This window comes from Erithacus rubecula (genome assembly GCF_903797595.1).
Source record: "Erithacus rubecula genome assembly, chromosome: 1".
NCBI lineage: Eukaryota > Metazoa > Chordata > Aves > Passeriformes > Muscicapidae > Erithacus > Erithacus rubecula.
The window spans coordinates 74924131-75212488 of NC_136658.1; the positions used below are offsets into that span (position 1 = coordinate 74924131).

General features: G+C 44.0%; 5 protein-coding genes and 2 long non-coding RNA genes across 16 annotated transcripts; 4 read left to right on the forward strand and 3 right to left on the reverse strand.

The window, feature by feature from the left end:
• Nucleotides 1-25896: 25896 nt before the first annotated feature.
• Nucleotides 25897-33566, reverse strand: ALOX5AP (arachidonate 5-lipoxygenase activating protein). The gene is made up of 5 exons (XM_079298570.1): nt 33425-33566; nt 29806-29905; nt 28748-28818; nt 27363-27444; nt 25897-26734 (listed from the first exon to the last, which is right to left on the reverse strand). Exons 1-5 carry the CDS (start codon nt 33492-33494, stop codon nt 26572-26574), a joined length of 486 nt encoding a protein of 161 aa, XP_079154696.1. The 5' UTR covers nt 33495-33566; the 3' UTR covers nt 25897-26571.
• A 9364-nt stretch (nt 33567-42930) lies between these two features.
• USPL1 (ubiquitin specific peptidase like 1) lies at nt 42931-59733 on the reverse strand. 6 transcript variants are annotated; one of them, XM_079301346.1, is made up of 9 exons: nt 59653-59733; nt 55417-55583; nt 54745-54873; nt 52830-53481; nt 50632-50718; nt 50078-50207; nt 48733-48858; nt 47913-48073; nt 42931-46380 (listed from the first exon to the last, which is right to left on the reverse strand). In XM_079301346.1, exons 2-9 carry the CDS (start codon nt 55513-55515, stop codon nt 44495-44497), a joined length of 3270 nt encoding a protein of 1089 aa, XP_079157472.1. In that variant the 5' UTR covers nt 55516-55583; nt 59653-59733; the 3' UTR covers nt 42931-44494. The 6 variants fall into 6 exon arrangements, with proteins under 6 accessions (XP_079157472.1, XP_079157474.1, XP_079157470.1 ...); XM_079301348.1 differs by having other exon boundaries at nt 55488-55583; nt 59653-59698; XM_079301344.1 differs by lacking the exon at nt 59653-59733 and adding an exon at nt 57798-59037 and having other exon boundaries at nt 55417-57765.
• A 269-nt stretch (nt 59734-60002) lies between these two features.
• Nucleotides 60003-92505, forward strand: LOC306801677. 4 transcript variants are annotated; one of them, XR_013774157.1, is made up of 7 exons: nt 60029-60419; nt 71181-71355; nt 73151-73246; nt 73590-73641; nt 76639-76687; nt 78866-79008; nt 91929-92505. It is a non-coding gene; the product is annotated as an uncharacterized lncRNA (long non-coding RNA). The 4 variants fall into 4 exon arrangements; XR_013774158.1 differs by lacking the exon at nt 76639-76687; XR_013774159.1 differs by lacking the exon at nt 73590-73641.
• A 9927-nt stretch (nt 92506-102432) lies between these two features.
• On the forward strand, nt 102433-111105 carry HMGB1 (high mobility group box 1). Its single transcript, XM_079298558.1, has 5 exons — nt 102433-102692; nt 105413-105575; nt 105843-105988; nt 106959-107133; nt 109131-111105. Exons 2-5 carry the CDS (start codon nt 105426-105428, stop codon nt 109305-109307), a joined length of 648 nt encoding a protein of 215 aa, XP_079154684.1. The 5' UTR covers nt 102433-102692; nt 105413-105425; the 3' UTR covers nt 109308-111105.
• A 9135-nt stretch (nt 111106-120240) lies between these two features.
• Nucleotides 120241-127025, forward strand: LOC306798510. 2 transcript variants are annotated; one of them, XR_013773372.1, is made up of 3 exons: nt 120241-121073; nt 123360-124084; nt 125027-127025. It is a non-coding gene; the product is annotated as an uncharacterized lncRNA (long non-coding RNA). The 2 variants fall into 2 exon arrangements; XR_013773373.1 differs by having other exon boundaries at nt 125717-127025.
• Nucleotides 127026-129850: 2825 nt separating this feature from the next.
• LOC306798117 (uncharacterized protein) lies at nt 129851-190702 on the reverse strand (the record flags this gene model as incomplete). Its single annotated transcript, XM_079297983.1, has 3 exons — nt 129851-130763; nt 186819-187387; nt 190671-190702. The coding sequence occupies 3 exons, from the start codon at nt 190700-190702 to the stop codon at nt 130531-130533; spliced, it is 834 nt and encodes a 277-aa protein (XP_079154109.1). The 3' UTR covers nt 129851-130530.
• KATNAL1 (katanin catalytic subunit A1 like 1) lies at nt 186708-222997 on the forward strand. The gene is given in 12 exon segments (XM_079298477.1): nt 186708-186833; nt 195282-195457; nt 202426-202586; nt 204515-204594; nt 204597-204682; nt 210603-210727; nt 211232-211337; nt 215872-216030; nt 216828-216954; nt 217898-218032; nt 220357-220483; nt 221934-222997. Coding segments are annotated over 11 exon segments (1467 nt in total). The 5' UTR covers nt 186708-186833; nt 195282-195295; the 3' UTR covers nt 222133-222997.
• The last annotated feature ends 65361 nt before the right edge of the window (nt 222998-288358 follow it).

The window sequence follows — 288358 nt, forward strand, 5'->3', positions numbered from 1 at the left end:
AAATGTCAAAAATAACTTATTTAAAAACTGGCTGAAATAAGATTCACTAACTTCATTCTTAACTAAGAAAAAAAATGTGGGGGTCTATGTGTGAGACAGAAATTTCATATCTTACCACAGTCAATGGAGATTACTTGGTACCATCAGCATAGTCTAGACAGGGATTCAGATGGCCACAACTGTAGCCTGCCTTTTTTACCAGGTAGGTCTTTGGGGCTGCCATCAATTACTAAGGAAAGAACACAATGAATTTCAGGACAGGCAGCAGATGTCCTACAGTCAATATATCCGCTCATTTGATGAGTTAATCTTTTTAATGTCAGCCTGGTACGTGATCTAATTATTTTTGCACCTTTTAGTCACAATTTCATTTAGTCCATGTTTTCCTCTCCTGTCATTGAAAGCTTCACATAAGACAGCAGAGATCTTGCTGAATTCTAGATGTATAACTTATATTTCTTACATTTCTCCATTACTCACAAGACTTATCATGCAGAAGTTATGTGGATTAATTCAACAGATTGTACTTGACAAATTAAATTTATCTCTTACTCATTTTCATGTTTACAAATTGCTAATTTGTTCTAAAATAGTTTTTTCCCCCAGAATTCAAAGTTTAAAAAACCCTGTGCTATTCAGCTGCCTTTAGCTGGGGTTAGAGTTAATTTTCTTCATGGTATTTGGTAAGGAGCTGTGTTTTGGTTTTGTGCTGGTAACAGAGTTGATAATGTTTTTCACTTAGTTTTTTAGGATTTTTTGGTTGTGACTGAATAAGGCTTACACAGCATCCAGGTTTTTTTCTGCTCCTCATCCCACCCTGCCAGCGAGTGGGCTGAGAGTGCACAATGGTTTGGGAAAGGACACAGCCAGGACAGCTGATTCCAGCTGACCAAAGGGATATCCCAGAACATGTGGCATCATGCTTAGCATGTAAAGCTGGGGAAGATGAAGGAAGGGGAGGATGTTAAGAGTCATGGCTCTTGTCTTCCTAAGTCACTGTGATGGAGCCTGACTTTCCTGAGATGACTGAACATCTCCCTGACTGTGGAAAGCAGTGAATTAACTCCTTGCTTTGCTTTGCTTGCACACACAGTTTTTGCTTTACCTAATAAACTATCTTCATCTTGACCCACAAAATTTTATCACTTTTGCCATCAAGATTCCCTTCCTCCATCCCACTGCAGTAGTGAGTGAGTAGCTGCTGGGGGTTAGGTGCTGGCTGTGGTTAAACCATAACCCTTTTAATTCTGTGGTCCTTTCTCATACTTTTTTTCTCTCAATGACAAGCCCATATAGATCAGAAGCTACCCTACTGAATAAGTATGGATATTATGTTATGAAACCTGTATAAGATTAGGAGAAGTCAAGGCCATTTTCTTAGGGAGCTAGCTGTGTGTGTACCCTACCATAATTACAGAAACAAAAAAAATTTCACATGAAAAGCAATTTACTGAAAAACCATGATCTGGAATATTTTACAAGAAGCCTTAACATAAATGAATTTGCTATTTAATGTGTTAGGAGCAACAAGAAAATGCATAAGCTCAGCTGGCTGCTATCCTACAGGGAATCCTGCAATGTTGTTAACAGGATCAATGTTAAAACAGAGTGCTGGAAGAGCAAAACACAATTGGGCTTTCTTTGCCAGCCATTTTGCACTGTATAATCTTCCAGTAAAAACCCCTTATTGTTTTATTCACACAGATTGTATGATCTACCAACAACAAGGTAACTGCTAGAATTACTTAGCTTATATAATGTAAGTTGAATCTGTACTAAAATCACAGTTCAGTCCCATGGTGTTTTTGAGATCAACCATTCCAAGGTGGCGCAAAGTACGAAAGGCTGGGTGTTTTTTCACCCTAACTTTGATGGATATTCTGTCTTTTACAATTTTCTGTGATTTGAGAAAAACAGCTCAAAGTCTGTAACTAGGAATATGAGGCCCTTGGGACAAATGTTCCATTTCCTCCTTTGCACAGTGGGTCATGGGAACAAGAGGGATTTCTGAGTGTTGCTGTCATCATATTGGGGGGCAAACCTGGCTCTCCTCAAGGGGATTCCCTCTGCTCAGAGCAGCCTCACAGGCATCACTCACTGGGGTGTACAAACACACAGAATGGTGTGTGTTTTCATCTTGGTAGGATCTACAAGAGAGATGTTTCTGTGTTAATTTTTCAGGAGGGAAGGTTAAGGAAACAACATTCTCCAGCTCTGGAGCTCTCGTGTGGGTGAGACTGCCGCAGTTTTTGTTCACGGATCCCTCCTGCAGAGCTCTTGCTGTCAGCAGCATGCTGATAACTTTTTGCAGGTGTGCATAAGAGAGGACAGATTCTTTGAACATTCAGGAAGACATTTTTTAGATTGGATATTGCAAACTATGCTCTTATATGTTTATCGTTGTTAAATCATCTTGGGGGAGAAAGAATCACAAAATAAAAATATAAGAATGTAGAGAAAATACTGTCATCCTTTTTTTTTTTTTTCTTTCTGATCATAGGACTTTGTCACCATGGAGATCCTCCTGTTTTCTTCAAGAGTGATTCAAATCTTACAGATGGAGCATGTGTGACAGAAGCAAAACAAAATCACCAAGAATTCACGCTAAACATTTCAGAGAGAGGATTTTGAACACCAATTACCATCCACAGATTGTTCAAGCAGAAAAAAAAATCATGCTTCCAATTCTTTTTCTTTCTAATGTTAAATAAGTGAAAATTTTCTTCCTAATGTTAAAAACTTGAAAATTTTATTTCTAAACATATCTGGATTTTAAGGAACCTGTGATATGTGAGCTGAAGGCTGGAGTATTTCACTATTAAGTTGTGGTTTTATACAAAGAACTACTCTTTCTTAGAGCTAAAGTACCTTAAGGACATAATGAAGCTAAAACTCCTTGAAAAGCTTGGTTTTAGTATTAGTTATGTAAGCAGAGTTTTTAACTGAGGGCAATAAAATCGTGCATGAGATGGGGCCAAGAGCAGACAAGGTGGTTTGTCAGGAAGCCCCTGCAGCAGCTGGGGGCATGGGGGAAGCTGGAGTGGGCTCTGCTCCAAAGCACTGGCAGCTCCAGAGTCATGTCCTGATGGCCAAAAGCAAATCTGCAGCTCCAGGAGCACCTCTGAGAAAGAAGGAAAACTGGATATGTTCATATTGTCCTGTCTCCTGCAGCATGTCAGACTGTGCTGTTCCATTTTAGTCTCTGCTCAGCCTGCAGAAATGTATTTTTAAATGAGTGTGGAAGGCATTGCAATGACAACCAAGGACAAACTAAATTAGTCTGAAAATGCATAACAGACTTTCTCCCTAGCCTGCCTTTCTGCTGTGCTGCCTACCTGACTTTCTGGTCTGTGGCTGAAGTAGAGCTGAGCCCTCCCTTCATTATTTCCTCCACCAGCATTGCTGTGATGCCAAGCTGGGCTTGGCTCTGGTACTGCCAGTAGTGCCACAGGGCAATGAGGGGAGCACAGGGAAAGTGCTGCTCAATTCAGGGCAGAAAAGAGACCACTGAGCCTTCCAGGTCAGAACTTCTGTTCTTAATCAGATTCCTGGAGAGAGGAACATCTTTCTTGTCAAACATCGTGATGTGTTGGTGGAGAGGGGGAGAAAACACAGTCACACAATGTTAATTAGAGCAGTGCTGCAGCTCTAAGAGATGTAAATCTGGGTTTAAATAGCTCAATAAGGAATAAAAACTCCTGCAGCCATACAAGACAAGGGATAGAGGCAGTGTCCTCGCATCCTAGTGAGAGTGCACGCTTCACATCTGAGGTGTTTGCTGTCAGCCACCAAAATTTCATGCCAGAAAAGGTATGGCTTGTCCTTCCACAGTACATCAGATTGATTGAAGCATAAAGTCAGATCAAATATCCTGATGTGCTCAGGGTAATCTAATAGAAGGCAAACTGGGTATTTAACCTTAATCAGGATCAGATTTGTCCTGCTGGATTGTGTGGCATTAATCAGTGTGGAGCTGCAAGAATAATAGCAAGATCTACTGTCCCAGTCCTAGGGGAAGCTTGAGCAAATCCATGGTCTGTGGAGCTAGGCAGCCTCACAGAGAACAGAAAAGTGTAGGACATCATTCAAGTAGGACAGACTTTTCTGTAATGGCTTTACCCCAGGAATATCCAGGACACAGCCCAGATGCTAAGGTGAGGCTCTGCTTGGGTTTTTCCCCTCTTCTTTCTCGGTTATTTTGGTAATAATGCAAAGGAAAAGTTCAAGATATTTCCATCATCAGTGAAAAAAAGAACGATTTAGAGAAACGGAATGCCTTCAAATTCAGTGTTGCAAACAATCTACTGAGGACAATGCAGGAAACCTGAGCTGAAAACTTAGCAACATTTGTACTTAGCCTACATAAATCTTGGGAAAACATGAACCAAAAAAATCACTGGAGGTAAGAGATTTTTCATTAAAATTGTCAGACCAAGCCAATGCTTCCTCTGTTCTCAAGAGGTCATCTTCATGAAAGTCAGTAATCAGGTTGTACTGGACATGGTGAGAGAAGCCACTTAACATCTCTTTCATAAATCCAAAATTTTTTGTGTTTTGCTCATTATTGAAATACTTTAATGAAAAAGAGATATCAACACATATCTACCTGACACATAGTGAAAGTTAAGAGAGAATATAGTGTTTCTTTTACTGGACATGAGCCTCCTTATAGTCAGTTTGCATAAGTTTATTTGCACTGATGATACCCCCTGGTATGTTGCAGCCAGTGCTCTGCCCTTGCAGGAGCTAGAAATGCACTGTCTACAGCAATGTCACCTTCAGGAATACTTTAAAAATATTTCCATGAGCTAGGTGAAAAACTACTTGACCCACTCTTTCTCACCATCTTTTCTGAAAAATTATTACAGGATCCTTCTTCTGCCCTCTGATATCCAGCCAGGATTCATCAGCAGCCAGTTTCCCATTTAGAAGAGCCCTTCTCTCTCTTTGTATTTTTACCCTGTACTTGTTTCACTTCAGATGTTCCCTGAAGTTGATCTGTGGGAATTGTACACTATATTCCAGACAGTTTATTGGCCTGTAGTTTCCCAATACAGGCTATAAATGAGTGTTAGTTTTGGGTGCTATACATGGGTAGTCTCTAGTATTTATCCTGTACTGATTGTAAGTAGCTACCTTTGCTCTAAGAGCTTTGTTGCCATATTTTTATTGTTTTGTTGTTCTGTTTCTAACTCACTTTGGTATTTGTCAATGCTTACTTCTTCCCAGTGCTTCTTGGCCAAGAAGAAATTGCATGTTTTGTTGTCTATGTTTTGCTTTCATTCTCAATAGGCTCTTTCTTTTTTCCTGATGGTTTTTAAAATTATAGCTTTTCACCCAGCTGACCGTGGTGATCTTCCCTTTGCTTAGAACAAAAGCTCATCATAGTTAATGCACACAGTTTTTGTTTCTTTAAAGTAAAGATATTGCCATTGTTTTTCACATTCAAGACCTTTAGTTCTTAAAAGCACTAATTAACTCCTCATTTTATTGAACCTTATGCTTCTGGAATTAATAGCAGTGTTATTCCATAAACATACTTGTGTTCATACATTCCAAAATTTCAGACATATCAGTTCTAAGTTATTTGCTCTGCCCAGGTATTCTGAAAGGTCCCTCCTATTTTCAAAATCTTTGTTCTGTAGAAAAAAATATTTTGTCTAGCATATCTTCAAAAATAACACACCTGACTGTTGTCAGCATTTCCTCACTGGACTATCTCCTAAAACTGAGAGTTGTGGGAGACAGTGATTTCAGCTGTCCTGTTGTGGCCTGAAGTAGAGTGCTTAGTAGCACCAAGAATTATTAAATTGTAATTTCCCATTTCTGCCTAAACTCTGGTCCTATTGGCTGCATGAATATTTAAATTTCTTCACAGAAACCTAGGGCAGTTTGGGCTCTATCACTTTTCTTATCGTCCTGCAGAGAGTGCTGGGATTTCAGAGGGATTTGTACATTAAAGGCATTGTTGTCATACCACTGCTTGTCCAGTTGAGATTGAAGGCACTGCAATGACATTAATTGTTTGCATGGATCCTGGTCTCAGGTGAGCCAGGAATGACCCTTTTTGGAAACATCCTAATGGGAGTTGTTCCTAGCTGACTTCAGTAAGGGGAGTGTCTAACCCACTGGCTGTTCCCTACCCTTCTTTCTTGTTTCTAGGGCACTGAGATCCTCAGCACTTTCTTGTGCTGTAGCCATGGCATTTCCCAGTTTTCTAGCTCTGAGTGCAGCCTACCAATAAAAAGACACAATCTTGGTGTTCAATCTCAGCTGCTGAATCTATGTTGAAGACAAAACAATGGACAAGCATTTAATTAATTGCTGAAATATTTCGGTTTTAGAGTTCTTTAGGGCGTGAAGAGTGTGAGACATCTTCCAATCTCTTCCACTGGCTGACATCTATTAAAATTCCTGGCGTGCATGGTGTCCATTTGCAAGATACAACATGAGCCACAGGAGATGGGTGTATGAGCAGGAGAGAGTGTTCTGAGTGCAGGCAGGGTGGGAACTGGCTTAGGGTCACAGCAGTGAGGTCCCACACATGGGTGGGCTAGAGTGGAAACTTGGCTGCTGGGCCATAGGCAGCAGGGAAGAGAGATGCAGACCAGCAGTACAGGAAGGATGATTTCTGCAGACTGAGGCTGCTGAATTGTGGTTCCCACTAAAACCTTCCAAGCAAGAAGGATGTCCATGGGATCTAGACAGCCTAATGATGTGGAAGTGCAGGCACAGACACATAAGGGGTCATCTTCCTCCTCAGACACCAAGCTCTCAGACATTCCTAGGGAGCATCCAGATCTCAAAGCTGACTTGAAACACAGACTTTTAGGTGTTTTTCTATTAACAATATGCAAAACCCAGCCAAGCCCAAGCTGCCCCAAGGTTGTTGTCACTTATGGCTGAGGCTCACGCATGGCCAGTCTCCTTAGGAGCCCTGCTCCTGGTGGCACCTGAGTTTTCAGGACAAGCTGCAGCTCAGTCTCCATTGCCAGGGCTCTCAGCTCCTTGGGTAGGTGGCAGTGACAGCTGTGCTGCCTGAGTCATTCCCTGTGGCATTAACTCGGCTCTGCAGGCTTGGTGGCACTGCCTGGCCCCCAAAGGTGGGGGCTCCACATAAGAAGGTGCCTGTGGATCCTGTTGCCATCCTGAGAAGGGGCAGAGCTGCAGGAGAGTCCATAGCTAGGCTGGGTACATCTCTTGGGAAAGATGGCTGTAGCCACAGATAATGTGGCTCTACAGGTACTGAGAAGTGGCCATGTTCTGAGTGATGGGCAAGGCATGAAATAAGGACAGTTTGCACCACACAGACCATTTTCAGCCAGGGCTGGAGCCTAAAAGACCTGCTGATAATCAAACCAAACATTCAGCATAGCTGTCAAATTAAAAACACAAGGTATCGCTAGGAGAAAGCAGTGAAACAGTTCATCAGTGTTGGCAAAGTCCCTCCCAGTGACTTATTTTCATACCATGAGCAGACTTTTAAAAAGCCAGTGGAATTAAACCAGCACTTGAAGCTGCTCTCTTGAGACTTTATTTGAATGTAATATATTTCAATTATTTTGTATTTGAAGTTTCCGTGCTAATATACAATCTGGGAAGACTTATAATGCCTATTGGTTGAATTCTGAGCTAAATTAATATAATCTTTTCATTAAAAAAAGGAGAGAGATAATCTACTTGGCTGCAAGTGCCTCAAGGAATATTGAGCAGAAAAGAGACAGAATAGCTGGGGAGTAATTTGAAAGCAGTCCTTACAGCCAATTGCTCAGAGCTAGTGCCAGGAAATAAGGGAAACCTTCTTTTATTAAACATGATTGCTGTGACCTTCTCTGGTTAACCTACAGTGGGGAAAATGAGCCATGCACTGTGCATGATTTGTTGTTCTTACAGCTGGGCTGCATTTCAGTGACCCTGTAGAAGCTGGAAAGTTTATTTTGATTTATTTTTGCCTCATTTTTGCTCAAAAGAGTGAAGCATCTTCTAGGGCTGCACATTCCTCTTTGAGTACTGTGACTGTGAGCTGTCATTTTCCCTGTGAACATCAGAGCTGTGCATATCCCTGGCTCCTTCCTTGCATGTATAGACAGGCAGGCTCTGGGATGGGCACTGAGCACTGTCCTCCTCTCAGTGCAGAGGTGGGAGTTGCACCTGGCCCTTGAGGCAGAGCTGGCAAGGTAAGCTTTCTCTTATCCTTCTTCTTCTGAGGCAAGCACCACTAGTGCTCCTCATGGAATTGCATAAATGAGACGGAGAGCAGCAGTCTGATGGATTGATGTCAAGAGGGCCCCACTGTGCCTAGGATACTTATGAGCAGAGCTCCAGAAGGGTCCCTCAGTGGGGCACCACAGGGACAAAACACAGCCAGTGGTAAGAGTGGAAGGACAAGGACAGTGCAGTCGTGGGTGTGTTTGTGTATTCTTGTCAGCCTCAGAGGTTTTTTTGCAGAGGTAGGCTAATGTATGCAGCAAAATCAAGAGTGTAAGAAAATTCCCTCAGAATCCAGACTGGGTGAGCTAATTATGGATTAGGTCATTTTCTATGTGCCTTCCAAGATGACTGCACATACCTAATTAAGTTGCCCAGTGTATTTTGCTTAGCACAAATGGTGATGGAGGAGGAAGGTTATTGGTCTGGTGTCCGGGGTATTGGCAGGGTTGACTTTTATGTGGACTGGAATTCAGCAGGCTTTCAGTTTCCATGGAATAAAGTTATGAACAAGGCTCAGTCCCATAATTACTTTAAGAAGCAGAGAAATCACAGGAAACATTTTCTGAAATCATAAGATTCCACTGATTCATCTTTCTGTGTCATTCCTTGGCTTTGGCTCTCACTTCAGGAAAAATATGCATTTGACTTAATTTTAAAACAAGGTTATTTAAAGAATACAACAATGTCTGGGGATGGAAGGCACCTGGAGATTATCTAGCTTGAGCTCTTGCCTTGCTCAGGCAAGGTCACCTAGAGATGGCTGCTCAGGACCACATCCAGATGGGTTTGGAATACCTCCATGGACAGTGGCTACTTAACCTCTCAGAGCAACCTGTTCCAGTGTTGGATCACCTGTAGAGTAAAAAAAAAAGTATTTTCTGTATTTCCTGTTGTTCCCATTACCTCCCAACCATTCATTTAGCACCAAAAAAGAAAATTCTAGCTCTGTCTTCTTTACTGTCTCCCAGTCTTGGGTGTACACAAGGCCCCCTTGAGACTTCCCTTCTCTGGGCTGAACACTCCCACGTCCTTCAGCATTTCCTCATATCAGGTGCTCCAATCCCTTAACTGGTCCTTCAAGGGACTCTGTCCAGCATGTCCACATGTCTCTTGTACTGAGGATCCCAGACTGGGCACAGTACCCCAGATGTGTCTCAGCAGGGCTGAGCAGATGGGAATGTTCACCTCCATAGACTGACTAGTGACTCTTCCTAATGCAGCCCAAGAGGTGGCTGGCTGCATTTGCCACAAGGGTGCACTGCTGGCTCATGGTCAGCTACTAGCCCAAGGACCCTCAAGTCCTTCTCTGCAAAGGTTCTTCCAGCTGACTGCTCCTCCCAAGGGGCAAAGCTTGGCACCCCTCCTTGCTGAACTTGGTGAGATCCCTGTTATCCCATTTCTTCACCTCTTGAGGTCTCCCTGAATGGCAGCACAACCAGCTGGTGCATCAAACCCTCATCCCCATTTTGTAACCTCTGCAAACATGCTGACGGTGCACCCTGTCCCATCACCAAGTTCATTAATGAAATTGTTAAACAGTATTAGACCCAGTAGGGACTCTGGGGTACTGCACCAGGGTCTGGCCTCTGGCAGGACTTTGTGTCACCAATCACAGTCCTCTGAACTCAGTAGTTCAGCTGGTTTTCAGTCCAGCTTAGCACTCACATACCTAGCTTGAGCTTCATCAGTTTGACTGTGGTGAAAGACTTGACTAAAATCAAGGTAAACAAAGGCCACTGCTCTCTTCTCATCCACCTGCCATCTCATCTCAAGATGTTCATGGGCTGGCCAAACATGATTTCGCTTTCATAACCCTCACAAATCATGCTGACTTCTTCCAGTCATGGTTTTCTTCTTCATATACTTAGACATTATTTCCAGTATTATTTACTACTTTATCTTCCCAGGTGTTAAGGTGAGGGTGACCAGATTTCTCTTGCTCTTCTTGAAGGAAGAAGTCATATTTGCTTTCTCTCAATCCTTAGCTATTTTCTCTTGTCACCACGACCTTTTAAGCATATTGGAGAGTGGCCCTGTAGCTACATTAGTCAGCTCCCTCAGCACTCATGGGTGCCTCCCATCAGGTCCCACAGCTTCTATATGTCCCTATGATTTAATATGTCTGGTTAATTTGGCTTCCTCCAGTGACAGTAACTCTTCTTTGCTCCAGACATTCCTATGAGTCTCAGGAGCCTGGGATTGCTGAAGGAAAGCTGTATTGGAGCTATCAAGACAAGGGTGGCATTGGCACATCAGCATCTTCCATGCCTGTTGTCCCTAGATCCCCTTCCCCCTGCAGCAGCAGACCCACAGTTCCCCCTTTGCTGCCAGTGGAATTTTTCCTGTCCATGCCCATGCTTACCCTTTCACCATGAGATGTGCAGTGACCAGTGCCCAGGAGGGGCATGTGACCATCCCAAGGGATTCCAATATAATGTAGGGAATATTTTGGTAAACTGTCTCTAGCCCTGGGGCTGTATGTTGCACATACTGCAAAATGTGTACGAGATGAGTGGGGACTTTGTTGGATAACCACAAAAAAAATTATGTCACTGATTTGCATGGACAATCTAACTACACATGTAAAATAAAGAGTGGGTGTAAAAGGTAAGTGCTCTCAGAGAAAGAAAACTTTCACATGAGGAGATTGGGTTTCAAGTGTTTTTTCAGAGGGAAAGCCTGTGGCAGTGTGTGAATGGCCAAATGCTTTTACATGACAAGTGGCAAAGAGCCAGTAGAAGTGAGAAGAGCCTGCGGTGTCTGACCAAAAGGACCACCCACACAGGCTTGGTGCCAAGTGCTGCTTTGCAAACACGGTGGAGGCAGTGCCTAAGTAAATGTTACATGAACCATGCACAGTTCATGTATGAAACAACAGTGATGCTGAATGTCAGCTGCTATGCAGTGTGTGGGGCTGAGATGTTTAATGTCTCTGACAGAGCTCAGCTATGCTTTCTCAGGCATCTGTAGCCCCGTTTAAGCCATCCTGTCCCTAAGAAAGCAGTGGGGAATGCAGCCAGTCTAGACTCTTCGTGTTTCACGGCCACTTGCTCTGTTCCAGGGACACTTCTTATGCCCTTCTGACCACCAGGCTCATCAGCAAGGTCTGGAGTATCCCAGGGAACCTGGCATGTGCCTGGATAAGAACAAAAACTGCAGTAGTAGTGCCATTATGAATAGGGCTGCTGCCATCTGTTGGTTGAAATCTCATGGGGAGCTGAAATAATCCTTGAATTGATGATGCCATACCTAAGATGTGGATATACTGAGAAAGGATATTTTAGTTTTAATCATAAATGTGATAAGCTCATGGTTTGGAAGTTTCAAGGGAGGGGCAAGATTCTTGGTCTGCATCACTTCACCTACTTCCTGACCTGCATATCAGTTTAAGTCCTTTGCTGAAGTTCTAGCCAAAGTTTTGACTTTTCGAACTGTGGATGTACAAACATTTCTCACAGCAGCACAGCCACCTTCAGCAGCTTGTGCTGAAAATTACTCATGAAAGTTCCACACCTGAATATTTATTGACTGCCATCTCTGAATCAGCAAACTGATATGGATCAGGAATAATCCCCCACCTCTCTTTTCTTAATATTGTTAGTAAGCTGGCTACATTTCCAGGACTGATCTCTGTGTAATCCCATAAACAGCACAGCTGAGGGAGGAGGCCACCCATTGAGGCTGCTGAAAGATGCCCTGCTGCTGTGAGAAATTCCTGCCTGTGTCATCAGGGCTCTCAGCAGAACAGAAGGCTGTAGATGCTGCCCAGATTTGTAAAAGTTTGGGACCAGCCCATGAAATGGCTGTCTCTCCAAAGGCAACTATCCAGATCACTACCTCCCTTTCTCCCAAGCCCATAGCAGCTCAGTATTAACATTCACTTCATGGAGCTCTGCTCTACTCTCTGCCCGAAAGTCACAGCTAGAAAATAGCTATTAAAAGGAAATCCTATAGATTGAGCAGCCCTGAGAGATGATAAATGTTCACTTCTCAGCTTTTTTCCACAAGTTTGTTAAACAAATCTACATGCAACAAACATTTTCAGAGTGAAGGGTTTCTGCAGAGAGTCAATTTGAACCTGCAGTCTCCTGTGTCCCCAGGGATGTGGGTATTAGAGGTTAATGCTCACATTAGACATCTTGAGCTGTACAGCAATTTCTCCTCTGCATTCTGCCAGGCTCCATTTGCAGCTCCCTGCAACCTTCCCGGACCTCACCCACAACAAATGTCTTACAATGTTCAGCTACTAAGTATATTGAAATGGCAGGATATTTACCCCAGGATGTTTTTCGGCCTTTCACTGGAAACCTGCATGGGTAGAAGCACCAAAATTTCTAGCAAACATGTTTCCTTTAGGGTCTACAAAGTTTTTGTTTGACTTGGAATGGGGGATGGTTTGGCAGCTTCCATATTTTTCTATGTAGATTGAATGGAAAGTGGAGCTCTCAAATGACTCTGGTGGCTGCCACTAACTTGGGTGGATGAGGAATTCTTCCTCATACATGATCTAGCAATTGTTCTTTTCACACTGCTCAGGTGACACTGCAGCTAGAGGTCCAGTTTCTTTTGCAGTCAGCTGTAGGTTATTGCACTAGTGTTTCCCACTAACTTCCAATGGCTACAGCATGTTTTTAAAATTTTAGGAAGTTTGCTTCAATTTTTGTGTGATCTGGTGGAAACCAGACAGAGAAGAACCAATTACCCTCAGTAATTTAGAACTCTAGTTGAACTCTTGTTCAAATTATAGGAAATACTGAAGAAAGGCTCAGTTTCTGGAAGCCTGCCTGTGCCTTTCAGCAGAGATTTAAAGAAGAATTAGCTGGCTAGGTTAAACACTGCCTTACTCACTCTTGTAAATCACAGCTCTTAATTCTGATTTTGCTTTTTTTTACAAGAATTACAGGCTGAGGATGTGTTCTTGTAATAAGAAAAATACAAGTACCTACAAAGTTTAAATAAAAATTATTGATGAATAAACATTAGGGATGTCCACGTGGTTATGACTAATAGAAGAGGAGATAATGGACCCTGACCTTCTTTGACCAAGGCACTGCTCAGCTTCTGGCTCATCCCTTTGTTTAGTTCTGCATGTGGTACATCTAGCTCTTTCCTGTCTGAGAAAGCTCAGACAGGGCTCTGAGGAGGGTTCAGTATCTTAAATAAAAAGAAACACTTTTATCTGTCTTAGACTAATCTACCACAGTTTGATCATGCTTCTCCTAGTTCTAGGGGTGAATAACCATTCTGCAACCACCTCATCCGCTGCCGTCATGATTTTGCAAACATCAATCATAACCCCCAGCCTCCTCTCCAGAGCCTTCCTTAGAAGTTACTTCATTACCTTGATCATTTTACTTGTCCTTTCTTCCCTTTCTGTAACTTCATTGGAGAGGACACAGCTTAACATCAGTAGGAATGCCTTCTGTTTATGTTACAAAGTGCAATCTCATAACTTCAGATGCAGCAGCCCCCTGTGAAGTGTCCTCCAGCCTTCCTGGAGGACAGAAAGTCCCACAGGCCACCATCAAAGAACAGTTTGGCTGTTCCCACCATGTTGTCCTGATCACATCTTACCACAGGGGCCAGCATGGACCCTAGACAGAAAGTCCTTTAAACCATATGAAAGTTTATGATAAACATAGGTGAGTTCATCCCCCTTACTGCCTTCTACCTAGTGTGAAGTGACCCACAAAAGCAACCAGTGGTGTAAAGAATAATTGAGTTTCCTACAATGCCTCTGCCCTTCTGTGAGTGCAGGGCAGTGGCAGCAGTGTGTCTGGATGCTCTCTGAGGGATGCTCCTCTGAGGCTGTGCTGCAGCCACAGGGCCATGGGGACAGCTGCATGTTTAGTGAGCAGAGCAGGCTTGGCTGCTAAAGGCAGAGCTACTCTGGGGTGTTTTGCAGAATCAGTTATTTTCACAAGGTGATATCAAAACCAAACCTCAACAGGCTAAAGAAATGGAGAAAAAAAAAATAAACAACCAAACCCTCACAGGACCAGGAAAGCACTTGGCAGTTACTGAAGATTTTTCTAGTAAATTGAATAACTAATGCCTTTCCTGAAACTCCTGGCCTCCTTCCAGCAACCAGCCAACTACCACGACCACTTGACAACCCTGCCTTGGCTCTGGGGGGGCAGCTGCTCCCCAATGCCCCTCAACAGGAGCCAGGGACAAGTGAACATCCTTCCAGCCAGCAATAGAAAAATGTTCAAATTGCAGAGAACTCAGAAATCTGGTGTGTGGTTGGGGTGATGGGAAGAGGAAGCTGTGTGGCCAAGCCTGGCTCGCTGGCTCCACAGCCCTTCCACTTTCTGTGGAATTCCAGCAGAATCATATCCATTTGTATGCATCCATCCGTGCACTTTTAGAAGTGTCTCTATTACCCTTGCTGCAAGGCTTGGGCCCAATGGAGAAAAGAAAAATGTGGTTATGAGGAAATAGCAATGAGTTCTTACAGATTGCTTTTGTCTGACTCAGCCCATTAGAGTCCTTTTTACAATTGCATAATGCAAAATATGCCCATCATTAGGTTAAACAGGAAAAGCAGTGCTTGGCTATGGGAACTTGCTGGTGTCTGCTAAAGGTCTTCAGATGGACAAAAAGAAATTAGTGTCATTAGGAAATATATCTTGCACATCATCTGTCTGCCACCCTTGCCCAGGGTCAGAGCTGAGGCATGAGATGTTGGGCCAGAAGCCAGCATCTTTACTTGCTCTTTGGCCCCAACACAACCATGAAATCAAGTTTAACACAAAAGTGAGTTCAGTTTTCATGAGAAAGGTCAGGTGGACTCAGCTTCATGCTGGGTCCACTCAGTCTTTGTTGTAGGATTCAGTAATGGCCACACATCTTCCCCATCCCTCTTGGTGCAGCTCCATTGCTTTTAGCTCCCAACAGCACCCAGGTGGCATGCAATGGAAGGAAAATTGAGCATGGAGAAAACACAGATTTTGGGTCTTTTGACACAGAGAGAGGATAAAGCTGCACCAGGGATTGACAGTAGTGGACATTAAAATGGAGCCAGATATGGCTGTGGCACTGGTCATGTGCCATACAAGGCAGCAGAACAAGGTGGGGGACACAATAGCCCTGATGGCTTCCCACATCCTCCTTCCCATAAATCTGCCTCAAGCTGATGGAACTTGATGTGTTCATCTACTTCCAGTGCTGAGGGTCCCTGTCCTTTTATAAATCTAACTTGATATCTCCTGTCCTGTCCTGACTTTAAGTAGCTGTGCTGTCCCTCACTTTCTTAGATGCTTTATACATGTCTTCTGACACCAGGTCCTGTGAGAGTGCAGTGCTGCTCTCTGTGTCTTTCTATAAGCACCTTCCAACCATTAACCAACAGCTCCTCTGCAAGGTTTGAGTTTGTTCTTGGGAATCAGTGGTCTTCCTTTAAAATGTTCCTTCAGTGGGACACACGGTCTGCCATAGCTCTGCCATATCTCAGCATTCACACAGGGCAATCAGATGCAATTTAGAATGACTCCATCATTTCATGATGGGTTTCTGCCTTGTGCTGACCCACCTCTCTATTACTCTTTTTGTATGTGTGCTTGTGTCTGGTTTTATTTCTGGGATAGAGATAATTTTTTTCTTAGTATCTAGTACAGCACTGTTACACTTTTGGATTCAGTATGGGAATAATGTTGATAACAGAGTGATGTTTTGATTGTTGTTAATTATTTTTCTTCATTGTTATTGTTATTGTTAACATTATTTTTATATTTTACTTTGTTTCAATTATCAACCATCCTTATCTCAACCCACAGGGTTTTTTTTTGCTTTCCCTAACTCTTCTCCCCATCCCATGGGGGTAGAGAGGAGTAAACAAGCAAGCAGTTGCACGGTGCTTGGTTTCTGGCTGGGGTTAAACCACAACAGTTTGTGTATGTGAACCATCTCCAACATAGTGATATACAGCTGTACAGATGGAATAGGTGTATTTCTGATGAAAGACAGGTCTGATAATTGCATAAATAAAGTACAGATAATGGAAATTAAATCAATGTACCCAGGCAGGAAATAAGCAAGTGTGATATGAAATGTGCATTTCACCACCGACAGATATTTTAATATAGCTTGTGAAAAAGGGATTTATTTATAAGGAAAATGCTAAGACAAAACCTCAGAGTCTAATTATTTATCCAGCTATGCAATTATTAGTTATAAATCTCTAGAATGGCTGAGAAAGTATTTGGGGAAATGCCAAGTCTGGCTCTCTGTGAAATACTATTGCTAGGAACTGTGTTATTCCTAGCAATATATTATGGCCAAAGACACCAGAGACTTTCTATTTTCTGGGAGCTCTGCCTTTTTGCAGCAAAAAATGTGCTTTCAGTGATGGCTTTAATATCATGTTGCAGCCTTCAGCCACACAGCGGGGGAGGAATGGAGGCAGTTCCATTTAATCCAGACCTTTCTGGATTAAATGTCTGTTATGTGGTTGCAAGGGACAACAGGGGACTGAGTTTAATGGCCCAGGTGGTCCCTTCCTATTTTGTACTCATATCCTCTGCTATTCAAATGATTCCTTGGGGATCTCTGCCTGATCAAATATGAACGGCTCTAAATCCTGAGACCTGTTGGAAAAGCACTGACCTGAGTGACATAATATGTGCTGAGGCAGAATAGGAGTGTGTGAGTTAGCCCAGCTCAGTTTGTTTTACCCCAACCCCAAAAGTGCAGTATTTGAGGCACCAGACAGTGGCAGGTCCGCAGGAGCAGGGGACACAGCTCTGCTTCCCTCACAGCTACTGCACAGAGAGGTCCTTTGTTAGAAGCTGATACTGGCTCTTCAGTGCTCTTTACACCTTATATCCAAGGCACACCTAATCCTGTAGCTAAAGTCTCCATGTCACTAGACTTTTGCCAATGGTGAAAGAACAAACTCCATCATGTAAGCAGTAGGGTCTCCTGGCACACTGAGCACAGTACTCCCCCCCCAGAATTTTGGATGTATGTCATAATTTCATCTTTACCCACGTATATGATGGGTATAAAGAATGGGTTATGCACCTTTGTCTAGTACTGACAGAGCTATACCACAACTGTGCACTTATGATATGGATGGATATCTTAAGCAAATCTCCCATGAATTTCTGCTGTGTTTTACAAGGAGAGACAAAGAAACTGGACCAATAAAAAACATTAGATCTCTCGTTACTGTAAAACCAGTCACACCATTACATACATTACACTAGGCAAACATGGGAATAAGCCAATTGGAATTTGCCATCTGGGTTAGAAAACCTCACAAAGCAACAGTAAAAAACACTGACATGTTTGGAATGAAACTTTTAGGAAACGTTTCCCAGCTGACACTTGCCAAAACCCAGTGCAGACTGGATTGAACTAGGGTCAGGAAGCTGTCCACACACAAAGATTTCCTGGCATGTGCTGCCTTCTCAGGCTTGGTACAGCTCCACTATAACAAAGAGCTGCTGCACAGGCTGTGCTGAAGAAATGATTGCTGCATCACCCTCTGTGTTCTCTCAGCCCAGAAGGGAGGGGAGGAGGCATTAAGGATCTTGCCAAATGTTGTCCCAAACGACACTTTCACAGCTGCTGGCCCTGGATTTGTTCAGGCTCTTCAGGAGGCACACGTCTGACCTGTGTCTGCCCCAGTCCTGCCTGCATTTGGTGGCAGTTTTGCTGAAGGAGGCAGAGAACAGGATGCAGGGGGTGTGACTCTGCAGGTCTGTGTGAGCTTCCTCCAGTGGACTGGGGATGACAATGGGATGCTTTTCCCTGTGGACTGCTGCTTCCATCACCACAATCCCAGGACATACCTCCTCACCTAAGCCTGGAGGAGAATGTTCACACCCACCTGGATGCTGTTACTGCCCTTGTGACTGTGTGGAGCCCCTGCACAAGCACTGTGCCGTGCCCCAGGCCAGCAGAGAAGTGTCATCCCCTGGGAAATGTTAGGAGATGGCTACTTCTCCACTGCAAGCCCTGCAGCAGATTGGTACCATCCAGGCTTGAGGTCTGTGTGTGACTCATGGTTATCAGATGGAGGGAGAGAACAATCCCTGCCCAGCTATGGTCTTGAGGGCCTGTGGACTAACCTTTCTCTCATTTACAGTGCTGAATTTTTCATGCTACACTAATAAAAGCCATTTGTACCTTCCTGTAGTCATTTGCTGAATTGTTTGACAAAGAAACAAATTTGGCAGGCTTAATTGATTCGCAGCATGTATCACCACTCTTCCCTGTGCCTTGCTGGACAGTCATGATGTACTTTGCAAAATTGGCTGGGAGCAGAAATTTATCATAACATAAGATCAGCTGCACAGAGTCAACCCAAAAAATGCTGTCAACGTCATCCTACCCTTGATGACAGTGAGATCCCTGTGATTAAGTGTAAGCACAAGGCAAACAGAATGATATTCCCCAGGTCTCCTATTAATTCTGGCTGTATTTAAAAGCAGCATTTGAGCCTGCACAGGATAAACCTGAGCTGATCCCAAGTTCAACACCACAGCTACTCAGGCATCTTCAAGTGCAACCTCAGCTACACTAAGCAGAGCACAGAGAGGAACACAGAGAATTCCCACTTTGCAGAAGATCTAGCCTCTCAGGCTCTTTCTGCAGACAGGTGTAACCCACAGAAACAAGAGGTCTTCTGCCACTTGAAGGGATGGAGGGTTCAGGGAGAGCTTTGATGAGTGCTGGTGCTGGAGCAGAGGTGGGGATGAGACACTGAGACCAGGACAGGGAAAGCAAGGGTTGGGAAAAGCACACAAATTTATGAACCATCTCCTCCCAGTGCCTGCAAGATACCAAATGTGCTTAGTGGTGTGTGAAGCCACAATGTTTCCATGTGATGTGCAACCTCACAATTCAACTTTACTAATTTTCATGGTGGCAACACATGGCAGACCCATGCAGATCCCCTCACACCCACTCAGCAGTGCAGAAGGTTTCCCTGGGGCAGCTCTGTGTATCACACAGCTGTCTGTGGGTCTGGAATGCCCATGGCCACAGATGAGCATCTCTGCATCCCACAGGAAGCAAATACCCAGCATGTTGTGCCCAGTGCCTGATGAGTGCTGGGAACACAGCCCTGGTGGGATCCCACTGTTTCAAATTAGCACATTGAGCATGCTGTCATCTGAAAGCTCCTCAGACCACACAGGGCAGGGGAAAACCAGAATGTGTCACAGGGGATCTGGGAGAGAAGAGGGAAGAGGGGCAAGGAGTGATTCAGCATTCCAAACCAGCCCACCACAGAGTGAGTGGTGATGCAGGACACTCAACACCTTGGAAACCAGGTCAGCCTCTTCCAAACACATTTTACAGTGAAATACTGGAGGTATTGCTGAGGTGCAAATGTGATGAGTTGTGAGCTCTGGGCTTGCAGCATCTGAGAAATACCAGGCTTGGGGAAGAGCATGAATCCCACAGAGAAGTTGTGGCTCCAGTGGGATGGGGACTTGTCACCTCATGGGAACAAGCAGCCTGCTGGCTCAGGCACCTCGCTGGGATGGCTGGGCTGTAAACAGGTAGGAGTGTACCACTGTCTCCCCTCCTGATTTTCATTTCTGCTATACAAGACTGTTTCCAAGGCTGTGTGAATTGTGTGTGAACAGGAAAACTTCAGCTGACTTTTGCCAAGAAGTTGGAGCTAATGTGTTATTAGCAACCTCTAAATTTGAGCCAAGTTCTGTGTTGCTGCCAACCCTGTCAGAAGGGCTACATCCTTCTACTTCAGTCAGAAAACCCCCCACAAACTTACAAACCAAAGACCCTGTTTGAGAAATGAAAGTACACTTCTGAAATACAGCAGCCCAGGAATAAAGCCAGTTATGGGTGGGATGAGCAATGACCAGCAGGGTTTTGGTACCCATAACATGATTGGGCAGAGTTTCCTGCTGCTATTTCACATCTGTGAGCAGTGTCACATGAGTTGGCTCTGTGCTGCCAGAGATCTGCAGCAGACCTAAGGAGACCTAAGCCCCACAGGAGCATCTCAAGACTGATACATCAGCACAGCATTTACACCACACAGAAGGGACATACTGTGAGCCTCACAAGGACCTCTGTTAAAGTCCCCACGTGCAACAGTGGGGATCAGGGAGTTGAGGTAGGTTAAAAACCAACCAGTAAAGGGGGAAAAAGGTTGTTTTCAGCCAGATCAGGTCCCTGTATGGCTTATCAGGTGGCTCTGCCAGTAGGTGCATTGATTAGGAGAGATATGGATGGGAAAACAAACACAAAGAGGGATGAATGAGTGAAGCAGGCACTGAAAGGAATGCTTGGGAAGCAGTCTGAAGAGAGCAGGGAGAGTGGGCACATGAGATTTGGGGAATGAGGTTGGAGCTAAACCAAGCAGTGGGGTCATGCCATGAAAACTATTATTTTCTGCTCTTCAGCAATGCCTCTGCTGAAGACAGGTGGAGCGAGACACACTCCAAGAAACCTCAGGACTGTTAAACATAGCTCAGGATGGATCTGCAGCTTGAGTGATAAATGACTGCCTGCTTTGGCTTATGTCTGAAGCTGCCTGGGCTGAGAGAAGGAGGTAAATCTGTCCATCAGTAAAGGTGTGTGGTCCCCGCAGTGGTGGGAGAGCACAGGGACAGATGACTGCAGCCTCCCAGCTGCTGGCAGGGACTTCGACCTTCCCCTCCCATCTGCTGAGGGCAATGGGAAGGCTGGCACTGCCTATTGAAAAGAAATTCCTTTGCTGCAGCAAAACGAATAGCTAGAAGCAGCTGGCCAGGAGATACCATGCTGTTCTGTTTAATCCCAGAGGACCAAGGGGGCTCTTGCTGGATCAGACTGACACCCTCTGAAGTGCTGTGCCAAAAGCACAGAAAACATTGTTTGGGGATGAAGGCAGCAGTGGCACTCTCTTGGGAAAGCACAGGAACAATAAATCATTCGTATGCTTGTGTGAGTGGTGGCAAATAGCAGCACAGCAGGCAGCAGCCTGCTGCTCCAAAGCCTCCCAAAGCATTCCCTGGCCTTGAGAGAGGACATGGCACACAAGCAAGTCCCTGCCAGCTCCCAAATGGCACAAACAGCACTGCTGTAACTGTGAGTTTAACTCCACTGCAACGTCATCACACCTTTATTTCTTAGGTGGGAAGCACAGCCCATTTTCTCTCTGCACCCCATGTCACAGCTGCCCTTTTGGTGTCTGGTTCCCCTCCCCTGAGGAAGAGCAGGAAGCTCCCAGAGGACAGCATCTGAGCAGCTCAATAGGCAGCCAGCACCAAGCCCAGGACCTCCTCTGTCTGATGAAATCATCTCACAGTGTGAAGATCCTCACAGCAGGAACTGAAAAGTTGTTTCTCCTCTGAAGGGGAAAAACATCGCTCTATGGAGGCTGTTTTTTTTCCTTTGGGGCAGGAATCTCACTTTTGCCAGTTTCTGTGTTTCTATGTGCTGGCTGGGAGCAGTGAGATGTTCTGGCAGGCAGGATGGAGCAGAGCTGATGCTCTCCTGCCCACAGCCTCCCTCTGCCAGGGCAGGCACAATGAGGGGCAGAGTTCACCACTCCTCTCTCCATGGGACATGGATCACAATAGTGCTGCTAAGAGCAGCTTTTGCTCCACTGCAGCCAGTCAGCAATGCAATGGCTGATTCTCCACCCTCACCCTTTGAGGCATTGAACTGTCTGGATAGGAACCACAGCTGAGGTGTCCTGCATGCTCCCTGGTGTCTCCAGGGATAGCAGTCTCCTTTACCCCAAGGGATTGTGAAGTTTATATTTGTCCCCCACAGGCACCAAAGGCATATCATGGCATACAACGTCCTTCCCTCTCCCAGGAGTCAGCATGTTCTCTGCAAAGGTGCTGGTAGGCTCTGCTGGGTTCTGCTGAGCCCCTCAAAAAGGGACTTTTTCATGGGAATGCTCACTCCAGTGAGACAACTGAAAACCACACACTGGATGGTTTTACCACTATTCTCAGTTTTTACTGCCCTTTCACTTACCATGGGTGGACTATTTCCAATCACAACCTACTCTTGCTCCCAGTGCCATCTGCATGTGGCACACCACTGCCTTGGGCCAGAGCTCAGTGCCTTGCAGTGTCCCATCCCAACAGGGCATTGGAAAGGTTTCTGTGAACATTAAACCTGTTGCTCTGCTAGAAGAAAGTAACCTCAGAGCACGTGAAAGCTGAAGAAGGTGATCAGGGCCAGTCTTTTCTCCATGCCAGCAGAATCACTTTCCCACTCCTCACAGACACATTTGGAAACCTAACCTGCCAGAGGTGTGACTTAGACAAAGCTCATACTGCACAGGATGATTTTTCAAGATACTGCAAGAAACCCTTATGGCTGGTGCACACAAATTTCTTATCTCACTCAGATTTTACCTGCTTGCTCACATCCTGTGCTAAGCAGGACTGCTTGCTTTGGCACAGGTAGTCCTGCTTCAGGACTGGGCCTCCTATTTAAAAGAATAATAAAAACCAGCATTCAGGAGTAACAATATACACCTGTTCAGAAATGTGGATGCTTTTGCATTGCTGTCAGGCTTCAAACCTTGAGGGAATGGCCAGCAGCAGCAGTGTGCCAATGGGGCCGAGTTTCCACTAGAGGGTTGTAGTGCTGTAAGGAAGCAGACACGGTTACTGTGGCAGAAATATTGCATGTATTCCAGGCCTTTGTCAGCAGATCAAAAGCAACCTGCGATATCCCAGCTTCCAGCAGTCTCTGCAGTCTCTGATGTGCACAGTCTGCAAGCTGTGAGAGGGCTGGTGCCTGAGCAGCCTGCTTCCCTGCCCTCCCTGAACAGCCTCCAGCATTCACAGGGCTGAGCACCTACAGCATGGCTAGAGACAGACAGACAGACAGGCAGATAGACAGATAGACAGACAGACAGATAGATAGATAGATAGATAGATAGATAGATAGATAGATAGATAGATAGATAGATAGATAAGAGATAGATGATAGAGAGAGATGGTAAGTAAGCACACTGTGCCTATGCATCAGTGCCTGTGCATGATGGGCAGAGTGTTTGTTTGTGCTAACTGGGATTTTGATGCACGAACAGCCATGAGGCGTGGCATGGCACACTGTGGCAATGAGTCAGGGCACCACTGGTGAAGCAAAGCCCACAGACTGGCAACACAGTGAGTGGGACAATTAGCAGCATCAGCACAATGATAGAATCAGTGTCATTCAGGTTGAGAAGACTTACAAGGACATTGAGTCCAGCTGCTATGCCAGGACTGTCAAGCCCACCACTAAACCATGTCCCTCAATGCCACATCTACACAGCTTTTAAATACCTCCAAGGGTGATGACTCCACCACTTCCCTGGGCAGCCTGTTCCAATGCCTGACCACCCTTTCAGTGAAGAAATTTTAACTAATATCCAATCTAAACTTCCTCTGGTGCAACTTGAGGCTATTTCCTCTAGTCCTGTTGTTTGACTGTTTGGGAGGAGAGACTTTTCAGGTAGTTGTAGAAAGCAATAAGATCTCCAGTGCCCCATCAGTGCTGAGTACAGGGGGATGATCACTTCCCTGGTCCTGCTAGCCACACTGTTGCTGACCAGCAGAACTGGGAAGTGTTAGCTCTTCATATACAGCTGTGGCTCCTGGTCAGGAGCTGCCACGCTGTGCCTTGCACCACATGTGTGCTGGCCCCTGGACTTTTCAAGCCAGCCTCGAGCAGGAGCCATCACAGGGGACTGCCACTTCTGCCACCAGCCACGTCCCCAAGTCCAGCACAGGTCAGTAGGTCCTCATAGGTCCTTGTGTATGTGACCCCAGCATGCATTTTTATGGTGGTGTTTGTATTTTCGCATGTTTACCTGCAGAATAATAAAATCATGGACTGGTTTGGGGTGGAAAGGACCCTTAAAAGCCTTCTAGTCCAACCCCCTTGCAAAGAGCCTGTGTATGCAGCTTTCTGAGTAGATGGTGTGCTAAGTGCTGACAACTGTACCAACAATACCAGGGGGGTTTTGCTGCTGAAAACAAAAACTTGAGCTGTGTGAGACTGTGGGAAAAGCCCAAATATCACTGACATTGCCTTCCTTTCACAGAAAGAGTGGGAAGGCAAATGCAACCACAAGGCCTGCCTGTAATATGGAAAACACAAAATTACATTCACCAAGAATTTACATAGCAATCAATTTATGTTGCACTTGTTTGTCTGATACGATCACTATTTCCATTTACAGATAGATGGAAAATGGATTTTGCCTACATTTTAATCTCTTTTGTTATCAAAAAGGTTTTGAGGAAGCAAGTAGGAGATAGTCTTGCAAAATAAAACATTATAGCAAAAGATGGGCTTTGGTTCCCCTGAAAGATGACCTGGCCATACCTAAGTATAACTATGTAAAAACCAACCATCAGCTGACAGGCAATCATAGAATATCTTGAGTTGGAAGGGACCACAAGGACCATCAAGTCTAATGGAGAGTGCTATGATAGGTTATCGACCCAAAATAGACACTTGGATCTTCTTCCCTTTGTAGCTGGCTGGTGGAGAGCTGCTTCTCATGCTAACAGGGGAAAGTAGGAGCTCAAGTGAGCTGTTTCTTGATAGAGAGGACAAAAGCCTCAGGGGAGACTCAACCATCTGAGGAGACCTGCAAGGTGGACACACAGAGCTGGGAGAGTCACCTGCCACTAGTGATGGTTTCCATGAACAAGTCCCAGACCTCAGGGAGGCCAAACAGGATGGAGAGCAGGGACTGGTGCTGGTGAAGTTTCTCCTGCTCTGAACTGGCTAAAGGTGGTGGCAGCATGAGCCTTTGCTGATCCCAGCAGTGCAGAAGGGCTCTGTAGCTTCAGACCAGTGGGGTTACCCCTCTCCTCCTGGGGTGCTGCCATCCCTTGATGGGTTGATGCCATGGGGCAGAAGGGTAGTGGGTCTCCACCAAGGATAGACAGCTGGCATGAGCTGTGAAAAGAGCTATGGCAGAAAAGCATGGTGTGAGGAGTATTTGGAGAGTGTTTTGAGAAGGATGGGAGGGAAGGAACATGAGTGCCCTGCCTGGGAATAAAGTGTCTCAGCAGCTATAGGTTGGAAGGCTAGATTAAATTTTTTTAAATTACCTGTTCTAACCAGTGAGAACATTTATAATCAGCATGCAGTAAGTGTGTCTATTACTAATCTTTCACATCTAAGATTCCTGCAGAACACACACACAAAAAGAAAATGATTCATGTGGATTGTCAGCTGCAGAGGAGAGCAGCCATGCACAAGCACCTTTCCCCAGTGAGACAGCACCAAAACCCCCCAGCCTTGGTGTAGTACAAAGGCAGATGCTTTCTGCACCTGCTTTTGTAAACAGCTCTGCAAACCCTCTTCTCACACAGCAAGGAGTCTTATTCCCTCCTGAGGGAGTCATAAAATCCAGCTTTAGCCATCCTGCATGCAGCAATCAGACAGACTTAAGAGCTTAAGCACTCGTAGGGTAGGAATGTTTGAAAAGATTGCTCCAACCTGTTTGCCTGCCTCTGCACCACTAATCAAAGCTCTCCTCAGCGTGGACTGGCAGGGCACATTGTTGGGGCTGGCAGCAGAGCACTGAACATGCTCATAGGGGGGAGTTGCCAACCAGACTGGGTCCTTTGGGCTGGGCACAGGGTGATCTTTTTGAACAGAGCCCAGTGCTGCTGCCCTTGATCTGCTCTCTGGGCAGCTGCTGAGCCACTGGCACCACGCACCAGGCCAAGAAGATGGCAGCAGACACATGGCATCACTTTAGACTGTTTAATTAAACAAAGCCCATCGAAACAAACCCAACCCCAGCTCCTCATTTACACACCACTCCTTTTTCCCAGCTCGGGGAGAACAAAGAGGCTGAAGTGTGAATGAGATCAGTGTGGTGAATGTTACACACATGAATATTTATCAAGGAAGACCAGAGAGGGGCCAATTTGCTACCCTCCTGCATCAGCAAGAGCTTGGTCAGGAGGGGAAGGGTAGGTGAAGAGGCTGGTCCATGCCTTTGTGCTGGCATGTGGGATGCTGGTGAAAGGCTGTTCTTGTGTCTGAGGGTGACTGGGGGAGCCATCAGTCAGGAACGACACTGGGAGGATCCTGGGTTTTGGGACAAAAGCTAAGTACAATACAATTATGAAGCAAGCATACATTGTCCCTTCCAGTCATGCAATCAGCTTGCAAGACGCACTTCAGGGAAAAAATTCTAAAGAATTAACTGAAAGTTGTTACCATTCCTTGGGCGTGCCAAGTGCTCATGATAAATCTTTCTCATGAAGAAAAAAGCAAGGCTAAATCATACTACAGAGCCTGTCAAGCATGAGATTTACAGAAATCTCACTGGGCTATGGGTTCATTTCTTAAACAGTTGAATTATAGCAGCTTCTGGGCTGCTACACGAAGTGTGCTGACCCCTCAGTGCTGCGGGAGTTAGGGTATGAGCAGCAGTGGAGAGATCGCGCCCGTTATCGTCTTAATGTGTATTTCAAAGTCACTGCCGAAGAAGTAGACAAGATAGTAATTGAGAATTCCGGCCACAGACATCAGGAACAGGAACAAAATGATGCGCTTCCCAAACAAGTAACCAGGAGTGCTGAGGAGACAGAAATGGGGGAAAGAAATTTGTTAATGTGCATCATCTCACACACAACCCTTAGACTTCAGACTCTGCTGTTGAGACCAACTGAAAGAGCTCAGGGGCTGAGAGAGAGGGGGAAAATTTCTTTTCTGTCTTGCATTGCCAGGCAGTTGAGAGGACTTAAATGTCCTTTCAGGATTCATTTGGGTCTGGATTTGGCCTTCTGTTCTCAGTGCAGACTGCTGCTACAAAAGTGTCTGTCCAGAGGGACTTGAATGTGTTCCCATCCATACCAGGCTGTGGGACAGCTCTGTTTCACATGCGTGTAATTTGCTTTATTAATATAAATAAAACATAAATATTAATATAAAAGGACAATCTTGTGCACAAATAGTGGCACAAACATGCAAATCTGTGTTTGCAGAGAATCCTGTGATAGGAGCTGCAGGCCCCCTGGCCCCAGTGCTGCTGCACACCCGACATCTCCCACAGCTACTCCCATCCATCCAGAAGAGAGGGGCTTTCCTCCAGTACCCGGTGCCAGCAACTCTTGCAGGCAGCACCACAAGCCAGTGGAGGTGCAGCATCCAGCTGTGCTGCTACAACATTCTGGATTTTGTTAAGAGGCTCTGCAAGTCCTTACCTCTGAGTCCTCTCCCCGAGGTAGCCCACAAAGTACTTCTGCCTCACAAACAAGTACATCAGGCCAGCAAAGGCAGCAGGAGCTGGGTAAAGGACAAAACAAGGCATTAAAAACCCCAGTTCAGGTCTCACTGTATGCACTGTCCCCATCCACTGTCTGGGCTGGAATGGAAAACAGGAATCTGCAGTCTTGGGTTATGGGACAAGCACTGGGACTGGGACGGAGACCTCTGCATGGGAAACAACACTTGCCTTGCCCTCACTCCAGATTTTCTCAAGACTTTGTGGGTATAATCTTGCACTGTGCCCACTGCAGAGCACACACTCACCATCATCCTTCCAGTACCTAAAGGTACTGGAAAGCTGGAGGTACAAGAAAGCTGGAGAGGGACTTTTTATGAGGACATAAACTCATAGGACAAGGAGAAGTAGCTTTAACCTGAAAGAGAGCAGGTTTAAGTTATATATAAGGAAGAAATTCTTTATGTGAGAGTTATGCACTGGCACAGCTTTCACAGGGAAGTTGTGGATGCCCCATCCTTGGAAGTGCTCAAGGCCAGGCTGGATGGGGCTTCAAGAAACCTGGTCTGGTGGAAGGTGTCCCTGCCCTGGCAAGGGAGCTGTAACAAGATGATCTTTGAGATCTTTCCAAACCCAAACCATTCTGTGATTTTGTGAAACCCAGTATGGGCCATACCAGGCTCAGGAAAGAGAGTGCCAACTCAGGCACTGTCCTCACCAGATATAGAAGGCATAGATGTACTTCACTAGGAGCAGGTGGAGGATACACTATGGTCCAATACTAACTTTCAAGCATAAAAATAAGGGGCTTTCCCCCACAATTCCAGCCTTTCCCACAACTGCAGAAAAAAACCTCATCTTCTCCTCATCAGGAAACTCCATTTTTTTCCCCAGAAAGAATAGACATGTACCCCAGGTAAACACTCATCTTAATGTTAGTTAAATTCACATTGCATTGAAGAAGACCACAATTACAAATGCAGGTCAATAGTCCTGGGTGGCCCTCAGCACAGGGGGGACCTGGCAGTTCTGGCAATTTTAATAAATTGAGCCCATTTCCTGTCCCAAGACTGAATAATGTGGCAATAATCCAGCAAGCAAGTACTAAACCCTTCACCCAAAACAAAGGGAACTCATCCATAATGCCTGTATGGGAAATGCCCCTGGCCTGGACCACCTTCAATCAAGTCTGGGGACACATCTTTGACATAAGCCAAGCCAGGACAGGACAGGAGGGTGAGAGAGGTTCCCCTGGTGCAGGAGGGCTGATCCCTGAAAGTGCAACTTCCAAAGCACTCACCATCCTTTGCTGAATGTGGTGCCAGGTTGGAGGGGGGAAAAAAAACCAAAACAAAAGAGTGTTACCTTGGCTGCAGAGAAGGCCAGCACACCAAAGCACAGCGAGAAATGTCGGGTATGCATGTCCACAATTCTGGCTGGAATGGAATTTATAGGAGAAAAATCAGAGTACAGGAAAATAGAAAAAAAATCAGTATGTTTCACCAGCAGAGAATGGTGGCAGGTGAATTTGGGCTGCACTAGTGCCCTTGAGAGTAGACTTTTACCCCAGAGAGGTGGGAGGCCCCTGACCTGCCAAGGGCTGGGCTCTTCACCCACGTCTGCTTCCCTGTTTTCTCACTCAGATAATAGATGCCTTTGTGCTGCCTGATGAGGAAAACAAACCACCCTGTGCCCATCTGGCACCTGTGAATGCCACTTTCTCCCTAACCTGTTTGATCATGATAGAAGCTGTGAGTTTTATTGGCTTAAAGCCCTTTTAATTGAGTCATTTTAATAAAGCTATTGGATGAAACCAACAAACATGGAATTGCATCACAAGAGTGTCTCACAGAGTTAACATGTGTCTTTGCAGGGGAATAGGAGCGGTTTCCAGCTGCCTTCTTCAGCTGGGAATGCTTTCTGAGGGGGAGAAGTGAAGAAGTTGAGAGTGATTTTATGTGGCAAAGGAGTGGAGAAGTGGAGAGCAATGTGCCAAAGGAGGTGCCAGAGACCAAGGGATTTGTACAAGCTCTGCCACCTACCTGCTCCTCAGCAGGCTGACATCTCTGCTGGCTCTTTCCTTTTGAGCCCTTGGGGCTCTGGCTGTGCCTTTGCCACTCTTGCAGCAGGGAAGAGTGAGTTGGTTCCCAAATGAAGGGACACAATACTTGTGATGGCTGCAAGACCTATATAGATGCAGCACATGGTGGTGAGAAGAGCTGCCACCCTGGATTCAGCCAGCAAATATATCTGAAAACCTCATGTCTGAACACTGAGCACAGCCAGGGATTATATACAAAGCCTTCATCTGAGGGAATTTGGAATCCACCCCTGGCCCCCAAAAGGGTTTGGATTTAATTTTAATCCAGAGCATGATGAACCCCACTCTGCCCTCTCTGATTCCTCAGCTCTTGTCTACTCACTTGGCAGTGTAGACACGGTCGAAGTAGGAGGATCCCTGCCGCTGCAACCCCTTCCCATTGCAGTGTCTGCTTTCATGCTCCACTTTGTTGGCAAAAAAAGCTGTTAAAAAACCACAGAGTATTCAGTCTGAGATGCCATCTGAAGCTGAGCTTTGTGGCCTCAGTGTGATTCCCATGAGTATCCATGCTGGACAGCTGGCAGGAGAAGACACAGCCAAGGGTGCAGGATGTGGCCAGTGTGCTTGCTCTGTCACCCAGGTTTAACCAAACCCTCTGTGCATCCCCACATGTCTGTATGTGACTGGTAGCAGGCTATCACCTCTGATCCCTGCTTCATCCCAACACTGCACTTTGGACAGTCTCTGCATCTCTGCTGCAGAAGCACTGCCCTGACCCGGTCCTTTGGGCTCCCAGAGGGAAAAGATCTTTCCAGACAGAACTGTCAACCCCAAATCTTGCTCTCCAACAAAGCAGGGAGACAAGAGGATCTATTATTTTTCAGTGCCAGGCCAAGGACATCCTGCAGGGCTGGTTCTTTTCCCAGAAAGGCCTAAAGGAAGCCAGGTCTTAATGGCTGATCTATCTGGGTGTATCCTCCTTTCAAGAAACAGTTGTGCCAGGGTTTTAGCTGCTGCAAAAATGCAGCACCTCAAGATAATGTATCATGCTCTTGACAAACACGTTTATCTGATGACACTGTACCAGAGACCATCAATCATATGCCTAAATACATCAGAGAGAGCTCAGGCTTAGGCTACAAGCAGCGGGTTTTCTGTTGTCGTGCACCCCATCTCAAGTGTGTCCAAATCACTCTATGGCTTGGAATCTTAACCCAATCTATACACATAAAAGATAGCCCATCAGGAAATACATTATTATAACAATAAAAAATTAACTAAGATAAGATAAGCTGCAGGATTTCATCCCTGCAATCTGATGAGTTGCCTCTTTTTTCTCCCTTCACTGATGCTGTAAATAGGTCTTTTGTAGTTCCATTGTCTTTAATAGAATTGATTGAGTGTTTTGGTAGTATTGTGGGATCCCCTGGGTACTTACAGCCCTTCTGCAGAGCAACCCACGGTGCTTTAAGCCAGCACCCCTAGTCTGAGCCAGGCTGCAGACCCTCCACTGCCACCAGCACAGTGCATGGCCGGCTCCTGGGGGACCCAGACCAGACACCATCCCGTGGCACAGAGTCCTCAGCATCTCCATCTGCACACCAGCCCCACCTTTGGCAAGAGGTCACCCTGCCTACAGCAACTGAGAGGACCAATTGAAGAGGACAGAGTTGGTCAGCACTTTTTAGTCCAGTGCTGAACTGCAGCATTGGGAAATCATTTCCTGCAGGTCTGGGACAATATGGACACACTGGTAGCATACCTACTTCCTTTCTTTTATTGTGTGTGGAAAGTCTCTAGAGAATACCACAGATTTCGAGAAAGCCAAGTAAGCTGTTTATCTCCCTCTCCACTGCTGCAGGTGCTGCCACTTCCCAAATATCAGTTTGCTGCTGCAGAGAGGCCCCACGATGCCAGGGGGCAAGAGGGTGCTTTCACAAGCCTCATAAGAGGAGTGGGCAGACCAAGGCTGGAGTGGAGAGGTTTAATTCACCTCACTTGTTCCAGGAGATAGTGCCCTGAGGCTCCAAGGCTGTACAGGCTGCCCAGAGCCTGAACAGTGGCAGTCCCACTCTGATCAAGGTAATGTGCAAGAGTTCAGTGTAAGCCTGGTTGTTTCACAAGCCCATGCCAACAGAATCTGGGAGCTGATGATCCCACATAGCCAGTGGTTGCAAACATGCCCCTTATTTCTCTCCCCTCTGCTTCCTCTGTCTGATCTGCTCAGTAGTGACCACTGATTTGCCCTGAAAGCTGCTGGATTGCAACATCTCTCTGATAAAAGAACAGAACTTTAGGCTGCATGCATCACTCAGTGGTATGAGGCCACATGAGTCATTCCGTAGGATGTGGAGATTCCATCATGAACAAGGTGACAGTAAATGACACCAGACTGGAGAAGCACCACAGCCCACCTCCATCTTTAGGAAAAACAGCATTCAAGCTGTCTTTTAGTCCTGCACCCTATGCAGAGAAGCATTTAATCACAAATTTACATGGTACACTGACTTCAGGCACTCAGAGACAGCCAAGCAGAGGTCTAAGTGCTTTGCTGAACAAGCCACAGCAAGAGTTCAGTGCACCTGATACCCCTCAACAAACACTTCCACTGCCTTCATAATTGCATTCACTGCAAGACTGTCTATCAGGTCTGGTCTTTCTAGACAGAAAGCTTGGAAAGAGGAAATCAGATTATAGAAAGCTTGAAATCATGGTTTAGGGCTGTCTGCTTCACGTGTTTGGCACTTCCCCTCTGTAGCAGTTGGGTCAATAATTTCACAGACTGATGAAAGCACATGGATGGAAGTCTGACCTGCCCAAGTGAGAGGAGCAAAACCTGTATATATAAAATCCTATGATTACATAGCTAGAAATACCTATTTGACACATTTTCTTAATTACAGTGCCTGCTCTGGTCTTAATGTGCCATATTCTGGTGATGTCACACACAGTGCATTTGCCAGAGAACAGCATTGGGTGATATGATGTGGCATTTAGTGCCTATGTTGAAACTAAACCAGCCTGCATCTACTTTTTTTTTTTTTTGCTTCTTGGCAGCTAGGCTCCCACCACTTCCCCCTCTCTGCAGCAGCCCAAGAATAGCCCATTTCATAGGAAATTGTGTTGTGTTCAGTGGGAGTCTCCCATTTGTCATAAGATGTCATCACTACAGATTTCTGGAATTTTCTCCAGCCCTCCATCCCACTGCTGAATTTCTTTGAACCTGGGCAAAGTTAGTGCAGCTGAGGCAAAACTCAATCCTTTCTTTGTATTCTGGGCAGAATTTCCTGCTAAAATAAGTATTTGTAAGAGAGGATGAAAAAGTTAAAATCAAATTTACAGAGGGGAGATACTTGTTTTATTTAAAAAATCTTGAAGACTATACAAGCGACTATACAAGGTCCACGTAAGAGCTAGAGAAGGAACCTTGACCATCTCAGCAAATGTACAATGTTCTTGGGACCACAGTTAATTGAGATTAGTCATACTGCAGGACTAGGAGATGCAGGAAAGCAGGAGAGCTGCCTGCCCACAAATAGCCCACACAAACTCCTCAATTCTGTCCCTTCATCGAGCTCCATGCAAAGGTCTGACCCAGTGCAGCCCCCAGGGACTCCATCCCTGCCCATGGCAGCAGGGCTCCAGCTTGAGAGCAGCCCTGGCTGACCATAGCAGGGACCTAGGCCAGAAAAGAAGGTCTTAGTCATCAAACCAAAATGCATAGTGCCACAGGGTATCCCAGCATATTAGTCCTTACATTAGCTGAAATGTATAACAAACTCACTCTAGAATATCAGAGAGTAAGACTATGTGACTGTCAGGATACTGCCACAATGTCACACAAAATTCCATGCTTAAAGGGCCATTTCTAAAGCCTAAGCTATGCCTAAGCATGCATGAACTTATAACCAAAGATTATCTATCCAAAGATCAGCATCTGTCATCTTGAACTTTCCTCAGCTCCCTTCTATCCCTTAAACAGATGTTTATTTTTGCCTTACCGTTCTGGACAACACTGATCAGGGTGACGATGGCAAGCAGGACAATACTCCCCAGGGTCTCCTGGTCCATCCTGAGAGTGGGGTCACTGTCAGGGTGGAGGGTGCAGCCTCGGTGGCAGCTCAGTTCTATGAGCACAGAAGGAGGAAGTGAAGGTCTTATCTTGAATCGTGAAACACTTCCTATGGCATCACAGGAGAGGGGCAGCACCCTCTGCTCTGTGCCTGTCAGACCAATAACCACAGGCTCTCTCTCTCTTCATGTACAGATGAAACCCAGGGAAAAAGAGATTACATGTCTGTGATCTAAGAAAATACATGATGTGGAGAGATAACTATTGCCCTTCCTACACACAAGTAAACCTGGATATCTAAAGCATGTCCGAGCATTTCGCCAGCTGTGTGGAACAGCAGAGGGCTGGAAGAAACCAGTCAGGCTACCATGGCACTGTCAGCAAGTGCCCAAGCACTCCACAAGTAGCTAGGAGGAGAAATAATGCTGACAAATCTCAGCAATGGTGTTGCTCTCATGCAGATGCTCTCCCTGGTCACATCTCCATCAGCCTCACCAGTGAGGAGACCCCAGGCTTGCATGCCACAAGCAGAGCTCCTGACCCCCCTGGCATATGGAAATGGGCACTACACAGTGCTGTGAGCATTGCTGGTGAGCACAGAAATATGTCCTTTGTTACCAGGCATGGATCCTGCATCCTTCCCCCTACGAACAACTCCTTGGAAGACAGTGACAGCTACAGGCATTCAGTGTTTTACAGGCTCAGAATTTGCAGTTGTGCCCCAGTTTTAGTGCTTGAAGCCCAACATAGCTGAGCACAATTGCTGCAGCATGTTCACAGCTCAGATCCAACCCCTTGATGAAGAGCACAGGAGCACAGGCTGCAGTGTTGGACAGAGTTGACCTTGGCTGAATACCAGGTGCCCACACAAGTCTCTCTCCTCTCTATCTCTCCCCTCTTCAGCTGGACAGGGAAGAGAAAATACAAAAGGGGTTGAGATAAGGGCAGGGAGAGATCCCTCACCAGTTACTATCACAGGCAAATCAGACCTCACTCTGGGTGGGACACAGCCAGGTAGTTCCCAGCAGCAGCCAGCCTGCAAAACCCATCTTTTTTATGGGGACATAAAAACCTCCCATATTTTGTAAATGGGAACACATTTACCTACAATGGTGTTTTTACCCAGTCTCTCTATCATGCAAATTTTTATAATCCATAGTCTTACATATGGAAAACTCTCCTATACTTTGGGTATAAGCAAATACACAGAAATGGACTGGCTGAGAGGTAGGTGATTAACACTGTGAGTTGTGATGTAGTTACCAGAACAGGAAAAGGCTGTCTTTCTGGGATGCCTTCTCCACAGTCCATACAGATATGACTGTGTGAGAAGCAAGGCCATAAAGAATATCAAGGTTTGGATTCGGCCTATGATTTTTTTCTTCTGATTTTTAACTTTGGCCAGATTTGCTTTAGGAAATTACCCAAATGCAAGAACAAAAAGAGAAGCACAGCAGCTTTTTGAGAATGCTTTTATTCAAGCTAAAGTTCTCTTTTTCCCCAGAAGGTGATATTTTCCTAGTTGAACATCAATGTTTATATTTAGTGGTCTGTTGAGCCCAGGACTGCAGCTGGTATTTAGGGATAGTATTTAATGCTAAGCATCTACTAATCTTCTGAGAAGAAAAACCCATCACCTAAAAGCCATTATGGTTATGAAATTAAATCAAAAGAAGAATATTGTCTAAGCAGAGATCAGTGTTAGGGCTGTGAAGAGAGGAGCTGTGCATGGGCAGGCAGCAGGGAGCTGCTGGCAGAAGGGGGTGAAGGGGACAGCACAGGTCCTTGGGGCATCTGTGGTAGGAGGATTCCCAGTCATCCTCCTGCAGCAGGCACTGAGCCTTCTCCTTCTGCTCCCTGTTTTGTGCTGGTGCAAACTTACCAGGCAGACTGCAGCTTGTTTTTGATTTACAAGTGGCAGTACAAGCACATGAGCCTGCTCCAACCTGACAAGAAAACACACACGCTTTCCTGCTATCAAAGACTTCCCAGAGGTGACTTCTATTCAGCAGAACTCTTCTATAAAAGAGAGGGTAGGAATCAGGCTGCTGAGGTGTGAAGCTGCCATAATGCAGAAAAGCCCACAACACACCAGGAGTTTATGCCAGCAGGTTTTCCAGCTGGCTGACCCAAGTTTCCATCCCTTGCCCTGTGTGCTGGCCACATTGTGAGATGAGCTGTCGCTGCCTTTGTTTTCTCCTTGTCCTGCTCTTTGTTTTCCAGCTCTTTGCTTTGCTGCTGCTCAGTGCCTCTCACCACACACTCATCCCCACTTTGATCTGCTCTGTCCCTTCTGATTTCCCCCTGTCCCCTGGCACCCCTTTGACATGTTGGCACTTGACATCCCCAGTGCTTTTCTGGAAACCCAGCCTTCTCCCTCTTCTTACCCAGGTTTGCTCCAAAGCCATCCCACATGTATGTGTGGAGGAAAGCAGGGATTCACACTCCTCCCTGCAGTAAAAAAAACCATGACATCAACTCCAGGGCTTGTTAAAATGATTTCTTCGTGTGCAGGGAGAAAAAAGGCTTTGCCAGCAAGAACCTCTTTGGTATGGCTACTTTAAGAAAGGAACAGCAGGGTTTTGTTTTGTTGGGTTTTTATTGTTTGTTTGTTTGTTTGAAATGCAGCATCACTGAGAGCTCTGCTTGAGGAAAAACAAGGAAATTAAGATGGTATGTGAGACATAGAAGAAGTCCCTTTGCCATGTCAAGACATCACTGTTGTATAGCCAGACAGAGCAGCAACCCCTTGTGGGGAGGAATACTATCTTTTCATACTCCTTGGCACTGGAATAGCTGCAGGGTAGAAGGAGATTCTGGCAATATTTTTGCAGTTTGAGGAATTTCCTTGGAAAGGGAGGACTAAAATGACTCGGGTAACAGTTTTTTTCCATATCTACATACTAAATTTTCCCCTCTCCCTGAGACCTAAACACACACAGGATCACTGTCTGGATAACACAAAGTTGGCACCACTGGAAAACCCTGTACACCTGGGAGTAAGATCAGTGCAAAACACCTCCATCATAGCTCACTCGGTCGTTTGAAAAAAGGGATTTTCCTGAGTAGACAAAAAAAGGAAATGGGCTGTGGGGGGGACACACACCTTGGGGAACAGCGCCTGCACCTTCTGTAACCCCCAGCTGTGGTCAGACTTCTTCAGGCACAGGCAATTCAGCACTTCCTCAGCTGCTGTCAGACCTCAGCCCTTTTGCTTGATGCATGGCTGTTTGACATCCACGCCGTCCTGCCTGAGGAAGATAACCTTGACACAGTGAGCCATGAAGCTCAGGAAAATGTGCAAAGCCAGCCAGCTTTTCCAGTTGTGCAGCGAGGCTTCCTGCACATTAATCTCCTCCTCTAGAATCTTGAGCAGCCAGTCAAAATAATCCCTTTGTAGAATTGCTTTCATGGTGAAGAGGAAAGGACTGGGAACACAGATCTATAAATATCTTTTTGGATGTTCATCTCTCCTCTCATGCACCCTGATCAGAGCCCAGCAGAAGGGACTGCAATGAAAGTGTATTTCTTGACAAAATAAAGGCTGCTCGTGTGAAGCTCCCACATATGAATGCCAGGTGACATCCAGCTGTCATGCTTTGTCACAAATGCAAGGGGACACCTTGCCCCTTGGACTGGCTGGTTAATATCAGCACTGTGCTTTGCAAACTTAAAGCACCACAGCCCCATCAAACGTGGTGCACACGCATGGGTGGTACCTGCCACACTTCAGCCTGCCTCAGCACCACATCCCTGCTGAACCCTGGCAAAACCCCAGCAGAGCACATGAACAGAGCTGGAAATGTGAAGTGCAGCACAAAGAAAAGGGCAGTGCTGCAGTTTTTAAAATGCTGCTTTCGTTCTGCACAGCCAAGAGAATGAGCTGACAGACCACCGCCTCAAAAACGCCTCCTTCTCCACATTGCACAGCCTTCTTTCTTTCACTCACTGTCTTCATATTCCATTGGCACAAATTCAGCTCAAAACAGAGCTGGAAGACAGAAGCTGTAGTCCCTCTGGGTCCCCTGGCACAACCTCCTCCTCCTCACCCTCTGTGTCCCATTGTCACGGCTCAACCCCAGCCCCACACAGCCATTTGCTCACTCCCCACCAGTGAGATGGGCAGAGAATCAGAAGGATAAAAGTGAGAAAAGTGCTAGGAAAATCCATGCATGCAAGCAAATAAAAACAATAAAGCATTCACCACTTCCCACAGGCAGGCAGGTGTTCAGCCATTTCCAGAAAAGCCAGGCTTCATCACAAATAATGGTTACTGTGGATAACAATGCCATCACTCCAAATGCTCTCTCCTCCTTTCCCCCCAGCTTTATATGCTGAGCGTGATGCCATATGGTATGGGGTAATCCTTGAATCTGCTGGGGTCAGCTGTCCCTGCTCTGTCCCCTCTCAACTCTTGTGCAACCCCAGTCTACTTGCTGGTGGGGTGATGTGTGGGGCAGACTTTGCATAAGTCCTACTCAGCAGTGACCAAAACATCCCTTTGTGATCAGCAGTGTTTCCAGCACCAACCCAAAGCAGAGCCACATGCCAGCTACTAGGAAGAAAATTAACTCTACCCACAGTATTTCAGATGTGGCCTCAGCAGAGGAGAGCAGAGGAGCAGAATCACTTCTCTTGACCTGTTGGCAATGCTTTGTCTGATGTCACCAAGGGTACCATTCACCATCTTGGCTACCAAGGCCCATTGCTGGCTCATGTTTAACCTGCTGTCCACCAGGACACCCAAATTCCTTTCTTCCAGGTTGAATTCTAGATGGGTACCCCCAGCATGTCCTGGTGCATGATGTTTTTTTTTGTCTGCAGCTTTGTGCTTCTTGTTGAACTTCATGAGGTACCCATCAGCCCATTTCTCCAACCTGCTAGGTCCCTCTGGATAGCAGCATCACCCTCTACTGTCTGCCACTCCTGTGGGTCTGGTGCTGCCTGCAAACCTGCTGTTTGCAAGCCCATCACCCAGATCATTAATGGAATGTTGTGCAGTATTGATCCCTACACTGTTAGTTACTGGCATCCAAGTACATCCACCACACTCTGGACACAATGGTTTGGCCACTTCTCATCCCACCTCACTGCTATCCAACCCACACATCAACAGCTTCTCTGCAAGGATCTCATGGGAGACGGTGTCCAAGGCCTCACTGAAGTCTAGGCAGACAACATCCACTGCCCTCCTCTCTTCTCCCAGGCCAATCACTCCACCATGGGAGTCTATGAAATTGTCAAACGTGACTTCCCCTTGTTTGAGCCATCCTGACCAACTGCTGGTGATTTCACTGCCTTTGATGTGCCTGAAGATGGTTTCCAGGATTAGCTTATCCATCACCTACCCAGGGACTGAGGTGAAGCTGACCAGCCTGTACTTCCCCCAGTCATCCTTCTTGCCCTTCTGGAACACAGGGGTGATGTTGCTTTATTTCCATCCTTGGGCACTTCCCCTCACTGCCACCACTGATTAAAGCTAATGGAGATTGCAATGGATCTGCCATCTCTCTCAGCATCTGTGGGCATATCCCACCAGGGCCAATGGACTTATGTGCATGCAGGTTGCTTAAGTATTCCCAGATTTAGCCCTCATCCATCTAGGGTATACCTTCCTTGCTGATTTGTTTTTTGTAACTAAAGTTTGCTGCCATTATCCCCTTATTACCTTTTAGGTGGCTGCAATTTGATTAATAATTCATTTTATAGACTGTTTAGAGCTGAAGTGAGGCTGGTCTTTCTCTCCACTCTGCTTTGAGAAGCCTCTTTTGCCCTCTCTCATTTCTGTCAGTGTTCCTCCTTTCATTAGTTCTTGCAAACAATTATCAAATTTACTGTGGGGTGAATTTTGTCTTCTGTTCTTCAAGTCTCTGATCACAACTACTCCTTTTGGTACTGTAATGATCAGAAGGAAAGACGTTGGATCCTTTGACCACCTTAATACCAGGGCAATGCTAATTTTTGCCTTCCTCACCCTTAGCACATACTGTCAGAGCTTCCTCTTGCCAGCTGACCTGAGCTGCCTTGGACAGCAGATTTCAGGCTCCCTTTTGCAGCCGTCCCACCAACAGGCAGAACTTCAACCACTACATTTTTCTGCTCGTCCACTCTTTCCCCATCCCTCAGGAAAACAAACAGACAAGGCCACAGAGAAAACAAAACAAGAAAGAAAACAAAGAGGAAAGCAAAAGAAGGACCGTTTTTCAGATTAACAGAGAAATCAGGCCCCAAAGCCGGTGATCAAAAGCCCCAACCCGCGCAGCGCCCGGAAGGAGCGAGGAGCAGCAAGGGCACAAAAGAATTCCAAAGGAATGACACAGGAATGGCAAAACTTGCCCCAGCCGCCGCGGGACTCAGCCGTGCCTCGCTGGGGCCAGCATGCAGCGCGTCTCTGTGGCGCAATCGGTTAGCGCGTTCGGCTGTTAACCGAAAGGTTGGTGGTTCGAGCCCACCCAGGGACGGGGCGCGACTCTTTTGTGCCGCGCTGTGTGTTTTTTCCTGCCCGCCTGCAAGAGGCGGCGGCTGTAAGCGGCCCGCGCCGCCTTTATAGCGGCGAGAGCTGCTGGAGACGCGCTTTTTGCTGCGGGGGCTGCTCCTGGCCCCGCCGAGAGGAGTTGCGCTCACAGCGGGGCTCAGAGTGCTCCTGCGATTAGCCAAGGGGGGCTGCGGGGACAGCTCACCCCAACGGGAGTTTCCGTAGTGTAGTGGTTATCACGTTCGCCTAACACGCGAAAGGTCCCCGGTTCGAAACCGGGCGGAAACACTATACTTTTTCCTTTCCCTTCCCGTGTCACGCGGCCGTGTTTCCTGGTTCCTTCTTCAGCGGCCGCGTGGGCACCATTCCCCGTCCGGGGTGGGAGAGGGAGGGAGAGCGGCCTCCTGGGAGTAGGGGCAGGGCTGGGGGCTGGACTGAGCCTCTGCTGCATTTCCACGCACCCACCGCTCCCAGAACGCGTTTTTCTCTGGGAAGATCGCCCAGAGGAGGGGAAATGAGCGTCAGCTGAAACAGTCAGAACGTAATCAGAAAACGTGGGACAAAAACTACAACCACTTGCCGTGGGCAAGCCCCTTTAGCTATTAACTTATTTGAAAAGAGCAATGTAGGTCGGGGAAGAAGCATCTCCTGAGGGTTTCTCGAGAACCTACGCTGGAGACACCCAGCCCCGACTTCCTTACACTCCTTTCCCAGCATTTCCTCTCCTTGGTGATGAGCCCTGTGGCTCCACCGTGTTCTCCTGGGCTGTGCAGCTTCAGCACCTCCCTGGCAAACAACCACAACGTCCTTGTGCACAGCAGTGTAAAACCAAAAACTCAGCCTTGTCATCCCACTAAGCTTCCCTTCTCTCTTGCTCTGCCTGCATGCTTAGATCCATACAGACCGGGAGTTGTTCCACTCAGAGACTGAATCCCGGTGGATCTCAAAGCACAGCACACACTTTTGAGCATAAGCTGTTTGAAAGGTAATGTGCTTTGGTCTGAGCACGGAGAGGCTCACATCAAGAGCAACTGTTTAGCTTTGCAAAAGGAACACAGACAAAACACAGTGGCTCTCGCTGGTATATTGTCAGGAAGGGAATAATTACTTAAAGCAAAAAGCAGCGATGGAAGAATAAATGGCAACAGCCAGCCATGAAAAACACGAAGATCAAAATCAGGTTTGTAATCAGCACTACAATGGGTTTTTTGAACAGTGCTCTAGCAGGTACAGAGCCAGAAACCACCTGGGCAGCTCCTTCGCAGATGTGCTGGTTTATTGTAGGCAGGATGCGAGAAGGCAGCCCTGTTTTTCACCATTTCCTATGTTATAACAAGTGTTTGAATGTGTCATCATTCAAGTAGTAAGATCTGAATCACAGCACCATCTCTGCAGAGCTGATCCCAAACTCTGAATGCCACGATTATGCCTTTGCCAAACCAGAAGATACAGAATGCAAGACTGCAGGACGCCAAGTGCTGTGCCCTGCTCTTGGATCTCAACAACCCCAGGCAGTCCTACAGACTGGGGGCCGTGGCTGGAAAGCTGCCTGGCAGAAAAGGACCTGGGGGTGCTGGCAAACAGCAGCTGAACCTGAGCCAGCTGTGCCCAGGTGGCCAAGAGGGCCAGTGGCATCCTGGCCTGTATCAGGACTAGTGTGGCCAGCAGGAGCAGGGCAGGGATTGTCCCCTGTCCTTGGCACTGCTGAGGCCACAGCTCAAGTTCTGTGTCCAGTTCTGAGCCCCTCACTGCAAGGAGAACATTGAGAGCTGGAGTGTGTCCAGAGGAGGGACATGGAGCTGGGGAAAGATCTGGAGCACAAATCTGATGAAAAGCAGCTGAGAGAGCAGGGGGTGTTTAGCCTGGAGAAAAGGAGGCTCAGGGGGACCTTATTGCTCTTCACAACTACTTGAAAATAGAGTGTAGCCAGGTGGGGGCAAGCCTTTTTTCCTAGGTAATGAGACAGGATAAAAGGAAATGGTTTCAAATTGTGCCATAGGAGGTTAGACTGGATGTTGGGAAAAATCTCTCTGAAAGGATGGTTAGGAATTGGAAGAGACTGCCCAGGCAAGTGGTGGAGTCGCCATCCCTGGAACTGTTCACAAAATGTAGATGTGGCATTTGGAACACAATGTAGTGGTGAAGATGGCAGTGCTCAAAGCCATTAGACTTTGGGAAATTTACCCTAGAACACTGATAAAACCTCCATAATACAGTGGCCAGCTTCTGATCACTACCTGTATTTACTGCTATATCCCCACCTGTGTGTGTATTTCCAATTGACAGAAAACTACTTATTCATGGCAAATTAAAAACTGCATTAAAAATTACTCTTAATATTAACACCCAGTAATATTTCAAATTCCAAGCAGTTTCTTTGGTCATGGGGTTTTCATTCAACCTCAGCTGAATTCTCACTTGCACAGGATTGGAGGCAGTAAAACATTTATGGAAACAAACAAATCTGCCCTGCATCATCTTTAGTTTTCTGTTTCAGAAAAAAAGGCAGCCAGGAACACACAGCACCAACAGATTTATTTTCATACCTACTTTAATCTCAAGTGCTATTTGTTAGCTCTTGGAGCTTCTGTGTATACCTGTACCCACACTGAATCCTATGCAGCTGCAGACCAAACACCCCCAACTTCAGTTTGTGGAGGGGGTGCCAGTGGTGACCAGAGGTCCTTGCTTCTGTCTAGCAGGTGTGCCCCCACACCCTCCCTCCTCTGCCATCAATCTCATTATAAACCTCTCCACCAGAGTCCACCAAGACCTCCTCATCCTCTAGCAGGGTGTCTTCCTCCTGCTGCTCTGTGCATTCTGCACCACCAACCCTGGGCTCGCTGCTTTACTCACCCTGGGTCTGCTTTGTGTCCCAAGCCACTGGTGAAGGAGCTCCCATGTCACAGCTGCAGGTCATTGCAACCCATTCAAGGATAAATCAAATTAATTTTGGTCATCTTTTTTTTTTTGTTTGCTTCTTTTAATTAGTGAATTCACAAATGGGCAAGCATTTCATAAGCAGTACACCAGCCCTTAACATTCAGAATCCATTCTGAATTTTATTCTGCATGGTAACATTACCAATTACAGTATTTAAAACAAAGAAGAAACTCAAGTTCTTCACAATAACCTAAATTTCAAAAATGAAAACATTCACTCCCTGAAGTACCAGTTTGATAACAATGTACAAAATTGCAGCAAAAATAAGTTGACACAGTGAGTTCAGGGCCACTGATAGTTTTCAAACACTTTTTAAACCTAGTTCAAACAATCCAAAACCATTAGAATCTGTAGCTATGCCTTACAATAACATTATGTCCAACTGCATTTACTGGAAAAAAAAGACTGAGCATTTAATGTTTTGAACTTGGGATCTAAAACAAAGAAAAACATGGAGAACACCTCAGAAAATAGCTGATATAAGACTTGCTGATAAAATCCTTATTTCCAAGAACAAGAAAAATGTACAGCTAATCTAAATTGGCATATAATACCCTCAGCTTTGTGTCTATGCATTTAAAAAAGACTCCAATCTAGCAAAATGAGATCTATACAAAGCCAGAAACACCAAGGTGTGAATCCCCCTGCTTACTCACTGCTGTCTTGCCACATTTTTCCATGACTTTCTTCCTACTGACCTTTGCCTCTTCTCACATATGGCTGGGGGTGCACTGCCTGAGTAATGAAAAACTCCAAGTGACAACAGTAATAGGCATTAACTTACAGTTAAATTAATTCTAAGAAGCCTTTCTTTTAATAAATGTTTTTGCAGCTATGAAAAACTAACGGGTACATCTGATATTCTATCTTAGTGATGCAAATTCTGGACTGAATCTTACTAATTGTACTTTAAAAAAAAAAATCTGGCTCAGAAGGTATTATACAAGTTATATTTGAAGTTGACCAGGATGAAAACTCATTAGGTGCTGTAACTTTAAATAGAAAAATTTCTACGATACATCCATCTTTTCTTGGATCCAAGGGGTGTATACATCAGCATAAGCTTGTAGAACAGTAATTCTGTAAGGAATTGAATGCCAGCCTAAAGTTTATAATGTTACAAATGATCTTCATATAAGAGGATGCAAAATTCCCAAATTACAGAAGGTACTTAATTTTTTTTTTTTTTAATGTTGGACAAAATAACTTCAGGAGTTGAGTGGAAAATCACTACTACAAAAATAGTATTTCTTACACCATTACATCATCAAGACTACAGAACTTAAACACATCAGAGTATGGAAGTTTTTCATATTAAAGGCAGCAAAAATTAAGACTCATAGGAGCTTTTAATTAAAATTCGTCATCATATCTGACAGATAACTGCTTCTCAGAAAAAATAAAATTCATTAAACCCTGATTTGCTTGTCACAATAAAGAAAAAAAATAAATCCTCAAATGTACATTGTTCAAGTACAGCCAGTGTGCAATTAAACTAGTTATAAAATATAATTTAGTAGTGCTTTGTTTCAAAATATACATTAATACTGAAAAAATACTTAAACCCAGGAAACTGAGTAATTACCAAGTTTCAAACAGAGTTTCATCGAAATGAGGTAAATCTATGTCACCTGCCATTGAACTTGGTGCTGACACGGAGAACAGGTCTTCGAGGATATCATCTCTCGTAGGACTTTCAAAAGGAAGTTTTTTCACACTGTGTTTGTTTATTGCATCAAGCTCTGAATTAGTGTCCTTTACAGGACTGTAGTAATTTTGGTCCTCACTTGTCACAGCTGCCTGTGGCACACTGGTGCTCTCATCAGGCACAGCTGTGGCCACGCTGCTGTGCACCATCTCCATGTACATACACTCATCTTCGCTCTTCGGAGCCTCCAAGGAAGCGACAGTCGAAGTAGGGGACAGCAATTCCGCCAGGATTTCATCAGTGTTATCATGGCCTGGCACAGCCCCTGCATTAAATCCACATTCATTACCTGTGACATCAATCTGATACTGCAGCTCCCGCAAAAAGCTCTGCAATAATTCACTGTCATTTTTAGATTCACTCTGCGATGGGGTGCTTACATCTCCACTCACAAGTCTTTCCTGTTTCGTCTGTTCCACTGCTAATCTATCCAGTGAAGCCAACTTCTTCTTTTTAGCATTGAGTTTTTTTAACAATTTTAGGCGAAGTTTTTTTGTTTTGTCACTGTCTGACTCTTCTGCCTTACCAGAGTTATAGCCAGGTGAAGGGAACTGAGTCACTTTACCTGAGGTATCCAACGTACTTTCTGACTTGTTCCAAGTTGGACCTACAACAGTGGTATGATTTGCTGTTGGAAGACAAGTGCTTTGAGGAAATCCTTTGAAATTTGATGAAAGATGAGTATTATTACTCTGAGGAGCCAGTAACTTTGGGGTCTTAGTTGTTTTATTTGTATCTCTGCTTTGGAATCCACCGAAGTTACTTGCGCCCTTAGCTGGCAGCCGAACTTCACTTTTTTGCACTGAGGGAGTTTTGCAATTTCTCTCATTCTCGGGAGCTGAGGCACTTGAAGGCATAAAAGAAGTATTCTTGGTTAGTAATTTCTTTACCCAGCTTCCTACAAATCCTCCTTTTTGGTATTTGTGTGAAGGCTGAACTGAATTACTGGCACCAGAAGAACTGCCAACTTGAGAATTAACTACAGTTTTGCTTGCATCTTTCAAGTCAGATGATTTTTGTGTAGTATTTTCTACTGCTAATAACTTCTTGTTTAGCAGTCGTTCTGAATTTAATACATGTTCTCTGTTAGCTAAATTAGTTCTGTCATTTAATTGAGAAGGCAATGAATCAGATGAATCAGGCTCATGTTTTTTGGGAGGAGTAATATTTACTGGGTTCAACTCTTCTAGAGGTAAGTAAATACTGGAATTTTCATGTAATATGGATTTATCGTTCAAAGCTAGACTAGTTCCAGCAAACTCTCCTGTATATGGAGTGCTAAGTGAGAAGGCTGGTTCCTGCTGTTGTGGTGTGCCCCATCCATCAAGAAGGTTATTTCCCACCATCCGTCCATTAGGCATCAATTTATCTTCTGAGTCAACTGGAACTTCTTCAAGCACCAGTGTTACAAGATCACCATCTGCTACGTTTTCTAGACCACGATGAACAATACTTTTGTCCTCAGCTACCTGCTGCTGTTTCTTCTCTGGAGTCCTCACAGAATCCTCTTTGTGGTGTTCTGCAGGTGTTCTGCAGACAGTGTTATCAAAACCACAATGCAACTCTGTGGAATTTGAATGTACATTATTAAGAGGAAGATCTTCACTATTTTTACTTTGGAACTGTGAATTTAGTTCTTCTGGCACATGGGATGCTTTCTTTTCCCAGATAACAATATGAATCTCTGAAGGAGGAACTTCAAACCTTTTACGTCTCTTGCAATATGGACCCTTTAAATCATCACATTCAAGCCAAGTTCCTGAAAAATAGAAACCAGTGCAGAGACTCAGGGACTTTTAAAATTTGTCACCATCCTTACACTTGTCAAGTATTTTTATTAACCCATTCCCCTGACAAGCAGAAAATGGAGGGCTTTTTTTTTCCTCCAGAGAAAAGTGGGAGACTTTCACTGTAAAAAGATCAAATATAAGAAAAACTGGCAGCAATATTATTACAGGTCAGAGTAGGTCAACCATAAAACAAAGCTAGCTAAGGGGTTTTTTTTTGGCTGAAACATCTTGTCTGAAAATACCCTCCCAAGCTGAGGTAAGAACCACCTCTCAAATTAAGGTTCTCTGCAGACCTTTTCACTGCCTGGGTAGGGAACATAGGGGCCAAAAAGGAACTTCTCTTTTTAATACTCTTGTCTCATCCCCTGCAAGCTGTTCATAGATCATGAAAGAATATTTTACAGCTTCAAAAATTTTAAAACAGATATATATGACATGCAGGAGGTTCTTAACTGGGCATTTCCCAGCTGCTTCCTCTTCCCATTTCATTTTTATTTCTGGCAGTATGACTTCGACAATTTTCATGTTGTCACAACACTTCATAAGACTGCACCCCATGCTTCCCTACAGAGGCATGATTATCAAAGTATCACCTTTTCACCTTCTCTGTTTATGGATCTTCCATCAGTGGTACAGCCATCTTACCATTAGTAATGTTTCTAACATGGATTTGTGCCTCCCACCCCCGAGGTGCCGTAAAGTTCAGATATAAAAAATAACTTCATTAATTGCGCATAGTACCATAGGTTACCTTGCTTCCAGCCAAGAATGGATGAATCACTGGTTTAAAAATAAACAACACTATTTGTTCCACAGTCATGGTCAGACTGCATTTTTTAACTTTGACAAAGTTATAAAAGGAAAAAAAAAACTCTATAGTCAAATTACTTTTTCCAGTAAAAGCACTGTAAGACAGCACAGTTCAGTTAAACCAAACTAAAACCTTCACTCTGAGAAACAAGTCCCCCCAGTTATTTGCTACATTTTAATTAGAATGCAGACAAAAGAAATCTTTGTTTTTGTATATCAACGGTTGATACTACTGCAGTAAAACATTTCATGTAGACTCATGAAATATTATGCTAGATAAGAACCATAAACTCTATCTTATCTCTCTCTTTTATGAGGAAAGACTGAGGGAGCTGGGTCTGTTCAGCCTTGAGAAAAGACAACAGAGAGGGGACCCCATCAGTGCCTGTACGTATCCAGAGGGAGGTGTTAGAGCACAGACTCAGGCTCTGCTCAGCAGTGCTGAGCTGCAGGACAAGAGGCAACGAGCAGAGACTGACACACAGAAAGTTCCACTTGAATGTGAGGAAAAACTTTACTGTGCAGTGACCTCACACTGGACCAGGCTGCTCAGAGAGGTTTCAGAATTTCCTCACAGGAAATATTCAAGAACCATTTGGATGCCATGTGATCTGGGATGACCCTGCTTGAGCAGAGAAGTTGGATGTCCCCCTGTAGTCCCTTCCAACCTGACCCATTCTGTGATTCTTACCATCAGGATTCAAAGACCAGCTGATGAAGTGCTTCTTATCTGTTTGGTACTGAACAACAGATGTTATCTGGTAGGTGCCTTCCTCAAATTGAAACGAGTATTTCTCCAGGTTATTATGTGGCAAGCCTTCCACAAAATGTAATGTTAATATTGAGGGTACTCTGACAAAGAAACAGTAAAGAACCAGCCTATTACAATAAAACAGTGGCAAAAGTTCCTAAAGAAAAAGTAAGACATCTCTAATAGTATGTGGTTCTGCCCTTATTATTCTATTTCTTCACAGACTCTTCAGAATGCACAGTAAGTGCAAAGGGAAAAGATTATCCCAACTGGATATTCCATTTAATTATAGATTAGGGGAAAAAAGCCAACACCAAATAAAGGATTTAGGGAGTGGGGAAAAGTTGAAAAAAATCATGACTGTGCCATAAACACAGTAGCAAGGCACATTGTTCCCAAGTCAAATAAGTAAACAAATGATCAAACAACTTCCATCCAGAGCAGGGGCTGTGAAAAGGCTGACAGTAGATATCAGTTGTCTGTATTCACTATTTGACAGTTAAGTATTTATGACCTAGCTCAAACATATGTGCTGGTCAGCATGTTAAACACTGCTCTGTTTCATGTTTAGTAAACACTATTTGCTACTTCAGCTTCTAAGAATGATCTAAAATCTTTCAAAGTGAGTACTGATCAGAGTTTAAGGTTTAAAATCTCTGCAAACCCACAGTAATAATTTGGTTTCAAAAGTCATAGGTTCAATAAATTAAGTCTCAGAACTTTTTGTATGTTACTTTTAAGTTCACATATTCAAACTTACTTTTCCAGGATCATCTGTCGTCTCTGAGATGTATTACCACAGTTATTACATCGTCCAATATGAACAGCATTAAGTGGATGCCAATCAGGGGTTGCATTTGTAAATGTTGTTAGTGTTTTCTTCAATCTGGACACACATTAAAAGAGTAAATCGAGTTGGTGATCAGAAAATAATAAATATACATACTTTACCAGGAAACAAGTCCTAAAAACATTATAGCAAACCCAAATTCTATTCAAGTTCATGCCATTTGTATGGAATTCACTGTGACAGCACCACATCCATGTCAGTTCTGAATTCAGTTCTGCCAAACAGCACCAATCACAATTCGTTTTCAACAGCCCTGTGCCTTCAGTTTCACATTATTTGCTTTTTCCCCCTTTTAATGTTATCTCTGTTTCCTTTCCAACATGAGACAGAGCTTGTACCAATATCTGCATTATTTACTAGCTAATACAGAATCTTGAGAAGAAAGCAGCAATAAATTACCTGAGAATCCCCGTGTTATACAAGGTCTTGTTTTTAAAAACCAGCACATTCATAGCAGAGATTACACAGAGTTTACATTGTATGGAAAATGCAATGTATGGGATATTAAAGTGAAATAGTTTATTCATTCATTAGCCACAGAAAGGACTTCCCTTATATTCAACCAAAACTACAGTTTTCAACTTTTGGAAAAGCACAGAATGTAACAAAGGCTCTTGAAGACATCCTATTAACTAGGACTACATATTAACTTTCTAGAATAACAGAATTAATCTCATGTCACTTAGGGGGTCTAGAATTTTTTTATATAAACCTAAGATGATGGAGAGAAACAGATGTTTTTCAAATAAAATGAGCTGTCTTCTGAAAGTGTCTCTCTTTTCCTGCTGACTCTAAAAGGAGCCTAAATTATGAGCTTGTACCTGTGGCTACACAGAACTAAATCAATTCTCAAGAAATTACTCCCCTGTAGTACTATTTCAAAATACATAAACTATGTTAGAGAATCTCCGATTCTTTGTAACCCAAGTGAATATTCCAGGTTATTTCTCAATAGCAGAAGTGGACTAGGCATACATTCTTTAGAACCACAACAATTTTTATACTCTCAGCAAAATATCAGAGTGAGCATGTCCAGTGACTCACACAGTTACCTATTGTTTCTTTCTTAATTAATTGATAACATGGTTGCTTGTACATGGAACAGCAGTAAACTATTTGCAAATGAAAAAGCAGATCATGTAAAACTTCAAAAACAAGCTTAAACCTATAAATCTGAAGAAAACCAGCTATTATATACAGTTTTAAAAGGTAAGGCAGAACAGCTATATAGAAGCTACTTATATAAAAATCTCACCGGTCCTGGTATTTGTGACCACAACATATACATTCAAACTTCCATGAAAAGGAATGCAAGAATAGTTTCTCAGCTTGTAGATCCGCTTGTAAAAGTTGCTGAAGTGCAAACACTGGATTCTTCATATTACCTTTAAAGATGGGGCAAAAAAAAATGGTCACTAAATATCTGAAATCACCTTTCAATACCTCAGAAAGGAAGAAGATAAGCTTATTACTATGATTTAAATTTCACTTATTATTTCAAGGCTCTATTTGTAATTCTCACAGCAGAGGGAATGATCCATTCCCTTATTAGGTTGTTAGGTTGTTATCAGTGACAATGTCATGATACAGCATAATTACAGAGATTATCTGCTCTCTAAAAAGTCAAAATGGACAAAGGACAAACAAAGGCTCATACTGTAAAATATGTGCAAGTCACCAACAGAAACAAATGTATTTCCAAGCTTTCTTGTGTGCATACATGCACTTATACTTTTACATATGACATAAAAGGCTTTACATCCAGGGTTTCCTGAAAGTAATTGCTGAGACATTGCACTTACTACTTACCCAATTCACAACCCAGCTGAGGCTGAAGTTCTGTAAGCATTTCCTTTCTAATTTCATTGAGCTGAGACTCTGCTTTTGGAAGAACATCTAAAGAAAAAAATACATATCCTTCATGTAGTCATGTGTAACAGGCCCTACATCTTTTCACACACACATGTACCCCCAGCATGCACTTCCTCTCTGCACAGCAATGCCTTTCATAGTGACCTATACTTGAATAAGACTTGTTGGTAGAACAGCCAATTCTTGGTGTTAATCGATTTGAAAATTAGAGAAGAATTTACACAGCTTACTCACAGTCTGCTGCAGTCTGCTGGCTAAAAACTACTTGCTATGACTTAAATTATGACTAAGAGCCTGCACCAACAGCTTTGTAGTAAAAATTTGTAAGGATAGTGTGACCACACATTACAAATCCTGAAGATTCAGAGAGTAAAAGAAAATTTTAAACTTAAGACCAAAAGCACAAAAATTTGCTTACATTCTAAGGTTATACAATTCAAACAATAAAACATTTAAATGTATTGTCTCAGATTAAATACCAATTTCAAGTGAGCCTTTAAAGTAGTAAAAATAATTTTAAATTTAAAAATAAGTTTTTAATTGATATATGTTTGTATTTTAATTTTGCATGTTTGAACACAAATACATTCTTTAAGCACAACCAAGATCATAACTTCTACTACACAATCATGATCATAACCTCCAGAAATTAAGGGAAATATACAGAACAGCTGTTGAAACTGCTTATTACATATCAACTGTGTATACCTCATGACTATACTGCTTTTGATTGCCTCTAAAAGCAGCTGTATGCAAAAGATACTGTAAAATTACACAGAAAAGCAGAATGAATTCGACACCTATTCTCCACAAAAATACTCTTCATCCAATCCCCTCTCCACTGTTACTAAATAAACTAATAAAATAGTAAATAGCTAGTAAAATAGTAAATAAACTGTTTTGCAGCAATTGAAAGGAAAAGGTTTGAGTTCTTTCAAAACAACACTGTATTCCAACACTTAACATTTCCATTTAAGGGTTACTGCATACCAGAGCTCCTTTGCAAACACAGCCTAACAAAGAAAAACATCTCAGATAGGTTTTAGGATGGCAGAGGGCTTCCCAGTAAGAGCACCTAAACTCGAGTGACTTCCTGGCAACCAGAGTACATGAACTAGTTCAGAATACTTTGGGGCTTTCTCCCAGCTTTGTAACATGGATTAAACCACTTTTGATACACAACATTTTTTCCAGGAAAGAAAGGACCTTATTCAAGTTACCTAGGGCTGTTCTGTGACTGTGGTTTATATATTCAAACACACATATCCAACAGAATGTCCAACAGAAATTCAGGAGAGCTACTGGCAAACCAGAGAGCTTTACTCCTTCTGTAACAGATCGTATCTTAGAAGTTTAGACTTATGACACCAATGGTTCAGTTCAAGAGAAATAAAAAACCCATGATCTTATTTTAGGAGTCTTGAACAGAATCCACAGAACAGGAAATGACTAAAGGCCACACCAGTAGAATATAGTGGTATTAGTTAAGTCCTCCTCAGTTAAGCTGAGCTGACCTGTTAAACCCCTGTTAAGGGTTACTGAGTACTCACTAACCCTTTCCAGACCCTGTGATCCAGGTGAATGTGTTAGACTGCTTCTGACTGAAGCAGGTTAGGAAACACTGTCATCTACAGCAGCTTGCAGACCTTGGGGGAAGCATTCCTTCAATAAGCACAGCTGGAGCCAGTACACTGTACACTCCTAGCTTTACTATTTTCAGTGTGACAAGGAAACTGCTCATTTACACAGGATATAAACCACAACAGAAATTGTTTTGAGGATCAAGATTAGAACAGTATCCTAATATATTAACCAGCAGAGGGAAAGGAAACAAAGTAAGGGTGAATTACATATATAATTCATAGTATCTTTATGTTGGATATGACAAAAAAAAATTAAGACATGCTTGCTGTTTGATGCCTTCAAAAAGTGCATGTTTGTCCCAAGAAAAACAATTTCAGATGTTACCAGGATTTTGCTAGATAAAGGACAATATTCTGCAAATTCATGGTAATAGTTGTATTTTTTGTGATCTTGAAATAGAATGGAGGTATACATAAGTGTGCTGTACTAAATTCCACAGATTTGTGGCAAATAAGTCTGACTACAAGAAAACAGCAGTTAAATTTACTCACCTTTTACTTTACTCCTTTTACAGGTATTCAGAAGAACAGATGCTTGATTATACTTCGTTAAGAGTTTCTGGAGTAAACGTTTTCCATTCTTATATTCTTCTGCTAGAGCAGATTTTAATGTTTCTAAGTGTACCAATGCTGACAAAATACAATCTAACCAACCAAGATTATGCATGTTTCTCCACTGAAGACACAACTCTTTGTTATTAGTGGGACCTTTATCCTCTTTGAGAGGACTTTCCGATGCTGTTGATAAAACCTCTGAATTTGGCAATGGTTGTGTTTTGAGACTAGAAGTCTTTGGTGGACTTTCTTGGTAGTTCTTGGTCTTGGTGGTTGTTTCAAAATCCACCTTCTGCATGCAGGACCCCACCTGGCTGCCAGGGTTTTGCCAGTCATTTTGTAATACATCATGTAGGCTTGCCTTGGGAATACAAGCCTTGTAGCCTTTCACAACAGAGTCTGCATTAATGGTGTGCTCAACATTGAGCACGTTGTTAGTTCTTCCTTTTTTCGGATCTGATTCAACAGTAGAAAAGTCACTGGTATCACCCAATTTCCTTTTCTTGTGAGTAGATGGAACTTGATGATTTTCTGAACTAGCAGAAGTAATTATGCTGTTTAGTGGTTTATAACCAAGTGGGTAGATACACTAAAGGAAAGAAACAAGGCTACAGTGAAATCTACAAAGCAATTTCAGGTAAATGAGAGCTAAAGAAAGTACAAAACACACTTTTATAATGGAGTTGAATCACAGAACCATAAAATGGCTTGGCCTTACAGACCATCCTGCTCCAAACCCCTTGCCATAGGCAGGGACACCTTCTAGTGGACCAAGTTGCTTAGACCCCCATTCAACCCAGCCATAGGGAGTTCTGTAAAGTGATCTTCTAATTAAATCAGTACATATATTCAACATAGGTATGACGGCAAGGGTGTGTTATCCCACCACTGTCTTACAAGCAACCATGAAATAAATACATCAGTAGTGAAGCTTCAACACTACTTCTCCAGTAAATTCTTCCAACCTCTGCAAACAACCTGATTTTGCTAAGGAGAGTCCTCTTGTCTTAGTCTGCTAAATCCATTTATTTAGGGTACAGATTTGACATTATCATCTCATGCCTGAGAGACTACTGGTGCCCAAGCTGGCAGGGTATCTTTCAGGTTAGCTCAATGACCAGGTGGCAACCAGAATACAGACAAATTCCTATTACCAATGTCCACAACTATACTATAATTAGTTAAAAGCAGGATAGAATGGGAAAAAAACTCTGAGACCCATATCTAGTCCAGTTTCTACTAATTTAAGGGCACCAGTCTGTTTGGAATTGCTATACCCTCCCCACATATATGGAGTAGACATGGAAATAGGTAGCAATTCCATGCATGGAAAGAGGTAGCAAAATATTAAGTAAGTATTAAGTAGCACAGAAAGCCAGCTAAGGTTAAAATTAAAAAGGGAAAAAAAAAGAACAAGAAAGAAAACCACTGTATTTACAATTCTAAACCTATCTGCATTACCTGGACTTAAAGAAGAGAAAATGGGAGACTCAGATCTGCTAGAGTTATGCACTAGTTACATGGATCACCAAATATTCACCTTCTTCTCCAATTTGTACAAAAATTAACTTAGTACCACTTGAGACCCCTTGTTACATGAGTCTCCTTTATTTCATTTTAACTTACTCTTTCCAATCCTTTAAGGGTAGCTACCTATGCCTACACACTGCATACACACAAGTTAGTTCTGTTTGTCCCTATTTGCAAGCAAATATTCTGCAGCATATAGATGTTGAGGGGTCCTATTTCAAGAGTCTGCTTACCACCAACAAAATCATGGACTTAGAGAGGTGTAACTGCTGAAGGTAAAAGCCTCTGCAGGGCCAAATAAAACTCTTTATTAGTGCAATACCTGAGGATTTTCACAAAGGAAAATGGACTCTTGAAAATTAAGGCGGTAAGTCCGTAAACCTTGGATCTGACCCTTCTCTTTGCAGACTGGACAACACCCGTGTGCAGTTGTTTCCACAGGACTGCAGTTCTAAAATAAAAACAAACCAAGAAAGATAAGTAGCATAAATATATGTATTTCATACGTTATCCCAAGGTAAGACATACTTATCAAGGTACAAAATTATTGTTCAACTTCTAGATAAAATACAATACAAAAAAGCAAACTTCATTGGTTTCTTTTTTATTATTTTTAATATATTTGTATGGTAGCATGTTTTAAATAAATTTATACTTTTATTTAAATATTCAAGTAAGGTGTCTTTAACAACACAATTATGCACATTTTATTCTACTTGAACTAAACCATAGGATCCTTATTGCCAGGAACACAATCTCAGATCTTTGAAAGATGAATCAATTTTCATAGGAATGCAAACAGTTGTAAAAACAGTGCCAGTAAAAAAACACAGGCACATATTTACTTAGAATAATCTTTCGCCATTGTTATAGATTTCCGTGGAAAATAATTTTGATTTTTTTTTTTTTTTTGTAAAATTAAGACCAATTAAAAATCTCTCAAAACAGAGAAAAATATGAACTTTGCACATATGTAAAACAAGTTTCAACTGACTTTTCCCAAATACCCCACCATGTGGAGTGTCGATTTCCCTATACCAGTCCCTTCTCCAATCACTTGCAAACCATTTGTAGTCTTCTGGGTATCCATCATTCTGAGCCACTGGCTAATTTATGTCACTTGTAACAATGTCATGATCACTAAGGATTTTTCAGAGACTCCTGAAAAATAAGAAGTGAATAAAACAATTAAAGAATAATTAGACTGATGTCTGGGGAAAAAGAAATACCAATAACAATGCAACTTGCATAATTTGTGTAAATTAATTCAGAAGAGTATTTCCTAAACTGAAAATATTTTTTTTTCGTTCTAGTGCAGACTATGAACTCAAAACCTTAAATTAAGAACTACAAGGACCCAATCCTGCTCCTGTTGACTTGAAGCTAACTAGAATAAATATATATCTCTTCAAGATGCATGAGGAAGTTGTTGAATTGCAAAGTCATCAATACAGTACCTTTCCTTCAGCCACAACTGTTCCCTTTTTATTATTTCACTGAAAACATTCTCTCCCACACCACAATGTCCTTTCAACACTATTATACAGTACAGCAACAACTCCTTACAAAAAACAATTTCTCCAGGCATTCTTGAGATCAGTGCAAATACTAGTTCAATCTAAACCTACTTATAGTATCTGCCAAGAAGTGACTCTACAGAACTGCATGGAATGCTAAAAACCAACAGAGCATGAATTAAAAATGCACAACAGGAAAACACAACCACTGATTTCAAATCAGACCCCCATGGCAATTTAAGAGTGGGTCAAAATTAGATGATATCCTGTTGATACTTTCAGTGTGTCCAGTAGCACTTTTCAGAATTATCTGGCTGCAGCACGTAGGGACAGTATTCCCTGACTGATGAAACTAATGGTTGTTTCATAGAAGGCAAGAACAAAACAATATCAATCCATGTACCTTAGAGCACATTTAGCTTTCAAAGTAATGTTGTAGGGTGCACAAGAAACAGCACAGACCAGGGCTCATCCAAGGTGAAAATTAATGAATGAGCTCAAGGCATACAAGCTTGCTGGAGTATAAAGGAAAGATGAGCTCCCTGACTTTTCCCACAGCAGCAACAGCACTATCACACTGCAACTCAACTCTTTTATCATATATTTAGTCTAGCCAGGAAGGTGACTTGTTTTATACAATTACAAGTATACAGATAACAACCTTTATCATAGAATATATCATACTAAAATATGTAACTTTATTTTTCAAGGGACTTTTAGTCAATTCCTTAGCATGAAGCAGCCTCAGTGCTACAGAGTAAACCAAAAACAGATCACATGACAGAAACTTCTGAGAAATTTCGCACCACAAAAATTCAACACACACTCAAAAGGTTAGTAACACTAAGAACCTGGAGGTTATTCTCTTTTAAGCATGCCCCTTGGTTTTATAGAACATATTTATCTCTTTGCAAGGCCCTGTTCACCCTATCAGCTCTCTCAGAAGGAAAGCAAGCTTTTATTTGCTTGTGCTCAGTTTCTGTTACTTCTGCTTTTCTTTTTAAAGCTTAAATACTGAGATGTACAAGACGTTCTGAGATGTACAACACTTCCCCCAGCTATAATCACCTAGCCAATAGCACCACAATACTGAAAAAAAGATTTTTATTTCTCTTACGAATATAATAACATTTAAAAAAATTAATTATCCTTTTAGTTGAAAGACAAACTACAACGAGCAAATAAAATGGGAATGCCAGTATTAGATACGCAGAGTGGCACCAGGTCTGCCTGTACTCTTCAAAGCTTCTAATATTACAGGAAGATATTGGTGATCTTTGCACAACATACAAACACTGGGTATCAGATCAATGCTGTCAACAAAAACAGCCAAGTGAAAGACTGCTGCATCAAGTACTGCAACAACTCATTTGCAGCCATGTGCAATAACTGCATTACAGATGGGAAAGGACACAGGAACGTGCATTCAACCTTACTAGGTCATGTTCTAAACAATTAATGCCACTTTCCTTCTTTAAGTTGGAATATTGAAAAATACAATGCAAATATGCTATGGATGCGGCTTAATTGTCACTATGTTGTAGCTATGCTTCCTTCAGTAGGTGAGTTATCTCCAGCCTCCTGCTACACAACAGGGGCATCACTTTTTTATTTCCCTTCTCCCCACTTTCCCTGACTGCTCATGTCCTCATCAGACTTTCTACGAACTAAATGAACTCATAAAACAGCAGAAAATTTAGTAAAGCACAAGTTTTTCTGCTATTCCAGGTAATTAATTGGCCTATGAAAATTTCAATGACTATGGAGGGCAGAAGACAGAAAATAAGGAAAAGATGAAGGATTAGACATATGGGCTTAAAATAGAACTGTTACATGCCTAAGGAACATGTATGGCCACATTCAGCTGCAGCTCAATGTACCAAGCACAAACCAGGTGTCCCTCAAGGGCCCATATTGGAGCCAATACTGTTTATTATCTTCCAGCAAAGACACACAGACTGTGGAATCTGGATTCTGCCCCTCCAGACTGCTCTGGTGAGACTCCACCTGAAGTGCTGGGAACTGATTAATGATGTGAGCTGCTGGAGCAAGTGCAGAGCACCTCTCCTACAAAGAAAGGCTGTGAGAGCTGGTATTGCTCAGCCTGGAGAGAGCAGGCTCTGGGGAAACCTTACTGCAGCCTTTCAGTATTTAAAAAATACTTATAAGGAAGAGATAGGGACCTTTTACTGGGATCTGTAGTGACAGTACAATGTGCAGTGGTTTTAAATTTAAAGAGGGCAGATTTAAATTGGATTAAATGAAGAAATTCTCTACAATCAGGATGGTGAGGCACTGGCAGAGGCTGCTCAAGGAAGCTGTAGATGTTTCATCATTGGAAATGTTCAAGGCCAGGTGGGACAGAGCTTAGAAGAACTTGGTCTAGTGGAAGGTGTCCCTTCAGCAGGGGGATTGCAATGAAATGATCTTTAAAGCTCCCTTCCAGCCCAAACCATCGCATCAAACAATTCCATGGAAAAAGGGACCTGGGCCTTTTTGATAATAACTGCACATTGTGAAATGGTACCTTATGAATTACAACCAGTTACAAACTGCAAAAAGCAGGCAACAACGACTACACGACAGTGAAGAGAACATCTCCTTGTTTAAAGGCTAAAAGGACATTTAAAAATAACCTTTTAGTATATCACCTTACAAGTCTTGTTTCCTTCCTCAAGCGGGTATTGAAAAAATTAAAACAAATGTGAAGAAAAAAAAAGTGTTGTCAGTTACCTTTCCACTCTTTACACAGTAAGAAATCAGAGTATTAAGATTTTCTTTATTTGAGGTTGCAACTACAAATATTCAAATCACAGTCCCTCTTTCAAAAATCGACAATTTTAGCCATGAAATATATTTCATTACATCTAACAGAAACATCGTTCCCGTGAGACAGCAGCTATCCTTCCAGCATAGCCTGTAAGTACTGGGCAGAACTGCAAGGCTCTGTGATGTGGAAGCAAATATTAATTTCTTCCCTGAAAATAGACTAAGCAAATAAAGCTGATGACACTGCAAAACAAACCAGTGTCCAACGTCATTACTCCACTATTCTAAGAGTTTCTTCTACAGGCAGACTTCTCTGAGACCACACATTAAATGATTTTATGGGTGTATGATAAGGGATGGGGACCACGTTCTGCTGGTTCTTCAGCCCCTCTGAAACAAAAGCACGGCCTAAAGCAGTGCAGTTTATTCCAGCAGCAGCTAAGAAGGGGGACTCCAGGAAGGCAGCGGTGTGTGTCCCAAGGCAGTGGCAGTGAGAGGCACGGGGGGTGATGCCCCTAAGCAGCCGTGAGGCAGGGCCGGCCCAGCCTCCCTCCGTCCCTCCCACACCGAAACGTGCCCGGCTCTTTCAGATAAACCCACGGGCAAACTGCCTTCCTACGCCACATCCAGAGAGATCCACGCGCTACGGAAAGACTGCAGAAGAAAAAAGCGTTCACAGGGTTAATCGCTGAACACCAGAACACCGTCCCGGGGGCGGATGCGTGCGGACACACACGCGGTTCCTCCGCGGTGCATCTCTGACGAGCGAGCGGCGAAAGGCCCGCACCCTTCCCCGCCCTGCTAGACATGAAATACTCAGTCGGCATTTCGGGACCCGCCACACGCCCCCGCTCTCCGCCCCGGCCGCACCGAAGGCACCGGGACAGGCCGGGCCCGCCGCCAGCCCAGCCCCGGCCCGCTGCGCTGGGCGGCTCCGCTCTCACCTGCGGCCGCCGCTCCCGGCTCCCGCCGCCGCCCCGGGCCCCGCCGCGCTTGGCCTCCGCCGCGCAGCTTCCGGCGCGCGCCCGCCGCCATGCGGGGCCGCCGTGCGGGAGCGCCCCCGCCCCGCTCCCGGCGCCAGCGGGGCGGAGCCTCCGGGCGGGCCTGGGCTGCGCCGAGCGGCGCCCGAGGGACTGATTGCCCGCCTCCCCTCGCTGCTCCGCGCCCGTCCGCCCGCTCCGTCACTCACGCGGCGCCGAGGGAGGGGACGGCGGCGGGGCAGGCCCTGCGGCGGCTCCCCGGGCAGGGAGGGGCCCGCACTCGCTCCCCCCGCGGCTGAGGAGGAGCGGGAGGGGGCGGCCTCGCAGCGCTCGGGGAGGTGGCGCGGTGCCCGGGGCAGGGAGTTGCTGATTAACCCGCGGGCCACCGAGTACCTGCCTAAAGTCGCGCCCAGGGTGGGGTTTAACCTTGTCCCGGGCTCGGTGCCTCCCGTGTGACCCTGGGGCGGGCAGTTCTGCTGCTGCCGCCGAAGCGCCGCGGGGATGCGCAGCTCCCTGTTGAACAAGCTCTGCTCTAAGTCTCAGCCTAGAGCTCGCCTCGCAGTCGTTTTTGGAGGCTCGAGAGGTGGAGGTGATGTGGGGGTCTCGGCGAGCGAATGTGCGCCGCAGCCGCGGGCTGCAGTAGCTCGAGTGTTGGTGGCTGGCGCTTGAATCCGCGCTGGCCTCTTTTCCTGGGGCTGAGCCGCAAGGAGCTCAGCAGCTGCGGCATTTAGGTCAGTGCTCCGCTTCTCTTGCGTCAGGAGAGCTGTCAGTGCGGCCCCAGCCTCCCGCTGCCCGGGGCTGCGGAGGGAGTGAGTCAGGAGATTGTTCCAGTGATAGCACAGAAAATACCTTCTCTCCTGCTGCCTGCCTCTGCTCTCCTGACACGCTGCTCCTGCTTGCGTTTTTAAAAGGCGCTGTGTGATTGCATTGCGGAATGATGGCTTGCTATAACGGGTCCGCCGTAAACATCCGTAGTCTAATTCTTTGCTGTAGTTATTCCTTTGATTCGTGCGGCAGTGTTGTGAAGGTTGAATTAATGTTTGAGAGGAAGTTTCATGCGCGACTGGAAAAATACTGCAATGAAATGTGAAGAATTATGTCATCAGTACTTATTTTTAGATTAATATTGGGGTTTGTTTAATGCTTTGACTGTGGAGAATGTTTTTTCTGTGTACGTTCATCAGGAGTGTAAAGCGCTTCTGACTATGTTGAGTAGAAGAACTCAGTTGCTCTACAGTCTTTGACATGGGTGTTCCTACATATACACATGATATGTGTTTAGTCTTTTTTCTAGAGGTTCTGTTTAACTACTAAAACTGGTCGAATAATGCAATCTACTGAATAATACAATTTAGTCGTTTCCCTAGGTAGTTGTATATATGCAGTTTTTCTCCTGCCACTTTGCGACTCTGAGAATATTGTGATTTTAGTCCTAGTAATATTTACTTATGATCAAAATACGGTGGATGCACAAAAATTAGTATAAGTTCTGTTAATTAGTATGAAAGTTAGTATAAGTTCTGTTTATTTATTTCAATAACAAATTTTTAGCTTATCACTGTTGTGTAAGTTTTTACTTTTCCTGGGGGTGACTACAGTCTGCCGTTTTGTTTTGGCCTTCCACTAATTTTTGTTTCAAGTGTGTACAGGCTAAGAGTAAAAGGTGTGGTAAAAGGTGTTTTACTTGTGTGTGTTTGTGCTCTGGAAGGATTAAATAAATATTTTTCCTGCTTCTTAGCATGAGTGAATTTTGAAAATCTCTAGTACTAGATCCCAGTTTACTGGTAAGTTAGAATTCATGACTCAATATTGTTAAGATTTTTAAAGTTGCCTAATGCTTCCAATTCTCTGTTTTGTCTCCTCCCTCCCACCCCGAACTTTTTTTGTAAATTAACTTATATTTGGGGACAGACATTTTAGCAGGGTCTAGGAAAAAATACTTTACAATGAGGGTGGTGGAAAACTGTCAGGTCGCCAGAGAGGTTGTAGACACCTTGTCCATGGAAACTTTCAAGGTCATTTTGGTCAGGGCTCTGAGCAACCTGTTCTCATGTCCATGCTTATTGCCTGAGGTTGGACTAGATGAGATTTAAAGGTCCCTCCCAACCCAAAGTATTCTATGGTTTCAGGTATTTTTATATACTCCTGGGTATCACAGTAGGATTTACTGGTGTCCTTTTGTTTTTCCTCCCTGACATTCAAGTTGATTAGAGCAAAGCTTGTGCCAAAGACAGAATCCAGAACCTCAGTTTTTCCCTGTGCTTGAGGAATAGAATTTGTGTGTTGGCAAAGAAAAGAAACTGATGGTTTTCATTTCATTTTACCATAGAACTTCATTTGTCCTGAATAAAACAGTCCTATAGTAGTAATTACTACATGATGCCAACTCCACAGTTGTTAGGAATTGATTTGAGTGTTTCAGAACTGGACTGGTAGTGACTTTGGGGTCTACTGTTTGCTCATATGGGGTTTTGTTTGCATGTTGTGTGGACTAGATTTGGTTTTGATTTAACTAACAGTGCATGGGCACAGGGCTTATTTCTTGTTTTACAAATTTCTAGCTACCTTTTGAAAGTTTTTTCATAACACAGAAAGAATTAGGAGGATTTTAAGATACCTGAAACAAAGGAGCTTCAAAAATTGTAAGTGGATGAGCATCAATGTCTGACTTGACTTCCTGAATCAAGGGATCATCCTCGTTGCACTCTGTTCAAGCATGATTTGCCAACTTTGTGATTACACGGACACAGTGAAGACTCAGAGTCTCCCCCCAAACCCCAAGATGAACTCTTGAAGTGGGTGTTGCTTAAGGCTACATATATATATGTATATATGTGTGTGTAAATATATATATATAGTGTTTTCAAAGAGTAACAAATCTGTACAAGAAACCATTATACTGAGGCTGAGAACATATGCTATTCATGTGTGTCTTCTAAAAATATTTTCACATGCAAATTACACACCCACTGGCTGCTCAGTTCTAACCATGTTGTTGCTGCATGATGGTCCCTGAGAAACTGAGAATGGAGTAGGAGGTACCAGCTGAAAACTTTTGCTCTGAAGGTTTTGTTTTTTGGATTTTACTTTCGCTTGAACTTTCCTTCTTTTTCCAAAACCTAACACAAGAACATTTCCAAAATGGCACTTAGCAAGTTTAAATTTTAATGTAAGAATAATAAAGTAACTGATCATATACATGGCTCTTTTTTTCTGTTGAATGCTTAAATATATTAATTATGTTCTGTTTTTCAAGGGCAGACCACAAGAAACCCATTGTGTCCCTTAGAAAATTTCTTTTGCATATGAAGTCAAGGTGACAAGTTTGTAAACTTTCATGGATTCCTCAACTATTTTTAAGCCCACAGATTAGTAACATTACTGATTTTGCTATGTATAAATAATATCCTTTGGCTATTGCATTGCAGTATTTTAAACAAAGGGATGGAGATCTTTTTCTAATACAGAGATTCTAATATCAGTAGCTAAAATAAGAGGCCAAGGTTTTTTGTCAACTCCTGCCTGTTTAAACCCTTTATTTTTCCGGAGTAAAAACCTCTTATGTTTTTATGACTCATTTTCAAAAGTACAAGGAAAAAAAAAGAAGTGCTACATTTTTTCCCTACCATGGTGCCTGTGGCCTTGACAGAAGAGGAGAAATCTATATATTGCTCTGAGGTAAAGGTAGGCTTCTTTTTTCTTCTTTGATTTTATAAGAGTGCCTCTTATTTTGTTCTCCTTAACAGGAGTGCATTTTCTGCTGTGTTGAAAGAAAGAAGCTGAACACTTGCCACCTGATGCAGCACTCTCAGAAATCACTGCAAAGATTTGCATTTGGGAATCACAGCTGGCCTTCAAAATACATTCTTAATTTTCATGCTATTCTTAAAGTTATTTTGCCTCCATTCCCCACAGCCCGTAGGCTTCTGACCCCATTATAGTAGGGAAAAATAGCCAAGAGTTAACTTAGTATCTCTGGTGTTTTCCAAAATGAATTATTTTCAGGAATCTTTACAGTGGGAATACACCAATGATGAAATGTTTCTGAAACCTGTGGAAAGCTGGATGGTATCTAATAATGACCATGATGGTTTTGTTGTGTATTTGTGTCCTTAGGAATCTTCCAGTAGTTACCTTATGTTTCTGTGGCATTGTGGTGTTGCATTGCTACTATTGTGAATGTTAGCAAAAACAGAAAATACAGCTTAATGCTGATGGAAGGATTTGGATGGAACTCAGCATGAGGTAATACAACAGCAGTCAAACAAAATTCATGTCTCTGTAGTGGCAGACAAAGATATTGGCTAGCTTGATGTTAAGGACTTGAAAAACTTGGAGTTGCATTGGTTAAAAGACTTGCAAAGTAAGAAGGATTACAGCAAGCCAAGTGTTTTGATATTAAATTAACTAATAGTTAATACTTCCCCAGATGTGATATGCTGGTTTCTAGTTGCATACATTAATTGCTCTTTTAAGGCATTTTATATTTGACTCTCCTTTTTGTTTGGCTTTTACACTGGTTTTCTCTTCTTCTGTATGAAAGTCTGGAATTTCTGAGGTGGTTTTAGGTTTAATTGATTGACTTAGAGCAGAATTCCAAGATGTATTATCAGCAAGGTTTCTTCATTTTGAGAATAGTCATTTTCAGCTGCTAAAGACAGTGTTGTACAGGACTTTAGGAAAAGTGGGATGGTGTACAAGGTGCTATCACTCTTTTGTGTGTGTTTATAAAAGGGAAATGCATGCCAGATTATATCTATGCAAGTAAACAATGATTGATATAATGACACTTCTAAAAGAATCTTAGTTGTTTCATTCTGTTTTCAGAGTAACTTTAAAGGCTGTTTTGTTTTCTTGAAAAAAGAAGTGGTAATCAAACATATTAGTTAAAGTTGAACCCTTATGAATCTTGGGGAAAAAAATCTCAATATCTTGGCTGCAGAACTGGGTTCCTATGTTAGCAGAGCAAAGAATATTAAGTAACACACTTGCTGTCCAAGAAATTGGTGAGCTCTTTTCGCACTCCATAATGTGCTTCAAGATATTTTTCATGTATTCTGGTACTTTCAGAAGGAGGGAGTTTTGTCAAGTAGACTGGTTCTAATAAGATGTCAATTGGCACTGACAAAGGAAAAAAAGAGCAGTGATGCGTTTTGTGGAGTTTAAAAGTGACAGATTATCCATTCTTACTTACCTATTTAAATTTACACTGACGTAGCATTTCCTGTCCATTAGAGACTTCCCCCTCTGGAACTTGAAGCACTTGAGCAACATTTTATCACCATTATCTTGTGGGTCTTTTCTTATTTAGTCTTGAAGGTTTTTGGTTTCTGCAATCCCATTTGGTTAAATGTCATGTGTAAGGATGCTGGTATTGTTACAGCCACTTTACACTGTGTGTGAACAGAGGCTCCAGCTTCTGGCATCTCTTTTGACTAAGTGCTGTGTAAATACAAAGAAAGACTGATGCTTATTCTGAAGAGTTTAAAATGCCTGTCCCATCTCCTCTTTCTGGAATTGCCAGCATATTGCATACTTCCCTGATTTTTCACAGAGTTGCATGAGTCTAAAGGGTTTGCTGAGGTTGGTAGGACTAATGCTGTGTGAGCTTAAAGCCCTTGCAAAATCTTTCCTGTTTCTGAATTATCCTGTGTTTTTTGTTTGTTTTTTTTAATGCCTGAAAATTTTATTTGTATATAAAGTCATTCCTTGTGTAGGGTTAATGAAAGAAAATAATTTGTCTTTATTAAGATATTTTTATACGACAGTTTTTATTTGCTTGTGATGCTGAATCACCACATCATGATTTTGTTATGGTGGTTGCTGTAAGAATGCATGTGTTTCTTCACCCTCAGAAAGGAGACATTTTGGGCCTGGAGACCACTACCCTTTTCTAAATAAATTATTTTAAAATATTTTATTTTAAAATGTTTAAAATTTTTTTAGAGCATTTTTTCTGTAATTCTTGGACCCTGTGTTAGCAAGGGGTATAGGGAGTGGGTGAGTAGGATCATGATGATGACAAAAAACAATTACCTTTTTTCCCCCTCTAGCCTAAAATATCGGTAGTTCAAAGCTGAAACAAAATACTGCTGAGTTCTGGTTTGCTGATGTAAATTTAGCACCCCTCTCAAGTGTTGCAACCCATTGGCCTGTAGAGTGCATCTAATGTCCTCTTGCCTGTCAGTTTCTCAACTTTTCTTTGCTCTTAAAAATTAGAGATATGTTCCAAAGCTCTGGTAGTGTTCAGTAGTTGTTCTATATAAAGCATCATTTTTACCTTTGCCTTTAGAACAGAAGGGAATGACTGTAATTGTCCTTTTCAGCCTGATAGTGCTTTTTCCTTATATCAGAAATGTTATTAACTAGCCACACTGGTAATTTTTATATAACTTATGGTGTGCTAATGCAGAAGTTTTGAGGTGTGCTGATGTCATTCTCTTTTTTTGGTTGCTTTATTTTTAGATAAGTAATTCTGTACCTGGCCAAAACTCAGAACCAATCATCTGCTTTTTATATGGCAGCAGCACCTAGCAAGGTGTGGGCATATAATGTGTTTAAACATTAACATAACACGAGGCATCTCCTTGCAATTTGTTCTCTCTTCCCTCAGACAGAGTGCCAGGACAGGGACTTGAGGACTTGCTTGGCAGTCAGGTATTGACCTTCCTTTCTCAACTACAATGCCAAACACTACACTCCTATAAAAGGTAGCAAATATGGAAATGCAGTTAGTTTTATTGCAAACAACTATTCTAAAGTAAATTTTTTTTCTTTCTAAAACACCAAAGCCGTATAGGTTATTGTTAAAAGGGGACTTAAATATTCAGTAGAATCAATTACTGATCTTTATTAATAAGAAATAAAGTACTGAATTTTCTTAATGCAAGTATAGAATAAAGATAGCTAAGGTTGAAATTTGCTGGTGAAGATGCTCTGTCCGTTTGAGGATCTGACTGACCTCTTGTTTTTGACTTTAGAATTGCTGGCTTGATTGTTGTCCTACCTGCATCTAGGAGCCATGTCCCTGTCTTTCATGACTTTGTGGTTGATGTGAGTGCATCACCCTATGACCTAACTTCTGCCACTCATACACTGGTGGGAAATTTAGCTCTTTTTGTGGATACGTAAGAGAAAATTGTTGGAGTGTCCTGTTGTTTAAGTAAGTAAGGTCAAATAAGGACAGGCCCTCTATTCAGTCTAGCAAACAGCAGTGGCTACTAATGAGTGCTTGAGGAAAGCATGTAAGTAATGTCTCCAACTGTAGAATTTAAAGGAGTTTTCAGTGTATTTAAAAATACCCCAGAACTCAGTGTTTTAAAATGCCTTTTCAATGGTCCTAAGATCAAGATTAACAAAGCTGCTGAAGTTCTTTTTTTTCTACATATTCTGCTATTTATTTCTTGTTGCTGTTGTTATTACTTAAATGGTGCCTATATTGTTTACAGTAGTGTCCACAGTATTAATATTTGAAGTTACTTACAATAGCAGGTATTAAATGTTCCAGTGAAATCATTATTTAGAAGATGAGCTTTTTGATATCTGGTTTGTTTGGCAGAGTTCACATATTGTCACACAGCATAGATTGTCACTGGTTCATGCTTCAGAACAGAAGGTATTGCTGAACTAATATAAGGCAAATTTCTTTTGTAATTCTGTTTGTGTCATTGGGTAACCATGGTTGTATAAAACATTTCAGCTTTTTTTATTACTGCTTGTGGATTGTTTCAGTGAGGGTTTCTTTGTTTTGTAATTAGCAATGTTGTACCATATTTCATGCATGAAATAAAGGTGTGAACTTAAACGCAAATCCAAAATGGAGGTCCTTATCAGAGCAAAACTGGAGGAACAAAACAAAATAGCACTTCTAAAGCAGAGGTTCCCAAATTTACTCTGCTGAAGTTTGGGCACTAATGTTGATATCTAATGGACTATTGGTGCCAGTGTGTTAATTTTTTTTTTTTTAAGTATTTTTAGTTTTATAAGTATTATGGGTATCTCTCAGAGCACGACCTCTCTCCTACATTCATCAGCCTGTGAACCACCTGAAACCAGGACCCAGCTCTGTGCTTCTACCTTGCTTAGGGCTTCATCATCCCCTACTTCCCTCCATCCTTTTGTCATCTATCAAAATCTTGCCCTGTACAGCAGGTCCCCTTGGAAAACTGCTCTCATAACAGTACCTGATTAAAAGACATTTGAAGTGAAATGCAAGTGTGGTACTGGTTCTGGGTGCAGCTGGAAGTGCTATAATGTTCCATGCTTAGGAATAATGTGTGGCAAGTGACTGGTCCCACAAACCCTTCTGCAGATAAGTAATCCTATCAAAGGCAGTTGAGTGCATTTGATTAAGGATTACATGCGATTAGTGGTCTGCAAGGTTAAGAGTACAACTTGTATCATTAATGAGTATTCACATATTAATGCTGCTTTGAGCAGAGATTGAACTAGATGACCTCTGAGGCCTATTCCAACTAGAATGATTTTTTGATTATCACACTTGTATTATGCAAATAGATACTTCCTTTATTAAAAATAATCTGTTACTTGCATAAGCTAAACTCTAGTAAGTCACTGCTGTTATTTTACTTAATTGCATCATGTCGTAGCATGGAATTGCAAATTTGACCCAAGTTTAAGGTTTAAAGCACTAAGAGGAATACACCCATGCCTTTTTTGTGTATTGCTTCATGTTCTTTGTATACAGTTTTATGTCAGATAGAATTCCTTGTGTAGGAATCTTTTCCTAGCATACAGTTGACTTGTTCTAGAATTAGTGCAGAGTAGAGTGCCTAAAAATTTGATGCTTTATGTGCAATTGAGGTGTGTGAATGGATTAAAACTTACTCTGCCTAATTCAGATACCACTAGTACGGAGGCTACTGTAACAAAGGCATCAGTGCAGGTTAGCAGCCTAAGAAAGGCTTGAGACCCTAAAAACTTTCCAAAGCAAGGACTCAATGTGAGAGGGCATTCTTGTATTTTAAAAAAATCCCAAACCCACTACCACCCCAACAAACCAGCACACCACCACTCCCCCCCCACCATTAGAATATACTGTGCAGAATTGGAATATATGTAGATGTTGAGAGACAGCTGGTTCAGTTTAATAAGCAATAATCCTTCTCATGTGCAGGGAATCATATGGATTTTCTTCCTGTGTCTGGATAAAATTTGTACCCATTGATACTTCTATAGCTGTTCTCATTTAATATTGTTAATTGCTTACTTTTAAGCAAGAAGTTGGTGATAAGAGAGGAAATCTCCAAACTGCTGCCTGTAAAAGGCCAGCCACTTCCACTTGCATGCATTTAGAAATGTTTTTATGTAACATTTTAAGCCTCCCAATATTTGAATTAATCTCAGTAATAGGCTGTAGTTGTTGTAATGTCTTATTGGTAGTAGTGTATTTCAGGAAAACACTTGGTTGTATGCTTTTATTTAAAAATACAAGGAGGATGGTAACATCACAAGTTTCATGTTTAGGACCTGGCAAGTTTCTTGGGCTTTTAGGGAGTATAGAAAGGAATTAAAAGGAATAAGAGGTGCTAGGAAGGAGTGGAGTTGTTTCTTTATGCTACTCTTCACCACAAGCACGTTGTGGGCATTTTATTCTTTTCAAATAATGTTGATTGGATGTTATCTGATTATGGGATTAGAGAAGCAAAAGACTGAATGCTAGAATAAAGTGCTAAAGACTCCTAAGTCACAAGGACTCGATGCTATTCATTCATTTAGTGGTTCTAAAGGATGAAGTGGCTGATCTGCTAAGAAGCATGCATCTCGTTAGGATGAGATGCTGTGCCAGAAGACCGGAAGCTGTCAAGTGCTGTACATACTGTACTTTTAAACTGAGCACAAGGAGCAGAGCTGGAATTTGCAGACCAAGGACTCTTATTTTAATGCCACTTAAATAGATTTGAATTCTGCATGGATAGTCAAGTAGTTCTGTGAGCACAAGATAACAACAGCTTTCTATGCAGTTCTGTCTTAGAGGTAATGAAAAATACCAGCTGCATCTGGGGTACTCGTAATGTGTCTCTTGCTTGTGTGCTTGTTCCCCAATAACAAAGGCATGGGCTGCAGTCTGTACTTCAGTTTGGTCTGTTTGTGGGTTGGTCTTCTGTATCTACTTGCCCAGTACTTGGATTTCTGAAATATCTAAATTCGTATTAAACTGTAAATGGCTTTTCAATTTTCCTTTTTGATAAAATTTGGAATCAGGTAGTGGATTTGAAAGTTAGAAAAGGCCAGGCCTAGCCTAAGCAGACATGTTAAACTGCATTAATCTCCCCTGTTTTTAGCAGTCTAAACAGTGTTTAAGTTGCTTCTGTTGTTAGTAAGCAAGAGAGGGATAGACCCACATATTGATTGACTCACACGCCCTGTTTAGTTCATCCCAGCCTAAACTTGGCAGTGTATGGCCTTTGGCGGGAAATTGTACCCCAGGCAATTTTGGTGAGGCTCTACAAGTCATCATTTTTGATGCCATTGTGGGGATGATGACCAGTGATGCAGAGGTGGAACTGAAAGTTAAAGCAGTCCAGTAGTATGCTATGCTGCTTTCAGTGGCAAAGTGATTTACCTTGTAATTTACATTCAGGTGACAACAGCAGTTTCCTAAGTGTTGACATTTGTAGCTTCAATTAGCTATCTTGTCTTGTTCCCTCACTTTCCCTTCTATTGTATTAGTACAGTGATTTGTGCTATCATGCAGTGACTTGAATCAGAAAATTGATCCTGGCTTTGAGAGCAGTCTTTGGCAAGCAGCAATTTCTAACCCAGGCAAGTTACTCATTCTAATCTAGTGGATGGCTCCACCAGGAGAAGGGATCATGACCTAAAGACCAAAACAAGCAGCAGGAGGGTCCTCTCTCTTTGAACTGGCATTTTACCAGAACACATCATCAGATTATGCCTCTAGAATCTGTGACTCATCTTGCCCTCAAGTAAGCATCCCAAGTAAAATACTGCATACATTCTGTAAAATTAGAGAAAGTTGTGAGAAACTTGAAGGCAGTCTTCTAAAGCCATCTGTATTAGCATGATGGTGGTAAATGATATTTGGTTTTTTTAGCTACAAAATGATTCATGCTGGAAGGAGTAATTTGAACCACTTGAAGATAATTCTGTATTATGAAGAAATGTTCTGCAAAAATACATGTATCATTATAGATACCTAGGTGAAAGCTTCTTTGAAGAGAAGAAATATATAGTGTATAAGAAACATCCGTAAAATATACTGAAATGGTGCTCTCCAGTAGCATTAAATGGAAGTTCCTTATCTGGGCATCTCTGCTTAGATGAACTCTTCATCTAGTTTAATGAATTAATTTATGCTTTATCAATCACTGCATATATATATATATATATATATATATATATTCTTTATGTGATTTAAATGCTACTGTTAAGTAGCAAGTTCTTGAAAACTAAGTAAAGTGTTTTAAGTAACTTTACACCAAAAAAGTTGCTGTATTTCTTGCTTTCAGTTCAGTTCCTTCAGATGATCTGTAAATTTTCAATAATGGCAATACATTCATTCTGCCATTTGGAGGAGCCTGTGCCACAGAATAATGATCTGAAGAAAGCTCACTTATTTACAAGGAAGAGTCTTCATTTGGGAAGCAGCACTGATGCAGCTCAAGGGTGCTTTTCCAAGTACAGGTAAGTTTTCTTAAATTATATTTACTTGGATTTGGTATTTTGGCATTTAATTTACATTAGCATATATGCTGTGTCCTATCAGAGCCTTTGTGTTGGTCATTTGACACGTGAAGTGTGTTGAAATTAAAAGGCACTTGTAGGAGCATGCAGACTTACAAGATGAGTGGAGCAAAATAATCTAGAAAATAATTCTAGCACCATTTATTATCTCTAGAGTAGCTGTTAATGGAGGTTGTGATCTTAATGACACAATTCCCTTTTGCTGCATGCTTTTTCAGACTTTTTGTATGTGTTTGTTATATAAATTCAGTATTTTGCAAAGCCTGAGTTGTTGTTTTAGATCAAAATGTTAGTTACTAAGTCTCAAGTCATTCAGAGGCAGTAAAAAGGAAGTCACAGTTGGGTTTTCACAACTTGGAAAATTTTCTACTTTAAAAATATCAGGTTTAAATTTTTTTTAAAAAAACTATATTTTATTTTTTCTTAAACGTGTCCTTAAATCATGTCATTGTAACACCTGATCAGGATTTAATTTTAGATTAATGGCTTCTAATGTATGTAGTATTTATTTTTTTTCAAATCATCCAATTATTTTTATGCTTAAGTTATGCACGAGTTAGCCTCTAGTCATATTCTATATGGGAGCTGTATGCAATATAGATTCAATAAGAACTATTAGCAGTAAATTAATAAAATAATTGTGGATATTTAAACAGGCACTTGAATTTATTGTCTTCTCATTGCAAACTGCAATTCTCTAACTGGCAATGGGTTTGGTGTTCCATCCACCAGCCAAATAAATGATAATTTGGGGAAAAAACCCAACAGCCAAGTGTTTCTTATCAGGTAGAGTACAGTTTGCCAGCCTTTTCAGTGGTACACAAATCAAGCCTCTTTTAATGATATCTATTTACTTTGTTAGACAAATTATTAGTTAAATAACTGGATTGCTTGCATCCTTCTAGCTGCATATATTATCTGAGAAGCCCTGACAATATAATTTGTCTTGCTAAAAAATCCTGCAGAATGAAACGGATTTCAAATTTCTCAAATATATTACTGTGGTATCTTTTGGGTCTGGAAAGAGAGGTACCTGCTCTGTGTGTTTTCAGTCACGTTTGACTTCCTATCAGTGCCTTTCTGGTAGAGGACTGATGCTGAGAACTTTGGTGACATACAAAGAGCATCATTTTATTGAAGTGTAAGCCTTTAGTTTGGTCCCCTCATACTTGCAGGAAAAATGATGATATTGTTTTAAATAAATGCTTTATTACTGTAGTGGATAATTAGAAGTCAGAAATTACTTAGAAAAAGCTTTTGAACTGTTAGTGTACTCCAAACAGGAACTGCAGTAGTGAAGAGGAGGCTGTTGATTCAGTGTACTTCTAAAAATTGAAATGCATGTCAATAAAATCCTCACAAACCAGAATTAATTATGGAGATAGTGCTTATATTTTCTGGTCCTATTTTGCAAAATGGATGCTATGAATAGTGTTTGCCAGATACAATTTTATTTATTTTTTAAAATGATACAGAATTATAAAAACTGAGGGCTTTGGTATATCCAAATTTATTTTTTATGTAGTTGAAGATCAATATTTATTAAGGTTATTAAGTCCTGTTGATGAGAATCTATTCTGGCTGCACATGAAGTAAAACTTTAATGGCACATGGTTCCATTGAACCCAAAGAAGGATAAGAGTAAAACAGAAGCCAAGTTCAGTATTACTCATAATAATGCTTATAGTGTCTATAATATGGATATTGAGAGCAGCAAGTGTATTCTTTTTTTCAGACTCTTTCAGCAGAACTGTTATTTTCCTAACACAATCTCTGGCACAAGGGTAAAATTGGATAAAAGAACAGAATCCTGTATTTGAAGAGTAAGAAGGTAAGGTATTTGAGATCATATCATTTCAGCAAGCAGTTAACAGTAATTTCATTTACCTGTTACTTTGCACACAAATATACAAAAATACTTGATTAATCATGCATCAAGAAGTCTTAAACATTTTATATCAGTTCCTTTTTGTTGGTTGAGCTTTTTTCTTCTTTTTATCTCATGGGTGGAATTTCTGAAAGCATTCAGCTCTGCTTTCTAAATGTGTTTTCTGTGAAATCAATGAGCTGACCTGAGTGGGAATGAAGGTTGGTTTATCTTTGGTGAGACAGTTAAGTTGTCAATAACTGTTGTTGAAATATCATCCTTCAAATGCTGTGTCCTTGACATTCAGTGGGATGAGAATCTCAGAACTGACTTCTGGGGACTCCCAAGCTGCAGATCAGGTAAATAACTTCTTTGAAGAGGAAATTAAAGGTGTCTTCTTTTTAAAATCATGATAATTAAGTAGCAAAGTGTACAACTTAATCTATAAATATTTTCCCCTAAACATTTAATTTAAAATAGACATGTCTATATTTGTGAGAGGGTTTGTTAGTTGCAGTTTGAGCCTTATATAATTATCTAATATTTCAGCAGGAGTGTTTTTAAAGAGGACTTCTATACTGGCACAGAACATGAATGTTTAGTTCTAATCCCATTTTTCCAACATCAACTGTGTGTCATTGGTCCGGCTACTGCGATTTCCACTTTGCAAAGACAGAGATGTCTTTTGGTATTGAATTCGTAATTTAGAACTAACAGCTTCCATATTAGAGTAAGTGATAGAGGCTGTGTTCAGATCATGGGATTAGGTTAGTTTGTTTCCTGCTTCAGCTAGTCCCCACTTTCTCCAAGAAGAGGGTAACTTTCACAATAAGGTAAAATTTGGTGTTGTGACAGCTCAGTATAGTTTGTAAGAGAGAGCCTTAAAGTCACCCAGAGCTGCTGCTGCTGCTGTTCTTTATTTCTGCTCTTGGAAAGCACAGTGGGTGTAGCAGATGCTGCTGTACTGGAGGCAGGAAACTCAGAGAGGAACAATGTGCATTGGCAGCAGGAGCTTTTATGGCCATCTCCAGTAACTTGTCCTGGTTCATCATGCAGGGTCCACTTTTGTTTGGCTTTTTTGCGGGGGATGAGGAGAAAAAAGTGGAGAACAGTTCTGTAATTGTTAGAAAAGAGCAGTAAGTTTTTCTTCTGTCATAGTGTTTCAAAGAGAAAACATTACAGATTTGGGTATTTGTTTTTAACACTTATCCAATTACTGTAGGCTTACTTCCGTGCCACTTTCAAAACCAGAAAGATAATATAAAAGGATTGGTATTTGAGATCAAGATCAAGAATAAAAATTGAGAGTATTTTAAGATAAAAGATTACAACAAATCAAAGAAATACATGTATTACCTTTTAAGATATTTAACTTCAATGGACTGTTAACATCAATGAGCTATATTTAGGGTTTTCTGTGTCCAGTTCTATAGGCAATAGAGAATGTGAGAGAAATAGCTGCATCTGAAATAGATGATCTGCTTTAAGAAAGTAAGCAACTATTCCTGCCAAGCAGTTGGTTAAAAAAATCCTATTAAAATACAAGTGGTTTTGTAGTAGCTTCATAATTCATTTAAGTAAGCAGAAGGAGTATTACATGCTTGTAATAAGTTGCTTGTTCCTAAGTGGAGAAGAATACAAGGTTTGGGGTTTTTTTTCCCCCTGTAGAAATGAGTAAACCCTGTAATTCTTGTGATAGGATATACTAAACAACTGGGGGTAAATTCCTGTACCTCTTGAATTAGTGAAGTTATAGAAAATCTGAGCAATGTTACTAATGATTATTTATAGTTTAAAAAAAATGTAGCACACAGCACATTCAATTTTAGAGAAGTGATGTATTTTAAGAGACAGTTCATACCACTGTAGGTAAGTTTGTGCCATTAGCACTCTAAAAAAGAAGTATCTGAGCCATACATAAGTTGTGTATGTACCCCTCTCTGTGGGTATAACCCATTGATACATTAGTTTTATGGAATATCTTTGTTCCACTGTTCTTTGGAACACAGCTTCCTGCCTGCTCAGAAAGACTTATCTTGTTCTTAGGACTTGTGTTCCAGGAATGTCTGAGAGAGGGCTCATGTGGGAGCTGATGTGTAGCTTACTTTAGGGCTTAACAACAATGGCAGGACTGGATACCACCCAATGTGCTACACTGATTTTGGGTTCTAACATCATGACGTTTTTTTGAGAGCTGGCCCAGGAATTTGTTATCCTGGTCATGAACATCTAGCTTAAATGGTTTCCTCCTGGATCTCCCTCTTTTATTGCTGCAATATTGAACTATTGTTGTTGGATTTTTGAAGGAGGACAGACTGTTGCCTTATCTACAATACAGCTATGGGAGTTTCAGGGTCTTCCAAGAGAGGATATCTCGTTCCTGACATGCTCACTGAGATGAGGTGATGGAGGCTACATCGTGCTCTGAAGGTTAACTTCATTATCGTGCTGTGGAATAGTAATTGTGTATGTTATGGAATAGCATCAAAATGAGCAGTGAAATTAATTTTTAAGGAGTAGATTTAAGTATTGCATCCTTTGACGTGCTTTCTGTAAGTTAAAAGTATTTTAGATTAATTTCTACAGAATTTCAAGGTATTGAAAAATTATAATTTCTGTATCAAATAGATTACACTTGCTGGCAGGTCTTTAAAATTCTCTGTTAACTATCTGCAGTGAGATAGTTTTTCTAAATAAAGAGATCATGTTTGTTTAACAAGGTTTCCTATATAAGTATGCTCTTCACATTAATTTATGACAGCTTGCTATACAAGAATTGTAGTGTTGAGTTTTGTTTTCAATTTTTTTCTTCTTATTGAGGTTCATCAACTAGCAAACAAAAACTCCCTACTTTTAAGCACCTCACTTTTTAACACAGATTGATCCCGAGGTGAGAACATTTATACTATTAAAAATAAATACTTTACTGTTTTTTAAAATAACTAATGTACTTCTCAGTACACATGCTAGGTTATGGTTGCTGCAGTTCTTATTCTTAGGCACATACAGTTCATCTTTGATAAATAAGTTACAATTGTAGATATTTTACTTTATCCATAGGTTCCTGAGGGGGAGGCAGAGATAGGGAGACAAAAACAATGCATTTCTCTTGAATCTGTTTTGGAAGTTGTTGTAAAGAAGTCACAAGTAAAGAGGAAAATGCATTCTTGTTTTGTCAGGTGATTCTGGTGTCTCAACTCATTTGTCTGGGAGCTACCATTCATAGTGTCCCAGGGACAACACAGTGGTTAATTTTTTTTTCTCGTTTTCTCCTTTAAAGAACACTTGGATAAATAAGTAAACTTTGTTCCTCTAGAAGCAAAAAAGTTTTGTTGTTTTTTGGGTTTTTTTAACAGCATAGGTGGCATTGGCAGATGCTGTTTCAAACAACCAAGTAAAGTACAGGTAGTGTGGAAGTATTATTGTGCAACTGAACTAAAGGAATTTTGCTGGATAACTGCTTGCCTGTTACTGTCATTGGCAAATTACAGGTAATTTCCAAAGCTGTAGTCTGGCAGAGGAGTAAGAATTGTTTTTATGTGTATTTTTTAAGCCAAGACACACACTTTAATTTTACCAGTGTTTTTACAAAGATTCAAAATTACCACAACATTGTTGCTTAAAAAAAAAAATTTAAAAAAAAAAAAAGGTTCATTTTAAAAGGAAAGACGGTATGAAGAGAGTAATGACACCTGAGTGGCACATAGAAAACTTCTATCAGATGAATTACTGGCAGAATCTGGCAGAATTAAAATTCTGGTTTGTCTGTAGTAATTCCATTAGCATTTCAAAAGTTGGTGCTGTTCTGGGAGGAATTATTTTTAAAGTTAAGAATTAGTACTCTAAAGTGTTGCCTGTGCTAGGAATATTGTTGTTATCTTGCAATAGGTAAATGGACTGTATCTGAGACACTCAGTTTTCTATCAAATGTTTCTCTACTTTATCTGTACTGGCATAATTAAAGTATCAGCCACCTTTCCTTGGTGTGAGTGGAGCTGTATCAGTATAAAACTGTATCTGTTGGTAGCTTATTTCCGTATAGAAGGAAACAACCTAGGAGTACTGGCCCAATTCCAGAAATTGTTTTTTATTATATTGCAGTTGCTGTGCCTGTATAAACTATTCCTATTGGAGACCTTGCGCCAGATGAAAGTGACTTCAATGTAGTTTGTTTGCCCTTATCCATACAGCCCCATAAAACATTACACCCGTTCAGTTTCACAGGTTGGATTTGCCTTTGTAGGCAGCCTTGTTCTTTACACTGACTTATCTCCATTTATGCTGAAGGATATAAACAATGGGTGTTTTGACAATGAAAATGCATCTTCTGTTCTGATAAAAGCCTAATCTATTCAGTTAACACTAAAACAAGTACTATTTACTGTGAAGATTAGAAAATTTCCACCTGGCTGTGCACACCAGAACCTATAGAGCAGCTGTCCCCATCCCACATCCTAACAACTCTGTTATTCACCATGGAGTACAATGTTTTATGTACTCTTAGCAACTTTCAGCTACTGTTCTATAGATCAGTGTCCTGCCTCACTTTTCTGCTGTCCAGTATGTTACCTAAGAATGAATTAGGAAGGCTAAAGTCAAAATATCAGAACTTGGATCACTTGCAAATAAGGCTGATCTGCATGTGCTTGTTCTATACAAATATTGTTGAGTAGATTCACATCATCTCTGTTTTAAAGCTGCAAGTGAGGGAGAGATCTTTGATCCCATCTTAAAATGTGAAATGGGGGTTGTGATGGGGAAAAGAACTGAAAATAAACATAAAATAAGTCTAAGTATACTGCTCTCAGCCTGAGAACAGTGAAGAAAGGACCTTGCCAGAGACTAACTCACAGGAACAGAAAGAGCCAAAAGCCCAGAGACCTTTGACCATTCAGAGAACACTCACTAACTTTAATTAGCTGTTCTCTGTTCTGTGCTTACTGACTGTTTCTTTCACCTCTTGCTGTCCATTCTACCTCTTCACTTCTACTTTGTTCCTGCATACTACATATGCTTTCTCCCACTCAGTGTGCCCTCCTTACCCTGTACCTCCTATGTTGTTTGGAAGCAAAAGCCACCTGCAAAGTAGAGCTGCTGTTATATTTACTGCAGTCCTGCTGTTTGTGCTGTGTGTGGACTTTTCCCCTGTGCTGTCTTACCTGTTTAGGCTTGTTTTTTCTTTGTGGTTGGGGACCTTTTACTGTTCTGTGTATTTGCTCTATCCTGCATAAATGGAACTTCAGTTTTCAGAAGTCCTTGGAAGACCATAAGTATAGTTTAGAATTATGTTCATTTATCCTGTTCTTTCATAAAAAACATTCATAGGCAAATGACCACCCTTAATGAGATGAAATATATGAGATTCCATGGGATAAAAAGGTTTCTTGTTCTTGTGGTTTTTCTATAGGTAAACCAGTGATTTAAAAGTATAATGTTAGAGCTGTGGTTATATTAGTGTCCAGCATAATAGGATAGAAGTTTCAGAATGAATTTTGTATTTGCTGTGTTTGCATTGCACTTGCAGTGGTTTGCAAATTGCTGGTATGTTTTCCATGTCTTACAGCTATATAATTTGCTTTCTAGAAACCATTTTGATAGGTGTGGGTTGCTTGTCAGAAATTCGTTCCAAAGCTTGAGTGCAAGGGAAGCAGGGTACTAATGATGAATAAGAATGGATATCTTGAGGATAACAATCGATATGGCATCTTCAAAAGCATGGCATTCTGGTAAGAATTTGCATGTAATTTATTAAACAGTACATGCTAATTCTCAGTAAAATGTGTTTGTCTCTCTCTGAGGATTTGTCTGATGAAATTTTCTTTTAAAATGTGAAAAGTAGGAGGATTGCTCTATATCATGAAGTATTTTAAATTCTGAAGCATTTTGCAACAACTTCACTTAGTGTTGACTTCTTGCATATAAAAATAGTGAAAGCATCTTTTTAGAAAAGTAAGTTATTTTAGAGAGGGAGTTAGTGGCCATTTATGGATCACTGTGAGCCTGTTTCTCTGAATATTTAGAACTGAATATTTTTGAACTGTCATTTTTTTAAAAATGGCTTTTTTTCACTCAGTATAATCTCTCGTGGCATATTTCACTACACTTGAGAACAGTGTATTCTAATAGGCATTGCATCCAGCTTTGTAGGAGATACAAAACATATAATTATTGACAAGCTAATCATAGCTGAAAACTTTTAATCCTCATATTGCTCAAAAAGATATGACAGCATTCTAAGTTACTACACTGGTACTTTGTTGGAAGTTTCACACTGTTTAAATAATGTACGCAATTAGAAAGTGCAAGTAAAAACAGCAATGAAAGTTTTACTGCAGTGTAGTAGAAGTGATTCCTTTAAATCTAGTATTTGAAATAACTTAGGCTAACAATTCCCTAAGCAAAAATTCTTGTTTTCACCAAAGCCAAGTATATTCTTACCTGTGTATATACTGACTTTTTTAAATTAGCAAAGAATTAATGCCTCTTTTTCTTCCTACTCTTTGAATCCCAGTGCTGTTTATATTGAAGTATAACTGTTCTGGTGGCAGCTGGCAGTTCTTAAAGCTTCTTGGTTAAGGGTATTTTGAGGTGCTGGATGTGCATGTGCTCTGTAGTAAAGAACAGCACAGACACTGTATGTTCTTCTGATGAACCAGTCTCATAGCTGACATAACTGTTCCAGAGCATGCTGCTTCCAGTGAAATTAGGGTTTGACCCACCTCAGGAACTCTTAATTTTGTCATGCCCTGCAGAAAGCAGCAGTGGCTCAGGAGCCAATTCACAAGCAGATTAGGTGTTAATCGGATAGACTGTGCTGGTTGGAGGGCTGGTGGTTAATGTCTGAGTGGTAACAGCAGGCCTGTCAGAGGCCTTAGCCCTGCTGAGAGGCAAGGATAAGGAGCTCAGACACATCCTTGTGCTAACACAGATACTTCCCATGGACACACAATGAGAGCAGGAAAATGGGCGTATGCCTGTGGGGGTGAGCACCAGCCAAGCTGACAGAACTCAGCTGCTCTGGACTCCATTGCACGGTATAGAGGTAAATCATAATAGGTACCTAGGGCAGCATTAATTGAAACAGAGCATCCTCACTAAGATACTGGGGGAGGAAGGACAGAGAATGCCTGGTAGGTGAGCTCCTGAGAGGTCTGTGGCCACACTCCAAAGGTCTGATATAAGTGCTTAAGTTAGACTTAAAAAGATTAATGTAAGCAGTCTCCTTATTTGAAATTAGATTGGTAAGGAAGGTGACTAAGAGTGACTATTTAATATCCCTTTCTGTAACACTCAGTTTTTTTAGTTTTCCTTTTGAGGTGGGAGGGAGATAAAATCTGACCCTCAAAGTACTATGTACTCACTCCAGTGCCAAAGTACAAAACACAAATGAACATCTTTAATTTAGGGGTATACTAGGTTTCCTTAACTGCATTTGGACAAATATTCATGTTAGATATATGAATGTAAACTTATTTATAAGTGCATCAGAGCAGGTATGAGGTTTTTTTTTTTGACTGCTGTGATTCTGTGGGCTAATGTAGTAAGAAGCTAAGGGAGAGGAAGCTAGGCTGCTTACAACTGTTTTTTTTTTTTTTTTTTGCCAGGCTAATCTTTCACTTGGGTTCTTTGCACGTCAAGTTTTTGGTTAATTATTTTATCTCATTTATATTTTAAACTAGCTTTTTAAGGGGGGAGGGGTGGGGGAAGAGGTGGCTAAGGGAGTGGTGGTAAGTTCTTAGTTTTAAATTCCCTCCAATTCCAAAGGAGGGTATCAGTGAAGAAAAACCTAATTTGCAATTTTTATGTCATAGAGGTATCTTATCTGTAGTTGCTGTACTTATAAAAGTCAAGTCTGGAGTGTCTTTTTTTGTTGATAATTTCTAAGATGACTGTACTGACTGATATGGTTTCAAATAAAAACAGTTAAGTTATTGACTCGTAAAAGAGTTGGCTGTCATTTACTGCTTAATTCTTCTTTTGCTGAATCATTTCTGTGATACTAACTTTTATTTGTGACACTTTAGTAGCTGCAGGCCTGAGGGGGAAAATGTTATAGTTCTTTCACAATTCATTGGTTTGTGGATATTTCTGTTATGTTGTTTCCACACTGAATGACTCATATGTTAAATGAACATGCCAGCCTCAAGGCATGCCCTCGCTATTGGAGCCCACAGTGAAACTCGATGCCATTGCACATAAAAATGTGGAAGATGCTCATATCCGTTTGAATCTTGGGAAGATTTGTGCACTTCAGATGCGTGTGTTAGCAATTACTCAATGTATTCTTTCAAAAAGCTGATTGCTCTTTTTCACACTGTTGATTTGCTGAGTTTGTAAGCTACATCTGTCTTGCGAGCCTAAGCTGGAACTGAGAAACAGTAATTTTTAGTTTTGTTTTTTTTTTCTTTCTTTTTACAAGGTGGTACAGTTTCATTGTATTAATTTCTGGCCTATTTGATGAGAGGCTACATAAGTATCTGATTTGCATTGCCACCTGTGCATTTTTTAAACTATTTCGACAGATTCAGAAATTGTTTTATTTTGGAAGTTGATAGCAGAGATCCAATGTTCTCCACATTGTGAAAACTATCTAATTATTGTTAGATTGAACCAGTTAGACACGATTACCTTTAGCTCTTCCTGAATTTTGGTTTTCTTACCCATTTGACTTTTCATTGTTTAATAAGAATATGAAAGACAAAACAGACTTACCTATTGATGAAGTCACACAAATTATCACTTACATTACAGAAACTTCACATCAGAATGTTGCTAACAGCACGTTCTTTAGTATGTGCAATAAGAAGAGAGATGTGCACTCACAGCAGTGAGAGGAAAGCTTTTCAAAAGTATATGAAGTAAAACTTTTTTGATATTGTTTTGTGTCTTTCGGACTTTTGGGCATTTTTTGTGTGCCATGAAAACAGTGGTGTTAACTCTAAGCCTGCATTGATTCATGCAGTGGAGGTATATGTATGGCGCCAGAATTTGTGTTCTGTGGTTTTGTTTTGTGGTTTTGATAGGAGTAAGACATTGCTGTGACAGGATAGATAAAACATATCACAAGTCAGGCATTTTGGCTTTTAAATAATGGTCCTGTTCTGTCATGCACAGTATGCAGTGGAGGAGTTTATGCCAAAGCGAACAGATACATTTATGGGAAGACCACTCTTTAATATAAATTTTTCACTTAGCTTTACTTGTGGCTGTAGATTGGGTGCAGCCTTTTCTGTCTGTGTCCCTGCTTGTTTTAGTGAGGAGGCTGTCACTGCTCACCTAACTCTATGTTCACTGGAGAGCTTGTCTGTCCTGTCCCTTCTCAGCTTTGGCAGCAAGACTAGGCACATTAATGAAACGTGTATGTATGTGTAACTGCTAGCAAAATCGATCGCAATTCCACAGGAAACACTGGAAGGCAATAAAAGCAACTGTTTCAATCCTGTTTGCAGCATGCCCAGACCAAGTTACTTCAGGTCACTTAAGGATGTCTCACTAAAATGGTATTAAAACATAAAGTTATAACAATCCTACTGTTTAACCTCAACAAATGGTGTTGATGTATAGGCAAGAAGAAGGAGATAGCAAAGTGAAAATACTTAAGAAATTACTTCAGTGGCCAGGCTAATGTGTTTGAAAGAATGGTGTGAAGGTGCAGAGGATGGTAATCTTGTACAGCTGCATTTGCTCTTAATAGACCACAGTAACATTAGCAATCCAGAAAGTGGGTGTGCTGGTGTATTCCATATCTACAGGTGTAAAAGCCGCCTGGCTGTACTTCTCACAGTCTCCTCTTCCTGCTCTTTGACTTGTCAAGAGCCTTCCTTTTTTTGCCAGGAGAGATCCTGGAATCGTGCTCTGCAGCATGTACGATTTTAGTCCTGCTCTCTCACTTTCCCGCCTGTTCCAGAGCGTTTCTTCTATTCCTGTATTGCGTGATGAAGATGAGAACCTCTCAGGTAAAGCTCAGGGGCTGAGTTTGGACGAGCAAATCAGAAGGAGCGTCGATGTCGGGCTGCTGGTCCCGTCCTCTTCCTTTTCCCGTGGAATCCTTCGGTGCTGTTCTCTCGGGGGTGAGGGGATGGAGGTGGTTTCAGCAGTGTCAGTGCTCAGCCCTGCCAGTCAGCGGCACATGGACCGTGTCGCACATCCAAGTGGCCTCAGAGTGTTGCCCGTGAGATGTGTCCTGGAGGCAGAAGTTTTTCCATTGGGATGGTGCGGGCATGGCCGCGGTGCCTTCAGCGGGAGGCTCCTGCCCGGGCTGGCGGCGATCGGACCCGGCGGGTCGAGCCTCGCTCCGTCCCGGGGAGCGGCGGCCGCCGGGGCTGGAGGGACCTTTGCCCGCTGGTTCATGTCGGATTTCTTTGTTCATTTACAGCAGAAACTTAGCTCTTCCTTCCGTGCTTATGCAGGGGATTGTGGCACGTGTTCGCGTTCAAAAATGTGATTTGGCTAATGTCGAATTTAATGCCTACACGATATTAGCGCTAGGAGACTTTTACAGCAGCTACTATGTATCCTGCTGAACTCTTTGTAGTGTAATGTTTGAAACAAGACCGTAAGAATAAGAGTTCTAACCATTAAATTAGGATTGGAGTGGAGAAGAAGTTGATGTATTATCTGACACTTGGCTTCTGTAGTGCCTGTCACAAACTAATGGCTCTCTTAAACTGTACATTAATCATCAACAACAAGTTCAGAAATGTCTGTTTCAGTCCAGAAACTCTTATTACCAAATAAATAGCTTTGGTACTGTTTATTGCCAAATAAATAGCTTTGGTACTGTTGGAATGAGCAAAGAATTGTCCTTAACAAGAAATTACTTTACATCTAAATGAAGTAAGTTTACACCTTTTCTCCCTTGAGTTTAGTTTATTGCTCTTGCCTACCTTCTCTACTTAAAAGGAAAAAAGCATGGAGCAACTTTGCAGGTAAATGTCCAATGGGGTGTATTTCAAGTTATGTACATTCAGAACATCCTATCAAGCATGTAAAAGCTTTAGAAAAGCAAATGTTCCCTTTATTTAAGAAAGTGGAGGATTTGTTAATGGGATGTGTTATTAAAATGATTACAGATAGAAACTGCACAACTGAAAGGTAAATGTGCCGAGTGACAGTTCTTGCACTCGAATACACAGCCCATGAAAACAGCAAGACAGAAGAAGTTACCCAAGGAGAATAATTTTTATGTTCTCAGTATCCTGGTGGTGAATGGTCTGCTGCTTTCAGAACACAGATGATGTTGCCATTTGGGTTTCAGAAATTTTATACAGCCTTTCTCCAGCCTGTTGCATTGTTTTTATTCCAGACAGCTTTCCTGTCATTGCTGGCAGTAAGGTGTTCTCAGACCCCCAGCTGCCCATGGACTGAAATTCCCTTCCCTACCAGAACCGGAGCCTACACTCAAGTATCACCACATGAAGTTCATATAACTCTTTAAATCTCTGTTTCTTGTGTCCTAGTACAAGCTGTATTCTCTCTATCCAAGGACATGTTCCCAGGCAATCTTTCTGGTTCTTTGTGCTCTCTGTATTATTGACGTATGAGTCTTCACTTTTAATGTCTGTTGCTCGGTGTGATGCTTCAGCCTTTTACTTCTGCCCTGTTTACCTGACCCAGCCTCTGACTAAGCCCAACCTTGCATTGACAGTGCTGGCAGCCTCTCCTGCTCCCCCACCTCCAGACAATATAATATTCTCTTTACCTTCCCAGATATGATGGAGAAAAAATCAGCCTAAATATATGAAGCCACATCCTTATGCTCTCATTCATTTTTACATGTCTATCCTAATACAATTAAGAGTCTGCTCTCTGATAAAATTAAATGTTATATGTTTTATATAGGTTATAATGTTATAAATATTTTTGTAATTGCTAATACACCAGGGGAGTGTGGGTCTTAGTGTGTGCAGTGACTGTGTGCTGTTCAAACTAAACCAGGACAATCTTACTAAGATAACCAAGCAGTATAGTTGTGGCTTGCTCAGGATTCAGTGCTTTAGCTAATTCTAGCTTGCTTGTCTGTGAGTGAATGGTAAGTAGTCAGTTTTTGGGTGCTTGTTAGCAAGATTTGTGATGAGAATCCTTGTTCAAATAATAATTTTATAAAGTGATAAAGGGAACATGTTCAGTATCGGGTGTTTGAAAAATAGACAAGGTTCTAGGAAACTGGCTGTGATTTGAAATTAGGGAAAAATACATTTTAGATAGAACCTGCAGTGATTGAGTAAACAAGTTCATCATGCTGTTTTTAATTTTTCATCTATTTGCCTTTACTGCTCACATAAAAGCTCAATGTGTCCAAACTTCAGTTGTTTCAAAACCTAAACACAGCTACTGTTGTTAATGAGCTATAAATAGTATTTAATGCAAACTGTAGGAAGTTACTGTGACATTGTAAAATTTCAATATTGAAATCAAATTGCTGTTCCTTTATTTAATTTATATTTTTTACATAGGGATTATCATATCTGCTTAAACCATAATGCAGTTTCCCATTTGACTAGTAAGTACCTCCTAATGCTTCAGCTGATGTTAACTACAAGTGAGTTGCTTCCTGATTTCTCTATGTAGTAAGGTTTAATTTATACTGTCATTGATAGGGACACTGTATTTAGATTAAAAACTGCATTTCCATGATAATCAATATGAATGGATTATATATGATGTGAAAAAAAACATTTCTTCTGCTCAGTTTTGAATTTTCCACACTTTCAGTGTTTCTTTGTATTTTTTTCTTGTGTTGTAAGATAGGAAGTATACAAAGTCTGATCTGACCTCTCTAGAGCAATTACATGTCCATGCATCATATTCTGTATTTGAAACTTTCTAGTTTCTCATAGTAGGATATTTTCTATGTTTATTACTGTTCACACTTGAACCATACCCGTATCTTTAGTGTCTTTTTGGAGAAAGTGTGACCTGTACCTCATATGGTTTTTTTTTGTTTTTTATGGTAAGATCATAGCACTGATTTTTATCATCCTATTACAATGGTTTTCTTCTAATTGTCTTGCATTGTTTAATCTGTCTGTTTTATTATTTTAATTTTGATTGTAGTGGTGTGTTGAACGGAGCTTTTTCACTAAATTGCTGAAGTGGGCCCTGGTTCCTTCCACAGGCCAAAGCAACTGGAGTGTTTTCCCATTAGGGGATAACTGATCAAATGATTGGCTTCCATTAAACAGGTGGAATCCTTCCACCCCTTTGCACCTGACACTGGCATGTAGGGGTAGGACAAGGGTTAATGGCTTGAAACTGAAAGGAAAAATAGTGTTAAATTGGATGTTAGGAAGTAATTCTTTACTGTGAGTGTGATGGGGGTACTGGAACAAGTTTCCCAGAGAAGCTGTGAATGCCCCATCCCTGGAGGAGTTCAAGGCCAGGTTGGGTGGTTGGTGCTCCTGGTCCAGTGAAAGGTGTTCTTACCCATGGCAGGAGGGTTGGAGCTAGATGATCTTTAAGGTCCCCTCAAAACCAAATTAATTTATAATCCTATGACCTGTCTAATTGATATTGATAATTAAGACAACTCCTGAAATGGGGCAAGGACTTTATAGCTGATGGCCCTTGTCTTTTGTTTTTCATGTAAGTTATCTTGGCCAAACTTGTAAGCAGGTAAGTGTTAGTGCTTGTGAGTGAGCGAATTTAAGACTGTGAGTAAATTGAATCTATGGGAGACAAATTGATGTTAGTCACTAACATTTAATCTGGAAACTTTGTAGGTAACTGTTACCCTCCCTTTGCCTAACACATTGAGTTGTATTGCACTAAGTTCCTTACAGTTGTGTCTTTAATTTGAAACCACTTAAAACACAGACTGGTTTTTTTGATGGGTTTGTTTTAATATGTGTCTGTTATCTATCTCTCTATCAAAATTTAAACTTGATTTAATGTTTCTGGGGTCCACTTAGTAATTTTGGTTAGATTAATAATTTTCCTTGATTCTGAGTAACTGAAATAACTGCAGATTTTATGCCATGATATTTGCCCCAGTTACTGAATTATTAATGACTGTACCATAATACAGGACCAAATATGTCCTTTTCAGCATTTTGCAGTTAACTCTTTGCTATTAATGACATTTATTATAATGAAATCAAATAATTTAATTCAATATTTTCCCTGGTTAGATTTTGATCAGATTTTGTTCTGTGACTGACTGCGTCCTCAATTTTTTGTTGATTGGCTTCAGGAGACATTTTTCTCTTACTTTGGGCTTTGAAAGAATTTATTTTCTGTTATCTGGAGCAAGAACTAGATCATCACCAGTAGCAGTTGTTCTATTTTCTTTTTTACATGGTGCCTGGTATGATTTCTGGTTATTGTTTATGCAGCCTATTCCAATGTCTAATCACCCTTTATGTGAATAAATTCTTCATTATATCCTAATTCTTCCTAATATTCCTATTCTCCCTTCTCTGCTTTTTAGCTATGATGGTTTGTCTTGGGGATTTGCCCATATTCACAGAGGGGAGAAAAAAAACCTGGTGCCTGCCATGAACACATTCCAGGTCTTTATTATAGGATTGAGGACTTTAGTAAATGCCAGAGTTGAAGTTAGTGCACAGAGCTGTGCATCATCCACCAGGATGTGTAATGCTATGATAATTGCATGATCAGGATCTGTTTAATGAAATACTGTATAGCATTGTAAGACTGTTTTTTGTATAATGGTAAAATAACTAGTTCCTGTAGTGCTTTGCATCACTCAGACATGTGCTGGAAAGAATATCTGCAATTTTAAATCTTAGCAGTGTAAATATAATACAGTTGAAAGTAGAAAATGTGCACAGAGGAGGAGGGAAATACTAGTAGTCAAGGGGAACATTCATACTCTAGAGATAAAACTTATGTAACTAAATCAAAAGACTGATTTCTTTAGGCCATTTCCACAGCATATGCAGACACTCCTTCACAGGACATTTTGCAGTGTTTCAGGAGTTCCTTCAACCAAATCTCTCTCAAAGAGCCTCTCTCTATTTACTGTAGGGTAGGATCTGTCTCCTACATCCCACTCTTGCTTACTTTAGACATTTGAAAACAGGTGATGTGTATATAACTACTTATCACACATTTTGCTCATAGGGGCTGTAGGGGCATGTTAGTAAGCTAGATTTCAGAGAAAGCTTTGAACAACAGCAATGCAGTATGTTTTCAGATATTTAAGGCAGTTTCCATAAAGTGTAAGGTGAAAGACAGGAAAAAGGCACTAGAGGTTTGTTTGAAAATACACCATGTGGGTGTGAGAGGAGTTGGAAACTGGACTCCTGGCACTAAATGGCAAGTGGGAGATAGGAGGGGAAGAGATACAAGAAACATCCCTGAATTTTACTTTTTTAATCAGCAAAAAGTGGAGGGTGTTTAAAGTGTTTTAGCCAAAAACAACATAATAATCAAATTAGACACTATGATCTAATGGTCTTTTCAGCTTAACATTTTATGAAAATTGGCCTGGTTTCAAACATGAGCAAACCACAGCTGTTTTCCTGACAAAGATTAAGGAGCAATAGGTGTGATGGTGATAAGCAAGGATGTACCTTGAAAGGGAAGACAAGTGGTAGATGCTGCAGAAGTAGTCAGGGAGACAGTGATGTGTTCTCAAAGTGCTTGACTAGGACAGGGGTCTTTGCAGCAGTTCTCTCAGTGAATGTGTGTGATATCTGGCTGTTTGTCAAAAGCAGAGAGAAAAAAATGTTGCTTTGCTGAATCAAAAAGCAGAGAGCAAAATCTTGCTGAATCAAAACATGATGATGATTAACCTGATTGAATACTTAAGCTGATTGGGAGGATTAAGAAAAATATCATCTTGGAAATGTTGCATTGAATGTATCTGCAAACTATGAATATGAATCTTGGGATTTGGAGCATCTGTGGGATGCAAGGTGATGCTAGAGTTATATGTCAGGGTGATGGTGTAGCTGTGCAGCTTTGTGTGTGTCACCAACAGTTAAATCATCCATAGGGAAAATTGTAAAGATCTGTCCTCAAGTATAATTGTATTATTTATTATTTGACGCTCTTCACTCCTACAACTGCTTCCCACATAATATTGCTTAGAATATTTCCCCACCTGCCACAAAGGACTGGGCATTAATTGTTGAGTTTGATTTGTAATGTCACAGTGGGGTGCCTAGCATAAAAAGATGTATTTTGCATTTGCAGGGAAGGCACTGATCTTTTCATTTGGTTTCTAGTAATGGTGAACACAGATACAGTAATTTCCTTACAATTAAATTATGAAGTCAAGTTTTCTAATAGCAATACTCCATAGTATTTCAGTGATAATTAATTTATTCTGTTCCTTATTCTGATTCTGCCTGATGATACAGTAATTCCCCCCAGGAGGAGAAAGCTTTCAGTTTGCTTGAGAATTTCATAGCCAGGTCCCATACCAGCCACAGTCATTTTTCCTTCTCCTTCAGCATGTACCAGAACTCACAGGTTGAGAAAGGACAGAGGAAATACATTTGCTCTTGGCTAACTTCCTAGTGGTGTGTAGTTGTATGGACATGGTAGCAAACAGGTGTGAATTAAAACTGTTTCTAGGCATTTCTGATTTAAACCAGAGATAAGGCAGTTTTAGTATCAAGTAGGCATAGCCTGAAGAAAAATCCAAACAGCCTTTTTTTTTTTTGTTTTTTGCTTTTAATAAAGTTCTGCCAGGTGTGGAAACCTAAACTGTTAATTTATGTTTGCAAGAGCAAGAAGAAAGGTTGTCTTAGGTGTTGAGTAGTTAGGTGTCCAGATTAAAAAGATAAAGCTTCAGGAAAAGGAATTTAAACCTGCATTTCTTTGGAAATGTAACTCTGGCAAGGGATTTTATATTAATGGCCCATCAATGGTTTCAGGTTGTTCTAAGAAAGAGCAGTGATAGCCAGATAACTATTTTGTTAAAAATAGTGAAATCATTAATTGATTGAGCAAACATACCCCATGGGCACACTGGGCCCTGGGACTGGGACCTCTGCCTGCACAAGGCTGAGCCCTGCTGGCTGCATTTTCCCTCCAGGTCCCTGTGTGCCTACAGAGTGACCCCAGGCTGGAGGCTGTAACTCTCTGGAGGTAAAACAACCAAAATCTGACACTGTATTTAAAGTCCAGTGTTGTTGACTCTTTACCATGTGCTAGTTTCAGACATGCATGTGGGATGTAACTGGGAACTCCATATCAAAATGGGAGTATAGATTTTGGTATCTGTCCTGAACTAACAGCAGTTCTGAAAAAACAAACATTTCCTTTCTTCACAAATTTTGGAAATCTCATCTGCCTTGCATATCTGTGAGTTTCCTTATATATAAGTGGTCTTAGTCAGTGTATTGTCTTGGTAAAAAAGGTTTCTTAATGTCCATGTGCATCGAGAACTTCACATATAATATTATTTTTTCCTATCTAGAAATGATAGCAGTTTGAGTCCTTATCTCTCCATGAGTGCTATGGGCAAATCAATGTCTCAGTGAATTTAAGATATCCATGTCCTCATGTATCTTGAGTTAATTTTTAAACTTATTAATTTTTTTTTTTTACATAAAGGATCTTACTGAATCTTGAGCCATGCTGCAGGAGATACAAAAGTAATCAGAGATTGTTGATTGTCTTGAACAATTTTTGGTTAGAAGGTGTATTTATATTTATTTGTCTGGTTGCATGCTGATCTCTGAAGGTGTAACTCTGCACTAGTAACAGGAAGAATGGTATCATACTCCTGGACAATTTATTCTGTCTTTGGTCTGGCTGTCTCAAAGAGGTCATGCTAGTGAAGGTACAAGGTGCAGTGATGACATTTGCAGGCATGGTGAATTACATTACAGCCTCCCAAGGTGAGAGATAGCCATAGGTAGAGAGGAAGCATTGACCCTTTCCTGGGGTGGATAATAAGTGCTGGTGTGGAAGTTTGGATGGCACAGCACTGCACAGTGTAGCCTGTGATTGATTCCATGTGCTTGTGCCACCATAAATCTGGTATTCCTGTAGAGTCTTCACTGCTTTTGTCACACACTCCTGTTAAAGTCTGTATTTCAGTGGGCAAACCTCATTATGAGATAGGCATTTTTTTGCTACAGTCTGTTTTCAAATTAGCAGTTGTGTGATACTAGGGGCATGCTAGTGAAACCTTAGGGAGATGCACTGCCAAGCTAGAACTTCTCATAACTTTCAGATAAGCATAACAATGACACTTCTTATAGAAATATTATTTACTTTCTATCAGTTTTAGTGTTTTAAAATATGGGGAGATTATCTCATTTTTATTTTGGCCATTGTGTTACTAAGACTAAAAATCTACACGAAGAACTGATGAAGACAAATACATCACCTTTATTGATTTTTAGACCACTTTCTTTTATTAAAAATAATAAAACAAATTACATATATCAACAAAAAAGCAGCAGCACACAGGAGGTGAGCAAAGACACTGCAGGTACTTGTGTTTGCCTGAAGGGGAATGTGCTGTGATCAGTTAATGCTCTTTAAATCTCTTGGTGTAAGATATCACTGCCTTTGCTGTAGCTGAAGCATTTTAGGGTAAAAACAGAGATCTTGTAATGGTCTAGGCACTCAGATTATTTTTCTGTGATTAGTTTAGTGTCTCTTTAATTAGAGCTGTGTGCTGTGTTACCTGATTTAATTGTTTTCTTCTTTACATATTTAGGACCTAGTTCTGCAGCTGGATTTATTCAAATGGACCTTGAAAGCCTGGGGGCCTGATGAAATTCATGGGACTCTGGTGACTGCAAGTTCTCACTCTGAAGATTTGATTGTAGGCCTGAACCCAAATTTCTATTTCGTTCTCCTGTCTGTTTGCTTCTAAAATGATGAAAATTATCCTTTAAAATGGTGATGTCTTTAAGTCTCATGCACATCCACTTTAGTAGTGTTCAGACACTGTGTTTGGGATGTTGGTAGACATTGTTAAAATATTTCTGTTCTGTTGTGTGCCTGAACCTCAAGATTGCTCTGATTGTTGTGCTAGATTTTTACATTTAGTGGCTTTCTACCTAAAATGGAGATCATCACCTGTGTTTTCAATCATTGTGGTATTTCTCTTAACTCAGATTTTTAAGCCAGAGTAACTGTTGAAACTGTTCAGGTTATTATAAGTAAATTTGTTTATTTCTTGCTGGATACAAATATTTTATTTTGCAAACTTGGTAGCCTAGTATTACTGAAACCTTTCAATATGATGATACTGTGATGTAATAAATTAAGTAGGAAAAGACATTACCTTTTATTAGCTTTCCTGTTGCTTTTCTATTCCTATGGCTGTGGTTACACAACGTACAACACAGTGAAGATACTTTTATTTTTTTTTGTGAGCCAGTGAATACCTTTTGTTGACAATGAGTGCTGTTACCTGTCCTATTCCATACTGCAGTTTTACTAAATGCTAAAGTTATAGCCCTGATAGAAGCTATAGACAGGACTTCGAAAAATCACATATAGAGTGCAATCACAAATAGAGTGTGAGAGGAGAAAAAGATGTGTTCTATCTCTATTCATGTTAGTGTTTATATTGTATATATTTTTAAAGCAAATATGTAGCATTGTATGATAATTAAGAGATTAAAAGATCCAAAACTTCCTTTCTATATAGAGAATCAGAAAAACTATTTTTGTGGGCTTATTGCAATGATATTAAGGAGCTTCACAGTATTTGGTGAATTTTTGCATATTCCCAGAACAGAAAAGCACCATTGTTCTGTTAACCAAGGAGAAAACTGAGCCACTTGTTTAGTCGCCAGTAAAGTCAGTGATACTAAATGGATTCTCCTGCCTTTTAACCTTGTGCCTCCAGTTCCATTTTTCCCTCAAGACCCAAACCTTCCATTATCATGCTGTGCTTTGCATTTCTATGTGAAAGGCCCAAGGTGTTTCTGTTGGGACTCCCAGAAAATGAGGAAGGTGAGGTTGTTTGGCCATCTGCCAAGGTGTGAGGTCTGACTCGCTCCTTGCTCACTGGGGCTGCTGTGAAGGCAGAGGCAGAACTGAGTGTTCTGTGTGGCATTCAACTGCCTTAACCACATGCCCATTGCTCTCTTCCTGTAGTTGTCTGTCTTGTTCTCAGCATAACTCCTGAAGACAACATGTATACCAGCCAATAAATAATCTAATTTGATGCACAGCCCTGATTCACTTCCTGAGCCGTGTCCTGCACACACGGAGTGGCCGCAGTCCTGTGGAAAAATTCAGACAGTGCACAAGCCCAAAGAGTAAGGCTGTTAGGTGTTTAAACTTTGCAATGAAGCAGTGTTCTTTAAAAGTCACTTATTATAGCTGTAGCTTGAAGTATTTTTAACAAGGATGAAGAGAAAAATGAAAGCTTTTAAAACTGGTTCTAACTGATTCCCTGTCCAGCATGTGAATATGTGAATATTCAGCTCAGTGAACTCAGAATATCAGGCAATGGCAGGAGGCTGGCCACCTCCAGGGAGGGAGGGAAGGAAGAAAGAAGGATGGGTGCTTAACACCATGGGTATATCCAGTTTGCTTCCAAGTCTCAGGGACTATTTATGGAATGTTGACCCTAGCTTTTTAGCTTTTGTTTTCTCTTCAGCATTCCCATCCTGAAAAATGAGCTCCTCCAGAGCTTCTCAGTGCAGTAGACATAGGGGGTGTTGCTATAGTCTGTCAATAATATAAGTGAAGAAACAGAAGTCAAAGGTAGGCTTTTCTCCTATATTTTCCTGTTGAAAAATAAGAGGAGATGCTCCCAATTCTCTCAACAATGAATTTCAGGAGCTATCCTTCTGATCCTTGATCTCACAAATAGATGGAGATCCTTGATGTCCCAAAAAACTTTAATAATGGAAAATGCTGCACTTGGCTTACCCTTTTAATCTGCTTCCCAGTCAAACTGTAGTGGCCTGCTGTGTTTGTGAGCTACCAAGGATGGAGTGTAGGCTCCAGTGCCAGAGCAATTGTGTTGGGAACATAAACTTGTCTTGTTATCTTTCATGTTAGAATTTGGTAGCACATTAAGGGCTTTTTCAGAGAAATCTTGCCAGACCATGGTCTGAGTTTCAGTTTTTGTTAGTGTCTGCTTTATCTATGGATGGTGCTTGAGATTTGGTCACCAAGCCTAGTAATTTGCTATGAGGAAAACAAAACAATCTCATACTTTGCTTTTGCATGTTTTTCTCTGGGATATGCAGTCTTTTCACACAAGTAATGCAGCAGGTTCCTGTAGAAAGAACTAGTGGGGATACTGTTAGGGAAAATTTGGTCAACCCATTCACTGAATTTCATAAAAATCAAAATACTTGCAAAAGTATTCATTGGCATTTTGTTGCAAAATAAAAATGAAAACCCTGATTTTGGTATTGTTTTTTTAAAATAAGGATCAGTCTTCAACCTTTCATAGCTGTAGAGAAATGGTGGGAATGGGACAAAAGTCTCGATAGGCAGAATCACCTCAATTGTGTATCTCAACACTTTGTATCATGAAACCCTGGCCTGAAACTGCTGCCTGTCATATCAGATATTATTATCACTGATTTATTATGTTACTTCATCTTTTGTGCTTTTTGTAACCTTTTGGCAGAGATCATGGATTTTTTTTTTCTCTCTCTGTTTTGGGTGTCTTCTTTTGGTTTGGGGTTGAGGTTTTTTACCAGCACCTAACAAAGCACCAATCCATTATTTGGCTTCCAGGTACTAGGATAATACAAGTAGTAATCATGCCTGCTGCTAAAATTTTTCTACCTTATTTCATTTGCATTTGTTTGCCTTCAGCTTCTAGTCATTGATTCTTGTTATGCTTTCTCTGATGGATTAAAGAGCTCTTTAGGACTTACTATTTTCTCCCCAGGAAGGTGCTTTTACCCTGTAATCAAGTTACTTCTCAATATTTTTTGTTGTTGTTTGTTTGTTTTAAGAAAATGTGAAACAGATTGAGCTTTTTAGGGTTCTCATTATTTTTTCACATTCCTGGATGATTTTTGCTCTTTTCTATGCATAAAACTGTGTGCTACTAGTCACATACACAGAAGTAAAATTATTTTTCTAGTTCCTCTTATGTTAGTATGGTTAGAAATTGATGTTATTTCAAGGTCAGATAAAAAACCCCTACCTAATGTGCCTTCTACACATCTGAGTGTAGTTATTAGAGGAAAAGAATGGATGATTTAAGAAACATCTAAATATTTTTAAGTGATCCACAAATCAGCAAGAGTGGGTGTGCAGGAGGGATGCCAAAAGTATTTATACTGAGGTTTTTAAGGAGCTAGAAGTAAAAATAAAAATAATAATTTTAATTTTAAAGCAACAATAATACATCAAACCTTAACTGCTGTGTTAAGCATAGTAATACATGCAGAAATTTTGTAGGATTGAATGAAGAATATTTGTTATTAACATATTGTTGTGGGTCACTGGAAATAGACTGTAAGTGGATGTGAATATACATATCCCTTATATCCATTTAATCCTATAAGTAGTCACTTGCTTATATTTGGAAACCCAAGAACAGTTATGTGATCTGTTATGCTGAAATAGAAGAATTAACACAATAGTTGGAATTCCTTTTGTTATAAAAGTTATCACTATTAATAATATAATATATATAAAATAATATAATATAAAAGGTCAAACAATCAAAATCCAGAGCTTCAAAGAGGCTCTTGAAAGTTTTACTGCTTTGGTATTTCTTTCCAAAGAGGTGGCTATTTATTTTGATTTGCATCCATACTTTAGGACAAGGTTAAGTTAAATTTACACAAAGGAGACTAATCAGATGCCTGTCTAGTCAAAACATCTCAGCCTACCCAATGATTTTCATGCATATCATGCATATAAGCATCTGAATTGAATCTGTGCTCCCAGCCCCACACTTATCCCTCCTGGAAGCCATCAGATTTTCATTGCATTCAACTTCAGACTGTTTAAACTCTTGGTGCTGGGCATTAGTTTAATGCAAGTTTGTCTAATGCTGCATCTGACAAAACTTTGAGGTCACCACATGGACTGTCTGTCCAAACTGACTTGAATTTTGACTTTGAAAAGAATGTGTCTTTCCATTGTAACAGCATTCCTCTGTGAAATTTGGGGAATATTCCAAGGAATATTTGTTTCAGCAAAATGAAAGTTCATGGAAACATGGTAAATGAGGAAGAAATGAGATTTATAGTAAAGCAAAATACTTAGAATCCTCTAAAACTCATGACAAAGAAGTAAAGGTGAACAAGAATTGAATAGAAAGCCAAATGGCTTCTAATTAAGAAGCTACTAAGATAAATAGATTTAGACTAGAAATTTGTGTGTGTTAATGAAAAACTTACTACTAAGATTTTGGTAACACTGGGTGACTTGGTGTAGAAGTTGTTCCCCTGCAATGATGAGTTCACAGAGCCCTTTTCAAAACAACTGTCTGCTGTTGGAAAAGGCAAGAGAACTGGACATTCCCTTGAATGTTTTTGGTATCTCAGGCTTAGTCAGTGTAAAGTATATGATTTCTTACATTCTAAGTTGCCTCAGTTTCTTCTCCTGAGTCTCAGAAATCTTGGAATATAATAATTAATTAATCATTAAATAAAAAGAAATTACATCACAGGGAAAGAAGATGGTGGAAGAAATAGGATGATTATGATAGAAGCTGTAGACAGTCTCCATGAGAATGCTAGCATGACTTCTTTTCTCTCAGCTAATTAAGAGGTGATCCTCCTTTCTCAACCATTAAGTTGTCATGGCTGCATGAAATGGTAGGTGTTTGACCAGTGCAGTGCAGTACATACTGGAAAACTATTTTGGAAGTGGGAGGAGAGGGGGGTCTGACTAGAAAATTACTTTCCAATTAAATAAGGCTACTGATGACTATATGGTACAGCTGCCAGAATGCATTTTTCAGCTTATCTTTGCACAGGAGTGTGGACAAAAGAAGAGAAGGAAAAAAGGACAGAAAGGAGAGAGATGGAGAAAGGTTAAGAGTTCTTTGAGGCTGCTTCTGCTCTTCCAGGATATGTTCTTTGCCCTCCCCAGTGAGTGGTGTATGTTGATAACTTGTAGTACTTAAAATCTTCCTTAAGCACCACATCTCCATGGGAAGTTAGCAGGTTTATGAAGTTCCTGAGTACATGGACAACACCTCGAATGAATGAGAAACACTCCATTGCATTGTAAGGGATGAGGCCAACCCAGGGACACCCATGTATGCTTGGCTGTGTTCAGCAAAAGGGTAAGACTGTCCTGTCAAACTATGCAAGTTCCCCTTTTGAAGCTGTGAGCAAATGGTTGTTTCCTCCAGCAGTTCCTGTAACTGCTTGTATGCACTCTACATTCACTGTAGATCTGGGTAGTTACTAGATAGAATGACATGTGCTGCATCCTGTTTCTTTGGATATCAGCATCCCATAAATTCACGTTATTTTCTTGATTTGTGAAAATAAGTCTGTGCTAGGATTTCTAGTATCGGGGACTGTGTTGGCATTAAGGTGTCATCCTTATATCCGAAAGCAGATGGTTTGGTCTGTGTTTCAGTACCATATGAAGGATCAGAGACAGCTCAGGTGATGTTTATATATTGTGTATTTTCAGAAAACATGTAGATAAGGAAACAGTAGCTCTGTCCTAGTACTATACCTAGCTCTAGGAATCTTTCCAGTTTGACATGGAGCATTGAGGTCTGTCTAAAGGAGTCCTGGTGATGAGAATCCTGGCCTGTTGAATCTTCTGGGCTGGATAAAGTAGGAAGGAAGGGCATCTCAGGTACTTTTCATCACCTTAAATCTGGTTGGATTCTGCCTGTTCAGATGTAGAAGTCTAGCAGTGGTGTCAGCCAGAAGCTGACCTGCCTCTAGACTGGAGTGAGGGACACAGAGTACTAACACCTTCAGAGTAGTGTCTGTGAAGATGGACAGTAGCATTTTGGGTTTATTAGAAGCAGCTGATAACTCTTATCTCAGTAGTAGGCTTGTGTGTACAATACATAAATGAGCTGGAGATTTTGGAGGGGACTAAATATTTGATGCCAGAAAGTTGAAGAGATAAGTGGATGTTGCACTGCATGTTGTGTTCTCTGCAAAGCAAACATCTCAGCAGGTCAGCGATTTCAGAAATAGTGCAGTCCTGAAAGAACATTTTTTGAACTTCTTTTTGCTGTTGAAGCTGAACACAGTTCCATCTGTCTGAAACTGCACATTGAGAGCTTCACAGAGGCACTTAAAGAAGTTATGTACTTATGCATAAGGAATAAGATGCTGAAGGAATCATATTTTATAAGAGTAAATCGATTAATCTTACCATAAAATGGTTACTTTCTGTACACATATTAACTTTAAAAAAATGTTCATGGTGTACATGATCATCAGAGGAAAAGTCCATACTGATGTATCTTCATTGTCTTTTTGAGCTGAACAGTGTGGGTATATGTTTTTGCTATGAAAAATTGTTTACTTGGATACTTTGCCATACATTTGCTAATTCCACAAAAAGTGTACAAATTTTCATATTACTCGTTTTGTGGATAAAAGCACTGTATAAGTACTGACCCTGATTTAAGAATGTGTCAGCTCTAGAAACAATGGAATTGACTTCAGGGCTCACATGTCAACAGAAATCAGCTGGTTCACACGTGAAGCTTGGTGAGGAAAGCACTGCAGCGACACCAGTGCCATCCCTGCAGCGACACCAGTGCCATCCCTGCTCCCTCCCATCCTTGCTCCCTTCCTGCCTCTCCCAGACTGCTGCCTTTGGTCAGCACAGTCACCACTTACACACCTGGGTCAGCCAGCCAGCCACTCATCCATGGGGAGTGGACTGAAAGCCACTTGAAACCCAGCTCGCTGATAGAAGAGGGGCAGCAGCCTACACAGATTATTTGACACAATGTGAGCAAATCCAGAGAGAAAGGTAAAGCAAGTCAGGTTCCGTGCTTTGGTACTGTTTGCAGACATGCTGATCCTCATTCCTTTGAACTGAGGCTTTGTCTTCCAGAAATGATTTTAAGGAAATATTTAAAGTGTATCTCCTGAAGATTTCAAGTAAGACACCAGTGGAAAAAATTGGCTGCAAGTCTGCATTTAATAACTGAGAATTGTGTTCATCTGGGCTGTGCACAGCCTGGCACTGCAGCCTCAGGAAAAGGGCAAACATGGCCAGGGCTTTTTAAAAATATGCTGCAAAAATCCTGCCCACAGTAGGGATGGAAGTGTTCAAAAGCAACAGTGACAATCTACACTACCAGCAGCTCCATCAGAAGTACGTTGCACAGGTGCCCTGTCTCCACAGATGTTTTGCTCTCATTTTGAGCTGAAAATGTAACTTTTTTGTTGAAAAAGGTTTTCAGATCTTGTTAAAAATAGCCTCATAGTAGCTTTGGATTTGACTGTCAAGCTAGTTGTTACTATGCCATTTTCACTATTAGAGTCCAGTAATTTTGACCCAAAGAAACAATGATCTCATTCCTTGGGAGGGAGGACAGAGTGACAAAATCTGGAGGTCCCGTGAAGACACTGAATCTGTTTGTTGTCAAAGCAAGCTATGAAATCAACTGCTTTCCTGCCAAATCCCACTGGGGAGTAAGCAGTGTCCTTCACAGAACACACATTTTGCAGGAGAAGATGGGGGCATGGAAGAACCATGTTCCTGCCCTATGGGAGGTGTGCTGCCCTACACCCTGTGTCTTCTGAAATTGAAGTGTGTTTTCCCACCTCCAGCAACAACCACAGCACTAAAGTGGGCAGAAGCTTTCTAAGATTCTTTATATAGTGTGACTTCATCAAAAATTCTGCTGGAGTAGTGTCACCAATGTGTTTAACAGTTATTTTGGGAATGGGGGAGAATGAGATCTCTGCCTCTTCTCTCAATCAGGCTCCCCTGCCAGCCAGGTAGTCTGTACTAGTTGGAATTCTCCGTCATTGTTCATGTTTGCTGAAAGTCTTTAGTTGTGAGTTACACAGGGGATGATAGGAAGTGAGAGGAAAATTTTAATACAACTTTTTTCATCACTCAGTTGGAACTTTTCTGTTCCTACTTAGCAATCAATACATTGTTAAGAACAGTTTTGTCTTTGGAGAGGCCTTCTTCTGTTACCCCTAAAGAAAACTGGAGAACAAAAGGATTTTGTAAAAAAAGGTTGATAATGTATAGCTGATGTTTCCATTTAAGTTTAGTTTGGCTTACATGAAAAAGGAATTGAACCAAAAGGTTCCTTACAAACATTTCCAAGAAAGTAGCTACAACAGGTATCCTAGAAACTGAAGTACTTGAAGACACATATCTAATAGAAATCCTAGTTTTACACTTGCTTTGCACACCAATCTGTATGTCTTTTCCCAAAGTATACTCTAGCTTGCAAAACACCAAAATTACTAAACAGGGGTTTTGAAACTTCCTCTGCAGCTACATACTTTTTTTCCTGGAGCAGTCATACTGGGCTGTTGTGACCTGAATGTTCTGTGGGCAAAGCTTATGTGTAAGAAATCAAAGGTGTTTTGTGTTATCCATGTGATCTCAGTGACTGCACCTGTCTAGTGGAGTGTAATTTAAAACAGATTTGAACTTCAATGAGGTTTGCAGAAGAAGGCATGTTCGTGAAGTATCAGAAGGGATGTGGCACAGCATGAACAAGAGAAGAAACATATATTGCTTCCGTAAAAAACGCTACTGTCTGCAACTGATGAGTAAATTCTTTTGTATTTCTGCCATCAAGGGTTGCAGAAGAAACCCACTCAAATATGCAGACCTTTACAGGCCGGAGCATATAACTGACAGAGATGAAGGAAAAGCCTTACAGGAGTATGTCATGTAATCAAATTCTCCTCACTTGCCTTTTACTGAAGATTCAGCTCTAGACAAGAGCAAGAAATAAAAACATTGCTTTCCTTTCTGGTTTTCACAGAAGAAACCTTAAAGCTTAGTATGTGCAAAGCTATCAGCTTCTACACACTAGACCACATAAATACTTGTGCTTTTTACAGTTTCCTTCTGTACCATTTAAAGGTTTAAACTTTAAATGCAAATCAGAAAAAAAACCAAAAAACTCCAACCACAAACAAAAACTTTCCTTGAGACAGAAACACTAGTCATGATTTCAGGTAGCAGAATCACAGTCTTTATATGTCCACAAGCACTTCTTCACAAATGAGACAGTTTTATATTTAGGGTTATTTAGAAGGATCTTTGCCTTCCATGAAGCACCAGGCCTTGCCAAAATCGCTATCCCTTGTCTGTCAGACCAGAGACCCTTCCAAAACTCCATGGATATATTTTGAGAGAGCATGATCATTAACCAGTTATCGAAATCCATTATTTACTCTCGAATATTTGTGACCAATGCTCTCTTCACTCAAGTCTATATTACTACAGCAAGTGCACTGACAGTGCCTCTCGGGGCAGAGCAGTGGTTTTGGGTCTTTCACAGAAGTGCTCCTCCCAGCGCTGTTCGCACCAATAAAGTGGTGTAAACAGCGGAGCTGCTATTAAGGGGTATTTCTCCTGTTCGCGAGTCCTGTACAGCAGCCTGGTGCGGTGCAAGTGACAGTAAAAAAGCGGAGAGGAGCAGCAGCGACCGCCAGGTCAGGTATGGCACAGCGCGCCCCGCACCGGGATGCCCGGGACTGCGGCGGGACATCGCTGCACCACTGCTGAGGACTGGGGGAGCTGCCGGAGCACTGCCGACTGCTCCTTGTCACCCAGGAGGTTACAGAGAAAGCCAGCATCTTCCGACTGATGTTCACACAGGTGCTGAAGCCATTTCTGGAAAAAGAAAGAAAAAGACAAAAATACCATGAAACAACAGAACAAAACAAACGTCCCTGGACCTCGGGGAGGGGGCAGAGCCGCTCACGCCGCCGCGGCAGCGGAGGGGAGCCCTGTGCGCCGGCTGGAACGGGGCGAGAGGAGGCGAGACGCGGGCTCGGCCGGGCTCCCCGCTGAGCTCCGGCTTCCGCGCCTGGGCGGCGGGGCGGCGCGGCCGCAGGGGTGGGGGGCGGCAGCGGCCCGCTCCTCCCCGCGGGGCAGCCGCGGCGGTGCCCTCGGGGCGGCAGGAGCGGCGGGGGCAGCGGCGGGGCCCGCGCCCCTCGCAGGCGGCGGCGCAGCGCCGGGCAGGCACCGCCGCTCTGCGGGCCCCGCCGCGCCCGGCTCCCTGCGCTCACTTTTATATTTGCGCGCCCTTTCCCTGCTCCGTGACGTGTCCCGCGGCGCGCCCAACCCGCGGCGCGCTCTGGTCAGGACAATGGGAGCGCCTGGGCCAATCGGCGCGGCGCTCGGCTTGGCGGCGGCCAATGGGCGCGGGGCTGTGCAGAGAGTAATGTTACCAGCGCCGCGAGTGTGAGGAGGCTGCGTATCGATCCCGCGCTCAGCCATTGCGGTGCACCGGGCTGCACAGCGACCCAGCCAGCGCTGGGGCCGGGCGGGCGGCCGCGGGAGCGTCTCTTGGGCTCGGGGCCGAGCGAGGGCTGCGTGCCGACTCTGTCTGACACGGGTGAGTACGCGCCGGGGGCCGCTGGGCCGGCCGGGCGCGCTCGCCCGCCCGCCCGCCCGCTCGCAGCCCGGCGGTGAGCCGGCGGTGGCCGTCGTGCCGCCGCCGCTGCGTGACCGCGGAGCGCGGGGCAACCCCGGCACGGACGCCCGTACACAAAGGCGAACGGGGCCGTGCCCGGGAGACCCTTTCCCGGGCGGCGAGCCCCCCGGCCGGGGCGGGGCGGGGGCGGCGGGCGACTTCGGGAGAACGGGGCGCCGGGAGGCGAGGAGCGAGGTGGGGAGAGAGAGGCGGGCGAGGGGTGCCCGGCGAGCGGCCGGGGGTCGCCCGCCGCGGGGGGCGAGGGCCGCGCCGTGCCCCGTCGTAAGCCGCTTACACGGCGCCTCGGCGGAGCCATCGCCGCGGCGGCGGGGCAGGCGGAGGGGCGGCGGGGGCTCCGGGCGGCCCGCGCCGCGCCGCCGGGGCGGTGGGGAGTGCGGGGAAGCGGGGCGCGGGCTGGGGCGCCGCTGGCCCCGCGGCCGCCCGGCTGTAACATGGCTGACGGCAGCCGCGAGAGAGAAAACAAGGCGAGCGGCGCGGAGCAGCAGAGGAGGCGCTCGGGCGGGCGGGGGCGCAGTTCGGGGGAACTTTTTTCTTCGGCAGCTGCCGCTCGCCCGGGCGCGGGGCCGGCAGCCCCGGGGCCGCGCAGCTCGGCGAGGCGAGGGAGCGAGCGGGGGTCTCCGCAGCGGCTTCTACCGCGCCGCCGGGGCTCGGGCAGGCGCTGGAAGCGCGCTGGTCCCCCCATCTTCTTCCTCCCCGCTCCCACCCACCTCCCCCCGTCTCCCGCCCGCCCTCCCCCGGCTGCAATGGCTGAGCGTGTGCGCCACGGTAGCGGCGCGCTCACACAAAGGGAAGGGAAGGGAGGAAGGAGCCATGTTCTGTGCGCGGCGGCGGCGGCGGGCGACGCCACAGCGGCCATTCCGCGCCGCCCGCCCTGCGCAGTCACCGCCGCCCCCGCGGGCGGGGGTCTCCGCCCGGCCCCGCCGCGGCCCCTCTCGTTGGGGGTCCCGCCGCCCCGGCTCGCCGCCCCGCCCGGCCGCGGGGGGTGTGGTGGCGGCGGGGGGGTGGGGAGCGGCCGGCTCTGCGCCTCGGCGCACAAAATGGAAGGAGGCTCGGCGGCGGGTGACCTCCTCCGCCAGGAGCCTGCGCCATGGCGGCCGCTCCCGCCGCCACCGCCGCTGCGGCGGCGCGGCCGGCAGGGAGGGAGGGAGCGCAGGCCGGGGCTGCCTCGCCTCATGGCGGCCGGAGCGGGCAGGGCTGGGCACGGGGCGGCCCCCCCGCCCGGGGGCACGGGGGCGGCGGCGGGAGAGCGCTTTGTCCCGCCGGGGCCGGGGGTCGCCGCCCGCGGGCGGCCGCGCCCCGGTGGGTGCCGGCTCCTGGGCATGTGCTCGCCGCTGCGAGCCCTCGCCTGAGCGCCGAATAAACTTACACGTGTTCTCCCTAATAACGGGACTAGTTTTCTCTTATTTTTCCCCTTTTTTTTTGCCCTTTTCTTCCTTCCCTTTCTTTCTCCCCTCGCACCCCCAGCAGGTCTCTTGAGGCACTTTTGAAGTTTCCCTCTGCCCCCCTCATAGGGGCAGCGTCCAAAATGGCGGGAAGGAGGAGGCTTTTAAACGGCGGCGCCGGGGTCGCTGCCGGGCCCGCCCGCGCCGCCCCGTGTCCCGCCGGAGCCGCCGCCCCCGGCCCGGCCCCGCGCCCGCAGCGTCCCGCGCCTCGCAGCAGCGGCTCCGGCTCCTGCAGCCCTCTTGTTTACTTGAGAGAAACTTCTAACCGGACGTGTTTAGTCACAGAGCAGAAATCTGTTTCTGTCTATCCGCCAAACCGATAGGAAATGCAGCTTCTGTGGCAATACAGGCAGGCACCGCCTGCCCTTTTTAATTTTTTTTTTTTGTCCTTTCACGCTTTTTCCCCCCGTTTTTTAAGAGCTTGTCAGGAAACGATTGACTTTTTACAGGGAGCCATGAAGAAATAGTCCAAATGTCTGACTTGGGTGTGAAAGTTCCAGGAAGGTATTCTTCCATCCCTGAAAGTGTCAGATAGTGCTCGTGCTGAGCACGGCTCTGCTGGCTGTATATAAATGTTGTGCTTCTCACTGTGTAGGTTATAACGTATTTGGCCATGTGAGCTGTTTCTTTCCTGTATTTTAAGGTATGCCTGCAAAGTCAAGGCTTTTCTAGTACACGTAAAGATGGGTCCATAACATATGGCATAGAAAAGAATAAAAAATATAATTTGTGAATAAGCACCCAGGGCCCACAGGGAAGAGGTAGAAACATGGGCTGTAAAAAGAAAATTAGAAATCCACTGAGACAGGATACTTGGGTACTTTTTTCCTCCTTTCAACAGAATTTATTCTTCCCAGGCATATGAATAATACACCAGTAGTAATTGTGGTGTGTAGTCTCCACTGCAGTACTTGCCTTCAGATTGCTTGGAAGGATAGTTCCTGTTTGCAGGAGACCATAACTGCATGTTTTGGAGGCCCTTTGAGATTTCAGGTTGCTTGCATCCAGGTCACCTCAGACAAGGATGACAGAAATTTTCAGTAGATTTTCCAGAAGGGAATTTTTCCCGTTGTATGATTTCAGAATACTGCTCCGGCACGATCCTTGGTTGTGACTTACTACCTGCCTTGGTTTGTTGAAAGTACAAGTCTTAAAGGTGTCTCATTTGCTTCATTACAGAAAATCAGCAAAAATGGGTAAAGGTGATCCTAAGAAGCCGAGAGGTAAAATGTCTTCATACGCCTTCTTTGTGCAAACCTGTCGGGAGGAGCACAAGAAGAAACATCCAGATGCATCAGTGAACTTCTCAGAGTTCTCAAAAAAATGCTCAGAACGATGGAAGGTAGGAATAGGTGCTTAGGAAAAAACCCACAGAACTTTAAATGACTGCTTTTTCTGAAATACCATTTGAGACTGTCAGTGATGTCTTTAGAAGCTTGGGTTTTGGCTAAGTATGCACTTGTAAGAGAGCAGTAACTCTACATTGTCCTTGTCTTACCTTTAGCTTCCCCCAGCTGAAATTTTGGGATGGACTTTGGTATCTTTATTAATCGTAAGATACTGTTTTGATCCTTATGTGTCCCTTCTTGTGATTTTAATTGCCTTCCAGACTATGTCTTCTAAGGAGAAAGGGAAGTTTGAAGATATGGCAAAGGCTGACAAGCTTCGTTACGAAAAAGAAATGAAAAACTATGTACCACCCAAGGGTGAAACAAAAAAGAAGTTCAAGGATCCAAATGCACCTAAGAGGCCTCCGTAAGTAGATTCCTGGCTGTAGGTTGTCTTGTTTGGGACCATCACACTGATGTGTATCTATAAAATGGTAGTTTTACCCAGGAGCTTCAGAAATACAAGACTATATGATCTTCCTCACCAGTGGTGTAAAGATAGGTTGAAATTTTAGTTATGAATGCTGAGCTTTTATCTTCAGGTAGACTGTCCCGCTGTCAGAGTTGGAGTAATGGCAGCCTTTAAAAGTACATGCAAAAACAGACTGTGTGATTTTGACTGATTTTTCTAATTTTGTTAAGATGGTAATTCCAGTGTAATGTGGCAGTAAAGTACTGCAGGCCCTGCTCTTATCACCTCTTGGCTTGAGCAGAATTTTTGATTGGCAGGCAGTTTAAAATTGGAGTGTTTTGCACAGAACAGATTTGAGGGCTGATCTTCCTCAAAACCAGGTTTGAAAATTAAAACTTTAACCACGACATAAATATAACTGGTTTCAAATTAATCTCCTTCTAGACACCAGTACTTTATTGTGTGTGTATGTATGTGTTTTAAATTGAGCTAATCCTGGAAGGGGCATTAGAATTCCTTTACAAGCTAATGTTCTTACTTGGGCTGGTGCTGTGGTCTGGAAATTCCACTTTTCTAGCAAATATTGCAGCCTCCCACCTCTAACAGTTCTGACATAACAGTTGCTGCTCTAATATCGTTCACTTAACTAATGTGTAAAGCTTTTCTCAGTGTCTGGTATATAAAATCTGCCTATCTGGGGATCCTGCCAAAAATGGGACCAGATGTGCAGCACTACTTAAGAGAAGAGGGTGCATTGAGTTTGCCAAGTGGCTTGTTCAGTTCTGATATCTTCCACTGTAATCTACATCTGCCTCACTTTTAGATGGTTTTTCCAAAATGCTCTTAACAGTAGCAAAGGTCCCAAAAGTTGCTGCTGTAGGGAACTCTAAATTTTCTATAATCTTCTCTTATTTTTCCTCTGTAGTTCGGCTTTTTTCTTGTTTTGCTCTGAGTTTCGTCCAAAAATCAAAGGCGAGCATCCCGGTCTGTCCATTGGAGATGTGGCAAAGAAGCTGGGAGAGATGTGGAACAACACTGCTGCAGATGATAAACAGCCTTACGAAAAGAAGGCTGCAAAGCTGAAGGAGAAGTATGAAAAGGTAACACTGACATGTAGGGAGATACTTTGGGGAGGTCAAGCCTCAGTTCAGACTGTTATTCCCTTATTGTGTACCCTGATACCTGATGCTGCAAATGCTAATGACAGAATTCATTAGATTTGTTGAAAAAGGTTGTATGCAGGGGCAAATGGTTCATTGGAGTAACACTAAATTGAAGTCCTTTACCTTGAACTATTTTTATTTGTCTGTAATTTCGAGCTGTCACTGGTACATTAATAAACATCGTGGGTTCTGTATCATGACTAAATCCCTAGGTCACAGCAGAATTTTAGTTGGTAGCTGTAAGTAATTCTGGTAAGGAATAATTAGTTCTCCCTAATTTTGCTCATGCTGGCGAGTATCCTTGAATGTTAGGATAATTGATACACAGAGATGATGTTCAAAATTCATTCCTGGGAAAATGACAAAACGCAAAGGAGATGTTCATTTTAGGCAAGTGTTTTTCCTGGATCTACTTTGTGTCCATGTCCTTTCTAGTAATGAATTTGGTTAATTATGCATATGAAGCAGCTTGTCATACAGTTTTTTTAATTATTAAGGCTAAACCCTGCCATTATAATTGGAGCTGTAGAATTCTGTTGTGCACACAGGATTGTGCTGTGCATGGTTTTATTTCTAGAGGCAGGTTACCATCCCAGTATGTGGAAGCCAAGGGAGCAGGAGGGATGCACGTTGGCATCCCATGGTGATGCTTCACAAGAGGTCAGCCACCACTTAGAGCTGGCACACAGCACCAGTGCCCATTGTGTGCTGTAACCTCCTCTGGGTATTTTTCCTGCTGGCAAACACATCCAGGTTCAAAATTCTTGCACTGTAGCATGCAAAGTGGAGCCTTGGAGTCCTGTTGATGTGCCAGAGAGGAGTTGCAGGTCTAGGAGCTTTCACAGTGCTTTCTGTACATCTTCATGGTAATTGCTTGTACACACAGCCAAGGCAACTCGGATGTTTTTTAAATTACAGAATTATTAATCCTTATTTGTGGATATTATTTTAATTTTCAGTAGCAATGTCTTTATTTCTTACATGTGGCGTTTTAAGGTGTAGTAATCTTCACTATTTCACTGCTTGGCCTTTGACTTAGTGGACATCACACCTTCTCAAAATCTCCTGCTAAGCTTTAAGGGAGTCCAAGAGAACAGTAAGATCAGTGGTGTTGTGTTTATTAGGTGGGGAGTATTTGAAGACCATCTGTGTAAATGTGTTGATGTTTCTCTAACTGGTGTGTATAAGCTTTGTAGATCAATTCTCCTACCTAATTGTTTTACTGTTTTGGCACAAAGTTGAGAAGTCTTAACTGCTTTTATGACTTTGCCTTCCAGGTACAGTTTTGACTTCCCTGTAACAGGAACTCAGTTTCGTGCGTTTCAAACGACTAGAGTAAATTTATTGCATGCAGAAGGTGGCACTGTCTACCCTTTAATCAAGTTCTTATACCTTTTATTTTGTAAACTTCTGTTAGGCAGAGTTCAGTCTAACTGCTTTTTGCTGAGGCATAGCATTGCAGCTGTTAGGCTGGGTCATTCTGATGTGTTCTGGGTGGCTAATCTCAGTTTTGTGCCTCAAACAAGGGTTTTCCTGTGCAGTTCTTTAGGCATTGTGAAAGGTAGGGCTAGAAAGGGACCTTAAGAGGTCTCCCTACTTCATTTCCTTATGGGATAGTGGGCTCAGCTGTATTTTTACCATCAGAGGCAGGCAGCAGCTTTTCCAGCCTGTTCCCAGAAGCCCAGCAATGGAGATTCCTTAGCAGCCCTAGCAGTGTGCAGTAGCACGCCAGTGTGATTTCTGTGTTAGAGGGTTCCTGTTTCTTTGGCTTCAGTTCACCTTGGAGCTGCAGCCACAGCTCCTGGCCCTACCCCAGCAGATGTGCAGGCAGGGCAGGTGCCTGGGTGACTGCTGTCACAAGGGGCTCTGGAGGTTGCTCAGACCTCTTGGCTGGTTACATCTTTGAGAGATTTTTCCTACTTTTCTTCTCCAAGGATATTGCTGCATACCGGGCCAAAGGGAAGGTTGATGGAGGCAAGAAAGTAGTTGCCAAGGCTGAGAAGAGCAAGAAGAAGAAGGAAGAGGAGGAGGATGAGGATGAGGATGAAGAGGATGAAGATGATGAAGAGGAGGAAGAAGAGGAGGATGAAGATGATGATGATGATGAATAAGTCTCTTTTAGAGCAATTTCTTTCTTGTCTATAAAGCATTTAACCCCCCTGTACACAACTCACTCCTTTTAAAGAAAAAAAAAATTGAAATGTAAGGCTGTGTAAGATTTGTTTTTAAACTGTACAGTGTCTCTTTTTTTGTATAGTTAACACACTACCGAATGTGTCTTTAGATAGCCCTGTCCTTAGTGGTATTTCAATGGCCACTAACCTTGCCTGGTACAGTGTGGGGGTTGTAAATTGGCATGGGAGTTATAAAGCAGGTTCTTGTTGGTGCACAGCACAAATTTAGTTATATTTGGGGATGTAGTTAATTTCTCATCTTCAGTTGTCTCTGATGCATCAAAAAATAATTGTTGTTCTGTTAACTGAATACCACTCTGTAATTGCAAAAAGGAAGAAAAAAAAGTTGCAGCTGTTTTGTTGACATTCTGAATGCTTCTAAGTAAATACAATTTTTTTTTATTAGTATTGTTGTCCTTTTAATAGGTGCCCTTGAGAATCATACTTTTTCATTTCTCTTTTTTTTTTTTTTTTTTTTTCTTTTTCCTTTTCTTTTGAGGGGAACTCATCTTTTGCTTTATTGAATGCCCGTATGGGATCACGGGAATATTACAGTTTTCATCTTTCATATAACCAGCTGATAAACAAAGCTTTGATCTGCATACCCTGCATTATCATGATAGGGTAAGAAAAGAAATATATAGGCCTATGATGAAAATATTCGTCCATAACTGGAAACGACAAAAATTCAATCTCAGCAAATGGATACTTGTTCAGATTTTTGTGAAATGTAATATTCTATTGCGTTGCATGAGTTTACCAGTCTTGGAGAGTTGAGAAGTATAGAGTTCAATTTTACAGAAACTAAATACTTTGGGGGGTGGGGAGGGAGGGAGTGTTAAATTTTGTCCTAGAAGGACCCATAGGAAGAGTGTATGTCCATCTGGTGTAGAGAAATTTACAGGTGTGACTCTGTTACCATGTAATGGAAGTTATATTTGTAAATCTCTGAACACCTGGGAGTGATGAGCGTACCTAAAATGTGTAAAGTTAAAAGCATGAAATGACCATATTATTTTTTGGTGACAGGTCTGGTGATGGCCACGGGCTTTATACCATGAGACTCCTGGTAGCAAAGGGCCCACAAGAAATGATTTTTCTTTCTAAGATTTCTATAAATGGTACCATTATTATTTGTTAAATCTATGTAAATTCATATTTGTATTCTTGAAATTCTAGTTTTAGCCCTTTAAACAAAGTTGTATATTGTCTCAAATTGAAAATGAGATAAGATGTATTTTTCCTGTTAGGTTTTATACCGCACTCTTGATGTTTGCCCATTTTTAAGTTAAATATAGTTGTATGGAAAAGTACATTTTATTAAATTTTGCATTAAAAAGTTAAATGTTTATGGTATTACCAACAATGTCTAATTTGGTCAAATACAGTTCTCTTCCAAAACCAAAGCTAAGGGGTTTTTTGCATATTTAGTAAAACTTCAAGTGCTGGCAGCTGTAACTATTTTCACATATACCTGCTTACCAGTTTGGGGGACAATTCGGCAATTTTGTGGTTACAAAATTATGGTTCTCTTAAGTGCCAGTGTTTAAAAACAAACGAAAAAAAAAGCATTCTTGTAATTTTACACGCTTTTGTGATGGAGTATTGTTTTGTTATACAATTTTGACTTTCAGATTCTTATTTCAATTTGCATTTATGTATAACTTCAGGAGAAATATTGAACATCTGAAATCCTGGATGATACTAATAAACTAATAATTGCAGAGGTTTTAAATACTTAGTTAAATGGCTCACTTAATACCCTAAGGATTTGGGGGTTTTTGTGTGTGTTGGCGTTCTCAGATACATACCATCCCTGTTTTCTGTTCCAAGCAGAAGAATGATGCTGTTTGCAAGGTCTCCATGTAGAAAGGGTAGGACAGGCAGACTTTTTTTTGTCTCCTTAAACTGGGTATTGGACATTCAAATGCTTGTAACTGATGACAAATTTTCTGTGCTGAGGGATTTTTTGTTTCCCCAGGTCATCAGAGGAAAGAAGACATATTTCTTGTTCTTGGAGCAAGCATACTTATTAAGATCCCCATAATCTTGTACCTTTGTTCTTGGTGCTTGATGTTGACAGAAGTAACTAGAGGATTCAGCTGATCTTAAAAGATGAGTAGAGTGCTTCCCTGGCACGGCCTTAGCCCTGCCTGTGACTTTAGCACGTTGGTAACAAGCAGAGGCTCAAGGCTGGAGAGGGTGGGTAATGGAATTATCAATGCTGATTACTGAGGAAAAGAAGCCCCTGTGTCTCACTGCAGAGGCCAGTGTTGGGTGGGAGATGCTCCAAAGCTTCCCCAGAGCAGCCGTGGTTTCCTCATGTGCCTGTAATTCAGCTGAGCTGGCACTTGGATGTGGGGACCACAGCCTTCACTTGTGTCTGCCATAAAACTTCTGAAACAGTGGAAGTGCTCCTGGTGAAAAGGAGTGCCATAGGTAGATTAATCCCCCTTTTTAAAGAAGAGTTGCTGAGGGTTGTTGCTGGAAAGGACCTCCCTGTTCTGCAGCTGTGCTCCCCTGCTAGCTCCAGGGTTTAAATAATCCTCTTGATTAAAACTGAGTCTCTCACTGATAGGTCAGACTTGGCTGCTCCAAGATTACTTGGCCCAGGTCAGTTACTGCTGACACTTCAGCTTGAGTCTGCCTCTCCTTGATCTTTAAAAGTGTGTGCTTGTTGTAGAAGAGGGATAATGAGCAGTGAAATTGGGACTGTTTATGAAGTGGTTCCCTACAGGGGAACTGACAGCATTGACATCACTATCAAAAAGCATCTCCTAGGGCTTTAACCTTCATATAAATGCTTGCTGTAGGGGTAAAGAAAAGACTTTCCTGTTCTAAACAACAAAAAATTTATTGGTCTGGAGAGAACTTGAATGTTAATGTGTGGGAGTTATGATGCCTTGAATGCCAAATGGAGCCAGACCGATTTTTTTTCTCAAGCTGGTCCTAAAAGGAGCTGCAGTTGCACCTAGATATGCTGTGTAATTTTAAACTGGTTTAACTAAATGCATGGACAGTGTTCATCCCTTCTGCTGAGCTTTCAGTCATCACACCAGCTCTAGCAAAAAGCTGAGCTTATTTAACAAAATGTTCCTGTCCAGGCAAACAGGCCCCTGGAAACCTGAACTATGGGGTGTGAAGTGGCTGATTTCTGTAGCTTAATTAGGGCACTGCTGACACGGAGCCTCTTTACAGCTGCTTTTATCAGTGTAACCAGCCCGTCCTGAAGGAGAAAAGGCTGAGTAACAGCTGGGTCTAGGCTTGCTAGAGGGTGGGAAGATGGATTTGAGTGACTCCTCCAGAAGAGGAACCAGGCAGACTGCAGCCACAGCGTTGGGTTCTCTAAATGGGAGAAGAGCCGAGCTTGGAAAAAACCTCTCCTAATTCTTGCTAGCCTAAGGGTTAGACCTGCTAGTTAGAATAAACATTCCCATTCTGCCTTCCCAGCTATGCCTGACAGGAGATTAAAGGAATAAAGGCAATGTGCTGCGTTTGGTTATGAGTTATTCAATACAGAGTCTGTAACTGAGACATGGCAAAATACAAAGATAGTGTTTAATACAAGAGATGATTTTCACCATTTCCAGGTTGTGCCAGTGGCAGCTGACCAGCTACAGGCTTTTAGGACTCAAATGTACCTATCATTTTATTAATAACAGTAAAATGCCAAATATTTTCAATCATTCCTCCATTATATTCTTTAGCTTATGAGTCTGTACTCGACTGAAGTTCACATATTTTTGGGGCGCTTCAGCAGAAGATAACTATGACATTTTCCTTCGGCAGGCTGCAGCAGACACTATTTTAGCACCTGAAATACATTCAGGGATGTTTTACAAACATGTTGAGTCCAATGGAGTGCTGAAATGTGGGTGTGTATTGATAAAGTTTTCCCCAGACTTAGCTATTGGATGGCACTCTACATCTGAAAACTGCTTTGAGGTGGTCTTAATTTAGCCTAGTATAGATCCACTGCAAATTAGCAGCAGCCTTTATTCCAAAACAATGTACTTGCAGACAAGCTGTCAGACTCTGCTCCAATGTTTGAGTAAGAAAAAGCAGGAAAAGTAAATCTCTGATTATTTTTTTTAAATCATTTTGCTGAAGTTGTCTTGTATTTTTATTTTGTGTATGTTGTGTGTGCCCTGGCTTTTCTTTTGACAGTACTTCAAGCTGAAAAACAAAGATGGATTTTTCTTTTCCCCAGTGAATTTATTATGAAGAATGAAGGTCAGATTCCTCTTACGGCTGCTTTGTGCTGTTGAAAAATACAGTGTGGCTTCTGCTTCGAGAGCACCTAATTTTGAAATCCATCTTGCTGAAGCAATTGCTATTAGAGGTGACCCACAAGAGAGACGAGCCTTCCCTTTTGCCACTCTGTGATGGAATAAAAGACTCGAGCGATAAATTAGCTTAGTCTACCTGTTTGCCACATCAGAAGCTCCAACCTTCCCTGCAGCAGGAATGCTGGAGATCAAGCTAAGCAGCAAGAGGCAGAGCAGCACAGAGCAAGGAGGACAGACAGGCAAATGTGGGGGGTTTTCTAACTACACCTTTTAAAATTTTGCTTCTATTGTTAAAAAGTGTTTGACTTAAATGATGGTCGTTTGGCACAGAGGAAGTTTATCCACGTGCTTCCAGCAGCCTTTCACCTATTAAGGCAGCAAAAGCTCAATTCATGTATTTCTGACCTCCCAAAAGTTGCTCAGTAAAAACAGGAAAGACCAAGCACTACAGCTTGAATGCCTGGAAAGGACCCATCTCCCTGCACATCTTACAGCAGCAAGAGGTCACCATGTAAATGCTTTTTCCAAGAAGCCATTCAAAAAATCAGGCTTACAGAGGGGAAACCAAGGACGTGTGCTGCTGTCTTTGGCAGGGGCATTTGTTACCAGGGATAAAAACAGTTTTGAAGAAATGTCTGGGAAGACATCCCTGACCCCTCCTGCTCCTTCTCAAACTGAAATGTAAGAAAACAATGAAAATAATACCTTTATGGGAAAAGGTCTCCCTTGCCAAAATGCTGGGGTTGACCACATTCTTTCTCATTCCAGCCCAGGGGAAAAATGTGCATCCCCTCTTATTTACTGGCCAGCAGCACTACAGGTGGTGTGGAGGGCATTGATGGCAACTGGGGGGGTCAGTCCTAGCAGCCCCCTCCTTACTGCCTGTTCACTGCTGTGTTGGGCAGACACTGAGTGTGAAAACTGCTGGGACCTCACACCCAGCTTTGAAATGCAGAGGGAGCAGGAGCCAGCCCTCTGAAAACAGCCACGTGGTTAAAAGGGAAATCAGGGTGCTCTTTAAAATAACTCTCAAATTTGTGGTGATTCCTAGAAGAGAGAACTTTCTTGCAAGACGTGCGCTGGTAAATGATTGAATAACAGTGACTCATGTTTTATTATCAGACTTGACTGTGGCGGCGCTTGCGCTCGCTTCAGATTTGTTGACACACATTTCTCCTGACGCCTGCCAATAAGGAAGATGCTGTGAAGCAGCACTGTAGTGTAAAAATGGAACTGGGAAATGCAGTGATCACAGCCTGAGCCCCTGGGCACCGGGACAGCTTTTGGGAGCAGAGGGGTTGGTTTTGTAATAGCAGCCACGGATTGAAAGTGCTGGTGGGTTTCTGCTCCAGAGGCTCGGCACCCACGTGGGTTTCACAGGACTAATCCTTGGAACCTGCCTGAGATGATGTCTGGTCCCAGGGTCACACCCGGTGGGAGGCTGCCAGTGGACGAGACCCCTCCTTGCACTAGCTCTGCTGTATCTGAGACTCCTTCCAGCCCTGCTTCCTTTGAGGTGGAAGAAGGAAGTGATCTATTTTTGGGGAGCACTCGCACCAGATGTTCGGTGATGGCCACACTGTCTCTGTCACTGCAGGCTCTGCCTCCCTGCCCCCTGCTCCTGCCCTGCCTGACCTACAGCCCTGCTCTGGGAGGAAGGAGGAGTTCGCCTCCCCCAGCTGGATGGGGATCTGTGCCCTGTTGCTGCACAGGAGGCTGGTCCTGCTGCCCACCACCCCCAGAAAATCGATGCCAGTCCCGTGGGGCAGGTCAGGCACACCCCAATACCAGGACCCCAAATCTTTGTGTTCCACAGACCCACAGCACAGAGCTGCTGCTGGCACAGGGTGCAACATTCCCAGGATGTGCCTCTGCCTGGGATCGATGTCCCTGCTCTGCTGGCCTCGACACTCGTCTCTGAGTCCCCTGTTCCTTCTGACGTGGGTTTTTCTTTTCATCTGAATCATCCAGTATGACTTTGGAGCACAATGGAGCTGTGATTTTTTTCGAAGCCGCCAGCCTGCAGGAAACAGAAGGTCTCTGAATAAAAGGGAGGCTCTTGTTACAACTTCCCTCTTATTTACTGTTCCCAGTAGCAGAGAAGTAAAAGGACAATGAATGAAATGGAGGATTAATCACGCGTAGCACTGCAATATAAACAAGGAGACTGCGCGTCCCAGAGCGCTCTGCAGGCAGCGGCTCGTGCCCGCAGCCTGCAGAAATCTCAGCACTGGGACCTCCTGCCCTTCATGAAAAAGGCCACAAGGCAAAGGAGGCTCCACAGGTGGTTTTTCAAAGGTGAACTTGCAAACAGTATTTTCCATGGACTTTTCTCCATTCAGTGCTCGCAAAACTTGAGTTCAAGTTGATACCCCTGTGCTTCATCACTGGTCCATGACTTTTGCAGAGGAAACTCCCTATTTTCCTATTTTTATGCATTAATTTTAAAACAATAAAAGTTCAGGACAACTCCTTTGTCCCACAGAAAACTTTTAAAAACGCCTTAGAGAGAACCCACTGTGCTGCACAGTGTGTAGCTCTGCTCCTAAAAGGGGGGTGTGGTAATTAGCCTTGCTCTTTTTTTCACTTGCTTTTGGGTTGGTATCCAAACAACAAAGGATTACTAATCATGTTCCTTATTTATTTTTTTAATCAGAGAGTTATGTGTATTTGATTTCCAGCTATAGATTTTAAGCATTCACCCCAGCCTTTGCAGAGGTGTTGAGCTCAAGTTAATTGGTAATAAATTAACCTTGGGAGGTTGTTTGTGTGAGGCAGATTACATGCACGCAGCTTTGTGAAAGTTTTTAGTGAAGCAAAACGTAGGAAAGAAAGGTGGAAACAGGGAGGCATAACATAATTCAAATTGCCTGAAATGCTTGTAATAAATAGTTGTTTTATGTATCTGAATATCTGCATGTGTCAGGTAAGTACTGCTCATTTTTTGGCATCGGGAAGATGAATTTATTGTCATGGTTGAGGTGGAGTACATAACTGTAAAAGTGAAAGGGATGCTGCTCCCCATCCTTATTCAAAAGCTCCAACAAACCTCCTAACTGCTCATTTTAGAGTTCTCTTTAGAAAACATACATAAAAAACCTCGGGAAAGTTTATTTGGGCCACCTGCAATAATAAAATTGAAGTGACCCAAGTCTGAAAATAACACCATATGTCTCCAAGTGAGTATAAAAAGCTGGAGCATGGGATATATTTAAGCTAAAATCCAAACCCAACCCATGTGTGCTAACACAAGGCCAGGAGGATTCTGTGAATACAAGTCTAGGTGACCAGAGAGGTGGTGCTATGCACTAATCCTAGCTGTAACCTTCTGCCCAGACTTTCCCTGGGCCTGGGAGCCTGGGACAGGCACTGGGCAGGCAGGAGCCCTGCCAAAGGCTCCTCCTGGCCTTGTCTCCCTGCCCTCCCAGGGGCTTTCCAGCTTGCACTTTGTTTCACTTTCTCTTTCTGCTGTGCAGGGCTGCGCTGGAAGGGTTGCAACATCCTCTGAATTATTTACACTTCTGCATGGAAATCATAACAAAATATATATTCTTTTCAATATTAGGATTAATTTTTAAAAAATGCTACTAAAGGCGTGCTGGTGCTGCATTGAGCTAGTTGGTGCTACTCTTTTAAATGCCCTTTCTAAATGTTTTTTAAGAGGGGAATTGCATTAACCTGTCAGCTGCAACTTCCCTGTTTACACACAGCAAAGGCACTGCCAGCCTGAACCTGCCTGGTCAGGAGCAGAAGGGTGACCCCTGCAGCTCCCACCACCCTGATCTCCTGCACCTGCAGCCTCCAGCTGCCTTGATTTGCCAGGGGTTCCCTGCCTGGGGTCCTTGGTTATGGTATGAGTGCTTCCCAGACAGGTGCTTCTTTGCTAGCCTTTGGTTGTACCTATTTTTGGGTAATTAATAATAGAGAGCTCCCGAGCAACCCAAATATAGACAGTCTTTGGAAATCCAGACAAAAAATTCTGGGAAGAGTTTGTGGTTTTATTCCTTCTACCCACTACAGCAGAGGTTGGAGGATCTCAACTCAGGATGGGGGTTTGCCACTGTGCCCTGCTTGGTCCCTGCTCTGGTTGCATCCTCCAGGTTTGGCAGCTCCACCATCTCCCTGGGAAGCCTGTCCCAATGCTTGACAAAATGCTAATAACTGTTTTGCTGCACTTTTTTTTTCTCTTTCCTCATAATTTTCAAGTTTCAGCACACTACTAGCAGAAACTTGATGAATCTTCATGATAAGAAGATTCCACAAATTTGTAGAGCTTTGCATGCTTTTGGTCTTGGTTTTAACTACTCCAGCAAGTGACCTGGAATTTTATAAAGTTGTCATTCTACAACAGATTGAAAGAAATAGGTTGTATATTGTTATGAGGTCTGAGGGTCTGTCCCTGCCAGGACTCTAACTGACTTTAGTTTCTCTGGGTGTAGGACCTGTGGCCAGGAGCCTTAAACCTCAACCCTTAAAATTAAGGGAATTTCTGAAGGGGAAGGTGTGTGCTCCATGTCTCATCCAGCCAGAACGAGGAGGAGCTCAGGGTGTGCAGGTCCTGCCCCCTGACCCAGAACCCTGTGCCTCACTCCTTCTGTGTCCCCTGGGGTGCTGCAAGTAGTAGGAGCTGCACGAGGTGGTGACAAGTCCCCAGCATTCCGGGTATTTGATCCGAGGAAATCACCAGTCAGCCAGGAAATGTCAGGATTACGTCACATGCATAATTTTTCAAAGCCCTGAAAAGGAGCTTGTTAATCTGTGTCTCTGCAGTGTGATCCCAGCTCCGTTCAGTTTTGCTGTGCCCTTCCACTATATGGGAACAGCCAGGCAAATCCTTCTCCCAGATAACATTTTGCTTTTCCTTCCCTTTGACTTGCAGCACTTTTGTTTGCCACAGCCTTGCCACTGACTGGGGCAGGAGGAGCAAGCTTCTGCTTTGCTGGGCTCCCAAAGGGAAGATGCTGGGATGTCCAGGGCCTGTGGGGATACAGCTACAGCCCAGCTTTCTACACTGGGAAAGAAGGGAGAGGGTGTGGGAGTGGAGCTGCCATCCCTTCCCCTTGTGCTTGCTCATGCTCCGGGTGGGCGCCTGGGCTGCCCAACAGAGCTGCAGGGAGGTGCCAAAACTTCATAGAGCAAAACTGCACCTCGTTATCCCACTGATTCTGCAAAGCTATTAAGGAGCATCCAGCAGGGTATGTGACCCACACATGTTTGATTTCTTTTACAGTTTCTGTTTCGATATGTGCTGGATGCGTTTCTGTAAAACGAAGATTTATTGGAACCTGGAATTTTATGACTTTAAGGTTTGCCTGAGTCCAGATTGTGAGTTTCTCCTTTTGGAAGAGGAGGCTTAAAAGAGCCCATCTGCCTTTGGCACTTATGAAACCCTAGGCCAAGGATGACACCTTTTTCCTAAAGTTCTACTATAATGTCAAACAAAAATTTACCATCAAATATTATGCCTTCCATATGCAATGCTGTAGATACAGATCACAGCAACTGTGTTGGCCTTTTCTCTTTCAAGTTTTTATCTGTGCCATAAGGAAGTCAGGACTCAGTGTAGGGTCCAAGGAGGAGCAGCAAGGAAGGGAAAACCCAAATCATACATAATTAATGACAACGTGCCTTCATTGTGCTCTTGATTTTTCTTTGCCCTTTTTGCCTGCAAGGCTGAGGAAAGCAAGTGTGTTTTTAAAACACAGTGCCAGTGTCAGGCAGCTCCAAGTGCTCTGGTAGGAAACAAGCAGCATCCAAGGAAGCAGAGCCTGAGCCCAGCTCTCCGGTTACCACGACATAAGTAAACAAACAAGTTTATCACAAGTAATGAGGGCATTGTGCCAGTTTCAGTTAAAATAATTAAATAAATGAAAGAGAAATCAGCCCCAAACCAACAAATCATTACAGTGTGAGGAAAGTACTGAATGAAATTGATTGTTCGTGCCAACACCAGAAATATATCTTGTCATAAACTCGGGCCTCCACATCTGCTTCAGCACCAGTGGATTCTTTATAAACAGCCTCTTTAATTTTATCTAACAGCCTGTTAGCAGACATGCAGTCCAAAAATACATCTCCTTTTCTTCCTCGCACTATCCTGAGCTTGGCAGGGCACCAAACATGAGGTTCAGCTCGTAATTCAAAAAGGCCCTTTTTCAAGCATTGACTGAGCTTGATTTAATAAAAATCCTGTCCAGCTTCCTCCGGGCAGCCCTAATGGGATGCAGAGCCTGGCACTTCTCAGGGGCTGCTCCAGACCTGCTGTGTGTTGGCCAGTGAGATTTTTTTGTGGTGAAACAATATTGCTCTGTGGTGGAGTTGGGGAACCAGCTGGTGCTCTCCAGAATGTCTCCCCAGAGAGGTGCACAGCTTCACTTTCAGCTGTGCCACCCTCTGAAAATGGAAGTGAGTGGGCAGCACCAAAAAACAAAGCAGAGCCACAGCACAGGATGTCCTGGTGCCCCTGTAGCCCTGGGATGCCCCAGTGCCCTCCCACTGCCTTCCCCAGGGGAAGGAGAGGAAAGCATCAAAGCCCCTAAAGTCACCTCCAGCCCCCGGGTTCTCCTGGGGGGAGATCTGTCCATGGTGTCCCCAGTGAGGCACTAAGCACTCGGTGCTCCTGAAGGACAGACTGGGCACTCACTGAATAGAGAAGTGTTGCACTGGGGCTGGTTCCCAGAGGGTAGCCCCAATTCCAGAGGCAGGACAAACACCTTCACTCTTCCTGATGCTGGTGCTTTCAAGCACAACACTGATTTTCTGGCTGCTGATTGCCTGGGAAAGCTGGAAGGGACATTGGCTGACTTTTAATGCCAGGACAAGAGTGGCTGACGTCACCTTAGAAGATGAAATACACTCCTGCTGTGAGGACTGCACCAAATTACAGGCCCAGATTTCCCAAGAAATTAGTGCAAGAAACACCACACATCACATTCACTGCAACACAGGAACTCATTAGCTGGGTAGTTGAAAATGTTAATAATTATCCCATTTGACAAACCAAGATATGGATTTCAAGCCTCAAAGCTTGCTGTGCTAAAGAAAAATTAATGGCCTGGCATGCCATGATGTCCAGGGGAAAAGGATGTTTAGCAGTTTCTCCTCGTGGCTCAGTTGTTTATTTAAATTACTTGGAAACGAAACCAGAAGCAAACATAACCACTGCTGTCGTGAGGTGTGGCTAACAATAAGTAGATTTTATTTAGCATTACATCAAAGGATGAAATGGAGTGAAATAAAGGAAAGGGAAGTTTTTTGAGTGTTCAGTGAGCCAGATCCCAGTGCCAAGATATGGAGGAGGATCAACAGAAATCCTGCAGAGCCCATCCCATCACTTGGTTGTTCTGACAGAGGAAAATAAGCAGCACAGGTGTCAATGAAAAGGAACTACAGTCCTTGGCAGAGGATGCTGCAGGTTTGTTGTGGGGGAGGGACTCTTTTGGGTGTGGGGGATGCTTGTGGCACCCTGGATTTTTTCATCACCTCCTGGGAGGGATTTTCTGACTGGTCCTTGTGGTTGTGCCAGGGAGGCTGCCAGTCCTCAGCAGCACCTGACCCAACAACAGGGAGGGATCTGGGATTTGCTGGGGGGCTTGTGGTCCCTCCAGTCAGTTGCCAAATTTCACTTTACAAAGAGTTAATCCAGTGGTACCTTACTGATCTGAACATGACTGATGCCTTTCAATTGAATTTCAGCTGAATATTTAAGAGAAACAGATCAAAGGCAAACGATTGAACAGAAGTGTGTTTAGCTGCCCAGATGTGAGCTGCAGTGCCCTCACACTTCCCCTTATGTGCTACAACAGGGTGTAATTCAATCCTAAAATACTGAAAATCCTGAAAATCACTTATCAGAAGGTATTTATTTATTTATATAAGTATCTACTCATTAGCAGTATCAAAATGCTGGCAACACTGTGCATGCTCTGCAGGAATTCTTGTCAGAGCTACATTTCACATCTCACTAGCCTGGGCTCAGATAGCCCCTGCTGAGGGGTACACATAGGTCTTCCTTGCACCTCTTTTTTTGTCCAGTCCAATGATGGGTAGGCTTAAATGGAAAAGCCACTTCTGAGTGAAGAGGCCTAGAGGGATATGGTGGGCAGGGGAGCAGGATGTGGGCAAGCACAGGCACCTTTACTCAGGTGGTAGCTCTGCCTTCTTTGGAGACTTCCCAAAGCTGGCTTGATGGAGGTCTGGAAGACTCAAACCCTCTCCAAAGTCCAGGTTCCAAGCATTCTATGCAGGTTGCTGTTAAAAGCTCCTAAAATCTTTCTCCTAGCAAAGGCTAGAGAAGCTGATGCTGCAGCAGGAAGGAGGAGAAGTAGGAGGCTTGAAAGGTCACACCAAGGCTGCAATTTCCAAATAAGTGTGAAGGAACTGGATGCCTTAACACCCTCCAACTTATACACTCAGTCTGGGCTGTTAATGGAGTGTGCCATAAAGCTGTCTTTTCTTTACCTATTCAAGGAGAATTAGAGGGAGAGACCTCTTAATGTTAAGCAGGAGAAAACTTTTTGGCTGTTCTTCCACACAGGAAGGTTGCTTGCAGAAAAGGACAACTTGTGGACAAACTTGGGTCAGAGTGGCTGCAACAGCAAAAAAGTGGAGGAAGGGAAATGCAACCTCAGAGGAAAATGAGACAGTAAATAGAGAAATAACCAGTCTGAGGCTTTCATACATTTCCTGGAACTCACTTCCCTCCTTTTCCAGCATCTTGCTGAGCACTATAGCAACATTCAAGCCTTTATTACGTTAAGAAGTCTTTTGGCTTTTCTGCCTGCAAAAATAGTCATCACTTGTAAATTGAAGGCATCACTCTCTTATCTGGTGTGCAGCCAGAAGGGCTGGAAGCAATAGAAGAAGTGTGAACTTTCTCCTTCATCTCAGAGAACATTAACTTCAAAGCCAAGCCATAAACTTTCAGATGTAATGACTATTTGTCCAAAAGAGAAACACACCAGGTTGATCAATGAGTGAAAGGTATAAAACACAGAGGTTACATTTGCTCAACACTTGGGAAAAATGTGTGGCTCTGCTTGGGTGTGTGGAGGGGGGAGTCATTACTGAGTTGTTTGGGCAGGCAGGCCCAGGGGCAGTGTCAGGGTTGCTGTAGGTGCTTGCAGGTCCAGCACAGGGTGGTTTCTGTCCCAGAGGAGGCCAGGCTGCTGTGTCAGAGTGTGCCCCAGGACGTCCTTGGGTGCAGACCTTCAGCACCCAGTGGGGACATTGTGGCTGTGTTGGCAGCCACACTACTCTGCTTTTCCAATAAACCATGGGAGAAAACATCTCTCAGCTGCTCAAACAAAACATTCAGGACCACTAGCACTTCCTCCCATGTCCTTGCTCCAGCTGTGTGAATGCTGATTGGAGAAAAACCCCCGTGGGTGCACTGCCTTGTCCCCTGAGCATCACTGAGCTCCAGAGCACAGGGTCCAGCCATGCTAACACAGCCAGGCAAGTGTGCTCAGAGATTTCAGACACCTTTGGTAAGACTCCCCACATCCTTCTTCCTATTTTTAAAACGTGCTTTCCATTTTTCTGATGGAAGTTCCATGGAAGTGGAGAGTAACGATGTCTTTTTGTTTGCATGGCTTGCATATCAGGAGTTTAGAGGGACAGAAATTTATATTATGTGACTTTTTTGCCAAAGACAACCATTGCTCTTCCTGATAACATCCCTTCTCCCTTCACCCCCTAGGGCTTCCAGGAGGAGTCTGGAACCCCATCATCTCTCTGGGCAGAGGCTGTGTGATCCTTGTGAATGGCACACAGTGCTCAGAGTTTGTAGTGTTAATCAACTTTCACTTTGTAGTGTTAATCAACTCTTTGGTGAAAGTGTTTTCAGAGGGAGAAATTGGGAGGACTTGCTGCTGGGCTCCAGGGCTGGGGAATGAGGTCCAGACCTGTGCAATTCATGTCTGAGGATGGAGAGGAGGAAGTGCCAGAGTATGAAGAGAGATTTTGAAGGGTCTGTAACATCTTCTGCCAACATCTTTTTTGGATCAGTCCTGTGTGAGCAAGTGAGAGCCCGGAAGAGCTGTGTCATCCTTGAGGACAGCTGGGCTTGCTGGGGGGCAGGTCCATTTGGGATGAGAGGCAGAGGGCTGCTGCCACTGCTGGGGGGAAAAGAGATGGTGGGGGTGCTGACTCCACAGGCTTCAACAGCATCCTGCTTTCCCCCTGTGCTGTGCTTGCCTGTCTCCTAACTCCCCTGTGAGGTGCCAAAATGCCTCTATAGGGAACCAGAGAGCAAACCTGGGCCCTTGCTCACCACACATTTCTGTGTCCCCAGATCCCTGTTGGAGTGAATAGAGCTGGTGGAGTCTACTCAGGTTCCTCACTATATGGGTGGTGTTGGGAGGAGATGGTGGCTCAGCTCTTGAGGTTTCTACCTGCCCCTAGATGTGCCCTGGCCTCCAGAAGGTGAGTTATCTTCTCTAGGCTGTCCCCTCTACCCTCCTGAACTCCAAACGGAGCTCCTTCCAGCATCCTGGGGAATAAGCTGTGGGGATGGCCATGAAGTGCTGGAGCTGGGGGTATTGTTGGGGGTTGAGATGACGTTCTGGAAATGTAAAGAACAACTGTGTGCTGAATCCATCTGGTCACCCTCCTCCTTGTGGCATATCATCTGCCCCACCTTGGTCCCACTGGAGACTCCAGGGACAAGATTGTAGTGGATAGAGGTAGGGCAAGAGGAGCAACAGGAGGGCAGTTAAGTCATTTATTTCAAGGGGCAGCTGGCTTTACCCAGATAAAACCAGCGCAATGCCAGCAGGCTCCACATTCAGCAGATCCCCAAAGATATTGGTGAAGCACTGCTCAGCCTCCCCTACAACACCTCTGCTTGAGGGAGGCAGCTGGATGGTGGGCTTCTTTTCCACTGTGGAGCTGTACCTGTGCTTTGTAGGTGTGTTGTATATTTAGGTCTGGTATTTGCAAAGGGATCCACTGCAGCAATCCCTTTTATGTGCCTAGAGTCCCATTTTCTACCTCCACTGGATCCTGTCCTGGGCTTCAAAGCACATGAGGAGCAGTGCTGTTTTATTGCATGGTCATAAAGCAATGGCCCTCCTCTGCTCCTATATGAATAACAAATAGTAGTTATATTGTTATATTTTTACATGGAGGCCTGCCAGAGGCTCTTTTTTGCATTTGAGCCTCAAGATTTACTCTGAGAAAAAGGAAGCAGAACACAGGACTCCTGGCAGTTTTTGAGCTGGCTGTGCCCTGAGAGGTGCCCTGCAGATCAAAGGGAAGCCACTCCCGTTCTCCCCAGGTGCTGCCATGCCTCCCCCATGAGAGCAGATATTGGTTATCAGGCAGCACTGCTATGAGCAGCACAAACGTGCACTTTGCTCTCCAGAGGTTATGGCAGCCAGAAGGATGCCAGATTAGATTTAGGAAAGCACATATGGATGTGTTGCCTTCTTCAGCCTTGCACCGTTCCTCAAAATCCTCCATTGCTCCGAAGGAAGACAGAAAGCACAGCTGTGAACAATCACAGCTGTAGAAGCATAATTGCAATTGCTGTCTCAGAGCTGCTTAGTGCTTCTGATAATCCTTGAGACCTGCAGGGAGTCGCTGCAAGGTGAAGGGAGAGCATTTTGGGGCAGGGGTACAGCACAGAAACAACTCTGCAGAAGGACTGAAAAAAAACCACCTCTAGTTTACATTTCACTGAGGGGAAAGATGCTCTAAAGCAGCACCTGCACAAGTTCAGACTGAAGCCCAGACTTTCTACTCTGGGATTTCAGGTGTTTGGAGAGTGTCTCTGACACCAAATCCTGCACTATGTCTTATCCTGAAGGTTGAGATGCCACCATAGCTCATCTCTCAACCCAGTCACTTGCCAGAACTACAGCTCCAGTCCACTGAGAGTGAATCCCACCAGTTCACTTCATGTGTTCACGGGGGTGTTCAGCTTCTGGGGAGGTAAATGGGAAGGTGACAGGAGTGAAGTCTCATTTCAGTGTTGGGATCAACTCTGCTTCAGCAAAACCTCCCTCTAAGCCTCCCACACTGCATAACAGATGGCACATCTGTTTGTATTTCCAGGGTGATCTCACCAAGCACTTTTTAAGAATCCAGCATCCAGGGTTAATTAACACGAGCTGAATTACAGCAAAGGTTCCTTCAGCAGTGGAAAAATCCTGTGCAACTCCCTTTCCTCAAGTTATCCTCTTGGATAGTGGGGTTTATCCTCTGTCTGAATTCTGCCCAAATCCTCATGATCCCTGCAAAGCCAAAGCTTCTTTCCAAAGAACTTCTGCCTCTCAGGGCCTTTGTCTATTTTATACAGCAGATCTTCCAATAGTTGATTTTCTGTTTGGCACTCAAACTAAAGGCTAAAAAAGCATGATACAGGTCAACTTCAAAACCTTCATGGGAATGGAAAGGGACATTCCCAAGGAAATGTCCTCAGCCACAAGGCTGTTGAAGAGGAGCTATCACCCACTACAATCCACTGCCTACAACACAGCCTCAGAGCACACAGGATGCAAGTTCAAACCCCTCCTGTTTTTCATATGGAAAATATTTTTAAAAAGCTTTCCTGGAAGCAATATCACACCCAGTGTGCCAGGCAGCATCAGAGGCATGTTGAGATGGAGCACAGAGAGGCAGCAGTCTGGCTGTGCCTGGCTGTGCCTACACAGCTCACAAAGGCCAGGGCAGAGTGGCACCCTGGGCTCACAGGCACTGTGCCTAGAGCTTGCTTCCCAAGGAGAACATTTACCTTGGAAACAGCTGCTTGGAGTGATCCAAACCAGAGCCTCAGAGTTAGCAGAGAGCCCAGCAGACAATGAGCACAAATCCAGGGCTGGAGTTCATCTCTTCTTTGTTGGTGATGTAGCTATGCCTGTCAGATGTGCCTACAATGTCAGAAACACCTCCCCAGCTGACTCTGGGTCCTCATCCTTGATTGTTCCCATGGTGTTGGTCAGCACACACCCATCCTGTCCTCTGGAATTACAAAAATACAGGTTTGCTCTTAGGTCCATAGGCACAACACAGAGGGCCAAGCTAAGCTGGAGTCAAGTGCCATGCTCTGATATCAGCCTTGTTTTTGTTGGCTGGCCCTGAACAACCAACACTGCTCTGAAACAACTGCTCTTGTCCACTGCCTACCAGAAGCCAGGACCACTCCTTGGGGCAGGCAGTTTAGTCCTGCAGGTATTCCTGCTCTGTCTGGTCCAATAAACAGTGTAAATAATTATACCCTGAGCAAGAGGGTTAGGAAAACCCTGTTGCAGGCTGTCCTGTGGTTTGGCCACACTCTGAAGATACAGCATGTCAGGTAAATCCTTGCTCCAGCTGAGGTTTCCTTTTGAGATCAGCTTAACAAAAAAAAAAAAAAAAAAAAAAAAAAAAAAAAAAAATATATATATATATATATATATATAAAGTAAAAAAAACCCACAAACCAACAAAGCAAGCCATTTTTGTGCTTCTAATTTTTGGGGTTAATTCTGATGGATGATTGCATACCAATTGGCAGATAGCTTTGGTCAACCAGAAACTGCACTTTTCAGCGAGTAAGCTGCTCTTGAGACTTCACTGGCTTTGTTCCCCACTGCCACAGGAGAGGGAAGGGATACTGCAGATACTGCTTCATGTATGACCATCGCTGCCCTGGCTCTAATGCAGCCACCAGATGGTCTCACCCTTTGCCAGCTCCTCTGCTTGGAGATATTAAGAACCTTCAGCAGTCACTATCTCTCACTCTGGGCAGCTTTTTCCTCAGCTGCACCTCTCCCACTGCTGTCAGAATGGCCATGACAAGTCTGTCAGCACTTGCTTACTTAATTTCTGTTTTGAGGGTTTTTAGCTACTATCACTGGTGTTTCTATGTCCTCCTTTCAGGACACGAATCTTTATGATCCCAACAGGTTATGCCATCTGCTGTCTGTTAGAATGTAAACACCTTCTTAGGGACAGGTACATGCACAACAATGGTAATGTTTGTTATCAGGACATGGCAGTGGGGCTCCAAGGTGCCGTAGCTGAGAATGGCCACAAGTCACAGCATCATAGAATGGCTTGAGTTGGAAGGGACCTTAAAGATCATCTGGTTCCAGCTCCTCATCATGGGCATGGATGCCACTCACTAGACCAGGCTCCTCACAGACCTGGGGTGTCCTCTGAGGACAACCCACTTTGCCCTGATTTTCTGCCACCTCTATCACCATACCCACCAACATCTACCAGAGCTCTGGAGCCATTACAGGCTGGTTAAAGGGTGACTGGGACACTTACAGAGAGAGCACAGCCAGTGGGGGTGACAGCCATGTGTTTGTGGGGCTGCTTCTTTTAAAGCTGATTTATTTTAGCAGGACTTTTACAGAGCACAGCTGGCAGTGCTGGCCAGCAGATATGGCAGTGTCCAGGCTCTGCTTAGAGACTGACAAGGAAACTCTGGGGCTGGCAACAGGATCCTGGAACCCTCTGGGGACCACCTGGTTAACCCTGCTTTGGCTGACCTGGCTCAAGGAGAAGACTTGGCTTAGGTGATCTCCAGAGGTGCCTTCCAACCTCAGTCTTTCAGTCAGACTTATTTAAAACTCTGGCATAAAATACAGATTGGATATTCAGGTGCATATATTCAAGAATTCCATAAACTCTCAACTCAATACAGGAAATTTGGCTTTCAAGTCCAACAGCACATTGAACCTTTGCTAGGCTGTAAGGCCAGAGTTTCATGAAAGTTTTAACAACCAAACAAACCAGGGAAGTACAAAACATGCCATGCAAGTCAGATGTTTCTATGCAGCAGCCATATGATCCAAAATTTCTCAAACAAAACCATTTGCTGTCGCGACATAGTGGAGCCAAATCAGTGTGATCCAAGTTTTTAGTCAATTTTGTAAAATGTCACAAGGAGTTACTTAGTGCCACCCAGTGTTGGCAGCTAGAAAAAGGAAGGTTAAATATGGTTACAACTGGGTGTAGCCCGCTGAAACAGGAAAAAAAGCCCAGCACTTGCTTTCTGTATCAGGGGTGAGTATTGCCACAGAAGCTGAGTAGCACCAGCATTCAGGGGTAGGTGTCCCAGAGCTGAAATGAAGTTCAGACATCTTGTTAAAAAAAGCAACTTCTACTTTTTGTATTCACTTTTCAAAGCAGGTAATCAGTTTGAGATGCAGATGGTCTCTTTTGTCACAAGACACTCCCCTAGTCTGACATCTGTCTAGTGAGAAAGTTGCATTGACTTTTCTGGTCAGATGTTCTAGAATTTAGATGAGACACAACCATATAAAATGTGTCTCTTTCCTGGAATAAATAGAGTACAGTTAAACATGACTCTTTTCCCTCTCCCCCTCTTTGTCTCAGGTGCTGCATATGACTTGTCTTTTCCTTGAAGCCTTTAAAATTACTAGAATCCCATGTAGATCAGGCTTGGAAATACTCTCCCAGTTTGGATCATTGGATGGCTGAAGAATTGCATGTCTGCTTTTGCCTTCCAAAGGACTGTAGAAAACCACAGAATGGTTTGGCTTGGGAGGGGCCTTAAAGATCATCCAGTTCCAGCTCTCCTGCCATGAGCAGGGACACCTTCCACCAGACCAGGTTGCTCAAAGACCCATCCAACCTGGTCTGGAACACTTCCATATAAAGTTGGTGGAGTGTCATGGGCCCATTTAACAGATGTGGAAAGTGAGATGTGAACAGGCATTCCCATCCTCATCACAGCCCCATCCCAGGAAAGCTGGGGCCTGGCCAAGATGGGATGGAGGAGATCTGGAGCCAAGAACCCAAATGGGAAGGAGAAGGGGAAAGCAAGGCCCGAAGATGCCTCAAAACCACCAGCTGCTGGCAGGGTGAGGACACCTCAGGGTTGTGGCTTTACCTGTAGTGGCAGAGAAACCTTCCTTCCACCATGTTGGGCTCCTTCACTGTGTCCTAAAGTACTTTCCTCACTGCCCAGAGAGGAAAAAAAAGACAACAGAGATATGAGTGGTTCTCTGCTGGTTCTTTATTTCATCCCTAGAATATAAGGGCCAAGCAGAGACTGACACAGGAGTTTATCTCAGATTGATACAACAAAAAAGCAACAGTGAAGGGTGGCTGTCCTCTGAAACAACCTCAGCTTCCACACTGGTGATCCATGCTTCTGGGTGTGAGGACAGGCATTTTTACTTTTTTCTCTCATGGAGCCACCTATCTCCCAGTCACACAGCATGTCCCTTGGATTTGTGCTTGCTGACAACATCTCCTTTCTCACTTACCTTTCACTGACTGCTGGGAAACAGGTCAGGCAGTATGGCCACAGGTCACGAGCTAAAATATCCTCTTCTGGGCCCAACACACTTGGGGGTGGTTTTTTCTTTTCTCACCAGTCCCATGAGGCTCCTGAAGGACTGGGCTAGCCCTGGGAGCTGGGCTAGCTGTGCTGGCTTTTGTTGGAAGAGCTCCATGATCACTAACTGCATCTGCGTTTCCCACTAGGGCCCTACATGTCCTCAGTGCTCTCCATGCTCTCCACAGCTATGAGAATCTCAGTCTTGCTCCCACAGAACTCAGAGGTAGGAAATCACTAATTCCTGTGATGGCTGCTTAGCCTTTGCCTCAGGAATTCATCAAAAAGAGGACCACAGGACACAGTGTGCACAGAAAATGTTGATGGAGGAAGGAGATCAGACAAATATAGCATTACTGGGGAAAAAAAAAAAAGTATCTGTATGTATCCCTTCAGTTAGGAAGGTTTACAAAGTAGCTCCACAATGAGAAACAGTGCCTGCTCCGGAGGCTTTACCGTCCCAGCAATCAGAATGAAATAGCAGGAAGGGGAAAGGCAGAAGCAGGAGACCTGTGAGTCCCTGCCTTGCACGGAGCAACTGTGCTCAGTTCGCAGGTCCAAGGCATTTTTAAGCCTATAAATAAACTGGGGACGTTAATGATGCCATTAATCTGGGCTGGCCGCCGTCCCAGCTATTTTCAGTGGCGAGGCTACCTTGCCTCTCCGGCAGAAGCGGGTCTCCGCTGGCAGCGAGGGTCGGGCGAGCAGCGGGCGGTGCCGTGTGCCCGGGGCCGCCGCCCTGGGCGGGAGGGCTCTGCCGCCGTCCTTGGCAGCCCCCCAGGAGGAGTGTCCCGAGAGCCAGCCCTCCTGCAGGGAGACAGGAAAACAGGCGTCACATAATCAACAACGGGGAAGGCAGAGCGCTGCCGGCTGCAGGGCAGGCTGGTGGCTGCTGCTGCCTGCAGCCCTTACTGCAGAGATGCTTTCTTCATCTCCTACATCTCCGATGGAGACCCTCTGCTCCTCTGAAGCTGCTGGCAGCAGCGTCAAGGACAGAAAGTAGCAGAGCTCGGAGCTGCAGAGTAGAGGGGGAGCCTGCGAGGGGCAGGCCAGGGCATCCCAGCATACTGGGAATGGCTGGGGCAGCTCCCTGCGGAGAACAAGGTTCTCCTGAAGCCCTGAGACAGCTTCCTGCCCCTCACACCAATAGTCAGTGCTTCCTTCCCTCGCAGGCAGAGAGGCAGAAGAGCTTCCTTTCTTTTCCACCCAGGAGCAGCAGGAATGTCATGCGCTTGGATGGTAAAAGCTGCTTTTGCTCCTTCCTCCTGTGAGGAGAGAAACCACAGGACAGCATCTGCTTGGGAAAAGAGCAGCCCAGCATTTGCCCTCAGTGCTCACATGGTACCCAGAGCTGGTTTGCCTGTGGGCAGTGTAGCCCTGAGATTCATCTTACAAAGGTACCTCTTACAAAGGCTTGCCTCATCTTACAAAGTATACCATGCTTTTGTTTATTTTACTGTTTCTGTTACAATATGCCAGGAAAAGATTTATTCCTAACAGTAAATGAGGTTCACACTCAATGGAAATAGGTGCCTTTGAAAACCACATTGCTTTCCTTTTAACCTGCCCCCTCAGGTATCCAAGATGGTCAGATACCATCACACAGGGTTAGAGAAATTAATGTACCTGTACCACCAGAAAGCAACACTGGCCAACTTTTTCTTTTCTTTGCTGCAATGAGCTCAAGATGTTAAGACATTCACCAAATAATATTACAAAAGAATTATTCACAGGCTGGTCCCAAGTGGCATTTGGCTACTGCAGCTATTAGGACTTATTCCCCCAAAGCATTCAGTGGCACAGGACTTTTCCCCCAATCTTTTCAGAAAATACACACTGTTTTCTGTTCTTTGTGTTGCTTAGTAATGTTTCTTGAATTCCTAATATCTATAGTTGCTCATAATGTACCATCTAGAAAGAATTAAGAGAAATGTGGATGTTTTTCTTACCTTCTTACAAGGATATTTTGGGGCCAGAGGCAGCAATTTCTCTGTGGAAGATCCACCCCATTTGATATGGCTTGCAGCTCACAAACAACACAACCTGTTCACTCTCAGGAACTCCTAAGAAATGCATTTTATTTACTTGAGTTTTGTGACACAACTATATCCAATGGACAGTCTGAAGGCACTACTTATGCTGCAGTTTCCCTGGTGCATTTGCTGTCTGGCCTCTTTCAGGGCTCATACAGGATATGAACATTTGAAGCTTACTGGAGGCCTGGGTGGCTTGTGCATGGCAAAGTTTGGTTCTGCCTACAGCCACTTTGGCAAGCAGAGACACACTTGGATCCTGTGCTGTGCACTGGCTCTGTGAACGGGGCTAGGGACTGCCCATGCCAGTGGCAATCTGGGACACCAACCCCAGTAACAATTGACTGGAAGTTTCTTTCCTATTTTAATGAGTCTATGCACTGTTAAGCCATTTTTTGCAAAGCTGTCACAAAGGCTCCTGACTGATCCCTACTGCCTGTAACTGGTACTTTGGGGAGCCCATCAGCCTCATCATTCCCTTGAGGTGCTGCTCTTCCAAACCTGCTGATGAAGGGCAGCAGGGAGCAGGCACTGCAGTGATTCTTTGGCTCCACAGAAATGTCTTGGTCACATCCCCAGCAGCTTTGGCAGACTTGGTGCAGTTCTTAATAACTCCTAATCTCCACTTTTCTGGGTAGTTGCTTGGATGAGAATTTTCTTTATCAATGGAATTTCATCAGTTGGGTTTGCTTGCCATCCACTAGCTTGTCAAATTCCGAGATACAACCATCTAAATCTTATAGGTATAAACTGCAGCAACATCACTCTCAGAAGGAAAGTGGGGGGAAACATATCCCCTCAAAGATATATTCTGTGTCTGGAGAAGCTGCATGTTCAATAAAAAACCAGCTTGCAAATTCAGTCTTGCACAAGACACACAGAGATACTCCAGAAAGACTTAACATTCACCTTGATAAAGTAATCAGCTTGTCAAGCAAAGAAAGTCATTATGGCCAGAATGGTCATGGAAGGTAACTAATATTCTCCATCTTCAGCATCAGTTTAATAAGGATATAAAATATTGCATGAGAGGAGATCTGGAATGTTAGAGAAGAAAACACATACATAGGAATGAAGACAGCAGCATGTGACAGCCAAAAATGGAAAATAAATGCTAGAAATTTTTCATATTGACCCAAATAAATAACAACCTCAAATGAAGTGGTTTAGGCTTGTTTCATATGGCAAAGATATAGGCTAGCCTGGTCTGACACTAGTAATTTGCTTTCCCTAGAACAAAACAAAAGGCCTCCATTTATCTTGGCTATGAAAATGTCCATGTCAGATGTCAGCTGAGCTTTCTCTGGGCAGGTCACCTATCTCCTCCCAGCTTCAGAGGAAACCCATAAAACAATGGCCCCCAAACACAATACATCTGTGCATCTTGAGCAGTCATCCCTTCTCTTCCCTGAGCTGTCTGAGTTGTCTCAGAAGACACAGACCTTCCCTATGCCTGGAAAATCCTGCTAGAGAAAAATATCCCTGCTAAGAGTAGTGATAATGGAAGACATCCCTGCAGCCTGTGAACCCTCACAGGGTTAGGAGTTCCTGTCATGGCAGTACCTGGTACAAGAATTCCTGCTTGCTGACCCTGCTGCTCACCTACCCTAGAGCATGGCTCCTGTTGGAACAACCCTTCCTGGCATCAGGAGGGAAGTGCTGAGGACCAGCACCCAGAATGAACCAGTCATAAATAAAATCCAGTGAAAACTTGTTGCTGCTTAGAAATCATCACCAGACAAAGAAAAGACCCAACTCAGAGAATTGCCTGCTTGGCATACCAATGATGAGGTGATGGACTGCAACTCAGAGGTAGGATGGAGCAGCTAGAGCAGGAGTGGGCATTGCTGCCAAAGATTAATGTCAAACTAAAACCAGTGTTTCCACATTTCCACAAAGATGGAGAGAAGGGTGACAGTGTCTCAGATGGGCAATAGCTGGAGTGAGGTGGAGCTGAGCCCTGCACCAAGGCATGAGTGAATCATATATGGAATCTCTGACTGACAGCACTGGTATCTCCAGAAGGCCTGAGGACTCACATTGTTCTGCACATCTAGGAGAGCAAGAAAAATAGTGATTTATCAGATCAGTCATAAAAATGTGAAAATCCTGTCCTGTTAATGTTGACAATTAACTCTTACATCTGTCTGGGGGAAAGGGTCCTGGTGCCTTTCCTCTGTGATGCTCAGGTATGTGGCAGTGGAAGCCTACTGTTGCCTTCTGTAGGACTAGGGCAATGCTGTGCTGACAGGCAAGAAAATGATGTGGCTTCTCTGGACCTAAGTGAGCACTGAGCAGGACACAAGAACACTGGAAATGCCCCCAGCTACACAAATGTGGTACTCCATCGTGCTGCTGAAGCAGCAGAACCTCCTCCAGCTGCTGCTCTGAGCAGGCTGCATTCGTTGGTTTGGGTTTCTCAGAGTCCTGGAGGAGATGTTAGATGGTTGTGAGATTCAGTCTCTAATTAGGTCCCTGTAGTGGTGAGATTGCTTCCTTTATAATCACTCAGTGGGAACTGGTACTTTATACTCTGTACTCAAATTTTTATGTCTTTCACCCTCATTTTCTCTCCAATGCCCAGAGTCTCCAGTCCACAGGATGACAGCTGCAAAAGCCTCTGACATTCACTTTAAGGATGATTCTTTTCAGCTGCTTCACATTTCCTTTTGACAAGCTCTTTCAGTGATATTTACTGCAACTAATGAATTAACTCACAGCTGGACCACTTGCTAGCCTTTTCAGTCCTGAGCTGCTTTAAATCTTGATTAGCTGTTATGATTTGTAAATCTCATAGAACTGCTAAGTCTAAGCTTTCCTGTCTCACACTGTGATCAGGAGACAGTTCCCAGTCATGCAGAGCAGCAGTACACAGGCATTAGGCATTCAGGGGGACTCTACCTCTGCAGCAGGTAGCAAAACAGTGTATTATCCACAGGAAATAGTTCAATTCATAGGGAAAGTTATTTGAATAAATTGTAGTGTGTCAGTTTTGCATGGCCTAATTTTTGGTAGTTGGGTGGGGGGTCACAGAGGTGTTTTCTGTGAGAAGCTGCTGAAAGCTTCCACCATGTCCAGCACAGCCAGTTCCTGATGGCTCTGAGGATGGACATGCTGTGGCCAGGGCTGGCCAATTAGAAAGGTTGGTAATGCCTCTGTGACTACAGGTTTAAGAAGAAAATCAAAACAAAGTGAGGTGCGTGCACAGGTTAATTCCAGCTAGAGAAGAGGAGGAGGTGAGAACATGTGAGGGAAACAACATGGAGACAGCAAGGTCAGTGCAGAAGGAGGGGAGGAGGTGCTCCAGGTGCTTGAGCTGAGATTCCTCTGCAGGCTGTGGTGAGACCATGGTGAAGCAGCTGTGTCCCTGTAGTCCATGGGATCCATGGGGGATGCAGAGATCCACCCACAGTCTGTGGGGATTCATGGGGGATGCACAGATCTACCCATAGCCCTTGGGGGAGGTGCCCACACCAGAGCAGGTGGAAGCCTGGAGGATGCTGTGCTCCAGTGGGAGAGCTGGGAAAGAGAGGGGGTCCCTGCTTCCAGGCTGGAGCAGCCTGTCCTTGGGGGACTGCATCCCGTGGAAGAGTGACCCATGCCACAGCAGTTTTGGGAGGACTGCTGCTCATGATATTGGAAACACACTGGAGAAGTTGATAGAGAACTCTCTCCTGTGGAAGGGACCCCACGGCCTCACAGGGGAAGGGCTCCTCTCCCTGAGGAGTGGAAGAAAATCTCGGGTGATGAACTGACCAAAACCCCCATGCCCTGCCCCCTGCCCTGTTCCCTGGGGATGGGAAGGAGGGAGGGGCTGGAAAGATGTTTTAACAGATTATTTTACTTCTCATTATCCTCCTCTGACTTTGTTAGTAATAAACTCACTTTGTGCTTCCAAGTTGAGTCTGCTTTGCCCTTGGAATTTTTTCTCCCAGTCCTTATCTCAACTCATGAAGCCTGCATTAAATTTTTCTCTTTTCTGCCCAGCTGTGGCAGGGGAGGATGAGTGAGCAGCTTTTGTGGGTGCCTAGCATTTGGCCACTGTCAAACCACGACATTTTTTGGTGGAGAATGCAGGCACTCACAAGGACTTTGCGATAAGGATATTAATTGGGAGAAATATTGAGAAAACAAGTATTAAACTGTGTTAGCAAGTAGAATGATAGTGGGGAATATGCACTGTAATTGTAGTGAAGGGTCTAGGGGTGGATTTTGTGTAGTTTGTCCATTTTTGTTCTGTGTTGTGATGATGTTGTTTTCGGATCTGGTGTGGGGAACATAATTTTTTTCCTTTTTCCTTTTCCTTTTTCCTTTTCCTTTTTCCTGTTCCTTTTTCCTTTTCCTTTTTCCTTTTTCCTTTTTCCTTTTTCCTTTTTCCTTTTTCCTTTTCCTTTTTCTTTTTCCTTTTTCCTTTTCCTTTTTCCTTTTTTTTTTTCCTTTTCCTTTTTCCTTTTCCTTTTCCTTTTCCTTTTCCTTTTCCTTTTCCTTTTCCTTTCCTTTTTCTAATAGAGATTGTATGTTGAATGATTTTTTTAATGCAGACTTCCATGGTCATTGCCAATCCTTATATAAGCTGTCTGATACTGTTAATATTATTAGCCAACACTGTTGTTATTCTATGGAATTAATGGAATTTGCCATCATACTGGTGCAAGAGAAAACAGCCTTTAAGTGAGGAGCTGTTAAAATGTGCCCTGAGGTACCCAGTTCCTGGGTTGAAGGGTGTGTGGAGGGATTTGGGTAGGTTCCTAGGCTATCATCTTCCATTGCCTGGGACTTTATCCCTGAACAGGTAAACAGCCCTAACAAACTGGCCTGTGGACTAATAGAAGGAACCATTACTGAAGCCTTGCTTCCCAGAAGTGTAAGAGCATGGCTTGCTGATGGTAAGTAGAGACTGGCTTTTCCCTTCTCTTATGCATGTGCAGATTCTCATTTATTTCTTTGCTTTCACTGTAATAAAACTGCCTGATCTCACCCTCTGGTTGTTCTCCATCTCATTGTCTCCCCTGTCCCACTGGCAAAGCAAATGATAGGGTGGCTTAGTGGGCACCTGGCACCCACCAGGGTAAACCTGCTACAGATAGCTGGAAAAGAAAAGGTCTTACTATTTTAAGCCTGTGTGAAAAAATATGCAATGCAACACAAACTACATTTCACAAGCATCTTGCTCAAGTGTTATTACACAAATGCACCTTTCTCCACATTATTTTGCAGATCCTCTTTCCTGTTTCTAGCTCTGAGCACATCCTGAGCAATGAACAACAGCCCAACATTTCAAAGCAGGATGCTTTTTTGAGTTCCTAAATAAAATTAGTCTGATTTGTATAGATTCTGCCATCTCAAGTCTCAAGACACTTACAGGGTCAGCAAGTGTTTGGCTGTTGGTTCATTTGTATATTGGCAACTAACTGCATTTAGGCACCTACATTTTCAGTGATTTGAATTCCAGCTCAAAAATTCTGGCCTGGAGGTAAGCATCAAACTGGAATTTGCAGCCCAGGGAATACACTAGTCAGGCAGTTGCCTAAGTTCAGGATGAAAAGTCAAAGCACACAGAGCCTTTTCACTTATCAGAAGACTTACAGCAAAACAGGAAGTTATTAATATCAGAGCCCAAACTGACTTGAGAGTCAGACAATATCAAACAGAAGGTGTCTCCCCTTTTTCCTGTTTATCTCTTGCTAGCTCAGAAGACAGGCAAGATGAAGAGGCAAAGAGTTTCATGATTTGGTGCTACAAGGCAGTGAAATTGAACCAGCAGGCTGTACATCATTACACAAAGTATATGGCATCACTTTCCTCAAGTCTTTAAAGCTTTTTCTGTACTTTTAAACAAACAGGGAAGCTATTTTGAAATGATGGGGTGGAACATGACAAAATAATGCAGTGCAATGGCATGCAGGAGTTTAGACAAAGTGAGCAATAAATGAAACTACAGGGGAGGGTAATATGCTGCTTTGGTATAATTATCTTAGGAAAACACTGGAACTAAAGAATTTCTCTTGAGAAAGTGTCATTTGATTTTTAAATCACACAGGTCATTAGGACTACAGTTTCATGTCGTGTCTGCATGATGGGTTATCAAAGCAAGATCAAGTTACTGGCAGGGTCCTGGGAGGAAGCTCCAGGATAAAGGAAAAATACTCTACAGAGCAGCTTACCACCAAACAGAAATGAGCAAAATGGACTCATGGCCCAGCCACATCACATGAGCACAGCACACACCAGACTGCATTCAGCTCTCTGTTTTCACTGCTGCCCAACAGTTATTTTGTTTCAAATAAGGACAATTTTAAAAATCACCCTTTCTACAAGGGAACTGGACATAGTCCCTCCTCAAAAGACAAGATCAAGCATGAAACCTTGCACTGAGAACAGCTAGCAAGGTCAAAATTGGAGTGCCAGCCTGTTGGGATGTGGGGTCATTGGCTGGCTGAGCTCTTCTGTGTTTTATCAGCCACTGTGGAGGTAACAGGGCCATGGAGCTACCTCCCTGGCCTCCACGTTTGCAGAGAATTTATTAAAAGACTCATGCTGGGCACAGAAAAACTGGCACTGAGCAGGCAAAAGGCAAACCCCAAGAATATTTATTTGTTTTGACTTATGATTGGGCAGATCATACTTCCTAGTGTAACTTGGCTGTTCTCAAGAAAAAACACAAAACACTCGAAGTAGGTGTCAGCTCCTTGGGAAAGGTTTCCTTTCTTTTGGAGAAACAGGAGATTTAATGTGGGGATTCGTTCACTGGATGCTTTCACTCTTTCAGTTATTTGGTCCTCTTTCTTTTTTTCTCATTCTATTTTGCTGAGCCACTCACAGCCACATGAAATACATTCCTAGAAGGAGATCACTCCCACAGAGCCTTACACCTCTCAGCTTACACTGGAAAAACACTGTTTGTGCAGTGCAGAAGATTAAAAAAATAGAGGTGCATCTTCTTTTCTGTCCTTGATAAGGTTTCACTTGCAAACACAAGGCAAGAATCACACTTTCTTTCCACTTAAGTTGTAGATGTCAAAAAAAAAAAATTACAAATTTCATTGCTGCTCAAAGATCTGCTGTACATTACTTGCAGAAACCACTACCTCTGACAAGATTTGTTAACTACAGACCTGATGTACACAGTGTAATCCTCAGGGGAAGGCCCAGAAGTCAGCTATCCCCCCAGAATGGCCTCTTTTCTCCACTCAGGCCACTTTAGGGGTGCTGGGTAAACAGGGGTACAGCAAGCAGCTTCCAGGCTCCCAGACAGATGCTTTTGTCATCCCCTGAACTCATGGATGAAGAGGAGGAGGAAGGGAGGAATAATTGTATCAGATGAAATGGAACTAGGCAAGAAAAAAGAGTGGTTACTAGCAAATAAAGAAGAATTCTATAAATAAAGATATGAATAGTTTTCATGTTTAAGCAAGAAATGCGAGCAGTATGAAATGAAGCAGAATTAAGAAAAAGCATCCTGCAGAGTGAATTAGAGAGATTTACAGCACATCAGTTCCCTGTGCAGTTCAGGTCAAATATTTCTTTGCATTTGAAAGTTAGCTACTCTGGAGTGCTCTGGAGGATCCCCTTTGCTGTCCATTGCCTACTGTGAAAAGGTAATGCAGACCAAACCACTTCAGGGTCTGATATGACTCTCTCTCTTAGTGTAGCTGAATTCCTCACAGGTGCTCATCTCACACACCTCAGAGGTATGGAAGCATGTTTTCCTTGGAGAATGAGGGGCAAAAGGCAGAAGGATGGGAGCAGCTTACACAAGGCAGTCACTGGCAAAACAGAAACTAGGATGGAGATCACCCAAGTTCCAAGCTAGCATCTAAACTTCCAGACACACCTTCTTCTCCCTCAAAATGTGAGAAAAGAAGAAATAAAACTGAAACCATACCACTGTGGTTTAAGTCATTTGAGAGTCCTGGCTACAACCTCCCACACAGTAATCACCACATAATCTTGGCTGCTTTCACCATTGCCATCTTACCTTTCCCTCTCAGCCTTTCTGTTGTGTTCTGACATAAACTGGGAGCTGCCTGAGGCAGAAGCTGTTAAAGCTTCCCCATTACTTTGCATGTAACATGAAGTATCATGGAATATCTCACAGGTTTTGACTAAATTGAGCTTTTGAAAGAGAGTCAAATTACTTAATGTCACTTGAGTCTGCCTTCTGAAGCTTTTCCACACCTAGGAGCAGCTGGCAGAAGCAGTGGAAGTGAGCAAGGGCCATCTGTGCACATTGCTCAGGTTTTACTATTTCTGCTCACCCTGAGATTTTTGGTATCAGGGAAATTATTTAGGCTGAAGGAAATAGCTCTTGAGGGCAACAAGGATCTGGCTAGTGAGTCTGTCCTTAGGATAGGCAAGCCTAAAAAATGTGCATACAGCAGCAGCTGCTTTGCAGGAATGAGGCCCTGCAAATTTTTTTATGCATGCTGATGTCCGAAGCTGTGAAGGATTTATGCAGCAGATATGTGACTAAGTGTTCCTGTTCCACTGCTAAGTATTCCTATGTGTCTCCTCTCTCACTGCCCTTCAAGGCTTTGCTCTGAATACAGTGATGCATACTGTTCCTGAGGAGTCTTGGGAGAGAATGTAGAGGGCATAGATTTGCTTCAAAGCAGATCTTCAAACATCTGTTTGTAGTTACAGCACAAAAATTCAGCACACTACAGCACACAGCTGCCTGGAGCTTCAAGGCAAACGCAAATGCTACGAGGGATTAAACACTCATAAACATAAACAAGATAGCCTGGAGCAGCTTATCAGTTAGGTGGTAATGGGTGGGGAAAGGCTCATTGTATATTTAAGGCCCAGGCATTTTCCCACTGATTTTTGCCATGTTAGTAATGGGCCAGGGAAAGGAAGACTCTCATGTAATTTGCCCAAGAAATACTGCTCAGGTCAGTCAGTCCTGACTCTCTCCTGCTGTGGCTCCTGCTTGCTGCTGCACCATGGTGCAAGTGCAGTCCCAGGCCAGACACTCTCTGAGTCAGGAGGGGAAAGAGACAGCTGCTCATGCCAGCTCCATTCCTGACAGCCAGGCCACCACTAGGGCAGGTTACCCCTACAGCAGAATAGTTACACTGAAGGGTAAGGGACTTTCCCAGCAGCAGAGCCTGGCTATTTCAGGCTGATACAGGAGCATCAGGGGAAGGCTCTGGACCCAGATTTTTGTTTGGATGGAAAAAGACCAAGCAGATGAAGACACTGTCACCTGCTTTTGCTTGACATCACCCTGCGACCACAGGGTAGCGTGGCACTGAGACACAGGGACGTTTTTACCACTACCTGAGAGATAGGTATCATGATTAAGCTGATAGAAGCTAGTGGTGTTTCAATCTCCTCCACACCTTCTGGGTGAATGTGAAGAAAATTTGGCTGGCTTGAAGTCTCTATATAATTTTGTATTAGCATCAGATGACTGCCAGTTCTGGTGTAAAGGAGGGGGACAGAAAAATGGGGCAGGATCTGTTAGGACTTGAGGCACAGAAGCAGAACTGTTCTAGGTGAGATTAAACCATTATGGACAACATCTCAGTCTCTCTAGTTCACAGTCCTCTATTTAGCCTAATCCTACCTGAATTTTGGAGATTCAACTCAAATACCATTTGGAACAGCTCTGCCCTGGACATAGGTTCTCTAGTTCAATAAATAGTGCCTTCCCCAGGACCGATAATTTGGGTTCTCCAAGCAAAACAGTGTCAACAAGAAAAGCATTTTACACCAATATTTTTGGCAGTATAGAAACATCCCCGTGTATTACACAGTACTTACTACAAGGGCACAAGGTTCCAACATAGATCCACATTCACTTTTGAGTTTCTAGAGGTGAAAAGGATTTTTCAGTCATGTTGAGCTAATGTGACTGAGCCAACAGGAATTAAAACTATGCCCTTTCCTGCCTGTTGAGACACGGTGAAAGTAAGAAGCTACCTTAAATCAAAGGGTCCAGATTCAGGGAGGTGCTCCAGAGAGAAATCAGAAGCCAGTTTACAGATACTTTGATAACTTGAGCTTTTATCATTCCACAGGCCCCCAAGATCAGTTGGTGAGAGTGGGGTAGGTTTCCTCATAAGGTATTTGAAGGCAAAGACAATCTACATTTGCTTCCCACAGGCAAGCCCAGGCAGCTACAGCATGTTATATAAAGAGATTAAATGCAAGTTTTGTAGCACTACTGTATGAAAAGATACAATCGGTTCTACCATTAGGAGCTTAGGAGTTAGGATTCTAAATCTGATGTAGGCACCTTTGAAGCACCAGTTTTGTCATGAATATCCCATGCTTTGTCCTATCTTGAAAACTGAATTGTTTAGCTATTAAAAGAGATTAATGTAATCTCTGTGTCTATGAAATTGGATTTTGAAACTGTTTGCTTACTGTAGTAACTCCAGTGTAGTGAACGAGACCTCTGCTGCTTTTCATGTTGCTATAATTACAGGTCAGACCTTGTTTGAGCCCAGCATGTGCTGGCATTGCCAGCAGGACAAAGTGCCTGGCAGATTGCAGGAGGAGGCATGTAGCAGGCAGAGGGAACATCCCTACTGAACCACTATGATGTTCTGCATTGCTTTGGACCCCTCAGTGCAAGCAGACCCAGTCAGGGGGGTACTGAGACAGCTGGGGCAGAGCGTACGAGCTAGGAGCAGAGCTGGGGGAGCTGGGTGGGTTTAGTCCAGAGCCAGGGAGATGGAGAGGTGATCCAACAGGACCTTGTTACAAATCATACCTTTGTCAGTGGGAGACTGACAGACCCCAATCCATCCTAGAAGCAACAGATGGACAAATGGGGGGCAACAAAACCAGGCTGGAGCATGGGAGATGAGAATGGACATTAGAGGAAAGCATGTCCCAGTGAGGGAGACTCTGCATTCTCCATCATTGGAGGGTCTCAAGATTTGGCTAGACAATGCCAAGGATGACTTGGTGTAATGTGATAGTCCTGTGCTAAGCAGGAGCCTGGGTGACCTTGGACCTTCAGAGGACTCTTCCAACCAATATTTTTGTATTTCTGTCCTTTTCCTAGGGAAGGAAATGAATGCTCTTCAGCTCCATGGATACATGTCTTTTTATGCTAACTAAGGAGCTGCAGTCTTCCTTCCAAGAAGCTAGCAGTAAAGAAATCCTAGCCCCTCTCCACCTCCCCTTCTCCCACAGGCAGCAGTGTGTTGTGCCCACCTCCAGTCTCTACTTTGCTGCAGAAACAGGGCTTGTGATCCTGTGAGCATGGTCCAACCGTGAGTGTTGACAGTCCAATTGCTTCATTCAGAACTAAATGGTAGAAGAGATATCCCAGGGCAGGAGGCAATTGCTGCTGGGAATTCTGCTTGTCATCAACTAACCCAGAGCACATCTCCTTGTAGCAGGTTCTGTGCACTTGAGGATCCTGGCACAGTTACTTTATTACCACCTCTGCTCATGCGCACCAGAGACACTTCAGCAGGCTCCTTTTCTGCTAACAGAGGGATCATGAAGCATCCTCTGGTCACCTGAAGCAATTCCTCTCTCTAGCCAGAGATCTGCAACTCTGTGCCCAAATCTTAGCAATGTTTGCTTGTCCTTTGCATCCTCTGGATGTCCTCTGCCAAGTTCCCCCTCTCTTGGGAAGACAGGATCTATTTGATGAGTTTTTATTTACTCATCATGACAGACTAGCTTCTGACAAGTCATCTCTGTGCAGTGCTGCAACCCTACACTGCTGTCCTGCATGGGTATGGGGTAAAAATAAAACCACAGAGTTTTAAAATGGCCATTCTTTCCTTTTTGCAGCAGATGAAAATCTAACTCACTTTCTCTTTACCAGAAGTAACCTTGACTGCAGTGGCTTGAGAAGTGCCCTGGCAGTAGCAAGGTTCTTGTTAATGACTGATTGCTCCAGGGCAGGGGATGATTGGATGCTCTGATACAGGGAGAAGGGCAGAATAGAAAGAAGTCAAATGAGAGCAGTACCTGTATTTGTTATGCTTCTCCTGATGTATCTGGCAGAGACTGCAGAAATGCCGGGGTGACCAATGGAAGCGCTTGTGTAACATGGGGAGCCCCACACCCCAAAACACCCCAGGCACTGACTGTGTCATCACCAGCAGCAAGCTGTCCAACACTGGTGAAGGGACAAAGAACCAGCATGTGTCCTCTGCTCTCAGACAGAAAAATAATCTTTTGTATTCCTCTTTCTTTTGGACTTTGTAAACAGTTTAAGACTGTTTATATACAACTTGTTTTGTCCAGTTGGATACATCTGGGTTACTTGTACTGCCTGTTCTCTTCAGTTTTAGGCACCTCCTCACTAATTGCTGTTTCTTTGACCAAGCAATGCACACACACACACACACACACACACACACACACACACACACACACAGAGGCCCAATACCACCCTCTAAGTCTACCAGGGCCCTGAGATGCCCTCAAGGCCAGATCCAAACCTCAAAGTGAAGACATGGCACAAAAGTGCTGCCTCAGGGCTCCTCTCCACCCATGAGTGTTCTGGCAGCCAAGTGCCTGTGCTAGCCTTTTCACCCCAAACTGTATTCAGCCCATGATGACATGCTCCCAGCAGCTCCATTAGCTCTCCTCACCTGGCAAACAGCAGCCCTACAACCTCTGCTCACTGTGCCAGGTACTGCCAGGGCCAGACATTCTGGGGAGCTCCATAGCAGCAGTATTGTGGTGGCTTTGATGAACCTAATTAAAACAGATTGAACAGGGACAGAAGCAAAGGCAAAGACAGCATCACTGAAAGATGACACAGGGCAGCTACAGTTCCCTCAGAGCTGCACTAGCACCAAACACTGCACCTTGCTGAAATGTGGTGCTGTTAGAAAGTCCACTTGCATGTACCACATATTCAAGTTTCAGGGAGAGTGGCAAAAGGTCTGGGGGGAGCTGCTACATGAGTGGGGCTGTATGCATGCTCTGGAGCTGGAGGAGTACCCGGTAACTGCTGGGAACTGACAACATTTTATACATACACACAGCTTTATATGGTCTTCTTGTCATCTGAACATTTGCTACTGCTTAAAAGACAACACTGTTCTGATCTAACTACAGAGAGGATCTAAAGTATTGACTTTAAAGGCACATGGATAGGCCAGAATGCAGCCATAGAATCATAGAATCATTTATGTTGGAAAGAGTTATAACAGCATTGAGTCCAACTATAAACCCAGCAGTTCCAAGTGCACCACTACACCATGTCCCTCAGTGTCACAGTTATACATCTTTTAAATACCTCCAGGGATGGTAACTCCACCACTTCCCTAGACAGTTCCAGTGTTTGGCAATCCCTCTGGTGAACAAATTTTTCAAAGTATTGAGTGCAAAGATCCTTTTCTCCTTCTGAAACAGGTGTGCCCTACCTGCCACCAGCGGCTCTGCCATCATGTAAACTGACCCATGATCAAATCCACCAAATTTTGCAGGTGACACCAGGCTCTGAGTCAGGTATTGATCTATTGTCTCTTCCTCTTTCTTTCCTTATCATTCCCTGCAATTGGTAGGATAAGAGAGTGGTCCTACCTGTGATCCAGATCCCTTAACCAATTGTCCCAAAGCCCTGAAATGTCTCCTGATTGCCCTTGGACTTCCTGGTGCAACTTCATTGCTGCCTACCTGAAAATTAATAGTGGAGAACAATCTGAGGGCTGTGGGAGGGTAAGAAGCTTTCTCTTCACATCTTTAAGCCATGTCCCAGAGAGAGAGGCAGCAGACCTCCCTCAGAAGTGGCTCCAGCTAGCATATTCAGAAGGGAGTCTTCCAGGGCAACGACCTGTCTCTTTTTTCATGGACACAGTTTTGACACAGGTTGACTTAACCTTGGTGCCAGCCTCATGCAAGATGGGACACTGTTCCCATTGCTCAGTTCTGCTAGCAGAACCTTGTATCCATACCTGCTCCTGGCCATACATAATCCTACCTGTATGCATCCATTTTTTCTTTGGAGCATGTATGTCTTGTTCCTTGCTGAGAGTCAAATGCAGCATGATCCTGGTTAAGAGCATTTGTTCTCAGGGACTGTAACAGTAACAAAATACTGGTCATATTATTAATAAAAGCCATTCACATATCTATAGAATTATTAGTTAATGCTGCTCTCTCTTTGGCTAGCATAGCATAGCTAAGTTATAAAGACAGATTGACATTCATAAGGCTTCCAGAAAAAAGGCTAGATCATATTTGCCATCAGCAATGTGTTGTTGACAGTATAAACTGAAAACTCATAGTCACCAACCAACATTGCCTGAGCACCAGAAAACATGGAAAAGTTCTTGATTCTGGCCCAGTAGGCCTGCCACTTAGATATTTCTGAAATTTAATTAAGCAAATGTCATCATTCCTAACACAAACCATCTTGCAGTGAGCATGCTTTTGAGTGCTCAAAAGCAAAGGAGAAAGGAGTTCTGGAACTCTGAGGAATTTTAGGAATTATTCCCATATTAGGTACTATTTCCACAATGAAATACACTCCCATTTTATCCATTTTCATTATGTCAATTTATTATATTTATGGACTAGGGATGTGTGTCTAGATTAAAACCTCATTTTTGTAGGTGCCACATGAACAAATCATGAATTAGTCCCTGTTCCTGCAGACTCCAATGTAGTGCCACAGCGACCTGGAAGCAGAGGATAAAGGACCTTGCCAATGGGGAGAATGTGCAAATGGATGTACCCAGCAAAAAAACACATTCTTTGGAGCATGAAAAAATTTGCTTTTCAGGAGAAAACTGTACAGTCCACATGGGCTATGCAGGCATTTCATTTTTAAGGGTGGGTGTAGTGCTTATGAAAGGAGACAAATAAAAAGCCTGAGAAAATTCAGTTCTCTCCATCTAGAGAACAAATATATCAGGTTGTTCCACTGTGATCTGCCTAGCTTAAATTTAAAAGGATCTGGGAAGAAGAGGACAGTTCAGGCTCTGTACCCATCGCAGCTTGCTCTCTGTGTTCCCACTTCCATCAACAGCAGGATCTTCACCACTGCCATCTTCCCATCCTTGGAAAAAGGGGCTAAGAGAACTACTACATGCAGAATTCAGATAAACAATAAATCCACCCACTGTCTGCAGTGACTTATAACAGCAACTTGCATTTTCCAAAGAGATTTTGGCATGGAGGAGCTTGAATGTAATTGTTAATGTGTGGAAGTCTCAAGTAAATGAGTCTGTTTCGAAAACAGCTCACCTGTGTAGCTAGAAAGCCAGGAAGGACTTTAAGATACACTTCCACTGCACCAAGTGAAGGTGGTCTGTAGAGCCCACGGTGCCCCCAGGGTTAGAATCAGCATAGCCAGGTTGGTCAAAGCCTGGCTGAACAAGCTTTGCTCTTTTGCTGCCATGTAAACCAGTGCCAATGCAGACATACCCCCCTTCCTACCCTCACAGCACCCCTGCATGGCACAGGACAGCAGCACGTGGTGGTACCAGCTGCAAACAGCTGCTTTGGGTGTGGTGTGGACACATCTGCAAGGGCTCACATCCCCCATCTATGCTGGGACCTCGGTCACTCCTCACTTCTCTGAGGTGGCCTCAGGATCTGTTTCATAGGAGCTGGTAGGACCCAAGGGGGCAGGTGGGACACCCAAAATAACTTGAAATTTGGTGGGGGGTGGAAAGGCAGCTGAAGCAATGAGTGGCAGTGAAACCAGACACTAGAATCTGAAGGTATAGGCAGCAGATTATTAATGAAGAGGCTTGTTTAAGTGTCTTTGTAATGTGGCAGTGAGAAACCTTGTTATTACTGTTTCCAGCACAGAGTGCACATACAACATGGTATTGTGAAATCTTGAAATCTTTTTACACAAATACAGTTATGAGAAGAAAGAAAGGAAAACTTGGCCATATTTCTGAATATACTCACTTCTTCTGTAAATAGTATCACAGCCAGAACAGGCCTGCTATATTCAACTCTCATACACAAGTCCTCATACCTGGCTTAATAATCATTATGAACTATGAGGGAAAGGTAAATAGTCTTCATTCCACATCTCTGAGGATAATAGTAAGAAGGAAGAGATTTCAAACATTGGTAATGACTTGGAGAGCAGCACATTGCTTAAAACATTGACTGTGAGCCAAGAAATACCCCTCAAGGCTGCAATCAAAAAACAGTTTTTGGCTGTGTGCTGTGAACAGGAACTTTATTTGATCAACAGAGTTATTGCAACAGACTTGCTGTTGAGAGTCTGGAAGCTCATTGCTAATGTGGCACCCCTCACTAGAGCTAAAGCTCCTGCATGGGAAAGCTCTGGGCTCATGAAGTGCAGCTCTGGCTCACAGCTTCAGGTTAATTGTAATGACCACTGAGGAGAGATGATGCATTTCCCTTGGCTGGCACAGAAGTCTGTGTAACTTTTCATGAGGAAATAAGACAGATCTAAGACTGGCAAAAATAATTCTCTCTGTTTTTGCAGGTAGCTGTTGATTTGGGAGAATGAAATCAGCTGAACTGGTTTTTTGTGAAAAGCTTTGCCCTCAGCAGCAGTACAAGCACAGGGGCAATCTCTGACCTACAGGCCTTGTCAGGATAAGAAGAAAACAGATGTGGATTAGCCCCCCTCCTGGCCAGAAAAAACACCCACCTGCCAGAGAATATTGGCAGGGAGAAAGGGAAGGAACTGAAAATTAATTTTTAATAAGGTTTCTCAGAAAATCGCAGACCTTCTCAAAGTATTTCAGACCTTTTTTTTTTTTTTGTTTTGAAACGTGAAATAGACATTTCAGTTGAGATCTGGAAAACTGAAGGTCTATTATTCCTATGAATATCTGCCATTAGAAATGTGTTTCCTGCTGGTATCACTAAAGACAAAAAAAAGAGTTTTGAGAAGAGAGGGGGTTGTTAATATCAGAAAGTAATTTTCAACAAGAAACAACAAGCTATACTGATCTGAAAAAAACCCCGAAAAATGATACTGACTGCTCCTGAATACCACACACTGAACCCTATCCAACCAACTGCTCAGGGACCTATGGATAATTGGCATCTCCATGCTGACAGTTTGGTGATCTGGCAAAAAAGAACCCTCCCCAGCCAGGGGAATAAAATAAAAATAAAGATAGTTAGAGGCTCCTGTGCAGCAAAAAGAAACTAGTACTGCACAGAGACCCCAGCCTGTGTCAGAGGTCTGATACAAACCAGGCATGAGCCACCTGAGTTCCTTGGGAGAGAAGAAGGAATTTCGCACTAGCATGCCACAGGAGAGAGTCCTAGAGCCCAGAGAAGCAACTAGGTGCTCACACAAGCCTTGATCAAAGAGATCAAACACTAAAAGACTAAACAAGCTAGAAATAAACATATTTCGAGGAGATGGTGTATGCTGACTGACATCCAAACACTGGAACCCCTTGCCCAGAGAAGTGGATGTCCAACACTGGAAATGTTAAGTCAGGTTGGATGACCCAGTGAAAGATGTCCCCACAGCAGTGGGGTTGGACCAAATGATCTTTGAAAGTCTATTCCAACCCAAACAAAGGTATTAATTTTATGATTTCTTACTTCAGCACAGAATTTCCTGGTTCTGATAGTTTGAACTGCCATTAAAAGCAATGTGGCTTTTCCAAATATCATTTTTTTCAAACACAAGAGCATCAACACCACGATTTTTCCCCCAAAGAATGAAACAACCCATGGAGATTTCAATGAGTTTTAGGGATTGTGACTTTCTTATACAAATCCAGGCAATATGAAAAGACGGGATGATAAATTTTTATGTTCTAAGATTCACCTTTCCAACAAGAGAGTGGCAAAGTACAGAAGAGAGGAAACACTAGGAAAGGGAAAAAGCAAGCATATGTCCAGTGTTGCCTTCAGGCTTTAAGTTTGACAGAAACAAAACAAAACACCCATAGAAATATAGAATCTTTTCCTGTATGGGGGAGATTATAATGATTATATATATTATATGAGATTATATGACTGTTAACACCTGATTCCTGCTTCAAAAACCATGCAGTGTCTCCATTGCTTGGTGATGGCTGTAGGTAGAAGCAGCTACAGCAATTTAATAAGAGTGGAGGGGACACCACTGCTGCAGGAACAACTTTCTGAGCAGCTCGTGCCTCTGTGTAACCACAGACCTGTGGCTGGACTCCAGGTTTGTAAATACAGTGCCTGAGATCAGGTGCTGGCCAACTCCAGCAGCAGAGCCCTGGGCAGGTATCTCAGAGGCTTGCTCAAAGGCATCACTGATGCACAGGCTCCCCCCATTATTCACAGGAACTATGAAGATCTGAGAAGTAGCTGGGACGTGGGCCAGTGTGTCGCACACTGGTCACAGGGAGACACCACAAGCAGTGCCATGGTTATTTGTACCCCCTCAGGAAAGGCTGTCCCCATGCTTTCCCTTACACAGGTTCTGCACAGCCCCTTTGATCCCCCAGAGCTCCTGCCTGCCAAGGAGGGAAAGGGGCCTGATAACAACACTGTGCCTCCCTAGCATGGGTAACATTTGATGGCTCAGGAGAGCTGGGAGCAGAAAGCAGGCTGGAAGAAAACAGCCCCATCCCATCCAGCCATGCAACATGACTCAACAGATCCACACAGGCAGGGCTGTGCAGGCTGTGAGCAAAAACTAAACAGAGCACGCAGCAGCCTGGCAAACTAGGCCTTTTTTTTTTTTTTTTTTTTTTTTTTTTTGGTGGAGCCTTATCCTTCTCTTGTGTTTAAGCAACGCTTCCAAGAGGAAGAAAGGCTGGAAGAAAGTACTGACTTACCATGGAGTGGGGGCCTCTCAGCAAGAGCTGCAGGGCAGCTAAGAGGGATTTTGCCTGTTTTCCTAAAAATGTATACAAGTGGTGGCTTTGCAAAGAGAAGGAGCCACAGGTGCAGGGAGAAGGCTGAGATAGGCAGGATACCCTGTGGCACAGAGAAGCTCCTCAGCCTGAGTAACTTGGCAGGGAAAGGAATTGCTCTGACAAGTTACACAAGCTTCTACAGCAGCTATGAATTTGATCCTATAAAAAAACAAGTATCAACAATTTAATCACATGCCTGGATCACGTGGAAGCAAGAACAACACGCAGTAGCAAAAGTTGACTTTTCTTTTCTTTCCTTTTTTTTTTTTTTTGGGGGGGGGGGAGTGTGTTTGTTTTTTAACACAAAGTGGGAGTGAGGAGTGAAATTTGGGTGGGGCTTTCTGTTATTCACTGGGAGGAAACAGGACGTGTTTGCAACAGCTCGTGCCTTGTTTTGCTCTCCCTCAAGAGCACGGGGCTGTCTCCAGGCTGGTAATACCGCAGTTTTCCAGGACTGCCAGGCCCCAGGCTGTTCTGCAGCCCAGAGGAGCCCTCACGCTGTCTCACTAGGACCCATCGAGCTGGCGTGGGCTCAGGCCGGGAGCTTTGGCCGAGCGCCTGGCGCAGCCGTGAGCGGCTGGCAGCCGCGCTTGGCAGCGCTGTCTTTGTTAAAAGATGAGGGTGTGCAGAGCGGGCGCTGTCGGGATCAGGGCCCGGGCTGGGTTAGTCCGGGAGGGCAGCAGCGCGCCCGCAGCCTGAGTCACGGCGCCGCAGCGCGCCTGTGCGGGGCCTGCCCGCCGACCGGCCGCGGCCGCAGCGCAGGCCCGGGCGGCGGCCCGGCCCCGGGGAGGCGGCCCGGCCCCGGGGAGGCGGCTCGCAGCTCACACGGCTCCCTGCAGCACTTGCTCCTTCCCGCAGCCCAGAAGGAATGCTGCTGGCAGCTCCCCGGACAGGCCTCTGACCCAGCTCTGCCCGGCCCAGCGGGCAGGTCGGACTGTCAGCGGCGGGTGCTTTGTTTCCAGAGACACAGGGCCCAATCGTCGTGTCTGCAAGCGTCTCAAACTGAAACAGTTCGTTTTAACTCACAGAAACCTCTGAGTTTCATACGGTTGTGTCTCCACCTCTCTTTAGACACCCCAGAGACTCAAATCAACCAACAAACAACTTTTTTTTTTTTTTTTTTTTTTTTTTTCTTTTCAGTTTTCAAATGAAAACCCTGTCTTTCCTGTACTTCACTCTGTCATGCAGTATCTAGTTAGAGATGTACAGGTCTCATGCTTGTCCATTTCCAGCAATCCTGTTCACCATAGATTTTTGCAGCAGGTCGGGCAGTGGTCTGCCTGCCCCAGCCTCACAGGGAATGCAGCAAACCAGCCCTACAAAAGCTTCGCTCTTACACCATGGGGGCTTCATATAGGTGCAGCGATTTCTGCAGAGCTTTACTGATGAATCTCGTGTGCACATGTGTAAAGCAGCCCGAGTGTGCTGGGAGAGCTGCATGGAGCCAGGCTTGTGCCTCCTCACACTGCGACTCACACAGCTCAGCCAGCAGCCAGCTGTGGGGCATGCTTGGCTCAGTTCTTTCCTTTTAACTCCTCTGCTACAATTAAAGCAGCATAGACTCAAATGTGGCTACAAGTGATGCTGCTATAAAAATACAGGAAGGGAAACTAGATTTAACAGAGCATGACCCTTCATACTTGCATGACTGTTCACACTGGTACTTCTACCAGCATCAGTCTCCTTGTGAAAATGGAAATTGTATCCCCAGCTGAAAGTCCTGCACAGACACTGTGGGCAGATAAGACCCGTGTGCTACTCTGTGGGAACAGTTTGTGTCTTGCAAAGTATCCTTCTGGTTTATAGAAGCCAGAAATATAAAGGATAATATTTGCTTTTCTTTTAAAAATAGCTTGTTCTAAGGAATGTCTTTTTCAACCATGAGAGAATACAACACAGAAGGGACACAGGACCTAATAACCCACCTGGAAATACTTTGTATGGAAAAGCAGTTCAGCCAGTTTGGGGATTGAGCCAAAGAATTATCAGACAGGCCTTGCTTGATATGATTTGGGTTTGTGGCAGCTTTTATAGCCCAGCAGGATTTCCCAAAGCTGAGGTGCTTTTAAGCTGCCCATGTATGTGCCTGGCCCTTATTGCAGTCCTGGCTTTTGGCCAAAGTGATTTCTGTTAGTGAGGGAGTGAACAAGTGAGGATCATTACAACTTGGAAGGAGCTCAGTTCTTGCTCTGGAGACGTAGAATGGGACTAAACAAGGACAGAAATGTACCACAAAGTGGGAGCTGATAACGAGATGGCACGCTGCTGCAAATTTCAGCTATTTAGGACATGGTTTGCAGACTGTGGGAAAACCCTTTTGCAGAAGTAGGGGAACCTGGATGCAAGAGAATAAGAGGTTTCCAGTAAAATCTGTGTGCATCTCCCACTCTGAGGCAATAGCTCATCAGGAGATCTGTATTCTGACTGTGGAGGGGTGGCTTCTCCACAGCTGTGATTCTGCTCCTCATCCTTCATGTTGTTGAGTGACCCTACAGCCTTAGGAGCAGCAGCACAGTGTTAAATCTGTGAGTTTTCAGAAGTCAACAGCAGAGCCTGTGGTGCACTCTCTACAGGAGGAGGGAAAAGCAGTTCAGTGAAAAGGTACAAATGGGACACTCTGTAACCTTCCTTGCCCCCCCCCCCCAAGTATTTTTTCAAGGTACGAAAGGACTTCTAATGAAACTATCCCACTGCTTGAAGGACAGAAGAGATTAAGTCTGACATCCATGAGGCACGCCAGGTAGCATTTCCAAATGAAAATGTATGGGTCTTTTAGGTATCTTATTTTGGGGTGAGGGGAAAGAGAGGAGGAAAGAAGAAAAGTAAGTTTCATGGAAAGCTGCTGTTCTTCATTGAATCTAAATAGAACTTCTTGGAAGTTTACCAACCAGGCATTTTTGTGTGGAAAACACTAACTGTGCAGATTGGGCACTGTCCAAGTTAAAATACACACCAGTACTGGATGGGAATAGGGTGGGGGTCTAGACGTGTTCACTCTGAAATACCTGCCAAAGAGTCCCTGCTATGGCAAGACTGGAGACCTCACAGCAGCTGTTATTTTTCTGCAGCACATTATAGGTCTGGCTTTGGGTCTCCAACTGTGCATTCTCAGGGTTTCGGGGATGTGTCAGTGAGTTCTGGAGTGTAGATTGCCCTTTGCAGTCAATGCAGATTCAGTTAGTTTACTAACTGAAGTCTTGGGAGTTTGTTTGATTTTCTTATTCTGAGTTTGGCACCTGCATTTGGAGAGATAACTTATGCCCAGCACTGCACTTGCAGTAAGGGAGTGGAAGGGAAGGGATGTCGGAGTGTGGTTTTTCAGGAGTGGTAACAGGACTGTTTTGTTTTGTTTGTCTTTTTTTTTTTTTTTTTTTTTTTTTTTTTTTAAATAATAAATCCATGTCTAGTGTGAATCAAGCACAGAAGGAGCAGAACACTGGAAACTGGGAAACTGGACATTCCCTGGACTGTGATGGAATTTGTTATTGATATGTACTAGGGCTGGTGTTTTACACAATATTGATGCTTGCTATGACTCCATGGGCATTGGATGAGGACAGGGAATGGGAGCACAGTTTTCAGCTTGGGAGGTTTCCTCCTCTCACTGAAAATATTCAGGCTTAACCTTGCTGTACAATTGATCCCATGCATGGTAAGGAGAATTTTGAGGTTTTTTCCTAGCCCTCTTCAATCTCTTCTTCTTTCTTCCATGCTTGCCATGATAGTATTGGAGCACACACCTTTTCCATCTGCTTCTCTGCAAAAACCTGCCAATGCAATTTCTCTGTGCATCACCTTGTGCTGAACGTGATGCTGTTCTTGGTGAGTCAAATCCAACGAGGCATTGAGATGATTTGACTTATGGCTAGGGAAAGCATGGTGCTGAAACTCTTCTTTGGCTCTGTGCCATGGGGAAGCCCTTTATCCAAATGGGTTTGTGTTTCCCTGCTCCAGCTGTCCCCAGTCTCGCATCGTTGCCCTTAGAAGTACACACTTTGTGTACCTCAGCAAGCAAGGCTTTGCCACCAGGGGCTGTTTCAAGAATACCTGATTGTTTCACTGTAATTTGGAGGGAGAAGCCTGTGTTCAGATTCTTGCCTGGGGCACAGTACAGCTCTTGAGCAGGACTTGTATTTCTGGTTTCTTCACAATACCAACTTTATCAACCAGGTGAAAGCTGAGCTCCAGTTTTTCCAAAGAGGGTCACAACAAGCTTGGCTAGAGCCATGTGTCAGTTAGCTGGGACTACACACAACACAGCCACATGGTTCAAGCAGTCTATCTCTCATAAACACACAGAGCACCTCAGTATCCTCTTGCTTCTCTACTTTCGTGCTCCAGTTGCTCAGAACAGGACAGGATGCAGTAGAGCCAGAGTATATATGTCAGCATGTGTACCTGTGTATGAAAGGTGGGATAATCACAGTTCTTGCTTTTGGATAATGTAAAGCTACCATCCTTGCTGGTGGTAACTTCCAGAGCGTAAAGAAAAGGCACAGCAGAGCTGATCCCATATGGTGTCATCACTGACAGAAGTGGCCTCAGTTATATTCTTAGCAGATCAAAACTGCATTCCCTGGTGGAAGCCAAGTGAAAGGTTATGTGCTTGTTTTGCAGCCTATCATTTAGATAGGGATAAGCTCGAGACTAACCCAGTAGCTAATGAGAGGGAGGAGGCTGGGAAGGTATTGAAAAATGCCCTGAGAAGAGAGGCAGATGACAGGGAAGCCAAGCCTGTCTCTCTGTCCAAGTCCTGAAGTACTCACGCTGTCAAGGGCAGGGAGCCTTGTGATCTGTGCTGGAGCATGGGCACTTCTCCTGCAGAGAGGGCAGATGCTGCTCTAGGTCAGGACGTCTCATGGAGAGAAGCTGAGTGCTGGGAGAAGGATGAGAGGTTTTCAAGGAGCAGTGCAACCCGTAGCTCTGAGAGGCAGGGTCTGGCATGAAAGTGTGAGCACACTGGGGTTTTAGTTTCTCTGGAAGAGCTAGAACATAGCAGCTGAGCAGGAAAGTTGAACTAGGTAGTGGTTAACTGGGAATAGGTTATGTGAGCCAGAGAGCAGCAGTGATAAGAGGGTGGAGGTGTTATTGATGCACTCCCTCAAGGCTGGGCATGTGCTCCCTTGTGTCTGTGTGTCTAAACTTGGGGAGCTGATTCTCTCTTCTTTTTTTTTAAGGGTAGCAACTCTGGTAGTGTAAGCAGATCTGTCTCAATGTTGTGGTGATGGCAAAGGAGTTTTTTGAGAAATGGGCAGTAGGAAAGGTTTGTGAAGTGGCCTGTACATTTCTGAGAAATGAGGATAAATAAGAGGCAGCTGGCAACAGGTGCTATGGTTTTGGGATCCCTGGGTGGGTAAAAAGTTAGAAGGACATCAGTCTTGAAAGAATATTGGCAGATAGCTCTGGGTAAAGGAGGCATCTGTACAAGGTGGTCTTGCAACACTGCAAGGGCAGAGATGACCAAGCAACCTGAGCTTGGTATGAGGTGAGGCATAACAGGATAATGGGCAGATAATCTGGCATGTGCCTACACAACCCCTAAACCAGCCAACTCTATACTCCTCAAGGGACTTACTGTAACTCAAAGGAGGATTATTTACTAAGACCACCTTTTTTGTTTTTTTTGTTTTTTTTCCTTTTTAAAAGACAAATCAGTGCTTCATCAAAAGACAGTGTAAAGCAAATGAAAAAAAAAAATAAAGTCATAGTGCCAGGAAGTACAGACCAAACCCACATCTCATGAGAACTAACCTGCTTGTAGCTTTGCATCAAAAAATATTAGTCCATTTATTGCACATTAAGAATTCCCTTTGTCTCTTCTCAGTTGTGGTGCATGCTTGAGATCTTAAAGATGGCACTGTCAGTCTTTAAAGCAATATTTGACATCAATTTACTCATTAACTTTCAAATGCAGGACACTGAAAACCTTTTCCTAAGGACATCTTTGTGTTCTGTTTGAGAGAGTTACTGTTGTTTTCCCACCTCCCCTGAAGGGTTGTTTACAATACCATCTCTCCCTTTTAATCCTCTTTTCCTTTCATGTCTAACAAACAGTGTTAAACAGAACACGGGGGAGAAAGCAGATCTCACACATTGTAATTATCTATAGTTAACTGAAAAAATGCTTCACAATTAGAGGTCTCATTTTGTAAATTAATGCTCAAGAAGCTTTTTCCTATGCTTTTCCAGATAAAACCTCTGTTCTTTCAAGCTCGAGGTTTGTATGTATAGTAAGTCAGATAAAGGGTTTCCAAGTTGATGTGCACTCTGTGCAGAGACTGAGCTGCCACAAACAGGATTTTCCTCATGAGATCCTGTGCAGAGGGATATCTTGATATGTACACACAAGAATGTGGGCAGTACCGAGATGTTGAGCCATGACAGAAAACAGTACATTTCAGAGCTGGCTGCTGTTTCTGCTGGTTATTTTTACAGTTTCCCTTAACTTCTCTAGCTCTTTTTGCCCAGTATCTGAGCACTTTAAGACTGTGAATATATTTAGAGTCACAGATTTTATGTGGGGAGGTGTGGGACTCCACATTGTTCAGATCTGACAGGCTATCGTTTGATGAGCACTTCCTTCAGCAGTAGCACCAACATAAGCATCCCCTGATTTCCCCTTCCCCTCTCCCACCACTCACTCACCCTCAGCTGTGCCAGTTTCTGTGCTGTGTGGGAAACAAATCACAGAACACATCCAGGTTAAAAATAGCTGGAAAAGAGTGAGAGAGAAATGAATTCCAGAACCTGGACTAATATCCTACATGTACATCCAAAGCTGATACAAACCTTTTTAGCTCAGTTTCCATCTGTCTGTCCAGCTCCATCAATAATTTGTACCTGATTTCACACAGGACTGAAAGATAGAAATTTCAACAGCTAGTGATTTCCTCTCTGATTTTTGTGCAAACTGATTGCTGTGTGAGGAGTAGGGACCTTAAATAAAGAAATGCAGCCAGCAGTCACCTGGCTAGTGAGTATGTGCATGATGGCTGGCCATGTATGCATTCACTGATCAGCCAACATATATGGACCTGACTGCAGCTCAGGAAAGGGTCTTAAAGCATATCATGAGGGAAGAGTGGGCTCATTGCAGCCATTTTATTTTAGGAGGAGGGGAGAGAAGGAAGGTGTCTATGAAGCAGTGGACAGAGACCCTCTGACCTCAGAAAACCAAGAGCCATTAGTTACACTGCTCACAAAGCAATTTGCTTCAAAAAGGCCTCAAATTCTATAGAATAAGACCTCTTCTGCACGTGAGCCTGTAAATCAAGTGAACCTGTAAATCATACAATTTGGGAGGAAGTTGAGAGCTCAGCTTCACATTCCTGTTTAGACTTAAGCAACCACTTCTGCTTTTAGCACTGTGAACAAGAGTGGAAACCGCGGATACTGATTTCTTTCCTGTAGTCAAATGCCACTTAAAGCCCTTGTTTCTCCAGAATAACTCCTTTAAGCACTTGCTTCATCTCTGTTCCTACCTGCCTCCTTTCCAATCTACAACACCTTGCTAAGAGCTGCTCTGCTCCATTCTCTTCTTTTGTATCTTTCATGCCTCCCCTCTGGTCAGTGAATGGCCTCAAATTTGGTACAGGGCAGTACACAAAATATGCAGTGAATTGAATCTGAAAATTATGAGTATTTTGGTGCAAACAAAAGCTGGCTCTTTCTGCCCACCTCTTCTGGGGGATAAGAGACCTTGGGTCTCCTCACTGTTTTTGCTGATCTGCAGAGAGGACTGAGTGGTATGGGAGCCACAGGGTGGAACAGTGGCCATGAGACACCCTATGAGCCATGGCTGTAGTCCATGGTCAGAAAAGGGTCTCTGTGTTCCTGCTGTGAGGTGTTTTCTCAGCGTCTGGTTGCACATGCAGGATGCAAGCAGAGCTGTTGGCTGCTTGTAGTGGACTGTGCAGTAGTTGGAAGAACACACTGTCTTTGGCAGGGGAGCTTTCATCTGATAGAAACAGGGTCTATTCCTACCATTTGTGGTCTTCCCCAGTAAGAGAAATTATCATTGTCATAGGCAGGTCTTGGCTTTCTCCAGGTGGGAAACCAGAGGTTTTGGGCAGTTGGGGATTTTCCTGGTATGGGAAATCCCTGGGTGGCAATAATCCAGTGTATTGGGCTGTCTGCCATCCCTGCTGCAGACACCCAGGAACATTACTGGGAGTTGCACCCAGTGTGATCTGTTTGCAGATACTCCAGTCTCACCACAGGTATGGAGAGAGGTGTGATGGGAAAGGCCTGAGAAGGCTCCCAGGGAATCTGCCTGCATTAATTCCCTTGTCATTGCATACCTCTGGGTTTGCTCCAATCTGCATACTGGGGGAGCTGCTAGAGCTCAGCTCAGCTCCTGCAAGAGAAGCATCTTCATAGGCTTTCCTAACACTGATCCCATTTCTGGAACTAGTTCCTGCAGGCAATTTTCTTTCCCCAAATGGAAGAATGTAGCCATTTTACCATGGGGGACCTATAAAGGAGATCTAAAGCAGAAGCCAGGGCTGCTTTGCTGGAAGGGAGTGCTAGAAGGTCTCATCCTCTCTCCTCACCAGACTCAGGAGCAGGGGAGGTGCTGGTGAATCTTTACCAACATGGAACAGCCTCACACAGAGCAGAGTGGCCCTTAAATTCCGTGAGTGATGTTAGGATCTTGCTTTATTTTTGGGTAACTACAGAATTTGGGGAAGTGGTGGTAGGGGAGAATGATCAGAAAGCTGGCAGAAATTGTGTAATTGGTGTATCAAAGGTCTTTTTACACTCCTCCAGTCACATTTTAACAGTACACATTTTATCCTACTTGTCGGTAAACAACAAAATTGTTACTGATAAAACTTGCCTTAAGCAACAAGACACATGTGAACAATAAAGCACTTAGAGCCATATTTTCAAAAGTGTGTGTGCAGAAATGTCTATTGTACAATGTATAAGCAGCATGTGGTCTGGATGTGGCAAGCAGCAATGGGAGAGGAAAAGGGGAACAGATGGAACCTGTACATGAGTGACAAGAGCGGACGTAGGCTCAGATCAAGTTTTGTACTGTGCAGAGGCTGAGCTTTTGAAAAGCCTTAAATAACAACCACATTTTAAGGAGGACTGCACTAATGGGGCATGCAGATAAGCACACCAAATGGTGCAACTGCAGAGCACACGGCACTGCAGACAGTGATATATACAGAGCATATGAAAAGTTCGGTCTGACACGCCAGCCATGCGTACAATCAAAGGTGTGCACATTTTAGAAACATCAGCCTCCCTGAAACCTCAATGACTTAGCAATAAAGCATCAGGAAATGATAAGACAGGGTCAGAAAGGTCTGAGAATTCCACACAGCTGAAATAAAGGTTGAGCAAGAGGAATTAGCATCAAGAAATCAAATTCAGATGTTTAAAGCTGATTGTCTGAACCAAGTTAATATAATGCACCATGTGTCACTTCAAAACGTTTGGATCGTGCAGCTGGGAAGCCCTTCCCATGATTGTGAAATGCAGCAGCTCACTGTATCTGAGAAGGCTGGGATGGACGTGTCTGCCTGGACACGAGCAGGCTATAAATGATGAACTGGGATTACAGCCTTTAATGTCCCAGTCCAGTTTGACCAGTTCCCCAAACCACTAGCACAGAAAACAAGCCCTGCAGCAAGGCAATATAAAGATTGCACCTTCACGTATTCCGGACTTGCTTTCTGTCTCCATTCATCTCCCCATGGACTGAAAATGCTCACACTCTTTTTTCCAAATGTGAAGCACTCTGATGATCCACACCACTTGCTCTCTTACTTTCATCCTATTTAAAAGAGCCCCTATCCAACTATCCAGTCTTTTCAAGGAAAATTATCCTCTCTCTGTCCATTCTAGCAAGTCTAGAGTTCACAGCTCTAGAAAATTATGTTTTTAACCTGTCAGTACTATGGGACAGTCACATTTTCACTCATCCTCACACATGCGTAGAAGGAAGCCCTTACCTGTATGAACGCAGGCTGGCACAACAACCATCTATGTGGGACACTGTAAGTCTTCAAAACTTGCACAATTTCACTACTAATTTGTTTAGTCTCAGTTGGATTTATATCAACTTACAGATACACATATGTTGTGTATACTCCTTCAGCCTAGAAAAGTAATCCAAGAATCCAGCATTGCTCACCTGAAATCCACACCTCACGCAAAATTGGAATTCCATAGCTATGAGGGTTTTGCAGAATGGCAATTTATTTGTTTTGTGGATTTGTAAAATTATATAGCTGGTGGGAGTGGCTCTTTCCTAGAAAAAGGTCACACACTCATCAGTCCTTATGTGAGAAACTGATTAACTGGAGATCAGCATAAATTCTGTGTTTTTCCATGCACTGTTTGTGGTGACCAGTTCTGGATTGGAATGATGGTGTACACAGAGAAATATTTGCTAATACAGATATTAGGCTCTGATAACATAGAACTTTTCTCCTGTTCTATTCACATGCATTTTCATGGCAGCTGGATATGCATTATACAGCTATGGGCTAAAACTCTCTGTGGTACATTTCTAGGGAAGCCAAAGACAAATGTGACACTGTGATTTATGTTGTGAACAAAAGAGACCAGGGCGTGTTCTGTCCTCCATCAGCAAGTGGCACAGCAGAGCCACAGCAAGCTCCTCTCCCACAGCCACATCCAAACAAAATAGAGTGGCCAGTCTAAGGAACAGCATCTCAGAGAGGGCTGAGAAGCAACAGACAGAGCTGTGCCAAGGGATGCTGGAACCTGGGCCCTCTCCTGGGGCAGATGCAACCAAGACAAAGCCATCTCTTTCATCTCCAGCACTTGCTGATTTCAGAAGACTCTGAAATTGTAAAATTCAGTGTCTTCTGTCACTTAAAGCTGAAGTGCAAAGCCTGGGTTTTATGCCCAGGCTGTGGGAAATTGGTTGGGGTTTGCTCTGTTGCTGACAGCTTGAAATTTCCATTTGCAGCTTCTTCCTGTTTCCTTTTCAGAACATGCATCATACAAACTCAGAGAGGCTGCACAAATGTACCAAAATGGTGAGAAGACAGGACATTCCTTACCACAATGAAGCTTTTAGTGTGCCTAGTCAACACTGAAGCAGAAGCAGACCTGGGCAGACACTTCCCACATGCTGCAGACACATACCTTGGTGCTGCTGATGGCTACCTGAAGTCCATGTCTGCAGCTCCCATCCTGCCTAAGATGCCACCTGGCATAGTCAGACATCAGAACCTGGGGACTGAGAAGTATACTGGGGCTATTTTTTTTATTTTTTTTTTTTAATTTAAAACTTGCAGCACTGCTGCTGTCTCCTGGAGAGTTGGGTCATTCACTTCTAGTTGTAAAAGGGACAGTGTGCATGCAGGGGCAGCATACATCCCACATGTCCCCAGCATGGAATGGGACCTTTAGGAGGGATCACTTGGATATATATATATATACCAGATACATCCCTGATTTCATATGTAGGCCACATGGGAAGGCAGGATTTGCTGCCTGGAGCCCACACCTGCCCACAAGCCCTCCAGTGCTGAGATCCCCACATGGCATCTTACTATATCTGGGGATCTCTTAGCCATACAGCACCTCACCATGCCTGGCAGGGCACTGTCACACCTTGCTGCAGCTATGCACAAGAGCTTTGGTTGTCTCCAGTGTCTCTTTGCCTCACCCCATCAGCACAGAGAGTGAGTGGTGCCAGCCACATTGTGAGGAGCGGGAGATGATGTATATAAAGCAAGGGAGGAATTTTAATCCCCTTTGCTTACCTTTTGTCCCACCTGTATTCCACCTGGCATTAGAATGACCAAAATTATCCAGAGACATCATTCACAGAAAAGCACAAACCACACAAATTCCCCATGGAAATCTCTTGAGGAAATAGGCTTTCTAGGCTCTCAATGCCTCGAAAAACTCCCTGACCAGTTACTGCTCTCCCAGACATTTTATCAGGAACTGAATCTTATTGAATCAGTGATTCACTCCCCACTCAGCAATGGCTAGCTGCATTTTGTGTGCCTTGGGCTAAGAATCATGTTATTCCTTGCTTGGGTCCAGGACACCTCTGATATGTGCTAGAATATCTCTGGCATGTTACAATTAAGATTATTCCAAATTTCATGGGAGAGGCATTTTCATGCGCCATCTTTTTTATCGGAGACTTCAGCAGTGTCCACCCAAAACACCAGATGAGCAACACAAATAAATAAAAGAACACCTTAGTATGCTGCTTTCCTTGCCTATGTTTGTATAAAGCTTCTTTGCAGCCAGCAGGCCATGAGAAAAAGGTCATTTATAGTATGTGCTGTGGGCACTGCTCGCCTGAATTTTAGGAGTCAGCAACTTAGATAAACTCTTGACGCAGCTTGCAGACACAGTTGAATGTCTCTTCCGTCTGCTGCAGGAAGCTGGTCAGTGTATCTAAGATCAAAGTTGCTCACACCAAAGCAAGAAGGTTATATATAAGCAAAAAGTAACTACAAATGCTCGGCTTTAGATGCAGGATTTGCATGTATTGGTCTCTGAATTGGACTATAAACCACTTGAAGCAATTAAAAGAATCCCAAACACTTGCTGCAGCACCACCCAGATTACTCACAGGCTAATCCTACTGTTGTAGGGATAACAAGATGTTATCAAGATGTTTGATATGACTTTGAGAAGATGAGTTTATTGAAAACCATATTAGAGACTTATTTAGAGAATATATTGACCTTAAGTGGCTGTGCCTCAAAAGGGCTACCGAAAGAGTATGTGACCTGAAATGAGCATATATTGCAGGGAAGTCACTTCCCTCTGCTATGCATACAGCATCTGCAGTACAGGAAATATTTATCAGGAGCTGGAACTCATTGAATCAGTTAATTGTTAAAAAAACCAAACCCCTAAGAGATGTTTTTATAATATATCTAAAAAAATCCAAAAGGTAGTCAGGACCTTTTCAGAAGCTGTTCCTGAAATAAGTGTCCCTGGGATAAAACACAGCTAGGAATGACTGTTGAGAAACTTTTGGTCAGCTCTGGCAGTTTTGATGCAAACCTGATTGCTGCTGGAGTCACTGCTGCAGGACTGCACTGGGAGGAAAGATTGCCAGGGGAATACAAACTTGCATGTCTGCCCTCTCTTCTTCTCTCTGCTTAACTACAGAATAAGAAATCAGAGAAAAGACAAGCCTGATTTAAATTTTTTTTTTGTTGTTGGCTCTAGTGGGCTCTTGCACACAAAGAGGATTCGGGATAATTTTGGGTTGATTTCCTTTCTATTCTGCATCCCTGCTCTGTTCTGGTTCACTATTCTCCAGCTCCCTGTACAAACAGGATCCTTCGTCAACAATGTTCTGCCACATCATCTTCCTTCCTTTGTATACAGGCTGCTCCTGCCTGTTACATACCATGCAGCTTCCTAAGGCAGCTCATTTCTCAATGCTAGCAAAAACAGGAACCAAAAGCAAAGCAGCAATAAAACGCTAAATTCTCACTGCAGTTAAAAATGAAATCTTGAAAGTTTCTGATTCAAGATGACTTTTCTGTTAACGGATGATTTTTCTAGTTTAGTGCTCTGCAGTATATGTGCAAATGAGGTGCTTGTAATATTTAGCAGATTCAAATGCCTCTCCAGCGAGGTTTGCAACATTGACCCACGCTTCTCCTTTTTTACTGGTGTTGAAAAGTGAACCCAGCTGAGCAGAGTTCACATTGCTTCACTGTTCACCTCTTTTCTCCCATCTTGTAAAGGCTTTGCTGTCTGATTTTTGCTCTGAGGAGGTTCAATAGCATGTGCACAGGGACAAGAGAAAACCACAGGCCGCAGTACATATTGCAGAAATGCTGTTATTATTCTGAGGCCTGAAGAAACAAGGAAGGAAGCTTGAGGCTGGTGGTTTGGCAGGTGTGAGGCCTTTTTCACACAGACATCTGTTTCAAGTGGTAGCTCTGGGCTTGGGGATGAGCAGGGAATGCCTGACACTCCCACCCCTTCTCTGTGTCACAGCACAAGGGATTTGGGCTCCTGATGAAGCAATTTCAGCTCCTTGTTCAATCTGTGCTTCGAGACTCTGCTGTCTTGTATTTGTGGGGCAGGGCTGCCAAGTGATTCCTCCCTGCAAACTGCCTGAGACAGAGGCTGCTGCTGCCACTCCAGCACACACAAAATGGATGGGGTTAGAGTACAAAATGGGTGAGCAGCAACATGTGCATGAGCTCAACAAGCCCAGCAAGCTCCATGCAGGGACCTGATGAAAACCGTTTGGATGCTACCATGTACCCCACATCAAAGTGAACTTTTTAAATCCCACCAGATTAGTGTTTTGGGCAATCCTACTAGTGATCCCATTACAGTTTTGAATAGACTGCTTCATTTGGCAGGATGTTATAGCACACTCTCTCTGAAGCCCTGTACCATATTTGAAGGAATTAATTAGTGTTTGATGGTTAATTATCTATGCAATAACATATCTGGGACTCCACCTTAGAAATAATCTAGAAGGAAACTGCAGTTTTTAGATCCTGCTCTACTGAACACATGTGTAGGGAGGGGAAAAAAGGGTTTGCATAATATCCACCCTGGCAGGGATTCTTTGGGGCAAGTTAGTGTTGAGCCACATTGTTATTTTACATGACAATAGGTTCTTTCTCCTGTAGTTCAGGGCCAACTTTAATGAACATTTAGCAACTTCATTATCTTTAAGACTGCTACTCCTCTGTTACAGATTGCTGACATTGGTCAGAGAATTCAGAATTTACTGGGGGAAGGGCAGATGTACAGAAAAGCAGAGATTGAGATATATGTCTGCAGCTGCCTTCATTTCCATAAGAAATCAAGCTGAAGCAATTTCAAGGTGAGGGACTGTGGTTAATCCCTCCCAACACACTCATTAATAAATCTCATAACAAGTCTCCTTGTCCACTGACAAGGAGAGTCAATCAAGCACCACTTTAGTCTGGGCAGGAGAAAGGCTACAGTTTCATAGAGGCTGTTGGGTTTTATGGCTTCTTCAGAGTGTTTTAAGCTGTGCTGTGCTGTGCTGCTGTGCCTTCATCCAGAACTGAGCAAGTAAGCAAGGTAGGTGATGTGATGGGAGAGCTCAGCTCCTGTCTTTGCTCCAGGTTGCAAATGACAGAGTAAAATCTGCTGATGTCAACACCAGAATGGGCAAAATCCTGGCAAAATGAAAGGCTAGGTGGTATTTTGGCATTCTTTAAAAGGAAGGCAGAATTCCTGACACGAAGAATCTTTTTGTCATGCTTAACATGATCTCTAGAACCACCATGTCATCTGTAGTGGTCATGTGTGAGGAGCACCACTGAAGCACTCATAGAAATCTAATAAACTTCAGAGTTGGACTGCAAGAAAAATATTATTTTGTCCTGAGGATTAAAAGAAAAATAAGAAAAGCAAGCCACACACAAGGAAGCCTGATGTTCCAGCTTTCGTATTATAATTTTTTTTTCTTTTCCCTATCTGACAAATATCAGCATGACAGCAAACAGAACTCTTCTAGTTCACATGGCGGCACAGCTTAACTCTGCTGGTAAGTGGAGAATTGGCTCTTTGCTCTAGCATGCCCCTAAATAGTACCATTAACATGTGGTTATAGTCAGAGAGCACATTTGGTAGGAAATGACACCTTGTTACTTCCCAGATTATCTGCTCTCTGTGGGGTAAATATTTTAAACGTCGTGCCGGGTTTTAGCAGCAACATCCCTATTAAAGTAAATGGGATCCGAGTGAGGGTAAATCCAAGCCCGCAGTGCTGGGACAGTACACCTATAAATCTTGTGTGTCTTACGCTCCGTGCTTTATTCGCTGACAAAGGACAAGCGTTTGCTGCCTTTGTAAGGTTCCTACAGCACAAAGGGAGGGTGTGTGCTCGGCATTGCTTCCTGTAGCTCTGGCTGCCGCTGCAGCACGACAGCCCGGAGCAGGAAGGACACAGGGATTCATTCCTCAGCTCCGCAGTGCAGGCTGCAGCCACGCCAAGGGGAGGAATGCGGCTCGCAAGGGCCAAGGAGCTCGGTTCACTCTGGGCCGCAGCGACTCGGTGATAAACTCGTTTTGAAACAGCATCTACCTTTAAGCCAAGAAGTATTTTAGGCAATAGATACCTTATAGGCCTCTTCAAGCTTACTCAGTATGTATTAAGCAATTTTTTGTGTGAATTTTGTCTTCTGCTCACATCAATCCCATCACAGTACTGGTTGATAAGTGCCCCAGTTTATGTAACAGCAAAGGCTGGGAAAGGCCCTTTCCTTAGGCTAGCTACCTTAAAACAAATAACTAGAGTTTGAAAAAAAGAGCCTGCTCTCTCCAGTAGGCATTGTCTCATGGTTTAATACGATAAATGTAGCCTACATGTGCAGGATATGTCTGGCAGCGTTCTTTGTTACTTCACTAGATGGCGTGTGGTGGTGCCTGGCGGGGGGAGAGAGAAGGGAGAAGAATTAATTCAGTGTGTAACTGGCTGCACTGCAGTCCTGCCTCTGATGTGCCTTTAACAATGTGGGTCTACCAGTTACTGTTTCAAGGGTGAGATGTTAATTTCCTGCTGAAACTTTTGCCTGAAGAGTACCCTTAAATCAGCAGTGGGGCAAGACTGGTAGGAAAGGGGTTTATATGACCAACCTCTTTCCTAGGCAAAACATGCTTTCAGAGAATAAGTTCCTCAAATCTAAAGCAGGCCTGAAGAAGAGCTTATGTGTCTGCTTACTACAACATAGTCAGCTGGTAGACCTAATCTCTTTCTATAAATTCTGTCATGCTTATAGCTTCACACCATCACTGCTGCTACACTACTGTAAAAATGGCCAAAACTTTGTGTGGGTCTTCAAAAGGCAAGCCATAAGGTTAATTTGTGCTCTCACTTTCCCTGGTGTATACCCTGGCATAGCTGTCCTCTTTTGTTCTTCTATTAACTATTTATGCCTTCCACTTGGCAAAAGAACAAGACCCAGCTCTGCCCTGAGGCACTTCCTCTAGTGGGATGACACAAAATCATCCTCGAAGGGCACTCACAGTGCATGTGCAGTGAGAATCTGCTCTCTTCTAGCTTGGGAAAATAGGCATTAAATCTTCAGGGCCCCAGACATGAATCACGGAAGTGGCAGGACCCATTAGGGATGTTGCAGGCTCCCTAACACAAACACTGGCAGTGGAGCTCTCCACAGAGAGGTTTGTTGGTGAACACACCCGCTCTCTCGGCTGCACAGGGGCTGTGTGCTTTCACAACTGGCCTAAGCTGACCTACAGCTGGGCTCCAGCCAAAAGGCAGCTCTCCCCCTCTGCTGACTCTTGTGCTCCTTTGGCTGTGGGGTCTGTGGTGCCAGGGGCTGATTGGTCTCAGTGCAACCCTCCCCTCCTGTTTTTTTCCTTTTTGATAGGGTTAATTTTCAGCTGGCTCAGTTTGCTGAATTGGCTGACTGCTTGGGTGGACATTGGAGCTAGCACAAGGAGATGGCCGGGGATGAGGAGCTGGAAGGTGCAAGCTTGGCCTTTCTGCCATGGGTGTGGGCTGAGCCCCCAGGAGGCAGAGGGCTGTGCACCACAGCTTCTGCAATGCCCACAAACCACCCCAAATGCACTGGGACGAGGGCAGGGCAGGCCACTGCCTTAGGATGGGATGCAAATGTTCCTCTGCTCCTTTGAACACAGAGAAAAGGGGTATAAAACCCATCTGTTAAAGAATGGTGCCATGAGGAAAACACATCTGATATACATGCAAGTGTGGGGTTTTCCTGTGGTATTTAGGCCTGAGGTGTTTACGGTTTTGCCATCCAGCTATGCACCCAAGCTGCAAATGTGTTCAGTACAACCCATGCACTAGATTTAGCACCTGCTGCACCGTGGCTAGAGCTACAACAGCAGCTTATACCCTGGCTGAATCAGCCACCAGTGCCACATCATGGTCAACACTCTCCAAATTATCTCTGAAATCAAGTGTCTTTCTTTGTTGTTTAGGCTTGTTGCTGATGGGAGAGTGTATTTAGTAGGTGTTTGGCTTCGGGGAGAGTGTCTGGTGAAGTGCCAGTGCTGCAGCTGTGTGGGGAACTGTGCAGAAAAGGACCTAGTGCTCACACTGACTAGGCAAAACAGGGGCAAACACTGGCAAACAGCTGAACAAGAGGCCCCTCGGCATTCCCTGAAGAGGGAACTCATTCTTCCCTTGTGAGTCAGGTTTTTGTGGCCCCTGTAAGATGAAGCTACAGAGTAAGACAAGTTCTGCCAGGGTTAAGTCACTGCAGTCTCTCCACTAACCTTCCCCTGAAGCAAAAGAGGTTTAAGATGTCTATGGGAGAGGAAAACCAGGGTCGTTGGATGGCTTTTAATCAGTTCTGTAGTAGAGGCAAGTCACTATGCAACTTTCTTCTGTATTTCTACGAAATGCTCCTCCTGTCTTAGATCAGCTCATTTAGCTACCTCAGCCTCAGTTGTCTCAGCTAAGTCATTTGGTTCAAATTTCCCTATCCCATCACTCGAATCTTGTAAGTTAAAACATCTGGATGAACCCAGAAAAAAACTACAAGAGATGTTCTTACCTTATTCCAAGTAGTCTATGCTTTGAAAATCACTGTGCATGCAGCATTTTTCTGCACATAGCCACCAGGATCCTCTGGCTCCGGGTTCAGGGTCCCACTCTGCTATTCCTCCACTCTGATAGTCTCCCAGGGTTTAAACCTGTCTTACTGCCAGTATATTGTGTTTGAATTACAGAATTTTTCATATAAGTCTCTCCCTCTCGTAAACTTACAGCAAAGAGTAAAGATCCCCATAAGAAGGAACTGTTTGGGCTATAGAGAAATGCTGCCAACTACTGTAACAGGAAAACATTACAGCTCCCTTTTGCCCCAAAAATAACATTTTCTTGCTGTGGGTAAATAGCTATTTCAGTTCTTCTGGGAGCAGTAATCCTGGCCCTCTCTTTCTCCAAAGGCAGCATGCAGTCCTCCATCCCATAGAGAAGCTCATTTCCACAAGGCATGTCCAGGCAGCATCGGCATCTCCCTAGGAGTGGGGATAGTAGAGGATGAGAACAACGGCAGAGAGGGATGCTCCAAGGAAGTTGCTCATGCACACAACAGAAGCTAAAAAAGCATTCCTCACCAAATGACACGCAAAGGATTTCGTCTGGGCTCTTCTCTGCCTGGGAAGGGCTCTTACTTGGTTTCTTCCCCCTCTACTCCATACCCTGGAACCTATAATTCTGAAAGTGAGTCAATGTCTACAGAGACACCAATGGCTGTGTTTCATGCAGTGCCATCTCAATTCTGCACCTGGAGGCAAGTCCCCTTGTCTCTGCCATGTCCTTGCCTAGGTTTAATGCATCTGTTGCTCAGGAAGGTCACAGGGCCATGAACTCTGTGTTCACTGCACCTAGTGAACAATGTGATTAGCTGGGATTTCAATGTACAAAATAAAATAACTGTAAACCAAGGAAAATAATGACATTTGTCAAACTCAGCTTTACCACAAAGCACAAATAAACAAACAGATAACAAAATCATAAGTTAGTTCTCCACCTATTAGTCTGGTTTGAGCTTGTGTGAATTTTTCCCCAAGGACCTCTTTCCTCACCAAAATGCACAGGTCTTTATCTTCCTCACATTATCAAGTTTTCAAGGTGTAGTAATTTCCAAGCAGCTACATAGGTTCCACTAGTATTGATCTAATTTGAGATGAACACTGGCCTCATTAGGCTTAACTCTGCTTTCTGCCCCACTGTTCATCAGTGAAGAGTTGGCTGAGATAACACCTGAGAAACAATGCTGGTGCTTAGAGCAAAAAATCAGGACAAGTAAATCCAATCCCAGAGACAAATCCATGTCCCTTTTGTTTTAACTCTTCCTATCTGTAATGGGAGTCATACTGATATCTCTTTGGACAGACACACAATGGCTTGTTTGTAGAACACTTTGAGATGGTGCAGCTTGGTGAGATCTCAATAAGGGTACAAAGTGCTACTGGTGTTTCTTAAGTGTCTAATGTGTGTCTTAAACTAACCTTGATCTTACACTTCACACATCTGATCCCCTTCTACATTTCCACTATAAAACAAGCTATGATTTGAGTAAATTGTTTATTAAATATGTAACTTTAAAAGACTTTTAAGAGTCTGCTTTTATTTTAATCACTGCATATTGCAGATTTGAGCTAACGTGAGAAAAGCAAATATATGGCCACAAGAAGAGATCATTAAAGGTGCTGCAACTCTTCTATAGGTATACATCATGTTAATGCAATGTAGCTCAGTTCTTTAGGGCTTCTGAAGGCCAAGAAACTGTGTAAGGTCTTTTGATCCTGACGACAGCATGAACAAGTGGGTTACATAACTGCCAAAGCTAGTCACATCTTGGTAGGCATAAAAGCATTTATTTTCTTGTCACCTAGCAATATGACAACAGCTTATACCTGCTTCTTGCAAGCCTTGCTGCAATATGTGCTTTGTCTGTGGATGCTCATCCAGCAACAAAGGGTGTACTGCAGAAGGGCACATGGCTCTGGGTTCCTACCATAAGGCCCTGACTCTGGGGCTGCAGATTGTCCTGTCAGCAACAAACTCATTTCAGGTGTCCCCACCTCCCTTTGTAATCCAGGCTGTGCCTTCCCATATTTAGCTGAACCTGACCTCCATCATGCGCCTCCTCCTCTGCACCACTTCAGCAAAGGGACAGGATCTCCAGCACAAAGCAGGTCAGGCCTGGCACGGGTGTATTTGCACATATCCTCAGCACTGGCTCCTCTTCAGCATCATGGGGAGCCATGCAGTGTGCCCTGATCCTTATCACTGATATGGCAGTGACCACGGAGCACATCCACAGAGATCCTGAACAAGGGGTCCTGGGTATAGGGTCCAGTTGCCCCTCTCCTGCAGATGTGACTGCATTTATCCCAGGTCCTCTGGAATTATAGAAAGTGTATCATGCTTTGAGCAGACAATGGTGAGGCAGGAAATGCCTTAAATATACATCTGGCCTTGCACCATGCCATAGCAGAGCCACAGCTGTCTGCAGCACACTGAGATCCACATATCCTCTGCTCTTCCAGAACTGCCCCATATTGTCTCTGCAAATTACAGCTCAGCCTCTCCAGGGAACACTGTGTTTGCTGTTACATTTGCACACCAGCCAGCACTTTGCTTCCTGGTTTATGAATGGTGTGTCCAGAAATTGGCTGCTACACTGGTGCATTTCAGAGGAGATAATGCTGTCCTTTTCCCTGCTGTTTATCTAACCCTAATTTCTGACAAACAAAAGAGATGAATTCTGGGCAATTTACCAATAATCAAGCACAGGGTGAGCAAGATGGCTTTACAATATATATAGCCTGTGAGTAGGGCTCCACAAAGACCTCTGATACTGGGTATCACACTTTCACCAGGCCCTTTAGACTGATGAGTAATGATAACAGCAGCAAACATTTTCTGCCTTGCAAATTGCAGCCAGAGATAATAAAATTTCAAAACTAGCAACACAACAACAGCATGGGAAGCCTATGACATTAAATACATGATAGAAATGCCTTGGGACTATGAGAAGAAATTGAGTAGCTTCAGCACTGAATGAGTAATCCTCAGAAGACTATTTAAAACTCATTTACTCGTTATGCCTACGCATAGATTTGTCAGTCAACAGAGACGTCAAAAGTTTGTGCAGGTGAAGTTTACTCAGGTACAGAAGAGCAGAGCAAGACTTTCCTTTTTGATCAGTTGCCTGACTCTGCCCTTGGGGCAGAAATCCTTCAGACATGTCTTGGGGTTTCTTTTGTCATTTGATGGATTTGCCTCTGACATATGAAATCATGAGCTGAGCTGTATGGCTGAGGCAGGGTGGTAATACCAGATGCAGGTAGGATGTGTGTGGCAGGGTTCATTTCATGTTAGAGACATAACACACAGCATGCTTCCCTCTACCTGTGGTGCAGCCCAGGATTCAGGTGGAGAACTTGAGTGATGTGCTCCTCAGCTGCCTTACACACGCAGAGCTCAGGACTGTGAACTGCACTGCCCTGCGGATGCCCAGGAGACAGACTGGGCTGCTCTTACTCTGCATATAAAGCATCCTGGCCCTTCCTCACACTGCATTACTTCCTTCCCTCCACCAGCCTTCTTCATTTCCATTCTGTGGTGAGCCCCATCCCTCCTTGTTGATAGCCATTCCTCAGCCCTCAAACCTGGCTGGAGGGGTGATATAAGACAGGGATATCAGCATAATGTGGAGGAACAGTGGCAAGTAAGAGAAGACCCTACAACAAGGTAAGCACTCTGCACCCTCTAGTTCCTGTTGGAACATAAATGAAACTTTTCCAGCTAATTCATCTTAGTCCTAGATACATGTTGCATGAAGGCAGGGCCTGAAAACAGCAGAGGAACCTCTAATACACATTCTGCATGGGGATGATGCCAGTTATGTGGGTAGAGTTCATTGAACAACTGTAGATGTTGAAGCAGTGGGTGTCCATTAGGGAGTCAGTCACCTTAGGATGCTAGTTTAAGTCAGAGAGAAACAGACACTTTTGGCATAAGATAGAAATTCACACTCAGCTGAGCTCAACTCGTGAGCTCCTGCTGCTCCCCGCTGATAGTACATGGAGTCAGCCACAGCCAGCTCCCAGGTGATTTTGCACGACACAAACAAACGACGGGCAAGATAAATCCCATTTTCCAGCCATGTTTTGACACAGGGATGCTGCACGTTCTGGGGCTGCAGAAAGGGCCTTTGTAGGGTGCCTGGTGGAGCACACTCTGGCGTGTAACCACAGAGGCCAGGCAGCCAGATTCAGAGGAACAGACACAGTGACAGACACAGCTAAACCCTTCGGGAACGTGGCTGCTGAAGCAACCATGACTTCATTAGACTTGCTCAAGATGCCCTCTACCCTAGACCTTTCACCTCATTTAATGGTTTCTTGGCCTCAATCCCTTATAATTCTGAAATGAAAAAAAAAAATCCCTTTTGACTCCTGTTTTCAAGCCAGGGCTGTTTGATTTGGAACACTGCATTGAAGTCTGTGTTACTGATTGATTTCAGGTTTATTATATTTTCCCCTTTGAAAAATGCTACAGTAAAAAAAACCACTTTGCCGTTTTTCATGTAACCCCCCCCCCACCCCCTCTTTTTTTTTTCCCAATCTTAGCAAATGCTCAGTCTTTTCCACTTCAATAGCTTGAAATTCTCCCCTGGGAGCCCTAAGCTCTTTAAATATTTTTAGGTTGCCAGATTTCTTATGTTCTCTCTCCAGGAAGCCAATTTTGTTTCTAAGCTCTTGAGAGTAGTCCAGCTTCATCTTTTGCGCACTCACTGCATCACAATAAAATGCTGCCTAATTGCTGCCTCAGCCGAGTCCCAAAGGTGCTGGAGTTTGTCTCTAGGCTACAGTTGTGGACAATAAACTCTTCTCAGACTGGAGTTAAGCCTTTTTATTATTTAAATCTGAGTCATGTAAAATTAGTTTACTAGCAAGTTACCCACTAAGATCTAGTATGAAAAGAAACTCCCACATATTGTTTTCCAACACAATGAGAGAATGATCAGATATAAAGATTTGCAAGTGGCATGTAATACAAGATGTGTATAGAAACACCACTATTTAATTTTGCCAAAAAGACATGAAAATGTTTCTGTGAGCCTAGAAGTTACTCTCAGACCTCATCTGTTTGGTGTTCTTTACCTTCAAATTGAAACTGCTGCTATGAAAAACTTTCTTTTTTCTTCTAGCTTTTCTATGACCTGAAATACCTAGGAAAGAGGAAAGGCAGCTGAAGATAACAAATGCCAGATGGGCAAGAGTTTTCTGTTCTCAGTCTAGCACCATAGCAAGAGGATTTAGTGATCATTTTGCTTGAAAATAAACAAGAATATACCAAGACCAGCCACCCAGGCTGCACCCCATCAAGCTTGAGAAGACCCCTGTAGCAAGGGACAAATGGACAGTACAGGGAGTGAGAATGAACACATGCTCTCTTTCTCATCAGGACCATATTCATCTATCCTCAGAAGCAGAAGACATCCGTATATGGCAGTTTCTCTCTTTGTGCTCCTTTTTGTAATCTCCATTTTAAAGTGTTTGTATTTCTTTTGTACAATATGGCTTCTGACGAAAGTGCATACTCCACAAACAGTATATAAAAAAGCTTAATGATCATTGTTTTGAGACTCTAATTCTTTAAGACAATAGTTTCTTTGGATGCATTTGGTGCTGTATGCCCAAATCCACAGTCTTAATTAAGTGAAAATGAAGCTGAAAGAGATTGCTAGATTTTCTCAAAATGGTTAGACTGTCCTTTAATTAAAAAGGTCAGACATGATAACAGAGACCTGACATGGTTTTTGTGATGGTGTCAGCAGCATATTTGCAGCCTGGGACACTCATGAGCAAGGACAGCACACATCCAGGTCAGGGCAAGCCCGTCCAAAGGGCTCTTTGTAGGGCTCCTTTTGTCAGCACGGATGAGGGATCTGCAGTGACTGCGGGGAGACTGTTAACCACACACCACACACTCATCCCCTCCTGTTGCTGGGGGTCTCTCATTCCTTATTTAGACTCGTCTTGATCACTTTGTGGGGGGGGAAATGCCAGGCATGGTGTGACAGAACCTCCATTACTAACGGTGACGCAGAAGATGGGAAGGATGCACAGGCCTGAAGCTGACATTGGCAGGCAGCAGCTAGAAAAGCTAGGATGCAATTCAGCCTTATTCAGATCAATGGGAACTTTGCCACTGATGTAAGTGGAATGAGGACTCTGCTCTACATGTCTGCCTGTAATCTGAGAACATGCATTGTGCACATCCTGGAGACTCAGTGAAAACCAGACCCCACAGAGTTCACCTTAGATTCACTGTCTCAAATAAAGCTATGTGGATTCTTTGTGCCTCTTTTAGTTATCTGTAAAACAAGTATGATAATGCTTTGAGTGCTAAACAATACAATGTGTGTAGGAAGACAGTATCTTTTATTAGGTTAACTGAAATAGTTGGGGAAAAACAGACAAGCTTTGAGGCTTGTCTGAAATGCTTTGAGATGCTCTGATGAAAGGTGTTTGAGCTGTGCAAGGGATCATTAAATTACATTCTTCCTCTCTCTGGAAATCATTTAGTGATATTTCAAAGGAAAGATGCCGTACAGAAATAACTGATTTCTATTGCAAGTGCTGTCTGGAGCTAAATATCTTCCTTCCTCTCTCTTTATGAACTAATCTAAAGAAAAATATGTTTTAAATTAGCATGTTAAGAACGATTTTGTGGTATAATGTATAGTTCTGTGAAACGTTCTGTGTGAAGTGTAACTCACAAGAACCTTAAGTATACTTCAGTACACTCAAACAAAATGGCTGGATTCCTGTTGAACAGTTTGTGGAAATGATGAAGGTATCACTATAAAGAAATTAGAATGCATGGAAGGTCAGTGAAGATGGCACATGAAAATAAAAAAAGGCAGATAAGAGTCAAATACTACATTACACTTGTAAATGCAGGCGAACAAGCGCCCAATCTGTCGCTTTGGAGTGTGGACATCATGCCTTGGAAAGCTGTGAACCAGCTAGTGTCCATAAAATGTGGCAAACAACCAAATACTTAACCCTCTGCTCTCCCCCATTTACCAGAAAGAAGCTGGGAGTGCTCACTTGAAATTAGCCAGGGCTGAGAGACCAAAGGCAGCAGTGCTATCATGGAGTCTGTGCAACACTGGGGTCACTGGGGGCCCTGAAGGGGTAGGGGAGGGAAGGTTTAACTCTACATAAATCCTACTAATATCACTTTACTAGCACTTTAGTTCAGTGTCAAGAAACAAATGATGTCAAGAAGAAAGAAAACTGGGGGCAGGGAAATCTTTAAATAGTTGAAAAGTACTTGTGAAAAAGGATGAAATAAACTTGTTTATGTCTATTAGAACAAGAAGCAATAGGGATAAATTGCAGTAAAGGATATTTACATTAAACCATTAGACAACAGTCCAGGATTAAGGAAAATTAGGCATTGGTATAGACTTCCTAGAGAAATGGTGAAACTTCCATCACTGGGACATAAAAAAAAGGCTTAAATAAACACCATCAAAAGTTTCACTATGGATGATTGGTCACTGAAGCAGAGAAAACTTAGAGATTCATCTGAGAAAGGTTACAATGTGTGACCAGGTCTTCCTGAATGTTCTTTTTTTCCCCGGAGAGATGTTGTTGAAGATTTTCTGTCTGTGTGAGATGTTGAGATGCAGTCCTCTGAAAATATTTATTTAAGAGAGGAGGAACCATTTATCTTCTGAAGTCCCTGCTCCTCTCCACTGATCACAGATGCAGTCACAGATGACTGGCTTAGTATGGACACCTACTTATTGAATCTGCAAAGTGAGATGAGACAATTACCATCCTTAATGACAAATTGTGTCCTTTCTAATATATTCCTAAATATAACAGTCAAATCTCCATTACTCATTCCAACTATAATTACTTGTTGTGCACGTATGAGGTGGCACCCATAACACATAATCATAATGTTATTTATTGTCCTGAATTACTAATTTAGCACATTATATTTAGATGCCATATGGCCTGATGAAAAATATAATAAGGGCTTCCTATGCAGTGGATAGAAAGCTCCTAGACAATAATTAATAAAATGTATTTCACTTTTGCACTGCATTTCTACTAAGAATATCACCAAAGTATAGGCTATCTCAGGAAGGCAGATGTTATGTTTAGATCAAAGACAAAGCTCTGCTGAGTTGCAGGTAGAGCTACTAACTAGGAATTCAAATGGTTTTATTTCAGTATGTGTGAAAGAATAAGGTGCCTCCAATATATGGTATTAACCACGTGTATTTCTGAAATCTGCATACAATAACACAGATGCTCAGCTAATCTATATGAATGTGTGTGTTTACACTGAACTCATCCCACCACAGGACTAAAACTGGGTACTTAGCAAAGTCACCACTACGCCCCACACTGAGGTGATGGGAGGAAGCCTGAGCACCCAACTGTCCCCTCTGCTGAATTGCAGCTTTCTCCCTGGGGACCTTTTCAGGTACATCCCATGCATTCACTCTCGAGATTCCCCCCAAATGGCAATAAAGTCAAGAACATTATATCTGGCTCTCCCAGACCCATGTTGTCTTCCATCACTATTCCTGCAGGTTCCACACTGGGCAGGGTACATACATATGAATCCTGGGTACAGGGCTGTGTGGTCTGGACAGAGCAGTCTGGAGTAGCCCTAAGCATCCTGGATGTGCATCAACACGTGCCACTGAGCCTTGGGATGGAAAACTGCTCCCTCTCTTGTGTGGATACACACTTTGCACCACTGCTGTATCAGCCAGCACTGCACTGAACTGTGGTGCTGGAGACTGCTTTCAGGTAGAAAGGTCCCAAGGACTGTCTCAATAAGGGGGATTTTTTGGTACCTGAGCAAAACAGAAACCCAGAATAAAAATGATGAAAGGTGACAAAGAGAAAAAGCACAGGATCACCTTCCCCATCCTGAGAAAACCACAGAATATTATTCTCTCGTGCACTTGGAACAACTTATTTTAATAACCTTTATTCTTTTGTAGCCTGTAATTACAGAAAACTCAATCTCATATCTTCTTATGCACAAGTACTCTCATCATACATGTATTTCTACACTGTAAAAGGATGTGAAGACTTAAGGCTCTCATATTGATTTTGGCTGGGATAAAGTTAATTTTCTCCACAGTAGCTGGTGCAGGGCTGTGTTTTGTATTTGTGCAGGAAACAGCAATAACATGGGGATGTTTTGGTACCTGCTGAGCAGGGCTTACACAGGGTCAAGGCCTTTTCTGCCTCTCATCCCACCCCACCAGTGATTGGGCTGAGAGTGCACATGGAGTTGGGAGGGGACACAGCAGGGACAGCTGATCCCAGCTGAGATCCCAGACCATGTGGTGCCATGCTCAGCATATAGAGCTGGAGTAAGAAGGAAGAAGGGGAGATGTTCAGAGTGATGATGTTGCTCGTCCCAAGTAATCATTAGGCCTGATGGAGACTGGCTTTCCTGGGAGATGGCTGAACACCTGCCTGGCTCTGGGAAGTTGTACATGAATTCCTTAATTTTCTTTGCTCACTTGTGGGGCTTGTGCATTACCTATTAAACTGTCTTTATCTCAGCCCATGGGTTTTCTCACTTTTACTCTTCTGATTCCCCCACCCACTGGCTGGAGAGTGAGTGAGGGAGCAGCTGTGTGGGGCTGAGCTGTCTACTGGGGCTAAGCCACAACAGGCTCATTTTGTAACTTCATTACATTTCAAAATGCATCAAATATGAAAATTAAATGCAACATTTCCCCTCCTTTTTTTTCTATTAAGGTGACATGAAGAAATATTTAAATGAGGAAATGCATACAGAAAGACAACAGCATATATAGATTTAACTCCAGCTTAGCATATAGAAGTTTACCTTCAGTTGTGCTTCCTCGTGGATTTTAGCTTCTTCCTTATTTAAATCTTTAGAAATGTTTTTATTCTTACTTGCATGGAGAAGGACCAGAAAGAGCTGAATACTTCAGCTAAAAGAAGCAATTAGGTAGGTCAAGTTATAGAAGGTCACAGATAAGTGTAATTAAACAGTCTCTTCATAGGTTATTAAGATGTTTACATGATGACTACTGAACTTTAAAAAGAAGAAAAAGATGCCATGCAAAACTATTAAAAACTACTAATAATTCTCTCACCTCATTGGGTTTGTGGCTTGCATTCCTAATACATGCTTGTTTTAAAAGAATACTGTTTTATAAGAGGATGGTTAATTCTGTAACAACATGAAACAACTTCACTGCCAGAGACTGCCAAAGTGTCCTGGTGGTGGACACCAGTAGCATCAAGTCTGTCTGAACTGGAATGAGTTTTAATAATCAGAAAATGAAGTTTAGTGACATACTAGCAGCTGGGTCTGGTGGTTTTAGAGGTCAGCACACAGGGCAGTTGAACCTCACATGTACAAGGAGCAGCTGCTCTGCCTGGAGGTAGGATTCAGCTGCCCAAATGTAGGTATTTAATATCTGAGCATCTCTTACAGGTCATATAAAGCATCATCTAAAAGGCTGGGTTTTCCATTGATTTTGAAAAGAATTTAAGACAACTAGTTTACAAGCTGCTGCCTGCACTGTAAATCATTAAAGGTAGGTACATTGCATGTCTGATGAAACATTACAAGCCCTTGGCTGATGGGTGGGAAACTTCTTAAGCAGACTTGACTGCAGCTGCTCTATGCTAGTGGCAACACCACACCTGTAGGCTTATTTATTAAGTTTGCCACATCTTTTCATGGCACATTTGTAAATACTATAAATAATTATGTTTAAATTATGGCCACTTTTTACACTGATAACAGAGGTACATGGCTACATAATATCTTTCTTACAGTGATGCAAACCATAATAAATTTCCATGACATTGTTGAAACTGTAATGATGTAAAAATAACATACTTGAACAGAACAATGCTCAGATACAAGACTCAGTCTCCTTTACTTAAATCTTAAAGTTAAACATATCTTTTCTTGGTTGCACACATGAAAAAAAGGTCAACACTACATTTCTGTCCCTTGCTAAAGCTCATCCCTTCCTCAGACCTGTTTGCAAGGTTATACAATTAAGAAAATTAAGAGACATGACCTAGGTTAAAAGCTGCACCTTCTTTTGCAGGCTCTTTTCAACTCAGATGATTTCAGCAACCTAGCTGGCAATACCACATCAACCCCTGTACTAGCCCAAGAGACAGAGTGGCATGTAAAGCAGAAGGCAAGAACAAGTGCTGAGGGGTGGAGACCAGGTAAATCAGTTTTGTTGCCAAGGAAAAGATGCAAAGAATAGCACAAAAAGGCATTCAGAGTTGAAGAGGCTCCTCTAGATGATAATTCAGAGCAGAAGCCTAACTAACAGTCTGAACTGCTCTCTGGAGGAGCCTCTCTCACTCCTTCAACTATGCAAGGCATCTAGGGAGACCAGCCTCCTAATTTAGGCATCTAAGTTATATATTTAAACGTAGGCAGTGAATATTCCCCCTGAGAATGTGAATGGGATGTTGTAATAGTTTAAAACATGTTTCACTGAAGCTGTGATGCCAATGTCTGTTCTTTTATGAGATACTGTTGTTTGTGGCACTGATCCTCTACAACCATGTTTCTCATTTATTAGATAAATGAACAACATTAACAGAATGCACAATGTTCAGTGATGGCTTCAAATTCTGAAGTTAAAAAAAGATTTCCAATTTTATTCTCAAAATATGAACCAGATTAAGTTGTTCACATGGATACCACTGTAAATTCCCAGTAGTAATCATTTTAGGGGACCAGAAAGGGAAAAGAGATTCTTCACAACGATCACCAGTGTATATTTAACTTTATTGTTCTCCTCAAAGTTTTAAATTTTTTTTTCAATTAGGAACTTTGTTCTGTAATTACATCTTGTCTACATTGCTCTTATCTACTCAGAACTTTTTACATATTCAGTGATGGGGATTTCAGAAGTTATCAATAAACAACAGAAGTTGTGAAGTTGTTCTTTCAATGCAGATGCAAAATCTTCATATTAAGGCACACACCAGAACACCAATTTTCACTGTGTCTTTCTCCAATGTAAACACCCTCATTGCCATTGATCACAGCACTATTCAAAGGACTATTTGAGACAGTTGTGGAAGGAATGCTCTTTAAATGTCTTCTCTCCTGGATGAATATGTTTACAGGAGTGGATTGTTAAACCAATTCATTTTCTAGTGTCTCACGCTGTAACTAACACGCCTAAGAAATCAAACATGCTGGGCAACCATTAATATGTATTAGACTGTGCTTTGTTTATTCTAGTGGTTTGGGCATCTATACAGAGTGTGCAAAAAGCTGCCCAACAGCTCCCTGATTTGTCACAAAAACATCTACAGGGGAATGACAATAATTTATATTGTCAGCATGACTTAAAATGGCTGTGCCTGAGTTAATGGGCTCAATTGATGTAACTGTTTCAAACTATCAAAGCCTACTATAGTATGGTGTTGTATCCATTCCCACTTAGCCCTCCTCCCTTCAAGAAACTTGCCAATGGATCATACACGGTATTGCAACTTGCTCGCAGAAGCAGGTGCTGCAGGTTTCGTTAAGTGGGGAGCTGCCAGTCCTTTCCCATGGGCACACCAGGCAGCTGCCTGCCAGATGAAATCTAGAACAGTTCTGCCTGCCTTGTGCTCAGAAGAAGCACCAGCTGAGGGTATCTCTTTTACTTACTACAAATCTAAAAGGAACTCTGTTAGACTTCTGTCCTTCTGCAAATGTGGTAGAAACTGAGCAGTGAGGCTCCAACTTATTGCAGTGGGGCAGAGAGTGCAACTCCAGAATGTCACATCTTTAAAAAACAGCTTAAAGTTCACACTTTACCATGAAAGAGTAGTACTACCAAACAAAAGTACATCATGAGAGATTTTCTCTCAGCTGTCAACCCCAGCAGACAGATTAAGGGAACTTTCCCACTTGATACTGTCTAGTGCTATGCCACAAAGTCAAGACGGTGTGAATAAACTTTATTTCCAGGTTTTCACTTAACAGTTGCTGACATCCAGAGCCTTGGGCATGACTCTACTTTCCTTGAGGCTTCTGTCCAAGGTTCCTCTCTCTTTGTTTTGACTGCTGTAAAATCCTTTCTCATTCCTTCTCCAAAAAGTAATACTCCAACATACGCAAAATGCTTTCTGCATGTTAAGTGCACACAGAAAAGAAACACAATATCCTAGTTACTGTTTATTTTTCTAATTTCTATCCACAGACTCAAAGCAGAACAGGTGGGATTTTTTTTCCAGTCTACTGTGGGTTTGTTTCAACTCATCTCAAAGATTTGTCTTCTCTTCCACCTGTGCTTTCCATTAATGTGACACTGGCCTGTTCTTCATCTTTTAATCAACCTACTCAAAAGTGCCATGACAGTTTTCCCTTTCTAGTGCTTTAACAATGCTACACATTGGGTGGGACTCCTGTCATCTACCTTTAGAAATCTACAGTGCAAACACTCATATTTATGTTGATCAGATGAGTCTGCTATAAGCACTGGAAAAAAATTGAGTACATTCAGGGCACAATACACCTTGGTTTAAGCAGGAATTGTATCCCCAAAGTCTTGATTCAGAGGCAAAAGTCTAAAAGACAAATGTCTACATTGACCAGATAAATAAAAAAATCCTCATCTATTCCACCTCTCATCTTCTGCCTTAATTGAAATCCTGTTTGAAAATCAACTGCTTTCCCTTGCACTGTTCTCTATTAACAATTCACAGCACTTGTGCCTTGTGGGAAGGATGTTGACTAAATCTGTCTCAGGGTTCAGACTCTGAGATTCTTTCCTAGGAGAAAAATTGGTGGATGTGTCATACTGATAAATATAATTCCATAAAAATATCTACACAGAAGAACAATTATTATGTGTGTATGAAAATTAACGGTCCACTGATGCCTTTACTGATTTGTGCATAACTTCCCTTGGAAGGTAAATGTGCATGAATATGTAACATGCACCTTCTTCTCCCTACTGCTTCCCTATTGTTTTTTCCTTTTCATTATTACAGCATTTCTCCATACAGCCTGTAAGACCTCTGGGAAAGAGTTATGTTTGCATCTGAGCATTAAAGCTTATTATGAAGGTACAATAATTCCTGTAGTCTAGCTAAATGTAATTGCAAGAGGAAGGGAAGACAGAAGCAGAGGGCAGTTCATAATTCATAGACTTCTCACATGATTTCAACCTTCTTGCAGAACTTTGTGGGTGGGAGGAAGTTACAAATGAAGCTTTCTGCTACATTGTGCTAAAAGGCTGTGCCAGCCCTCTAGTCAGTGGAATTTATGTAATGATAACCAAATCAATTCAGAAACCAGTTTTGTTAATTTGTCAGAGACCCTAGGAGTGCACAGCTTTAAACTTCTCTGACAGTGTCTGCAATTACTCTAGCTGAAGAGACACTTCAGAACCAAATCTAATGTTCATGGCAAAAGAGTTACATTAATTTATATCAGCTTCTGATTGAACTGAATAGAATAAATCAGAGTGAACAGGCACACAATCAGCTCTGCTGGCAGATTTGCAGATTGCTGGAAAGGGCCATGATAAGTCTCTGGGGTCTGACTGTGAGTAATGCTCTCCTTCACCAACACAGCTGGATCCTGCCAAACCACACTCCCTGACACCCACCAAAATCATGTCGTATCCAGAACTGCTAGGTTTATAGACTCCATCAAAAAATAAAGAAACTGTAAGACATGAGAATATGCTCAGAGTAGAAGCTTCAGTGGCTTAAGGTGTCACCTCCCCTCCCAGCAATTTCCTACCTCCTCTTTGCCTGAAATTACTGTCTCACACCAGAATCAGAATGAGATGCAGGTACAAGTTCCAGCTGCCTCAACACAAGGTCTAGCAAATCAGCCTAAACTGCTCATAAGATGAGTTTAGCATCATATTTTGCATTAAAATGGCTTAGAAATGTTACTGTTTTCCAGTCCAGGGACTGCTGTGGAGACAGGAACCTTCAGCAAGGAGGTCAGGGAATCAGTATTTTTTTGCAGCAGTCCAGCCAGATTTTCTCGAATTTGACCCAGCAGTAGGAAAGACTAAGAAATTTCACACTTACAGTTATCATTCTTATGGCTTGCTAACAGGTTTATGAACTTCTGGCTGGACTAGATAACCTTCTGAGGTCCCTTCCAACATGAATTACCCCATATACCTAATGTGCATGGCCAGGAACCTGAACAGTTCTTCCTGCTGATACAGTCACAAGGTATCTTGGCAAACTGTGGAGACACATGCTTAACAAACTTTTCCTCAGAGTGGTCAAAATGCCAGGATGACACTGATATTCTTCTGGTGTTGAACAACTGCTTTTCAAAAGGGAGGTCAGCTGTAGCATGGGGACCCTCTGCCACTAGGAAACAGCCCCATTTGACTCAATTGTAACTAGAAAAAAGGATGGGGGGGAAAAGCCCCAACCAGACAAATAGAGATTATGCCCAAAAAACCAACCTTCTCTGCGTCACAATTTCCCAACTGGGGGATACAATTCTCAGATAAAGCACTTAATGTGTTGCCTAATGTGGTAAGAGGTACATAGTCTCATGGGAAGGGATATTATGGAAGTGCTGGGACGAGGCTGCTTATCATCTGCTCTCCCCTAGAAACGCTGAACTCTGAAGGTCTGCACAGCATCTTTGCTTTTGTGTATGTGAAAAACCAGCAGGAATTGATGTCACGGGCAGGCAAGTTCCAAAAAATCTGGAAAAGGGAAAGCCAGAGTTGCAGCTGTTATGAATTCATCACGATTTTGGCCCTGGTTCCAAAATTCTCACAAAGGCATAAGAATCTCCACATGATTTGGAGGGAAGCAAGATCTGTAGATATATGACTGACACATACACACATGCTGTATTGTTTAAGAGACATACTGAGCTTTTAGTTTCAATCCCTGCTCTTTCACCCGTGTCAGTTAGCATTTCTGAGAACCTTATTGTGAGATACAAGCTCATGCTGCTGCCTTAAAGTAACTACAACAGAAATTTTCCAGAGAAATCATGTACTACTATCAGGTGTGATCACAAGATCATTGTCACTGGGACACTCTCAGAGCTGTCACATGGCAGATTCAGCAGCAAGGGCTCACTGCAATGGTGCAGCTGCACACAGAAATACAGCATAGATCCACTGGGATTTCAATGGGCTGCTCCTGCCTCCACATCTCCTCTGCCTTCCTTGTGCCTGCAGCAGCTCTACAGACTCAGCTATTTCGGGAACTTTGTCCAGCTGAACTCGGTTAATTTTTTGGAGGAGCAGAATTGGCTCTCCACCAGAGCAGATCCGAGGCTCGCCTTGCCAGATGGCATCGTTAGTGTTACTGCGGTGTAAATAACAAACAGGAAGGCATAGCCATGATCAGAGAGGAATGCAGGACTGCCCCTTTTGGTGGCAATACAGACACAGGCTGTCTTGCATTAACTGTGAAATTACATCCTCAGAAAGGTTTATAACTGCACGGCTCCCCTTGCAGGACGCCAGGCTGCTCGTATTAACTGTGAGCTGCACGCTCCAGAAACGCTAGGCAACATTCACCCTCAGGAGATGGCACAAACCGGGTGGTGCCACCCTGTGAGGCTGCCTCTATCGCCACTTTCGTCCAGGAACAGGGCAAATCCCTAAATCTGTTCCTTTACGGTACCATAAAAGCGTATTAAAGCGCTATAGCAAAGATGGTTCAGCGCCCTTCTGCGTGCCCACGGACAAACGCAGGCTCTGCATTTCCCAGACACTCCCACAGACGAGGTGGAAGCACATGAGGTTTGCATTCAGAGAGTGAATGAGCTCTGATGTGTACTCAGAGCTCTTCTCGGTGGTTCCAGCTACAAGGACGCGACGCAAGGGCAGAATTGAAGTGATGCACAGGAAGTTCCAGCTGAACGTGAGGAAGGATTTCTTTACTATGCAATGACCGTGCAATGGAACAGATTGCCCAGAGAGGCTGTGGAGCCTCCCCCACTGGAGCTATTAGAGAAGGGTCTGGACGCAATCCCGTGCCATGTGATCTGGGATGGGCCTGCTTGAGCAGGGGGTTTGGTGCAGATGACCCCCTGTGGTCCCTTCCAGCCTGACGCATCCTGTGACTCAGTGTTGTCAGCCGAGCCGAGCCGAGCGCTGGCACAGCACAGCGCAGAGCGCGGCCGGCGCTCAGCAGCCATCCCGCCCGCTCGGCTCCGCTCTCCCTCCCTCCTGCCCGGCCGGGCCCTGCGCCGCCCCGGCTCCCGGGAGCTCCGCCCGCTCCGCGGGATGCTCAGCGCGGAGCCCTGCCGATTTTCCTTGAGGAAAATCCCTTTCCCCCGCCGCCTAGACGAGGCGGAGGCGCTCCGGAGGCCGGAGCGGCGGTGCCGTCCCCTCCCCGCGCCCGCCGCCGCCGCCATGGCAACCGCCCGTCGCCGCGCGCGCGCACCCCCTTCCCCGCCCGCCCCCCCGCGCCTCTCCCCCCCCGGCCCCGCTCTGACGGAGCCGCAGCGCTGCGCCCCCCTCCCCGCGCCGCTCCCGCCCGCGGACACGCACCCCCGGCTCTCCCAGGTAACGGCAGCGCCCGGGAACGGGGCAGCCCCTCACGGCGCAGCAGCCCGCGGCGGGCGGCGGCTCGGACCCCGCCGCGCTGAGGGAGGCGGCGGGGATGGGGGGGAAACCAGCGGTAGAGGCTGGAGGAGGGCGGGGGCGCCCCCATCTCCCGCGGAGCCTGCCGGGAAATGTAGTCTGCGCCCCCCCGCCGGGCGCTGGGGTCTGCCGGGAGAGACGGCTGGAGGGAACTACAGCCCCCAGCGCTCTCGGCGGAAGGTGAGGGGGTGTGGGAGATGGGTGCTGCGGAGGGGACCCCTGTGGGGACGGGAGGCTCGCTCTGAACGAGGGCACCGAGGCGGCTCTTCCCTCCGGAATGGCGAGGAGGAGAAGCCCCTGTGCCACTGCCGGGCGGGAGGGGCTGGAGAGGGGCGGTGCGGCAGGGCCAGCTGGGAGGGTGGGCGCAGGGCGGTGCGGCTGCAGAGGGGAGGTGCGGGCCGAGGAGTGAATGGGGGTGGGGGCGGGAGAAACGTGGGTGGGTGTCTTCGGTGAGGGCAGGATGGGCTGGGAGACGTCTGGATGGCAGTGGGGAGAGAAATAATACAAAGAAAGGGGCACGTGGATGGATGGATGGATGGATGGATGGATGGATGGATGGATGGATGGATGGATGGATGGATGGATGGATGGATGGATGGATGGATGGATGGATGGATGGAGATGTGCTGGAGAAGGAGTGGTGCAGCAGATGGATGGAGGGAGCTGTGCAGAAGGCAGAGCAGGCAGGAGGCTGGGAATGGGTATGAAGTGATATGATCAGAGGTAGCTCTGCAAAGTTTCCCCAAGCAGTTTGCATTTATCGTTTCCAGTTTCACATCTCCTACCATGCTTAGGCTCCACTGAGCTTGTGGCTGGACAGGGTGTTACTTTTTAAAAATTATTCTGCTATATTTCTATTTTTCCCCAAAAACTTCTCTCATGATGTCAGTATTGCCATTTTTCCTTTTTCTCTCTCCATTTCCTTTCTTGGCCGTTCTAGGGTTATTCTTTATCTTGTGTTCTCTAACAACCATGAGGGGGAATAAAATTACTATTTCTCTACATATCATACTTGAATATGAATACATGAATATTGAATGTCTATTCCTACTACACTTTAACATTTCACAGAGATGGGTTTCTTTTCAATGAATGCCTGATTGCAGTTGCAGATTATTGAGCAGTTTATTTTTTCTTCCTTTCCCCCCACCCCTATAGCATAGACAGGCTTCAGGTTCTTGCAGCTCCTGGTACTTGCCACATTGCAGAAGTGAACATTGAAGCTGCAGAGTGCTTCCAGGGTACTTGGCTCTTGGAGATTTGGGCTTTTGAGCAGGTAATGGGGAGAAATACATCCTGCCCTGAGCTAATCCCAATCAAAAGACAAGGAAGTAAATGGAATACAAGAAAACAGTGATAGGCCTTTGTCTGGTTTCCTATGCAGTTAATTTGAAAAAAAAAAAAAAACAAAAAAAAGGTGATTCTTCTGGGGATGAGCTGAGAAATTCATGGAAAGCTTATCTGGGATGCAGATTGGCTGAGCTGGGAATGGAGCAGCAGCATGGAGCCTTTGTGGAGCTGGCTGTGGTCTGGTAGGGCTCACGGGCTGGGAGCATGGGTGTGCTGTGTCCAGGGCCAGGTGCAGGAGCAGTTTCACTCCCTTCTTGGCACAGAGCCCGACCTCAGAAATGCTCTGAACCCGAGCTGGCTCTGCACAGACCCATCCCTGGAGTCTTTGGTGGCATGTTTGCTCTATCAGAAGTGCTTACACACATGATAAGCAGAGAAGCAAGTGGCTCCACAAAGGAGCAGAAGGATTATTGACTTGGGCCAGGTCCCACTTTGTTGGGCTCCAGACAGGCGCTGCAGAATTCTTCAGCTGTCTGAGCCCTGCATCCTGCCAGCAGAGGGGTTGACTGATCCACCTCATGGCTGGTCTCACCTGAACATGAGCCTGGGTTTGGTTTGATACTAATTCCAGAAGCCCTGGAGGCTGTGCTGGAGAGGAGAGAGATGGAGTCAGCCTGAGTGCAGGAGGGCTAGGAGGGAGTAGAAGCTGGCAAACCTGTCACTGCCTGACCTGTGTGTGTGGAGTTACTCCCCAGAGTGCCCCGCAGCATTTCTTTTATCTCTTTTTGTTACCCGGCCTTGCTAATGAACACCTCATTACCCCAAACAATGGTGGTGTGACCGTATGGATGTGTTTGAAACTGGTGTATGAGGTGCTTGGAGAAGGACAGGTTCACACTCAGTTTGAGGAATACAACAGTCATCTCTGATTCTCCTTTCTACTTCTTCAGAGAGCTGGACTTCAAAGGCTCTGCAAATGGCCCTTTCATTCTCCAGGATGCTTTTTGTTTGGTTCACCAAACTAATGAAATCTCTAAATCTCTAAATTAATCTTTAATTAAATGACTGACTTCCTATTTAATGTTTTCTTATGTGTTTACTTTTAACTTGTGAATATCCTTACCTCATTTAAAGATTTTTTTTTTCACTTGCACTCAAAGTAACTCTGTTTCAAGTTAAGAATGCACACAAAAATAGTTTGAAGCCTGCATGCATGCTTCTTCTCCTTCCCACTTCCATACACATTTCCCCATTAACCCCATATCTGCTATTGCAAAACAGAGTTTCAGTGCAAAGAAGCCAAGAACCAGTCAGCAGAAAGCAGTTGACTGAATTAAAAGATCCCTTGGTGCTGGGTTTCCTGGACCATGGTATGTGTGTGTTTTATCTGATGTCTGTACTGCTCTGAAAAATGACATAACCTGCTGCAACCCCAATGCTGCTGCTGCCTTTGTAGCCAGCCTTGTCACTGCTAATGCACACAGCAAAAGAAAAAACAGCCCTGGCATAGCACATTTCTCATCTTTGATTCATTTACATGTAGTTTAAATTCAAATCTGCTGGAACTGAGCCATGTCCTTACTTATAAATATGTTTTTAACAGGAGTTGTGAGCCTGTGAGGTCATGGTCGTTAGTTTTCACATCAGTCCGTGGGACCACAGCTGCATGTTCAAACAAAGCCATGTTACCAGGGAAAGATGGATTTAGTTATGGAACTTGGCAAGCCTTTTGTTTGTTTGTATTCTATCTGACAATGATCGGTTAAAATGTTGTTTTTGTCATGCAAACGTAATGTCTGCAGCACCAGCAATTGCTTCTGAACAGGGACAGATAATTATTGGAAATGAAGATCAGTTGTTCTGCACCCAACACTTAAACAAAAGAGATAATCTTGGTAATAAAGCAGAAAATATTTATTTAATTTTTTTAAATATTGCATTTTTAATATCTTATTCTTAAAAATAAAACAAAATGTATCAAGCACGTAAAAATATTTCTACAGAAATAGAATTCTGTAGGCTTCTAGTAGGAGTCACATGTCATATGGGGAAAAACACTTTTTTTGTTCCTCTGACAATGTTCCTGCTAGTGTTGCTGTTTATGCTTTCTCTGGTAAAGCATTGTCATATTGTTACATGTCTCTATTTTGACAGCTTTTAAGTTTGAAGAGAAGACTGAAAATCGGATCACTGTGCTATTTTAAGTGAAGATATAATTGAGGGAGAGCTGTTTGAAACTGGTCAAAGCTGACTTACAAAACCAATATGGCCTTAACCTAGGAAGGGCAGGTTTCAATTAACTGTAACGAAAAGCTTCCAAGCAGGGAGAGGAATTTGAGGAGAAAACAACTTCAGTTTCTGACAGACTCTGATAATGGAAATGGGTGCAATGAAAAGTGTATAAATCCAAAAATCAAAACCTGTTAACCTGGACTCCTCTTCCTTGCTTTGCTCTGTGTGGCCACTGACCTGTTCTGGGATTGTGCAGTGGCAAAAGTCATCCTGGCTCTGCCTTGTAGAAGTGGAAAATGTACAGTCATACCTCAGTCATAAGCACTGTATTCAGAAGATGGTGCCTAGCAGTGTGACTCTCTGTCTTGTGACATTAGTTGTAAGCCTCACTTTGCATTTCGGGATGCCCGGCATCATGCATGGCTGATTTACAGAAAATGAGAAACAGGATTAGTAGCCTATCTTCATCAGCATATGTCCAGGCCTTTCCAGATGTTCAGCTGTCCAGTCAGCAGTACTGCAGGGCTGCCATGATGTGAGAGCATATGTCCAGCCATCTCAGGGAGCTGTGAAATGCTTTTGTTTTGCCTGGGTAAAATTTTGGGCAGAGAAAGACACATGTCCAGAGAAATCCACGTATGGTATAGACCTCCCAGTGAGGAATTAACATCTGATTTGGACAAAACTCCTATTAGTATGTATTAAATAAGGCTTGATGTGACTATTGAAACAATGAAAATAAAGTAAAAGTGCCTAATAGCTCATTTAGTGAGAGTCCTCCATCCTGTGCAAGAATCAAGGTCTTGTGGAGAAAATGGGATGCAATGGTGTCACTGGTTGTGTCAAAGCACACACATAAAAGAGACACGTAAAGATAGAAGATGCCTTCCAGATAGCAGAGTGAATGTTTGGGATCAAGCAAGAGGGAAAGCCCTGCTGCAGACCCCCTCTGAAAGGAGAGCATTTGCTGCCTCTGGTAACACTGTGGTGAGAGAATGCTGAGAAAGAGGGTTTGAAGGGGGTCGCTCCTGTATCCATTCCCACTGGTGTTGCACACAAACTTGGAATAGTGTGCTAAGCATGCTGTCCCCCTTTGCCTGTCATTCACACAGTCACTGTATCTACCCATGGATATGTTTTGTGTGTATAATGCTTTAATGTTAAAGTAGAGACTGTCTTTTGGATCTTGCTCAATTGTGCACTGCTTTAGTTCTGGGAGAAAAATTCTTTTCTGACCCTAGATAGGGATCAGCTCAGCTTATGCTCCAAAGAATAGAGATTAATATCCCCTGTGACCTTTTAGCCTGGCTGCTGCAGGGTTTTTAACAAGTGGGTTTAAGACCCCATGTGTGGCAGCCATGCCTGCATGAATGTCTGTAATGTCTCTTCTTGTCAATGATCCATGAACTAAGGAATCTCCAAGGATATCTTGACGTGCAGTGGAGCTGTTACGGTCGAGTGCAGAAGGGAACCACACAATGATAGAATGAAAAGCTGGTGTTGCAAGAAGTGTGTGAGTTGTTCCAAATGTACTTGACAACAGTTGTCCCTGCCTGTATACTTAAAAGATGTGGCTGTGATATGGTAGGAAAATCAAATATCTAAACAAAGCTCCAGTAAACAACAAAATGCTCTTTTTATGATTTCTGTATTTCTGGTTTCTTGGACGCCTCTGATGTTGTATGAACTCAATAATACAATGTAGAACAGATAATAAAGAGTGAGTACATAACACAAAAAGGTTAGTTCTAGTTACTTCTCCCTCCCTCCCCATCCCTGACATTAAAGAATGGGATGCCCAGAAAACAACACAGGAAATAATTCTTCCCTAAAAATAATTTTTTCCTTGATTTTTGACTTACTTGTTTTGATTTGTTTTTGTTACTCTAAAGTAACATTACCTTCACTGGTGTGCACAGAAGGCTTGTAGCTTGTTTAAACCATTTTTAGCATTAGTTTTAAATAGCAGTAGAATCTCAGAGAACTGCCTGAGATTCCAGGAGAGCACTGATTTAGGACCGAGGCCTACAGCTGCTGTTTCAATGTGACTCAGGTAAATGGGTGACATTATATTCACCTTTTCAAGCTATATGGCCTGCTTTGGTGCCTAGGGTAGGTGATAAGTAAAAACTGAAGTGCCTGAATCCACAAGAAAGATCCAGGGGTTTTTGTCAGCCTAGCTCTGGAGGTATTGACCACTCGTTAGGTCCATAGGTGTGTATTCACCAGCCTCACTCCATGCTCCAAGTTTCAGTGCCTGTCAGTGCTTCATTAGCTCTTCAGTGTGACACACCAGGCATCAAGCTCATGCTTAAGCCTTGGCATCACCATCATGAAGCTAGAAGCCTCCAAACTCTTGGTGGCTGGAGGAAATGGGAGAGTCTTGTTTGGTTTGCTCCTGCAATTTTAAAATCATATAATTTTTTTTGTGTCCTGCCTCTCAGCTTCCTTGTCTAACCACTGTCCTGAAATGGGCACATGTTTGCATGGCTCCTATGGCTTGCCTGCTCCTGTGGCTTTAGTCAGCTTCCACTACAGACTGAGATGAGGAGGTTGTCTTTGTTGGTGAGCAGGGAACTCTCTGGAATTAAGGGGAGTTGGGTGTGAGTATCAGCCCTTTTAAGGCAAAAGGGAGTTAAATATGCCCAGAGTGTGGGAATTAGCTGTAATAAGGAGGCATGAGAGGTTGTAAACCAAGTATGTGTTCTGTTTAATGGATTTCTAGGAATTTAATTCAGCAGTTCCTTAAAAATGTTTTATCTGCTTGTTCTCTTCCACCACATATGGGGAAAACCTCCAGAGATTTGAGGAATGTTTTTCTTAATGGCAGCAGGCTGGTTCTGAAGCAGATCCCAACCTGAAGACAATGGATTCTGCCCCAGATGGTGTTCTGTTTGTTTATAAGTTGACTCATGAGATCTGAATGGGTTATAACCCATCTTCAGTTTCTATAATTTTGTCTATTTCCAGTGCAATGTGAGTGACACCACTTTTTTTTTTTTCCTGTTACTTACAATCTTCTGTATTTAGAAATTAAATGGTCTTAGTTGCCACCAATCTAGCACTTAGTAATGATGTATCAGGGAACAAAATAAGGGTTGTCACCCTTTCCACCTTAGATTTTCTCCTGCCCAGTAGTTCACAGCAGCCAGTGGGAATGCTGTGCAAGCTGAAATGTGCAGCACAACATGAGGACGAGTAAAGCCCCAGTATGTCCTGCTGTGCTTGGTGGAGTGTCAGCTGCAGGGCAGCAGCATGTTCGTGCTATCAAAGTCATCAGCCACATGCAAGCTGTGTGACCTGTGGGTTTAAGTGAGGGTGGCAGGTTTCCATGGCTTTGTTGCAGGGAGCAGGAGTGATGAGGTGATGGAGCAGAGCTGGTGTGCAGCTGCTGGCAGCAGTTAGGACCATCAGTGTGGTACCTTTGGGAGGTGGAGCATGTGTTTGCTCAGGGCAGAATGAATGTCATGTGAATGTCTGTTTGAACTGTCAGGGGTTTGGATTTTGCTAAGCACAAGGGAATACAGAGGCATAAGACACATCCTCCTTAATGCCATCTTGCTCTTATCTTGTCTGTTTATAAAACCTACAAACATTTTTATAACCTACCAGGATGTAAAAAGTTGCTTCTCCCTGTTCTGGCTTCTGTCTGCTACCACCTGTTCCTTCTGTGTGCACTCCTCTAGCATGGGATATTTTCAGCTGTGTAGCCTGAACTGTGTTTTTACCCCTCCTTCCCGATTTCTCCTTCACCCCTTAGTCTTGCCAAACCTTTGATGCAGCTAGTGGACTAACCTCCAGAGCTGACCTCCTCCCTCTTGCTCAATGCAACTCTGCATTGCATAGCTATGAATATCAATTTTTTATTTTTCATTTCCAGAGGTTTATATCTGGATGAATGTCAGGGACCCTACACATACTGAGTCAGAGTACAAGGGAAAGGAACTGATGCTATTTTTCTGTAATGAGGACCTAAACTTTGGGTCACATGAGATTCAGATAAAAGGGCAGGCACTGCTTCAATCTTGAACCTTAAACACAAACCTAGCAGTTCAGCACAGCGTAATTCTGAATGTCTGGGTTATTGCTTTCTTGACTGGTTACTGGGTAAAGCTGAGCTATAGGTTTGCCTTAAAGTCATGCTGCAATTTGAGGACTAGGGGAAGGTTATACTTTGGGAATCACTGTTCTGAGAAATGTTAAATTTGAATTGTTAACTCTGCTATAAATCCCAAAGTGACATGTTAAATTTAATGAAAAAATTCGAGTCAGCATGTGGATGTTGGAGTACTTTGAAAGAATATTTAAACAGAATGAGGCTCTCAACTTGGTCTATAGTAGAGCAGCCATTCAACCATATCATAATCTCATTAGGGTGAGGGCTCTTGAAAGTGTGGAGTGCAGACATCCCTGATGCTGGTTGGCACATCTAGGCACGTATGTCATACAACAGTATAAAAAGCAATTTAATGCCTTGTGTGATTTGTGATTCACGGCTGATGGCTGCTAATACATTGCGGTGATCTACAAATTAAAGTTTAGTCTGTTAGGTTTGGTGTGGGCAGGGAATTTAATTTTCTTGCATTAATTTAACAAGACTGGGGCCAAAGGTGGCAAAGAAGTTGTGGTTTTTATCAATATGAAGGAGTTACAATTCATGATCTGAAACCTTAGGCTAGTAAAGAGATGCTCCAGACATAAATGGTTGTAGCAGAGCAGGACTAGATAGGAATGGTGTTGGAAAGACACAATTCAGCTATGAGAGAAATAACAAAACTAAAGCATCACTGTCTGAATTATTCTACAGTGCATAAAATTAATTTTTCTGGTAATTGTGTTCTCTTTTAGATTTCTGAGTGAAGATGAATTTAGCAGAGATTTGTGATAATGCCAAAAAAGGAAGAGAATATGCTCTCCTTGGGAATTATGACTCTTCTATGGTATATTACCAAGGTGTCATCCAGCAAATCCAGAGACATTGCCAGTCGATCAGAGATCCAGCAATTAAGGGCAAATGGCAGCAGGTAGGGTGAAATAACATTGCCCATAATCCATTACTTATATTTGAAAACCACCAATACCTCCCAAACCTTATAAGATGTAGAGGACTTACATTTCAGTGATGTTGGCTACATGTGTTGTATAATATTTTGTTGATGTTCATGGGAAAATAATTTTCGTGGTGTGTTCCAAAGGAATTCTATTGTTCTGACTGAATCAATTATTTTGTTGTTTTCGCTTAAGATGTCTGTCTAATTCCTGGTCTGTTTGTGTGTGCATACTGTCTGTGATTATACACTTCTGAAAAAATTAAGGTCTTCTTTTTCCCCTTATATCTTTTGGCCATCTAATGTCCAATAACCAAAATGTGAGTGTGTAGGTTAGCATCACTATATGAACAGCAATCAAAATTGTTGTCTGAGTAGCAGCTAACTAAATGACAATAGTGTACAAATTTGGGTCAGGTTTCTAAAACTGCAAGTCATACTCTTAGCCCAAATCTTGCACACATCCATCTCCCCTGCTATACAGAATACTGTTGAAGCCATGGAAGTAATTTACAGGTGAAATATAAGAACCCCAAAGGACATATATTTATTACTTTCAGTATTTAAGTCTTCCTTACATTTTTTAGCCAATTTTTCATGGTACACAAACTATATTCTATAAACATAAAAAAGGAGAAAAATCATATAAAGATATTTACTAGAATAAAGAATTCATGTTGCATAAAAACCTATGTTTTGAAAGAATAATGTAGCTCCTATAAGATACCATTTTGCAGTAGGTAGCTAAAGAGATGATTTCAAGAAGAGTTTTTCTAAATATCATATGTTTAAATGACATCTCTTAAAAACAAGCAATTTTTATTGCAGCAGATGGTTTGGTCATGGGTTTGTATTTAAAACTTCTGACACTAACATAAAGTATTTTGTGTCCTGATAAGTACAACACTGTTAACAATCACTTTGCAGTAACAGTACTATTCATAGGTGTTTATCATAGAAGTGTAGAAGTCTGCTTGTTTGCAAAGCACATGCATGTATATCCAGCAGACATAGTTTTCCTGGTAAGGGGGATGTTGTATAAGAGATATTCATATTCAAGTACTTGTGTTCAAGCTTTTTCCCACCCCAGGATGTGCTAATACAAGGTGTTCATGCCCATTACATGTCCTTAGTTCCTGCCAAACTTGCAGCTGATGTGAAGGTAGAACATGAGGATTTCCTTGTTCTGTAGCTGAACCACTGAATTGTCTTCACATCTAGTATTTAGTGTTTCCTCTGATGACACTGATTCTTCCAATAAACTTTCAACAACTCTTGTGTTGTGAAGGTCACTGAAGACTCATATTACTGTGTGTTGTTTGAACTGTTTCAGAGAAGCCTGTGCACCATGGAATCTGTGCTGCACATTGGAGACAAAACTCAAATACAAAAGGACCATTAACACAGTTTCCAGGATTTATTACTGGTGAAGGCAGCTGGCTCTCTAGGAGAGGATCTGAGGTTGGCACCTTCTCAGAAATGATCCCCTTTAGGCAAAAGAAGAGTGGCCCCTGAGCATGTCACATAAATGCTTTAGAAATCTGTCCCAATAAAGAGCTGCAGCAGGTGGGGCAGCGTCTGTCATGCTGTATACTCATGTTAATTCTGAAGCTTCCCAACACAGTAGTAGTGGCAGATGAGCTTTGTCAGAATATTGCTTTGCTGTTACTGCTGCCAGGCTCAGAGACAAACAGCAAAAAGTAAAAAGTGTGACTGAAAAAAAGCATGTGGATGTTCATCACTAGGTTATTTGCCTTCTCATTTGTTGATGGGAACAAAATTATACAGCCCAAGAGCAAACAATGCAGCCCTGGAACTGCCAGCTGTTCCATACCAGAACTTGCATGTTTTGGGGAGACCTATAGAGACAGACCTACTTTATTTACCTACTCTTTATAAATAATTGTTGTGTTTCTCACTCCTTACAACAGACTAAGAGGGAATCTGATGATATGGATTTTAGCACTACTTTCCAGCTCCCAACAGTCTACATCCAAACAGTCAGTCACAGTCAAGGAATTTGACCAACAACCCATTCTAAAAAAAATTTAACTGAGAAGTTGGATCACAAGTAGCATTCATTCACAGCATTAAACCAATATTTAGATATTAATTTTAGATATTTCCCATTAAAGAATTCTGCTGTACACATTATGTAAGTTTAGCAAATTTCAGTTCCAACCCACTTGGTACCAGTAATGTGTGGAAGCAAGAGATTTTCGTACCAATGTGGTCCTTGCAAGTGGCTTGAGAAGCAAAGCAACCCTTAGGTTATAGTTAAGAGGATTATTGCTGTTTTTTACCTGTAATTCTGTCTCCTCAAGCATGTGGAACTAGCCTGTTCTTCAGGTTCTTAAGCTTCTCCATCATCTGAGGAATCTGGAGAGGATAATAACACTGGTACCTTTTGGAAGTGAAGTTTAGCAATCACTAGCACTGTGTGGGTAGAGCTTTTACTATTGAATGTCCGTGTAGGTAAGTGCTCAAAGGAGAAGATTATTACTTAAACCAGCTCTTGTCTTGGATGTACTTTCTGTAGGCACATTCAAAATCTTGAACCTTCTGAAGGATTCCTGGGATACTGTGTCAGTATGAAGCATCCCCTTCCGTTCTGTATGTTTGTGTGCAGCTCACTAACAGGATGTTTGTTCTACTGGTACTTCTGAGGCAGTGAACTAAGTTTCATGTGTTTGTGGATGTTTTCCATTGTAAAACAAAAACGTTCATTTGAGGAACATCTCAAAGAATGGTTCCAGCTGTGACTGTGTAGCTGACCAGTTTACATCTCTTACATGCACCATTGCTCTTCCCATTTGGTCTCTTCTCAACAGTGAGTGCTCCATTCTGAATAGGTACCTCATGCCTGGTGGATCTGTTTTGTTGCCTTGTGTACAAGAGAGGGTTTTCTCAGTAGTTTATTGAGCAATGGCAAAGCCCAGGTGAGCCAGAATCAGTTGGGATTTTGGGTCAGATTCCCAAATGCTCTTGATCTACCTCTCTTTGCATAGGTGACTTTGTTTTCAAATTTCTACAGATTGGTCTGGACAGAATGATGTTCTGTGCAAATGTTTGATGGGCTGTATTTCATGTCACACAGAGAGAGCTGTGCAAAAAACTGTGTAAGCTTAAGCTTTGTAACTGAACATCTTGATTACAAGGATTCCTCTTGCTTAAGTTATGACAGCATAAGAATTCCTCTAACTTAATGGAAAATTCATAGCCATTGATGATCTCTTGACTGGTTTGTCTTAGGGAAACCTAGAGATTGATCCTTATTTTGCATCCAGGGAGTTCCCAGCTTGCACTTGGGCTGGCCGAGTGTAGCTCCATTTGCATCTTCACTCCTAGGCCTCCTGAGCTCTTTTATAAAATATAAAGTTACTTTCTTGTGATTTGAGGTTTGGCTGACTGGTAGGCATATTAATTCATATAAGTGCAGGCTGGGACTGGAAAGATTCAAAACCAGAAGCAACTCATCCTTACCAAAACTAAAAGGTAGGCTTAGTCTCATGACCACTACTGTGAACTTTACTTGTGTTGACATTCTCCCTGTTTATTCTGAGAGAGATTTTTGGCTGTCGCGGTGTTTTTACCAGACAGCTGGCTTGTAGGAGCGAGCTGCTGCAGTGACAGCAGAGCGTGCCCCCAGGAGATAGCGCTGGCTCACGACAGGCCAGCGGCTGTCAGGCACAACCTGCTGCCTGTTAGAGCCTTGTGCTCTGTGTTGCACAGGGCTGAGAGCACGGGGGCTCTGCTGGAGCTCAGGGATTCCCTCAGCACCTGGAGCAGCCAGCAAGGCACCCTGACTGACTGTTGTCACTGGTGCAGGTGATTGGCTGCACTGCAATCCTGCTTGAAGAATAAAGGGTGAATTCGTCTTTTTATTATTTCAAACACATTTGGTCTATCTATGCTTTTGTTGTTTTTTGCTTCATGCCTGTTTCATTAACATTTAGATGTCATTATAGGAGTTATACCTTCACTCCATGGAATCAGATAGAGTTGCTGATATCTGTTTTGGATATGGTTTAGGGACTTTTTATCTTCACTTTTTAAAAGATCAAGCTTGTTGAATAACTAACACTAATTGCAGTTAGTAACTTCAGGTTTAGAAAGCACTTAGAGATAAGTTCAATCAGTTTTTCTTCAGACAAAAAAAGTCCCACACTTTTGTATTTACCAAGGTACAAATTCCCCCACTTATTTCAATGGGTATAGAAGTACAAGCTCTAACATAGCAAATAAAAGCTGGTGATGGAAAAAGTGTAACAGTTGATAGATTATAAAATATGGAGGTACTCCCTGAAATGGGTTTTGTAACTACCACTAAGAACAAGTGAACTCAATTCTTGTTCACTCTGTTTTATACCCATATGATTTCTGCTTGATTGCTGGAAATTCTTGGGATTCCATATCAAAACAAAGCTGTGGGCTGAAAGGTTTTTATTGGGCCTTCCAACATCACCCAGTGCCCACAATGCTGCTTCTGTCGAGTAGGTGGTAGAGGTGGCTGCTGTACCAGAGCCTGGCTCACTTCAGCTTCACATGGTAGCTGAATCCAGCTAACATCCTGCCATGCCTAGAGAGGCTAAGTTCTTCCCTACCTTGTCTACCCTCCACCTGCACCAGCTTCTCTCCCTCCTCTGCCCCCTGCATTTTTTTTTTTTTTCTGGGATTTACCTGAGCAGTGGATGGTGTGCATGTACAGCTTGCTGACCCAGCAGAAGTGTCCTTTATTTTCTTCTTACCCTTCTAGGCCATTTTACCAATCTGTCTTAGTGTATTTCAATGTCAAAATTGAATGCAGAAGAGCAGGGACAGAGTGTGGTTAGGGAGAAGAAGCAAAGGGAGTTTTTTACTGTTTGGCAGTGTTGAGCTGCTAACTTGGCACACTATCTTTTGAAACTGCTTAAACATAAATAGCTTAATAGCTTTCTTCAGGCTGTCTAAAACCTGAGATGGAGCCTTCTTAGGGTGTGTATGATGAGGGACAAAGAGACTGGTGAGTCTAAACCAGTGATATTTCCATTTGCAGCCTTCCTAGGTTGCTTCAGAGTGGCAGTGATCACTGAAAGACACTGCTCTGTCAACCTCATAATTGTGGCACAGCCTTTTTGGGCCCATGTCTGAGTTGTTTCTCTACTGCAACGAATGTTTCTGCACGTGAGTCATTTTCTTTAAGGGTTTTAGGAGTTTATGGCTGGTTTTCCTTTGTGGTCCACACATTGAGGAGTCCTTGTTGATTGATTTGCCAGGTATTGACTAAGAAATAGGGTGTGTATTTCAGAGTTTGGTGTGCTTAGGTCTGGCTGAGAGAAGGCTGGCAGATGTTAGTCTGTTTTCATCTTCCAAAGCATCAAATGGTGACTTTCCCTCAGTTTTCAGATACCATCCATCCTCTTGCTGATCCAGGGAGGTGAATGACAGCACGCTGGCTGTTAGTGCTAGAAAGTTGTTTTCCACCAATTTCTCTGCATGTGTTGGAAGGCTGATAGAAGGAATCCTGTCAGTACTCGTGGAGCACTGGAATAGGAAGTGACTGTCTCTTGTGGAGTGGTGCCCTGGAGGGTTTTTGCTATATCATTCCTTTGTACCTCACAGTGGCTGTTTGGCTGGATTTATTTTTGGACAGGAGAGATGTGTGTGAAGACAGTTTGAAGGAACCAAGCTAGTAATCAATTACATTTGTAACTCAGCTGGAAGCTCTCACACTGGGGAATGTGTCCACTGATTGTGTGATGAGAAAGCAAAGAGAGCAAAGCAGGGCAGGAATAATCCTGCCTGAGCTGGATGTCTTGTGTCTTTGGAAAGATAGAGTTACCTCATCTGGAATGAGCAAGAAGGCTGCTTTGCCCTGTGAAATGTTCAAGATCTTCCTGTACTTAAGGCTCTTTCTGTACAGGTGTTCATAAAGCTCCTGGTAAAGTAAATGCAGTGTTTCAAGATATTCACAGGGTCTTGGGGATTTACCCTTCTCTTTCCCACTGTCCATACCAGTATCTTGCTGATGACAGTCACATACATTAATAAAATCATGATGGAAACTCTCAAGCTGGAAGGAACTCATAAGGATCATTGAGTCCAACTCCTTGTTCCTACCTAAAACTAAACCACATGACTAAGAGCCCTGTCTAGATAATTCCTGAACTCTGGCAGACTTGGTTCTGTGACTGCTTTACTGGGGAGCCTGTTCCAGTAACTGACCACCCTCCCAGTGAAGAACCTATTGTCCAATCTGAACTTGCCCTAATGCATCTCTTTTATTCCATCTCTTGTGTGCTATTTCTGGTCCCCAGGGAGAGGAGATCAGCAGCTCCCTCTCCACTGCCCACCTTGAGGAAGTTGTAGACCACTATGAGGTCACTCCTTAGCCTTCTCTTCTCCAAGCTGAACAAGCCAAGTGAGCTCAGCTGCTCTTTCTAAGTCTTGTCCTTGCCCTCTCACCATCTTCATTGCTCTCCTTTGGACACACTCTAATGCTGTGCTCCTCACAGAGTTCATTTTGTAATATTATATTTTAATGATTTGGCTGGTTTTATAACTAGGACATCAGAGGCTATAATCAGAGATCTTTTATGCCAGAATAGTAGCATATTACTATAGAAATGCCAACAACACCTTTACTAGTATGAGAGTATGTGTGCATACGTGTCAACATGCACACATAAATCCAAGCATCAGCACATGTTACAGAAGAGTGATCACTGCCTTAGCAATCATGTCTGGTTGGAAAGCAGGAAAATGAACTCAACAGAGATTCAATTCTTTATGCTGCTGTTAAAGGTCTGTTATCAGCCTGATAGATCTGGGGTTTGTGAATAGGAAGACTTGGGAATCCCTGCCTTTGAGGTTAGTGTATGTGCTTGAGGTACTTTTTGTGTTTGTTTGTTTCTTTTTAAAGTTTGAATTGTAACATTTTAAAAATAACATACGTATTTCTCAAGGTGAGACAAGAATTAGTTGAAGAATATGAACAAGTTAAGAGCATTGTCAACACTTTAGAAAGTTTTAAAATGGACAGACCTCCAGATATCTCTGTATCCTGTCAAGATGAGCCTTTCAGAGATCCAGCTGTTTGGCCTCCTCCTGTTCCAGCTGAACACAGGTAAGGAGAGGCTCAAGCAGAATAGGTGCAATAAAGGTGGGTCACCATAATTTTATATTTGTTTTTGAATGCTTTTGTAACATGAAAATCACACTTAATTGACACATTTATTGCTTTTAATTTGGTTTCTTTTAATAAGAGTAAATCTAATTCATTGAGAAATAAGTATTTGAACTACAGTCAGATTTATTTCTGACATTCCAAAGACAGTCACTCCTTTATTCTGGTAGGAGTAAATAAGTGCCTGGAACTAGAGTTTGCTGCAGAGATAAGTGGGCTTATGCTGACAGCTGATGTTCTCATGTGTAAGCAGAAAACTTTTCCATTTTGTTTATTTGAGCAAAATAATTAACTGATGACTGAGGAGACTGTAAGGAACTGGAATTCCAGGGTCTTGAAGGACATGGTGGTTAAAAATCACTCCCTAGCTACATATAGTTAAACCTGTGTTTAATCTGTTAGTTAGTTTAATTGCTAAACATGTTCTGTTACATGTGGTATATCTCTTCTGTAACCATACTTAAGGTAACTTCAGTTAACTAATAGATTTCTTAAAATAGATGCTTTTGCATTTTCTGAAATCCTTATTTGCAATCTAACAGAGCTGGCTGGAAACAGATTCAGTTTACAGACAAAAATAACATTTATCATGTCAATACTTTTCTGACATAAGAGCACAGAATTTTAACGTGCGTATGCTCACATAACCAAAGGAGTAAACTAAAGTGAGAGATCTTGGTTAATGGAAAGAAATGCCAAGTTTATTTATAACTTTCTGTGCTTTATGATTGTCAAAAAGATCTTTGCTTTTCAAATAAACCCCTAAGAATATAAGTGTAAAATTATATTAATGCTGATTACTTTTGTGAGTGGTAGAAATAATTCAGATTTTCTATGACAATGTTAAAGTTCAAGATGTATTTATTTTTGTATTTTGCTTAGTGGTACAACCTCAATAGTTCATCTGCTTCTTTCAAGCTGAATTTAAATCTTGTGCAAATAAGTAAGGAAACCTAGGCACTGTTCTGTGCTGTTAAGTTTGAAGAAAATGCATGAAAAGCAAAATGTTGCCGTTGAATCCAGCAGTGTGTTTAAGAAAGTACTCAATTTAAATCATATTCCAGGAACCTGTTTTTGGGGTTAACAAATTCTGAGTTACTCGAAACAAGAATCAGTATGAGATTCAGTAGTGGACAATTATTAAATTTGGGCACTCCTGGAGGTTTATTTTAGTTCTGTATTTCAAATTCAACCCCTAAAGAGAAATGACAATGACACCTTGTCTTAAAACCAAATGTTTTCTCCTCATTCTGATGCTTAGTACTCTTTGACATTATGAGTGATGTACACAAATATAGGTGGTTGCAGTTCAGCTCTCTTTGCTTTTGCTTTCAAGGCAATTTTTATGTTTTGACATTTTTACACAGGAGAATGAAGTCAGAGGTAGGCGGATTGTTTGAAATCCTTCCTCTTTGTTTTGGGGCCTGTCAAAGCTTTTAGCCACATTTTTTTTTTTCTCTATTTTTAAAATTTTTATTTTACCAGAAATGTCATGTGTTAGTGTAGAATTTGTGCATGTGAATGTAGCCTAATATAATGTCCTGGTTTGGACTCAGATGAATGTTCATTTTGAAGATTTTTACTAAATTGTTTCCTCATTTGTTACATGGGTGTTGTTTTGTTGTAAGACTGATTAGGAACTGATCTGATGATGTTGTTAATATTTTCTTTTTGTGTGTTTTTTTCTTACTTTGGGTATCAGACAAAACCCGAAATGTAGTTTTGGATTTGCAGATATAGGGAAATAAGTCTTAAGGTCTTGGCAGCTTTAGTAATAATGTACTAAGGCAAATTAGAGTCCTTCCTTCTTAATGTTGCTCTTCTTTTTGCTGTTCTTAGCATGTTTTTGTTGTGGTTGCTGTTGTCAGGGCTCCACCTCAGATAAAACGTGCCAACCGAGATGGCAAATCGTTGAAGAAAGACTCCCCGGGACTTCAGCCCCGCGGGCCCGGGGCAGAGCACACCTGGTGGCCAAGGGGGACAAATCCTCAGGCAGCCGAGAAAGGGAATCCAGAGTCAGAGGAAGAGATGACAAGGTAAGTGGGAAAGAACTTGGCAGGGAGCTGCTGTGATGCAGCAGGTGGCAAAGGGAAGCACTCTTAGTCATTTAATACAGGTAATAAAATGTCACAATAATCCCATGTGGGAAAACGTAGTCCTTTCTTTTTCACCATGATCAAAGCATGTATTTTGGTGATATTTATTAATGATTACACCAAATTAAGAAAAGTTCTGTCATGATTGCTCTATCTTGTGGTGTAAGGTTTTTTTGAGGGAGGGAAGCATAGTATCCTGTTGCTGAGGGTTTCTTATTCTTTGAGTGAAGACCATGGGCATGACTCTAATCTCTGAGTGTCATTCAGGTATAAAGTCCCTTCTCCTCCTTTTCCCTCACGTTTGGTGGGGTTTTGACATTAATATCTTTACAAAAGCCCTGTATTGGATTCCTTTTTAGGACAAAAAAGTGCAGAAGTGACACTAGTGTCCTTCCCTAGACTTTAAGCATTGTGAATAGAGTTCCACAGAACCATTGCCTCTACCATACCATAGTATAAATTAGAGTTCAGAACAGTTCCATAAATTCATTGATGATAGGTAAATCTGTTCCAAATTATTTGAAGTTACCTACATGAAATTGATGTGAGGGAGAAGTATTAAAAGCAAATTCTAAACAACTTTCATTTTCTCTGGTTTATGAGAGGGGTTTTGTGTTTTATTATAGTGTTTAGAAAGAAGCTTCTTGGAACTGTTTTGTTTTAAAAGTAAAAGCAATGAATTAAACTAGACTAATTTGGAGATTCATCTGAAGATCCATGGAAAAGAAGCAGTACTGAAGTGAAAGAAAAGGAGAAACAGTGATCACTATGCAGTGGTGATGTCAGAAAAAAAAGGACTGTTTCATGGCTGGAAAAAATGTCAGTGTGCAAATCACTGTTTCTGAGACACTTATGTTTTGAAATTTAATTGTGGAGTAGTGCCAGGAACCCAAGGACTAAATGGTATTAAATATACAAGTTGAGACTGTACTGAAGTGGCATTACTTTCCTGACAGACAAAGACACAAGATACATGACGTGCCTTCCTATGGGTCACACAGTATTGTATAGATCTTGAGAGGTGAATAAGAAAATATTTAGGCCAATTTTCTTCCAAAAATTGATTAGTTCCTTTGTGACCTTTCTATTGCACTTTTTGACAGCTTAGGAATAACTCAAAGATATGCTTTTTCCATCATAAATTGTTTTCTGATACACAGGAAAAGTATTAAGTAATCCTAGCCCTTATTACCATCAAAAGGTAGGGCCAGGCACATTTTCAGCAGTGCCACTGAGTGACTGTACAGATCAAGCATTTTAGAAATCTCTCTCCCCTGGATCAGTAAGATTTAAAATAACAAGCGTGCCTCCTTCAAGCTATAAAAATCTCGTGAAGATCTGTGAAATTATTGAAAGTTTTGCCATCTATATAGGGAATTGGAGTCATGGTGTGTGACAGGTTCACCAGATGTGCTTGTGTAAGGCAGCCTTCAAAGTCTTAGCTCTAATGAGGGTGAACTCTGCTCTCCAAGCTTTCCGGTGATGAGCATTATAGGGCTTTGCTATAAGGAGCCTACAACAACATGACTTGTATAATACTTGTCTCTGGGAATAATGTGATTAGCAATACTACTGCTGTGAGGTGCAGGAAAAGTCATGAAGGTGTTCCATTTAATATGGTACATTTTAAACACTGCTCTTATCTGAATAAATTGGTCACTAGGTGGCAGAAGGAAAATATGTCTACTCCTCAAAAAATTCCAGTACATGTGCTCTTGTATTCCCCTTTGTCTAGCTCCTTGGTGGTTATTCTAGTTCCTTTGTTTGGGGTATGTGACTGAAAATCACCCCAGGTTACAAATCCTCATGTGCTGTGTAATGGTTTTTGTAAGGGATCCATGATTTGCCTTTGAGAAGGATTTTGAATGAAAGAAGAACAGCCAGGTGTTTCTGGGAAGTGGAAGAAGTTAATGCAACTTCCTATATTTTGCACACAGGCATGAAAATAGGCTTACCTTTCAGTTTTATCCTTTCTTAGTTTACAACTGTTTGTTCTTCAGTTTCTGAGTTTGAACCACCAAGCAGCTTTCCTCTGTAGCCTGGTGTGTCAAATCAAAGAGATTTGGTAACTCATCATGTTCAGTTAAAAAAATAGGGCAAACCTGAAGCTTTAAATTAAGTAATGAGGTGTCTTTTCTCCTACTAAATATTTCAGCTCTGTAGTTTTTGGGTTTGGGTGCTAGGATAGGACTACTTAGAACATGTAATGAATTATCTATTTTCTAAGATGTTGGCTGCAGTGTAATAGGTTGCATGCTGTCCTGGCTATAATACCACAATGTAACTCATATTTTTTTGCCAAGGTAAATATAAGTATAATATGTATATTTTAGAGCTGCACTGCCTCACTTGAAACAAATGCCTTCTTTCACTGTTTCTTCTCTCTAGACCATAACATCTTGTCATTCTGACAGCAACCATCTTGGGATAAGTAATTTTAACCTGGCTATGCCAATAAAATTACCTTTTTTAGTGCTATATAAAATAATTTTGAACTAAACCCACCAGATTGTGTCTATCCACTAAATCCTTGTGTGTCCTTTTTTTTTTTTTTCCTAAAATACTGCTTATCCTTAAAATACTGCTTTCCTTCTCAGTTCCACTGGAAATTATTAAGCTTGTTCTCAGGGTACCTTCTGTTGGAGCATTACTAAGAGTTTTAGCTTCTGTTTAATAGTTCAGTTTAAAGAGGCAGCATGAATCCTGCCAGTATGTTTTCTAGAAATTGCATAATACCATATCAAAGCACTGGAACACTTTCTTAGGAGTACTCTTTAGGTTATTTTAGACCATCAGTGGATAAGGTCAATAAATATTATGAAGGATATGAAACAGCCAATGGCTGTGCAGCCATATCAATGAAGTGAATATTAACATCAATGAAGGTATGATTTAACAAATTAAATTATTTTTGCTTATCCTCCTGTGCATCACCAACTGTGACATGAGATGAGATAGTAGCATTGAGGTGAAAGCACAGACCTCCATGCATTGGGACTGGAAGGCTACATAATCTCCATCTGAAAATGCTGAAAGAACTGGTAGGTGAAATTGCAGGCCTGGGAGCACATTTTTACAGTAAAATTTAAGTAGTCTGATGCTGTCTTATGTGAATGGTGACAGCATCAGACTAAGTTGTGTTGACAATGCCTCTATTGAGAAAGTAAAGGAACAGTGTTGCAGGCAACTGAAGTTGTTTATTTTTATATGTTTTACAACAAATTTAGAGTAGATGAAAAGCTAAAGACTTGGAACTAAGTGAAGAGTGGAATAGAGTGAATTATAGTTTTTTAAGCAAAGGTGTTGTCTCTGCCAGGATTTTCTTTAGAGTTCTAGTTAATCTCTTATGTAAAGAAATTAATCTCCCCAGATAACACATGGGAAGCAATTTGTTATTTTAGTGTGTGGTGTAGAGGAATTTTAAAGTGGGATTAGGCAGCAAGGGAAAAGTAAACGGGCTCTGCTGAAAGGAGAAGTAGCAGGCAACTGGCAAATCATTTTTGACTCTTGTTTTGTATTTAAAATAATATTTTTGTGCCAATTTAACTTGGCACAAAAAAGAGGCACTAAATGAATTTGCTCATGACACCAAGCTGGGAAGCACCATCATCAGGAGAGGCAAGTGAGGCTGTTGCACAGACAGGAAGAATTGGATGACTCTGTGTTGGAAATGGGATAATGTTCAGTGATGCAGAGCAGCAGGCTGTGTTCTTGGAAGCTATAACAAGAATTTCTGCTTGAAGCTGGGATCTCAGTGGTAGAAGAGAAGATGGATTTGGATGTATCAGCAGAAACTGGATCAGGCTGAATTTCCATTTGGCACACTACCTTTTCTTGCTAGTGATGGGAAGGGCTGGCTTCTGGGGTGAGGCATAGTCAGGTACCACCTTTGGCTTTGGTGGTGAGGGGTAGAGAGCTCATGTGCAGTTGTTATTTGGCATTTGTATGCAGTGGGAAGAACCTGCAGGAAAGCAAGGTGTCTTCAGAGCCCAGTTCTGGCCATTACAGCCCTCAGGGTAATTCTATATGATTAATCTGCTGAGGTTGCCTGAAAGGGAGCAGTATGATAATGCTATGGATGTGAATGTAAACAAAATCCCAGTAAACAAAATCCCTGCTTGTTGAGGTGTTACCAGCAGAGAGAAGACATACATGTGCCATTATGGGAGGATCTGGTGAGAAAACAGCTGGAGTATTTTGTGTAGAGCCACACACAAGAAAGATATGTTAACATTAGGAGGGAGAGAAATAAAAAGCATTGCCAAAGTGAATGGATAATTATGTTCAGCTTGTGTTCCAAAAGGAGACTTAATTGGTTTGGTAAATTAAGGGAAAGCACAAGCCTGATGCAAGTATATCAGTGTGGTGGACACACCAAGGAGTGAACTGCTGAAACTAGTACAGAAACTCAGTACAAGAGTAGTAACAACAATTTTGAAAACAATTTTTTTGTTCCATGTGTTAATGCAGGTTCAATAGCTCTTCCTGATGGAAAGGACAGCTGATTTCTAAATGTTTAAGACAGATATTGGTTGCCTGAAATTATGAGATGGGATTGCCAAGGGTGGAAGTAGTCTTTTGCAGCCCTGGATACCTATCTGTTGGCATACCTTCTTAGAGAGAAGCCATCACAGCAACTTTATTTAAAACTGTTTTGTGAAAGTAATACCCCAAGAGATGACTGGAAAAATTATGCTTACCTCTGCTGCCTAGTTTCAGGTGACATTTTAAAAAAATCATTATTTCTAGTCTACACTCACTGAGAATTGCAGGTTGGACTAATTTGGGACCAGCAATAATAATATTATTAGCAAATACCTTTAATTTCATTGTCCTGTTTTTATTTATTTATTTATTTATTTATTTTTAAATGGATTCCATTTTATCTCTCCTGAAATCTTGAAAACTCTACAGGATTTTCGCAGTTTCCTTTTTACACTGAGTTAGGAATGCTAAACAACATAAGAGTTCTCTTGGAAGCAAGGAATGAAAGTAATGGCAACTGGGAGGGTGTAGTGGCTACCTTTTTGTTTTCCTACTGCAAGGTTATTTGTGTGTCTCCAGCTGCCTCTCAACCCGCCTTCGTCTAGGATGCATTTGTCCAGCCAGCTGGGATTCTTTAACTTGCTGCTGATAGTGTTTAGAAGCTGGGTTAAGAGTCCTAAAGTAGATCCCTGCTCAGCCCCCTCTGTTAAACCAGAGCAGCTGCTTTTCAGGCACCCTGAATGCTGGGAGGGGAAGCGATTTCCTCCAGAACTGAGAGAGGAGGAGCATGAGCCCTGATGCTTCAAAGGGAAAATGTCACTTCAACCCCATAAGCTGAACAGCACCCGGGGAAGCATTAACCAGAAATTCTGGGCCATTTGGGGCAGAGGCAGAGGATGGCTTGGGCACTGATGTAGCCTTAGTGTGCTGCAGAAATTATTGCATCTAAGAAGCCTGAGTGTCTTTGGAGCTTCTTTAGGGCTTTTGGTGCAGTCCTTAAATAAATATGATCTTTTCAAAGCATTTGAATTGTTTATGAAGCTGGCCTGCAAATGAGAGGCGAGACACAGATAGTTTGAGGAAAGGAGATATTGCTGGGCAGGATGGCTTTAATGAAACGAGGGGAGAGAGTCTTGGTTTTCCTCCATCAAAGACACCTTCCTTGTCCCTTTTTGGTGATTATAGTGTCAGATGTTTACTTCTGACAGGTAAGGTGGCAAGTGTAGCATCTTCAGAATATGCTTTGGATGCTCTGGTCTTCAGCTAGTCGTGGCTGTATCTTTGTGAGGCTGTTCCTGCATTCATGCCTTTGGTTGGCCAGGAGGTGTGTCAGTTGTGTAATATTCTTATGAGCCTGTATGATTTTCATTTCTAGGGAAAGAAAATACCCCAGGAATTTGGTGATGGGGATATTCCAAAATTTGATGGAGCAGGTTACGACAAAGACCTGATCGAAGCTCTTGAAAGAGACATTGTATCAAGGAATCCAAGCATTCATTGGTATGAGGATTTTCTCAATTCAAATGTTTTTGCTACTGTAGAAAAGGAGAGAAATTACCCATCTTCAAACTCCTAAAACAGGGAGGCAACATAATCTTCTACTGATAGGCAAAAATTAGATCTTCTGCTTTAACAGTTTATTAATTTGATTAAAGTTAAGCTTTTGTTGCTAATTGATATTATGTGCAGTACACCCGTTACATGTACTGCTGAAATGAGTGTACACTCCTGAGATCTTTAAAAATACTTCTTTGGTGTTCACATTGTCCAAAACAATTTTTAATTACGCATCTCTGGGTAACTTGAGTTGAAAATAATTTTTTCCCTGCCTTCCAAAAGTGGATTTAATTTTAGGTCACGGTATGATAGGAATGCTGTCATGAGACATATGCTTGCATGCTAAGGAAATGGTACTAAGTGAAAAACTTTTCTATTTCTCTTGTATAAAAATTGAAGAAATGTAGTTGTATGAAAATATTATACAACTTTCGTCATCTTGCACAGGGATGACATAGCAGATTTGGAAGAAGCCAAGAAATTATTAAGAGAAGCTGTTGTGCTTCCAATGTGGATGCCCGATTTCTTCAAAGGGATCAGAAGACCTTGGAAGGTGAGAATTTATGTGGTGTTTTAGTAAATGGTAAGCTGTAGCTCTGTGTGTGTCCTGATGTAATGTGTGGATGCCTAAAAAGGCTAAAAAGGTAAAGGGGAATGATCCTGAATTTGTTTATTAAATGCTCACACAATTATTCATGTAAAAGGCACTGAAAGAAACAGCTTAGAGTAAGCAGTGTTTTCTGTTTATTTAGCCACTTATAGCTTGTTGATATTATAATACTTTCTATATGCCAGCCTGTAGATATGAGCACACAGATTATATTGACTGAAGCAGAAATGCATAGTAGATAGCTCTACATAGGCTTATGGTGTCCAGTTCCCAGAAAGCACTTCCCAAAAGAATGCAGTCCTTGGACTGCTTTTTTCCAAATGTTTCAACTATCCCTCACTCAGACTGCAAACTGCAGCCTGGATGGTACAAGGAAGCAAGAAAAGAGGGGACCAGTCAGATGACTTAGCTTTGCAGTTACATTTGCAGCTGGGCATAGGTGCAGCTGGAGTGAGAAATTCGGACTAGGAGAAGGAGTTGCAAGCAGGGCAACAGAAAGGGTATAGGTTGAACTAGGCTGATTGACCAGAAGTGAGTCCAATCTGGGTCTTGCTGAGAGCTAAGAAGGAAGAGGAGGGAGGAGTTTGGCCAGCATTTCTGTCAACAGCAAACAAAATGTTCTTGCTTTTGATGTGGAAGGGGTTGATGCTTGCTTGGGGTATAACTAGTCACAACACAAGGCCTTTTTGGTTACTGAGAAGCATTACTGAGGAAAAGAGACTGTTGCAAATGGTGTGTTATTCTGAGTGTAGAAGGCAGTGGCACATGCAGGGAATGCTGTGTACATGAGTAGTTTCCTATTTAGTATGCTGGCTCAGCAGCATATATCAGATCTTGCTTTACTAACTTATTTTGTCTTTTCCTGATTGGTCCTTGTGCTTCCCTGGCTTATACTTAGGTCAGACCCAGCAGGAGCTGGGAGATGGCTGCTTGAGAGCTGTTCACAGAGGTTTTAGTGAGTTGCAGGGAGAGAGCCCAAACATACAGTCCATGCAAACCTAGCCCTGAGCTATAGGGCCTTTGGAGTGCTTGTGGTCAGTACCAGTGGCCTTATGGTTAACCTTAGGGTTAACTGAGCTATCATCTTGGACAGAGCCTAGATGTTGTGGGTTACATGTGCAGGGTGAGATTTTAGTGTATTTTGAATTGAACAGCTGAATCTCTTTCTTCTCTTCTCTTGGCTTAGAAGAAGTTGATCCATACTCTTATTATGGACTATGGGGGCCCCATCTGTTTAGTGTTCAAAATCTTCTAATGAAGTAAAGATCTGCTCTGCTTTTTTGCTCACCTCTTAGCATGCATAGAGGATGTAGTGGCCATCTGTCCTTAAGGCAGGTATCTCAGTAGACTGCAGGAAATGTGAAAAATGCCACTGACCTTGTCTCCAAGTGTTGCAGCAGTGGATAAAGGAGCAACAGCTTGGTCCTTTAAAGAGTTACAATCTCCATCTCTTTGCATGGGACTACCTTTTCCTACTGAGCAGTGTCACCTCTGAAAACCAGGTGGTTGTAGACATGGGAAAGATTCTAAGATTATTTCCTTTCTTCAGTCTGAAATGCAAATTGTTTTCCGACAAGGTTATGAAGAGTCTTCATTGTTAGCCTTTTCCCTGGTGACTTGTGAAGCTGTAACTCTCATGAATTTATATTTCACACCGAACAGCATGTATTTTCCCTTCTGTTGACCTCTGACTGTGCTATAAGGATGAGAAGTATTGAAGGGAAGGCTGTTTCTTGCAGTAATCAGTGTAGCAGCAGGCATTTGTTGAGCATAGGAATTCAGGACAATAATTCAGGGAAAAAGGCAGCCGAAGCTGGTTTTGGATGTTCAGACTCCCCTGAGAACAATTCCCAAGACAGCCCTCACAGTTTGTGCCTGTATTCAGAGGACTGTGCCTTGTCTGAAGGAGCCAGCTGTCTCCCCTGATTCAACACAGGTGCTGTGTAGTTGCAGCCACGGGTTTCTGAGTGTCCATGGCTTTGCTCTTTCTGTTCCTCTGAACTGTTTTGTGCCAAGAAAGCCTGGTTGCTCACTGTGCTTCCCACTGCTCTGCTAGTGATTGCTACAACAACAAGAAGTAACCCTGCAGTGATTTCATCAAAACACTTACTCCCTGCGGTGCATTTCAGCTTCTTATTGGAATACTTTGGATTAATGGAGCCTTAGAGGAAGAATAAAGAAGTCTTTGTGTTTGTCAAGGATTTTAAATAGTAAGTGGCAGCCTCCTAGTTCGCAGAAAGCAACTTGATCCTGTGCCTTTCTGTTTGCAGCCATGCACGTCTTGTTTTGCTGCGAACTCAAGTTCTTTTTTTGTCTTTTTTTTTTTTTTAACTGATATTTCTATTGTCTCTATCCCCAGAGAGCTTGATTTTCCCCTGGCTTTACACCTGGTGTGTCTGCTTTGCACCTGTGTTGTGCACATGTATTATTCCACCAGTATCACGTGTAAGGTAACCCTTCCTGTAACACTTAGCAGGAGGTGCAAAGTGAAGAGCTTCAATTTTGGTAGTGTACAGAATGTGTCCCTGAAGCCAAGATTTGCTCTTCCAGAATAATGGAGAATTGAACCAATATCCCAAAAATGTCATTACTTCCCTGTGTCACCAGGTCCTGCACTAAACACAGTTTATCAAGCACATGCTCTGAATGTGATTTGAATTGAGGTGAAGCTTTTTTAAAAATACTAAATGAACATATTTGAATCTCAGAGAGAGCAGTAAGTCATCTCTGACCTGCATATTACAGGCTGAGAAATTTTCACCCAGTCACTCCAGGGCTGTATTTGCAATATTGTTGTAATATCAGTATAACTGTGCAGCATCTCAAATTGGAATGTCTGAGTGTTCAGGGGGAGAAAAGAGAGTCCATTTACTTTTTATGCCTGCTGCTCTGGAGCTTTGGAAACCTTGAGCAGCCTGAGGAGTGACTTTGGACTGTTAGCTGTAGAGATGGCGTGTGAACATTTCTGACTTAATTTACCGATGAATGTATGTTGAGCTTGCATTAGCTAAGTATTAAATGGCAATAAAGGTATTAAGAGTTAATGGAAAATGGAGTACAGAGAGGCTATTGCTTTTGAATGGTACATTTTTGAATAATTGCATTCCCGGTTGATTTGTTTTTATAGATCTCTTCCATGTCATCCTTTGTGCTTTTTGAAGTAAATTTTCTTGAAGAACAGATGAAATTTAATTTGCTGTATAGCTTGCATTTAAAAGATATTTTATTGCTTTGGCATTTTATGTAAGTTATTAATTGCAAAGCACATTATGATGTGCAATTCTAACTCTAGCTAATTTGATTAGCCTTGCAATACAGTACAATTTTAGGAAACTCTTGTTAGCATGTAATAAGATCTTGCAATTGGGAGGGGGAAAAAAAAGCCAAGCTGCTTGGGCACTACATTTTCACTGATTTACTTAAGATCACAGGGCCCTATACTAGTACTATGCAGAACATGAAAGAGTGTTTTGTCCTTATGCTGAAAGGTTTGGAAAGACTACCCATAAAGATGGCCGTATTTAGTAGTATTATCAAGAGTGATTAACCCATCTGAGTGATAGGATCTTAACATGAGTTCTGAGAGCACTGTGTCTAAAGCCAAAAACCTGTTTGTGTAATGATGAGTAAATGTGCTGAACTGCAGACATGTGTGCTGCTTTCTTTCAGAGACCACAGATGGAAAGATACCAACCTGGGACTTAACAATTGTTTCTGGTTTAAAGCTTTCTGAATAATCACTGAAGTTCAGATTAGGCTTTTGTGGGACTAAGCAGTAGTCCACATGAGCCAGAGTTGCTTATCTGTAAAACAGGAATAGCAGTGCAGTCCAGTCATCCAACAGCATGATGAGGATAGTGTTTCACCCAGGAATTGCTATGATGCAGTAGTGTGCTCATAGGAACATTGAGATCAGGACATTAAGCAAAAAACAAACAGATGTATTCAGTGAATGCTCTCATGCAAACATAAACATTGGCCAGATTCATACATATTGTCAGGATATTTTTGGGAAATATTTTTCTGTAGAAAATTTCTCTGCTGAGGGAGCACAACTTACTGTGAAAGTATTTTGGTTTCTGTGAAACTTTCTCATGAAGGGGCCTTTGTTCCAAAAAAAGAATTTACCATCTTTGTCTGCCTGTGCAGCCCCTTGTGAGCTGGGAAAGGCCTAAGGTCAAGCCTAGACTCTGTTTGATTCTGAGCAAGGCTGTAAATCTTGTCCATTTCCTGGGTGATAAGTGCAAGCAATTAGTACTGGCTTTTGTGGTTCTGACGCCAGTGGAGTGGTAAGAAGAAATGGCAGAACACTTCCACACTATCCTCAAAAGCAGGATACATGTCTTCTGTTTTCCACTGATGAGGATTATGTTATTAATTTAAATCCAGATATTGGCTCATACTGAGGTATTGTGTAGAGTACCAATGACAAAGTTTTCTTAATTTGTTGTTCATTACCTTTGCTCTCACCTTTCAGGGAGTGCTGATGGTTGGTCCTCCTGGCACTGGCAAAACAATGCTAGCAAAAGCTGTTGCTACAGAATGTGGGACAACATTCTTCAACGTGTCTTCCTCTACACTGACATCTAAATACAGAGGCGAGTCAGAGAAGCTGGTCCGCCTCCTGTTTGAAATGGTATGTCCTTGATGGTGTGCCTGGGGCTCACTAAGGGGAGAAAGGACTGCACTCTTGGTGTCCTGCCCTTCCAGGAGCATGTTGGAAGCATGGCTTCACTGATCTGACACCCCCTAAACCAATTAGAAAAACATAATTTCTGGGTTTCTACGTATGGTATGTTACTGAGGATTAAGAAGAAAAGTGTTCATCACCCATGTTTAGGATAGTGCTTTCCAGAGTAAACAGAGTTATGACCTCAACAGAAATTCAGTACTTGTTTGTTTATGGAGTAACAATGGCATATGAAGTAGATTGGAAATTGGAAGGGGTTTTGGACAGTTATTCTAGATGCAATACTAGCTTTTGTTCTGAATGATGGTTACAAGCCTCTCAGTGAAGCTGTGGGTACAGTCCATCATGCAGGGTGTGTGAAGGACATATCCATGTGGACTATAACTCTGGGACCCTCACTGCACTCCTGTAATATTCACAGCTATAATCTGAGTCTCTTGAGAGTGCTTAACCCTCACCAGCCCAAAACCTGGACATGAAAATTGCCTGTATTGTGTCAAGAAGACTATCCCATTGTGGTAGTGTTTCTTTTCCCCTTTTCAATGTCATTTGCTGGGGAAAGCCAACCAACACTGACCCAAGGGGTGCAATTTAAAGTGTGTAAACCTCAGCATATGACAGTTTGCAAACCAAGCCTTGAATTGCTCCCTTGTGGCAGTCAGGGAAGATGTGCATGCAGTATGTCTTGCAGGCTGGGCTGTGGTGTGAGCAGCGCCAATAGCGATGTTTCCATTTGAATAAAGGCACGGTTTTATGCGCCAACGACAATCTTCATTGACGAGATCGATTCCATCTGCAGCCGCAGAGGCACGTCTGACGAGCACGAGGCCAGTCGCAGGGTCAAGTCAGAGCTGCTCGTGCAAATGGATGGTAACAAGGGCTTAGATCTGGCTTTGAGGCTGGGATGCTGTTTCTTTACAGGTGGGAACGTAAGAACTTGAGCCATCTGGAAAAACCTGGCTTTATGGATAAGAGAAAAATGAGGCAGAACTTGAGATGAGTGTATTTTTGGAGTGTTCAACAACAGATAACTGAAAAGGGTGTTCTGCTTTATTTTTTTCAAAAATGGCTATTTTTAGGGTGACTTGAAAGCTCATATTAAAGAGACACAGACTCCAGGAGCAGCAGATAATGGAGATTTGTGCAGTTTAATGCAGGTATTTAATTTGTATTCAGTCTAAACAAAATTCTGCCCTTTGCTAGAGTCTCCAGCTGTGGAACCCCATTGTGACATCTGCTTTTGCTATATTCTATGATGGCAGCTAATATTACCCCTTTAAGTCAGATGTAGTACCTGTTTTGTGCAGGTGTACACAACAAGCATGACCAACTGAGGAATATTGTATGGTGTAAAGGTTTTATAGCCACCTTTATATTGCAGCTATCATAAACTGCTGTATATAAACAATTACTTAAAATGGTTCATTGAGGTAAGCTCAGGATAGGAAAGCTTTTAGTCTCTTTGCAGTCCTCACTTGGTAAGCTGAGTGACTCCCATTTCTTCTGTGACCAGACTTGACAGACATAACACTGTCAGTGGGACTAGTAAAACTAAACTCACATATGGCTGTGTTGTTAGCACTGTCAAAGAAAGCCCTTCCCTGACTCAGGAAAATTATGATCTGTCCCTTTCTCTGTGATAATGATGGTCTTGTGACACCTAGCTATGGGAAGTTGGGAAAGGGACACAGGACTATAGAGGGCTGTTGTTTAGCTTTGTCCAGGCTATATTTGTCTGTGCAGTGGTTCTCAGCAAGCATCTCAATCAATAAGAGCTCTGGAGTAAAATGGCCCTAAACTGTTGTACTTGCAGGGGTAGGTGGTGCTCTGGAAAACGATGACCCTTCCAAGATGGTTATGGTATTATCTGCTACAAATTTTCCCTGGGATATTGACGAAGCTCTCCGACGGAGACTGGAGAAGAGGATTTATATACCTTTGCCCACAGGTATGGTTTGATAAGACCATTTTCCTTTCCTCTCTTTACAAGATGAGTTTAGGATTGCTGCAGGACTGTTGTGTTTGTGAGGAATCCTGATGGTTTTGTGATAAGTAGTGTAATTCATGGGTTAATTATTTGTCTGGATTGCTTTATTTTTAAGGAGTGAGAAAAAGAGAAATACTGCTTGCTTGGGGGCTGAAAAACAAAGAGCTGTGGCATTTCATTGCAAGCCATTGATGGGTTCTTATATTTTGAAAGAGAGTTAGTTTTAATGAGCCTGGAATTATTTTAAATGTTTAACAGTCAGTCCTTGAGTGATCATCAAAGGCAGCCTTTGGACATGTTTGCAAATATTGCAAATTCACTCCATGCCCTTGCAGACAAATGGAAAGAAGTGGATCCATGAATTCTCACTTACAGGCTTAGTTCATTGCAAATCACTGCTTGCTTGCCTTTATTTCTGTGCTTCCAGTCACTCAGAATGCAGCAGGCTGATTGCTTTCCTGCCCTAAGACATCTCAGCTTGTATTGTCTTTCCTAGCTGTCATTCACCTGTCCTATTAATTTTGAGATTCCTATCACTTGAAGTTTGCAGAGCTCTGTTTCTTCTTGGTGCAGTGGATGCCTCATCTCCCTGCATGAGCACTCAAGATAACAAGATGCATGTCCGAGGTGACAGTGGTTGTGATTGAGTTTAGCAGGTCTAAGGATATTTAATAGTTCTACATCTTGTCTTTGCAGCTTACAGGCAGTAACAGCTCCTAACAGGTTGCCTGTCTTTATGACCAATTAGTTTAAAATCCTATCAGCTCTTCCTCTTGTTTCTAATTAAACCAGATTGTTTTTTAACACAGTGTATTACACCCTGGACAACATAGGAGATGTGATCTGGTTTTATTTCCAGTCTTAGTTTCTGTTGTATCTATTCTGCAAGTAAGAATGTTGTGCTACTCTGATGCATTTATAACTGTGCTGTGTGATTTGATGTAGTCAGGCATTTTAACTGAAAAAGTGGTATGGTAGCATTTATGCACCTGTATATTGTGGAATTTGATGCAAGCATATATTCTGTAGTGTTTAATTTTCAAAATGCTGCACAGACTTGCTTAGCCCCACAGCAATAATTAGAAGAATGTTCTCTGATGCAGGATACTCTCTGCAGATATGCTGTGTGTACATTGTGCTCTCTAAATAATAAATCCCCATTTTATAGCTAGGGCCAGTTGTGTGTGATGGATAACTCTGCTCTTGACAGTTCTGCAAAGCACACAAAACCAGCAGCTCTAGACAAGCTTTTTATTTTCTTTTGTATTTCTCCTTCCCCAAAAGTTAAAAAAATAAGAATTAGGGACATCAATGAATAAAACATTGGACATTTTTATTGGACATTTCTTTAAGACTTTAAGCCTTTCCTATTGCTATTTCTTCTGTTGTGGTTGTCCTTTTTTATAGGTCATAAAAATTGATCGCTTGGGGAATAAAGATGCTGAGCTGGCATATTTTTCCTGTACAGTGAAAGCCAGGAAACCAGGAAACCAGTCATCCTCTTCTTTCCTACCCTTGTGCAGAGTAACAGGGAGGCCTAAGCTGTCAAATGTGAATTCCCTCTTACAAGCTTAGGCTGCTTAACATACGTACCCAAATGCACATATGCACGTGCCCTCTGCAAGAGAAATGGTTAATTGACTGCATAAGTGCTCATTTACACAGCTGGTTATTACTGTGTGCACACACTGCATCTGGGCAGGAAAGTGGGATATCAAGACATTTGTACTGAAAATATATTAATATATGTTTATTGTATTAATGTGTCTGTTTTCTATCAGGCTTGAGCTGATTTCTTGGGTCCCAACTGAATAAACTGCTTAAACATATGCTTAAAGTTCAGCCTGTTGTTAAGGGGTTTGTGCTGTCTGAAGCTCTTTTAATAGAATCCTTATTGTAGTTCTAATGAAACTATGAATAATATGCAGTCAAATCCATGAATAGGGAGTGGATCCAAAGGGATGTGAGAAGAAACAGAAATTTCTAGGATTGTGCTTTTGTGCCCTTGGGTACTTTGTGACCAAATGTTTTATCACCTGAGACATAACAGACATTTTTAATGACAGATCACTTTGACAAATATCTCTCAACCATGCTGTTTTAATATACTCCATTTAACTAAATACTTTACTGTATTTGATTGCACACTTCACTGGATTTGTTCTCTCTCTTTTCTTATATTGAACTATTTTGTTCATACTTTTCACTGAAAAAATTAAGTTGTGTTTATATATTTTTTTAATGTAACTCTTGCCAGTCTTCAAACAAATATTTTTACATTCTAGCAAAAGGCAGAGCAGAATTACTTAAGATTAATCTTCGGGAAGTAGAACTAGATCCTGATATCAGCCTTGAAGAAATTGCTGAGAAGATTGAAGGCTATTCTGGTGCTGACATCACTAATGTTTGCAGGTATCTCATTGCCCTTAATTTGCAAATAGAACTGCATGGAAAGTCATAATTTGCATTATTACAATACCTACTACAGCTGAAGCCATGCTCACAGTGTCTGTGTTTGAGGCCCAAATCTACTTACTGTATTCATGTATTATTGTCATGTGGAGTGGTCCAAATACCATGGAGTCTTTCTGGGAGATGGGGTTTTCTTGGCTATGAAGTGAAAAAAATAATCTGAGCAAATCTCATGGTATAAATGACTGCATTTACTGTAGTTGTCTGCATTGGTTAATGTAGTGCAAAGCAGATTGTTTTGGGTTTTTTTAAATCCCATTAGTTTAGGAGATAGAATTCCATAATCCAAAAAAAATCCTTTCACAGAATACTTCTTTGGGACTTTTATATGCTTCTATATGTTTGGACAGCCCCCAGTGAAGCAGAGTCTTGGTGTCTACCTGAATCTTCTAGGTGCAAGGAGGATACAGATGATAATATTAGTATTTAATTTATTTCCATCCTGTTCCCGCTATTTATTTCATTTTTGACAAATCAATCTTTTCTGGTGAAAGATAGGTATTTGAAGAAACTTATTTAAAGGAAGTCTATATCTCCTAAGAATCCTGTCAAGAGAAACTGATCCTGTAAGAGCATGGCTTGGGAATCTTTTTCTTCTCCCTCTGCTGCCTTTCTGAAAATGTGAAATCACTCCATAGATTTGGAAACACAGCGTGTGTCACGTAGTAGTGAAATTACCTGTTCTCCCTAAGGCTTGTGTTATCCCTTGCTGGGAAAAACCTGGGGAAAGAGAAAATGTAATTTCAGACTGCCTGTGGGCCACAGTGTGAGAAAATGAGTGTTCTTCAAGGCGATGGGCCAGGCTGGCAGGATCTGAGCTGGGGAGGAGTCACAGAGCAGGCAGGGCCACTGCAGGACCACGTGTTACTGTGTCTGGTGCCTCTTGCTCTGCCCTTCACACATCCAGGTGCTATGGACAAGCAGGCAGCTGAGCTGGGCTGCACTCTTAACCCTTGCTGACTGTCCTTTGGGGCTATGCTGCAGAAAGAAAGTTGAAGTCTAAAAAGAATGCGGTGTAAAAATGCAGACTACTTAAAAAAAAAAGCCTTTGAGTTCATCTCCCACTCTGCCCTTTTCTGCTCTAAAGTTGTAAAATTTCATCTCCATGAATCATTGTAAAAGGTTTTCAATTTTATAGTTTTAATTATCTCAGCACATTTACCATATGCTTAAATGGGTTTTGGTGCCAATGCATTCTTTATGTTGAATTAATGTAGTGATCTGGGAACATGGAAGCTATGGAAGATGTGAACTGCATCTTCTGTGGTAAATAAATGCTCTCCTAAGTCTTCCTGCCAGTGGTTTCTAGCAAGAGTATACAATCAAAATGCATAAGCTTACAGCACATTCTGCTAGCAATTAGCTGCCATGCATTGTCCTGTATTTCCAGGGATGCATCTCTAATGGCAATGAGAAGGCGTATTAATGGCTTAACTCCAGAAGAGATTCGTGCACTTTCTAAAGAAGAGCTTCAGATGCCGGTTACCAAGGGGGACTTTGAGCTGGCTCTGAAGAAAATCTCCAAATCTGTTTCTGCTGCAGACCTGGAGAAGTATGAAAAATGGATGGCGGAGTTTGGATCTGCTTAATCTCAGTGACAGCTTTCCTTTGCTGGAGTTTTATGGTTTTTGTTGTTCTCACTTTCAAAATGAGTTAGAAATCTTTTTAAAGGTTTAATAAAAGGTTTGCCTCTGCCCTCATCCCACCCCTTTCTGGTGACAGGACCTTTTAAGCTATTTGCCTTTAAAGGGAATGAACGCAATAATGAGCTGATATTGTAAAAGATATTTCATCTCTGAAGTAAAAAAATAAGACAAACAGGAAGGAAAAAATCATACTTCTGAGGGTAGTCTTTTTATTTTTCAAATGAAGAGCAGTATTACTTAACTTCCTCCTAGTCATTTTTTTATGGCTGGAGTCAATAAATCAGCTGGGGGATGTGACTCCAGAGGAACAGACAAGGGCTTGCTGTACCCCCTGCTCTTAAGTGCTGCTTCTGCCTGCCTTGAATGTGGCATCCAAGTTATTATTCTTTCTCTCTGTGCTCGAATATTCAGAGCAAAGCCTGTGGATTAACTGGCATTACACAGAGGAAATGAAGATCAGTTTTCCTACAAGACATGGGCCTGACTCTCCTCTCATGTACTCCCATTTGGAACTGATGTCACTTCAGACTGTTATCAGTGTTACCTGCAATGACTTCTGATGGAAATGAGAGGGAAACAAAGAGGTGTGGATTGTTCTCAGTCCAGTTTATGCATGTTCTCTGAATATAGTTTGAACCTGTTTGACCAGTAGGCACTTTGACTTAGACTGTAACTTGCACTTTTTTGCTTATATATCATCTTGTGCTTTGTCTGTGCGATCTAAATGTAATTGTTATTACTATTATTATTATTTTAGTATTAAGAGTTTAATAAAGACACTAATACCAAGACTGTATTTAAAACACAAGACTGTCCTTAAAACAAGTGACTGTGAACTTCCACTTCTGATTAGATATGATCTTTTTCCTAGCATACTAGGAAATGGGACTTGTACCTGTTTATGTTGCAGAACTGTTCATGTTTTTTTTTTGGTTTTTTTTTTTTTGGTGAAGATTTCTTTAAAATGTATAAATACTACTGGTTTAGTAATACTTAGAAAATAATCTGTATGGTCTCATTTATGTTTATAGCTGTTTTTCCCTTCCCTCATACAAGTGCAGTGATGAGAAGGGTTCTAAAATCTAACATGAGAAATCCTCTTTAGAGTATACCTGTCACACTGGCTGTATGAGCTTTTCACAGACTCAGCCTGCATGTCCAGCACAGGAAGATCTCATGTGGCAGGAATGTGAAAGAGTGGTCAAATAACCAGATGTACAGAGAAATATGCAAGCTCTCAAGTTTTCAGTGATGTTGTGAGCTAGACTATCTTTGGTAGGTATTCAACCCTTCAGCTCTCTGCTGAGACACCTAGTGGCACAGACAGATGTGATGAACTGGAGTAAGAAACACGCAGCACCTCTTATTGAATGGGAATATATCTATTTGCTGCTTTCTGTTAGTTCTTGGAAGTTCCCAATAATGACAGTAATTCAGCACACTGCTCTCTGGGGCCATGACATGTTAACCACTAAGGCAAAAACCTTAAATCACATATTTAGTTTGCTCAGGGAAATGGTAAAATCACTATCCCTGGAAGTGTTTAAAAAATGTGTAGATGTGGCACTTGGGAACATGGTTTGGTATTGAACATGTCAGTGCTGGGTTAATGGTCAGATTTGATGATCTGAGAGGCCTTTCCAACCTTAGTGATTCTAAAATTCCTCTGGGGAATAACTGCACCATTATAGAGAGAAAGCTCTGAAAATGCTACTATGGACTGTCATTTCTTCCATAGGCTGCCACAGTTGTTCTTTGTTTGCTTGTTTGTTTGACTGCAGTAGAAATTAGTAAAGCTACACAATTTTTTTTGTGGCCAATGCCAGATTAGCACTATGGGGTCTTTCACTAAAGAAGCCATTGCTGCCCAAGGAGCTTGATCTACACAGCCAAGATGTGGTAGGGAGTTGACATGAATGCCAGTAACAGCCCTACTCAGGTGCCCAAGAGCAGTGCTGGGATTCAGCAGTTGCTGCTTAGGAGGGTCTCAGTACCAGTTTGCACAGTTTCACATTGCAAGCAGCAGTGACCTTCCTACTGATGAAAGCACAACACTTGGTGAAAATGTCAGTTCCTAGCTCCTTGATGAACCTTCTACCTTAAGGCATTAAACTTCCCTCTGTTAAGCAAAATTCACTGTACTGGGTATTCCCTTTAGTAGGAATTATTCAGGTGCTGCAGCCTTTTTCTCTAAAGGTCATGGTTTTTACCCCAGAAATGTTTTTACTGTACAGGTCCATTCATCCTTTACAGCTGCAGAACAGAAAAGTGAAAGTTTTCAGGCAGTAGATGTTTGTGATGGCTGTTCCCCAGCATTACTGCTGTGACTTGGTTCCTGCTAGATCAGGCTCCCCAGAAGACCCAGACCATTGCTTCCCTGCAAAGAACTTTCAGGAAAGGGAGCTATCCTTGCATGCTGACCCTTTTTTTTCATTTTTGCCAAGCCATACTGGCACACCCTCCTAGGTGGTCTGGGAGACTGGATTGTTAATTCCAGGGGAGCCAGCATTGGATACAAGGAGCAACCTCGGAAGGAAGGGCAGCCAACAGTGGCAGCAGCTCAAGGCCCAAAGGATGAGCTTACAGCTCAAAGTAAGACCAGTTGAAATCCCACTGGTGGAAACCCTTGTGTAAGGATACTGGTTTCCTTGGAGAGCAATGCACAAGCATGTCAGAGCCTGCTGTGACACTGTTCAATCTGTGCCTGTTTGCTTATGGAGATCATCCACACACGTGGGGGTGGGCACACACAGTATGTGGTGCTTCAGTAGTTGTACCTAGATTACATAAAAAACATGTTTTAAGCTGTGTTTACATGTTTTCTAAACATCTGTGAAGGTCCTCTTGGGTGGCACTGTTAATTTTTGTGCAATACACAATCTGGTTGTATGAAGTAATAAATGTGCACAGTCCGTCCTGCTCGAGTGGGGCTGTGAGTGCTTTGCTAGCTGCTTCCAAAGGCTGCCATGCAATGTGGATCTCTTCAGGATGTCATGGTGCTCTTTCAGCAGAGTCCTCGATGGAGAGCAGTTAAAGCAGAGTCTGGGGTTTTTGGATAAAGCTGTCAGCAATTCTTTCTCTCTAAATTGGCCTTTTGTTGCCACAAGCTATAAAATGAAGAATACTCCAATGCTCAGCACATGGAAGGGTGGGTAGGGGAGAGCAGAGGCCCCAGCAGATGTTCAGTGTTAGCACCTGATTCAGACCTCACAGAGCCAGGCAGCCTTTTTTATTACTTGCCCCTGGGCTGGAAGTATAATCAGGCTCCAGAGAAGCTGTATCTTCAGCTGCCTGCTAACCAGGAGACTTTCAAGAGCAAAACTTCTATTAGAAGGAGCTTTCAAACTTGGAAAGAGATCCCATATCCCCTGGGAATGAGTTGATTATTTGAATTTTCTCACTAACTTCTTTATGAAAGAATAGGTTTCCAGTGTTTCATAATGCTTCAGACATGAAAGAGTGAGCAAAGGAAATGCTGATCAGGGGATTTCAGGAGAGGTCAAATCTTTGCATAGGAAGTTCAGGTCACCCCAGTTTAAAAGAGACTGAAATAGCAAAGGTGCACTGACTTGTTCTGATCACGGGAAAGATGAAAGAGCTTGTGTGCTGTAAAGAAGTCCATCAAATGAGCAAAGACTTCATGGTACAATCCAGGCATGAAGAGGTGGAAGCAGACAAAGAAACAGTGATTTTATTTCTTTGCCTGTTATTGGGATAAGCCACCCTCAATCAGATTGTGAACTGAGATGTTTTTTCAGCACTGTAGTGACAGGTAAGTACGTGATGAAGGTGCAGGTGACACTGTGCTGTCAGGGAGCAGGCAGGGAGCCTGGGAGTCCTAGAGCTGCAGACTGCTGTGAAGTGGGTGTGAGCAGCAGGGTGGTGCAGAGTGGAGCCAAGAGAGTGGGCTCAGTAGTGCTCTGGTGGGATAAGGCAGACTGCAGGTGATAGCAAAGGCAGGGGATGGTGCAGTTCAGAGAATGTCTCACACAGACATTTCCCCGAACATGTTAAGGGTTTCACTAGAGCTCTGTGAGTCTGTGGAGGCCTCAGCCACCTGTGTTCACAGCCCAGCTGCCACACACGCCACAGCTAGCAGAGCTGCAGCAGCCAGTGGTGCTCCTGCATCCCACAGCACAGGAGCATTTGACCCTCTCCACCTTCTGAGCCTGCCTGGTTTTGTGTGCTGGCTGTGACCCATTCTTGTGACCCCCTTGTGATTCAGTACCTCTAATAGGGGAGTTTCTTTTGTGCAGTACACAGCTGCCTTTTGATCAGCTGAAGTGCCATGCTTCTACCTACACTTCTGCACATAGGTGTCTTGGAAACATGCAGGCAATTTTCCTCTTCTTTATGAGCTCCCCCAGCTAGCATTGAAAGCAGATGGGATGAAATTTCTTGGCTAGCTTGGTTGCCCAATGCAAGAAAACTTACCTCAGCAGCCAAGGAAGAGCCACAAGGAAACTTCTGGCTTTGTTATGAAGTGGCAAAATGTAGAGATGCTCTCACTCCTACTGCAGAGGCAGAGTGAGCTCTGTTTCCTGAGTTTTGCGTATTTGTGATTTCTTAGTTGCAGTAGGAACATTCTTCTCAGAGTTAGTAGGAAGTGTTCAGTGTCCAGGTTAGGATTTTGGAGATCCCATGATCTGGTTGGTACAAGAATCAACTGAACCCATTCCCAGGATGGTTGCTTTTGGAGAAACTCATCATGCATCCTGCCTTACTGTCTGGCTGTACAGTAAGACGTGTAGCTTTGTGCAAACTCACTTAAATACAATATTTACAATATTTGTTTGACAAAGAGAAATTCTTACTGCCAGTTTGCAACCATATTACTCTCTTTTGTAAGTAGCCCCCTGCATATATTATTTAACTGAGGCCAAAATAACCATCTTGGAATTAAGAATTTTTTGAACTTGACTTTGAAGAGCAAGAAGGTAGAAAAATATTGAGGAAGCTGCAATTACTTTTTTTTGTGGCTTTCCTTTTTGTCTAGCAGTTGCACTGCTGGGCTGGGCTTTCTGTTTCCAATTTGTTTTGAAATAATTGCCATTGTTTATCCATCTCTCAGACAGCCTTTGCAGATGATTTGGTTGCACAGAGCCCTTTTTGCTTGGCGGTTGGTGTTCTGGCACAGCGTGTTGTGTGACATCTGACTGAACAGGCTGAGAGCTTCCTTGTGAAGGAAAGGTCACCCAAATGGTGAAGGTGAGAAGAGCTGCACAGAATACCAATTGGACTGGCAGAAACCATAGCAACTCTGCACAGGGTTTATAAATACAAGAAGAAAAGGGGAATACCCTCAAGGAGATGCTGACAGCACTGCAATATGCATATTGATAAAAGTGTGAGTCCTTGCATCTTCACCAGTGAGGAGAGCCTATGTAAGAGGGTGGAAGTGGCTCAAAGGAAACCAATTTCAGGCACTGCCAACAGATTTCATCACCCAGCCTTGCTGCTTTATAACATGCCAATGTCCAGGGGCCAATTTTGTTACTGCTGCTACAAAAACTGCCTGTTAGATAATCAAATTGGACTTTCTAAAAGCTTGCTGCCCATCTTGAAATGTCTTCAAACTTTGGTGTGTGGTGAGATTGGAGCTGTGTTTGGAAGGCTAGAAGAACAAGGCAATGTTAATAGTGGTGTATTTCTGTAAGGTCCTGGGGCTTTGTTGTGCTGGGTACAATCTGGGTGTGCAAGAAGAGGTGCTCCAAATGCTTATGGGGAGTTTAGATGGCAAAAGGATGAGAAGGATGGGGGGAGGGAGGTGGAAGGTCCTGGGATCAGTGGAGGAGACAAAACTGTCCCTCTGATTCCCAGCTCCCAGCCCTAAAGCAGACAGTAGTATTTTTTAGTTGCTTTTGATGTGTAGCCCCCCTAGCATTTTTTGTGCTGAGGCTGAAAATCTCTGTATTGTGAATTAAACAGAGCAAGTTTGCTATTCTTAAATACCTTTTGAAAACCCTTAATAGGTCCTTCTGTGGCTACAGATGGTAGTCTGAAAAGCACTGGCCCATGTCATCCTAAGCTTGCCTGAATTTTTTATGGCAGAGAATCTATAATGGATGGTGTTGATTTTATTTTCTACTTGTTAGTTTGCTCAGAAAGATGAAGCTCAGTGAATGTGAGGTGCTTCTGGGGAGTTTATTTACAGTGTGTTTTCTTCTGTGCAGATTAGCATTTCATCAGCATATGGCAGAGACATTTAAAATAAATATTTGGCTTTCCTTAAATTATGCTTGTGTAGAAAGGTCCCTGAGTATGCATATCTGTCCCTCTGTTGTATCTAATTAGACATTTCTACCATGGTGCTGGGGGACCAGACTCCTTCCCTCTCACAGAGGAGCCAAGAGCCTGCTCCTCCCTGCCTGAGGGATCTGTGTGCCCCAGCTCAGGGGGAGCAGGCAGGAAATCTACCCCTTCCCTGTGGGGCTCCAGCCACACACAGGTGGCACTGCCAGGACAGCATCCCTCCCTAGACCCTGGGAATTCAGATTTATTTAAACTGGGATCTGCCCAGCTTAAGCAAATGCTTGGCACCTGGTCCAGGCTCCCCTCCTTCACCTGCCAAGGCAGCTGTGCTTTTGCAAAACACAGCCCTGAGCAAAGCCTGGGGGAGAGAACTGCACAAGAGGCTGGGGAGGAGCTCAGGAACTGTTGGGGGAGGATGGGGTAGGATGGGGTAGGATGGGTAGGATGGGGTAGGATGGGGTAGGATGGGTAGGATGAGATGCTGGGCTGCAGCCCTGTGTGCCCACCCAGTCTGGGCAAGGGAAATCAGCAGTGAGGAGAGGGAGCAGCATTCCCTCAGGCATGCAATAGAGATGTGGGTGGGAGAAGAGTAGGAAGCTTATTTTAAAACAAAGGAACAAATGACAAACGAATCAGTTTTAAGATGGAGTGGAGCCTGTAACCCAAGAGGCCTTTTACATCTCTTTGGCATATCCAGATGTTTTGTTCCCTCACAAATGATTTGGAACTTGTTTCCAATCTAAGTTCTCACTTGATTTGTATCCATCTGATCTTGTGCTGATTGCACTGTCTAACAAGTATTTCTCACTCCCTGATATTTACCGTACATCCCTGAATGCTTTTATAGACTCACCATATAAAGCAACACCTTGTGCTTTGCTGCACTGTATAAACTCCTTCAGGCTCTTGAATAATCTGGATCCTCCTCAGCACCCTTCCTTTATGACTGAACCTGCTTTTTATTTAACACTGATCATCAGGAGCATACATGGTGGGTCCATAAGCCACACACAGCAAGTTACTCAGTAAGGCAAAGAAAAAAGAAATTGTGGTCATGGTACATTTTGTAATCAAGTAAATAAACCAAGTATTTGGGTTTATGACCTGCAGGAAGGCAGAAGATTTGGGTATATTATTATTGCACAGCAAACAGGCCTCATTAGATAACAGAAGCATTCATAGGCACAGGGAAGTGGTGGAAGATGCAGGAGCTCTGCAGACAGCAGTGAGAGAAAAGATGTGCATATCCTGTGTGCAGGTCTCCACATGGTTGGAGACCACAGCACTTTTGTGGATGTTTGGATGCTGCCCAGACAAAGGGGAAGAAAATATCTGGGACCAGCTAACACACACCAAGGGTCCATGGCCAACAGTATCCAGGGATGGATGTGAATGTGGAGGGACAGGATGGAGAGCAACTGCCTTCTGCCATTCTCACTGCCTCTGCCTTTCTCTTGGAGCCCAGGCACTCACACTCAGGCCCCCACTGCCATTACTACACAGTCTGTGCAGGACCCTGCTGGTACAGGATTCTCCAGTGCATGCTCCTTGTTCTTGAGCTGTCCAAACACAAAACCAAACTGCAGCCTGCCAAAGGGAGTTGTTAAGCATTTGGCACCAGAAACCCCATTATGCAAAAAAACTTAGACTGAGTCTGCCAAAGAGATTCCCTTCATATCTGCTGGTGGCTATTACAGTCAAGGTGGGAATAAAACTATTGCTCTTCTGCTCCTCAGTGACAGGGCTGTGTTGTGGTTTTCCTGTTGTGTTGCTCTGCTTGGACTCTGTGGCTGTGTATAGAGAGCCACAGCTTTGCTGCTTGGTGACCCTGGGAATGCAAAGGCTTTCTTCCATTAGAGACCCAGCAGCTTTACTTCTCAAAGACTTCTTCCATCCAGAGGTATTTTATACCATGTTTCAACTCTCAATCCTTTTGACAGAAGTTACCTGCAGGCTGCCTGGCCAGTCTTTTCCTCTAATGGTGCAGGATAGTTTTAAGAAACTGTCACACTTTAGAAAAAATGCGTGGCCAGGTTTGTTGAAGGACAGGAGCACAGGAACAAGGTTGTGTCTGAACCCCCCTGACAGAGCCCACCACACAGCTCCCCAATGGGAGCCACACTTACTTGAGATGGTGTTGAACAGTCAGGAAAGGACCATGGGACAGGACGAGGAAGAGACAGGTGGTAGGAATTCCTGCTGCTGAAGCTAGTCCTGGGACAATGATGCAGCTCCCAAGTGAGGATCCATGGATGCTCTAGGGCTATGAGTTTGGAACAGGCTCACAGTTTATATGGCTTTGGTGGTTAAATTGTGGTTTCTCATAGATGTGAGTTCTGCTAGCACTCTTCTCAAGGGAGGGGGACAGAGGTCCCATAAAAAGGGTATGACACACAGGAATGACAAGCCAAGGTGGGAAGGAAAAGGCAAGGAAAGGAAGAGGCAAGAGCAGGGGTAGAAGATCCATCCCATCATGGGTGCAGCCAGGATGTACTGAGCTTGCTGCTGTCCCTGCTGCTTGCTGGCAGCCCTAGGGAGGGTGTCTCCCAAGGGCTGAGGTCAAACACAGCCTTTCTGAAGGAAGCTGTCCAACCACAGCCATGGGATGGTTTGCAGTTTGGGGCACTGTGGGGCATGGGCAGCTGGGAGCACAGGCAGCCTGTTCTTTGTGAGGATGAGGTTGGGATCATTTCCATCTGCTCCCAAAGAGAGATGGTGCAACATCTCCTGGCTCAGCTTCCTGAATGTTTCCTGGTCCCACCAGGATTTTCCAGCTGCTGTTGCTACACTGCACAGAGCTGGATCATTTGAGTCTCCAGTAAGCTCTGCTCTTCAGCTCCAGTTTTAACCTTGAGACAAACTCATTTTTTCCTTAAAGATTGATTTAGCACTCCATGAAACAAATGTTCCAGTATCTCCTCCAGTCTCTCAGGACTCATTAGAAATTTACACTTAAGTCTTGTTTTTCATTTAAGTCTTGGAGTTTTCCATGTCATTTTCCTGTACAGAGAGGAATGTGCAGGTATTGAGTGTGCAGAACCCACTTGCTCACCCAGCACAGATCCCTCAAACAGTGTTTTGAATGCCATTTACATGGAGTTTATAACCCCTTTGATTTAGGGTTCTTGGGCTGTGCTGCCCACAATGGATTGATAAACACTGAAATTTCTTCAGAAGCACAGAGGCTGCACAGCATAAGAGCTCAGCTGGAAGGGATTCAGAGTCCTGCTGAGCTCTGAATTCTTGAAGACCACTTGACTCCTTGATCCAACAGAAACCTCCCAAATGCAGCCATCTGCAGAAATCTGTCCTTTAAGAGAGTAAGAAGTTGTCAGGGAAAGAAAGGGTCCAAATTGCTTTCAAGATTCATAAGCCCCTTGAGGAAGCTGGAAGGGCTGGAAGAGCTCAGCAGTTTCTTTAGATGCCTGGCAGTTTTCTGTTTGTGCTCTAGCAGCCGTAGCTGGGGCTGGGTGCAGCTCCCAGCCTTGGGGCTGGCTCAGGCACGCGCCTCTTGCTCAGAGCAGCTTCAGCTTTAGAGCACTGCAAAGGTTTGTGCACAAAATGCTGGCTGCAAACATCCATCACGAGGAAAAGCCAGAGGAATGTGATGCACCAGGCTTGTTTAGAAGCCGCAGATGATTTACAAAGTGCTCTTAATTGGAAGTTTCTCTGTGCGGCTTTCTGACGTGTTATTTTTCTGATGCAGACGTGTAGGAGTCTTTTGAAAGGCCCATGTTTACTAAAGAGGAGTTACATAATTGGGGATGTATTTATGATCTGTATATGTGCAGGGTAGTGAAATGGCTCAAGCAGCCACAGCAGTGCAGGAAAGGGTCTGAGTGCCTCAGGGCATCACCAGCCCAGTATGAGGGACCTGCACCCTGTTCTCTGGGTGGAAGGAAGGGTTTCCTGTCCTTATCCCCTGGGCTTCTGTTCCCAGGACTGGCACTGATGTTATGAGAACATGGGAGATCTGATTGCGTCCATACAGAGGCAGTAAGGAATAGAAGAAGTGAAAAGAAACATAGTCTGTGGAGGAAGGTGCTCAGAATGAGGGTCATACATTTTTTAAAAGAAAACTTTAAGGGAGGTTAACCTGACATTTTTCTAAAAAGTCTATTTTTAAATCTAGTTTCAAAAAATCTTTTAAAATCGAAAAAATTTTGAAGGGGAAGAGGATATAACATCCTTGGTGTCCACTGTGGGAAAGGCAGAGTGAAACAGGCTCAAGTTAATGTATGGGGTGTTTATGTTAAACATGAAGAGAAAAAGATGAAAACATCCCTACAGCAAAAATTGTAAGTGTTGTGGAGACACCATTCCAGCAAGATGTGTCTGGACTAAAAACTGTTCCCCACAAACAGCAGTGGAGGAGCCATCCTGCCTGTGAGCAGGGAAGTGGACTGAGTGATCTGGACCTAGTTCTGATGAGTTCTGCCACAATTTGGACTTTAGAGCCTTTTTCCCTTCTCCTGTACACCAAAGGAATGAGTTTATGAGCACTGCTTCATGGAGTTGCCACTGGCACCCACCAGCAGAGGCAGAGGGAGAAGTTGAGTTTCAGGAATCTGATGGCACTTTTCCACACCCAGCTGGGTGGGCATTTCCACACTGGAATTACTGGGGTTAGCTGGGGTGCTGGCATTCAGCCCTGTGCTCCACAGCCCTGGAGGTGTTCACATGGCAGCAGCCTCACAGCACACATCCTCACACCCCAGCTATCCTTCCCTATATTCCCCCAGCCTTAAAAGTGGCCACTTGGCCTGTTTATAGGTTATTGATACTGCAGAGACTGAGCTGCCTCCCTGCCACAAGGATTTTGTCCAAGAACATGATGGACAAAGGAAGAAAAGGAACATAAAACAAAATGAGGAACTCTAGGTTTTGTCAAGGTAGATTCTGGTGCCTCCCAGGTTGTATTTGGGCAACCTCACCTCAATTTCCATCCACTAGGTAACCCTGCCTCTATCCTGACATGTGCAATTAGCATCCAGTCTTGTCTCAAACACCTCAAGAAGTGCAGTATCCATCACTTGCTGTGCAATTTTCTCCAGAAGGTTGATGTCCTTATGGTTAAAAAGCATGCCTGATTTCTAATTCAGCTCAGCACATTCTCCAGTGCCTGTCATTGTCTATCTGTGAGCCTTTCTCAGACTAAATTTTTAGTGCCCTCTTAGCATTCCACATTTTCTCTCCACACATGTACTTATACACATCATCAGATCACTTCTCAGTTTTCTTTCTGACAAGTTACAGAGGCTGACCTCTAGAAGTCTCTCCCTGGAAGTGATTTTCTTCAGCTCTCAAACCATTTTTTATGTCTCTTTTCTTTACCCACTCCAATTTTTTGATGTGCTCTTTTAAATATGGCACCTCAGCAGGATGTGGTATTCTGGTGTCAGCCTGACCAAGGACATGCACAGAGATAAAATCACCTTCTATTCCACTTCACAGTCCTATTGCTTACACACTGAAGGACCAAATTAGCTCATTCTGCTGCGGCAGACAAAAAAAAAAAAAAAAAAAAAAAAAAAAAAGAAAAAATTACCCCAGATTTGAGAACCAGAAGGCCGGATAGCGGTATTAAAAAGAAATAAATGGAGCCAACATGAAAGCAGAATTACAAACCAGGGCAGGATTAATAGCACACTGTGATACTAGCCTGGACATATTAGTTGAAATAAAATGCTGAGGAAACAGTTTCTTGCCGTTCAGAGGCGATTGCAGGGCTGTGCTGGGCAGGCAGTGCTCCGGGAGCTGCACAGCGCCGGGCAGCCCCGGGGATGGGAGCGACTCCGGGATGGCACGGCTGCCCCTGGAGACCGTGCTAAACTGTGCCCCAGGCTCTCTGAGCAGCTCCGATCGTTCCCAGGCTCAGCCCACAGCTGGCTGTGGAGAGATCTGCCCTGCAAACTGTGAAACCACCAGGGCTCTGCACACAGGAAGGCATCCACAAGCCTTTGTGCTCTGTCTTCTGCATTCAGAAACGGGCAGGAGGGTTTTTCCTTAGCTCCCATGTTGGTGACACTTGCTGAATGCAGAGTCAGTGTGTCATTTGCAAATACATTTTCAGTACACATCCTCAGCATAAGCCTCATCTTCCTGTATCAGAAACAGTGACCTGACCCCAATTGCTCTAAAATCTTTGAGGGATTCCCTGAAGCATCTCAAGGGTAATGTGCCCTGTGCCAGTGGTCAAGTCTCCTGGTCTTTGAAGGATTTCTGTGAGATAGCTCCTTAGTCCCCTTCTTCCTCATTTCTATATCTGTAAAATAGATTTAACAATCTTGGGGGTTGATAAGAGGCTCAGATCTCATGCTAGGTTTTTTTATGTTTGTGCTGCTGCAAACCCTGTTGCACTGCTTCTCTCCTTGTCACGAGAATGACAAGGTGTATCCTTCTCCCTTGCTGACCTGCTAGTTTGGGAATTTGGCCCCTGGTGCTTGGGTGCTCCAAGAAGCTGGATACTGAGGACACTGCCAGTCCTGTCCTTGCAGTGTGTGCTTCTTGTTGGACACATGTGGGAGGGTGTCCTTTCCCCAGGGGACAAAGGAAAGCCAGGGAGAGGAGCACTGGTGTATAGAGACAGTTTTTGGGGGACTGATGGGCTGGAGACAGCCTGGAGGGGGTCACCAAGCTGGCTGGTGCATATTGAGGCACCAGGGGATGGTGAGAGAGCTGAGCTTACTCAGCTGTATGAGGAGAAGGCAAAGGAAAGATCCAGGTTTTGCCTGCAACCACCCTGTGGGAGGCAATACAAAACATGAATCCAGGATATATATATGGTGAGAGGATGGGAGACAGCACAGGAAATTATGTGTACATATAAGACTTAAGGATGGCACTGTGAGAGTGTCAAACAGTGGCACTGGCTGCCCAGAGAGGTTCTAGTGTCTCTGTCCTTGGAGGTGTTAAAATTCATTGTGGTCCTGATCAGCTTGCTGGACCTACTTAGAGCTGGGCTGGTACCTGATGACTTCCATAGGTCCTTTGTGACCTCAGTTATTCCGTCAGTCTCTGACACACTTGAAGGAACCTGCAGGGCAATGACAGCAAGGAGACAACAGCCATCATCCCTTGAAATGGAGGCTATGCAGATGGCTTATTGGCATAGGAATAGGATGAAATTTAATCTTCATGCAGGATCACTTTCCTTTTTCACTTATTTAAGAAAGCAGTGCAATCCTGGTCCTTGGAGCAGTATTTCACCTTGGACAGGGGCAATGCACAGGGGCTGAAGGAGAGCTGTGCTGGTAATGGCTCTTTGACCAGAGATGCTGCAGGTGCCCTACAACACTGTTGGGAGCTCCCATAGAGGCAGAAGCTGCCCCAAGGCCCTGGAGACAGACCTGGGAATCCCATAGTTGTGACCTCTTGGCCTGTGATCCTAATTAATGCTCAGGTCTTTGGCAGTGATGAAGAGAAGACAAATGAGCATCATTTGGGCAGATGGGGGTGATGTGAGAGGTTGTGTGAGGTCATGTCACCTCACTTCAGGTCTTGGAGGCAGGGCTGGAGCCCAGCTGGCTCCCCTTCACCTGTGGAAGGGGCTGTGCTCCCCTTGGAGGATTCAGCTCATCCTGAGGTGTGTGTCTAAGACTGATGATTTGACAGTGCTGGTGATGGTATTTGGAGTTTACTGTCTTTCTTTATTGGCTACAGAGGGGGAGTCTAATCTGGAGATTAGAGGGACAACCATCTTAGACTTGGCCAGTGGAAACAACCCACTTTGGGGTTTGACTACAGGTGTACCTTAAAACTCCACATGGCTCAGCATATCTGGGAAGGGACTAAATCCCTCTAAGTGCCAAGCTCAGCACCAAGGCAATATACTGCCTTCATGGGATCAGAAATCAGAGTTTTATATGGCTAAAGATGGAGAGGGAAGTCCAATTCCTGATGCCATGTGCCACTATCCTGAACTTTTTGCTCTTTCAAAGTCAATTTTTTTCATACTGGGGAGTATTATGCTTCTGATGGAAAAGCAAAAAAATATTCACCTTTGGTGGAAAAAAAGCAACACTTCAGCTTGATTTGCCCTGGCCAGGCTACCAAAGGCATCCATGTGTGTTATTCTCTGCCCATTCTTTGTTCCATTCTCTGATTCCAGACACCTCCCCATTCCTCCTAAATGGTATCCAATAATTTTTGTTGGCTGACTCTTCCTCCTGAGCTAGCAGTGCCTCCTCCCCCTCCAGGCCCAACTACCACATTGTGTACTGCAGAGATTGCCTTGCAAGACTTCAGAAAAGCATTCCCTGCTATCCAAAGAGAGAAGAGCACATTGCTGCTTGATTCTTAAAGGCAGCCTGTGTTTTGGTCAAGAAAAAACCTAATCAGTGCAGTGAGATGGAGAATAAACCAAGAATGCTGAATTACATCTAAAAGTGTTGTGCTTTTTCAGCACAGATGTGAAATATATGCTTTATGTCTGTGGAAATCCTAAAATAACATTTTGGAGGATACCTACAAGTGTCCAAACAAACCACTATTCAGGAGCAGGCAGTTCCCAGGAAGGCTCTGTGTCCCTCAGGATTCCCAGCAAAGCAGCATTGCTGGTGACCCTGACACTCAACACACTTCCTTCCATTGTAAACAGCACTGGTGGAAAAGCAGATTTGAGCTTGTTCCACAGGTACATTAAATGAAATAACATTTCATTTATATCTGGAATTTACTTACAGAACTTACAGAATTCGGACCATTCAGAAGTTACTTACAGAAATTGTTCCACCATTGCAAAGCTCTTCTCAGCTTTTAAACATATGATTATGCACTTTCAGCCCTGTGTAAAGTCATGAAGAATTACAGTGTTTCACCTCTTGTTCAGTATCTCACATGTGTGCAAAAAGTCAGTGTTTTGGCTTTGGATCCTAGGGATGGAGCAGTGCCCTCTGCCCATGAAACAGTTTGTGGGGGGACAGATGTTGGTTCATTTAGCTCAGCCTCCAGACTGCCTTCACCAAGATTCCTCTTCTGCCCCTGAATTTCTGCCCAGCAGCACTGCAGCCCTGGGCTCTGCTCTGCTCTGATCTGCTGGGATGCAGGCAGCAGCGTGTCCGTGGGTCTGGCAGCTCCTGGAGCCACAGGTCACCCTGGGACTGCTGATTGCCAGATCCTGGAACCTGCTCTGGGAGCACTGTCTGGAAAGCAAACTAATAAAAGACCTCTCTTCTTGCTGCCATGGAAACTGAACAGACTGAACAACTTGTTACTTCTCTCATCTCCAGCAACTCAACACCTGAAGTGACTTGACCTATGAAGATATTTGCATTATCACACGATTGCTGAAGAAATGGGATTGAACAGAAAAACAAAAGAGAAGAAAAATGTCCCAAAGGTCCTTTGACAGCTGCTGGGCAAAGGGAGAGTTTTTGAGAAATGGAGGCATTTCTCTGGAATGAGAATCAAGGGAACAGAGAGGCCAAGAAGAGTTCACTATGGACCCAGAAGAGTGGGAGAAATCCAGAAGAATGGCTCCAAGCTTTGCTGGGACCCAGCAAACTTCAGGACCAGCTGAGCTGCAGGCTTCATGGGTATATTGCTCCTGGAGAGCATTTTCCATCCAGCACCCCATTTCTTCTTCAGATAGCCAAGGTAGTGTGAAGCTGCCCTTCCTGGGGAGCAGGGACTGTTGCTGGAGTCCCATCTCACAAAGAGCTCTCACAATGAGATTCCTGGACTAACCTCCAGAATTCACTGCAGCTCTTGCAGGACCCTGCAACAGCTGAACCTCCCCTGGAAAGATTATTAAACAATAAGTTTTTGTTTTATATGTTTAATGTGGTAGTAAATAAGAGGCACTCCATATTTATTTGTGAAGTTCAAAAATCCAGATATTAGCCATGAGCCTTGACATCTTCCCAGGGATGTTTTTTGCAACCCCATGACACAGGCTGCTCAGAATTGGTATCTTTGCTCCCAGCACATCTTTCTCATAACCAGGAAAGACTCTCTGGTGCCTACAGCAAAGTCTTCAGGAATAACTTTGTCACCATCAAGAATAACCTTCTCACCATGCCCTGCTGACACCAGACCCCATTTCCCTTGTGTCTCCTCCCACTCCACTGTGACTCTGCAGCAGGCACTGCTCAGGGCTCAGCCCCTGTGGCCCTTTGGAGGCTGGGAGCATAAGCTGAGTCTGGCAGCATCCCTGAGCATGCAGCAGCTCAGTGTGCTGATTCCAGCCTGCAGAGCAGCTGCACAGTGCTGGGCAGGGGCAGGGCTCTGCCCATCCCCATTTTTGCCCCTGCTGGGTTTGCCCTGAGTGATAACAGCCAGGCAGGGATGGCCTGGGTCCAGGGGCTGCTCCCTGGTGAAGCAATATGGTTTTCTTGGCTGAAGAAGCTGCCCCACCTGCCCAGCTGGGTGCTCCTGCCAAGGCAGTGCAAACACTGTGTGAGTCCCTTCTCCCTGCCAGAGCGGAGCTGTTCTGGGAGGGACAGCCCAGGCTGCTCGGAGTCACTCACAGACACAGGCTGCCTCTGACAGTCACAGTTCATTGTAGGTGTCATCTTTCTCCCTTGCAGGTACCACCCTGCCTGCCTGCAAGTGCGGAGTCAGAAGCAGCAAACCCCACCAGCACCACGTAGCCATCCTGTGCCCCACCCCATCCCTGGGTTCTCACACCAAATTGGGCAGCAACCTGCACTAGCTGCTGGGACTCAGCTGTGATACCCTAGTACAACATCACAGCTCCTAGACCTGCTCCTTTTTTGGTTTGGCACCCTCCCACTGGGGGCTGGGCATAGGTATACCCAAGCAACTTCCACATAGACTCTATTCTGAAACAAAAATATTTAATTATGAATAAATAAGTTTAGGACTGAAATAATTTTTGCTTTACTCAATCAGCCAACTGCTCTGTGCTGGTTTCTTCAGACATGGTTATTTCAGCTTGGTTTTCCATGAAGCTACTGCATGCATGTGCAATTTACTGAATAATGAGGCTAGTACCACAAAATGGTCTTTTCTGGAACATCTTGGTTTTGCACAACAAATTCTTCACAAACATGGGGTGTCCCCAAAGTAGTGTCTCCCAAGCAAATGCCTCCCAAGCACTAGGTGCTCCCTACTCCTGGCTGCACTAAGCTAGGAGTGCAACCATAAGTGGTTTTATTGTTGTTGGATGGTGTCTTGGATCAAACATTAAGGGTTTGGGCATGGTTTTGGCACAGCAATAGCACTTCCTAAAGAGGAAACAGATGATGGTTCTTCGCCTGTGTTAGTTTTGGCATGGGTTGGTCTTTCTCACAAAATAACCTCTTAAATTAGGCTAATGAGGTTTCAGGCTAGACAGGCCCTCGTGGAGGGGAGGAAGGAGGTGTATCCTCTTGGCTGTGCCCAACTGTGGAGAGAGATGCACACCGAACAGCCACTCAAATGCACCAGAATTATACCCAGGATAAATCCAAAGTGTCCCTGCCAGGGCCCAGCCGTGGCATTTGCCCCAAAACTCCTGTGCTGGGGTGATGATATGGGAAAGGTTAGGGCAGAGATCCTACAAATTACATGTAAGTGGGGAATTCCCTGGGAGGGGATGGGAGGTGGCCTGTAGGCTACCTAAACACACATCTTTGCATCTCTGGGCAAGGATTTGGCACCAACACATCCAGGGAAAATAATGGGGTGTTCCCTGGAAGGATTTGGATTAATCATGCCCAGCATGGATGAGGCATGGTGGGGCACTGAGGTCTAGTTCCATGGAATGCTGCCTACCATGCTCACAATGCTAACAGGGATGTAGCTGGAGAATATCCAGCTGACAGCATGTGTGAAGGAATATTCCAAATCTCTGTCCAGTGTAGGTGCATTTTGACATGTTCCTGTGAACTAAGCACTAGTGATCTTACAATTTGACATGCAATTTTGATCTCAGAAAGCACCACTGACTGCTGCCTTCTCAGCAGCACGCTGGTCTAGAGGGTGCCACGGGATGGGTACTAGAAGGGGCTGAGGCTTCAAGTGTGTTAATTGATTTGTGGTGAATTATTTAGGGAAATGGGGGGGGGGGCGATCACTGGACAAGTGACAGTGCCAACAAACTTTACCCATTTGTCTGCCCTGCCTTACCAGCAGAGCTTTTTCTCTGAGTGCCTGGGAAGGGCTGAGTTCCAGCTGCCCCATTCACGGTGCCCCCACAGCATCACCTGCACCTCACACTTATTTAAAAGTGATCTAGACAGGCAACCAAAGTGCTCAGGCAGGCAAAATCCTGCAGCGTGCATAACAAAACTCAGGAGCTGCTTTGTTCTACACCCACCAGTTTGGCAGCCAAGTAAATAGCTCCGGGGCACCAGTGACTTGAGCACTGCTTTTTCATGGCTGAAAAGTGATTCTATTTATTGAACATTTGTTTTACACTCCAGAGCTAAAAACTTCCTTTCCCCACCTCCTGCTGGAGACGCAGGCACCTCCGGCATGTAACCAGGAGCGAGCTGCCTGTCTGTGGGAGAAGGGCTCGGTGACTCATGGAGATGTTACAATGCTCTGCACAGGAGAAGAGCCTTGATTTCTCAAGTTAGGCCACAGTATGCAAGACAACAAAATATTATGTTGCAATATCCACATTTAATTTTAAACCGCAAAAAGTTAAGCAGTTTTAAATATTATATCAGAAATTGAGAACAAGCTGAAGTGGAAAAAGAAATCAGAATGTGCCCTGTCATACTTTCTTTGCTAAAAATGGCCCAGACCATCCTGTAATATAGTCTAAGTTGGGCATTACTTTGTTCTGAAAGCTTCATGTTTTAACAACATTTCTGTGATGGTGAAAAATAATTACAGCTACAGCAGTGATTTGCACTGTGAAGTTTTGGATTCTTTCATCCATAATTCTGAGTTTTCATTTGAAGAAATGAATGCTTCAGAGAGAACTGCAAACCAGGTTTTCAGTATGTGCCAGGAAAATTCATTGTATATACGATAGATTACATTTTATTAATAAATTGTTTAATCATTGGAAATCATTCTGAGAACCTGAGCTGGAAATGAATTTGTGTCACAGTTAATGAGTAGTGTCAGGTAAATGAAGGCTGGGAATGTTGTGCTGTGGAATCATGGTATCATGGAATTGTTAAGGTTGGAAAAGACCTCTAAGATCATGGAGTCCAGCATTAACCCAGCCCTGCCACCTCCACCACAAAGCCACTTCCCCAAGTGCCACAAACACACATTTTCTGAGCACTGCAGAGGCTGGCTTCCCCTTGTCTGTGGCTGTGGGGAGCCTCCAGCTGCCTGTGGGAGCGTGGTGTGGTGCAGACTGGGGCTCTGTGCACCTTTTGGCCCTTAGGCTTTGTCGAAAGCCGCAGAAATCTCTGGCTGAGTGGCTGTGGAGGGAGGGATTGGGCTGTGTCATGCTCTGGTCCTGTTCCTGTCTGTGCCTGTGGCTGTAAAAGGAGAACAAACCACAGGGCAACCAACCACCCTGCCCAGGGCTCTGTCAGATTCTTGAAGCCTTAACTTTCAGTCCATGTCCATGTAGAAGGCAGTGAATTTCTGTGTGAGTGGCCAAGCACAGGAATGTACCATGGCCCAGGGCCCATCCCTGCCTGGGATTGTGGCTTCAAAATGCCAAATAATATCAACAACCAAAGGAAGCAGCCACCTTGGCTCACCTGGCTGGACCCACATCTCCCTGGCACACAGGAGACACTCATTCCATGGTGCCATGGGCCACCATCAGGCAACTGCCTGCCCTGGCACAGCCACCACACCAGTAGGTTGGTGCCAAGAGCTGGTGTCATTTTTGATTGCTTGACCCAGTGCTGGTGCCCTCATACAAATTAGAAAGTCTCTGGCTCCATGGCTGAAGAGGGGAGTGCTCCTCCTGCTGTGATATACCTGGAATTGTTGTGGCTATGCTGCTCTGGCACAGCTTGTGTCAGGAACATGTGTGTGACTTATCTCTGGTCCCACTGGTGTGCTCAGCACCTTTGGGATGAGAGGTGTGTCATTCCCACATATTTTCATAGGAACATGGTGAAGCACCAATTAAATGAGCTGCAGGTGTGTTTTCTATCCTGGAGGTGTGAAATTGCCACGGTGATTTCCTAATTAATTATCATAGTTAATTATTTTTCCCAGGGACCTCTTCTCTGCTGACTTTTCAGTTTGGAAAGACAGGATATCTCCACCAGCTTCCAGCAGCACTGTATGTTACAGATGGAAACATCATGGTTGTGGTTGCTGTTTGCTATATGATTTTGTTTATCCCACATGCAGATAAAGTGTGGCAAAAGCCAGGATGTAAACCCCAGAGTGAACTTTAGGAAAGAGGAGTAAGAAAGTGCTTGTGACAGAAGATGGGTCCCAGCAGTACACCTTAGCCTTTGGGAAGAGAATAAAATTACTGCTGAAGCCAGCAAGCATTTCCAGCCCAAGTTGTTTTGCCACATACAGATGTGGATCACCTAATTGCCTGACCATTGCTATTGGGAAAGAATGGCTATAAACTATTTCTGGGATAAAATTTCTTCCACTCACCCTCTTCAGTGATGTTTATGTGAGAGCTGGGGCTCCTCTGATCTGTTTACTGAGGAATGATTTGCAGAAAATGCATCTCTAACAAGGTTGTGCCCTTCCTTACGGCTCTGTGATGCATGGTTTCTGTCGCAGGTCCCCCCTCCCTTACATGTGGCAGTGAGTGCTGGGAGAGGGGAGCAGGGGCAGCCTCCCCTGCCCGGAGGGTGAGCCCACCACACTGCAAAAGGTGAAAGGCATTCACCCCATTTCTAGCACGGGCTGCATGGACTTTTTCCTGGAAACATTCAAACCCCATCAGGGCCAGGATGAGGACACGGGCATCCCTTAGGTCTGGGACCCCACACAGGCGCTGACATCTGCCCAAGCCGAGGAAAGGCAGCAGCTTCAGCGGGGGCATCTCAAGGACCGAACCGAGCTCTCGCCGAGCAACCGGTCCCCGCTGGAGCTCCAGCAGCCCCGAGAGGCATTTTTGGCCCGGTATTTCGGTCAGAGAGGGGAGCGGGGCCGGGAGCGCAGCCGCTCCGTGCGCTCTGCGGCCCGGGGCGCTCCGGCACCGGCGGGCGCAGCTGCCCGGCATCGGCGGGGTGCAGCTGCCCTCTGCCGGCCTCCCGCCGCACAGCTCCCCTGGAACAGCTCCCCGGAGCAGCCTGGAGCCAGCCAGGCTCCCCCCGTGCCGTGCCACATCTGCCCGTGGCGTGCGCGGGGCTGGCGCTTCTGCCCGGCTTCGCCCAGCATCGCTGCGCCCTGAGCGGGGATGGTTCAACTGTGCCCACGGGCGCTGGAGCGCCTGCATTGCCTGGAGAGGGTGAGAACGGAGTGCCTAGTGCTGGTTTTCAGGTGCTTCAGTGTCGCTGGATCTCCTTATGCTGTTGGCATTTTGGTATCTGGAGGTTCCGTGCCGCAGGACTGCAGGCAGGGAGCAGAGCACCCAGTCCGGGTGTCACCACGCAGGTGACAATGCTGCTGTCTGCCGTGGTCAGCACTGAAGGCAGCTGGCTGAGTTGGCAGAGCTGGTCCTGATAGCTCACACATTACTTGGGTGCTCCAGAATCTGGGTTTGTTTACCCCCCATGGCCAAGAAGCAGAAGGACAAAGTCCCTGCTCTATCTGGTTTTCTCCTGCTAGGTCTTCCCAAGGGATTTCTCAAGGATGCTGTGAGTGGTGCTGTATCCATCCATCCATCCATCCATCCATCCATCCATCCATCCATCCATCCATCCATCCATCCATCCATCCATCCATCCATCCATCCATCCATCCATCCATCCATCCATCCATCCATCCATCCATCCATCCCAAGGTGTGTGGAGGGGATAGCTGTGACTATAAACTGCGTTTTGAAGTTGCATTGCTATTTAGCTTCACCTGACACAAGGATGCAGCATTACCCCAGGTTTTCTGTAAATTCTCTTTCCATGCAAATATCAGAGAGAGGATGGAACAAGATACCATGTGAAAAATAACAGGCTTTTTAGTGCCCAGATGGGTATGATATTTAGCTGTGCACAATTCCAGGCAATGGCTATACAGGGAGAGCTCTGGAAATGCATTTTTCACTTCCCATAAATGATGAGTCAAACCAGGAAGGCCAGGCACAGAAAAAGGCAGTCACAGTGCCTGTGGGCTGTGGAAGAGCAGAGGGGCAGAAGCACTGCTGGGCCAAGGTGCACAGGAATGCCTGGGTGAGATATTCAACCACAGCATCCCATGGAGATCTCAGGGCCACTACAGCAGGTGGTAGCATTTCTGTGCAGACAACTTTCTTCTACTGAACTTTGTTTTCCTTCTGTTTTCTCTCCATTGCAGGCCTGGGTCTCCCAGCCTGCTCCACTGGGTGCTGGCTGGGCAATGCCATGACACCTCCAAATTCTTGTCATCATCAAAGGAAAGTCCCCACACCTGGTGGTGCCTGCAGAGCAACAGCAGCAGGAACAGAGGGAGTGGGAAGTGCAGTCTGGGAATGTTAGCAGGGAAGAACAGGGACTGTATTTCTCTTGCTCTACTTGGAACAAAAAAGATTATTTAAAGTGGAACAGTCCCTCTCAAGCTTTCTAATTTAATATGATTGATGATAATTTGGTTGGACAGCTCCAATTCTCACAAATACTTTGGTGTCATTTTGGGGAATGGAAAAAGCATAATGTTGATTTGAGCTGCAGAATTACCAGTGGTCACTGAAGTGTACAAATAAAAATAACTCTTCCAGGATGGCTTGGGATTGGAGTACTAAATGCAGTAGTGGTTGCTGCTTTCAGGAAATTGTAGATTGAGTGATTCAATATCAACTGTTTTAAACATAACTATAAATACATCAGAGTTTTAATTAAAATTGCCTAGAAGTAAGTAATTATTTTAGCAATTCAAACAGGAGCTAAAAAATAGGTTCTCACCCTTTTGTAAAGCAGGACACTGTTAAAGAATGATCTTTTTTTTTTTTTCTTCTGAAGAATTTAAGATGTTATTCTGGGTCTGAAGTGGCAAAAAGACATGGGAATATTGTTTTGCCCAAGACAAGACAGCAATGATCAAGGAGCCTGAAGGAGAATGATGTCCCTACTCCAGTTCCAGGGCTTTGAGGCCAGGGTGTTCCAGTCCGACAATTTTGAGAGATGCTGCAGAACCAGGATTTCCATGGCCAAGGCAGTTTTGTGTTGTTGTGTTCTAGAAGATCTCTGGCAGTAGAGATCTGGGTCCCAAGGCTCAGGTCCTGTCAGAAGAGACATTTATCAACTGCTGAAAACATGTCTTCAGGACAAAGTTATTTTGAGGAGAAAGAATTACTGTTATCTCCTGCCTGGTGAAGCTCTATCAACTCCTGACAGCCTCTGGGGCTGGGGTTTGGTGGCAGCTGGCATGGGATCTTGCCATGACTGTGAACCACTGGTGTTTTCTGCTGGTCTGGAACCTGAGCTCATGAGTGAAGCTGAGCATCTGCTTTAAAGCTTCAATGCTGGGGTGTCTGAATGAGAGCTGGAGATTTGCTCCCCTCTTCAGACCTCACAGACATTCAGCCTAAAGTTACTCAGACTGCACAGCACAATTATCCACCTAAACCTGGCAGCAATTACTTCCTTATTCCCTTGGATTTCAGGGAAAGTCCTTGTCCTGGAAGCTGCATTTCCCATCCCAGAGATAACTAACTTTCTGCCTAGATGACAAACTTGCAATAGTAGGAGTGGTGGAAAGATGAACAAAGATGCTATTATTTATGCACTTGTTACTCAACTCTTGTTTATAAAAGCAAGTGTTTGCAGTCACTCCTCACCATAGGGAGGCACTGATACACACTGTGTGACATTTTCTGTGGGTGCCAGACTCCTCACTCAGCTGTGCTCTCGCCCTGCTGGCTCTCTGCTGGGCTAGTGGCTGTGGCTAACCCTGTGGTTCCCACTATGTGCATCATTACCAGCACAGATGCCTGTGCCAGAGTAGCAAATCACAGGACAGACAGCACACACCTGCCTCTATTGCACTGCCAGCAGCAAAGGTTTCCTGCAGCTGGTGCAGGTACTGCTGCTGGAGAGGGGGGCAGTGGGGACAAGAGAGGGAGGAAGGCTTTGCTGTCCTTTAGTGAGGCTTGGGCCCCACTGTTTTTCATTTTCTAGTTAATTTGTCTGTTTTGAGGAGGTTCGAAAAGCAGAGTTGGGTGAGAGATGGGAAACTGCTGATTGGGTGAGCACATGCTGCAGTTTCACTGCTACAGCACAGTCCTGTGTGAGCCTCAGTGTTCTTGGGGGCTGTGGGAGCAGCTAAAGGCTGCCACAAATTAATATACAAAAGTGCTTCAGGCTCACCCCTCTGCTCAGAGACTTGTGAGTCGTTGCACATCCTCTGCCAGGCAGTGGGATGCAGATCAGAACTCTTTTCATGTGGAATCCCCAGCCTGAGCCACAAGGTGTGTGAGCTGCTCCCCCGCCCAGCAAGGGTGAGTGGGCAACTGACCCAGCCTGGGGGCAATAACCTGCTAATAGGAGCATCCCTGTCCACAGGATGCCCTGGGGGAGCCTGCATCCTCAATTCCCTGTCTGCCAGGAGCCCCGAGGTGCCCTGCAGGTGGCAAGCACCCCCAGGCAGTTTTGGTCGTGGCTGCAGGACTGTGCGTCCTTCCACTGTGTCTCAGCCAGGCAAAGATCTCTGCAGACACGCTTGGCTCATCCTGCTGTGTCAGGGAAATTTTTTCAGACATTCAGCCTGCATTTCTGCTTTCTTAATCTCATTCCTAATGTTCTTTGCTTAAGCCCTTGGGGCAGTAAATAGGAGGCAGTTTAGCAGGAATAGCTAAGTAGCTGTAATGAGATTTCTGCTCAGGACAGTCTTGCCTCTCTGTTCATCTGTGTCATGCCACTTCTGCTTGAGTCAGCGTCCCCTGGAGAGACGTGCTGCTTGCTGAGGTCTTCCCCCAGGATTTATATTTAGCTCTTTCAAATCACAACCAATTACCTTTAGATGCCTCTCCCTCTGTTCCCGTGGCTGACTGAAGGTTCTTCAGCTCCTAGCAGAAACTGGAGAGCACAGGTCCTTCCCACCTTCTCAGTCATAGCTGCTCCTCACCATCAAGTGCTCCCTGCAGCATTTCCAAGTGTAGGAGTAGGGTCAGTGTTGTACTCACTCTGATCTCAAGTTCTTACAGACACAAGAGAGTTTTTGTAGGTCTTGAGCTTCCTTTCTGCTCTGACTCTTACCTTTTTATTTCCAGGATTTACAATTTCATTTAAGTGTTCTGCAGTTGCTGCTTTCTATTGACTTTATTTACTTTTCACTTTTGTCCCGCCTCATTCTTTCACACTTAACAATGAAGTTCTCTGAACTATTGCCCAGTTTTTCTCCGCCTCCCTTTTCACCCTTCTTTTTCCTCCCGAGACACTCATCCTGTTGGGATGGGCAGCAGCTGCAAAGATCCACAGAGAAGCTGCTCTTGGCCCTAAAATGCAACTGTAAATGAGGGCAAACTTCCCGTGGTACCCAGCCCCCCCAGTTTCACCCAGCTGATAGGAAATTTGCCTTCTGAGCCTGCTGCAAAGTGCTCCCAATTATCCTAATGGTCCTCTAGTGCTGCTGTATTCCTAAAGGCACTCTTACCCTTGGATGCCCTCCAAACCCTTCTGCTGCACCCCAGGGCACACAAAACACACCCTTGGCACCCATTGCTGCAAGAAGGCACTACACTGGCAGCCTGTGACACATTATTTCAGCCCCTTGGAACTGGGAAACGATGGAAAAAGCAACGATTACATTTAATGACTGTGGGGGCACAGTGCAGGACTCCAAACCTGGGCCAGCTCTGAGAGGCCAAGCCACCTTCCAGCAGGCTGGGCACAAGCCACTGCCTGCCCAAGGAGATGGGGATGCTGTCCCTGGCTCAGGGAGGACACTGAGGTGCCTGCCATCAGGTGGAGAGGTGCCTGTGCTGCACAGCCACAGAGCTTGGTCCTGCTGAGCAGCACCAGAGCTGAGGGCTGCTCAAAGTCACCTGGGGCTGCAGGGTGCTCAGCTGTGCTGCTCCAGCTGCCCGAGCTCACCTGGACCAGCTTCTCCTGCAGTTCCCCCAGGCAGGCACAGCTCCTGAGGGGCAGGTGGAGGTGCAGAGGAACCTGTGGCAGCAGGCAGGTTTGCCCTGTGCATGGCAAAGAGCAGTAATGGGTGCAGCACCACCCGCTTCTCCTCTGGCACTGCCTGGGCCCTGCTGACCTGCACCCACCTGGAGAGGGATGGATTGGCTGGGGAGAACTGTCAGGGAGCAGCTTTCACAGCTGTAAGCATTTTTCATTCAGCATATTCCCTGCTATTGCAGGAGGTTTTGACGCAGTGCTATGCCTTAGCACAGCATAGCTTCAAATAATTTTTTATTGCATTGAATATAATATAGTATACTGAATTTTATTATAAGATGCTGGAAGCTTTTTTTGGCCTGTGGTATGCAGGGAGGATGTGAACAGCTCATTCTGGGGTCTCTGTTGCCTGAAAGTGTAGGAGTCTCTGATGGATGTTGTTCCTTACAGGTCCATGCCTTTGCCAGTGTGTTTCAGCTCCTCCCATAATGTTTATCACCTCTGAAAACACCCACAGCATTTGAATCAGTCTGTTTGGGAAGTAATTGATGTTATCAGATGTGTGTGTCAGAAGGAATTTGTCCCTAGAGCAATTAAGTTGGTTGGTTGTCTTCCATGGGATCTCTCTTGATTTATATAAATTGCAGTAAATATAGGCTTGGCCTCCTGTTAGTCAGGCTGGGACTGGTCTGACTGGGTGATGAAAAGCTCCTGGGTTTAATGTCTCTGCATATTTCCTCGCAGGTGAGCTCCTGCCTTTGCAGCCTGCACGTGTGCAGGGATGCTCAGCAATCTGCAAGCAGCAGCTGCATCCTGCAACTCAGAGCAGGGCAGCTTCACACCAGCCCTGAGCCATCATGTCAGCACAAAATGGGCACTTTGCTTCAAATTCCTCCTCTGAGCAGCTGGCATGAGATGCCCCTCTTTGGCTCTTCCTGTTATGTTACAAACTGATGTGCAAATAATGAGAGATGTGAAATGATGCCCTTCCTGTGACAGCTGTGGAAGAAGCCTGTCTGTGCTGTACACAAACAGGCCCTGACCCAGGCACCTCAGGCTTTGAGTAAGCCTCTTGATGGGCTTCAGATATCACATGTGATGTGTTTCCTGGGTTGAGGAAATGCCTGCTGGTTCTGGAAGGCAAAACAGCCATGGGAGGTGCTGTGGCAGCAAGCAGGGTAGAAAGCCACCCGAGGACTAGCATGCTCTAGTCCCCATTTAATGGTAGATGTCAGGTCTAGAGACCTTCCTCTTATAAAGCCTCTGCTCTGAGGGGGCAGGGAAGTCACATCTCCAGTCACAAATAAAAGTAATATATTTTCTCCTCTGGGGAGTTGTTCTGGAAGAGCTGAAGTTGTGCCAAGCCAGAGCTGTCCCCGCCTGGCAAGCCAGTTTGCTCTCACAGACCAGAACTCAGACCTGCTCTTTGACAAGTAGCCAGGTCCACCCAAACCCTCCTGCCCTTGTGGTGCCTCCTGATGGTGGCATCCCTCCCTTGCCCTGGTCAGGGTAGATTGCACTGGGGATCTCACTTGTGGGGAGCTGAGGCTTTCTAGTCTGGTTCTGCCACCGCAGTGGTTTGGGAGAAATGCAGACCAACCAAAAGCTGAAGTAGTGCTCAGGACCCAGTTGCCAATGCTGGGACAGCTCATGGGTGTGCACTGTGTCCCAGAATGACTTCCACCCCAGCAGCAATCACAGTGAGACACCTCCTGTGTCTTTAAGTGCTTCCTTCCCTTGTGCCCTCCCTCGCTGCCCCTGCCCCACATGGAACTACTTGCAATTCCCACTAGAGTAGGTGGGCACATTCCCCAGGACCAGGGGCTCCCTCAGGACCTATTTGCAGCAGGGAGGGGACACTGGCATTCTCAGCCTTGTGCCCTTGCTCCTATCTCCCTGCAGCCAGAAGTGGGCACTCACCACCAGCTTGTACCTGGTGACATGACCCACCCATGTGCCCTTGGCTTACCTTCCTGCTCCAGAAAACACTTCCATTGAAACTGTCTGCTCCAGCACAGCTGGCACGTGCAAATAACTTCCTAAAGCAGGGGCCCACTGTTACCCAGGATGCAGAATTATAACTTGCCAAAAAGAGAAAGCTTGATCATTGTCAAGTAATGCCTTAGTGAGCATTGCTGATGGTGGTGCTCATGTATCTTACTGCTTCTGAAACATCCTCAAATGCCTAAGAGGTTGCATAAATACATATTCTAGACAATATTCATACCTCACATGTTAACACAACTGTTAAGCTACGAACAGCAGGTGAGTAAAGAGAGGAAGGAAGATGCTTGATTGCTGTAGGAATGTAAAGGACAGTGGAGCCAGGGAGTAAACAGTTTTTCCTGGCTTTGCCCAGAGGCAATTCTCTGATCATCATATCCAGAATTCATGTGCTCCTCTAAGGTGAAGGTCCTGGGTCATGTGCTTTTTGTTCCAGGGCCAGCTGGAGAATGAAGATCCCTGGATTTTTTCTTGTGACTGCTACACGTGGGTATTTACTATTCGATGTTTAATCAAACAGAAACGTGCATAAATGTAATGTTATTATAGTAATAATGATAAAACCCAAATGGCAGAATGCAAGAAGACACCAAATTACTCTGAAATTAGTCAGACTGTCAAAAATGAGAAAAATGCTAGATGTCAGTGGAGCCTTAATTCCCACCTACCTCTGAGTGACACAGGCTGACAGCCTGTAATTGCACCATGACACACCAGTTTGCTCACAGGCTGGGATGAGGGTTTTCAGGAGGAGGGAAGGGGGCAGGAGAGGAGAGGCAAGCCAAGCATGGCCAGCAGTGCTGGTGACTCCAGGTCCCTGCTCTAACCTGGCATCTTCTCCTGCATCAGCTGCAGGTCTGGAGCCTCCATCCCCTTCCCCCTTTTTTCCTTTACTATCCAACTCCAGTTCATGGCTTGGTTGTGTGCACCCAGGTATCCCCTGCACAGGCTTTACAATGGGTAATTTCCTCACAGGTGCATCTGCAATGGTGCTCATGTGGCAGCAATTTTCAGCTGCTGTGATGCTGTCTCCTCTGCTCCCTTGCAGGCACAGGCAAGCCTCCCCTCTCATCTGTGCAATGAGGGGGCTGGGGTCAGTCTGCCCACCTCATCCAGGGTGCTCGGGGCAGGATATTTTCAGGGTGCAGAGCACATTTTAGTGCAGCTCTGCACACCTAGCCTGCCTCTAAATCACACTTTGCTCTCTCTGCTTTCTGGCTGTCTGGGAGACAGGGAAATCAAATCACCATGGGCTGGTGGCAGAAACAGAAATATCACAGGTTCAGCAAGGGTGGGTCCCCATTCTCTGGCAGGGCCATCAGCTCCTTCAGCCTGTCACTTTAGCCAGTCACTGTTCCTCTTCTTCTCAATTACATCACACAGGCAGTGATCTTTCAGGCAGGAGCCTTTCCTGTGCATAGCCCAGACATGTTCCTTGAGCATTGTCTCTCCTGTCACAGATGGGAGCATTTATTCCAGCCAATCTCCACTATGTGATAATGTAATTAATTTTTCTAATCCACAGGTTAAGGGAAAGATGCAAGCAACTTTTGTAGGATTTACAAGTACATCTAAGAAGGAGTGATAATGTATTTATGTACCCTAGACCAGCTATTTGTTATATCATGTACATACCATGCTGGTAGAAACATGTTCTGAAACTAGTGGTTTAAAATGCTGACCTATCAGTTTTTCTGAGCACTTTGATTAGTTCTTATTTTCTGTTTGCACAGCACCATCTAAATTCAGCTTTCCCTCAGGTCTTAAACAGTAAAAACTGCAAACAACCCCCATTTACAGGGAGATCCAACCTTTAAAATGTTCTTCAAAAGCATGGCTTCTATAGGGGAAAGACCACAGGTGACACTCACCAGCCTGCCATGATGCTGATGAGTCCTACAAAAGCAAGGAGAAACACTGAGGCATCTTCCCCATCCCCAGCTCATCCTGTGTTCATAGTAGACTACAGCAAACCATCAACTGAGCAGGAAAATTCTCTGCTGGGTAATGACACCTTCCAGCCTTCTGTGCTTTCTTGTAGTGGTGTAAAAGCCACAGGCAGGTCATTGGGATGTAGATCTTGCAGAGCTGATGTCATATTCCTGCTGAAAGGTGGCACAGCTTGTCTGCCGCAGCCTTAGTCCTGTCAGGGGTCCTGAGCAGAGTGTGGGAGTGAAAGTGTGTCAGATAAATACGAAATTACTTTGAAGTGGGGACAGATGTGTAGAATTTAAAGACAACCATGCTGATATCTGCCTACCCTTGGATCAGACCCAAGCAGGCTCTGTCACTCAGGGTGCTGCAGCTCCTTCTGGGGGTGCAGCCAACTTCTCCTGTGGGTCCAGCTCTGCAGTCATGGAGGAAAGGCTGCTTGGACCTTCACCCTGCCCCTAGAAACAACCCCAGCCTTTTATCTCAGAAAAAGTATTTTCTTCTTCCTTTCCCCAAGTGTTACTGATTCTTAGCTTATGCAGAGAACAGTTTTTGATATTCCTGCAACACCTTCTTGTCAACATTCCCTCCCTCAAGGAGAGAGGGTGGGCACAGTCTTCCCCTGGCCTGACAGCAAGCAGTACCCTTAGCAACATCTTCAGTGCTTAATTAAGGGATCAGCACTTCCTCCAAGGTGCCCTCTCTCTTCATGTGTCAGGGTTGAAAGCTTCAGTGCAGCAATGCTGTGATCCAGTGTGTGTTGCCATCCTCACCTGCCCAGTGTGACCCTGCACCAGGCTGACCTGACACTGACAGCAATGGACTATGGAGCCTCTCCATAAATCCAGCTTTTGGATGAATGAGTAAACTAGCAGCTGTTCTCTATTTGCAGTTATTGAGACATTCCCGGGGCTGGACAGAGCCCAGCCATAACAGTAATTGCCCACATTAGGATGGCAGGGATATTGGGGTCAGCCTGATCTGCCTTCTGGCTGCAAGAAGCCTTTCCCTGGAGAGGCAGATGAGAACAGAGCCATGAGGAAGAGTGAGGCAGTGTCCCCTGCAAGGGCAGCCCTTTTCCAATCCAGCAAAAACCATGGTGAGGGTGTAACAGGGAGACTGGATATACTCCACATGCACACCTTATTTCTTGAAATTATAAGGTTAAAAATGACTTTAGCTGCTGTGGTGGCCCCACAGAGGCGCTTCTATGCCTGGAGTGTGGTGACTTGGTGGCCTACCACTCATGGTGGATGAGACTCTTGCTCAGCAGTGAAGAAGGCCAATGGGAGCCTGCTTTGTCCTGCCAGGGCTTCAGTTTGAGGGAATGGACTCAGTCCATTAAAAACAGTGAGGTGGCAAGCCCAGAGGCAGAGCAGCACAGCATCCCCGAAGCAAAGAGAGCAGTGTCACTGTCACTGCTGCTGGCTCTGCTGCTGCCATGGTGCCACCAGAAGGCAGCCAGGGCTGGTGCCAGGGCCCAGCTCCAGAGACAGCCAAGCATCCCTGCCTCCACTAAGCAGCTTTCCTCACAGCTCCCAAGGGCAGGATCAGCACTGCAGATGAGCTGGGGCACCCATGCCCTGCCAGAACTGGGGTCCCCACAGCTGGTGGCAGGCTCAGCAGAGCCCTCCTTGGCAGGGAGAGATGGGCATGCACAGAGCAGGGAACCAGAGCCTGGTGTCCCATATGGTCTGGCCACAAGTCTTTGTTGGCTCTCTTCCTCTGTCACAACCATGTAATCCCTTCCCAAGCGAGCCAGGAAAAATCTTGCAGTGGGTGCTTGGTGTATCACATCCTGCCTGAGCTCCATCTGGCCTGGAAATTGGAAGGGGGGAGCTTAGTCTGCAGTTCCCTGTGCAGTGCCAAGCTTCCCAGAGACTCCATTGTTACCCCAAATGCCCTTTTTCTGATAGCACAGCCAAGGGGGAACTGCTGAAACATGGGCATCTTTTACTTTTATGTTTTTGTGGGGTGTGACTGTCTCACCCTGTGTGCTGTGCATGGCAAACCAATGGAGGGCTGCAGGATGGCTTGGAAGGAGCATTTTGGGTTTGGCTCTGCAGTGATGTGGCTGTTTGTCTGTCTGTGGAGCTGCCTGCAGCCACCTGGTGAAATGTCACCTCCGGTGGAGTATGGCTGTGGCAGTGGAGGGGTGTGTGCCCTGTGTCTGCCCCGCTGAACAGAGGCACAAATTAAGCCATTTAGCAGGGACACAGTCTTCAGATCTCATAAGTGGCTAATTTTGCTTCCAGGGTGGTGTGGCAGCTTGCACAGACAGAGATGGTGTGCTTGTCCCTTGCCTCAGCCAAACATGCAAATACTAACAACTGGGTAATCCTGGGTGCCTGGTGTAGCCCTGAGGCATTCCTTATTTGCTTTGCAGCAGCAAACATTTGACTCTGACAAGAAAATCCTTATTTTGATAGTTTTCTCTTCTTTTTACAGCAAACCTTCAACTTTTCTGAAGGGCCTTGGAAAAACTAATCCTAACATCTGAGGTTTCACCTACCACCCACCATGCCTGTCAGTGGTGGGAACACTGGGTAGTTGGGGTTGGCACATACTGGAAGTGTGCTTCCACTTTTTGCCTGCCAGGAAAATATCCCGGATCCTGGAAATACCTCTTGCCAAGGAAGGGAGCAGTGTTAGATAGATGCTGAGCACTCAGAAATCATCAATCTTCCTCTAAAGGAGGAAGGCTCAAGTTGTGCCATGGTGATGGGAAGAACAAGCCTCAGAGGGGGATGTGGGGGTCACTTTGTGCAGAGCCATCTCATTAGTTTGATGCAAAGACCAAGCTGATCACCAGTCTGCCACAAACCCAAGAAAATGAAATGTTCACTCTGTGGTCTGTTCTGGCTTCCCTCAGGCTGCCTTGCAGCATCTGAGACACTTGCATCCCCCACTAGACTACTGATTTTGTTTCTGTCAGGCACCCAGAGCTGGTTCCTTGGTGTCAAGCTGACTTGTAAGTCCATGTTTAATTTGGTGCAGGACATGATGGCATAATGCATGGTGAGGCCAGGGCAACACAGCCCTGCTGAGGCTGTGTGCATGGTGCTGAGCTTACTGCTGGGGTTCTTCCTGCTGAGTGTTCTGGAAGGCAAAATGCATGAGAGGACAAGAAGCAGTGGATAGCAGCAGTCTGAGACCCTTAAAGGGCCTGTGTGTCCTCCTGGCATCTCCTGGCTCCTGGGTACCCTGTGCCAAAACAAATCCCAGATGAATGTGCGGTGGACTCTTACCTCCACCTGGAAAGTAAACTGGTGAGTTTACCAGGGGGAGAGGAGGCATGCTGTGGTCTGTCCCCTCACAGCACGGTGCCACTGCTCCCACATAGTTCCTTCTCTCTGTCATCCAGCCTAGAGCCATTGCCCCCAGCGTTTTCCTGACTCACCTTCCCAAACCACCTCCTCCCTTCCCGCTCCACAGAGCTGCAGGGTGAAGGCAGCATTCAGCAGAGGTGTGATGCTAATGACAAGGTGTAGGGCAACATAAACAGGAAATCCTGCCACAAGATGCCTCCACAAACACTTAATCAGGCTTTCAGAGCAAGCCATCTCCCCAACGAGGTGGAGCAACCCCATATCCTCTTGTAATGCCAGGTAGGAATGCTGCTGTTGGAGTGACTGGTCCAGCTGCCTTGCCTTTGGCAGCTGTACCCTCCTGAAAGCAAATGTGAGAGGGAGTCAGATGCCTGGCAAATCCAAAGGAGAAAGGTTGGCTTGCCAAAATTATTTGGTCTGCTCAAGGCAGAGTAATAAATGCTTGTCTGAGTAGTGTCTACTATTAGTGGACGTTTTCCAAAATGGTGGGAGACGTGATCAAAAAAAGTGTTTCCATTTTAATAACTAATTAAACAGCCTAACTTAGCCAGGGACTGCTGCTGTGGAACTGAATCCAAAACCTAAAAGAAATAGCGGTGGCTATAGCCTGGAGCCTTAGCAGTGAATGAGTGATAGAGCAAAAACATCTGTCCCTTGGAAGAAGGTCAGAAAAGGCTGATAGCTCTCTTCCAAACAGAGAAAAACCTCTCCAGCCTGGGAAATAAAACTGTTCTCATTGGACCCGTGCCCCCCAGTCCTTGACAAGCTGGCCAGGGCAGTGACAGATGCTCAGTCTGTTCTGTTCATGCTGCTGTGGTTCAGGCATACGGCTGTGCTTGGGCTGCAGTGGCCCAGGCTTAGCACAGAGCCAGAGTGATGCTGTGCTGCCACAGGAGTGGCTGGTGTGCCCCAGCCTGGACCTGGCCCCTCTTGTGGTGTAACTGGTCTATTAAATCATCTGCTGGGCTGACAGCTCCCCAGTGTCCCCATGGCTTTGCCTGCAAAGCTGGCTTGATTCCTGGCCTTGAAACAGTCTGCGAGCACAGCATGCATGGGGATTTGCAGCTCTCAGCACGTTTATCAGGGAAAACCTTTTCCATGAAAGTTAGGGTCAGCCCACAGCCTCCCCCATCACATTATGCTTGCATAAGCCATCTTGTTCACCTGGGTTTCCTGATGTTGTACTGATGCCAGCTTTTTATCTGCTTTCCTCAGCACAGAGGGCATCCTGCCTTACCTTGAGGGCTGTTTTTACTGGATTTGTACAAACCTGGTTGCCTGGGTTGCCTTTGCCCTAGTGTTGCATTTGGCTAAAGTAGGTCAGTGAGGTAAAACATTATTCCAGAGAGGAGCAGAGAGGCAGCAAGATGCCCATGCATGTCATGTCCACAGGGAAGAAGGCTGGAAGATCAGAGTGTGGTGTCACACGCTGGGATGGAACACCAGGCCAGAGCAGCAGCCACTGAGAGTGTGAGCAGAGACCTCACCCCACCTGGATTTGCACCCAGAAGTGTGCAGTCAAATGAGGTGGGAAAAAATTGCAGCAGGTGCCTTTGACATAAAAATCTTTTTGTTTTTTCCCACTAAGAGGCTCCCCAGGCAAATCTGGAAGAACCCAGAGAGGATGAGTTGGGCACAGTTTATGCTTAGTGTGAGCAGTCATCTCTCCAGTGATGGTGTCTTATTTCTCTCTGTGGACTTCCAGGCAGAACAATAAATCTTTCACATGGAAGTACTTGGCATGGACCTAAGTTCACATCTCTTGCTGCAACCCTCTCACCTGCACTCCAGCATCTCCTATTGCTGCTCCCAGCCTGCTTATCTGAGCACAGAGTGTGTCCAGGCTGCTGACACCTGCCTGCCTTGGGTCACACTTACTCCTGCTACTATAGGATGAGGCAGAGAGGGAGTAAGAGACTCCTCCTGTGGTTTATTTATCAGAGGAGGCCGTTCTGCATGCCACAGTGGCTGGGCTGTGCTTGTCTCCAGGAGCCATTTGTGGTGTGTTTGACCTGCAGATGCTCGTGGAATAGCCCCAGCACAGCCCCACTGCTGAGGATCATAGAGTTGCAGAGGCATAGATTGGTTTGTGTTGGAAGGGATGTTGAAGATCACCTGGTTCACACCTAACCCCCCTGCCATGGACAGGGATCCCTTCCTCTAGACCAGATTGCTCAGATCTCCATCCAAGCTGGCCTTCAACCCTTACAGGGATGGGGCACCCACAGCTTCTCTGGGCAACCTGTGATAGTGCCTCACCACCCTCACAGTAAAGAATTTTTTCATAAGAACTAGTCCAAACCTACTCTCTTTTAGCTTGATGATGGAAAGCAATTGAGTGCTGGGAGTGGCATGTGCATTAATTCCAAAATAATCCATGACATGACAGTTGTGGTGTTTTGGGCCCTTGGAGCTGGAATTTGTTCAGCTGCCTCTTCTCCTGTCCTCCAGGCTGCCAGGATAACGGCTTCTCTCCTCTTATCTCAGCTGATGCTATCACTGTTCCTCCCATGCCAGCAGACACATGTCATGTGGTGAAATCTCCCTCTGGGGGAAGCTGCCGAGCCAGCCTGGCTGCCAGCGAGCCTGGCGTGATCCTTCATTTCAGATCAGGCTGGAAAGGGGTCAGGAATAAATGCCTCTCTACTTTTTAGAGTATCTTTCATCAAAAAAAGCCAGTATGGTATCCTGCCCTTTGATCTGCATATGAGAGCTGGCAAAGGAAGATTTCAGCTTAAACCCCTCTTAGCACAAAGCACAGTGCTGGACTTTGTAAAATCTGAATTGTTCATACCTTCAGTATGAGACTGGGAAGCCCCTCCAGGGTTAGGGACAAGGGCAGGTGGGTCCCTGTCAGTAGGGGTTTGCCCTCTTCCCATCTATCTTTTGCTGAGTGGGGACAGACTGGCTCTGTGAAAGCCACTTGGGAGGTTAGTCATTGCACTGGACACCTGAGCCATTGCCCCTTCTACCACAGAAACAAGTCCCTGATTGGAGGTAGATGTGTCTGTGTGCCCACAAACTCACCCTCAGTATGGCACTGAGGATGCTTTTTCCTCACACACTGGTATTTTGCTGAGCTCAAATGTCCCTGAGCAGCATCATGCCTGAGAGACCCCAAAGGAGCTGAGAAGGGAGGAGCAGTGGCTCAGCTTTCTGCTGGATGATGAAATGACTCATATGGGCCCTTCCACTATCTTTGCCATCAAAAATAAGTTGGTAAGAGAGCCTTGTAGTGCCCAGCTTAAAATACAACTCTGCAGTTGAAAAAGGAATCACAGAATATGCTGAGTTGGAAAGAAAAGACAAGGATCATTGAAGTACAACTCTTAGTCCTGTGCAGCACCATCCCCAAGAGTCACATCATGTCTGAGAGCACTGTCTAAACACTTTGTGGACTTTGGCAGGCTGATGCTGTGACCACTTCCCTGGGGAGCTGTTCCAGTGCCCAACCACCCTCTTCATCTCTGGATGAAGAAACTTTTCTAATATCCAACCTAAACCTCCCCTGAGACAGCTCTAGGCCATTCACTCAGGTCCTGTCACTGTCCCCACGGAGCAGAGATCAGTGCCTGTCCCTCTCTGCCCCTCATGAGGAAGCTGTAGCTGCAGTGAGCTCTCCCCTCAGTCTCCTCCAGACTGAACAAAGTGACCTCAGCCACTCCTTATCCAGCTTCTCCTCAAGGCTCTTTACCATCTTCATTGCCCTGCTTTGGATGCTCTACAGAAGTTTAATATCTTTTTCATATTGTGGTGACCAAAACTTCACAAGAATTCAAGGTGAGGCGAGAACAGGTTTGCTAAATATACTTCTTCTTATTTCTGTTTCCCTGTGTGCCATAATTGCTCTGGGTGTATGTCCATGACAGAAAAATAATGGAAATATAATGCAGGTTTCCTAAGCACAGTGTTTAAGGAGAGCATGGGGAGAAAGGTGGGCAGATTGACCCCTCACTACTTGGCTAGGAATCAGTAAAGCCTCCTCAGATATCAAGGCAATGCTCAAACGTGCCAAACAGATGAGCTGAATGGATTTTCTGTGCAATGAAGTTTTGGAGAACAGCTGGCCACCTGGACTCAGTGCCCCTCTTGTGATGCACAGGTGGGATGCTGGGCCAGGGGCTTGCTCCAGCCTCTTGATTATAAAGGACATGGCATCCCAGAGTATTTGGGAGAAGCTCTGATAGAGGCTGGAGTCAAGGCACAGCCTATGCCTTGTGCAACCAGCTCTCCTGGCCCTGCTCAGCAGCTCAGCAGGGGCTGTGCCAGCAGTCCAGGCTGCAGCTGCTGGGGCAGGACACAAGGCATGTTCACCTTGTCCTGGGTGCTGCCAGTTCCTGCAGAGAAACCTCCTGGGGTTGGGTCTCTCTCCATACATCTACATATCCCATGTAAAGTGTGGATAGTGCTCAGGTTTCTCCCTTTGGGGAGATGGTGTCCTTACATTGGTCCTGGATTTGTTCTCAATTTGACAAAAGGAGAAACAGTAAAAGAGAAAGAATGGGAGTGTGTAGGAACATTCTGCTTCTCAGACACATCTCCCCCAGCACAGGGGCTGGAGGCAAACCCCTCCAGCCTGAAGAGCTCAGGAGCAGGGGTCACCTCTAAGCTGGCCCCTTTGCAGCCAGACACTGCCATGGAGCAGCTGCCAGGCCTTGGGTCTGGATCTGGCAGTGCCCTGTGTGCCCCCACCCACCTGTGCCTGGGCAGGGCTGTCAGGTAAGGAGCAGAAACACTTTGGGAGATGCTTTGCTCCCCACCCAGCTGTGACTCACAGGGCACCTGCTCTGCCTGAGCTCTGTAACCATTTCCAAATCCATGGCCATCTTCCCCATTCCTTGGGCAGCATGCCCTTGGCAGGTGCCTGGTGCTCCAGGGACCCTTGAAGAGCATCCTGCCTGGCATGGGGCAGTGTCTTGTGCACCACTGTGATGTCCCTCCCAATGTCACGTGCCAGCCCTTGCACCTGAGCTCCATGGGAATGCTCTGCCACCAGCCAGGACAGACAGCACCACCTGCATGGCACAGAAACAAGGCATGGCTGTTGCACAGACACCTCTTGATTCACCCTCAAAACCACTCCTCTGAGTTCTTGATCACCCTTTGACCTGTCCAGACAATCATGATGCTATTTTTGCCTCATCTGGATCCGTGCTGCAATATCATATGAATACAGCTTGTCACCGTGATAGATCTCTTCCTTCCTAATCTCTCATCACTGTTGTTGGTCATGTGCAAGAGAGTGACTCCTTTCCTGTGACAGAAGAGTGCCATGCCTGAAGGATTACTTTCAGGGAACTCACAGGAGATTCATCGTGGCAGTCACAAGTTACTTTGTTTTACACTATGTACCTTAAACCCACTGTTTTGTCTTTCTAGCACCTCATGAAAGAGACTTCCAGGCTCCCTTTTAGTTTCCTCTGCTGCTCTTCAGCAGATTTGGTGCCTAGAATCCCATGGGAGTTGGCAGGAGCTGAGCCCTGCTTTGGAGAAGCAGCAGAGACCAGCCAGTGGGACTGGCACAAGAGCGGTTTGAGCTTCACAGAAGGCTCCAAGAGGATGTGCCTAAGTGTCCATGGCTCCAGCTGCTGCCTCAGGTGGTCTCTGATCTGTCTGACTGTGATCACCATCCCAGAAACTGTGAGTGAAGCACCCCTGGCATGACACAGCCGAGCTCACCACACCATCATCTTGACATCTGCAATTTTCATGGAGATCCACGATCTGGGATCTGTTGGGAGGTGGTTCTGGGCTTCAGTCTGGGCTTCAGCTCAACCTCCTTGCCACTTTAAGCCCCAGCTTACTGCCTGCCTGCCCCTTTCACAAGGAGCTGCTGGCATTTGTGCTGTGCCTGTGCCCACACCTGCAGCGTGGCTGCTGAGAATGTGGTGTAGGGAGAATCTCTGTCTCTGGGACAGAAGGAGCTCCCAGTGTTTGTGCTTGGCAGGAGGCTCAGTGGAGCTCTGGGCTTTTTTCCAGCAAGCCAGAACGGCCACAGTCCCCTGACAGAAAAAGTTTGTCTGGAATAAACACACTGTGCTGGTGGGAACCTGTTGTTTGAAAGCTGACAGGTTCACTCTGTGTCCCAGGGACTGTCCTTTCCCCTGTGGCTGGTGCAACCTGTGCCAACTCCTGGGCCAGTTCAACAGAAATGAGCCCATGTTCGTGCCTCTGTCTAACCTGGGTCAGACATGCCCAAATGGGTCTTTTTTCTCAGTTTAATAATGATGGTGATGCAGGGTGGAATTGCCCCCCTGGGGGAGAGCACCTTATGCCTGCAAAATAGTATATGCTCTGCTTGAGAATCTGTTGGTTTTCCAAAGAGATTATAGCAGTGAGAAACCCCACTTCTTGAAGAATTCAGTGGTCAATAGCCTTTGAGTGGGAGAGGGAGAATTTAATCTGAATCATATACCTAAGAGATTTCCAAAAAGAAAAAGAGTGGGAAAGGCTGCTGTGAGTGGAATTTCCACCCAGTGCAGGCAGCCCAAGGACCTGGGGCACACCAAAGCACTGGGGGAGTTTGCTGCAAAGCAGTGGGAATAAAGCAGCTGCTTTGCAGAGAGCTGTGCCCCTGGCTCTGCTGGCAAAAGGCCTCATGGAGGGTGGGTGTCAGGCCTTTTATCTGCACTGCCTTTGTAGTGATAAGGCTCTGGTTCTTGAGAATACCAGAGATCAAGTGTGGAAATCAAACGAGGGCTTTAAAGAAAGGGCTTTATTTCAAGCTGCAGGAAATAAAATGGCCACCCTGCCATCCTGAGGGAGCTTTAGCAGCTTTAAAACAGGCAGCTCCAGCTCTCCACTTTCACACAGCAAAGCAAAATCCCTACTTGATTTGTGTGCATTAAGGGGGCAGAAGAGTCCTGTGCGAACTTGAAAACTCATAAGGAGAGAAAAAAAAAAGAGAAATCCTGTTAGGTTTAGAATAAACAATGTTTAGCTGTGTTTTGCAGTTTGTGTTTTTCTCAGGCATAACCATCAGCAGACTCATCAAACTGAATCATTTCAGAGTTGTGCTTAAGCCTGCTGCTTTATTCTTTATTGCCATCAAAAGTTAAAGAGAAACAACTGTTTCTCTTTACCCTTCTTTTTAAATTTTCTCATCGGTTTTTTTATGTGTATAACAGAATTGCAGAGTCATGGGATAATTGCAGGGAGGAGGAACCCAAGCCATGGCCAGATCCTCAGGACTCCAGTTATGAGTTTTTGCAGGGATGCAGATCCAAGCTTCTCACTGGGCAACTTGTGCCAGACTTTGACTAACCTCAAATGTGGTAAATTTTGAAGTAGTTTCCTTTTAATGAACCAGATTTTCCCTTGTCACAACACGTGACCATTGCCTTGGTCCTTTCAGTGTGCATCTCTGGGAAGATCCTGCCTCTCTCTTCCCTGTAATTCCCTTTAGGCAATGGACAACAGCCCTAAGATCCCCCATAGACAGCATTAGGACTCTGCCCTACCACAGTCCATTAGATGCAGCTCCATGGATATACTGAGCTGAGGGGAATTCTCATTTCCTTGCATATCCTGCTTACTCTCTTGCTGATGTGGCCCCATGGGTGGCCAGCCCTCCCCCCCCCCCCCAATTAGCAGAGCTCTAAACAAGAAATGATGTGTTAGTCACAGAGTTTGGAGGGAAAATACCATCACTGAGAGAGTTCATTAAATATTTGACTTCTCAAGAAGCCTAAAACCTGTATTTGCTTAGAATAAAACTAAGAGCATGACTTGAGAAATGAGGAAGAAGGAAAGGGATATAATCTTGCAAAGATATTCAGCCTCAGAAAAAAGTATGGACAAATATTCTTTGCAAGTGTTAAGTAAGTTCAGGTCCCATTCAAGTCAAGGATCTCCTAAGGTTTAAGTGGGAAAAAAACTAGCCAATCCACCAGGATGGGCAGTGTTAGAGCTTTATGCTTTTGCCCCAAAGTTCATGTTCCTGCCCCTTGGACCAGCAGAGGAGCCAGCCTGGGAAGTGGTGATGCTCACCAGCATCCTGAGAGGGATAGCTCTGGAAGGTGGAGGGCAGGAGGTGGAGAGAGACATGGAGCTGCTGGGACAGAAGTCTCTTGGAGACCTTCCCCCATGCTTGGCCCCTCATTTTGGGAGCTGAAAGCTCTGTTGTGCAAAGCACATCTGAAGCACTCTCTCCTTCACACTACTCCACTGCTTGCCACAACCTTCACAGCTCTGCTCTGACACTGCTGGAAACCCAGCTGGGCTAAGGCAGCTGTGGCTTGTGCTGGCTGGTGGGGGGTACAGCCCCTAAAGCAGCTGGTAGTTGTCCCAACCAGCTAGTTAAAAAACTTAACCCCTTTTTGCCTTTTGCTTCTTCCTTAAGATCCAACAAGCTCATGTCCACTGATGTGGCTTCTTGCTCATGGATGCTGTCCCACGCATTCTGCTCTCCCACCACCAAAACTGCAGAGAGGGATTCAGGGAAAGTTGGCCACATTTTGAGGCCTGCTTGGTTACATAAAAATATGAGTGTGGGACAACCTGTGCCTCATAGGCCCACCTTCTCTTGCTCATGGGATCCCTCATGTCATCCCCAAAGCTGGCAGATACTCACTGAGTCACAGGTGCTCCTTCACCTGGAGAGGGAATGTGGCTGCTTTGATGCCATGTGCTGTGCAGGCACATTGTGACTCATGCCTGACTGCCCTCCAGTAAAGACACCAACATTCCCTGGGAGGGTGATTCTGTGCTGGCCCTCCAATTCCTGTGCCTTACTCTCAGGGTGCCAGACAGATTTCCAGCACTGTTTGCAGCCTGCTGGTTTGGGGTGGATGCTGCTGAGAGAGTTCCTGGATGTACCTGTGTCATTGCCAACTGCACATGGTTGCCATAGAGATGTAGGACACGTAGATCTGACTGATAATCATCTTTTTTCCCCCCACCCTTTCTTTCTTTTTGTGTTAAGTAAAGGAAGCTGCATAGCTAGGCATGCCTCTGAGGAGCTGCATTGAGAAATCTTGGCAGCCAAGTGGTGGTTTCACATACTGAAGCTGCAAGCAGCCGTGTGTTTACTGGCAGACAGGGGTAATGCTCAGGGAGCAGAGCTGCTCCAGAATGGTGATGGACAGAAACTGGGGAAGGCTTCAGCTCTCTGAGACCTTATACTGCTGCACAAGGTGGAAGTGAGCTCAGACCCTGGTTTTGTTATGCACCTGAAAAATATATGGTCTCATAACAGCAGAAATATCCTTTATAATTAATAATCTATCTGTGTGTCCACAGAAGTCTGCCAGCTATTTCTGCCAGCAAATACTGTTTGCACTTTGCAGCATTCTCGGATGTAGTCTTTGTCTATATAAACTTGATTTGCTCCTGTAGATCCTGGAAAAAACAATATAAGACCTCATTCACTCCAGAATTACCAACTGCATGGCTCCTGGCACCTGCCTCTGCTACTGATTTTTAAGAAATCCTGCTAGTGTAACTTGTTGCAGTTGTGTTTATAACCTGCTTCTCCTTTTGCTTTGGAAGAGCAAGATCAAGGCACAAATAATCACACAGCAAAGAAACACCTGTTCAGACATTTTATTAAAGACCATAATAGAAGCATTTAAGGGAGTGTTGAAGTGTTAGGAGTTTGAAGAAATGGGGCTTCCCACCAGAATTACCTCCTCCTTTGATTGTACAATGTCCTCCTAAAATGGAGCCTCCACCAAACCTTGTGATTGCTGCAATGTGAGCCCAGCCAAAACACCCAAGACAAGGAAGGCCTTTGCCTTTTGGGAACTTGGCTATTTCTCAGAGAAGCCCAGAAGCCACCTTGGCGAGCCGTCCCTCATGTGAGCACTGCCATTAATGTCAGAGGAAATGAGTGCATGCCCAGCAGCGTGGGACAGCCTTGCACAACCAGGCCTAAATATAAACCAGACACGAAAGATAAAGTCTCCAGTAAATAAAATAGCCATAGCTGGGGGCCCCAGCCAGCTCCTGTTTATGTTGGGGGTGGATTGGCTATCCTGGCTTCCCCTCAAATCAAGTGAATTCAGCACATGGCTGAAACATTGGGGGTTTTGTATTTTTTCTGATTTAAGAGCATTCCTGAAACATTCCCTGTTAACTGGTGTTTAGAAAGTGCTGTGGCATCAGAAGATGAGCAGCATGGATATCCCATGTGCTCAGCAGCCAGGACTCTCTCCCTCCAGGCACAGCAGTCAGGACATTTCCTGCAGCAGCCTCTGCCTGCCAGCTGGTGGGATGCTGGTGGGTGGACACCACACACACCCCAGTGTGCTGGGCCCCATCAGAGGGCACACATTTGGGTTAATGACCTCCCTGAGAGCCAGAATTCCAGAGCTTATAATTAAACTCCAATTAAATTGCTCACCAACAGGTAATCAGCTGGTCCACTGGATTTGCTAAGAGTCATAGCTGTGCCTTCCTATGCCTGTGTTTTGTTTATTGACACATTCCAGAACTTGAGGTTGAGGTGGGAAGCAATGATCAGTCCATCCTGCATGCCAAAGCCTGCCTTCCAATTCCAGCCTCACAACATCTTTAAATGACTTTGTGTTGGAGGGTTCAACTACACACTGTGTGTAAGATTGCTCTGGCACATTCCTTTTCTGACACCCCTCCAGAAGGAGACTTGCCTTCACAGACAGATTTTTGGGCAGCCCAGCTGCTGGTCTGGCACAAGATGTGCATTTTTGCAATACAAATGTGTGCAGTGATGATGCTTGAGCTTTCTTGCGTGGCACTTGAAGGGTGTAAACCAACTTGAATTTATACTTGAAGGGTATAAACCAGCAGCAGCAACAGATGGATCTAATTCTGGAGATGCTGTGAGCCTCTGAGGATGTGCTGGTGTCTGCAGGAGATGCCTCACACCTTGTGAGACATAAGGAAATGTCCAGACTCTTTAAAAACTACCCTAAAACAATGCATCAGTTTGCATCCTGAGCTCCAGAGGGTGTGCAGGACCTTTTGCACTGGTTTCAGTGAGAGAAATATCACCCTGCAGGGTGGGGGTTTGCAGAAAGCAGCCTGGCTTGCCCACACACACAGGCAGAGTTTCAAAGGCGATGGAGATCAAAGGAAAAGGCTTCAGACAAAGCCACAGCACAGAGTACTAGGCATGTTAATAATTTAGAAACAACCAAATGTAAGAAGAGTCAAATGCAGGCGCTGAAGGAGTCAGTGGGGTGTTTGCAGTGAGTGCATCCCAAGGCAGGAGACAGGCACCAATGCAGGGCAAAGGGCTCTGGCTGCCCTGCTTCACCTGCTGCCTCACCAAGGGAGGTGGCAGACTATCCTCCCTCTCTGGAGGGCCTGGAAGTATGATGTGTTCAGACCTGTCTTTGGGAATAAAGCCCTTTGTTTTTGCTGTCTGTGTGTGCAGAGCCTTTGGGAAGTCGTGAGTGCACAGATTATGGCCAGCTGCCATTCATTCAGTGCACCAGTGACCTGAACCTGAGTATGCTGAGTGTACCTCCTGTGCAAATTTCAACCCAGATGGTTAAAAATTGTTATTAAATTATATTTGGGGAATGGATTTTTTTTTTTCTTTGAAAATACAGGATTTTTAATCAAACTTTAGTTACCATGTGCCACGGATCTTCCTTAAGCTGAAAGTAATGAACTCCAACATGAATAGTGCTCTTAGGTGACTAATGGGATATTGGAAAACTCACTTGGTGATTTTTAGGGATGAGTAAGAGATGGTGCAAAGAGAGAGCCTGTCAGAAAAGTGCTTGTAATCCTTCAGTGCTGGCTGCATGAAGAGATGAAAATGGGAACCTGAAATGGAGCTCCTTTATAAACCCATCTTACAATATTAAGGCATAAATTTTAGAGCTAGCCCACATAATGGCTTTCAGTTTCAAGTCACAGGTAAGATCCATTTTTAATGGTACTATTTTTGCTGTGGTGCTTCTGACAAATGGTCAGAGAAACGTCAGTCTTGGCAGTCCATAAAATTAGCAACATCTCCCTAATAAAGCTAAAGACAGGAGCCCTTTCTGAACCTGTAGGGGCCAGAGCAGCCCTGAGTGTGCAGCACAGCTCAGGCTCCTCAGTGCTGCAGGGATGGCTCTCTGGGGCAAAACAGAGCCTCTCCAGGTGCCACTGTCTATGTCACTAGTGAAGATACTAAATAGTATTGGTCCCAGTATTGACCCTTGTGGGACGCCTCTTTTCACTGGTTTCCCTCTGGACACAGCTGTGGCTTGTTGGACAGAGCCATCCAAACAATTCCTTACCCACCTAACAGTCCATACAGTACCTTTCCCACTTAGTGTCAAGGATGATGTGAAGGATTGCATCAAAGGCTTTAGAGAAGTCCAGGTAGAGACCCTGCCCTGAGCTGCAAAGCTTGCACAGTGGGAATGTTCTGTGACCAGCAGGCTGAGCCCAGGGGACCAGTGTGCTGTGCATCACCATGCCAGGCACAGAATCAGCCCCCAGGAAAGAGGACCAGGCTGGGAGTGATGGAGGGAAATGCTTCCTTAGCACCTAACCTTACAGGCCTTTTTGTTTAGGAGTTCCTTCAGGTATGTGCCTACACCCACACTTACATATATATAAGTACTTATATAGACTTCAAATCCAAAGTTTAAGTGCAAAGGCTTTTAAAAGCATTAAAGGATTTAAAGGCTCCTAGTAGGAGAGACACTGGTGTGGAAGAAGAGAGAAAATAAAGTTTTGCTCTGGCTGGGAGAGCAAAAATGCAAAAGAGCTGGTTTGAGGAAGCCTGGGGTCATCTTTTTGTCCATTTTCAGACTTTGTTTCTGCACACAAACTGTGGTGAGTGTCTGTGAAACAGGGTCAGTCAGCCCCTTTGCCACCATGGGCTGCTCTGCTCTGCTCTGCTCACAGACTGCCTCACTGCACAGCACAATGGCAATCCTGCCACCTCCCACTACCAAAATAAAAATAACATGAAATATTGGAAAATTTAACTTGGGTCAGTGGGTACTGATTGGCAGTGAATGGAAGGGCAGCAGTTTCAGAGAGGGCTGGCATCAGGTAATACAGCTGAGAGCTGATGCTTCAGGAAGTATTCACTACAAAATGTGGGGTTTTATCTTCTCTTTTCTTTTTCTCTGCATCTTTTTTATTGATCTGTGAGAGGAGAGCTCTGCAGATGCAATATCTGAGAGCTGGTGGTATCCTCATGCCTTTGTCTGCAGCTCTTTTCTCTGTAATTGTTTCTGGCTTCCTCTATACTGTACCTTGGGCTTTTCCTGGAAGGCCTTTTAGCCATCTGAAATTAAAGGTTCTTTTTCATCAGCCCCTTACCTGAGCTTCTTGCTCCCACTACTAACCAGCAATTTTCCTAGCACCCTGAAAATCAGTTCAGTTTTTCCATCAGAGGTCAGGTGTTTCAGCTGGGAAGAGCCACTGCTGAGGGGGCTGCCACCTCTTCTTCTGACCCCAGCCCTCCTCCTTCTCCTCACCCAGCACACAGAGGAGACTGGTTCAGTTTCCATGCCCTCCTTCAGCACCAGGAGCTGGGGTGATGTTGCAGACATGCATTTCCCTCTTTCCAGTGGTGAAACAACCCAGCTCCCTTTATATTTCCATTTTTCTGGGGCAGTGGGTGGGTGTTTCTGTTCAGTACCTGCGTGCTCAAAGCTGACAGAGGGCAAAGCCTTGCCCTGCCCCTCACACCTTGTGCCCTGTGTCCAGTGCTGTGCCCCAGTGCCAGATGGCTGCTCAGTTTGCAGCAGTGTTCAAGCCTGGAGGCACCAGCATTTCCCAGGCATGGTGCTAACTGGATGCAGAGATTAGCTCTGGCTCCTCTCCATCTTTAAATGAACTTCCCCTAATTAGGGAAATTGCCTGTGCTTACACTTCAGACAGATCCTCCCTGGAATTATCTCACAAACTCCTCGTGCACTGCAGCACATGAGCCCAGTGTGGGGTGAGGATTATCCCGAGCCCCTGGCCAGTCCCACCTCTGCTCTGGTGGCCACATCACTGCCCAGGGTTTGTGGCCTTTCACCCCCTCTTTGCTTGCTTTGCTCACTTCTCACCCCCTCTTCAGCTGGAGATGTGCAGGTTCCTCTTCCCCATCTCCCAGTGGTTACCCTAACACCACCAAAGACATAACCCCACACCTACATTTTATTATCCCCCAGCTCTGCTCAAATCCCTACAAGGCCAGCTCATGGAACTTCCCCTATCTCCCATTGCTAAACAGGTACAATTTTTTAGGAAACCTTAAGGAAGGACAGCTTTAGGAGTCTCCTAAAGTGTGTTTGTATTACATTGCATTTTTTGCTTAAAACAGACTTTTTGGTATATGGCGAAGACAGTGCTGTGAGACAAATTAAGTCTGGGGAAAAAAAGAGAAAGAAAACCAAACAAATTAAGCTTGTTAAGCTTTACAGAAAACCACTGCAAGGCTGAAGCAGGACTTAAAAGCTGGGGCTTTCAAAGGGCCCTGAGGGAAGCAGCCCTGGGACTGACACTGAATTTAATTTGCTCTATGCTGAAGGAGGCAGCTTTGGAGAAATGCCCATATGCATACTGATTCCTCCAACAGACACTTTACCAGGTTTAGCAAAAATTAGGAGCAGAGCAGCCAGGGAATCCTCATTATGAGTAGAGAGCAGAATCCAGAGAAAGGGTCCTTCTGCCTTAGGACTTCACAGGGCACCACAGCTTTTCTTTTAACAGAGACATTACTTATTCTCAGGAGATTTAATGGGAGTTTATCAGTGTATACGGGCAAGAGAAAACATTTTCAAACTAGAGAAAAAACACCCCATGCCTCCACAAATTGCAGATGAAACCTGTGTGAGAACAGGAAATGAATTTTCTGTTAATAATCTTTAAGGTTAACAAACTCACAAGAGCCAGACAGTGAGAATAGTGCCCAGCTCTGACACCTGTCCTCTAAAGCACTTTTTATTTTATGTCATTTTTTAATTGAATGGATTTCTTTTTCTGTTCTTTGTATTGCAGGCAATGCTTTGGATGGCATAAAGAGGCTCTGAGCCAGAACAAGCTGGAATTGAAAGAGATCTAGGGGGAAAGTGGAGCTTTCCTGGTTTGAGGATATTTCTTTTCAATGTGGAGAGAGACAAACCAAACAGGCGGAGTTCACTACGAAGGAAAAAACACCAAAACCTAATTCAAGTCCTGGCTTCAAAGACTGGCTCTTTATCTAAACTGCAGGACTTGTCATCACAAGTACAGTCACACAGAGAGAAATAGAATAATAAGAGTGAGAATGTATTTAGTGCTTTTAATACCGTGTCATCAGTCAATATGATTTATTTAATCTTGAATTTCAGTATCTGGTGCTTTTGTTAAGGACCAAGATGCTGCAGTTGTGCAGCTTTAGCAGCATTGCAACTTTTCCTTACACCTTCTTCCTTCTGTCTTCTATGTGAAAGAAGGAAGTTTGAAACTCCAAGTCCTGAAGATGAGGCTTCAAAGAGCTCATGAAAGATGTCTAGTTTCTGTGTTTTTAAAGCCTCCATGTTTACAAGCAAGATGAAGATTTCAGGGGTCACTAGGTGAGTAAATGGGACTGGTCCGCATGAGGCATGCACCACAACCAAAAATAAAAACAAAGAAATTGCCACATACATGGCCTTCTTTTTTTTTTTTTTTTTTTTTTTTTTTTTTTCCAAATGGCAGGATTGAATGTCAGCTTCATAATGGGAAGGAAATGGATGGATACTGACAGCTGGATATCCTGCCTTTACTTGGATTTGTCCCAAAAGTAAGATGATATTGAATGTGTTGGGTGAGACTCTTAAACCTGGTAATAAAGTTTGTTGTCCATGCAGGAAGAGAGGGGGTGTGGCATCTGTCCAGCCTCAGGCAGATCTTTGTGACTCCCCTGATACCCAGACACAGCTTTGGGTGCAGCCATGGAATCTCTCTGGGTAGTGATGCCTCTCTGCAGCCAGGCAGGGCTTTGAGCTGCCACACAAGCTCTTTGTTTTCCCCTCGAGTACTTTTTGAATACTGTGTTTGCTTTGTGATTGGACCTTTGATTGGTGGCAGAACTTAATTTCTCTCTAAATTTGCCTGGGAATGAATCCAAGTGCCAGCTATTTGCACAGAAATAACAACATCCTGGGCTGGGGTAACTCTGGGGGCAGTGATGAGGTGGGCAGCCCTCCCTCCTGGCTGGCAGGGCACACAGTGAGCACAGCTTTACAATGTCAATACCCCTGTGCAGTTCCCAACCCTACTGAGCAAACATGCTCAGAGCATGCTGTAGGTGGGCTGGCTGGCCAAGGGTGCTGCCTCCTTCCCTAGCAGTGCTTGGCAATCCATGGCTTTGTTCAAACAGGAAAACACATTAAGAGGCACTTCATCCTTGAGTGTTCCTGTCTCTGCTGCCTGCATTCCTGGCTGGGGTGTTTAACACACATTAAGTGCAATGTGCTCGTGGGACCCTCTGATTAAAATACCAGCAGGCCAAGAGCGCTGGAGGAATCAGCCTGACTCCTTAACTGAGAAAAGACCACTTATGTTCAGGTTTTTGTCAGTGCTTCCTTTTCCTTGGGTTTCATGTCCTCTGTCTGATGCTTCCCATAGATTTCCCAGTGGCCACAGAGATGGGACCTGAGATAAAATCCACAGTCACAATTTTCAAGCACGACCTCTGGTTCTAGAGTTGGTGTCTTTAACTTGCACCATATGAAAGTTCCCTTCAGCCTTAGCTGAACATCTGTGTTTCTTGTGCCAGCAGGATTAGTTCCCAGTCACTGAGCCAGTGCTCTCCCTGTGCCTGTTTTTCTGTGCTAACCATGGATAGACACAGGACGGCTCACAGAGGAGAGATGGTGCTGCATGAGGTGAATTTCAGCTGAGGTTGCTCTATTTTCAGATTCTCAGGTTGAAGGAGGTCAAGGTGTTTGGCCTCTGTGACAGAGCTCAGCAACAAATCTGGTGCCATTAAAGTGTGAATTGAGCAAAGATACTAATCACCCAGCCAGGCCCTCCTCCAGGTTACATCTGTAGTGTAAAATCCAGATCTATTCTCTTCTGCTCAATGGGGTAATACAGATTTACAGCAGTGCAAGTCTTACCCAAATGTGAAAATTTACAGATGCAGTTGTTCCAGAAGAATTACACCTAAAGCAGTCCTTGACTATTACTCCAAAAGCAAACCCAAAATGATATTCCCTCCATGATATCGTGACAGGGATACTTTGGCTGAATGCAAGAAGGTGTCACCTTACTGAATCTGGGTCCCCAAACAGCAGATCCAGAATCCCACAAGGATTTTGGATTGCAGAGATGACAGCAGAGCTTTCTGTGACCTGCCAAGCATGTCCTGGGAAGGGGTTCTGTCTACTCCACCTTCATCTCCAGAAGACCCCCCTGCTGTGAGCCCAGTGATCCATGATGGCCCTGGACTCACTTTGCACAGAGCAAAACCCTTCCAAGAGCCCCCACTGTGACAGGTGTGGAGAAGGTCTCACCCAATACCCTCTGAGTTTAGCACTGGGGATGAGACACAGAGTTTATCCACGTAAATTTTTAAAATAATAAATAAGTCAAGAAAACACAGCCACTGATTCTTTTTAACATCTTTTTCCTCTCTTCCCATGAACTGGGATAATTTTCTCAAACAATAAGGTTTACTCACTTCCATCTGATAATCTTTCATTCAGACCAAGAGACTTCTCACCTGCAATCATGGTTTGTTTTTTTCTAGCAGTCAAACAAATCCCTGCAGCACAAAAGGGAGGTTATTTTACCTCCTTCTCAGTAAATAGGATTGATGAAATGGGTTTCCATAGGATGCACTACACCAAACACTGAGGCTAACAACTGCTTTTGTTGGTCCTCCAGCTTCCTCCCAGCAGGCTGAGTTGCAGTTGTCAGACACCTCCTGATGGAACAGTCCAAGGCTGGTCTGGTTCCTTGTGGGACATCAGGGACATAGCAATTTAGACTTGCCAGAAACTTAAGCTGTGCCTCAAAACTTCTCCCAAATGATCACAACACATAAGGTGTATCGAACTAAAATCAGAGGAGAAAAGGAAAGTGACCTGGAGGTACACATGCCAGTATTTACACCAAAATAAACAGCTGGAGCAACCTAACAGAACTTGTCCTGGAGCAGATGTAGAACAATCTGTTGAGCAAACTTCTGGGAGGACATAAAGCTGGCCCAAAACCCCCATTTTTACATATTTTTGGGAGATGTGTAGGGAAATGCTTTGGAAATAAGGCAAGCTCTATTTGCTTGTGCTGAAAAGATAAAGATTTTAGAGGCCCATTTGCCAATAATCAAGTCACAGGATTACGAGGCCCAACCCATGAGAAAACCAAGCAAGGAAGTCAATATTGTTCAGCACCTCTGTGTGTGTCTGTGCAGCCCAGGCAGTGCTCTGGCACTGCACAAACACTGCTGCTGGTCACAGAGCAAAGTGTCCCACAGAGAACCAGTACCTGGAGAATCAGCTGGCCAAGGTGGTGGAGGCTGCTTTCAGAAGAAACCTGATGTTTGTGGTGTACCCAAAGGAAAGCCAGGAGGAGCTGTCACTGCCTGCTGCAAATTCCTGAGAGGGTAGGGAAGGCATTTACCTTTATTTAAGGTAAATCCTGACATCAGAAAATGAAAAAATTATACCTGGCTCCACAACAGCTCAGGTTAGAAGGGAAGTGATGTCTTGTGAAGTCCCTGAGCTCCCCAGGGCACTCATGGAGGCTGGAAACCCCTTGGTGAGCTGCAGCCCAGAACTGCTTGTGTGCAGCAGCCACTGATGGGCAGGGGCTGCAGGGTTATCCCAGCAGTGCTCCCTCCAACGAGGAATTGGGGAGCAGAGCAACATCTGCTTGCTGCACTGAACAAGCAGTCATTGGGTTGGCAGCCTGCAGGGATCCCCAGGATAAGCTGCTGGCTGAAACCACATCCTGGACACTGATGATGCCTGCAACATCCATCAGACAATAACATCAATTGATCTCCTTTCACAGAGGGGAAGAAACCCAGAAGAATTTGGCCTGAGAATTTCACTTTCTACCCTGAGAAGAAAATAAGTCTCATGGGTGAAAATAATGCAGCACCAGGGCTGGGCAGCTGGCAGCACTGGAAGCCAGGCTGGTCTCATTAACAAGGAGGAACAAGTGGGGACAAAGCCTGGCAGAAGCAGCTACCAGACACCTTGGATCTGGGAAACCCTAGCAAGTCGTGCAGCCCCTGAAGCTGTTGAGGTGTGAGTAGAGAAATGGCAGCAGGGATGCAGCAAGGACCCAGAGACTCAAAGACCAGCCTGAAGCCCTGGCTGGGGCTGGTGACCACCTCCAGGCCAGCAGACACACAGGGAGAGGGGTTTCCTGCCTACCTGTAAGATTTTTCCTCCAACTTTTCTCAATTTAAATCTGGTTTTATATTGACAACTGGTGTAAAGGTCTGGTAGCCTGCTCACCCTGGCCCTAGGATTTCTGGTGCCCCAGAAACAGCTGTTGGAGGAGACTGCAGTGACCCCATTTATTCCCTGGTTATCAGCAGCAGGAATGGCATGTCCATGTCAATTCAGCTGTATCCATCTCTGCTGATAATTTTTGTCTCTGGAGGAATGTAAATATGCATTTGTCCTTCCCACTAATGAGGGGTTTCTCAGAGCTGGGATAACCTCACTGAATTCCATGGTGTTATTGCTGGATTAGAAAGAAAAAAGTCCCAAAGAGGTTGGCCATGCCAAGGTTTCCCACATTCTCCACCTGGTTTGCATGACAGGAGTTGCTTTGTTTTTTGACTATATGTCAGTGCTGGGCTTTGCTCTGACCTTTGAGGGCTGCTCTAGCCTCAGAGCCTGGCAGCACCTGCAGGGAGATAGGCAGGTCTGCTGGGAAAGTGCCTTCCAGAGCTGCAGGAGCTCCTCTGCCAGAGCCCACCAGACTCTGCCCTGCTGGAAGGAGCCTCCAGGGACAGCCTCTGCATCCTCCAAGCACAACGTGCTGCACACCAGGGCCTGAGCTAGGCTGGGTAACACCTTTCACAGTGTGCCAGCAGAATATCTGTTCATGAGGTGGTATAAGACACATTATTTACATCCACAGCAATCATGTACCACTGGATACATTAATTTATAAACTGTTGCATTGGGTTTTCATGGCTACAGAGGAGGCTATGAGGCTTCTCTGAGAGGATGCCCCATGTCTAACAGAGCCAATGACAGACAGCTCCAAGACAGACCTGCTGCTGGCCAGAGCCAAGCCTGCCATGAGAATGGCAGTGCCTGTGGGATAACAGCCCAAAGAACAGCTGGAAAACACTGCACAGCAGAAACTGCAGCCACACAGGAGTGAGAACATGTGAGAGGAGCAGCCCTGCAGACACCAAGGTCACTGAAGAAGGGGAGGAGGTGGAGCAGAGATTCCCCTGCAGCCCGTGGCACTCCATGGGGGAGAAGATATCCATCTGCAGCCCACAGAGGACCCCACACCACAGCAGGTGTGAGCCCACAGAAGCCTGTGACCCTGTGCAAAGCCCATGCCAGAGCAGGTTCCCAGCAGGATCTGTGGCCCCAGGGAGAGAGGAGCTCACACTGGAGCAGGTTTGATGGCAGGAGCTGTGACCCCACTGGGGATCCATGCTGGAGCAGCTGCTCCTGAAGGATTGCACCCATGCTGGAACAGTTTGTGAAGAACTGCAGCTTTTGGGAAGGAAATTTAAGAAGTTTATGGAGGACTGTCTCCTTTGGGAGACCCCACACTGGAGGAGGAAGAAGTGGCAGAAACCAGGTATGATGCACTGAGCCCATAATCCCTATCCCTCTGTGCTGCTGGGGGAAGGACATGGAGAATTCAGGAGTGGAATTGAGCCTGGAAAGCAGCAACATGTGGGTAGAAGGTGTTTTTAAGATTTGGATTTATTTCTCATTATCCTGTTTTGATTTGATTTGGTAATAAATGTAGCCAATTTCCCGAAGTAAGGCCTATTTTGCCCATGACAGTAATTAGTGAGTGATCTCTCACTGCCCTTACCTCAACCCACAAGCCTTTCATTACATTTTCTCTTCCCTGCCCAGCTGAGGAGGGAAATGACAGAATGGCTTTGGTGGACACCTGGCATCCAGCCAGGGTCAACCCACCACAACCAAATAAAATACTGTGTTTTCTTTTAAATGAACTCAGAATCATTCAGAAAATGGGTGAGATGAGGGCAGCTAATAAGCACATTAATCAAAAGGGAGCAAGAGTCCTTCCAGACATTCATTTATACAAACTAAGAGGAGGATGACAAAGGAGAAAATAACTGATAAAACACTGAGGAATTAAATTAATTGGTACTAAAAAATAACTGAGATCTGATTTTTTTTTCAACAATCAACTTACTTCTAGCAAATAAACATGGCCTGGCTTCCAAGATATAATGAAGTAGATCATCAGGATTTGAGGAATTCAGTTTCTGGAGCTTCTGAACCTGGAGTCAGATTTTTCAGGTCTCTGATGCCACAATGAGGAGTTACTTTACAGAAGGAGCTGTACAAAACAAAACATTTCAAGGAGAGTGAGGTTATAAGGGTCTTGGCTTGCTCAGTCAGGTTTGACAGACATTGTGAAAGAGCTCACCACCAGTTTATTATCAGTGGGATTGCAGCAGTCCAAAGCACTGTGTCAAACACACAGGGAGAACCTGGAGGCTTTGAAATCTGAGCAGACCAACACAGAGCACAGAGGTGAAGAGACTTGCCCAGGGTCAGAGTGCAGGCTAGAAGGGCAATTAGCTCAGTTCCCCTTGGCACTGTATGTTCTCATTGCACATACAGTTAGGCAGGACTGCCTTAGGGCTCTCACCCACTGCATGCATTTTGGCCTGGTTGCTGCAGACTTAAGCTGTGCATTCTATCAGCACCACGCTTCCCTCTGGTACCCAAGCAGGAGGTTCTTCCTTTCACTTCTTCTTTCCCCAGCTGCACACAGCCTTGGGGCAAACGGCCAAGAATGGCAAGTTCTTCTTTGCAGCTTCCTCAGCTGGGTTAGGCAAGAAATTAAATGGTTCATTCCTCCTCTCCTGTCCCCATTTTCTATCTTATGAATTAATGCAGGGTGTCTTTCAATCAGAATTAGCAGACAAAGTAGTGAGTTGACTGCTGGCCCAATGCCATACTGATAGTGGTCTCTGGAATGGCTGACCTGCCATCCCAGGTCCAGTGCTGCATATATGGCATGGGAACAGCCTGGCTGCCACCACACTCCAGTCCTCAACACAGCTCTTTGCAGAAGCCACAGCTGAGATGCTGCTGTTTCACAAAAAGCTTAAGTGGTTGTCATCACCAAGAGCCCAAGCCACAGCTCACCTGCCCTGGAAGAAGTTGTCACCACCTGACACACTCCCTCTCACTTTTCTGAGCAGTTATCTCAGCTTCCAGGTGGGAGCTTGTTGCCATTAATCACAGCCATACCAACGAGAAAGGGCAGTAAGAAATTGTTTGAGGGTATTCTAAACCAGAAACTATTTTTTAATGCTTCCTCTTGAGATCAGCTGGTCTCTGCCCTGGCATGAAACATCACTTTTCTCTTCCCTTTCCTCTGTGCCACCGTGATCCTGGGAGGGTGCTGGCAAGGGCAGAACTGGCCTTCAGCTCCCAGGGCTCCAGGAGCTCAGAACACTCCAGCTGTCCCAATGCCATTGTGAAAAGCAGCAGGCTGGTGGTCAGGGGCACGCCCTGCCTGGCTGTGAGGGTTCAGGCACCCGGCACAGCACGTGGGAGCCACTCAGTGGGTGCCTGCCCTCTGTCCTCTGCTGGAGTCTCATGCTCCAGATCTCCTGCTGCTCCTTTTATGGCACAGCAGAAAAGTATGGTGGCACTCTGGCCACTGGCTTCTCAGGCTGCCTGACCCCTGGCTCTGCCACTCTTGCCTTCCCTCTCATTCAGCTCTGTGGTGTTCAGCACAAAGCACTCCTTCAAGAAGTCTGCAAGAAGGACCCAGGATTGTTTTCAGCTTCCACCATAGATGACAGCCCCTGGATAGCCCTCTCAAGAGATCCTAGTCTTGCTGGGGGCTGGCAGCTTGGCTCCAGAAGATTTTCTGTATGCACTTTACCATCCAATCTTTCTTTCAGAACTATTTATTCTGAAGAAGGAGCTGCAACACATTTGTTGTGCCAAAGTGTGCCTCGCCCCACAGCTACAGCTCACAGTGCACTGCACAGGCTTTGGGAACTCTGGGTGCCATGGCATTGCAAACTGAATAGGGTCAAATCTTCATTAGCTCTGCAATCTTTCTATTTGCCTCTCCAAGCCTACCTCTTACATTCAGCTACAGTTTTTAGCAACACACTCTGATTGAAACATTTGGGCAGGAGGCACAACCAAGCCCTCCAGGGCAAGTTGAGAGGGGAAGCCTGTTCAGACCCAGCTCTGACACTTTGTGTGTGTTTGGGCAAATAATGCACAGGCACATGAACTCCTAGGCACCGCTGGCTGCCTCTGGCCAAAATGATCTGGTGTACAGAGAGGATATTGTATGGCTCCTGTGGTTTTTGGGGGCTGGAGGAGAAGGTGTGCTCACGGGACAGGAAGGTCCCTGGCACAGACACGCTGCCCACCTCCCCTTCCAGCACAAGTGGTGCAGATGAACAGGAATAAGCTTTGCAGCTCCAGTGAACATCTCAGAGACGTTCCTTGCCTGGTTGGACATGTTTTGTAAGGTCAGGGAAGGGCCCATGTGGCTGTTGAAATTCCTTCCCTCTGTAAGACAGCCAGACACAGGAATGGGGAGGAGCGTGACCACGCTGCTGAGTGGGCAGCACACCTGGCAGGGCAGGAGGTTCACAGTTTCCAGTCCCTGCTTGTGGGCTTGTCTCTGAGTTTCTCTTTGTATCATTCCTGGTGAGCTCCTGCATCACCACAGGGGACCTCAGCTGCTACTGATGCAAAGCCATATGCTAGGGGCTCGCAGAGGGGGAAATTTGGGATACATCACCACTGTGCCTGTGGAATTGCCTGAGCAGAAAGAGCATCCTCCTGCCCAGCCTCCCTTCTTTCCCACCAAACCCAGACACACAGTACTACCCTCCTACACCTTGTGACAGCATGTGTACAAATCTCTGCTTCCCGAGGAGTTAGTCATTCCCATGGGGATCATTCATGACACAGACCTGAGCATCCCACTCTGCAGCCTCGCACCGGGACACCCACTCTGTGCCACGGCTGAGCACCCCATTTTTAAAATCATCACAGTGACACCAGACGCCGTGCAGTACAAGCTGCGGGGCCGCGAGGGGACCCGGCTTTCTGTCGCCAGCAGATGGCATCGCCACTCTCAACGCCCTGGCCACGGAAACCAAGAAAAATGTCTGCTTTTCTATTTCTCTCTCTCTTTTTTTTTTTTTTTTTTTTTTTTTAATTTTTTTTTTTTTTATTTTCCAGGTGCAGACAAGCTCAGAGCTACAAAGCACTTGATGGGCGAATTTACAAAATACAATTATAAATACTGATTTTCTCTAAAGATCTGTTCCTGTAAAATCTAATGAAGGAATGTTGCCCTGCCTATTCCCAGGAACTAATTGGCTGGATGTGCAATATGCCAAGCATCCTTGCATCCTCCTGACCTGAGGAGCTGAGGGTACTCTGTGCCTTGGGTTGGACTCCAAGAGGATCCAGGAACACATCTCTTAAACACATCTCTTACACAGCATCTCTGAGAGAGGAGACAGAGAAACATTCTGGATGCTGATCCCAGCCTGCTTGCCTGCCAGCTCCTACATTTCACCCTGCAGAGCACTGCCCAGGGAAGACGGGCTGTGCCTCCAAAAGCTGAGTCAGTGAGTCAGCAAAATAAGGCTGACTAAGCACTTCCCATCTGATGCTGGACATGAACCACAAAGCATGAATGACTTTGCATTTATTAGGCAGAATTACTGAAGTGGCTACAAGCTAGCAGGCTTAAAATAACCAATTGCTCCCTTTCAAAAGCTACATCCTTATTAAGCTCAGGTGATAAAGATTTCAGTTCCTCCCTTCCCACAGTGAGGCAGATTTGTCTGGGAGGAGCATAAGCCAATATATCCTGTCATCTCCACTTACATGCTGCTCCTACCACGTCAAAGGGTCAAGCATGTTATGTTTTGCACACAAACCATTAATGATTAACTGTTTTCTGTAGAGGAACTAGTTTTTCTCTTGGCTTTTAAAAAAATAGACCTTGACAATTGAAATGGAAAACCATCCTTGGGTTGATTTCAGTGGGTATTTCTGATCATGGCATTGATGGTACAGATTAGAAGGCATTTGGAATCTCAGGCTTTTTTTTTTTTTTTTTTTTTTTTTTTTTTTCCTAATCTGTTCCTCATAGGTTTGAAAATGGTTAGAAAAGCATGTGAGAAAAAATAGGCTTGTGGCTGGGGCACATAATTTCCTGGTCTGGTTGCCAACTGTGTGACCTTGAATGGGTCACTAGGAGAGCAAAGCATTTCCGTTTTAAGGTTTTGAAAGTTCAAGTCTAACTCACAGAGAGACAAAACCTAAATCAGGATCATCTCCTGAGCTCTGGGGCCAGGCCCTACAAATACCACAAGTTGTTCCTACAAGTGATGGAGGGTGAATCATCCCACATATCTTGGCATGAGATGAAGTGCTTTTTGGGAGACCCTAGTAAAAAGAACATTTTTTAAAAGAGATTCTCAACTTGGCTTAGCTGTTTAATTTTGAGATGGCTGAAGGAGATTAGGATGAGTGCTAGCCTTAACCTCCTCAGGACCTTGCCTTGCAGCTGCACTGTCTTTTAGGAATGTACCACAGCTGGCTGAGCTCAGACAGCCCATTGGTGACTCTCATTTTGGTGGTATGGGTTGGCAGCACATTCCCCAGCAGACCCTGAGCTTGCTGTGCTGGGGTTGAGGGGGCCCCTGCAGGAGACTGGCTGCTGCACACAGCCCTGCCATGGCCATGCAACCCTCCCCCCCCACCAAGGACACCAAAAGGACCACAAAAACAACCACCTTCCACGAGAATCATAGAATAGTTTGGGCTGGAAATGACCTTTAAAGGCCATATAGTCCAAATCCCCCAGCAATGAGCTTTGACTAGATCAGGCTGCTCAGAGCTCCATCCAACCTGACCTTGAATGTTTGCAGGGAGGGGACATCTACCACCTCTCTGGCAAGAGGTCCCACTTCTCCAGAGCTCAGCTTTCACATCAGTATCCTGTGATGATAAAGAAAAATAAAAATAGTTATGACCAAATTATTCTTTGAAAGACAGCCTCTGGTCATTGCGGGAGAGATGGAAGCATGAATAGAGTCACAGATCAGTCAGTTGCTGTGCACAGAGACTGTATTGATGGACATGTTAAAAATATCTGCATGGCTGTAAGCCAGAAACCATTTTGTGTCTAAAATGGGATTTCATTTCCTTTTCCTTTCTTTTGTTTTTTTTCTGTTCCAATTTTGCTGAAGGACCCTATCCATGATTCACTATGTCAAAGCTTCAAACTTTGTTTGTTGTGAGTCAGGGAGGGCTTCTTCTCTGCTAAGACGCTCACAACAGCATTTTAAATGGTGTGAGACAGACAGACATGCAGGTAGAATCTTGGTTCACTGCACTGGGGGGCAGAAAGCTCAGCACATGGTGTCTCCCTCAGCTCTGCAGGGAGCTGGTCTGTCCTGGGCAAGAACAAAGGGTTAACAAACATACCTGGAAAGGACAGGAGCTTCTGGGAATTGCTGCTGTGAGTTTCCCTTGAAAACAGGGTCTTAGCTTGGATTTTCCAACTTGTTAAGCACCATCGTAGCCATCCACTGCATCCTCTCCTATTTTCCAGTGTGTCTTTGGAACTGGGGGCACCAAAATTGCACCAGGCCCATGGACCCCACAGAAGAGTGCAAGAATGCCATTCCCTGCTCTGCCAGCCATGCCCTCATCAGCCCAGCCCAGGAGATGGCTTGCTGCTGCCGCTGCTGCAGGAGGCTGCTGCTGACTCAGATTTGTGGAGCTGCATTTCTGCTGCTCAGAAATCATTCAGGAGGCTGATTTCAGTGACAGGTACACAGTAACATGCACGGAACTGCTTGGGAGTAAATGTGCTAAATAATTGATACATGCTGGATACAGCACTACAGCATAATCTGTGCTGGATGCAACAAGAGTGCCATGAAAGAAGCAGAGGAATATAAGGACCTTTTGCCCAGGAGCTACAAATATTTAAAATCATCATCCAGGGAGCTAACCTTCCCTTCAAAGCTGCCAGATTTATTTCAGCATATAAAGAGAATGTACTCCCCAAAATGGATATCACAATCAGAAAGCTTTTATCAAGGTCCCCAATTAGTTTTTTGCAAAATTTCAAGACACTGTGCAGAAAGCAGGTAGGTCTTCTCTGGCATAATGGTGGTCCTTTGTGAGACATGACAACGAACTCCCTAATTAATCTTCGAAATGTCAGAGCCTGCTGGAAGTAATTGGGCCTGACAGTTCAAGGGCTAATTAACTTCGAACCTTGATTTTTCTCTTGCTTCCTCCACAATTCAAGGTCACTTATTTACTTTCTTTTTATACAACTTTTATTCTTATGTAGCGTGTCTGTTCATATGTGCTTTTCTGGACATGAAGATCAAGACTGAAGGTATTGAGTGGGGTGTGTTGCACTTCATGAATCCTCAAGGAGTTTCCTGACTTCACAAGAAAGAAAGCTGATGCAAGCAGAGGGATGGTCCCTGGGGAGCAGCTCACTGTGGGAGATGCTGGCTGCAGCCTCCAGAGATATCAGCAGGCAGTGCTCCTGTGGCTGGGCATCCTGCAGAGTGGAGCCAGTGTAATCCATCATCACTGCTGTCCCAGCAAGGCAGCAGGGAGCAGTTTCTCTGTTTCAGCAGACCCCAGAGTGCTGCAGTTTCACTGCTCAGCTTTATGTGAGCAGCATTATGTGTGCTACAGCCTGCTGTCTCGGCAGCCTCACTGGCCTCCTGCACCAGGTCTCCTGGGGTTGGTGTCCCATTTGTTTTTCTTGCTCTGCAATCTCACTTGACCCTTGGCTGAAAAAATGATAAAGGAGTTTTGCAGCAGAGGCTCCAAATCCTATCACCTGCTGCCCATACCTGTGCTGAATGACCTTGTGGCTATTACTAGAAATGCATGAAAAGCTTTTTCTCTGGTTGACAGGCTCAGTCTCTGGTCACTCACGGATACAGAGCACATCTTTGTGAGAGCAGTGTGTGCATAGACTCCTGAGCTGACCCCTGCATCTCTTTGGCTTCCACATGGCAGATGAACAAGGACAAGTCAGGCAAAGAGCAGTTTGGGAGGCAATCCCTAGGGGTATACCTGAGCTGGGAGCCATGGGGCTGCCTTCAGGATCTCTGGCAGTGGGAGCAGGGCCCTGTGTCAGCTCCTGAACCTCTGCTGGCACTGAACAGGTCCCCTCCAGGGCACAAGGATGGGCAGTAGCCTCCCTCCACTACCTCCTGCCACAGGCACTGAAAGTCACAACTGCCAAATGGTTTCAGTCTCTTTCTGCCTCAGACATAGCTGTGATGGTTACATTTTCCCTCAGTGCAAAACACTATGAAGAATGGGAAAAAATGCCGATTATATGGCAAACAATTTGGGGGGAAAAGAAGGTTTTCATCTGACCAGGTCTGATCATAACAGGGCTGTCATTCTGGGTGATTGAAGTCAAGTCATGGCAGCAGCCATCTCCCATCCAGCCATTAGCTTCAGACACACACAGCTCATACCTGAGCAGAATCATCTGCACCAGAGATCAGGTGCTGGAGAAGCTGTATCTGATTTCCTCACTCTTTTTTTCTTTTTAATCCTTATTTCCTCTCCACCAAGCTTTCCTACAGCTGCTGCACAACCCTCTCCAGACAATATCTAATCTGTCTGTCACAGGCACCTCAAGATGTCCCTTGAGTGTGGTACCTAGTGATGACTGACAACTGTCATTAGGCACTACTCCTCAAATGACAAGGCTCATTTTGTTAACAGGATTGCATAGATTCAGCCTGCAGCCTCGGAAGGGGAAAAATGCCATATGTTCACATAGGATTTATATAATGTCTCCTTTTGCAGTCCTTGTAATTTAGCAACCCAACAAAATTAAGAACATATGATGATACTAACCATATATTTCATATATTTTTTGTTGGTTTGCTTTTAAGTGTTCCATCAAAGAAAAGAATGTTTGATCTGATTCAGGCTGTTTTTCTTTCACTAAATGTTATCCAAGTCACTTCAAGTTGTCTGAGCCAATGAAATAGAGGTGAAATGTCAATGGAGAATAGGTTTCTGAAAAGTTACTATCTTACCATAAAAGAGTGATGGCGGTGGTGGAAAGCAAATATAATGATCCAGAGAGCAAATGGCAGGATGAACCCTTTCCAACAGACAATGCAATTTTTCCTCTACAGTTACAGCTTCTTTTTGTTCACACTCTTCTAGGAAGGCCATATGAAAGCGCTATTAATTTCAGTTTCTCCTGGTCACCTTCCTATCCTGTGTTGAATGATGCTGTGATGACAACACTTCAACACTACCAACTGAAATCAACTCTGCTATGAATTAAACTACTTATTCAAGTAAGGGAAGTCAGGGATTCATCAGACACAGGAATCCAATGTCAGAAGCAGTAAGTCTTTTGTTCAGGCTTGAAAAGATCCAGAAATGTAAGGAAATCACCTCCACCAGCTTCCCTTCCCCAGTGTTGCAAACGAGGCATATGGTGACATGTCAGGAGCTGGCGATGCTGAAAGAGGGGAAATGACTTTCAGCAAAGAGCTTCTTGCCTCTGTTTGCATGGCTAAAGCTTACATTTATCCTTGCTTTGATCTGAACCCCCTCCATGCCTTTGCCCCAGCTATCCTGCCTGGGTCTGGGAGCCAGGACAGCCTGGAATCTCCTTTGTGTGGGTAATGCAGCAAACTCACATTGGTGTTCTCATGCAGCACATTGATATTTTTCTGTCTCATGGCCGTGCCCTTTGCCTCTCTGCATAAGCTGTGCACAAAGATAAGAGAAGAGCATTTCTCTGCAAAGATTTTGATATTGGGATGGAATACTGCTGTAATAAAAAAAGTTATTTGTTTCCTGAATGAATTCCAGCTCTGACAAGCCAGAATCACTCCAAAGCATACAGGTAGTTCCAGCAGCAGAGATTAAGCAATTTTGTAGGCCTTTAGGATAATTTTTTTCTTCTGACTCTGTGTGAAACAGTGCTCACATTAAGCCTGCATTCACCTTTGAGCTTGGCCCAATTATTCTTCTGAAAGAAGTTGTTTCTCCCCTCCCTGTCACAGGTGTATTGGGAGGGATTAGGGGAAAGATGTACTCTCTGGAAATAACCAGGGAGGAGAGCAGCTTTATGATCATATCTCCAGAAACAATGTGTCTACGGGGATCTGTATCTGAGTACTCCCACAGTTTCTTCCTTCACTCTTCATCAAATCCATGAGATTTTGTTTCATCCATGAGCAGAAACAGATGATTTTTCATTGTGCATGCAGCACAATGAGTGGAACTGGTAATATTTCCTCTACCTGATGTTTCTTTCTCTGTTTTATGGAGCATCCCTGAAGGAGTGTAGGAGCAACAATGGACCTTCTGCTCCTGTCTCCAGAGAGAGGAAAGGTTTTTCAGACACATTTTGGCTGAAGGAAACCCCAGCATCGCCTGTAGTGCTGTGCACTCATTTTCTAGCAAGGGACTTGGACAATAGTCTTTTCCCGATGCCAACACAGATTTGTCCTTTCCCTCTCTTCCTGCAGTCCAAGGGCAAGTCTGAAGGTAACCAGAGAAGGCTTTCTCCTCTGCAAGCCAGAAGGCATTTGGGGACAGTGCTGAGAGCCAAAGCCAGCATGTGGCCTCTCCGGGTGAGAGATGTGAAGTTCAACATCAGGAAGAAAATCCTCGTGGGTTCCTGTGCCTGGGTCTTATTACAAAATTAAGTCATTACATTTTCTGCTTTCTGTGTGTTTAGATTTTTAAAAGACACAAGCACTTTCTGGTTTCAAAGTGAGAAGCAGTAAATAAAACAGTACCAGAAGTGGCTTTTGAGTGTTTTTGTCTTTATTTTCAAGCAGAGTATTTTAGCTTCTGTATAAGGATACATTGCCAGATTTCACTATACAGGATATAAAAGCTACCTGTGGCTCTGCACCATTGCCTTCTCTCTGACTTCACTGTGTAAAGGTAAGACCATTATTTTCACTGTGTACAAGTAAAAGCTTATTGGTACAGTGAGAATTTCCAGTGAATAGTGCTGGAAAGGTAAGACATGGATCCCTTGATGAGATATCCCTGTGCACTGGCAACAGCAGTAACTCGCTTTGTTACTGTGTGCAAAGTGGTTTGTCGTTCAAAAAGTAAAGTGTTTTGTTGTTCAAATATTATGAAGGTTGTTTTACTCAGATGTACTGGTCAAAACCACTCGAGCACTGTTGCTCTCAGCCCAAGGCTCCTCACTGCTCAATGTGCAGCTGGAGGGGGCATTTTTCTTTTTCTTTTCTTTTCATTTTCTGCAAAGCAGGAATGAACTGGCATCAGGAATACCACAGTACCACATCTCAACCAAAGGGCAACCAGCCTTTAAAATCAATCTGGCATGACACAGAGTGCTTGGATTTTTGGATAAGTAACAATGAACTATGTTGGGGGACCCACAACCACTCATTTTGTCTTAAGATTAAAAATTTAAGGTTGGGATTGTTACCACTTAAATTTAGCTTTTCAAGAGTCAGGCATCTAATCTAAGCCAGCCATGCTGGCAGTGTGTTGTATCAGAGAAGAGATGGGCTGCCAAAATATGGTTCACCCCTCTGAAGAGAGCTGCCAGAGTAGATGGGATGACTTGCCCTCTGCTCCTGCCTTTTTCTGTAGTTCATTTGAATCTTAAGGTAAACACCAACATTTCAGATGGCTTTGAGGGGAATCCACTCCAAAGTGTCCAAAGTTGTTGTAGAAGACCTTTCTCTGAGGTGAGGAATTGGTATTTTCTCCGTGTGGTTGTGTTGTTGGGGTGTGTTTTTTTGACCAGCATGCTTGAAACAAATGTGAAACCTGTTAAGAAACTGACAGATGGGGTTTTTTTCTGGTTTGGTTTGTTTTTTTCTAACGTGTGTCAGTATTTTCCAAGGGAGGTGTTTGATCTGAGACAGGCTCATATGCCAGAAAAGGTTTGCACTGATTCTGCAGAACACAAAATTCTGGTTCCCTCTCAGGGAAGAGAGGGTGGTCATAGACCTGAGAGCAGGAGGGTAAAAGAATAGTCTTGGCACGTCCTCTGTCATTTGTTCATTGAAGAAGTCTACCCAATACTTAATTTGGTAGATTAACAAAAGAAGCTATCCCTGCAGAGCTGGAAACAAGCTTCCTGATGCCATTTGCCAATACGTCTCTACAGGACTTAATTTAACATACTCATTTGCTCACAAAAGTGCTTGAAGAACAACAAACATGTCCTGTACAAGGACAAAGAAACTCTCTAGTCCCCTACTTTGTCAATCAAATTAATCACAAATACACAAAAACTGTATTCTTCCTTGCTTTATTGGCAGATGTATATTTGATTCTGTATGAGTGAGAGTACCCATAAAACTAACTCTTAACCAAAATACCTCAAATGCTCATTACTAGAAGACCCCACCAAACATGCTAATTAATTCTATAACCATGCAAAATGTTCTGAGGGCCAAGCACCAGACAATAGCATTCCCAGGCAATAGATATGGGGAAAAGA

Bases quoted from the DNA above. Each gene is read 5' to 3' on its own strand.
- ALOX5AP (XM_079298570.1), bottom strand. From the start codon at position 33,494: ATGGACCAGGAGACCCTGGGGAGTATTGTCCTGCTTGCCATCGTCACC. The intron at 28,819-29,805 runs GTGAGTAGACAA...ATTCCATTCCAG, and splicing joins GACCGTGTCTACACTGCCAA to CCAGAATTGTGGACATGCAT. The intron at 27,445-28,747 runs GTAACACTCTTT...TCCTTTACCCAG, and splicing joins TGGCCTTCTCTGCAGCCAAG to CTCCTGCTGCCTTTGCTGGC.
- USPL1 (XM_079301346.1), bottom strand. From the start codon at position 55,515: ATGATGGATACCCAGAAGACTACAAATGGTTTGCAAGTGATTGGAGAA. The intron at 48,859-50,077 runs GTGAGATTTTTA...ATGTGTGTCCAG, and splicing joins GGTCACAAATACCAGGACCG to ATTGAAGAAAACACTAACAA. The intron at 46,381-47,912 runs GTAAGAATCACA...TCTATTTTTCAG, and splicing joins CTGGTCTTTGAATCCTGATG to GAACTTGGCTTGAATGTGAT.
- HMGB1 (XM_079298558.1), top strand. From the start codon at position 105,426: ATGGGTAAAGGTGATCCTAAGAAGCCGAGAGGTAAAATGTCTTCATAC. The intron at 105,576-105,842 runs GTAGGAATAGGT...ATTGCCTTCCAG, and splicing joins AATGCTCAGAACGATGGAAG to ACTATGTCTTCTAAGGAGAA. The intron at 107,134-109,130 runs GTAACACTGACA...TTCTTCTCCAAG, and splicing joins TGAAGGAGAAGTATGAAAAG to GATATTGCTGCATACCGGGC.